At 40.8% G+C, this 250,754-nt stretch overlaps 25 protein-coding genes and 1 non-coding gene across 38 annotated transcripts; 18 read left to right on the plus strand and 8 right to left on the minus strand.

Annotated features, from left to right (window-relative positions):
* Positions 1 to 6,201: 6,201 nt before the first annotated feature.
* On the minus strand, positions 6,202 to 12,015 carry slc6a4b (solute carrier family 6 member 4b). The gene is made up of 13 exons (XM_085426960.1): positions 11,814 to 12,015; positions 11,221 to 11,355; positions 10,908 to 11,127; positions 10,626 to 10,764; positions 10,360 to 10,494; positions 9,320 to 9,423; positions 8,349 to 8,476; positions 8,129 to 8,241; positions 7,838 to 7,969; positions 7,534 to 7,633; positions 7,316 to 7,416; positions 6,634 to 6,801; positions 6,202 to 6,537 (listed from the first exon to the last, which is right to left on the minus strand). Exons 1-13 carry the CDS (start codon positions 12,013 to 12,015, stop codon positions 6,457 to 6,459), a joined length of 1,758 nt encoding a protein of 585 aa, XP_085283086.1. The 3' UTR covers positions 6,202 to 6,456.
* Positions 12,016 to 15,229: 3,214 nt separating this feature from the next.
* On the plus strand, positions 15,230 to 52,366 carry sgsm1a (small G protein signaling modulator 1a). 3 transcript variants are annotated; one of them, XM_085425471.1, is made up of 26 exons: positions 15,230 to 15,295; positions 15,426 to 15,469; positions 28,535 to 28,610; positions 35,417 to 35,579; positions 35,868 to 36,020; positions 36,111 to 36,178; positions 36,956 to 37,101; positions 38,765 to 38,902; positions 39,244 to 39,368; positions 40,230 to 40,297; positions 40,381 to 40,544; positions 40,938 to 41,073; positions 41,158 to 41,301; positions 41,801 to 41,930; positions 42,407 to 42,471; positions 43,034 to 43,179; positions 43,596 to 43,724; positions 43,810 to 43,992; positions 44,211 to 44,276; positions 44,501 to 45,562; positions 45,656 to 45,780; positions 47,469 to 47,551; positions 47,691 to 47,800; positions 47,911 to 48,007; positions 48,346 to 48,513; positions 50,710 to 52,366. In XM_085425471.1, exons 1-26 carry the CDS (start codon positions 15,277 to 15,279, stop codon positions 50,796 to 50,798), a joined length of 3,897 nt encoding a protein of 1,298 aa, XP_085281597.1. In that variant the 5' UTR covers positions 15,230 to 15,276; the 3' UTR covers positions 50,799 to 52,366. The 3 variants fall into 3 exon arrangements, with proteins under 3 accessions (XP_085281597.1, XP_085281595.1, XP_085281596.1); XM_085425469.1 differs by lacking the exon at positions 41,158 to 41,301 and having other exon boundaries at positions 44,438 to 45,562; positions 50,710 to 52,365; XM_085425470.1 differs by lacking the exon at positions 41,158 to 41,301 and having other exon boundaries at positions 50,710 to 52,363.
* Positions 52,367 to 53,138: 772 nt separating this feature from the next.
* Positions 53,139 to 53,211, minus strand: trnak-uuu (transfer RNA lysine (anticodon UUU)). Its single transcript has one exon. It is a non-coding gene; the product is annotated as a tRNA-Lys (tRNA).
* Positions 53,212 to 53,417: 206 nt separating this feature from the next.
* On the plus strand, positions 53,418 to 56,390 carry gatc (glutamyl-tRNA amidotransferase subunit C). Of its 2 annotated transcripts, XM_085425472.1 has the most exons (5): positions 53,418 to 53,784; positions 55,148 to 55,198; positions 55,667 to 55,836; positions 55,952 to 56,055; positions 56,219 to 56,390. In XM_085425472.1, exons 1-5 carry the CDS (start codon positions 53,593 to 53,595, stop codon positions 56,278 to 56,280), a joined length of 579 nt encoding a protein of 192 aa, XP_085281598.1. In that variant the 5' UTR covers positions 53,418 to 53,592; the 3' UTR covers positions 56,281 to 56,390. The 2 variants fall into 2 exon arrangements, with proteins under 2 accessions (XP_085281598.1, XP_085281599.1); XM_085425473.1 differs by lacking the exon at positions 55,148 to 55,198.
* Positions 56,391 to 57,611: 1,221 nt separating this feature from the next.
* On the plus strand, positions 57,612 to 58,623 carry LOC146657413 (polyubiquitin-like). Its single transcript, XM_085425474.1, has 2 exons — positions 57,612 to 57,768; positions 57,862 to 58,623. Exon 2 carries the CDS (start codon positions 57,872 to 57,874, stop codon positions 58,334 to 58,336), a length of 465 nt encoding a protein of 154 aa, XP_085281600.1. The 5' UTR covers positions 57,612 to 57,768; positions 57,862 to 57,871; the 3' UTR covers positions 58,337 to 58,623.
* Positions 58,624 to 62,080: 3,457 nt separating this feature from the next.
* Positions 62,081 to 63,076, plus strand: LOC146657414 (polyubiquitin-like). Its single transcript, XM_085426961.1, has 2 exons — positions 62,081 to 62,221; positions 62,315 to 63,076. The coding sequence occupies exon 2, from the start codon at positions 62,325 to 62,327 to the stop codon at positions 62,787 to 62,789; it is 465 nt and encodes a 154-aa protein (XP_085283087.1). The 5' UTR covers positions 62,081 to 62,221; positions 62,315 to 62,324; the 3' UTR covers positions 62,790 to 63,076.
* A 3,463-nt stretch (positions 63,077 to 66,539) lies between these two features.
* LOC146657415 (polyubiquitin-like) lies at positions 66,540 to 67,697 on the plus strand. The gene is made up of 2 exons (XM_085426962.1): positions 66,540 to 66,677; positions 66,771 to 67,697. Exon 2 carries the CDS (start codon positions 66,781 to 66,783, stop codon positions 67,246 to 67,248), a length of 468 nt encoding a protein of 155 aa, XP_085283088.1. The 5' UTR covers positions 66,540 to 66,677; positions 66,771 to 66,780; the 3' UTR covers positions 67,249 to 67,697.
* A 3,448-nt stretch (positions 67,698 to 71,145) lies between these two features.
* On the plus strand, positions 71,146 to 72,146 carry LOC146657416 (polyubiquitin-like). Its single transcript, XM_085426963.1, has 2 exons — positions 71,146 to 71,310; positions 71,404 to 72,146. Exon 2 carries the CDS (start codon positions 71,414 to 71,416, stop codon positions 71,876 to 71,878), a length of 465 nt encoding a protein of 154 aa, XP_085283089.1. The 5' UTR covers positions 71,146 to 71,310; positions 71,404 to 71,413; the 3' UTR covers positions 71,879 to 72,146.
* A 3,634-nt stretch (positions 72,147 to 75,780) lies between these two features.
* LOC146657417 (polyubiquitin-like) lies at positions 75,781 to 76,777 on the plus strand. The gene is made up of 2 exons (XM_085426964.1): positions 75,781 to 75,918; positions 76,012 to 76,777. The coding sequence occupies exon 2, from the start codon at positions 76,022 to 76,024 to the stop codon at positions 76,487 to 76,489; it is 468 nt and encodes a 155-aa protein (XP_085283090.1). The 5' UTR covers positions 75,781 to 75,918; positions 76,012 to 76,021; the 3' UTR covers positions 76,490 to 76,777.
* Positions 76,778 to 80,222: 3,445 nt separating this feature from the next.
* On the plus strand, positions 80,223 to 81,218 carry LOC146657418 (polyubiquitin-like). The gene is made up of 2 exons (XM_085425475.1): positions 80,223 to 80,368; positions 80,462 to 81,218. The coding sequence occupies exon 2, from the start codon at positions 80,472 to 80,474 to the stop codon at positions 80,934 to 80,936; it is 465 nt and encodes a 154-aa protein (XP_085281601.1). The 5' UTR covers positions 80,223 to 80,368; positions 80,462 to 80,471; the 3' UTR covers positions 80,937 to 81,218.
* Positions 81,219 to 87,100: 5,882 nt separating this feature from the next.
* Positions 87,101 to 87,944, plus strand: LOC146657419 (polyubiquitin-like). Its single transcript, XM_085426965.1, has one exon. It carries the CDS (start codon positions 87,296 to 87,298, stop codon positions 87,803 to 87,805), a length of 510 nt encoding a protein of 169 aa, XP_085283091.1. The 5' UTR covers positions 87,101 to 87,295; the 3' UTR covers positions 87,806 to 87,944.
* A 12,613-nt stretch (positions 87,945 to 100,557) lies between these two features.
* Positions 100,558 to 103,273, plus strand: LOC146657420 (polyubiquitin-like). Its single transcript, XM_085425477.1, has one exon. It carries the CDS (start codon positions 102,767 to 102,769, stop codon positions 103,265 to 103,267), a length of 501 nt encoding a protein of 166 aa, XP_085281603.1. The 5' UTR covers positions 100,558 to 102,766; the 3' UTR covers positions 103,268 to 103,273.
* A 60-nt stretch (positions 103,274 to 103,333) lies between these two features.
* pxmp2 (peroxisomal membrane protein 2) lies at positions 103,334 to 105,879 on the minus strand. The gene is made up of 5 exons (XM_085425476.1): positions 105,714 to 105,879; positions 105,268 to 105,390; positions 104,905 to 105,067; positions 104,061 to 104,180; positions 103,334 to 103,957 (listed from the first exon to the last, which is right to left on the minus strand). The coding sequence occupies exons 1-5, from the start codon at positions 105,821 to 105,823 to the stop codon at positions 103,889 to 103,891; spliced, it is 585 nt and encodes a 194-aa protein (XP_085281602.1). The 5' UTR covers positions 105,824 to 105,879; the 3' UTR covers positions 103,334 to 103,888.
* Positions 105,880 to 107,101: 1,222 nt separating this feature from the next.
* unga (uracil DNA glycosylase a) lies at positions 107,102 to 109,729 on the minus strand. Of its 2 annotated transcripts, XM_085425482.1 has the most exons (7): positions 109,498 to 109,729; positions 108,967 to 109,167; positions 108,788 to 108,883; positions 108,155 to 108,252; positions 107,888 to 107,976; positions 107,583 to 107,761; positions 107,102 to 107,500 (listed from the first exon to the last, which is right to left on the minus strand). In XM_085425482.1, the coding sequence occupies exons 1-7, from the start codon at positions 109,594 to 109,596 to the stop codon at positions 107,360 to 107,362; spliced, it is 903 nt and encodes a 300-aa protein (XP_085281608.1). In that variant the 5' UTR covers positions 109,597 to 109,729; the 3' UTR covers positions 107,102 to 107,359. The 2 variants fall into 2 exon arrangements, with proteins under 2 accessions (XP_085281608.1, XP_085281607.1); XM_085425481.1 differs by lacking the exon at positions 109,498 to 109,729 and having other exon boundaries at positions 108,967 to 109,269.
* alkbh2 (alkB homolog 2, alpha-ketoglutarate dependent dioxygenase) lies at positions 109,260 to 113,367 on the plus strand. The gene is made up of 4 exons (XM_085425483.1): positions 109,260 to 109,396; positions 111,052 to 111,348; positions 111,422 to 111,620; positions 111,704 to 113,367. The coding sequence occupies exons 2-4, from the start codon at positions 111,069 to 111,071 to the stop codon at positions 112,038 to 112,040; spliced, it is 816 nt and encodes a 271-aa protein (XP_085281609.1). The 5' UTR covers positions 109,260 to 109,396; positions 111,052 to 111,068; the 3' UTR covers positions 112,041 to 113,367.
* A 108-nt stretch (positions 113,368 to 113,475) lies between these two features.
* usp30 (ubiquitin specific peptidase 30) lies at positions 113,476 to 119,845 on the minus strand. Of its 2 annotated transcripts, none has more exons than XM_085425478.1 (13): positions 119,709 to 119,845; positions 118,519 to 118,628; positions 118,254 to 118,427; positions 118,057 to 118,160; positions 117,660 to 117,758; positions 117,390 to 117,435; positions 117,216 to 117,310; positions 117,054 to 117,113; positions 116,878 to 116,964; positions 116,609 to 116,689; positions 116,255 to 116,477; positions 116,065 to 116,173; positions 113,476 to 115,025 (listed from the first exon to the last, which is right to left on the minus strand). In XM_085425478.1, the coding sequence occupies exons 1-13, from the start codon at positions 119,777 to 119,779 to the stop codon at positions 114,773 to 114,775; spliced, it is 1,512 nt and encodes a 503-aa protein (XP_085281604.1). In that variant the 5' UTR covers positions 119,780 to 119,845; the 3' UTR covers positions 113,476 to 114,772. The 2 variants fall into 2 exon arrangements, with proteins under 2 accessions (XP_085281604.1, XP_085281605.1); XM_085425479.1 differs by lacking the exon at positions 119,709 to 119,845 and adding an exon at positions 119,434 to 119,647.
* Positions 119,846 to 121,806: 1,961 nt separating this feature from the next.
* On the plus strand, positions 121,807 to 126,614 carry svopa (SV2 related protein a). Its single transcript, XM_085425486.1, has 16 exons — positions 121,807 to 122,012; positions 123,006 to 123,163; positions 123,274 to 123,359; positions 123,451 to 123,549; positions 123,980 to 124,051; positions 124,216 to 124,340; positions 124,437 to 124,500; positions 124,580 to 124,705; positions 124,808 to 124,936; positions 125,058 to 125,131; positions 125,244 to 125,320; positions 125,440 to 125,544; positions 125,831 to 125,942; positions 126,033 to 126,114; positions 126,221 to 126,310; positions 126,402 to 126,614. The coding sequence occupies exons 1-16, from the start codon at positions 121,966 to 121,968 to the stop codon at positions 126,612 to 126,614; spliced, it is 1,659 nt and encodes a 552-aa protein (XP_085281612.1). The 5' UTR covers positions 121,807 to 121,965.
* On the minus strand, positions 124,160 to 137,242 carry LOC146657426 (D-amino-acid oxidase-like). 5 transcript variants are annotated; one of them, XR_014914057.1, is made up of 12 exons: positions 134,883 to 136,235; positions 134,179 to 134,379; positions 133,968 to 134,082; positions 131,163 to 131,239; positions 130,567 to 130,632; positions 130,149 to 130,203; positions 129,494 to 129,598; positions 129,328 to 129,410; positions 128,937 to 129,054; positions 128,597 to 128,695; positions 126,426 to 128,513; positions 124,160 to 124,356 (listed from the first exon to the last, which is right to left on the minus strand). XR_014914057.1 is itself a non-coding variant. In XM_085425488.1 (12 exons), the coding sequence occupies exons 3-12, from the start codon at positions 134,370 to 134,372 to the stop codon at positions 128,388 to 128,390; spliced, it is 1,038 nt and encodes a 345-aa protein (XP_085281614.1). In that variant the 5' UTR covers positions 134,373 to 134,379; positions 134,883 to 135,644; positions 137,149 to 137,242; the 3' UTR covers positions 126,147 to 128,387. The 5 variants fall into 5 exon arrangements, 4 of the variants coding, with proteins under 4 accessions (XP_085281616.1, XP_085281615.1, XP_085281614.1 ...); XM_085425488.1 differs by lacking the exon at positions 124,160 to 124,356 and adding an exon at positions 137,149 to 137,242 and having other exon boundaries at positions 126,147 to 128,513; positions 134,883 to 135,644; XM_085425490.1 differs by lacking the exon at positions 124,160 to 124,356 and having other exon boundaries at positions 126,145 to 128,513; positions 134,179 to 134,374.
* ssh1a (slingshot protein phosphatase 1a) lies at positions 136,345 to 156,313 on the plus strand. 2 transcript variants are annotated; one of them, XM_085425484.1, is made up of 15 exons: positions 136,345 to 136,475; positions 138,435 to 138,472; positions 145,510 to 145,610; positions 147,646 to 147,710; positions 148,219 to 148,340; positions 148,724 to 148,792; positions 148,970 to 149,035; positions 149,313 to 149,507; positions 149,616 to 149,709; positions 150,653 to 150,781; positions 151,008 to 151,054; positions 151,171 to 151,317; positions 152,614 to 152,814; positions 152,903 to 153,575; positions 153,685 to 156,313. In XM_085425484.1, exons 1-15 carry the CDS (start codon positions 136,395 to 136,397, stop codon positions 154,789 to 154,791), a joined length of 3,135 nt encoding a protein of 1,044 aa, XP_085281610.1. In that variant the 5' UTR covers positions 136,345 to 136,394; the 3' UTR covers positions 154,792 to 156,313. The 2 variants fall into 2 exon arrangements, with proteins under 2 accessions (XP_085281610.1, XP_085281611.1); XM_085425485.1 differs by lacking the exons at positions 136,345 to 136,475; positions 138,435 to 138,472 and adding an exon at positions 143,101 to 143,366.
* A 2,069-nt stretch (positions 156,314 to 158,382) lies between these two features.
* On the plus strand, positions 158,383 to 196,678 carry coro1ca (coronin, actin binding protein, 1Ca). 2 transcript variants are annotated; one of them, XM_085425491.1, is made up of 13 exons: positions 158,383 to 158,429; positions 159,636 to 159,723; positions 161,985 to 163,962; positions 178,153 to 178,349; positions 189,929 to 190,051; positions 191,789 to 191,918; positions 192,023 to 192,204; positions 193,520 to 193,639; positions 193,980 to 194,084; positions 194,202 to 194,347; positions 194,550 to 194,607; positions 194,736 to 194,978; positions 196,110 to 196,678. In XM_085425491.1, exons 3-13 carry the CDS (start codon positions 161,991 to 161,993, stop codon positions 196,227 to 196,229), a joined length of 3,396 nt encoding a protein of 1,131 aa, XP_085281617.1. In that variant the 5' UTR covers positions 158,383 to 158,429; positions 159,636 to 159,723; positions 161,985 to 161,990; the 3' UTR covers positions 196,230 to 196,678. The 2 variants fall into 2 exon arrangements, with proteins under 2 accessions (XP_085281617.1, XP_085281618.1); XM_085425492.1 differs by lacking the exons at positions 158,383 to 158,429; positions 159,636 to 159,723; positions 161,985 to 163,962 and adding an exon at positions 165,630 to 165,784.
* Positions 196,679 to 200,196: 3,518 nt separating this feature from the next.
* LOC146657429 (uncharacterized) lies at positions 200,197 to 205,416 on the plus strand. 2 transcript variants are annotated; one of them, XR_014914058.1, is made up of 3 exons: positions 200,197 to 200,348; positions 202,227 to 203,457; positions 203,752 to 205,416. XR_014914058.1 is itself a non-coding variant. In XM_085425494.1 (2 exons), exon 2 carries the CDS (start codon positions 202,241 to 202,243, stop codon positions 203,000 to 203,002), a length of 762 nt encoding a protein of 253 aa, XP_085281620.1. In that variant the 5' UTR covers positions 200,197 to 200,348; positions 202,227 to 202,240; the 3' UTR covers positions 203,003 to 205,416. The 2 variants fall into 2 exon arrangements, 1 of the variants encoding a protein (XP_085281620.1); XM_085425494.1 differs by having other exon boundaries at positions 202,227 to 205,416.
* Positions 205,417 to 207,165: 1,749 nt separating this feature from the next.
* Positions 207,166 to 208,645, plus strand: tmem119a (transmembrane protein 119a). Its single transcript, XM_085427115.1, has one exon. It carries the CDS (start codon positions 207,281 to 207,283, stop codon positions 208,643 to 208,645), a length of 1,365 nt encoding a protein of 454 aa, XP_085283241.1. The 5' UTR covers positions 207,166 to 207,280.
* Positions 208,646 to 208,670: 25 nt separating this feature from the next.
* On the minus strand, positions 208,671 to 211,307 carry iscua (iron-sulfur cluster assembly enzyme a). The gene is made up of 5 exons (XM_085425497.1): positions 211,151 to 211,307; positions 210,892 to 211,005; positions 210,701 to 210,811; positions 210,517 to 210,595; positions 208,671 to 209,229 (listed from the first exon to the last, which is right to left on the minus strand). The coding sequence occupies exons 1-5, from the start codon at positions 211,250 to 211,252 to the stop codon at positions 209,141 to 209,143; spliced, it is 495 nt and encodes a 164-aa protein (XP_085281623.1). The 5' UTR covers positions 211,253 to 211,307; the 3' UTR covers positions 208,671 to 209,140.
* Positions 211,308 to 211,427: 120 nt separating this feature from the next.
* Positions 211,428 to 221,267, plus strand: sart3 (spliceosome associated factor 3, U4/U6 recycling protein). Its single transcript, XM_085425495.1, has 19 exons — positions 211,428 to 211,673; positions 212,826 to 212,952; positions 213,045 to 213,149; positions 213,234 to 213,418; positions 213,679 to 213,784; positions 214,141 to 214,265; positions 214,363 to 214,518; positions 214,635 to 214,773; positions 215,733 to 215,840; positions 215,951 to 216,028; positions 216,115 to 216,173; positions 216,507 to 216,616; positions 218,011 to 218,123; positions 218,231 to 218,307; positions 218,387 to 218,558; positions 218,654 to 219,114; positions 219,335 to 219,487; positions 219,603 to 219,790; positions 219,909 to 221,267. Exons 1-19 carry the CDS (start codon positions 211,473 to 211,475, stop codon positions 220,093 to 220,095), a joined length of 2,850 nt encoding a protein of 949 aa, XP_085281621.1. The 5' UTR covers positions 211,428 to 211,472; the 3' UTR covers positions 220,096 to 221,267.
* A 591-nt stretch (positions 221,268 to 221,858) lies between these two features.
* On the minus strand, positions 221,859 to 224,501 carry ficd (FIC domain protein adenylyltransferase). The gene is made up of 2 exons (XM_085425496.1): positions 223,932 to 224,501; positions 221,859 to 223,398 (listed from the first exon to the last, which is right to left on the minus strand). The coding sequence occupies exons 1-2, from the start codon at positions 224,200 to 224,202 to the stop codon at positions 222,317 to 222,319; spliced, it is 1,353 nt and encodes a 450-aa protein (XP_085281622.1). The 5' UTR covers positions 224,203 to 224,501; the 3' UTR covers positions 221,859 to 222,316.
* Positions 224,502 to 242,591: 18,090 nt separating this feature from the next.
* Positions 242,592 to 244,579, plus strand: cmklr1 (chemokine-like receptor 1). Its single transcript, XM_085426967.1, has 2 exons — positions 242,592 to 242,695; positions 242,812 to 244,579. Exon 2 carries the CDS (start codon positions 242,844 to 242,846, stop codon positions 243,888 to 243,890), a length of 1,047 nt encoding a protein of 348 aa, XP_085283093.1. The 5' UTR covers positions 242,592 to 242,695; positions 242,812 to 242,843; the 3' UTR covers positions 243,891 to 244,579.
* Positions 244,580 to 250,754: the final 6,175 nt, after the last annotated feature.

Genomic DNA, 250,754 nt, shown 5'->3' on the forward strand with positions numbered 1-250,754 from the left:
ATGTTGTGAAATAAAAGCACTTTATTTCCATTACTGCATGCTTCTTTTTTCTTTTTTTTTTTAATGTGGTGTGTGTGACCATGAATAGTTGCCTGTCTCTATGTGTGAACTCTGTGATGGACTGATGACCAGAGTGTGAGTCTTAGATAGAAAGTACTTACATAGAAAAAGCATAGAAGTGCTTGTATGAATGAGTGAATGAGGCGAGCTGTATGAAAGTGCTTTGAGTGCGCAGAGTAACAAAGCACTAAATAAAAACCAGTCCATTTACTGTTTGATTTTATCCTGCACATCAGGTTCAGTCATGACCAGATCAAAACAAAGACAGCAATGATAACTTGCTCTCACTTTTTAATCTCAAAGTTTAATGCTTGCAGAACTTTTGCTTTTCATCAAACAAAAAATACAACCAATCACAAAATTTCCAGCTTTGAAACCCAAATAAATAACACATGGTGCTCTCTTTTTATAAAATACAGGCCCAGATTACTACTTGTGCCATTAGGTGAGCATTTTAAATCAGTTTTGTCTCATTCTATTTACAAAAGCAATTTTACATAAACTAATATGCAGTGGAGCCAAAAAGCCTTAAAAATGAATCTGAATTTCAGAATATCTACCCCCTATTTGAAAATGATAACAGCTAATAGCAAATGATTCAAGGAGTTTCTTGTGATGTGTATCATCTTAAAGTAGTTCCTGCGAGCCCGGTGTGTTGGCTCCTTAGCAGTAATAATATTCTCCAAAACCAGAAGGGTGAAGGATGTCTCTGATGAAACCAGTGGTTCTCCTTGGTCAGGGTGGAATCAACTCAGTACAAGTATCCATCTCCAGAGCACTTTGGGTTTAATGCACTGTTATCCTTCTCTCTCTCTCCGCATATACCCTTGTGCTACTGACACAAATCTCGCATTTACACACCTACCCAACCCAAGAGACCACCGCTCCTCCTCTGAGACCAGACTAGGCGTGGTTATTTCAACTGCACTTTTTATTCTTCTACTTTTTATTTAGAAATGTCCTTATCTGTGATGGAGTTGCTTTTAAGTGACAGTGAACAGCGAGGTTTAGATGGAGCAATTTCTGGAAAGTTTTAATCTGCGATCTTTGTCTAGTCATAAAATGTGATTCAGTTTCTTTTGCCACTATCACCTGAAGATGACACAGGTGATAGTGGTAAAGCAGTTTTCTGCTGGAAACATGAGGCCCAGTCTCAGATGTTTGATCTCCACTGTATCTGTGTTCACTTTAAATTATATTAATAATTGACCTGAGATCAAGATAAATTAAAGACATTAAAGATACACTGATCAGGCATAGCATTATGGCCACCTGTCTAATACTGCGTTAGTCCTTCTTTTCCTACCAAAACAGCCTTGAACCATCAAAGCATGGACTCCACTAGCCCCCCCCCCCCCGAAGGTGCAATTTGAGCTACTGTAGCTCAAATTGCACCTTCGGGGGGGCTAGTGAAAATGTTGCATTGGGCCAAGTTGGCCAGCCGTTACTCTTGACGTACATCAGTGAGCCTCCATGCTTGGACCACTTCTGATAGAAACTGACCACCGTACACCGGGAAGAGCCCAAGAGACCCGCAATTCTGGAGATGTTCAGTAGAGTTGGCTATCACAAAGTGGCCCTCAAACTCACTCAAACACCTATGCTTGCACATTTTCCTGCTTCTAACACACCAAATTTGAGGACATAATGATTACTTGCACCCTAATATAGCCCACACTCACCAACAGGTGCCATGATGAAGACATAATCACTGTTATTCACCATCAGTGCTCACAAAGTTACGCCTGATCTGTGTTTATAAACTAACTGCGCACACTGGGCTTTTTGGCAGCTGCTTTTCCCTCAGTCGGTTCCCATCTGCACATGGTTACGGCAACAGAGCGGGTGTAACTTTGCAGACAGAACAGGATTGTCTCTCGGTTCATATGTCCTCCAGATTTCAGCGACGAGACAGCGGTTTGTAGACGCAGACAGCCATAATGATCATCAGCACCAGCACCACCGCCAGGACACTCCCCAGTGTGACTGTAAGGACAAAAACACAAGCACAGCCAATAAAAACAGACTAACGGGCAGACAAGCGCGACGGGTTAACTGGTTACACTGGTTTAAAGGTTTCTGTTGCAGTATATAGTTGTGGTCGCTGGAGACTAAAGAGAAATAAACACCTTGAACCTTACACCTGGATGTCGGGATCATTGAACGGCCCCTCCACAGGCCTCACATTTGTTCTCACCTAAATTCTGCTTCTGCAGGACCACATAAGCTCTCTCGGCCACCCTGTAGTCGTCGGGCTGAGCGATAACCAGCGCATTAAAGCACATTACTGCAGCTTGTGTGAGAAGATGCAGCATCTTAGCAGTGGAGGATGGAGATGGAGGATGAGGATGACAGCGAGGGGTTTCTTCTTCCGCTATAGGATCTGGGTCCTAACGCCGTTGGATTATTGTATCGTGAAACTGTCCAGAACAAGGGTGTCAAACAAAAGGCCCGGGGTCCAGAATGGGCCCGGCAAAGAATTCAGCTGGACGTCTTGGAAAAGACGAAGGAGCGCATGCATTTTGTACTTTGAATTGTTTTTAATACGTTTGAGAGCTTTTCATATTGATGAAGATCCTCCCCACAGTCTTTCCTATTCTGTTCCTTCAGTCTTTTTATCTTTCACACGTAACGTAGGTGTCTACAGCTGTGTCCCCACCAACTCCCTCGCCCTTTGTTGCCTTGTGTGTGAACATATTGTCCCAGTCTCCCCTAGGCCCTATTCCCGAAAGTGGATTAAATTAACAACTCTGAGCTTGTTTTTAAAATTTTGAGTTTGATGAACACGCTTCGTGGAATAGCCCTTTGACTGGTTACAGCTCAACTATGAGACTGAGAGATTATTCATCTCAGCCTAGTAAGCTGAGCTAACTGTAGACTCTCTCAGCAGCTCTGACACTGAAAGCTTCAGGATGGTGGAAATACAAAGTGTACAAACTCTTTTCTCTTCTCCGCAACATAAAACAGTCGTGTGGTGTCTCTCACACTCTCAGTTTCTGAAATGTCAAAGAGCAAAGAAGGCTCGTTAGAAAGGTTGAGCTCCTTGAAGTTATATTTTAATATAATTACTCTGCGTGACTGGGGTATAATCTCATCGTTTATAGACAAGTGCACACCATTGCAAACTCGTACAGCTGTTGATTACATGCTAGAAAGGCATAATGAGTGTTAAGAAATGTCAGTCACGGTGACCTGAATGTAAAATCGAAGGCTTCCTGGATACATTTATCACAACAAGACAGCATTTCATAATAGCATGAAGCCAGAAATTGTATTGTAATGGAAGGCATTTAAAATCATAAAGTTATGACCTTAAGCTTAACACAAAAATATAAAAGGACTCATCATTATCAAATCATTATTGTGTGTTTTTTAAAGCTTTTTCAGTACGATGCAAAGTGTCTTCAGATAACGGCTGACATGACTTAGCAATATAGAAACCGAATTAAATTAAATTTTAGTTTAATCAGTGGAAAGTATTTTTTAATTCAGCAGTAAATTAGATGATCAGTCAGTTGAGTTGCTTAACAGTTAGACCTCCAAGTGTCATCAGACCATCTGCTGCAGTTAGGATCACCTCAGCCATCTGTGAATATCAGGGCTAGGCAAGTGAAAGGACCCTCTGGAAGGGGATGGAATCAGAAGTAAATGAGCTGGGGAGGTCGCCGCCTGAGGAATTTGGTTATTTTGGGAGTTTTAATTCCTTTTATTGTTAATACAAGTGTTTGAAGTTTTGCATTCCTTATTCTAGTAGATTACAAGCTTTATTTCTTGTGGCATCTATGAGTGTTTGAGTCCATTTTTTTCTTATAACTCCCCAGTGATAACTTTCAGTTTTTCATCCTGTGTTTTCTTTCATGTATTTGTTTCATGTATAATAGTAGTTTTGATCATCGTGGTTTCCCTATCTGTTTCTCTGTGTTTATGTCTTTGTCCTGCAGTGTTCCCTCGTCTCTGACTTTATGTTCAGTCCTCATGTGTCCATGTTAACTATGTTTCCTGCCTTCGTATTTGTGAATATTCATGTATTTTTCAGCCTCCTTTGTTTACTTCCTGTTTAATTTTAAGGTTTGTTATCTTTTGTCTCCTGTGTTGATTTTGCTTCTTGTCTTTAAACAAAAACCCAACAAATAGATGGCTCAGGAGATAACACGTGTTGCCTACTAGTCAGGAGGTTGGTGGTTTAGTCCTTAGCTTCTTTAGCCTACCTGTAGGCTAAAGAAGCTAGCTTAAAATGCTTATGCTAGCTTCTTTAGCCTACCTGTAGGCTAAAGAAGCTAGCTTAAAATGCTTATGCTAATCGGTGGTAGAAAAGCATAATACCCAGTATCAGTCCCTTTGTTGTTGAATCTCTTACAACTGTCAGATGTATTTTGTGTCACCACTGGTTAAATCAGCAACTAGAAACTACAGCCATGTACAATGGACACCAACAAGTCAGAGAAGAGTACAGTCAAGTCTAACTGCCTGCACATGTGATGAATGAATGTTATTCCTTTATTTCTATTATTCACCCCTTGTTAGAATTATTAGCATTAACTGGAGGGTTTAACAGTGTGTTCATGCAGTAATTCTTTCCATGTATACTGTTTCTAAAGCTGTCCATATCAAGCAGGAGAGAACCACCTATTTAGCGTTGCCTCTTTTATGTGTCTCCTGTGCTTGCCTGTTCTCTACTTCAATAGCAGTCACTGACACAAAAGGGCTTTGATCTGCACGTCCATCACCCAGCAGCTCATTGGGGAATCAAATGTTTCAAAACCACTTCCCACTCTCGTATATTTTCATACCTGTCAGCCTTGACGTGATGGAGCCGTGCTCAGATAAAACTCTGAAGGGTAGCGTTAGCGGAAATTGTACATGTGTGTGTGTCTGTGTCAGTGTGAGGGCCTGAGGAGATCAGAAGGTTTAAGCTGCTCTATTCGCCCGTATGTGGATGGATTGTGGATGTTGCAAATTAGCTTGTTAATTAGAATATCTAATAGAGGTGAACAATGACAGCCAACAGCCATTACAAAGACACGAAGATCATCATGTGGAAATTACAGTTCAGGAAAAGCACAGGGTGTTTGATATAAATAGTGGAATTTAAAAATCTTATGCAGTGTTTTTCTTCCTTTTGTCACATTTAATCTGTTCTATTGAAAAGGAGTACAAACGATAAAATACGCCATTTATGCTATAATTCATTTACACACACATGTCTACAGAAACCACACCGAAGAGAACAGAAAGCACAGAACAATCATCAACCTCGGGCATCACATCGTTCCCTAATTGTAAATAAAGGATAAAGCATTTCAGATAAGGTAACACTAAAACAGAGCTACTATTTATATGCAAAACACAAACAAACAAGCAAACAAACATTTGAACAGTCTCAAATTAGAAAGTGGAAATATTGTCTGGAGAGGCACAGAATCCATAGATATCAATACAACCTTTCCAAGTTTTGCAAATACAGTATAGCATGTATTCATATTAAGGCAAGACAGGCTATCTGGAGTTAAATGAAGCTATCAGACAAAGACCAGAAAATATTCAACAGTCTCATTTAAAATAATCATGAGATTCTTTTACATATTGTATTAGTGTCTACTTTAACTGTGAAACATACACTCACAGTTATGATAAGAAGATTACACTTTTAACACGGTCTTTGTCTGAGAGTCTCACTTACCTCCACTGCAAACACTAGTAGGGAAAAAAACAACTTTTTCAACTTTTACTTCTTCAAGCTGCTGCCTTTAAAATCCTATGCAAGCACTGTATTACAGACCTACTGTCTAAATACAAAATACATCAAATACACTGTAATACACTCTTTTGTTATTTACCTCAGGTTTTGGTTGTAAATAACACGAAATGACTCACTCAACCGAGATTAACTATGATAGCCTCACTGCTGCTACAACTGCAACACTGATGATCCCACTGTTAGTAAAGCTGAGCATGCAAAGCAACAACGTACATAAAATATAGAAATGTTCCCATGCAAATATTCCCATGTTCCTTGGCATCATCTATCTTTATAAGATGAAAAGAGACCACAGATTTTACCACTTAACTTGTACAACCACAAGAAAGCAAAACGAGAAAACTCTAAACTATCCTGGTGACGCAGGTCTGAATCGCTCTCTCTCTATCGTTTCTGTTTCTCTCTCTCACACAAACACACACACACACATAGGGCAGAGATATGAGTATCTCAAATCCTCTCAAAATTAAAAATTTAGCAGCATTTACCTTTATACAGAGTGTACATACGCAGTGAGAGTTCAACACCATTAACTGGTAATCAGTCATAATGTTAGATCATGTTTAGGTTCAGCCATAAACAAACCTACAACTGTGGTTTTAATGGCAATCTAAAAGCACACAGAGATGTTTATCTCTCTATGGTACAGTGGCCATGTTGAGGTTCTCAGCGTGGATGTCTGGTATTGTCCTCTCGGGCCTCAGACACACGGCCAATCTCTGTGGAAAACAAGGGACGCGTGCAAACGAAGCAGAGGTTAGATTAGAAGAAAATGCATCAGAAACAGTTTCAGGACTTTGCACGCATCCACCAACCTGTTTGAGGGAACCAGGGGTCCACACCAGCTTGTAGACCATGTAGATTGGGACCCAAATGAAGGATGATAAGCCAACGATGTACCCGACTATGATGCTCCAGTCCGGGTACTTGTAATCAAACAGTGCGAGGGGTGGTGCTTTCAGCAGGGAGCTCACAATGATATACTGAGAAGATATGGGATACGCAGCATTTCCATATATGTTAATATATGACCTGTACTGAGTCCATTATTTAAAAATATGTAAAAGAAGTCTTATTGGTGTAGATTTCTAATTCTAAAATGTCATCAGGACAACAACCTTATAGGTGGATGCAAATAAGAGATTAGGGTATCAAACAGCATATGTCTGTGTGCATGCTAGAAAATATTTAAGGAAGCTACTTCACAAAGAGAAGAATTTAATCTACAGAGGGGGCACTGAACTGTCTGCTCTCTTCAACTTTAAAGGCCACTGCTGAAGCTGTCTTTTGATCCTGCAATGAGCTTTCTCTCATATCCTTGTCTGCTACAGCTCACTGATCTCTGAGTGGCTTAACTGGATGATGCTCATTTGACCCAAAGAACTATGTGTTAAAGTATTTACAATGAGTGAAGATAACTAAAAGATCTTGTCGTTTTTATACAGCATAACCGCTGACATTACGACTGAACCTTTGGGTGTTCAGAGTATCTCTCACCGCCAGAAACGCAGGACTGATAGCAACCCAGCACACTTTCCAGAACAGTCCCGGGGCTTTCCCAAGCATAGCCTGAACGTCATTGCTAAATCGATGGATTCCTGAAATCAGCAAAAATAATACAATCCCTTATAGGTCACCAATTTATACTGGTGATAAAAGAAACAGAAAACTAGTCAATAGATTTCTTCTTTTTTTTCCTTTTTTTTTTTTTTTACCATAGAACCAGGAAACTGCAATAGCCTCAAGGAAACCCACTGCAATAATTGAGCTTCCAACTCCAAACTCCTCCAGCAGCTTCACCACGTAGGCACCACCCTGCCAGTAAGATTTTACAATCATTGATCATCAGTCAGCACTCATTTCCCCTCATTTGAGCAGCAGACAGTAGATAGCACTACTCCAATTTGCTACAATGTATCCAGAGCATTAATTATAATTGAAGGTAATTGTTTTAAAATATTGAGGCGATGCTTTTTGCTCTCTCGGGTTTGATGAGGATATAAAACACGAGTAACTTACATTGGTAAGGGTGCTCAGAGAGCCTAAAAAACAGACAACCACCAAGCACAGAACAAAAAGTTCCCGTCTGTGATAGAACTGATCTGGATATTCATCCAACACAGCAGTGATGATCGCCTCCAGCCCTCCAAACTGAAGCACACAGAGACAGCTGTTATCATTAGAAACATGTAGAGAAGTGTAAGGATGTTTGAAGTTCATGAAATAAGAAATATTGGACTGAATTTATGAATTTGAATCTGTGGTAGTAATCATCATGCACTGAATACTTCTAGGTTTCTCATCTCGTACCGTGCTGTCCAGTCCCAGTGTGATCATCATCACAAAAAAGATGATCGCGAAAAAGGTCGAGCCCATCATGTTTGCAATGGCCTCTGGGTAGGTGATGAAGAGTAGGCTCGGTCCTTAAAAGCACAGAAATGAACATGAACAGATGGGAGTGAGTATCTGTAATTATAATAGTTACAATACATTTTATTTAAAACAATGTTTTACTGTTTTGCCTGCTGACCTTTGTCTCTGGCTACATCCTCAACCTCCACTTGCCTCATCTCTGCCATGTAGCCCAGCACCGTAAAGATGACGAAGCCCGACACAAAGCTGGTCAGACAGTTTACCAAGCTGGTCACGATGGCGTCGCTGCCGAGGAGGAAGCAGCGCAGTCATTGAACTTACTTATAGAAAAACACTTTCTTAAACAACAGGTCTGTTTGCAGACGGAGGCAGAAATGACATTTTCAGCATTTCGCCTGGTTTTCTTTACAAATTTCTTAAAACTTTTTCTGAGACACTTAGCTCACACACACCCAACAAGCCGACAAGATACTGTTTGCTTATAAAGTATAGAATAAATAACTTACAATTAACAGATAATAAAGAATACATTAATTACACATGGAGAAATTAAAACTAGAATTTGCATATTTGAGTTTTTTTTATTTTATTTTTTTATTTGTTTATCAAGAGATTATGGAAACGTATATACATTGTATTGTATGCATCTTACATGACATATTTTCTCAAACATTTCTTTCCCAATCATTTTAACTTTTTCTTGTTAAACAAAAGAGAAATTAAAATACAAAAAACATATTTGAGTTTTAATTTGTATCACACTATGTTCAGCTTTTTAAAAAATTGGTTTATTTTTTTATTTTGGAAATTTATTGCTTAAAATTGTATCGTGCAATTTATCACATTTTTTTCTGAGGTAAAAGAAAATCACACCGTCGGCGCAGAAGTCTCAAAAACTCAAATAGTATCAAATAGTGTATCAAATGTGACACACTAGGCGTTACGGGGATAATGTTTCCAAAGCTTGTCGTTAAAATCAAACACAACGCTCAAAAGGAGATGTGTTTTCACTCGTGCAATGGTTTCAGCATTTCACCCAGAGCATCAGTCTTTACTATTTAAGCCACAACCACAGTTTCAGACAATAACTCAGTGTCTCATATGTCAGCAGGCACTGAGGGATCTTACCGATAGCAGTTGTTTGTGAAAGAGTTGTAGCTTGAAAGAGCCAAGAGGACCCCGAACCCTGGGCCCAGAGAAAAGAATATCTGAGCAGCAGCGTCCACCCACACCTACAAAACACAGAGGCAAAAATGCTCTGGGATGCTGTAGATTATTATGGTATTTAAGAGTATTAAAATAAATTGTCACTGATTAAACACCATCTAATTTTTCTTGTTTTTTTTATTTTATTTTATTTTGCCAAGCAGAGATTGGTTGTGTCAGTGGTACAGTGGGTACACAGCTGTATGCAGGGAGATCTGAAGAGCAGCTCGCATTCGGCATTAAAAAGAAGAGGACAGCGTTGGATATCGGGGAGGCAGACAGAAAGGGAGGCTTTTGTTAATGGCAGAAAATCTAAACCAATTATGCATCTTATTATCCTGCTCTGTGGCTTATTTATGCATCTCATTTCATCTCATCCATATTCTCTTCTAACCAAAGCACTCACACATGTTTTGCAAACAACAGCAGCGAGCTAAGAAGGAAGATGAGAAGGCGCGATAGATAGAAAAGAAATACAGGCTGATTCTCAGGGGACTAGTGGGTAGAATTAAATGAATATTTGGAAGATCCAGCTGTGCTGCATGTCTGAGTGTCATCATTTTAACAAGTTAAATATGCATCGGGATTTCTCCTCAGTGTTGGTTAAAATTATCAAGAATATCAACTTATTTGAGTCATTTCACCAGGACCTGCTAAGTGTGAAAGTTCTAAGAGGTTATAAGCACTTTTTTCATATTAGCAAAAAAATGACCCTGCTATAGATAAAATGCTGCTCTAAAAAGTGGCTGCATTGATTCTTCTCACATCGGTGAAAATAAATTATTCTTTTATTTACTTAATTTTTACACATGTCAAATGAGACTACAGGTAACTGAAAACGTATTCTCATAGAACAAGGGTTTTATGGATCGTTTAAATTAACAGCATTTGTTTGTTTGTTTTTAACTTTAAATAATTATATAATTTATAACAAACCAGCTGGTCCCCCAGCTTCAACTCACACTGGTCTCCAGCAGCTTTCCCCACTGTGGTTTGAGATAAAACACCACACCTCTCCAGGCTCCTGGCAGAGTGGCGCCTCGAATGAGCAGGATAAAAAGCACAATATAGGGCAATGTGGCGGTCACCCACACTACCTGGTGCAGAGGAAGGCGATATATCAGAGTTGGAAACAAAGGTGTAAGAGAACCAGAAATCTAAGATAAAATCTGTGATTCAAGCAAAGAACATCCATTGTTGTGGCAGTAAAGCGACAGCAAAAAACTACCTTCCCTGAAGTCTTCACGCCCTTCCACAGGCTGAAGTACACTATGGTGAAAATGAGAAAAAGGCAAAGCATCAGCTGCCAGCGAACCCCACCAACATCTCTCAGCCCAGATGACTTGTGGATCTCAAGAACATTCCTCCTGTTGAAACAAAACATGGAACATCACGTTTTCAGCAACAAGATCATATTTCCCAAACAAAACCACCAGCTTGACTGTGTCAAGGATTCCCGCACAGCCGTGTACCTATGTGGTTTTTGCTACTCACACTTACATGCACTTACGTGTAAAATTCCTCTGCCGGAGACCTGGAGGCATTTGTCCAGGTGATGTTGTCCATGCCAAAATAGTTGGTGCAGTCGGGGGTGTTCCACACATTGTCGCAGTTAGTCCAAGGCAGGATGCTGGAGAACGAGGAATAGAAGTAGAAGAGGGCCCAGGCGATGATGGTGTTGTAGTAGAAGGACACATACAGAGCGATGATGCAGATGGCGTATCCTATACCTGAAACACACCAGGAAATGAAAAGAGCTTTGTAGCTGCAAATAAAAAATGTGTTTTGTCCGCACATGATCTGTCGAGCAGCTCAGGCCTCACCTTTGAAAATGGGACAGATGTGTTTCCATATTGATATGGCTCCAGTTCTGTGAAACTGTCCCAGTGCCAGCTCCATGTAGAAGAGCGGAACACCACCAAAGATGGCCATCAAAATGTAGGGAATAAGGAAAGCACCTGCATGGAGAGATGACATCTGAGGACATTTGTAAATGACAAAAACACTAACTTAAACCTGATTTTGGTTCCCATCCCAGCTTAAAGAGTGAATCTGCATGATTTAAGTGAAACTGACCCACTTGTTAGAGCAGGCAAAGAAAGAATTGTCCACATAGTCCTGTGATTCTTTTCCTAGTTTTTGTCCCCTGACCTAAAAATCTTATCTTAATATGAACTTGTTAAGCTCTTTTATTTTTTGAAATTATAAACAAAGACCAAATGCATTTCAAAGACTTTTTAATTGAGTTTCTAACGGATGGATGTTCTCTTCAGCACCATGGACAGTTTCTGCTGTCATCTTTTTCGAGCAGAAACTGTGAGATCAAAATCATTTGAGGACAGAACAAGTTTTACAAACAAAGTCCGCACATCCTAACTTATAGATCAACCTGCTTTTAAACCTTTAGCCTACTTACCGCCACCGTTTTGATAACATATGTACGGAAACCTCCAAACATTCCCAAGGTCCACAGCAAAGCCAATCACAGACAGGAGAAAATCCATCTTTTTGCTCCATTTGTCTCGGGACTCCGTCTGCGTGATGACCGGGACCGGGACCGCGTTGTTGGTGCTATAGCCGGGGTTCGGGGAGCTGTGGTGGGTCAGACTGCCGGCCATGACCGCTGAGTCCTGTCGGGGCACCGGACTGTGAAAAGTCAGGCAGAGGAACAGCTCCTCAGAGAGGAGGATGCTTCTCCTGTGATGATGACAGGGTCGAGTGGGAGGAGTTGTTGGTGCTACACTTGGGGATACCTGTCAGTAGAAATCATACCCTCACTTTTTAACCGTCTTTCAACTAAAACGTCCAGGATGATTTACAGACTCTAAAGCGACGATGCTAGAGTTGATCAATGCGATAACTCACTTTAAAGGCGAGAGGCCTGTTTTTGAACACGGTTGAATTTCACCAGCAGCAAAGACTGATGGGATTGCAGCTTTACTCACATTTTTTTTAAACTCCTTTCCCCTGAACGCATCATGATGTGCAGTAAAGTGAATGTTGAAGTTTCGCTGTGTAAGTCATCTCTTGCACGTCACACCATCGAAATTCAAAACTCTGCAACCTCATATTTTCTCTTTTTATCAATATGAATTAGAATTTGTTGCCGCCTGAAACTCAAACTTTAGAATATAAAGACTGAATTTGGATGAATTGGTACATTATGATCCTCATTTTCTGGGGATATCAGTGTCTTTATTTTTGCAAAAAAAGGCCAAGGAAAATTGATTTCAACATCTTATACCTGAAACATGAGTGAAAGATTAAATCAAACAACAGGCTTCTGACACAGTGTAACAGTAATTTTAACTAGTGTGCAATCGGTCAGTTTGAACTTCCACAGATTTAATACAGAAAGCCATAAACGGCACCTTGGACCATCTTGGTTTGCTGGTCCTGTGGCATCATATAGTTTGGTGAAGACAGCAAAATAGAATCACAGTAGCTTAACTGCACTGATTAGGGAAACCTAATAAAATGAATTTGTAATCAAATCTACCGCTTTTAGCACTGAGTAGTTTGAAAAGGCTACTAACTGGATAGTCAGAGAGCCATGGTCATGTAGGTCTGTGAGCGGAGAGAGTGCATCAAATGAAGTTACTTTGGGAAATGGATATGACACAGGATAGGACAGGAGACATCCAGTAATATCATAAAATTGTCACTTAAGAACCAAGTTGCAGCCGCACTGTCTGGCCTGGTGTCACATGGTTTACTGCCCAGCTTCCCCACCTGAAGCTGGGGCAACGTGCTGTGCAGAAGGATTGTTTAATAACTGTTGTTTTGGCCCTTTCCTGCTAAATGGACATCAAAGGAGAAGCAAAGAAGAATATAGATTATTTCCCCTTCAAGTTAGCACCTCTCCGGGTAATAGACAGAGAGGGAGAGGCAGAGAAAGTTATAATACAAGTGATAATATTATTGTCAGAGCTAGGATGGAGAAAAGCTGGGAGGGAAAGGCTGTGGTTATCCAGCCGAGGTGTAGGGGCCCCTGAGGGCCAATAACATAGCAACAAACCATACATTACTGGCCTTCTCAGACATACAAACCTGTCAATCTGCATTGGCATACATGTGCAGAAGAGCATCAGACTGACAGGAGCCTCCCTCACATGCCCTGGTGTCTGTTAGAGCACGTCGACTCTAATCACGCATCGACATGTGCATGTTGGCTTCTGCCAGAGGCTCTGCTGACAGGCAAAGAGGCCTGTATGACACAGCATTGTTATTTCTAAAGCTGGTGTTGGTGTGGTTTAAAAATCCTTTGAGTTGTTGTCATTTAGAAAATAACGAAGTCCCTAAATTTAACCTTTTTCATCTGTTTTGTATATTTATATCAAAATGTATTTAAATCAAGTTTTACTGCAACCCCTGTTATTTGTTATTTGATCTGTCCACTTGCACCTTGTTGTGATTCATAGGAACCTGTCCATTTTTTTAAATACATTTTTCTTCCTATACAGAACAGCATTACGCTAAAAGGCTGCAAATAAATGTGGAGTGTTGATGTTTGTGTGCGTTGAGCTGTGGTCTAAAGACAAACATTGCTAATTAGGCAGAGGATAGCTGGTGAGGAGTTTGGTGTGCTGTGCTGTTTACTCAGGCAGAAGTCCTGTTATGACACTTAACACGACATCCTATTACCTCACATTAACTAAAGGTGTGAGTCACCCCAGCCGGGGAATCCTGGGTTAAAGAGGATGCTTGTGAGGAAAAACAACGTGGGGGGAGAAAGGGGCCCAACCCTGCACCCCTCAGTCCCCTCAGTCTGTCATCTTGTGTTATCACTCCATCCTTTCACCACCTGATTCACCTGACAGCTCAGTCCTCCAGGCGTGGCTGGACTCATGGCCTTAAGATCTCCCACTCTATAGTTCACTCAAGTCTACTGTGGTTCTCCAACTCACATTGCAGGTTTCTCTAATGTGTTCTGAGTTGGATGCTATGAGGAAAAAAATAAAGTAAGTAAATGGTGATCCACGTGGACCTGCTGGTTATTTTTCTTCTAATCACTGGGTATAAATATATATTACACAGTCGCCATCTTCTGGACAGTGTGAGTTATAACTCTTTGTGGGGATTTTCTGTTGCAGAATGACGCGGTTTTTCAAGCTTTTTTTATTTTAAATTTTACAGAAAAATAATGAAGAGTCATATCTGGTTTGACATGCAGTAGAGTGTTACAGTAGAACAGATGAGGGGAAGAATGGATCTTCATATATATTTTATTTTATTTCTTTTTATTCTCTTTTGCGCCTTTTGTTTTTATTTTATTCATTAATTTAGTTAGTTATTTACTTATTATTTTAGTAGTTACGGTTAATCAATGAATTTTATTTTTTTATTTGTTTATTATGTTAATAACTGATTTTTATATAATAATTTTACCCAGAATTTAATTTAATTTTAGTTTTGTTTTGTTTGGCATCTTAATTTAACCGTTCTTCTACATTTTGACCACAAGATGGCGTAAGGACAAAAGATTTCCCCATCTGATAAATTTACGCAAAAACGAAGCTCTGATGTGTTTTAGTCATGTTTTAATTTCAGTAATAGATTACATCCAAAATCTCGGTTAAACCAAATTATTTTTACTATCCTTGAGTCAGATTGTCGCTAAGATTTCTTGTAACTAAAGAGCGTTTGTAATACGTTGTATCCATACGGGTTGTATCCGTAAATAATATAGTCCACTCCGATTTTAAGGCTAGAAAGCTGTCTTTCGGTGAACATTTATTTCTCTCCCCTGGTTCTGACCCGTTCCCGGAGGGAGCGCAGCGTGTCTTTAAGAGGCGTGTGCTCGGAGGAGGTGGAGTCGTGATCCACATTGTACAAGCAGCTGATGGGAGGGTGCTGCGTTCAGACAGGAGACAGGATCCATGGCAACAATCATGGCAGGTGGGAGCAAAAGAACATTTTAATTTAAATTTATTTAAGTAACATTTGGCTCTGTTTGGGAACGCGGAGAAAGTTGAGTCGTGTCAGAAAGTAAAGATGCGCTGTTTGGTTTATTTTATTTGTGTTTCAGAGGCAGAGACCCGTCAGCGGCTGCTGCGCACCGTCAAAAAGGAGGTGGGTGTTTTCAGCTCAGCAGTTATCGAGTCGGAAAAACAAACATGTTGGTTCGTATGAAGCTCTGCAGTTCAGCCTGTGCTCGAAGAGGCTTGCCAGGTGATCCCTAACAAACACTGGCTGGCACCGTGTCAGCTGTTTCCTGGTGATGATTACAGATGTGTGCCTGTGGTGCTCATCTGTACCTCAGCCAGAAAAACACCAGGAAACAAGCTGATAGTAAGGGAGAAAAAGTAGAATACTAATAATAGTTATTAAAGTCCAGTAACAGTTTATGGTTGGTTAATTTGTTGTTCTCAGCATGAATGATGTAGTGCTGCACCTCACTAATTATTTGGGTGGAGAAGCAGCACGAAGGAAGCAGATTGTCTTTAGCCAGTGTTTGTTGTGTTTATGGCACAGCAAACCATCAGCCTTCTGCCAAACCATTTGGTGATTCTAGACTCAAACTGTGTGTGTGTGTGTGTGTGTGTGTGTGTGTGTGTGTGTGTGTGTGTGTGTGTGTGTGTGTGTGTGTGTGTGTGTGTAATGAGTTTTGTGTATATGAAAGCTTCCATACATGTCACTGACATGATAATGACTGTTTAGACTGTTACATAAAGCCTGTGTTAATGAGGCTGGTGCGGGGATGCAAAGCTCGACCTGCAGGAGCATCTGTTTGGAGGAAGGTGTTATTAGATTAGCTAATGTTTTTATGGTTCATAGTGTTAAGCCCTTTGTTCCACAAAATGAATGCCTTAGTAAGGTTATAGAGTTTCATTAGATTATGATGAACGGTCGAGGTGATTGTGCCGCCAACACTCCCCTATACAGTCTTGAAGATAAGCAGGCACACTACATTCAGCTCAGTAAGTATTAAAGTAAACTGCAGGTGAAATTCTAAAGTCCGAGAGCCAAATGTCCTACATGTCACCAGTCATGGAGGGGAATGGTTGAAAATAGATAGTATCTATTGGCATGTTGGCTAAACCTTTGCCTTGATGGTGGAAGCATGATGGAAGTGAACATGTTGTGAGATGTCCAAACTGATGGGCCGTGCCTTTGTGAAGAGCCTCCTTTCATATAGATGCTGAAGGTAAACAAGAGTGGCACCATTTTTTCCCCCACTTTGCTCCTTTTTTTAAAACATGTATTAAATCTCAGCAGCTTCCTTAAAGTAATAACACCCTTTCTTTCACACATAGCAACCTTATTTAAATCAGCAGCAAGCTTCTGGGGTCGTAATTGCGTCCACCCAAACATGGGACTGGCAGGAAGCTAAAACTCCCCAACAGGAAGTTGATTTATCATAACAGAGACACGTTGAAATATTCACAGTAGAGCGATAACATTCTGACAGCTGAAATCTAAAACGAAAGCACATCCAGTGTATTGGAGATAGATGACAGGTGCATGTCTGTTAGCAGACTGCTGTGTGTTACCTTATTGTGTTTCCATTGTCCTGTAGTGGTGTATACTTTACAGTTAAGCGTTTTTGTTGCCCTTTGTTTGTACAGGGTAGGTTTTCTCAGTGTCATCCACGCCTTTCTAATATAACCCAAACCCTCCGAGTCTTGTTGGTTTTGGTCTCTAAAAGAATATTCAGATGAAGAGGGACAGTAACAGCTGTTTGATTGTTGCATGGAGACATTTTCAACCTTCATTTGATAAAAGTGTTTATGTTTTTTTTAACTTTCCTCTCTAATTACCTCATGCTCTACTGGGCTTTATTCCTTTAAATCATCACATCCTGAATGTTGTGAAAGGAAGAGTGTAGAGGCGGTGGCCTGATTTGTTTTCCTCTGCTTCTCCAGTGTTTATCTGTGGAGAGCAGACCCTTCCCATGATTAAATATGCTCTCTGTGTGCATAAGGCCTCTCAAAGATTCTTTCACTGGGGCTCTTTGTTAGCGTAGCAGCGACTTTATTCTCAGACAGCTTTTTAATGAAGATCAGCATTTTTAATGATGTAAGAATCTGAAAAGAAAAAAGAAGAGTGGAAAGTGTTACTTTCTTTTTTTTACCATATTCAATCAGGATACACACTGAGCTGATGGGCAAACAAATGACACATACAATTTACATTCTTTAAAACATTTTCATAATTAAAAAAGCATCACTGATCCTGGCAGTGATCGGAAGCTTGTAAAGGAGGTCCTTTTAAAATCTTTGACATCTGAGGTTCTCTGTGCCGATGAATGTCTAAGAGTGTGGCAAGTGATTTAAAAAGATATCTGAATTATTTGCAAGGAAAACTATTAGATGTTAAACATTTCACTTTGCCCTCCAGCAAATTTAGCCCACAGGCAGGACATTAGATGCAAAAAGAAGCCTCAGAAACCCAAAATGTCTTTGCATGACGTGCTGACAGTCTTACAGAGCCTGGTGTCAAACTCCATATATCTACAATCAGAGCAATCAGAAATGTAGCCTGTGTGGAATTTTGTCAGGAAAAGCCTTTGCTGTCCAAAAATAGCATCAAAGCTAAGCTACTGTTTTACAAAGCAACCAAAGACCAGATCATTAGGAACGGAAATATATACACATACGTTTGTTTGGCCACAATATCAATAATGTAATGTGTTGTACTTATGTAGCGCTTTTCTAGTTTCACCCACCATTCAAACCACTTAAAGCACTTTATCTAGATCACAGCCAAAAGCCATTTAGAATCACCAGTTAACCCAACATGCTTGTTTCTGGATGGAGGGAGGAAGCCCAAGTACCCAGCAGATATGTTTGGTTCACAACAAAAACATCTTTTAGGAGAAGGTCCTCATTCCAACTTTGATTGGAAATGGAAATGTTATAGTTTGGGTTTGTTTCATGCAGCCTACAGTCATTTAGTCAACTATGAATTCAGCGTCATATCACAGAGTTCTGGGTCAGTCTATCCAAAAACTGAACCTGAGCCAGAAATGGAGCTTTCAGCAGGATAAAGATTCTGGTCCCAATAGAAATCCACTAAGGAATGTCTCAATCAGGAGAAACTGATGGCTTTAGAGGAGTCTAATAAAAGCTAAATTGAGACATCCTTCAACATTTTTCAGCTGAAGAGTGGCCAAAATCAGAGATAGTGGAAACTTATTCAGAGGTTTTTAGGGTTTTTCTTTTTTTGCTACATCTATTAAATCTGTTGATAACATTTTTGAAAAAGCTGTATCTACTTCTTCAGTCCCTGAAAGGAAAGATAGACGTTGTTGTTGTTGTCTGTGCCATTTTCACATCAGTTTATGGTTTTTATTACTCAGTGTGGGCCGTGCCATATGGTGACTCTATGCTGTGTGTTCTCACACTCTCCTTGCCCAGCTGGTTTTGTGCCATCAGTCTGCTCAAATATACCTGGATGTGGGCCATTATCCAGAGAGCGCAGGATGTCTGTGACAGCTGAATTGCCTTCTGGTGCAAAATTGTTTTAAATAAGAAATCTTATTTGCCTCAGCTTTGATACAGAGCCCCACTCTGTCTGGCTGCATTTCGCTCTGATCGTGCTGCTCCCTCCGCCTTCTTGAAAATCACGTGTGCACGTGCACATGCACACAAACAGAAATACACACCTGTGTTTGCTAAAGGAGAGAAGGGGCAATAGAGAGAGGGAGAGAAACTGAAGAGCTGTGTCATTTAGTTTCCTGTTTAATTTTTTACTGTTGGGTCTTGAGTTCCTCCTGTCTATAAACGAGATTGCACAAAAACTACCAAGCGGAATTTCATAAAACTAGGTGGAGAGGTAGAGCGCGGTCAAGGGAAGAATCTAGTAAATATTTATGCACATCCGGAGTACTTTCTTTGAAATTGCTAAATAGAGCTTTGGCCTTGGCTTAATTACATTTTGAGGACAAAAAAAGCAAATGAATCAAAGTGAGAACTTTTGCAGGTAGTCAAACTGAATAGACTGAGAGATTGACTGTTTATAGAGATTTTTCACTTTAACTGTTTGTGCAGCAAACACAGTGGAGGTCTGTGAATTTCATCATGTTGTGTTGATTGCTTGTGCGTATACTCCTGGTCTCAGGGATTTGTACAAGAACCAGTTCTTCACAGACGTTGCAAGACGGAGACTCTGACTCAGTAGTGAGCAGCTACTAGATACAAAGCAGATTATGGAGTGGCTACAGCACTAATCCAGGGCTGATGCATTCATTTTGCAGGGACAAATGCAGGGAAAACATCAGATATTATTATTGTATTAGAAACTAATATTTCTGAGATTGTTTCATTAAAAACTAGCATCTCAATTCCAAAAAAAGTTAGGATGCTGTGTAAAATGTAATGACCTGCAAATCTGATTATTTTCAGTAGAACATAGAAAAGATATCTATGTTATATTTACAAAAAAAAAAAAAACTTTCTCATGAAAAAATATAAAATAAAAATTTTACAGGGGCAACTAAAAGCTGGAAACGTAAGTGGTAATTGCAACTAATTAGTTTGACTGACAGTAGGTCAGGAAGATGATTGGATATAAAAAGAGCATTTTAGAGCGGTAAAGCTCATGAATCTTCAAAAAGAAATTGTGGAAAACTTTCAGAATAATTTTCCTCAATGTAACATTGTGAAGACTCTTTATATCCCATCGTATACAATACATAAAATCATCAACAGATCGGAAAATCTGGAGAACTCTCTGTGTGCAAGGGACAATGATGAAAAGCAATATTGGATGCACGTGATTTTCTGGCTGTCTGGCAGCACCACATTAACCACCACATTAACCACAAGCAACATTTCTGTTGTGGAAGTCACTGCAGGGGCTCAGGAACACTTACAGAAATCACTGTCTGTGAGCACAGTTCACCGTGCCATCCACAAATGCAGGTTACAGCTCTGTGACGCAAAGAAGAAGTCGTATATAAGCATAATCCATAATAATGCTGCCATCTTCTCTGGGACAAAGCTCATAAAAAAACAGACTAAGGCAAACTGGAAAACTCTTCTGTGGTCAGAGAAGTCAAAATGTAAAAATCTTTATGGACCATCCGATTTATTTTCAGCTCTCAGTTCAAAAGCCTGCGTCTCTGATGGTATGTGGGTGCATTAGCGCTTCTGAAATTGGCAGTTTGCATATCTGGAAAATGCACCATCAATGCTGAAAGGTGTATAAAAGTGACTTATTAAAGGAATATATGCCTCCATCCAGATGACTTTTTTTTTTCCAGGCAAGGCCATCCACATTTCACCGAGACAATGCTAAACCACACATAGCAGCTGTTACAGCAGCATTGCTTCCTGCACTCCATACAATCCTGACCTTTAACCACTTGAAGACATTTGATGCATCATGAAAGGAAAAATATAACAAAGAAGGCCCAGGACAGCTGAGCAGTTAGAATGCTATGTCATTCAAGAATGGGACAACATCCATCCATCCATTTTCTTCTGTTTAGCCAATTCAGAGTCACGGGGAGGCTGGCGGCTGTCCCAGCGGCCATAGGGCGAGAGGTGGTTTACATCCTGGACAGGTTGTCAGTCTGTCGCAGGGCTAACACAGAGAAACAAAAAACCAGTCAACTCACATTCACACCTATGGGCAATTTTGAATCACCAGTTCACCTAACCCCATTAACTGCCTGTGTTTGGATTGTGGGAGGAGGCCGGAGTACCCGGAGAGAGACAACAATTCAAAATGAGCAAATATTACATATGAAATAGTAAAATGTCTCAGTTTAAAGATTTGATGTTTTCCATGTTCTTCTGTGAAAAAAATGTCAGTTCATGACATTTGGAAATGTGCATTCTGTTTTTATTTACATTTTGCACAACATCCCAAATCTTCCTTTCTTTTTTTGAAAGTAGCCCTAGTGACACTTTTAAATCGATAGGATAGGATTACCTGGCTTTGCTGAGGTGCACTGCTGCTACACTGCTTATAATCAAACTGAACTACAGTACTTCATGCTGTTTAGTATGGCAGTTGAGGCAAATCTGCACAAACTGGACCATGTTATGTGAATGGAGGGCCCTGCTTCCTCTAAAGCTGTCCTGTCTCGACCTCGAATGATACGTCGTGTAAAATTATTTCATGTCAAGGCTGAATATTGACACTGTACAATCAGCGCTTCAAAATCCCACAGCGTCCTCGTAAAGGTGCCGTCATCAGAAAGACGTTTTAGAAAAGCCACCCTGTGGTTAGAGTACCTTGGAACTGTTTTGGGCTGTCTTTTGGTTATATTGACCTTTATGGTGGCATCACATTCTCTGCCATTTTTACAGCTGATCACTCTTTTCATTCGGTATTAAGCTGTAATTCACATAATGGAATCGTGATTCAGCTGGACCTCTTTATAAGAGAACTGCAGCTCCATGTGCCGTAGATTAACATGAATAACAGTAATTATTTTTTTCATTGTGCGCTCCCTTCATTCAGCATTAGACTTAGTGATTATGAATAATGTAGGATGGAGATTTTAATGCAAGGAGCTTTCTCTCTCCCTCTTATTTCCTTTCTCTGCTCTTGGAGGAGTTAATTGGAATACTCAAAAGATCCTTTATCACTCATGCTGTTGCCTTCAAGCAGACTCATCGTGCTTTGCTGATGAAATGAATCATTTTTTTCTCTAAATTTTCCGTTTTTTCTTAAATCTCAGTGAGAATATATTGTTTCTTGGGTGATATTGTAGCACATATGGTTGCTTTAAAAAGTAAAGTCTGGGTGGTATTTCTGCTTTATTGATGCCAGAGTAACAAGATGACGACAACACGGCGCATCTAGATATTAATAGTGGCTGTCGGAGAGCCGCATTCAGCCTCTTATTTCAGAGATGAATGAATGTTTGCGCGTCCTTTTGGCAGAAGTGATCCACTGTGAGACTCGTGACGTCTCCATAGAAACCTGTAGGTTGTCTGTGCTTAGACGTTTTACCATATAAATTCCTCAGAGGCCTGATCTGTAGCCCAGACGAGAGAGATGAGGAGGGTGCTTCCTCAAGTTAGCAGTCAGTTTTCTGTGTGTCAGATGCACCGAGAAAAAAAATTGGTGCATATAAAAGCCCTCTGTGTTTTAAGCGTTTGTGTGTGTGTTTGCGTGAACGCAGGCTTTTATATAATCATTAACGGAGCTGGTGTGCATCACAGTGACTGCCACTTTCTCTGGCGTGTCGGCAGTGTGAATCATTTCTGTTGATGCTAAAGAAAACAATGCTACTGATGCGAACAGTCCAAGTTTGAGTAATGACTGCTGTCTAATTAGTGAGTTGTTTTGCTTTTTTTTTATTCCAGGCTTCTGGGTTCATTTGTCGTCCAAGTATTTAGAAAAAAAAAAGATTTGTGGATTTAATTTGTCATCTTGCATAAACAGTGAGAGCTCAGTTGGCAGATTTTCTTAGCAGTGTTTGTGCATCTGTTACATTTTCGTGCCTGTAGTCTCCGTCTTAAAAATAGGGGTAGGAAATGCAGTGTTGTACTCTATATTGCCAAAAGTATTCACTCACCCATCCAAATCATTGAATTCAGCTGTTCAAATCACTTCCATGGCCACAGGTGTATAGAATCAAACACCTAGGCATGCAGACTGCTTCTACAAACATTTGTGAAAGAATGGGACGCTCTCAGGAGGTCAGTGAATTCCAACATGGTATTGTGATAGGATGCCACCTCTGCAACAAGTCCAGTCCTCACTACTAAATATTCCACAGTCAACTGTTAGTGGTATTATAACAAAGTGACAGTGACTGGGAATGACAGCAACTCAGCCATGAAGTAGAAGGCCACGTAACATCACAGAGCGGGGTCAGTGGATGCTGAGGTGCATAGTGCCCAGGGGTTGCCAGCTTTCTGCAGAGTCAATCGCTACAGACCTCCAAACTTCATGTGGCCTTCCGATTAGCTCAAGAGAAGTGTGTAGAGAGCTTCATGGAATGGGTTTGCATGACCAAGCAGCTGCATCTGAGCCTTGCATCACCAAGCACAATGCAGAGTGGGATTATGGGTTGTTTTTCAGGAGTTTGGCTCAGTCCTTTAGTTCTAGTTAAAGGAACTCGTAATGTTTCAGCATACCAAGACATTTTTGGACAATTTCATGTTTGTGGAACTTTGTGGGAACGGTTTTGGGGATGTTCCAACACGACTGCACATGTGCACAAAGCAAGGTCCACAAAGACATGTATAAGGGAGCTTGGTGTGGAAGAACTTGACTGGCCTGCACAGAGTCCAACCCAAAAGAACACCTCTGGGATGAATTAAAGCAGAGATTACGAGTTAGGCCTTCTTGTCCAACATCAGTGTTTGAGTTCACCACATGATCTGAATAATTGCATTGTGCTTGGTCATTGTGCTTGATTGATTGATTGATTGATTGATTGATTGATTGGTAATTTATTTCAACATGTGAACAATATACAAGTACATTTAGAAAAGAAATAAGAGAGAAAAAAAATACTATACAAATTACATACAAAAAACCATTCTGATTAATTTACATGTTGAAAGGGAGTGGGAAGAAGTATACACTTATTTAATCCCACCCCTTTGCCATAAATTATCAGTGAATATTTAGTCAGCTTCCTTACTGATATAATTTGTAATAAAAATAGTGAACAGATTTCTGATATACTATATACTATAATATCACATCATGAATTTTTTGTTTGTTTGTTTTTAAATAGAGACATTCACTTAATTTAAATATTTTCCTTTTCTTTATAGATCGAGAAGATCATATTTTTATAACTCTTTTTGAACAGTTTTATGTTTGGACATTGCTTTAATTCCATATTCAGTTTGTTCCATAGTTTCACTCCTTGAACAGAAACACAAAAGCCTTTTCTTGTAGTATGTACCTTCATTGTTTTCAAGTTACAAAAACCCCTTAAATTATAACTTCCTTCTTTCAAAAAAAACATACTCTGAATATTACCTGGCAGTTCTTTATTTTTTGCTTTGAATAGAATTTGTGCTGTTTGGAATTTCACTATATCGTCAATTTTCAATATTTCAGACTGCAAAAATAGTGAGTTTGTATGTTCCCTATAACCTGCATTGTGGATGATTCGAATTGCTTTTTTTTGAAGAGTAAAAACTGAATGTAATGTGGTTTTATAGTTATTGCCCCAGACCTCTGCACAATAGCTTAAGTATGGTGAAACCAGTGAACAGTAGAGAATATGAAGTGATGTTCTGTCGAATACCTGTTTTGCCTTGTTTAGTACTGCAATGCTTCGTGATACTTTGGAATGAATATATCTTACGTGAGCTCTCCAGTTAAGTTTTTCATCTATTATTACCCCCAGAAATTTATTTTCACTGACTCTTTCAATATCAACACCATTTATTTGAATCTTTGCATTTGTATTTAAACTACTATTTCCAAATAACATCAGTTTAGATTTATTCAAATTTAATGATAATTTGTTTTTATCAAGCCAGAACTTCACTTTACTTATTTCATTAGTCATATCCTCCAATAAATTCTGCAGATCATCACCAGAGCAAAAAATGTTTGTATCGTCAGCAAAGAGAACCATTTTTAATACTTTGGACACTTTACAGATGTCGTTAATGTACAAGTTGAAGAATTTTGGACCCAAAACTGACCCTTGGGGTACACCACAAGCAATGTCCATACATAAGGAGCAACCACCATTTATTTTCACAAACTGCTTTCTGTCACTTAAATAACTCCGGACCCAATCTAAAACTACCCCTCTGACACCATAACGTTCCAGTTTTCTTATTAATATATCATGATCTATAGTGTCAAATGCCTTTGTCAAGTCTATGAATAACCCAGCCACATATTGCTTTTTGTCTATGGAATTTGTGATGTATTCTATTGAATCTAATAGTGCCGATGATGTTGATCTGCTTGATCTGAATCCGTACTGACTCTCAGTGAGTAGTTTATGTTTATCTATAAATTTTTCCAGTCTGTTTTTAAACAGTTTTTCAAGAACTTTTGAGAATTGAGGTAGTAAAGAGACAGGCCTGTAGTTTGTGAAATGGTGTTTGTTTCCAGATTTGTATAGAGGTATAACTTTTGCTCTTTTCATTCTGTCTGGAAATCGACCAGTTTGAAATGATAAATTACAGATGTATGTAAATGGTTTTATAATAGCCTCAATGACTCTTTTAACCACTATCATATCAATATCATTACAATCCAAAGATTTGTGATTTTTACATTTTTTGACAATTTCAAGAACTTCATTTTCATCAACGGCTGTGAGAAACATAGAATATGGATTTCTGTCAATCAGTGTATCGGGTTTTTCCTGTGCTTTCCCAGGATGAGTGATTGTTCTTGCTAAATTTGGTCCAGCAGTTACAAAGAATTCATTGAGACTATTTGCCACAACATCCATATTGTATTCTTCATGGTCATTACAAATGAAATACTTGGGATAGTTCTTGCCTGCAGCTTCTAGAAGAATAGTCAAAAATTCCCATAAACATACTCCTGAATCTTGTGGAAAGCCTTTTCCAAGCAAAATATAAAGATGTGGTGGGTGACTCAAGATTTTTGCACAGTATTAAACATCACTATATAAACTTACCAGTACTGCCAAATGTCTGAGTAACTTTATTCAAGTATAAAAAGTACTTTTCAGTTATTATAGTTAACCTCTCACTTAAAATCAAATTTAAGTGAGAGGTTAACACTTTTCACCTCATTTGTTTGAGAACTAGATTAGCATTTTATAAATGAACAATAAACATAAACGTCAGATGCTATGCTTAGAATAAATATCAACAGTAAGGTAGCTAAAATTACTGTCATCTTGATTAACAGCAGTACTTAAATTCCTCATAGCCAGTAGTAATAGTTAGATAATAGCCAGCCTTTAAGTACTGTGTGCCTTCATATTTTAACAGCTCATGTTTGCTTAAATAAAGATCTGAATGCCAAATGGATGACCTGAAGTGATTTAATTATCTCTGTTTTCTTACAGTAAATGTGAGATCAAAATACAGGTGGCATAATCCATTTATGTATAGTGAGTAAACTAGTAATGAAATTATTAATCAATTTAATTGTGCCATAGTGGAAAATCCAATCTGAAGATAGAACTTTATCTGGTGGAAAATATTATGATCCCGCTGTAAATTTCATTGCCTTACAGTTGCAGAAGTGCCACACAGAGAAAATATTTGCCCATGCCACCGAAATATAGAGTTAATGTGCTGGAGAAGGTGTGTGTGTGTGTGTGTGTGTGTGTGTGTGTGTGTGTGTGTGTGTGTGTGTGTGTGTGTGTGTGTGTGTGTGTGTGTCCGTAAGTCAATGTCTTTGTGTGTAGTGGGTGAACCTGGCAGTGCAATATGGTCATTGTGGACAGACTCATTTCAACAGGAAATTACAGCTATCTGTGTGGCCGTGTCCAGGGCTTGATACTTTCCATGCATATTGCAGACCAGTGCCCACACAGTAGGATGTCTCCATAGCCACCAGAGCAGCTGATACACCCAATCATCTTAACTATTGGCTATACAGTTAGTGCCTTATATTATCCGACTACTTACCTTTTTTTGTAGTTTTGCCTCTGTGCACCTCCACAGTGGATACAATCTTTATGTGATCGATATGCAGATTTTTAGCTTTAACAAAAATCTTAGCAGTAAATGGTTTGGAATTACAACTATTTTTACCCACAGTTCCCCACTTTCAGAAGATCAAAAGTAATTAAACAAGCTAACATCATTTTAAATACGAGGATTATTTTAATAATCGGATGAAAATCCTTTGCAGTCAAAGACTACCTGAAGTCTAGAAAGACAGGGACATCACCAAATTCTGTTTCCTCCCTTTAACTGTTATGTTATACCTTTTCTGCAACCACCTACTGCAGTTGTTGCTTGTTTGTGGGTTTTTCTGGCCTTTGGCAATCATGTTCTGTTTGACTGAAACAGGTGACTGATTTGGCCATTAAAGAATATTTTATTTCCCTTGAGAAAACCTTGGGTTGCTTTTGCAGTCTGCTTTTGGCTGCTCTTTATTTGCACTGCGCAGTGTTGTCTGTTCATTTCTGCAGCATTTGTCTGATCTGAGCAGAGGGTATAGCCCTGTACACTTCTGAATTCATCTTTATAGACTGCTTCTATCAGCAGTCACATGTTCAATAAACAGTAGTGACCTGCTTCGACTGGAAAACATACAGTGCGTGCCGAAGCCTCCACCATGTTTGACAGATAATGTGGTGTCAGATCATGAGTTGATTCATCCTGATTTCATCTGACCAAATATTTGTTCTGAACTGTGCAGGCTGGTTTAGATGTTTTCTGACAAAGTCTAATCTGGCCTACTTCTTCCTGAGTGTAACCAGTAGTTACAGCCTGATGATGGCCTCCCTCATTTGGACCTCATATTGAGAGTTCCAGTGAACAGCTACCAATTGCAAGTTTAGTCAACCCGGGGTCATCTGTCTACTAAATGCATTGTGGAATAACGAGGCAACAGGCCTCACTTGGTCATGAAACCAGGTGTCAGACAAATGTCCAATCACTTTTCATCCATATTTCCCTTGATAACATGTATGTGTAGAACATGTTGCTATTCTTAAGCAGTTAATGCAATGCTTTTGTTAAACTCCTCGATTAAAAGCTGAAAGTCTGCACATCAGTCTGTTGATTGATTTGTTTGGTTTTTTAGTTCCACTGTGGTGGTTCACAACTATAAAAATGTGTCATTGTCCAAAATCTTATGGCTCTAACTGTAGCTGTTGGCATGTGATCAGAGAGAGGGACAGATCCCAGAGATGACAAAACCTGAATAATAGCCATTTCTGATGTCTGACCCTCTCTATCCTTATTTAAAAAACAAGTTGGGCTTTGATTTATTTGGATGTGAAAAGTAAGAAACAAGGGTCTGTGATGAACTCCCATCCCTTCCCTTTTCTCCTGCCACACCCAAATATATCTCCTTCATTTCCCAGTAGTTTGAGATGAGAGCTGGTGACTCATCCACCAACTTAACATGCATTCTTCCTTCTTCAGTGTCCCTCCCACCTTAATTTCAAACCCCAGTTCATCACTGAGCTCATTTTTATGCACAAAATTACATTAGATTTGAAATATCTATTTATCTTCCTGTGCCACCAAATTTTGCCTGTTGTGGTATATTATTGAATGAGTCACCCAACATCTGCCATGTCATTGACAGGTGAAGCAGATTATGGAAGAAGCTGTCACCAGGAAATTTGTCCACGAAGACAGCAGCCATATTGTGTCCTTTTGTGGTGAGTAATCAAACAAATTGTGAAGCTTTTGCTCTCCAAGTAATTCTGTAATGCTGGAACGGCTTAATGTCAGCTTATTTCAGTCAAGTTACTCAGAACTCTTTCTCTTGTTTATCTTTCGCTCTGAATGTCGAACTATACAACCTGATCTTACGTTTCTCTTAAAAGTGGCCTAAAACTCATGATTAATTTCAACCATTAAAATATTATCAATTATACATGATGCCTTTCTCAAAATTACTTCACACAAATCATACTTGCTTATATCTCACAAGTCATTTATTGATTACAGGACAAAATTAAAAACAAAGCAATCGCAGTGATACTTCTCTTAACCATTAAGCCACTTCATTGCACTTTTTTCTGCTTTTTTGCTTTTTGCTTTTTTTTTGCTTTTTTCTGCTTTTTTCAACCAAACAACTGCTACTGTTATAACTTGCACATTACGTTTCTCAATTTATATATACTAATTTATTGGAAGTTACATGTCTACTTTTAATGCACAGGTACAATACACAACCTGTACTTTTCAAGTTATTCTAAATATTCTTACTATTCAAACATCTTTCAGTATCCTGCTCTGTTTGCACACAACAACCTGGGTTTGCCACTTATCTGTACTTTAATTTTAATAACTGTACAGTATTGTTTTGGTAACTATTGTCCATGATGTAAATATGTAAAGATTTTGAGTGCTTCTGTTCTATGCCCTGTGTTCTGTTCTGTTTGTATATGTGTCTTTTTGCTGCTGTTACAACCCAATTTCCCCTTGTGGGACAATTAAAGGATTATTCTATTCTATTTACACTCATTCCAACGCCACTAACTGAATTTAATTTCTTTAATTAATATTAGATTAATCAATATTCTCATGTAGAGTTATTGATAACAGTGAGATGTTCAGTACATTCAAAGAAAATTTGGTTGTTACAAAGAAATTATCCATTGGTCTGTGTTATAGAATTAGTTTTTCCACAAGGAGAGATGGTGGATGGTGGATGAGTGTGTCAATGCCTACTGCATTAACAGCAGGCAGTGACACACTTTTAGCACAAGAGTATATTTATTGTTCAGTACAAATAAGAGATATTTAAAGTTCAGTCCTTTACCAAGTGTTTTTGTTCTTGCCTCCAAATCACACTTCTGGATTGCAGTATGATTAGTGCGAGAAACACACTGCCCACATGCAGGTGGTCACGCTCATCGGATGTCTGGCTCAGACCGGAGCTGTAATCAATAACAAGATATATTTGTGGATTTAAGTGTGAATAAAATGACTCTCAGCTTGCAGAAAAGGTGATATTTTTACTAGCTGTGTGCAAAGACAAAGACTGTTGGGGGGGGAAAGGCATGGCGTAACACAGACCATCATTATTAATGGGAAATAAATAATTTCTAATGGTGTTCAGATTAGAACCTAAACTCTGACTCTTGGGATGATTGGTTAGGCCAGGACAAAGCAAGTTATGCGTATTTATGGGTTTTTTTTAATGTCACAAAACACACAGGTTAAGTAAAAAAAATAAAAAATTAAAAAGTTACTCTGAAGCTCCGGGAATCAAACCATGAATAAAGCTGAACACTGGCAGAAAATAAGGCATGTGACAGAATAACAACTAACAAAGGGATAGACAGAGCTGTTAATACCATAGACTGTATTTAAAAGATGGACATCACCAGCGTGACATCACCCATTGGACTCAAGCATTGGCATTTTGGCCATGGTTATGGTTTGTTTTTGTTTTATAAACCAGCAGTGGCCATATTTGGAAAAGAAGGTGGTGTCATCAGCAAATCTGGGTAGCAAGCTGCATCCATGAACTGTACGACTGCGACATAGAGAAATTAATTAGTGATGAGACTAACAAAAGACTAAAATTTGAATCACCAAAACTGGAGCAAAAAGTCTGTGCCATATTACTTGTCAGATAATTTAACTGAAAATGCTTCAAAAGCACCAACAGCACAAATGTAGCAGAGAAGTCCAGTTCAGTGACTCTAGTTAACAGAGGTGAAGGAGAAAACTATCTATAGAGACAAAAACATCCTTTTGTTGATTTAAAGATAAGCTTTTTCACATTGGATTCTTGACTTTGACTTCTTTGACTTGACTTTTTTCCACTTTAGCGCGTGCCTCGTGTGGCCACTAGAGGAACTGCACACGGCACACCCACACTGGCTTCATTTTACATGCCCAGAGGCTGTAAATACTCAGACTAGGGAAGAGAATTAAGTAGGGAAAAATATTAAATAAGCAAAATATCCCATTAAAAAAAGGCCTGTGGCGTAAATGATATCATTCTACTACTGTATAAAAAATGTGCAAGGAGGTGTACCAGTGATAATAAAGAGAAACTGGTGTTGTCTATAGGCTTGTAATTGCGCACTTGCATTACTCAGACTAATTGGATCAGACTAATATCAAAGAAGGAAAAGTAAATTAGACGCTGCAGAAACAGTGACTTACCTCTTAGTGTCATTGTTTGAAGAAATTCATTTAGAGGTATGTGAAATCAAAAATAAGCTGATTTAGAAATCAATGTTGTTTCCTTTTTGGGTTCTTATGTAAGCTCACTCCCTCATAATGTCCGTGTAGAGCCTGTTTGGGTTATTATCATAGTAGGAAAAGAATTTGCAGCACAGCTTGAACCTATTTAACAACCATAAGTGAATAATGTTGGACATCCTTCCCATCCAGTAATCAGCTTACCCCAAATCTCTTTTTTGTAGTTTTATTTTTCTGCAGGAGGGTTATGAAAATAATTTGTCACAGAGCTCAGATTTTTGTTACAGTGCAGCTAAAAGACTTCTTTAATACCTCTCAGTGTTGTGTTGTGTTGTGTTGTGTTGTGGGGGGCAGGGTTGTGCCTTTTATGTGTATCCGGTGGTGCTTTCATGTTTCATTTCAACGGTCTCAGCCTGCACTGTGGACATTATCTGTTGGATCATCTAATAGCCTGATTTAATAGCTGCTGTTCTGTCTGAGGTACATCTTTCATCTACTGCTGTCATACCAGTACCAGTGGCAATTCAGCAGCAGGATGACCCTCTCATCTCTGGGTTGTTGTTTTTTTGGGGGGTAGGGGCTCCTGCTACTACATGTCTTTCAGATGTGGTCTATACAGAGAGTGAGAGTGCGTGGAAGATGGGAGAAAAAACTCTGGGGAGCAATTAAGTTCCAAAGCCCAAGCTAGTGTGATGAGCTGCCCAGGCAGAGGCTAAAATGCTGTTAGTGCAGAGGGAATGCAAAAGCTGTTCACTTGAATTTTTAAAAAAAAAATGTCATAATAAAGATAAAATGCTTTTGAACACTGTACCATTAAAATAAATGATCATCAGCAAATGTGAGCACCTCTATAAAATCAAAGGGCTTGGCAGTTTTATGAGGAACAACTGTTGGTTCTCATCTATTTCCAAACAATTTGAAGTCTATCATACTACAGTAAGAAATATTATTCACAAGTGGAAAATATTCAAAACAGACATCTTCCCAGGAGTGGCCTCTCAGCAGGTATTCCCCCAAAGTCAGGCTGTGTAATCAGAGAAACCCAAGAGCTACATCTCAGACTCTACAGGCACCAGTTAGCATGTTAAATACTTCCTGAAGCTAAAGTAAGATTGTCAACAAGTGTCCTCCACTTTTGCTGTTGGTAGTGGAAGTATTTTGAGCGCACATACACTGTTTTGTTGCCATATAGTTTTAAAGAAGCACAGTGTAATAAGCAGTCAGGCCAGCAGTATCACATAAAAGATTATCCTTGGACCCTAAGACTAGCTTTGCATGATTGACAGTTCAAAATAATGCTCATATGTCTTATGTTTACCGTTAATGCACCCTTCTCGGTTCATTCACTGTCCAAAAAGTTGTTCACTGACTGACTCCTATTCTGAAAAAGAAGGTTAGATCAGCAGGTGGGTATTCTTTTTCAGCTTACAGCCAGAGTTAGGTGTCTACGATTTCCACATCAGGGATACACGCACAGTAGAAAGAAAATGCCTAAAAGTGAGCAGAGAGGAGGAGGCTGAAGTTAACAGGGGTTACGTCATTATTGGAGATGTTTAATACGAGCATTCGTGATGTGATATTATTTATGTGACAGAAATAAAGGGGAAAACAAACACATTCTAAATATTTCACTAGCAACTCTGTTTTAAAACTCAAATCTTACTGAAATTGGGTTGCTAATAACTTTTTAGAACCTCGTGCTGACTCATTCCCACAGACTCTCTCTCCCGTTCATTTGCTGAGATCCACAACACAAATGCCTTGGACGAAGTGTTGTTCAGCTGTGTCACTGCCAAGAGTCTCCTAATGCACTCAGTTGCCACAGATACAGGATGATTAGAGGCAATTTTCTGTATTAGCTGTTTTCACCATTAGGGACTGAATCCATGCATGTGATGCTCATTTTCTTCACACTACATGATTTTTGTGATTGTAATTGCATTAAATAGTTCAGATAAAACTATTCACTTCACTAAAGAAGTTGAAATTCCAGTATTGAAAAAAGTGAGTAACAGGTTTCCCTTTTTCTAAAACTATGAGTACTTCTGCAACAGATGTTGGTTGTAATTGCAGAGGATTTAATTTAAGTGATGCTGCAGAGATTGTGACATAAGCTTCCACAAAAGTGTAGAGGTTTAAAGCTTTATTGCTTTCAGCTTTGGCATCGGAGACGACTTAGCTGAAATGGTGAAAGGGTAAAGGGCATGAAGTATATTTGGAGGCCTTTTAATATAGTCATGACATTCAGCATGTTGCCCTTAGAAAGATGTGAGGGATAATTAGCAAAAAATGTTCAGGGTGGGGAAAACTGAGCCTTTTAATGGCTGTGCTGGAGTAAAATCTTGTAAACCAGATTTTAACAGTGACAGAGAAAGTCCATAAAAAAGGGGTGGGGTGAAGGAAAGAGTGACAGTGTTTAGTGGGGTGAAGATGGTAGAAAGACAACGATCATGATGCCGATGATTCGGCGCTGGCCCTCCCTCCCTCTGCTCATCTCGCTCTCTCGTGAGTTGCCATGGCAACCCCAGCCTTCCCCCTGAACCCATGTGAACAGAGCTACGGGATTAGTCCTGAAAGAGGACTCAAATGTCAACACAGCTCCAGGCGCTGCCACGTAGACCTGAAAGGGAACGGGGGGTGTCTTATTCTTTGCCACGGTCAAGTGACTGTGCAAGTGTGTCCACATGCCTTTAACTTGTGGGCCGCTTACTGGGTAAACTGGAAGATTATCTGATGGTTTGGCATATTTAATAGTGTATTGTAACCAGGAAAACAGTTTAGCAAATGGTCATTCATCAAATAAGAAAACAAACAGGTCACATGACAGATGCTAGATCTCTACAGTGTAAATGCACTGAACGTACATACATGTAGACTATATAAATACACAGTATTAACTTATTAAAGTAACTTCTATGTTGTGGAGTACAGCTTAGAAACTTGAGCTTTAGAACGGTCATCTTGGTTTTCTCTTTCGATATGTAAAACTAAAACAGAACAGAGAACCAATCACATGGCAGTAGCTCAGTGCATTTAGCCATGTAGTCATCATAGTCGAGATGACCTGCTGAAATTCAGATTGACCATCACAAGAAAGGTGATTGAAAGAAGATTAATAAGGTTGATGGTCTCATGAGTCGCTATTCCTGCTGTGGCATCCGGATGGTAGGGGCAGAAAGTGGTATGAACAACGTGGAGACATGGATCCATCCTGCCTTGTATCAATGGTTCAGGCTAGTGGTGCTGTGAAGGTGTGGGAGATATATTTTCTCGGCACACTTTTGGCTTCCTTAGTATCAGCCAAGCGTTGTTTAATCACCACAGAGGATTGTTTCTGACCATGTCCATCCCTTTATGACCAAAGTGTGCCCATCATTTAATGGCTGCTCCCAGCAAGAAGACAAAGCTCGAATCACCTGAAAATGGTTGCTTAAATAAGACAATGAGTTGGACTCAAATGGCCTCCACAGTCCCCACATCTCAGTAGCATAGTGCACATTTGAGATGTGGCGAATCGGGAGATTCACATCATAAATGTCCAATCAACTAGCCAGGTATAAAAATAAATGGCCAGTGACGATATTTCAGCTAACACAAACTTAATTAACAAGGGGGATCCTCAGATGCCTGCTAATTGTTTGCCAAGTAACATGCAAAAGAACAATTTCACACCAAATTTGGATCCCAAATTTAAGGTGTTGAAGGTACTGTTAGTGCAATTAACTGCGCAACAAGCCACATTATTTGTCAGCTAACTGCTAGGCTGAATGAGAATGAATGATAAAAGCTACCCATAAGATAATATTTTGTGTTACCAAACACATTTCTGGGTGATGTCAAAATTGCATTAGTCATTGCCGATCAAAGTTGTGGTAATATTTAATGCAGCTGTAGGTAAAGTTACTCTTATGTGAAAGCTTTAGGTGCAGAGTATGCTGCCCATCCATCATAATCTGCCTGTGCGTCCATGTGACGTGTAAATAGCAAAGTATGTAAAACAACTTAACATGTGAGCTTTCTTTTTATATTTTTACTGTCCCGGCTGATTTAAAAATGCTAAAATAATATTTTCTGCTATTTAAAGTCAAATGAGTTTTGCTAACATAATAAAAAAAATAACATTAAACTTAAAATTTTGTGCCACAGAAGCATTTTCTGCTTTACATTTTGCCCGTCTCTCTGTGGGGTTTGATGATTTTGTTGTTATGATGGATTCACGTGTCCTGTGTTGTTATGCTTTTCTGACATACCTTATTAATCAGTGTGCCCTAATAATGGCATCGTGCTTTTGTACACACAGCTGCAGTGGAGGCGTGTGTCCTTCATGGGCTGAAGCGGCGAGCGGCAGGCTTTCTACGTAGCAACAAGATCGCGGCACTCTTCACCAAGGTGGGGAAAAGCTTTCCCCCAGCTGAGGAGCTGTGCAGGAAGGCCCAGGAGCTCGAGCAGATCATTGAGACAAAGTGCGAGACGCACACATCACAGCTCATATCACACATCACAGCAGACTTCAAAGCTTGCACCAAAGCCTGTTTGTTGTTCCAGCGAAAGCACTGAAAACAAATGACTGTCTCTCTGAAGGGCTGGGGTTTATTTTTATGATGAAAAGCTTCTAAATAATTCATGTTTATAGGCATTTTTATTCATGAGTTACTTATGCCACTGTATTTGTTTTATGCAGATGGGGTTTTGCTTCAGGAGTTTTAAAAACACGTCTACTTCCTAAAATTATAACTCTTTCCCTTCTGCAGACGAAGTCAAAGCTTGCAAAGTCAAGACAGCATTCGCAAGATGCCCCGACTGCCCAGCCTCAGCCCGCCTGTAGTCAAGAACCTGTGGATACGGACGGCTCTTTTTGAGAAGGTGCTAGACAAGATTGTCCTCTACCTGGTGGAGAACAGCAGGTAATTTGAGATGGGAAACAGCATCTTGTCCAAATGAGTTACAAGATTTCTGTCTTCCCGCATAATTCCCCTTTCATATTTGTCTTTCAGTAAATACTACGAAAAAGAGGCTGTTCTCATGGACCCTGTAGATGGACCCATCCTCGCATCTCTGTTGGGTAATTATACCAACAGTGGTGGTTTAATATCATTTACATGAAGATTTAAAATTATGACCTAGGGAAAAGTAGGCAGAACAAGGACGTTATGTTATCCTGCCCTTTTTTACAAGACCATTTCTTATATTTACTCATTGTCCAAGCAAGGAAACTGTTCTTTGCTCTTTATATTCTTTCAACTTGACCTCGTGACCAAATGCTAAACTGCTGAGACGTTAACCTGTTGACATCTGCTGTGCAGCAACACAGGCATAGTCCCGCAGTTGTTTCCCACCAGTGAACAGTGAAAATTGTTTTCACTGGAGGCAGAAGTGCTCCCTGTCTCTATCAATATGCTTGCATGCTTGTCCCCTTATCCCCAACCAAGAGAGTCCAAGTATCAATCCAAGGGGCCTTGAACTGAATAACAAGACAGGACAGCAGCAAAAAAAAAACCGTTTCTGCCATTTTATTTTTGTTTTATTACTTTTTTTCAGTTGATTTTTGCTTGACAGGTCCGAGACAATATACACACTCTAGACAAGAAGGCTTGTATTGAGGGATTGCAAGGACCTTCATACTTTCCAGTGATAGATTAATAAATAGATTAATAAATTCAGTTCAGTCTTTCCCAGCAACTTGAGTCTGTTAATCGTATCAACAGGATCAGCTTTCTGGGATTTCCTTACCTGGATGATTGGACATGCATGAAGTCACTCTTCTGTCTTTTATTTATTACACAATGTGTTTAATGATTGATTTTCATAGAGATTGTTGCTTAACAAAACTGTTCAACAGTTGGACCTTGTGCATTGGAATACACAAAGATGAAGACAGCTGACCACTTCTGGACAGACCCGTCTGCTGACGAGTTAGTACAACGACATCGTATCCACGGTGGCCTCTGCAGGCAGGATTCTCCTACTAAGAGGCCCGCGCTGTGTGTAAGTGTTATTTGTTGTTTGTCATTTGTTGAGTCTCTGTGGACTATGATGTTTACAGATGACATTGTGATCCATGGTGAGAGTAGGGTTCAGGTGGAAGAGAGCTTGGAAAGGTGGAGGTATGCTCTGGAGAGAAGAACAATGAATGTCAGTAGAGGCGTGTGTGAGTGAGACAGTGAAGGTGGATGAGTTTAAATATCCAGGGACAACCATCCAAAGCAACTGACAATGGACCAGACAGGTGAAGAAGACAGTGGACAGAGGTGGAGTGGATGGAGACGAGTATCAGGAGTGATTTGTGACAAAAGTATGGTTTTCAGACGATAGCACTGACAAAGTCAGGGGGCTGAGCTGTAGGTGGTAGAGCTGAAGATGTTGAGATCCATCCTGGTCATGAGGACATCAGAGGGGTGAGCAGATTGAGCAGCTTAAAGACAAAGTTGAGAGCAAGGCTGAGATGGTGTTTACATGTGCAGAGGAGGAATGGTGGACAAACAGAAGTTGAATATCAAGCTTCCAGGCAGGAGGAAAACAGAAGATTTATGGATGGAGTGAAGGAGGACATATAGAGGGATCATCTGACAGAGGAGGATGTTAGGGATAGGGGGAGATGGAGGCAGGTGAGCTGCTGTGGTGCCCCCTAAAGAAACCAGACAAAATATTGTCAGGGAGTTAGGCTGTTTATTGCGATGACTCAGATCAGTGAAATTCATAAATTTATTTGATTTTGGGAATAGTGGGTTTAAATGATCTCTATAATCAGTATTATGGATTATCTGTATGGCCTTTTTTTTGCAGTATTGATAAGTATAGCTCCAGACCTCTGCACAGTAATTCAAACATGCTAAAACCAGTGGAGAGTAGAGAACATGGAGTGGTTTGTGGTCCAGTTCACTCAGTACTGAAATGCTTCTTGAGCCTTTGTTATGTATATGTCATGTATGAGATTTCCAGGTGTTTTTATCCTCTATTGTCAATCCAAGGAACGTATTTTCATGAACTCTTTCCATTTCCACTCCATCTATAAGCGTCTGCACTTGTGTATTTCTTTTACAGCTCCCAAAGAACATAAATGTAAGTTTTACTTAGATTTCATGATCATTTGTTCCTGTCAAACTACATTTTCTGCTGCAAATTTCTAAAGTAAACATATCCAAAACAATAAAAGCTGTATTTTTCAGCAGATGTGAAAGCAGAGTTAGTTTCAGGCTTCTTTTGTTTTTTCTCTGCACATGTATAGTGTCCATTTATGCTGAGATATGAGCTGATATTAGCTTCGGCAGACTATCAGTTCCGTCCCCTTCTGAGATGCTGTTTATCTGTCTGGAGGCCTCGCTAAGATTGCTGCAATGAGTGGAGCTCAGTGTGTCCCAGGAGAAAGAACAGAGTATATTGCAGACAATCACATTTATTTAGTTGCCAAGTTAAGAGCGAACCAGGTCAACTTGGCCTGTCCTGTACGCCGCAGTGCTTATGGATGCGTTTGTGTGCTCCAAGCAAAATCAGACTGGTTTTTGACATCGGGAACGACTGAAACTGCATTGGTGTAAGTCATGAGTTTTTGATCTGATTTTATATATTTTGTGTGTGTGTGTGTGTGTGTGTGTGTGTGTGTGTGTGTGTGTGTGTGTGTGTGTGTGTGTGTGTGTGTGTGTGTGTCTAGATCCAGAAGCGGCACTCCAGCAGCAGCATGGATGAGCGCCCCTCCCCCTCACCATCAGCTCGTGAATATGTGGAGTCGCTGCATCAGAACAACAGGGCGACACTACTGTTTGGCAAGAACAACGTGCTCGTACAACCGGTAACCGTCTCTGTTCACTTCAGCATTTATATAGCTGTGAGATAAAGTCTTTAAAACCTGACGTATATCCTGTTACATTGACGTCCTGGATAAAAGCTGCTCTACATATTATGTTGTCATCAAAGCGCTCTAGCAGATTTTTTTCTCACATCACTGTGATATAATGTGAATGCACACATCTTCCCTTCCTTCTTTTTTTTGTCTTTTTCACACAAAACTAATAAATGCTTTGCTTTTATGTGTTATCAGGGTAAACTGTGGATAAAATTTGCATTATTTATTACATTTATTTATTATTACCTACAAACATAACCTCAGTTGAATCCCTGTGGCTCTTTCAGAGGGACGATATGGAGGCTATTCCAGGTTACCTGTCTCTGCACCAGACTGCTGAACTCATGACACTAAAGTGGACGCCCAATCAGCTCATGAACGGCTCTGTGGGAGACTTGGAGTATGAACGCAGGTGCAAATTTACCTATCTGTAAAAATCATTATGTAAAATGTTGGAAATACTTTTATAATACCAACTTCTATAGTAACACATGCTTTAATATGTCATTATAATTATTTTAACTATAGTAACTATTATAAAAAAGCAATAATTTTGTATAGGTGTAGTTAAATAATTATAGATCTGTTTATAAAAACATATATATTAAAATAACATGAATCTGTGTATTAGACAGGCATATTTATTTATAGCATATATCTGTATTAGATTGTGAACAGATATATAAGATGAGCTGGGTAGGAATTAATACTCCTTTTCAAACAGGAAATGTTCAACATTTGGTTTGGTTTCTTTTCTCGTGTGAAGAGGATAACTTTCAATGACTTCATGTTTATTTGTTCTTCATGTGTATTAAAACTTGTTACTTATATATTTAAAAAAAAGATTTGATTGATTGATCTTAGCATGTAAATTGCCTCCACACAGACGTGTAAGCAGCACATTATTTCTTCTCCGCTGCGTTGTTTGTCTAACACTTGGCTGTTACTGAATAATGCAGTGTGTTTGTGCGCTGCTCAAGGGCTCACTGAATAAATGGTGCTGATCTGATGAGGCTGATATTCACACACCGGCATCCAGCAGATGGTTTATTGACTGAGACACTGTAAAAGACACCTGTCGAACTCGTAAATCATGTCATACCTGTGAGGTGTTTTCTCTCTCCAAATGAATTGATTGTTCCAACTACTTTTTTCTGGCAGCTGTAAAATAATGGATTTACATAAATATTTACAATGGGTTTGTGTGTCGCTGTTATCTAGTATTGTGGTTAGACTAGTCTGGGTCACAGCATTTTGTCTCCATATTTTTCAGCGTTTACTGGGACTATGCCATGACAATCCCTCTAGAGGAGATAGTTTATTTGCATTGTCATCAGCAAGGTGGGTGAAATTGTATCACTACTGTAACTCTGGGTTTGCAGGTTATTACTGTTGATCTGTTACATCTGCTGTTTACCTTGTAGTGGACAGTGGGGGGACGGCAGTGCTGGTCAGTCAAGACGGGATCCAAAGACCTCCACTTCGCTTCCCTAAAGGAGGTCATTTGCTCCAGTTCCTCTCCTGCCTTGAGAATGGCCTCCTTCCCCACGGCCAGCTTGATCCTCCACTCTGGTTGCAGAGGGGAAAGGTCAGCACGGAGGGCTCTCCCACAGCACGCATCATTTATTCTAGTGTTCTTCCACACAAAAGAGCTAGGGTGTGCTTCAGTCTCCTCTGATCAATAAATCAATAAAGAAAAGACATCTGGATGTGAAAGAAATGGATGCACAGCCTCTTTAAAGCATTGTGTGGAGAGATACTGGTGAAGGAGTGTGGATTAGTGTCTGCTTAGACCTTGAATGGCTTTGTTAATGTTTCTTTAACTGAACTGAAGAAAGAGAACCACCCACGCATGTTCAGCCACTATTAATAGGCTTAATCATACAGACACTAAACAGGTTCATCTTCACAGGGGTGGCTTTTCTGGGCTTTAGCGGTTCAGCATATTTGTCATTGCCATTAGTTATTTTTCTTGTTGCAGGGAAAGGTGTTTCCTAAGCTACGAAAGAGGGTTCCTCAGGGATCTGGATCCTCAGACTCGGTCTCCGATAAGGAGGAGGACGAGGCCACGGACTATGTCTTCCGAATCCTCTTTCCAAACAGTCAGTCAGAGTTTGGTGAGTCATCAGACATAAGCAGGGCCCAGGGGCTTCTCCCTGCCTTTGCATTTTGATAAAAATGTTGCCGATTGTTTGTTACAGTGACTGTAACTCATCCTCCCCGTCTGACTTCATCCCTGTCCTTCCAACCGATTGGAAAGTGCCCTACCAAAGCAGGGCCCCTGGTCGTACCCAGGCAGTCCTGCAGCTGTCCTGAAGAATCCCCCTCACTCACAGGAAGCAGCTGTAACACTGTCACACTTTGGCTCGTCTGTCCATCTGTCAGCTTTGCCTTGCTTTAATTCCTTGCGTCTAATATCCTCCTGCCCTGTCCTGTGCCTCAGGAAATGTTTATTGGTGTGCCATGTCAATAAAGCCACAATGCTTCACACCTCTTTTACTGCACCACGACACAATAGCCTTTAATCAGGCGAACAGTGGACAACTAATCAAACATGGCAACCGAATTGAGAAAGGCGCTTGCTTAATTGAACTTCCTCCCTATATTAATGTAATCAAACACGATGGCTTCATTCCTCACGATTATCATAGTATCGTAAATGCTTCTGTTTGTGCGCCTTTTCTTTGCTCTTACAGGAATCGAGCATAAGCAGGTCACTAGTGATCAGCATAATTGTGTTTCAGCAAAAATATTGCAAAGTGCAAATATAACTGTTCTCGAAAGCCTCAGCAGTATGCTGCTCTAAAGGGATTATGATGGCACGTGTTTGTGTGCATGCTGCAGTGACTCCTCCAGATCTGATGGATCCGGGAGCTAAGATGTGGCATCCCACTCTCAGGAAGTCCTCGTGTTCCTCCTGCTCTCAGGGGAGCTTCTCTGAAGCGGCGACACCCAAGGGGTGCAACCATGAGAGGTGAGAGATAAAACACGCCCCAAGATAGACAGAGCTGTGTTACGACCGGGGAACTGTGAAGCTCCTGAAGGCTGCTGCGATTCACCTGACGCACCTGACAACCTCTGCAATACAGAGGAAACCGGGGATGGAAGCAAGATACAAGAACCCAGCAATTACCCAGAAGACAATTGTGTGACATTTACCTCAGTGAAATGAGAACGTGTTGGGAGAATTGGTGATAAGCTGTGCAGATAAAATGGTAGAGAGCTGTGGAAAGAAGACAGGCTGCTGGCTAATTTGTTCTATATGGCAGCATAACAGTTTATCATTTTATAAAAGGTCAGCCCCGACACAGTAATGAACTCTACATTAGATAGAGGATTATCATATATTCGAGAGAATATGAATTACCTGCACTTAATAATTGGTCTAATGATAGTGTATAGCTGTCTGTGTTTTCTCTGCATACTAATGTGGGTTGTGTCTTTCTGCAGGACTCCTCTGAAGCTGCTATGTGACAACATGAAGTATCAGATCATCTCCAGGGCATTTTATGGCTGTATGTAAATGCTTAATGCTGCAGTCACACTAGGGAAAAAGATGGTTGCATGACGATGTTGACTTCAATTTTTTCACATCTTTTGTGGGCGAATTTTGTGTTCGGTATGTCTATACATTACACAACAGGTTTGGATCTTACAATTCTGAATTTCATGTCGCTTTTTTGCATCGCACTCGGTGCGTAATGACCTTCACTCATAAATCAGCAGAAATCACAAATTCATATGAGAAAACTACTCACTGAATCAGTCTACGATTGTTAGGACACAGCTTGCCTCCTACGCGGTGACCTGTGCAATCACTTTGCAATTAAAAGCTGCAAGCTCAACCTCTGGGCATCGCCGCAAGTCTTTGCAGCCGGTCACTAACAGCAAAGAAACGAAATGCGTTCACCGGTCAACCACTGATTGTTCCTCATCACAGCGAGGTTGCCATCCTATTTTTACTCTACTGTGACTGAGCCGTAGTGTATACCCTGAAAAATCCCTTCACATTCAATTTGAAAACATATTTTATGGCCTGCTTTAGCTTCTTCAATAACAAACTGCATTGTCAACCAGGGCTGGCATACTGCCGTCACCTTTCTACAGTGCGTACGCACCTCTCAGCTCTCGTAAATCACACCATTGTGGCGCCCGACGTGCCCTGTGCCGCCTCCGGAGGCCTCACCGCAGACGTGTGGCAGACTTTCCTCAAAGACTGCACAGTAAGCACCTCTGACATCCCCTTACTGCAACACAAACTTAATATTACCTTTTTTCTGTTCACACACACAAGCAGCATCCCCCATCACTCAGTCAGTCTTCATATTAATATCAATCCTCTCCTAAAAAGTGGTTCACACTATTAGTCTCTCGACAGTGTGCATGACAGGCGACTAATGGCTCTATAAATCTCAAACTTATTTTTAACATTGTTATATTTGCTGGAGTCAAAGAGAGTCTGAATTAAAAATAAAAGAATAGTTTATTAGCCAAGCACTGCAAACTGGATTGTTCTTAATAAACCAGTTGACACTGAAGTAACTATTTCAGCACCAGCAGCCTGTGACCTGTGTTGTTTTGAAGCAGTGATGAACTATTTACATATGCAGTTAATCAACTGCCTGTCTTGTTTCTTTAGGCCTACAAGGAGCAGGAGCTGCTGCGCCTGGTGTACTTTGGTGGTGTGGAGCCATCACTGAGGAAAGAGGTGTGGCCTTTCCTGCTGGGTCATTACCAGTTTGGTATGTCAGAGGCTGAGAGAAAGGAGGTTTGTAGTTTCTATGCTTATGGTTTTGAACCAGAAGCCTTTTCCACCTAAACACTGATCCTTCATCCTTTACTTTTTCATGCAGGTGGATGATCAGGTCAGAGTGTGCTACCAGCAGACCATGGGGGAGTGGCTCAGCTGTGAGGAGATTGTCCGCCAGCGAGAGAAGGAGCAGCACGCTGCGGCTTTGGCGAAGTGCTCCTCAGGTGCAAGCATGGACAGTTACAGTCAGAAGATTAAGCATCACGATTCAACTGTGAGCAATGAGGTAAAACAGCAACGCGTACACATGCAGACTCAAAGGAAAAACACAGTAACCTTCGGTGTAGACCAGTGTATGTTGTGACCAAAACTAGTAATTCATCCAGGTACAATGACAGAGAAGATGGAGAATTAAACATTAATGCCAATTTTACACTTTGGAGCTTGAATTGTGCTTTTTTTATACTCTTTTTCCCACACATGCCTTTTATTCTCCGATCACAGTCCTCCCAGAGCTCAGACAGGCAGAGTTTGGCTCGCCTGCAGAGTGATTCCAGCAGCAGCACACAGGTATCACAAACTCAGCAATATTTGGATGTCAAATTAGTCTTTTGGTCTTTTAAAGATGGTGAAGATAATGTTGCATTTCTATCATCCATTTCTGTCGCTCTGTCCGTTTGATCTCAGCATTTTGAACCAAAACTCCTCACTGCTACCTTCTCTCCTGCTAGTTCTTTACATCCTCCCAACCCTTCCCCTGGAGTAGCCTGCTTCCCTTTGGCTTGTTCTTTCAGGTGTTTGAGTCTGTAGAGGAGGTGGACCAGATTGAGATGGAGCCCAAGAATGGAGAAACCAAACAGGTGCCTAAGCTGCCCAACGGAGCTCTGCAGAACGGGACGAGCTCTCCTGACTCTGGACATCCTTCCTCTCGCAACTTCTCCATCACCTCTGGCCTGTCGGACGGCTCCTTCAGCACAGAGGACAGCGCTGCACAAGATACAACCCCGAGACCTGCAGCTGTCCCTCAGGCATCACAGAGCTCTGTCAAGCCTGCAGGAGGAGAGAGCGAAGGTCAGTCATTGGAAAAGGACGGCCAGGTGCAAGGTGAAGTGAAGGACAAAAGGGTGGAGAAAGAGAAAGCCTCCGATGTGACCAAAACTTCAAAACATGCTGCAGAAACAGGTGATAAAATAGACACGAAAAAGACGAGTTTAAAGCCTGAAATGAAAGATAATATCGAGGAGTCACAAGCTGTTAAAGCAGCGGGGACAAAGCTTGAAGATAAAAGCCTCGATAGGAACATTAAAGGTAACCAATCTTTAGAGACACTAGAAGCGGCAAAAGCATTGAAACCCGAAGAAGCGAATGTGGAAAAGATGGAGGAAGTGGACGAATCAAAGACGAGTAAAGAGGTTTTAGTGACAGGAGGGAAAGAGAAAATATTCAAAGGTCCCGGGGCTCCTGAAGTGGAAAATCTCACTCTCTCAGCAGACACCAGAGTGGTGAAAGCAAGAGAAGCCTACAGTGCCACTCAGAAAGATGAGCCTCACATCATGACTGAGTCAGATGAGTCTCCCTCAGCCATAGAAATGGAGGAGATCCCCAAAGCCAAAGTTTCCATGGTGCCTTGGAGCAGGAAAGGACATTGTGAAACCTCGTCTTCCTCTGAGAACTCGCCCCCTCACGTAGAGCTCAGGCAGAAGGAGGAACAAAGAAAGCTCAGTCCAGAGGGCACAGAGTCCAACCTGTCGGAGCCGGAGATGGAGAGCCTTTACCCTCCCTTTGACTCTCTGGCTGCATCTGAAAACACAAAGAACCAAGTGACCTCTCAAGTGTCAACTGGGAGTCCTTTCTCTGTATGACAATATGATATGAAATTAATTTACATTAAATAAACTCAAATGACCGTAACTATGTTTTAAACATAAGTATCATTTCATCTATTTCAGCAAGAACTTTTGGACCTGTATACACTGAATCTGCACCGCATTGAAAAGGACGTCCAGCGCTGTGATAGAAACTACTGGTACTTTACTCCTGCCAACCTGGAGAAACTACGCAACATCATGTGCAGGTAAAACACCGAGAGCAACACTCAAGGGTAATAAAAGGAAAATGGAAAGGAAACGTGAGTTTCTCGTCATTATTGGCTGTTAAGATTTGACAAAATCTTGAAAAAAGTGATGTCATTCGTTAAGCATTTTACTCCTGAAGAGAGCTCTTGCGGTGAAAAAGATATAGAAGAAGAATGGAGGATTTGTCTCTGTTTAGGCTTAAATAAACTACATAAATGCTCTATAAACGTCATATATATAACTGTGATCATATTTAAACACCGTGAAAAGATGAACACCAATAAGACAAAGCAGTGGGCAGTTCTTTTTTTCAAGAGCTGAATGACTCACTCAGATTCAATTGAGAGCTTCCTTTGTCAATTTTCCGACACAATAACGCTACGAAGCCAGGAATACAAGTGATCACAACACTAAGATGTAACCCAAGGAAAGAAAATCCAACAGTGCAGCAGAAATGACTTTGATCTGAAATGTTTTTATAGCCAGTTGAGCTAACAGGCTACACATTCTTTCTCTCTCCAGTTGCATTTTCTAGTTTTTATGTCTGCTTCTATTGTACATGCCTAACTTTTTTTTTTCTTTCTTGTAACTAGTTGAAAATAAGAAAACACACAAAAAAGACGTTTTCTTAAACAGCAGATTACGTCTTTATTTTCTTTATGCCTTCACTCACGATGAGCCACTCATCTACACCTTTCTAAGCCCTTCTTATACAAAATATATATATATATATATATATATATATATATATATATATATATATATATATATATATATATATATATATATATACAGTTTTAGCAGCCCTAATTACAAAGAATAACACGTTTTGGAGAAAGAACATACAGTACTGTGCGAAAGTCTTGAGTCACACATCATTTCTTTATATTTTGCTCCAAAGAAGCCAGAACTTTTTTTTGAGCAACAGTTAAATATTTTTGTGTTTTGGGGGGTTTTTTCTATGTTTTTTTTTTTTTTTTTTTCTTTACTCGTTAAGATCCTTAACACTAACCTAATATCAATCAATACATGCAGAGGAGGTCAGGAGAGAGGTAGAACAATGAGTGTCTACAGCCTTCTGTAAAACAAGGTAGAAGGGCTTTTCATAGTTGGGCCAGTGGTGCTGGAATTATGAAATTATGAAAAACTGATGGAATCATGATCACAGAAAAGTACCATCAGTTTGTAATTCACCAAAAAAATACCAACTGGAAAGTATTTGATTTGCAGTGGCTTCATTTTTCATCATGACAGTGATCCGAAGCATACTGAATATGAGCATACTGAAAACAGAATAAAAGGCAGCAAACATCCAAAGAAAAGCTTGAATGTCTTCTAAGAAGCCTGGAGAACTATTCCTGAAAACTACTTTAAAAATTACAACACAGGTTGCCTAAGAGAGTTCAGGCTATGCTGAAGAATAATGCTGTCCAGCGAGCTTGTAAGAACTGTGCAAACCCTGTTTTTATTCCATATGCTGTATTTCCACATTTCCATAAATCTCTGCCTTTTCCCCAATTTCCGAGAAAAATATATGATCAAGTCTTTTGCAGAGTAGTTGTCCTAAAAACGGTGATTATTATATGTTACAACTTGAGTGTGGAAACAGCTGTTGACATTAGTGCAGCTCAGAGAGAAAAGCAGCCAAGTGGAGTCAAGTTCACTTCTCTTGGTTGTATATTCACAGCTATATCTGGAGGCACCTTGACATCGGTTACGTGCAGGGAATGTGCGACCTGCTGGCTCCACTTCTAGTCATTCTGGATGATGGTGAGTCAACACACTGAGTCATTATTTATTTTCCCTCCTCTTTGACACTTGGTGTATTTTTACAGTATTTGATGTAACAGCAGAGAAGAGTTTGCCCACTCGATTTTTTCACTCCCGCTTCCTCTCTCTGTCCTGTCAGAGGCCATGGCTTTCAGCTGTTTCACTGAACTCATGAAGAGAATGAATCAAAACTTTCCACACGGAGGAGCTATGGACACTCACTTTGCAAACATGCGCTCACTAATCCAGGTCACACAGCATCTACAAACCCCCATTTCTTCTTCACGTTTTTCTCACACAATTGCTGTCTTAATTTTATTTATAATTATTTAATTTACTTTGACCGTCTCTCGGTATAGATCCTGGATTGTGAGCTGTTTGAGCTAATGCACCAGAATGGAGACTACACCCACTTCTATTTCTGCTACCGCTGGTTTCTCCTAGACTTCAAGCGAGGTAAAGTGACAGCATAGCCTGACACAGTTTGCACCAATTAGAGAAGATTCCTCTCTTTAAGCCTTGCTTGTGGATAAAATACCAAACAATCTGCCAGCTTGTTAGCAGCAGATTCAGCTGGAGGAGATTTTGCATGAATGATCGTTAAATGTTCTGGATTTACGATTCACAGTACTTTAGAATGAGGGTTTGCCCTAGTTTAGCCGTACTTTCTATTATCGTATTTGCTGTATCTGTATCGTCTCCTCTATCCACTGAAAGCTCCACGAACTCACCTCCCACCCAAACCTCCGAACGCCGCTGCAGTTCAGCTTTTGTTTGGGCGCTTTGTCTTGCAGAGCTGGTCTATGATGACGTGTTTGCAGTCTGGGAAACCATCTGGGCAGCAAAGCATGTCTCTTCCAGTCACTTTGTCCTCTTCATTGCACTGGCGCTGGTGGAGGTGTACAGGGACATCATCCTGGAGAATAACATGGACTTCACTGACATCATTAAGTTCTTCAACGGTAAAGCCTTGAAGCTGAAGTTCACATATACATTACTGTGCAAGACTATTTGGCACAATAAAACAAGAACAAGTTTCAAAACCAACATTAATCTAGTAACTATCTGGTTTAATGAGGTTTTATATTAACATTATGCTACTCTGATTACATTACTCTGTTTTGCCTTGTTCTAATACTGCAGATAGATTTTTTTTTTTTTATCCTCCAGACAGTGAAACTTCCATTTCTGTCAGTGTAAAGACATTAAATTAAACATTTAATCCCTGAGATGTCTTAATATATGAAAAAGAACTCCAATTTCAACATTTAGTGTTTCTACATGATAAATGTGTAAAATTACAGAAAAGCCTCCAGTAGCTTATTTCCCAGCCTGTCCTATAATTATGAAATATAAAGTTTTTATTGTCATCAGCCCGTCGGGCACGCAGTCATTGCAGTCTGGACATCCAACTCTCTGAACTCAATAACTCGAAGCATCGTAGGATTTTCAAATTGGTACCATAGCCATACCTTGCATTTCATGAAAATCAAGGAGTAGAAAATTTATGCCTTCCTTCACATTTTCCAGAACCGTCCAGTCGACCAAATTTAAGTCTTTGCTGGGCCAATTCTGGCCCTCTAGCCTTAAAAGTGTGCGTGTTAGTCCCCATAGGGAAATAGTTCCTCTGCATTTAACCCATTCACCCAGTGAAGCAGTGGGCAGCTGCCAGTGCAGCGCCCGGGGAGCAGTGTGTAGGGACGGTACCTTGCTCAGGGGTACCTCAGGGTAGCCGTTCAGTGGAGTCAAACCCCCGACCTTCCGATCATGGGGCTACCACTCTACCTACTGAGCTATCCCTGCCCCTTATGTTTGATATTTTACTTATTAAAGTTAATCTATTTGTTATTGTATTACTATTCAGCCTGTATACTACAGCAGATTAATTTTAGCTCTGTATCTTAAAGACACTGAAGAAGCAGCTACAATATAGAGATCACCATTTTAACAGTCTGACTCATACAATAGATTAGATGTTGTAATATTGCAGCCTCTCCCATCCAGTTTTCAAAAACCTGTTTGTCTCATGCTCATGTTTTAACAGGAGAGTTTCTTGTGAGACTCAACCTTTTCACCCCTCCAGGTCCCTGTATCAGGACCAGGCAGTATTTGAAACCACGCATCATTTTTCGAGGGTTGCCAAGCGTGATATTCAGTGAATGAGCCTCAGATTGCTGCTTTGACTAAAATAGCTGTAGCATGTTTTTGCTCCATTTCTGTGGAGCAGGACATTCAGGCAGGCGATGAACTTACACTCAGCCCAAAATCCCAGTGACAGCAGCTGATTCCAGTGCCAGCACACATCAACTGATGCCACAGCTGATATCTCCTTTTACACATTCAAATGGCAAATCAAATATATGCACTGTTATTGAGATTGTTGCACACTGCCTACAGTTACTGTTGCAGCCCTCCTCTACCTGAGATTGTCTTTTACATATTATGTTTGACTTAATCAGTGCTTTGTCCTTGATGCCTGCTCTGTTCTGTGCCTGCTGGGCTTTCACTGCCCTCAGACTGTCCATGTACATTCATGCAAGGGCAGTAAGTCCCACAACAGAGCAACACTGCTCAATATAAACTTCTGCAGCTAAAACAGTGAATCTTGAGACTGGATTGCTCCCTCTTGAGGTTTAAAACATTATTTACTGACAGTAAATAATTTACAACTCCTACTCTGGCTCACTAAAGATTCATATTGTATTTCAAAACGCTCCCACAGATTTGTCTTATCCACAGAGAGCAAGGCTGGCATCGTGCCCTCGTAGTTTTGTAGGTGTTGCTGACATATTTTCAGGTGAAAATTTAATTTAAAAAAATATATATATAGCCAGGGTTAAGGAGGAGTGAGGCTCATTTTCAGGTACAAATAGCTTTAGACTGAATTATGAGCAGCTGAATACAATTATGTAAATGAGTCAGAGATATTATTTGCTTGCCAGCATGAACTTACAATGTCATGTCCACAAAAACTTTTAATTAGAGCATGAAATGCAGAGTGTGTTATGGATGACTGCGAGTGTAAAGTCTGTGTAAACAGTTTTCTGAGCATGTTTTCAAAAAGTTACAACATCACGGATACGGACAGTTACAGAGACGATCTGTGCAATCTTGCACGGGTAAAAATGTTCAAGCTGTTGTTTGTTTGTGCCTTTCAGAAATGGCGGAGCGTCACAACATCAAGCAGATTTTGACCCTGGCCAGAGATCTTGTGTGCAAGGTGCAGATGCTGATAGAGAACAAGTGATTGTGCTGTTTGTCTTCTTTTCCTTCCGAGCAAAGTGTGACCGGCTGTAGCAGCACAAGAGAAGAACGCACGCTCTCACACATACATGAAGCCTTTACAATCATTTTGCTGCTATGAGCCTTACTGACTATATCCTTATATGTTATTCGATGTTGTTTGTGTTGTCAGCAGGTGTGTGAGAATATTACGCTTAACATTTGTCAGTACGTTGAAGTGAAAACAAATGTAAAGCTGTTTAATTTCCAAATATTTCTTTTTTTTCTCAGAAATCCCTCAAGTGTCAACTTTAGTCCGAGTGCACTTAATATTTTCAGATAAAGATGGTTTTAGCTGCACACTTCAAACCAAAAAGCAGAACTGAATTCAACCAGAGACTATATTTATGGGAAAAATACATTGTGATAATAGTTTATATTGATTATTTTTCGTCTACAAGATAGAGCTATTAAAGAGATACAGTTATCCTCTTATTCTAACGAAGGAAAGAATGTCTGCAGACTTTTAATATGCTTTACACCCTAAAGCAAAAGTAATTTTTACAGACTGATTCAGGACACTGGCTTGGAGCCCAAAATGTAACCCAGTCCAGTTACGTTTCACACACAGTGTTCAGGATAATTCAGCTTTTAACACCACGTTATTGGTTTAGCCAACGGTGTTTCCAGTGTTCTTGAACTGCCTCGTCTGCCAAATAGTATGTCTTTATTTGTTATGTGTGTTAACTGTGGTGTACCGGGAGAAGAAAACGTGTTTGAATTATTGGAAATAAATTATCTCGTAAAATCATAATCTGACATTTATGTTACCAATTGATGTCTTAGCGGAGATTCGTGTAAAGAAACAAGCTTGGATTGATTAACTTCTTTTTTTTTTCATTATCCAGTGAACCAAGTGTGAACTTTTAAATTGTGATTACTCATCTTGATTTTTTTTTCCTTGTGTTGTCCTGTATTGTCCGGTGCCTGTTTTAAATGTTAATTTTAGCTGAAAAGCGGAGATCATATGATTATTCAGTGTGAGGATGGTTTAAGCAGAGAGCTGAGAATGAAAGTTACCGTATGGCAGATTTTTAAAAGTGCATTTTTTTGTTTTTTGGCAGATTCGACAGACGTATACTCATCATTTAAAGCCTAAAACTTTCAAGTGTTGTTTCAAGGGTGTGGTGGGATGAGCTGCATTTAATCTTGGTGTTTCTTTGTGAATGCTAAATGCTGTCAGAAAGCCTGTTTTAATTTATTGTAACATTTATGCCAAAGTATTTATTTATTCATTCATCCATTTCTTTCTTTCGGATGCTGCTTTGTTTGTAAATCGGATATTTTTATTTTGTGGCCAGTTCTAAATGTGTATTGTAAAACAATCAAATTCTATACTTAGGTCATATATACAATATATTAAATGGTATATGTTCTAATAATAAAAAATAAAATGGAATCATTATTTTTCCATAATTGTAATGTGCATTTTACTAAATATAATCAAAGTGAAGGGGGCTGATTAGGCAGAAATACCAACAGGGCTCTGTTCATTAGTAAGAAAACAAAAATCAAGATTCAGGAAGTCATGTGAAAAAGAAATTACCCCTTAAATTGTTTTATGTATCAGGACTTAATAAAATAAAAACTAAATGCACCCAGAAGACTTCTGGAGGTTTCTTCAACTCCTCCAAACAAGTGATAGATGTTCAGTCCTTTTGTTACATTGCACAGTTGCATTGAATTTGCTGGGACGATGACTCTTGGTGAAGACAACAACTTTCTCACTATAGAATGACTGACTTCAAACTGCTTTATAACCCTTCCCAGACTGATTTAACTGATTTCCCAGATCAACATTTGCTGCTTGGTATTATGTTAACACACTTAAATGCTCCAAACTGCCAAAGCTTCTTCTTTTACAGAGGTGCTCACACTTTCCGATTTGCATTTGATTGGCTAATAATGAATCAGTGTGTAATATGTCATCTTGTGACTTAGATAACTTTAGAACTTATTAAGGATTCAATTAAGTTTTCATTACTCCCTGATACTAAAACCCTTAAAAATGAAAGAAAGTGTACTTTCACTTCACATGAAAGTTTTTACAAATGAAAGAGCTCTTTTTTTCCCTGAGGGTGTGACATTTGTGGTGGTGACTAAATTGTGACTTATTTTGTCAAGAGACTCTATACAGATTTTAAAGTCAAGAATTACACCTTAGTGGAAATCAGCTTCATTGCATTCATTTTTTAAAGCGAGCTTCTCAGCGCGTTTGCCCCCTTACAGGATAAAGAACGCCGCTATTATGCCAGCAGGGTCGTTATGTATTTTGAGTACTTTGAAAACTGGAAACAAAAACTGACGCCCGAACAGGGACTTGAACCCTGGACCCTCAGATTAAAAGTCTGATGCTCTACCGACTGAGCTATCCGGGCGCTCGATGCGAAGACACACGGCTGTCGCAAGCTAACTCAAAATTATACTGAGGTCTAATACGTTTTCGTATTTTAAAATTGTTATAATTTAAGCCTTGCATCTATTAAGCTGTGTTATACGTGTAACAGGCTTAAAACCCTCATTCCTTATAAACTAAAGAAAATAAGTGTGGCGGTGCCAACAAGGAAGTACGTTCAGATTTCAAACTCTCGCTTCCTCTCGTTTTTCCTGCTAGCTACAGCAGGTCCTTGGCTAGCTATAGCATGTGAAGCTAGGTTATCCTGGAGCTTACCTTCCTAGTGAAAGTAGACTAGAAGTGAAATGCTTAATTTTTCTACTACATCTTAGACATAGCTGACTGGCAGCTAGCTGTGTTGAAAATGTCCGTGTTTAGCCTCGCTGCTTCGCGTACATTCCGTGGCGTGTCGGTAAAAATCCCTCGGATGTTATTTAGCCTGCTACCCAATGATGGATACTCAATAACAATCCTAAACAGCAAGAGAATCAGCTGGCCGCAGAGCCACAGCGCAAATACAACGCGTCTGCTCAGCTCTGAACCACTTAACCAGAAGGTACAGTACATGTGTCACAAGTAAAAGTCCTGATTAAGTGCAACGCATTAGCATTAAAACGTGGCTGAAGTGAAGTGTTAGAGAAGGGCTCTGGGTTAGCCCCTCTAATTGAGACATGCCGATTAAAACTTAAGCGTGGTTTTTGACGATATATCTGATAATTTCAACATTTATGTGCGAAGTCTGCAGGAAAGCTACCGCTGTTTGGTGGCGCAGTCAATATGAGAGGTCAGAGGTCACAAAGTTTGAAAGTTGCACAGTATTTTAAGCTCTTTAGATCCAGAGATCTTTTCTTTGCGATGTGATTTTAATTTCTCCTAGCTATTTGGGATTAGTTGGACCTGATAACTATAAACTAAAATTCCTGTTGGACCAGAAAGTTGTTAGTTACAGTTTGTTTGTATTTTATCCCCTCACATGGGGATAATGAGCATATTTTGTAGTATAACACAATAAAGTCCACATTGCTTGACAAAGTATAAAACACCACTAATCAAAATGAACTGTCTTCTTCTTTCTGCTGCTCCCTTTAGGCAGTTCATCTCCCTCCATCTCACCTTATCCTTCGCATCCTCCTCTATCACACCAAACCTCTGTATGTTCTCTTTCGGTGTATATGTGAACCTTCTCTGTAGTCTTACCCTTTGTGTCCTGTGTCCAGTTTATCCACTATCTCTTCTCTGTACATGTCCAAACCATCTCAGAATTGCATCTCTGACTTGGTCTCCAAACTGCTCAACCTCAGCTGTTCTCATTTCTAATCCTGCCCATCCTGGTCCAAACATAATCTTAACATCATCTACTCTGCTACCTCCAGCTTGAGCTCCTGACTTTTTGTCAGTGCCAACGTCTACAAACCATACATCACAGCAGCTTCCCTTTCACTCTTGCTGCTGTCCTGTCACAAATTACCCCTGACACTCGTCTCCACCCACTTCACCCGGCCTGCACTCTCTTCTTCACCTGCCACTTGTGCACTGTCCGTTGTTTTGGTTGACCCCAGGTGTTTAAACACATCTACCTTCACTACCTCTGCTTCTTGCAGCTTCACTGGTACACCTGTCTCCCTCTCATTTACACACAGAAAATTCTAAATGTAGTGTCTTCATATGAGGAGGGTCACAGGGTCTGCCTTGCCTTTTCATACTAAAAGTAACTAATAACTAGAGATGTCAACATAAATATTAAAAATGTAACATTTACCCCTGAAAGTGGGGGTATAAAGTACAGTTATCTCAGAAACTACTTTACTACAGAATTTGAGTAAATATACTTAGTTTTTGCTACCCTCACTATATCCAATATAGCAGCATCTTCTATTGAACAGTGGCTCAATCTTGTTACCAGGTTGTCTCTTCTACAGATACCAAAGGTGGCAACATGGGAACCAGTACCAGAGGAACAGCTTCCTCCGGTAATCCCCTTAACACAGCACAGCATAGTACAGTCATGACTGAATGTCTGGAAATCCACAGTAGATGTTAGATATTTAGCTGACAGATTTCAGTCATTCATCTTTAGGCCATTACTGGCCATTGAACACCTTCCTAATGTCAGTTTAGTTGATAGTGGGCAGATCCCACAATTTTTTTTTTCAGTGAGTTATTTGTTGCCATGAGGCTTTAGGGTTTTGTATGACATCAAAACAATGTCATACAAAATTAGCTTGGATATGATAAAGCTGTGTAGCAGTGACAGACAGCTAAACTCTTCAAAGAGGAAAATAACTTGATGAAAAAAATTTGGTCATTATAAAGTTGGCTGAGAATAAATGATTGAGGACTTTATTCAATGATTATGTAGAGTACTGGGCATAGTTTAGTGATGGTTGAAGTAAGCTGTCACCCATACATTTCTAAGCAATACACCATTTATCTAACAGCCTGCCCATATTCCTGCTGACCTGGTGGACAAACTGGAGCGACTGGCTTTGGTGGATTTTCGCACCAAACAGGGACTGGCCTGTTTGGAAAAAGCCATACGGTTTGCAGACCAGCTTCATGTCGTTGACACAACAGGGGTTGAACCGATGGATTCAGTTTTGGAGGACAGGTATGGCTGGGGTTGATGTCAGGTATGCACCTGTCAATAAATTAATGGCTGTGTTCACTTGCACGTATTAGCTTCAATGCTGATTAAAGATTGGGTTTTATCCCTGCACAATCAGGGTTTTGTACCTGAGGGAGGATGCTGTGATGGAGGGTGACTGTGCTGAAAAACTGCTTCAGCTCTCAAAAAGCACAGTTGAAGAATATTTTGTGGCACCACCAGGTAATAAAAACCCAAATTTCTTGTGGTTCTGTCAATTAGTGTTGATTTAAAAATGGTATGACTGGATTAATGAGTAGAGAAATTAATAAAATTACCCAATATGTTATGTTATTCATTGTGTACCTGCAGGGGTCTTTAACTATTGCTTGTTTTCTTACCACAGGAAATATTCCTCTACCTAAGGGGGAGGAGAGGACTGCCATGCTGAAAAACTCAGAGTTTTGATGTGTATGAAGTTGAGGCCAGCTTGCCTTCATAGCTACAGTCATAAACACGGTGTGATGTGTGTGTTTTCACATTTTTTCTGCAACAGGAAAATAAAAAAACTTGTACAAGTTGTGTTTCTCACTTTCATTTGCCGCCCATGTTTTGTTTAGTTTCAGTATCGTTTTATGGAAATAGTGAGTGGACGGTTTATTTACAGCCTCTATGAGGACACTGAGGTCAAAGATAGTACATTATTTTGATCTGCAGTGAATAAAATGAACTGTGCTTAAGTACAGTTTGAGATTCTTGTAGTTGAATATTTTTGTTTTGTGTGTAATTAATTCTTAATTCCAGTACATTTACTGGGAAGTTCTAAATACTTTACATATTAAGATTTGCATGTATTCAAACTTTTTTGTAACTGTTTAGAAACTGTTGTGTGTTTCTTCTCCCTGTGATTAAAGCTGTCATGATTTTTATTCTAGGTCATTAGTGTTAAATATAATTTGGCTCATGGGCCACATAAAGCCCAGTTTCCTCTCATCTGGGCCACACCAGTGAACCTAATGTATAATAACCTGTATGCAAAGCCATTCAGTGGACCAAACTGAACCACCTGCTGGGTGGTCCTGACCCTTTGGCCACATGTTTGATACCCCTGCTTTTGAAAGAGCAATATACATACTCTCACTGGCCATTTAATTAGGTATGCCTTTTCAACTACTCATTGAGGCAATCATCCAGCAAAACTGCATTAACTATAAATTTCTGCGGCGTGTTTCCAAAACCTTGAGTCTGTGCTACAAAGAACTACAAATGCAGCTCTGAAGCCAAAAGGGGTACAACCAGGAACTAACAAGGGGTACCCAATAAATCGGAGAGTGAGTGTATATAACAGTCACATGAGACATTTTAATGCGTCAAGTACTTTGATTCTCATCTAGAACAGGAGTTTGCCTCCAGGTGTTTTACTTTATTTAAAGTATTTCTTCTATCACACCTGATTTATGATTTACACGATGATCTCTATCTATTGTAACAATATTAATCAGTGCATAATGGCTTATTTTCCTTTCTGTTTTGATTCCATACAATCCACACTCCCAAAAAAGTACAGGTAGCTAAAAAGAGAGCAGCTTTTCCCTGTGATTTGTATCAGTGGATGTTTTCCAGCGGTGTTTCCCCTACCTGGCTGATAAACCTGTTAGGTTATATGTTCATAAACGCGTCACGGGGTGTGTTGATCAATACACCTGTAATGCTGTAAGCCATTAGTCAGCACTGGAGAATAGAAACCGAAACTTATAACAGTTTATAAAGCCTGTTAGATGGAAAACGAATCTTAAGTGAGTGGGCGGACGCTGATCAGCTGAGCGGGAGAGTATATAAAGAGCTGAGCTGAAGCTTTCCGCTCAGCTGTTGTGTGAGCATCATTGTTTACCTGAGCACGACTGAAGACTTCAAGTTTCCGGAGAAGTTTGTTTTGCCTCAATAAGCCATCGCAAGGTAGGAAACTGAGCAAGCCTGTGAGAAATAACTGAAAAGTCTTTTATTTCCTGAGCGTTTGTATTATAAGGAACTATTTTTGTATTCTTTCAGACTAGCCAACATGGATATAACTATCACTATGGTGGGTGGGTCCCACACCGTGAGGGTGAACCCACAGGACACGGTTGGCTCTCTGAAAATAAAAATCCAGAGCATGCTGGGAGTCGACCCCCAGAGGCAGAGGCTGGTTTTCATAAACGGCCAGAAGACCCCTCTCAACGACGACTCCAAACCCATCAGCTACTACGGCTTACAGCACGGCTCCCAGGTGTCCCTGCTGGTCACCGAGCCTCCTCCGACCCAGGTGTTCCTCAGAAATGAAAAGGGACAAACGAGCACCTACGACATCAGGCTCGACGAGACTGTGAGCAACTTCAAGAACAGAGTCGAGAAAAGAGAGGGGGTGCCAGCGAGCCAGCAGAGGCTCATTCACCAAGGCCGGGAGATGCAGGGTGGCAAACTGGAGGACTACAACGTCAGAAACCACAGCACCATCGAGTTGACTTTACGTCTGAGAGGAGGCTGAGGACAATTTAACATGATTCATACACCAGGAAGCCCATGCATGTTATTTAATTTTAATGATATCGACCAATCTTGTATATATATTTTTAATTTATTAGTGCTTTTATTTTGAAGAAAAAAAAACATTCCTCCAGATTGCACCGTCTGTGTTCATTAACCATTCTGTGTTAAAGTTTGTGTTTAAGTCACACAAACCACTGTGTTATGGATTCTGTCATGACAAATTCATGTTAACTGCACTAAATACAAACAATAAAGTTTCTAACGGAAGTTTATGTGTCTTAACATTTCCTGTGTCTGTGTCAGCTGGGGAAGGGGGGAGGGGGGGCCGTATGTCGTATAGATCACAAGACAAACGGGTCCCATTAAAAGTAGTTCTAAAATCACAGTTTCAGTGTTTATAAGAGACTCTCAGTCATATAAATTTCCAAGTCGAGTATTCCAAGTGTTACAACAGCAGGATGTAATGTTTCCAGTCCACTGTTTAAGTGTTAATCACAATAGTTTCTGTATGTGAAAATCATTGATCAGATTAAGCAGATTTACAATAAACATAACAGTCTCTTGTATTATCTCAGTTATCTGGCTTTTATTACAGTTAGATACATTTATATACGAGATGTTTCCTGAAGATTTACCTTCATATTTAATTTTACAAACTTGGAGGATTTCAAAAAATGTGAGCAAAACTATTCTCTTCTTACTTTCTGAAAAATCACCATAAACTGAATATGTTAGAGTATTTGGTGTTTAATCACTGGTAGGCTACAGAGTGTGAGAAAGAGAAATATATTCAGTGGCCACATTATTAGGTACACAGCTCAACGGTGTATTATTGCTAGTAACTAATGAACCAAACACACGGCAGCAATTAGATTGAATTAAACTGCATATCTACATTTAAAACTTGTAGATCTGGTCAAAGTGACCTGCTGAAGTTCAAAGTGAGCATCAGAATGTGGAAGAAAAGTGATTTTAAACATGGTATGTTTGTTGGTGCCATATAGGCTTTTCTGAATCAGAATCAGAAAGGGTTTTATTGCCAAATGTTGAGCAGGTTTACAACATTAGGAAATTGCTGCGGTACTTAGTGCAAACATACTAGTGCATTAAATAGACATAAAAATAAGAATTAAAAGTGCTAAGTAGATAGATATATACATGAGTGCAGGTGGTGATCAGTGCCAAACATGGAATGATGCAGTGAACACAGCGTAGGGTCATGTGTTAGTGCTGGGAACAGTCATATGGTTATTGTTCATGAGTCCAACAGCAGAGGGGAAGAAACTGTTCTTATGGCGAGAGGTTCTGGTGCGAATGGACCGGAGCCTCCTGCCTGAGGGGAGCAGGTCAAACAGACTGTGTCCAGGGTGAGAAGGGTCAGCTGCGATCCGACCTGCACACCCCAGTGTCCTGGAGGTGTACAGGTCCTGCAGAGATGGGAGTCTGCAGCCAATCACCTTCTCAGCAGAGCGCACAACACGCTGCAGTCTCTGTAGTCTCTGGCTATGCAAGTTTATTGGACATTAAACTAGTGTTCATCCTGTTAAATACAAAATATTATAATAACAATACTAATTTCACAAACTTAGAGCTTAGATTTTGGAAGACTAAGTCAGGGTCTAATGCAGGGGTGTCAAACTCAAATACACAGTGGGCCAAAATTCAAAACTGAAAAAAAGTCGTGGGCTAACGTTAATATTTATTGAAATATATTTATTCCTCCAGATATAAGAATGAATCTTTTCTTATGGACTCAAACACGTTTTGCTGAAAAACGGAATATGGAACAAGCAAAGCTTAATACCAAACAATATATATATTAGCTGTATAATACCAGTAGGCCAGCTCTAATAGTAATTTGGTATGGCTTCGCGGGCCAAATGTAATTAGGCTGCGGGCTAAATTTGGCCCACGGGCCAGAGTTTGACACCTATGGTCTAATGGAAGAGAGTCAGCAAACAGAACTTAAACCATTTAAGGAAAAACACGGAAAAATATTCTCTGATATAAACATTTAAAATTGACACATTTCCTTGCTGTCCTTTCTGAAAAATCATTTAGTCAGTGATAGACTACACATTGAAAGATCAAGAGAGATACAAACACTCAATGGGCTCCTATTCAGCTGTTCATTAACTCAAATATCTAAACAGCCAGTCACATAGCAGCAGGTCACTACATTTAAACATGATCAACATGCTTTGAGCTGATAAGAAGGAAACAGTGACTCAAACAACCCATCTTTATAACCAAGGTATGCAGAAGAACTATGAACACACAGCTCATCGAACCAGAAGGACTACAGCAGCAGAAGACCACACCGGGTCCAAGCCTGTCAGTAAAAAACAGGACACTGAGGCTATAGTTCACACGTTCACTAAAATTAGACAATATAAGACTGAGTCGCTATTTCTGCTGCAAAATTCAATACACTATAGGAATTTTACACATTTTAGTCCCTCACAGACTCTACTATATCATATATGTGATCTGACGTGTGTTCCTGCATTTATCACTGAAAGCAAAAATTTTTGAAACAATAAATTAATAACTCAAAATTAAATATTGTGGCTGATGCCCGTCTCCTTAATTCAAAGGATATATTTACTAATATCCAAGGCTCTTTATATTACACTGCTGCAGAAGTGTGGTTTAACACTGGAGTATTGTTAGCAGTATTAACATTTGCATTTATAAAAGAATTTAATCCATTAAATTGGCAAGACTATCCAAATCCTGAGTAGGAAGACTTCAGCATGTTCAGAATGCAGCAGCCAGTCCTTACATACACATTACCCAGTACTGACATCACTATAACTTCCATTTCAGCACAGAATGACTGGAAGTGAATTCACCATGAAGAGTGCTGAGGGTGCTGACATTACTGTCGTCATTGGAACAAGCTTCCCGCTGACCTGAGGTCAGTTACAACTGTGTGCGTATTCAAAAGCAGACTCAGATCAGTGTTATTTTCACAGTGTGTGTGTGTGTGTGTGTGTGTGTGTGTGTGTGTGTGTGTGTGTGTGTGTGTGTGTGTCTGTCTGTCTGTCTGTCCACGGCATCATAGGATGCCTATGATGTCTATGATATCTTTTATGTTAAGCACATTGACTTTATTGCTGTGACATTTGCATTTGCCATATAAATAAAATTACCATTAACATTTAATTATGGAAAAATTCGATGCACCGCATTAACTAAGAACAGTTCTCTGTGCTAAGTTTCATTGAACATAGCGATAGCTCTCATAAACTCCAGTAACAATGAAGAAATCTTACAAATGTGCTGATTCTCGGTCAAGTTCTGTTGCTTGAACATTGCTGCCTCGGTGCACCTATACAGACAGAAGTTTTTTTCATTTTTAGTAATCTGCCAGTGATATAGTAATCTGCTGATAGTTAGCAATCCAGTGGTATACAGCAAAAAGGAAATGTTAATTTAAAAAATGCATATCTTTGTGTTCAAAATGAAATAAATTCATAATTTATTTCAATCTGAGAGATCTCAAAAATCGACATTTCCATATTTCTTAACCGAACACGCCCTTTGACGCACGACCGCTGCACGTGGCTTAATTTGTAAGTTGGTCGAATTGTGTTTTGTTTTGTTTTTAAGGAAGGATAGTCTCTGATCAAACCACCCCAAGCACCATAGCACTGCAGCGTGATGTTTGGAGACTAGAAACCGAAAGTTGTAACAGCAGAGATGGAAAACGAATCTTAAGTGAGTGGGCGGACGCTGATCAGCTGAGCGGGAGAGTATATAAAGAGCTGAGCTGAAACTTTCCGCTCAGCTGTTGTGTGAGCATCATTGTTTACCTGAGCACGACTGAAGACTTCAAGTTTCCGGAGAAGTTTGTTTTGCCTCAATAAGCCATCGCAAGGTAGGAAACTGAGCAAGCCTGTGAGAAATAACTGAAAAGTCTTTTATTTCTTGAGCGTTTGTATTATAAGGAACTATTTTTGTATTCTTTCAGACTAGCCAACATGGATATAACTATCACTATGGTGGGTGGGTCCCACACCGTGAGGGTGAACCCACAGGACACGGTTGGCTCTCTGAAAATAAAAATCCAGAGCATGCTGGGAGTCGACCCCCAGAGGCAGAGGCTGGTTTTCATAAACGGCCAGAAGACCCCTCTCAACGACGACTCCAAACCCATCAGCTACTACGGCTTACAGCACGGCTCCCAGGTGTCCCTGCTGGTCACCGAGCCTCCTCCGACCCAGGTGTTCCTCAGAAATGAAAAGGGACAAACGAGCACCTACGACATCAGGCTCGACGAGACTGTGAGCAACTTCAAGAACAGAGTCGAGAAAAGAGAGGGGGTGCCAGCGAGCCAGCAGAGGCTCATTCACCAAGGCCGGGAGATGCAGGGTGGCAAACTGGAGGACTACAACGTCAGAAACCACAGCACCATCGAGTTGACTTTACGTCTGAGAGGAGGCTGAGGACAATTTAACATGATTCATACACCAGGAAGCCCATGCATGTTATTTAATTTTAATGATATCGACCAATCTTGTATATATATTTTTAATTTATTAGTGCTTTTATTTTGAAGAAAAAAAAAAACATTCCTCCAGATTGCACCGTCTGTGTTCATTAACCATTCTGTGTTAAAGTTTGTGTTTAAGTCACACAAACCACTGTGTTATGGATTCTGTCATGACAAATTCATGTTAACTGCACTAAATACAAACAATAAAGTTTCTAACGGAAGTTTATGTGTCTTAACATTTCCTGTGTCTGTGTCAGCTCCGGGGGGGGGGGGGTGGGCTGTAGCTATACCGTGAAGATCACAAGACAAACGGGTCCCATTAAAAGTAGTTCTAAAATCACAGTTTCAGTGTTTATAAGAGACTCTCAGTCATATAAATTTCCAAGTCGAGTATTCCAAGTGTTACAACAGCAGGATGTAATGGTTCCAGTCCACTGTTTAAGTGTTAATCACAATAGTTTCTGTATGTGAAAATCATTGATCAGATTAAGCAGATTTACAATAAACATAAGTCTGTTGTATTATCTCAGTTATCTGGCTTTTATTACAGTTAGATACATTTATATACGAGATGTTTCCTGAAGATTTACCTTCATATTTAATTTTACAAACTTGGAGGATTTCAAAAAATGTGAGCAAAACTATTCTCTTCTTACTTTCTGAAAAATCACCATAAGCTGAATATTTTAGAGTATTTGGTGTTTAATCACTGGTAGGCTACAGAGTGTGAGAAAGAGAAATATATTCAGTGGCCACATTATTAGGTACACAGCTCAACGGTGTATTATTGCTAGTAACTAATGAACCAAACACACGGCAGCAATTAGATTGAATTAAACTGCATATCTACATTTAAAACTTGTAGATCTGGTCAAAGTGACCTGCTGAAGTTCAAAGTGAGCATCAGAATGTGGAAGAAAAGTGATTTTAAACATGGTATGTTTGTTGGTGCCATATAGGCTTTTCTGAATCAGAATCAGAAAGGGTTTTATTGCCAAATGTTGAGCAGGTTTACAACATTAGGAAATTGCTGCGGTACTTAGTGCAAACATACTAGTGCATTAAATAGACATAAAAATAAGAATTAAAAGTGCTAAGTAGATAGATATATACATGAGTGCAGGTGGTGATCAGTGCCAAACATGGAATGATGCAGTGAACACAGTGTAGGGTCATGTGTTAGTGCTGGGAACAGTCATATGGTTATTGTTCATGAGTCCAACAGCAGAGGGGAAGAAACTGTTCTTATGGCGAGAGGTTCTGGTGCGAATGGACCGGAGCCTCCTGCCTGAGGGGAGCAGGTCAAACAGACTGTGTCCAGGGTGAGAAGGGTCAGCTGTGATCCGACCTGCACGCCCCAGTGTCCTGGAGGTGTACAGGTCCTGCAGAGATGGGAGTCTGCAGCCAATCACCTTCTCAGCAGAGCGCACAACACGCTGCAGTCTCTGTAGTCTCTGGCTATGCAAGTTTATTGGACATTAAACTAGTGTTCATCCTGTTAAATACAAAATATTATAATAACAATACTAATTTCACAAACTTAGAGCTTAGATTTTGGAAGACTAAGTCAGGGTCTAATGCAGGGGTGTCAAACTCAAATACACAGTGGGCCAAAATTCAAAACTGAAAAAAAGTCGTGGGCTAACGTTAATATTTACTGAAATATATTTATTCCTCCAGATATAAGAATGAATCTTTTCTTATGGACTCAAACACGTTTTGCTGAAAAACGGAATATGGAACAAGCAAAGCTTAATACCAAACAATATATATATTAGCTGTATAATACCAGTAGGCCAGCTCTAATAGTAATTTGGTATGGCTTCGCGGGCCAAATGTAATTAGGCTGCGGGCTAAATTTGGCCCACGGGCCAGAGTTTGACACCTATGGTCTAATGGAAGAGAGTCAGCAAACAGAACTTAAACCATTTAAGGAAAAACACGGAAAAATATTCTCTGATATAAACATTTAAAATTGACACATTTCCTTGCTGTCCTTTCTGAAAAATCATTTAGTCAGTGATAGACTACACATTGAAAGATCAAGAGAGATACAAACACTCAATGGGCTCCTATTCAGCTGTTCATTAACTCAAATATCTAAACAGCCAGTCACATAGCAGCAGGTCACTACATTTAAACATGATCAACATGCTTTGAGCTGATAAGAAGGAAACAGTGACTCAAACAACCCATCTTTATAACCAAGGTATGCAGAAGAACTATGAACACACAGCTCATCGAACCAGAAGGACTACAGCAGCAGAAGACCACACCGGGTCCAAGCCTGTCAGTAAAAAACAGGACACTGAGGCTATAGTTCACACGTTCACTAAAATTAGACAATATAAGACTGAGTCGCTATTTCTGCTGCAAAATTCAATACACTATAGGAATTTTACACATTTTAGTCCCTCACAGACTCTACTATATCATATATGTGATCTGACGTGTGTTCCTGCATTTATCACTGAAAGCAAAAATTTTTGAAACAATAAATTAATAACTCAAAATTAAATATTGTGGCTGATGCCCGTCTCCTTAATTCAAAGGATATATTTACTAATATCCAAGGCTCTTTATATTACACTGCTGCAGAAGTGTGGTTTAACACTGGAGTATTGTTAGCAGTATTAACATTTGCATTTATAAAAGAATTTAATCCATTAAATTGGCAAGACTATCCAAATCCTGAGTAGGAAGACTTCAGCATGTTCAGAATGCAGCAGCCAGTCCTTACATACACATTACCCAGTACTGACATCACTATAACTTCCATTTCAGCACAGAATGACTGGAAGTGAATTCACCATGAAGAGTGCTGAGGGTGCTGACATTACTGTCGTCATTGGAACAAGCTTCCCGCTGACCTGAGGTCAGTTACAACTGTGTGCGTATTCAAAAGCAGACTCAGATCAGTGTTATTTTCACAGTGTGTGTGTGTGTGTGTGTGTGTGTGTGTGTGTGTGTGTGTGTGTGTGTGTGTGTGTGTGTGTGTGTGTGTGTGTGTCTGTGTCCACGGCATCATAGGATGCCTATGATGTCTATGATATCTTTTATGTTAAGCACATTGACTTTATTGCTGTGACATTTGCCATATAAATAAAATTACCATTAACATTTAATTATGGAAAAATTCGATGCACCGCATTAACTAAGAACAGTTCTCTGTGCTAAGTTTCATTGAACATAGCGATAGCTCTCATAAACTCCAGTAACAATGAAGAAATCTTACAAATGTGCTGATTCTCGGTCAAGTTCTGTTGCTTGAACATTGCTGCCTCGGTGCACCTATACAGACAGAAGTTTTTTTCATTTTTAGTAATCTGCCAGTGATATAGTAATCTGCTGATAGTTAGCAATCCAGTGGTATACAGCAAAAAGGAAATGTTAATTTAAAAAATGCATATCTTTGTGTTCAAAATGAAATAAATTCATAATTTATTTCAATCTGAGAGATCTCAAAAATCGACATTTCCATATTTCTTAACCGAACACGCCCTTTGACGCACGACCGCTGCACGTGGCTTAATTTGTAAGTTGGTCGAATTGTGTTTTGTTTTGTTTTTAAGGAAGGATAGTCTGATCAAACCACCCCAAGCACCATAGCACCGCAGCGTGATGTTTGGAGACTAGAAACCGAAAGTTGTAACAGCAGAGATGGAAAACGAATCTTAAGTGAGTGGGCGGACGCTGATCAGCTGAGCGGGAGAGTATATAAAGAGCTGAGCTGAAACTTTCCGCTCAGCTGTTGTGTGAGCATCATTGTTTACCTGAGCACGACTGAAGACTTCAAGTTTCCGGAGAAGTTTGTTTTGCCTCAATAAGCCATCGCAAGGTAGGAAACTGAGCAAGCCTGTGAGAAATAACTGAAAAGTCTTTTATTTCCTGAGCGTTTGTATTATAAGGAACTATTTTTGTATTCTTTCAGACTAGCCAACATGGATATAACTATCACTATGGTGGGTGGGTCCCACACCGTGAGGGTGAACCCACAGGACACGGTTGGCTCTCTGAAAATAAAAATCCAGAGCATGCTGGGAGTCGACCCCCAGAGGCAGAGGCTGGTTTTCATAAACGGCCAGAAGACCCCTCTCAACGACGACTCCAAACCCATCAGCTACTACGGCTTACAGCACGGCTCCCAGGTGTCCCTGCTGGTCACCGAGCCTCCTCCGACCCAGGTGTTCCTCAGAAATGATGAAAAGGGACAAACGAGCACCTACGACATCAGGCTCGACGAGACTGTGAGCAACTTCAAGAACAGAGTCGAGAAAAGAGAGGGGGTGCCAGCGAGCCAGCAGATGCTCATTCACCAAGGCCGGGAGATGCAGGGTGGCAAACTGGAGGACTACAACGTCAGAAACCACAGCACCATCGAGTTGACTTTACGTCTGAGAGGAGGCTGAGGACAATTTAACATGATTCATACACCAGGAAGCCCATGCATGTTATTTAATTTTAATGATATCGACCAATCTTGTATATATATTTTTAATTTATTAGTGCTTTTATTTTGAAGAAAAAAAAACATTCCTCCAGATTGCACCGTCTGTGTTCATTAACCATTCTGTGTTAAAGTTTGTGTTTAAGTCACACAAACCACTGTGTTATGGATTCTGTCATGACAAATTCATGTTAACTGCACTAAATACAAACAATAAAGTTTCTAACGGAAGTTTATGTGTCTTAACATTTCCTGTGTCTGTGTCAGCTCCGGGGGGGGGCTGTATGTCGTATAGATCACAAGACAAACGGGTCCCATTAAAAGTAGTTCTAAAATCACAGTTTCAGTGTTTATAAGAGACTCTCAGTCATATAAATTTCCAAGTCGAGTATTCCAAGTGTTACAACAGCAGGATGTAATGGTTCCAGTCCACTGTTTAAGTGTTAATCACAATAGTTTCTGTATGTGAAAATCATTGATCAGATTAAGCAGATTTACAATAAACATAAGTCTGTTGTATTATCTCAGTTATCTGGCTTTTATTACAGTTAGATACATTTATATACGAGATGTTTCCTGAAGATTTATCTTCATATTTAATTTTACAAACTTGGAGGATTTCAAAAAATGTGAGCAAAACTATTCTCTTCTTACTTTCTGAAAAATCACCATAAACTGAATATGTTAGAGTATTTGGTGTTTAATCACTGGTAGGCTACAGAGTGTGAGAAAGAGAAATATATTCAGTGGCCACATTATTAGGTACACAGCTCAACGGTGTATTATTGCTAGTAACTAATGAACCAAACACACGGCAGCAATTAGATTGAATTAAACTGCATATCTACATTTAAAACTTGTAGATCTGGTCAAAGTGACCTGCTGAAGTTCAAAGTGAGCATCAGAATGTGGAAGAAAAGTGATTTTAAACATGGTATGTTTGTTGGTGCCATATAGGCTTTTCTGAATCAGAATCAGAAAGGGTTTTATTGCCAAATGTTGAGCAGGTTTACAACATTAGGAAATTGCTGCGGTACTTAGTGCAAACATACTAGTGCATTAAATAGACATAAAAATAAGAATTAAAAGTGCTAAGTAGATACATGAGTGCAGGTGGTGATCAGTGCCAAACATGGAATGATGCAGTGAACACAGTGTAGGGTCATGTGTTAGTGCTGGGAACAGTCATATGGTTATTGTTCATGAGTCCAACAGCAGAGGGGAAGAAATTGTTCTTATGGCGAGAGGTTCTGGTGCGAATGGACCAGAGCCTCCTGCCTGAGGGGAGCAGGTCAAACAGACTGTGTCCAGGGTGAGAAGGGTCAGCTGTGATCCGACCTGCACGCCCCAGTGTCCTGGAGGTGTACAGGTCCTGCAGAGATGGGAGTCTGCAGCCAATCACCTTCTCAGCAGAGCGCACAACACGCTGCAGTCTCTGTAGTCTCTGGCTATGCAAGTTTATTGGACATTAAACTAGTGTTCATCCTGTTAAATACAAAATATTATAATAACAATACTAATTTCACAAACTTAGAGCTTAGATTTTGGAAGACTAAGTCAGGGTCTAATGCAGGGGTGTCAAACTCAAATACACAGTGGGCCAAAATTCAAAACTGAAAAAAAGTCGTGGGCTAACGTTAATATTTATTGAAATATATTTATTCCTCCAGATATAAGAATGAATCTTTTCTTATCAGAATCAGAATCAGAATCAGAATGGGTTTATTGCCAGATGTTGAGGTTTACAACATTAGGAAATTGCTGCAGTGCTTCAGTGCAGACAATAAGAGTTAAAGTGCTATGTAGAAAGAAAGATATGTGCATGAGATATACATGAGATATATACATGAGAATAAGAATTATGAGTGCTACGTAGCTACGTGGACTCAAACACGTTTTGCTGAAAAACGGAATATGGAACAAGCAAAGCTTAATACCAAACAATATATATATTAGCTGTATAATACCAGTAGGCCAGCTCTAATAGTAATTTGGTATGGCTTCGCGGGCCAAATGTAATTAGGCTGCGGGCTAAATTTGGCCCACGGGCCAGAGTTTGACACCTATGGTCTAATGGAAGAGAGTCAGCAAACAGAACTTAAACCATTTAAGGAAAAACACGGAAAAATATTCTCTGATATAAACATTTAAAATTGACACATTTCCTTGCTGTCCTTTCTGAAAAATCATTTAGTCAGTGATAGACTACACATTGAAAGATCAAGAGAGATACAAACACTCAATGGGCTCCTATTCAGCTGTTCATTAACTCAAATATCTAAACAGCCAGTCACATAGCAGCAGGTCACTACATTTAAACATGATCAACATGCTTTGAGCTGATAAGAAGGAAACAGTGACTCAAACAACCCATCTTTATAACCAAGGTATGCAGAAGAACTATGAACACACAGCTCATCGAACCAGAAGGACTACAGCAGCAGAAGACCACACCGGGTCCAAGCCTGTCAGTAAAAAACAGGACACTGAGGCTATAGTTCACACGTTCACTAAAATTAGACAATATAAGACTGAGTCGCTATTTCTGCTGCAAAATTCAATACACTATAGGAATTTTACACATTTTAGTCCCTCACAGACTCTACTATATCATATATGTGATCTGACGTGTGTTCCTGCATTTATCACTGAAAGCAAACATTTTTGAAACAATAAATTAATAACTCAAAATTAAATATTGTGGCTGATGCCCGTCTCCTTAATTCAAAGGATATATTTACTAATATCCAAGGCTCTTTATATTACACTGCTGCAGAAGTGTGGTTTAACACTGGAGTATTGTTAGCAGTATTAACATTTGCATTTATAAAAGAATTTAATCCATTAAATTGGCAAGACTATCCAAATCCTGAGTAGGAAGACTTCAGCATGTTCAGAATGCAGCAGCCAGTCCTTACATACACATTACCCAGTACTGACATCACTATAACTTCCATTTCAGCACAGAATGACTGGAAGTGAATTCACCATGAAGAGTGCTGAGGGTGCTGACATTACTGTCGTCATTGGAACAAGCTTCCCGCTGACCTGAGGTCAGTTACAACTGTGTGCGTATTCAAAAGCAGACTCAGATCAGTGTTATTTTCACAGTGTGTGTGTGTGTGTGTGTGTGTGTGTGTGTGTGTGTGTGTGTGTGTGTGTGTGTGTGTGTGTGTGTGTGTGTGTGTGTGTGTCCACGGCATCATAGGATGCCTATGATGTCTATGATATCTTTTATGTTAAGCACATTGACTTTATTGCTGTGACATTTGCATTTGCCATATAAATAAAATTACCATTAACATTTAATTATGGAAAAATTCGATGCACCGCATTAACTAAGAACAGTTCTCTGTGCTAAGTTTCATTGAACATAGCGATAGCTCTCATAAACTCCAGTAACAATGAAGAAATCTTACAAATGTGCTGATTCTCGGTCAAGTTCTGTTGCTTGAACATTGCTGCCTCGGTGCACCTATACAGACAGAAGTTTTTTTCATTTTTAGTAATCTGCCAGTGATATAGTAATCTGCTGATAGTTAGCAATCCAGTGGTATACAGCAAAAAGGAAATGTTAATTTAAAAAATGCATATCTTTGTGTTCAAAATGAAATAAATTCATAATTTATTTCAATCTGAGAGATCTCAAAAATCGACATTTCCATATTTCTTAACCGAACACGCCCTTTGACGCACGACCGCTGCACGTGGCTTAATTTGTAAGTTGGTCGAATTGTGTTTTGTTTTGTTTTTAAGGAAGGATAGTCTCTGATCAAACCACCCCAAGCACCATAGCACTGCAGCGTGATGTTTGGAGACTAGAAACCGAAAGTTGTAACAGCAGAGATGGAAAACGAATCTTAAGTGAGTGGGCGGACGCTGATCAGCTGAGCGGGAGAGTATATAAAGAGCTGAGCTGAAGCTTTCCGCTCAGCTGTTGTGTGAGCATCATTGTTTACCTGAGCACGACTGAAGACTTCAAGTTTCCGGAGAAGTTTGTTTTGCCTCAATAAGCCATCGCAAGGTAGGAAACTGAGCAAGCCTGTGAGAAATAACTGAAAAGTCTTTTATTTCCTGAGCGTTTGTATTATAAGGAACTATTTTTGTATTCTTTCAGACTAGCCAACATGGATATAACTATCACTATGGTGGGTGGGTCCCACACCGTGAGGGTGAACCCACAGGACACGGTTGGCTCTCTGAAAATAAAAATCCAGAGCATGCTGGGAGTCGACCCCCAGAGGCAGAGGCTGGTTTTCATAAACGGCCAGAAGACCCCTCTCAATGACGACTCCAAACCCATCAGCTACTACGGCTTACAGCACGGCTCCCAGGTGTCCCTGCTGGTCACCGAGCCTCCTCCGACCCAGGTGTTCCTCAGAAATGAAAAGGGACAAACGAGCACCTACGACATCAGGCTCGACGAGACTGTGAGCAACTTCAAGAACAGAGTCGAGAAAAGAGAGGGGAAGCCAGCGAGCCAGCAGAGGCTCATTCATGAAGGCCGGGAGATGCAGGGTGGCAAACTGGAGGACTACAACGTCAGAAACCACAGCACCATCGAGTTGACTTTACGTCTGAGAGGAGGCTGAGGACAATTTAACATGATTCATACACCAGGAAGCCCATGCATGTTATTTAATTTTAATGATATCGACCAATCTTGTATATATTTTTTTAATTTATTAGTGCTTTTATTTTGAAGAAAAAAAACATTCCTCCAGATTGCACCGTCTGTGTTCATTAACCATTCTGTGTTAAAGTTTGTGTTTAAGTCACACAAACCACTGTGTTATGGATTCTGTCATGACAAATTCATGTTAACTGCACTAAATACAAACAATAAAGTTTCTAACGGAAGTTTATGTGTCTTAACATTTCCTGTGTCTGTGTCAGCTCCGGGGGGCTGTATGTCGTATAGATCACAAGACAAACGGGTCCCATTAAAAGTAGTTCTAAAATCATAGTTTCAGTGTTTATAAGAGACTCTCACTCATATAAATTTCCAAGTCGAGTATTCCAAGTGTTACAACAGCAGGATGTAATGGTTCCAGTCCACTGTTTAAGTGTTAATCACAATAGTTTCTGTATGTGAAAATCATTGATCAGATTAAGCAGATTTACAATAAACATAAGTCTGTTGTATTATCTCAGTTATCTGGCTTTTATTACAGTTAGATACATTTATATACGAGATGTTTCCTGAAGATTTATCTTCATATTTAATTTTACAAACTTGGAGGATTTCAAAAAATGTGAGCAAAACTATTCTCTTCTTACTTTCTGAAAAATCACCATAAGCTGAATATTTTAGAGTATTTGGTGTTTAGTCACTGGTAGGCTACAGAGTGTGAGAAAGAGAAATATATTCAGTGGCCACATTATTAGGTACACAGCTCAACGGTGTATTATTGCTAGTAACTAATGAACCAAACACACGGCAGCAATTAGATTGAATTAAACTGCATATCTACATTTAAAACTTGTAGATCTGGTCAAAGTGACCTGCTGAAGTTCAAAGTGAGCATCAGAATGTGGAAGAAAAGTGATTTTAAACATGGTATGTTTGTTGGTGCCATATAGGCTTTTCTGAATCAGAATCAGAAAGGGTTTTATTGCCAAATGTTGAGCAGGTTTACAACATTAGGAAATTGCTGCGGTACTTAGTGCAAACATACTGTCATATAACGCTTTTAAATAAGAATTAAAAGTGCTAAGTAGATAGATATATATACATGAGTGCAGGTGGTGATCAGTGCCAAACATGGAATGATGCAGTGAACACAGTGTAGGGTCATGTGTTAGTGCTGGGAACAGTCATATGGTTATTGTTCATGAGTCCAACAGCAGAGGGGAAGAAACTGTTCTTATGGCGAGAGGTTCTGGTGCGAATGGACCAGAGCCTCCTGCCTGAGGGGAGCAGGTCAAACAGACTGTGTCCAGGGTGAGAAGGGTCAGCTGCGATCCGACCTGCACGCCCCAGTGTCCTGGAGGTGTACAGGTCCTGCAGAGATGGGAGTCTGCAGCCAATCACCTTCTCAGCAGAGCGCACAACACGCTGCAGTCTCTGTAGTCTCTGGCTATGCAAGTTTATTGGACATTAAACTAGTGTTCATCCTGTTAAATACAAAATATTATAATAACAATACTAATTTCACAAACTTAGAGCTTAGATTTTGGAAGACTAAGTCAGGGTCTAATGCAGGGGTGTCAAACTCAAATACACAGTGGGCCAAAATTCAAAACTGAAAAAAAGTCGTGGGCTAACGTTAATATTTACTGAAATATATTTATTCCTCCAGATATAAGAATGAATCTTTTCTTATCAGAATCAGAATCAGAATCAGAATGGGTTTATTGCCAGATGTTGAGGTTTACAACATTAGGAAATTGCTGCAGTGCTTCAGTGCAGACAATAAGAGTTAAAGTGCTATGTAGAAAGAAAGATATGTGCATGAGATATACATGAGATATATACATGAGAATAAGAATTATGAGTGCTACGTAGCTACGTGGACTCAAACACGTTTTGCTGAAAAACGGAATATGGAACAAGCAAAGCTTAATACCAAACAATATATATATTAGCTGTATAATACCAGTAGGCCAGCTCTAATAGTAATTTGGTATGGCTTCGCGGGCCAAATGTAATTAGGCTGCGGGCTAAATTTGGCCCACGGGCCAGAGTTTGACACCTATGGTCTAATGGAAGAGAGTCAGCAAACAGAACTTAAACCATTTAAGGAAAAACACGGAAAAATATTCTCTGATATAAACATTTAAAATTGACACATTTCCTTGCTGTCCTTTCTGAAAAATCATTTAGTCAGTGATAGACTACACATTGAAAGATCAAGAGAGATACAAACACTCAATGGGCTCCTATTCAGCTGTTCATTAACTCAAATATCTAAACAGCCAGTCACATAGCAGCAGGTCACTACATTTAAACATGATCAACATGCTTTGAGCTGATAAGAAGGAAACAGTGACTCAAACAACCCATCTTTATAACCAAGGTATGCAGAAGAACTATGAACACACAGCTCATCGAACCAGAAGGACTACAGCAGCAGAAGACCACACCGGGTCCAAGCCTGTCAGTAAAAAACAGGACACTGAGGCTATAGTTCACACGTTCACTAAAATTAGACAATATAAGACTGAGTCGCTATTTCTGCTGCAAAATTCAATACACTATAGGAATTTTACACATTTTAGTCCCTCACAGACTCTACTATATCATATATGTGATCTGACGTGTGTTCCTGCATTTATCACTGAAAGCAAAAATTTTTGAAACAATAAATTAATAACTCAAAATTAAATATTGTGGCTGATGCCCGTCTCCTTAATTCAAAGGATATATTTACTAATATCCAAGGCTCTTTATATTACACTGCTGCAGAAGTGTGGTTTAACACTGGAGTATTGTTAGCAGTATTAACATTTGCATTTATAAAAGAATTTAATCCATTAAATTGGCAAGACTATCCAAATCCTGAGTAGGAAGACTTCAGCATGTTCAGAATGCAGCAGCCAGTCCTTACATACACATTACCCAGTACTGACATCACTATAACTTCCATTTCAGCACAGAATGACTGGAAGTGAATTCACCATGAAGAGTGCTGAGGGTGCTGACATTACTGTCGTCATTGGAACAAGCTTCCCGCTGACCTGAGGTCAGTTACAACTGTGTGCGTATTCAAAAGCAGACTCAGATCAGTGTTATTTTCACAGTGTGTGTGTGTGTGTGTGTGTGTGTGTGTGTGTGTGTGTGTGTGTGTGTGTGTGTGTGTGTCTGTGTCCACGGCATCATAGGATGCCTATGATGTCTATGATATCTTTTATGTTAAGCACATTGACTTTATTGCTGTGACATTTGCCATATAAATAAAATTACCATTAACATTTAATTATGGAAAAATTCGATGCACCGCATTAACTAAGAACAGTTCTCTGTGCTAAGTTTCATTGAACATAGCGATAGCTCTCATAAACTCCAGTAACAATGAAGAAATCTTACAAATGTGCTGATTCTCGGTCAAGTTCTGTTGCTTGAACATTGCTGCCTCGGTGCACCTATACAGACAGAAGTTTTTTTCATTTTTAGTAATCTGCCAGTGATATAGTAATCTGCTGATAGTTAGCAATCCAGTGGTATACAGCAAAAAGGAAATGTTAATTTAAAAAATGCATATCTTTGTGTTCAAAATGAAATAAATTCATAATTTATTTCAATCTGAGAGATCTCAAAAATCGACATTTCCATATTTCTTAACCGAACACGCCCTTTGACGCACGACCGCTGCACGTGGCTTAATTTGTAAGTTGGTCGAATTGTGTTTTGTTTTGTTTTTAAGGAAGGATAGTCTGATCAAACCACCCCAAGCACCATAGCACCGCAGCGTGATGTTTGGAGACTAGAAACCGAAAGTTGTAACAGCAGAGATGGAAAACGAATCTTAAGTGAGTGGGCGGACGCTGATCAGCTGAGCGGGAGAGTATATAAAGAGCTGAGCTGAAACTTTCCGCTCAGCTGTTGTGTGAGCATCATTGTTTACCTGAGCACGACTGAAGACTTCAAGTTTCCGGAGAAGTTTGTTTTGCCTCAATAAGCCATCGCAAGGTAGGAAACTGAGCAAGCCTGTGAGAAATAACTGAAAAGTCTTTTATTTCCTGAGCGTTTGTATTATAAGGAACTATTTTTGTATTCTTTCAGACTAGCCAACATGGATATAACTATCACTATGGTGGGTGGGTCCCACACCGTGAGGGTGAACCCACAGGACACGGTTGGCTCTCTGAAAATAAAAATCCAGAGCATGCTGGGAGTCGACCCCCAGAGGCAGAGGCTGGTTTTCATAAACGGCCAGAAGACCCCTCTCAACGACGACTCCAAACCCATCAGCTACTACGGCTTACAGCACGGCTCCCAGGTGTCCCTGCTGGTCACCGAGCCTCCTCCGACCCAGGTGTTCCTCAGAAATGATGAAAAGGGACAAACGAGCACCTACGACATCAGGCTCGACGAGACTGTGAGCAACTTCAAGAACAGAGTCGAGAAAAGAGAGGGGGTGCCAGCGAGCCAGCAGATGCTCATTCACCAAGGCCGGGAGATGCAGGGTGGCAAACTGGAGGACTACAACGTCAGAAACCACAGCACCATCGAGTTGACTTTACGTCTGAGAGGAGGCTGAGGACAATTTAACATGATTCATACACCAGGAAGCCCATGCATGTTATTTAATTTTAATGATATCGACCAATCTTGTATATATATTTTTAATTTATTAGTGCTTTTATTTTGAAGAAAAAAAAACATTCCTCCAGATTGCACCGTCTGTGTTCATTAACCATTCTGTGTTAAAGTTTGTGTTTAAGTCACACAAACCACTGTGTTATGGATTCTGTCATGACAAATTCATGTTAACTGCACTAAATACAAACAATAAAGTTTCTAACGGAAGTTTATGTGTCTTAACATTTCCTGTGTCTGTGTCAGCTCCGGGGGGGGGGCTGTATGTCGTATAGATCACAAGACAAACGGGTCCCATTAAAAGTAGTTCTAAAATCACAGTTTCAGTGTTTATAAGAGACTCTCAGTCATATAAATTTCCAAGTCGAGTATTCCAAGTGTTACAACAGCAGGATGTAATGGTTCCAGTCCACTGTTTAAGTGTTAATCACAATAGTTTCTGTATGTGAAAATCATTGATCAGATTAAGCAGATTTACAATAAACATAAGTCTGTTGTATTATCTCAGTTATCTGGCTTTTATTACAGTTAGATACATTTATATACGAGATGTTTCCTGAAGATTTATCTTCATATTTAATTTTACAAACTTGGAGGATTTCAAAAAATGTGAGCAAAACTATTCTCTTCTTACTTTCTGAAAAATCACCATAAACTGAATATGTTAGAGTATTTGGTGTTTAATCACTGGTAGGCTACAGAGTGTGAGAAAGAGAAATATATTCAGTGGCCACATTATTAGGTACACAGCTCAACGGTGTATTATTGCTAGTAACTAATGAACCAAACACACGGCAGCAATTAGATTGAATTAAACTGCATATCTACATTTAAAACTTGTAGATCTGGTCAAAGTGACCTGCTGAAGTTCAAAGTGAGCATCAGAATGTGGAAGAAAAGTGATTTTAAACATGGTATGTTTGTTGGTGCCATATAGGCTTTTCTGAATCAGAATCAGAAAGGGTTTTATTGCCAAATGTTGAGCAGGTTTACAACATTAGGAAATTGCTGCGGTACTTAGTGCAAACATACTAGTGCATTAAATAGACATAAAAATAAGAATTAAAAGTGCTAAGTAGATACATGAGTGCAGGTGGTGATCAGTGCCAAACATGGAATGATGCAGTGAACACAGTGTAGGGTCATGTGTTAGTGCTGGGAACAGTCATATGGTTATTGTTCATGAGTCCAACAGCAGAGGGGAAGAAATTGTTCTTATGGCGAGAGGTTCTGGTGCGAATGGACCAGAGCCTCCTGCCTGAGGGGAGCAGGTCAAACAGACTGTGTCCAGGGTGAGAAGGGTCAGCTGTGATCCGACCTGCACGCCCCAGTGTCCTGGAGGTGTACAGGTCCTGCAGAGATGGGAGTCTGCAGCCAATCACCTTCTCAGCAGAGCGCACAACACGCTGCAGTCTCTGTAGTCTCTGGCTATGCAAGTTTATTGGACATTAAACTAGTGTTCATCCTGTTAAATACAAAATATTATAATAACAATACTAATTTCACAAACTTAGAGCTTAGATTTTGGAAGACTAAGTCAGGGTCTAATGCAGGGGTGTCAAACTCAAATACACAGTGGGCCAAAATTCAAAACTGAAAAAAAGTCGTGGGCTAACGTTAATATTTACTGAAATATATTTATTCCTCCAGATATAAGAATGAATCTTTTCTTATGGACTCAAACACGTTTTGCTGAAAAACGGAATATGGAACAAGCAAAGCTTAATACCAAACAATATATATATTAGCTGTATAATACCAGTAGGCCAGCTCTAATAGTAATTTGGTATGGCTTCGCGGGCCAAATGTAATTAGGCTGCGGGCTAAATTTGGCCCACGGGCCAGAGTTTGACACCTATGGTCTAATGGAAGAGAGTCAGCAAACAGAACTTAAACCATTTAAGGAAAAACACGGAAAAATATTCTCTGATATAAACATTTAAAATTGACACATTTCCTTGCTGTCCTTTCTGAAAAATCATTTAGTCAGTGATAGACTACACATTGAAAGATCAAGAGAGATACAAACACTCAATGGGCTCCTATTCAGCTGTTCATTAACTCAAATATCTAAACAGCCAGTCACATAGCAGCAGGTCACTACATTTAAACATGATCAACATGCTTTGAGCTGATAAGAAGGAAACAGTGACTCAAACAACCCATCTTTATAACCAAGGTATGCAGAAGAACTATGAACACACAGCTCATCGAACCAGAAGGACTACAGCAGCAGAAGACCACACCGGGTCCAAGCCTGTCAGTAAAAAACAGGACACTGAGGCTATAGTTCACACGTTCACTAAAATTAGACAATATAAGACTGAGTCGCTATTTCTGCTGCAAAATTCAATACACTATAGGAATTTTACACATTTTAGTCCCTCACAGACTCTACTATATCATATATGTGATCTGACGTGTGTTCCTGCATTTATCACTGAAAGCAAAAATTTTTGAAACAATAAATTAATAACTCAAAATTAAATATTGTGGCTGATGCCCGTCTCCTTAATTCAAAGGATATATTTACTAATATCCAAGGCTCTTTATATTACACTGCTGCAGAAGTGTGGTTTAACACTGGAGTATTGTTAGCAGTATTAACATTTGCATTTATAAAAGAATTTAATCCATTAAATTGGCAAGACTATCCAAATCCTGAGTAGGAAGACTTCAGCATGTTCAGAATGCAGCAGCCAGTCCTTACATACACATTACCCAGTACTGACATCACTATAACTTCCATTTCAGCACAGAATGACTGGAAGTGAATTCACCATGAAGAGTGCTGAGGGTGCTGACATTACTGTCGTCATTGGAACAAGCTTCCCGCTGACCTGAGGTCAGTTACAACTGTGTGCGTATTCAAAAGCAGACTCAGATCAGTGTTATTTTCACAGTGTGTGTGTGTGTGTGTGTGTGTGTGTGTGTGTGTGTGTGTGTGTGTGTGTGTGTGTGTGTGTGTGTGTGTGTGTGTGTGTGTGTGTGTGCGTCCACGGCATCATAGGATGCCTATGATGTCTATGATATCTTTTATGTTAAGCACATTGACTTTATTGCTGTGACATTTGCCATATAAATAAAATTACCATTAACATTTAATTATGGAAAAATTCGATGCACCGCATTAACTAAGAACAGTTCTCTGTGCTAAGTTTCATTGAACATAGCGATAGCTCTCATAAACTCCAGTAACAATGAAGAAATCTTACAAATGTGCTGATTCTCGGTCAAGTTCTGTTGCTTGAACATTGCTGCCTCGGTGCACCTATACAGACAGAAGTTTTTTTCATTTTTAGTAATCTGCCAGTGATATAGTAATCTGCTGATAGTTAGCAATCCAGTGGTATACAGCAAAAAGGAAATGTTAATTTAAAAAATGCATATCTTTGTGTTCAAAATGAAATAAATTCATAATTTATTTCAATCTGAGAGATCTCAAAAATCGACATTTCCATATTTCTTAACCGAACACGCCCTTTGACGCACGACCGCTGCACGTGGCTTAATTTGTAAGTTGGTCGAATTGTGTTTTGTTTTGTTTTTAAGGAAGGATAGTCTCTGATCAAACCACCCCAAGCACCATAGCACTGCAGCGTGATGTTTGGAGACTAGAAACCGAAAGTTGTAACAGCAGAGATGGAAAACGAATCTTAAGTGAGTGGGCGGACGCTGATCAGCTGAGCGGGAGAGTATATAAAGAGCTGAGCTGAAACTTTCCGCTCAGCTGTTGTGTGAGCATCATTGTTTACCTGAGCACGACTGAAGACTTCAAGTTTCCGGAGAAGTTTGTTTTGCCTCAATAAGCCATCGCAAGGTAGGAAACTGAGCAAGCCTGTGAGAAATAACTGAAAAGTCTTTTATTTCCTGAGCGTTTGTATTATAAGGAACTATTTTTGTATTCTTTCAGACTAGCCAACATGGATATAACTATCACTATGGTGGGTGGGTCCCACACCGTGAGGGTGAACCCACAGGACACGGTTGGCTCTCTGAAAATAAAAATCCAGAGCATGCTGGGAGTCGACCCCCAGAGGCAGAGGCTGGTTTTCATAAACGGCCAGAAGACCCCTCTCAACGACGACTCCAAACCCATCAGCTACTACGGCTTACAGCACGGCTCCCAGGTGTCCCTGCTGGTCACCGAGCCTCCTCCGACCCAGGTGTTCCTCAGAAATGAAAAGGGACAAACGAGCACCTACGACATCAGGCTCGACGAGACTGTGAGCAACTTCAAGAACAGAGTCGAGAAAAGAGAGGGGGTGCCAGCGAGCCAGCAGAGGCTCATTCACCAAGGCCGGGAGATGCAGGGTGGCAAACTGGAGGACTACAACGTCAGAAACCACAGCACCATCGAGTTGACTTTACGTCTGAGAGGAGGCTGAGGACAATTTAACATGATTCATACACCAGGAAGCCCATGCATGTTATTTAATTTTAATGATATCGACCAATCTTGTATATTTTTTTTTAATTTATTAGTGCTTTTATTTTGAAGAAAAAAAAACATTCCTCCAGATTGCACCGTCTGTGTTCATTAACCATTCTGTGTTAAAGTTTGTGTTTAAGTCACACAAACCACTGTGTTATGGATTCTGTCATGACAAATTCATGTTAACTGCACTAAATACAAACAATAAAGTTTCTAACGGAAGTTTATGTGTCTTAACATTTCCTGTGTCTGTGTCAGCTCCGGGGGGGGGGGGGCTGTAGCTATACCGTGAAGATCACAAGACAAACGGGTCCCATTAAAAGTAGTTCTAAAATCACAGTTTCAGTGTTTATAAGAGACTCTCACTCATATATATTTCCAAGTCGAGTATTCCAAGTGTTACAACAGCAGGATGTAATGTTTCCAGTCCACTGTTGAAGTGTTAATCACAATAGTAGTCAGATTAAGCTGTTTCCTGAAGATTTGTCTTAAAATTTAATTTAACAAGAAGTTACATACTAAAATGTTTCCGTAAACTGAATATTTTACTTACTCCCATCCTGATGAAGTGCTTCGAACGACTAGTCATGCAACACATCAAGACTGTCCTGCCCCCCTCCCTGGATCCCTTCCAGTTTGCGTATCGGCCCAACCGCTCAACCGATGATGCCATCTCCACTGCACTCCACTCGACACTCACACACCTGGACAAAAATGACTCATATGTTCGAATGCTGTTCATAGATTTCAGTTCAGCATTCAACACCATAATCCCCCAACAGCTCACTCAAAAACTGGTCCAGCTGGGGCTCAACACCTCACTGTGCAACTGGCTGTTGGATTTCCTCACCGGAAGACCTCAAGCAGTACGGGTCGGCAGTAATACATCCAGCACCATCATTTTAAACACGGGGGCCCCGCAGGGATGTGTGCTGAGCCCCCTCCTCTTCACTCTGCTGACCCATGACTGCACTCCATCATACAGCTCCAACATCTTCATCAAGTTTGCGGACGACACAACGGTGGTGGGTCTCATTAGCAACAGGGATGAAACCGACTACAGAAGTGAGGTGAGACGCCTGGCCACGTGGTGTGCTGACAACAATCTCTCTCTGAATGTGGAGAAGACGAAGGAGATTGTTGTGGACTTCAGGAGAATGCACACCCAACATGCTCCTCTGACCATTGACGGAGCGTCTGTGGAGAGAGTGAGCAGCACCAAGTTCTTGGGTGTGCACATCACAGAGGATCTCTCCTGGACGTACAACACCACAGCACTGGCCAAGAAATCACAGCAGCGTCTCTTCTTTCTCCGCAAACTAAGAAGAGCAGGAGCACCAGCCCCCATCATGTACACTTTCTACAGAGGCACCATCGAGAGCATCCTGTCGAGCTGCATCACTGTGTGGTTTGGAGCCTGCAATGCATCCTGTCATAGAACCCTCCAACGCATAGTGAGAGCTGCAGAGAGGATCATTGGTGTCTCTCTCCCCTCCCTCCAGGACATTTACAGCACCCGTCTCACTAAAAAAGCCCTTTGCATAGCGGCTGATCCCACGCACCCAATGCAAAGCTTCTTCAAGCTGCTGCCGTCGGGGAGGAGACTGCGGAGTCTCCGGGCCAGGACCAGCAGGCTGAAGGACAGCTTCATCCATCAGGCTGTCAGGAAGCTTAACTCCCTCCCGATTCTGCCCCCTCTCCCCTCTCTCCTCCACGGTCCTACTGAACTCTGTCACACACACACACACACACACACTCTCTAACTCACTCACTGGCCTGCACCAGTTACCAGTCACTTTGTGGAGCATTGGACTGCCACTACCTCATAAGACTTTGTTGTTACACTATCTCTTACCGTACATTACCAAATCTCCATTTGCACTATTTGCCCATTTGCACTACTCTGCCTGGTTTGCACTCAATGTCATTTACTCATTATATTGTATATTGTATAGCTTTCTTGTTATATGTAAAAATTGTATTGTATTTATTTATTTAAATTTTACTTTTTAATTATTTTACTTGCATTTTTAATCACTCTTATATTTAAATGTTCATTTGCTATTTTATCTAGGGATTGAGAGTAACGTAGTTTCTATTCTCTGTATGTCCTGTACATGTGGCAGAATTGACAATAAAGCTGACTTTGACTTTGACTTTGATTTTAGAGTATTTGGACATTTGATATTTAGTAATCGGTAGGCCATAGAGAGAGAGAGAGAGAGAGAGAAAATATCTAATATTTAATTTCCAAGTCGAGTATTCCAAGTGTTACAACAGCAGGATGTAATGGTTCCAGTCCACTGTTTAAGTGTTAATCACAATAGTTTCTGTATGTGAAAATCATTGATCAGATTAAGCAGATTTACAATAAACATAAGTCTGTTGTATTATCTCAGTTATCTGGCTTTTATTACAGTTAGATACATTTATATACGAGATGTTTCCTGAAGATTTATCTTGGAGGATTTCAAAAAATGTGAGCAAAACTATTCTCTTCTTACTTTCTGAAAAATCACCATAAGCTGAATATTTTAGAGTATTTGGTGTTTAGTCACTGGTAGGCTACAGAGTGTGAGAAAGAGAAATATATTCAGTGGCCACATTATTAGGTACACCACTCGACTGCGCATTATTGCTCATAACGAACCAGCTAAGCACACGGCAGCAATTAGATGGAATTGAACTGAATATCTACATTTAAACCTTGTAGATCTGGTCAAGGTGGCTTCCCGAAGTTCAAAGTGAGCATTAGAATGTGGAAGAAAAGTGATTTAAGTGAGTGAGAGAGAGATACAAACACTCACTGGGCTACTGTTCAGCTGTTCATTAACTCAAATATCTAATGCAGAAGAACTATGAACACACAGCTCATCGAGCCAGAAGGACTACAGCAGCAGAAGACCACACCGGGTATCAATCATGTCTGTGAAAAACAGGACACTGAGGCTATAATTCACACATGTTCACTAAAATTAGACAATGGAAGGCTGAGTCTCTATTTCTGCTGCAACATTCAGATAGCAGAGTCAGAATTTGGTGTTAATGATATAACAACATGGATCAGTGTTTCCTTGTATGAACAGTTCAAGCTGTTACTGCTAGTTTAGTGGGAGATATTTTCTTAGCACACTTTGAGACCCTTATTACTGCATCATTTAGTCACCACAGATTAACTAATTACTGTTGCTGTCCATGTCCATCCCTTTATGACCACAGTACCAATCTTCTGTTCTGACCATTCTGTTGTGTTTCCATGTAATTCAGATCTTAAAAAGAACATTTCTGGTGTGACATCAATACAATGTAGGAATTTTACATAATTTAGTCCCCCACAGACTCTACTATATATATGTGATGTCTGTTCCTGCATATATCACTGGCAGCAAACATTGTGAAACAATAAATTAATAAGTGAAAATGAAACATTGTGGCTGATGCCAATCTCCTTAATTCAAAGGAGCTACATCAGCAATAAATTGCTAATATCTAAGGCTCTTTATATTACACTGCTGCAGAAGTGTGGTTTGACACTGGAGTATTGTTAGCAGTAGCTAGTTAACATTTGCATTTATAAAAGAATTTAATCCAATGAATTGGCAAGACTATCCAAATCCTGAGTAGGAAGACTTCAGCATGTTCAGAATGCAGCAGCCAGTCCTTACATACACATTACTGAAAGGGAATTCACCATTAAGAGTCCTGAGGGTGCTGACATTACTGTGGTCATTGGAACAAGCTTCCCGCTGACCCGAGGTCAGTTACAACTGTCTGTACATTCAAAAGTAGACTCAAATCAGTTTTATTTTCACAGTGTGTGTGTGTGTGTGTGTGTGTGTGTGTGTGTGTGTGTGTGTGTGTGTGTGTGTGTGTGTGTGTCTCAGTGCACATATACAGTCAGAAGTTTTCTCCAGTATTGAAATAATCCGCAACACATCCAGTAGAATAAAGCGAAAAGGAAATGTTCATAAATAGTTTGCATATCTTTGTGTTCAAAATTAAACAGAATCATACTTTATTTGATTCCGAGTTACCAAAAGAGAGATCTGAAAAAAAAATCGGGATTTCCATATTTCTTAACCTAACACGCCCTTTGTAGGTTGCTCGTAAACACGTGTTTTGTTTTGTTTTGTTTTGTTTATAAAGAAGGATAGTCTCTGATCAAAATACCAAAAGCACCATAGCACTGCGTGATGTTTGGACACTAGAAACCGAAAGTTATTACATCAGAGTTCAAAAACGAATCTTAAGTGAGTGGGCGGGCGCTGATCAGCTGTTGTGTGAGCATCATTGTTTACCTAAAGATTTCCGACGTTTGTTTTGCCTCGATAAGCCATCGCAAGGTAGGAAGCTGGGCGAGCCTGCGAGAAATAACAGAAAACTCTTTTTTTCGGGTGTAATTTAAAGAACTATTTTTTAATTCTTTCAGACTACAGTCAAAATGAATATAACTATCACTATGGTGGGTGAGTTCCTTAACCTGAGGGTGAACCCACAGGACACAGTTGAATCTCTGAAAATAAAAATCTACGAGAAACTGGCAGTCGACCCTCAGACTTAGTGGATAAACCTGTTTGGTCAGGTGTCAAGGGGTTGTTTTGATCAACCTCCAAACGATCATTTGACGAGCATATGACGCATATGGGGGTTTCCAAAACAGCGCCCCTACAGGTGGCAGGACGCAACTCCACGCGATTTCGTCAGATTTGAAATATATATAATTCCATATTTAAAATGTTATAGCAGCATTTTTTTGTAGTTGCTTTAGTCTTTTATTTTTTATTGTTGACAGGCAACAGAGAGAGAAACAGGAAGATAAAGACTGACTATCCAATTTACTAGGTACATCTGTTCAGCTGCTTATAAACAAAAATATCTGAACTTCCGATCACAAGCTGCATATAGGTGCATTTAAATATGTAGGTAGGGCCAGTAACGCCTGCTGAAGTTGAAACCGAACATCAGAATGGGGACGAAAGGTGATCTACGTTTGTTGCTGTTAGGTGGTATGCAGCCGAGGTGCAGGAGGTGTCAGTCCTGTCAGCTGAGAACAGGAACCTGATCATAGTTCACACAGGCTCAGCAACACTGGAGTTTTTATTGGACAACTGGTCTGAATCTCGATGTCTGCTGTGATATTCAGCCGGTAAAGTCAGGATTGGCATAAATATGAAAGCATGGCTCCAACCCGTCTAGTGTGAAGGGTTGAGAGTGGTGGTGATGTAATGGTAAGGGTTTTTTTCACTTTGAGACCCTCATTTCTACCGAGGATCATTTCGTCACCGCATTGTTGGTCACCATGACAATCCCTTATCACAGTGCACCCATCTCTGTTCTGCCCTTTCTGTTTTGTTTCCCTGTAAATCATGTCTAAAAAAGTACAGTCAACTAAAATTAGACCGATTTTTTCCTGGTAATCCTGTCAGCAGCTGTTTCCCAGCTGTTCATCCCCCACTTAGTGGATAAACCTGTTTGGTCAGGTATCAAGGGGTTGTTTTGATCAACCTCCAAACGATCATTTGACGAGCATATGACGCATATGGGGGTTTCCAAAACAGCGCCCCTACAGGTGGCAGGACGCAACTCCACATGATATCGTCAGATGGCAAATAAACAGCATTTCACTTTAAAGGGCTCTTTGCTCGGCATGCCAACGAATTTTAAACGTATTTCGTGATATCTAACGCAATTTGTTCTCCACAGAGTCCACAGTGTGATGTGTGTGCCCGCACACATAACCAACAGTATTACCTTTAAAACACAAATGAATAACTATTGTTGCCATTACTGAAGTCACTTCTTTGATTACTGAAGTCACTTCTTTGTTTCCCAGTTCAGCACAGAATTATTTTTAAAATCCTTCAGTGGTTTTGACCCCCAATACATCTATTATAGGCCTACCCAGGTGACCAGATGCCCCTCTTTATGTGGGTTTGTACAGCATTTCTATTCCTTGTCCCACTTTTTGAGACAATGTCCCGCACTTAGACTGACTCCACAGGCCAGGCATTTTTCTTAAGTCTAGATTTTGTGAAGGAAAGGCTTTTTAATTACAGCATTAGAGCCAAGTCATGCTTAGACAATAGAAACTGAAAGTTGTTATGGCAGAGAGGGAAAACGAACCTTAGGTGAGTGTGAGGGTGTGGATCAGCTGAGGCAGAGTGTATATAAAGGCTGAGCCCTTCAACTTAGCTGCTGCTCGAGCATCATTTACGTTTCCACGTTTGAAGACTTGAAGTGAAAACGTCATCACAAGGTAGGAAGCTGATAAAGAACTGAAAAGTCATTTTTCCCCAGTGTGTGTGTTTTCTAATGGACTATTTTGAATTCTTTCAGACTACAACCAACATGGATATAACTATTAACATGCTGGGTGAGTCCCACACTCTGACCGTGAACCCAGAGGACACAGTTGGCTCTCTGAAAATAAAAATCTACAAGAAACTGGAAGTCAACCCTCAGACGCAGAAACTGGTTTTCATAAACGGCCAGAAGACCCCTCTCAACGATGACTCCAAACCCATCAGCTACTACGGCTTACAGCACGGCTCCCAGGTGTCCCTGCTGGTCACCGAGCCTCCTCCACCTGCTCCCATCCAGGTGTTCCTCAGAAATGAAAAGGGACACTCCAGCACCTATGACATCAGGCTCGACGAGACTGTGAGCAACTTCAAGAACAGAGTCGAGGGGAGAGAGAGGGTGCCAGCGAGCCAGCAGAGGCTCATTCATGAAGGCCGGGAGATGCAGGGTGGCAAACTGGAGGACTACAACGTCAGAAACCACAGCACCATCTACATGTTTTTCCGTCTGAGAGGAGGCTGAGGACACTTTAACATGATTCATACACCAGAAAAAAAATGTATACTATAGAATCTTAATAAGTTTGACTAATCTTGTATTTATTTTTTTATTCACTGTTCTCATTATGTGTTGTGTAACAAGTTAGCAAATCTGTGTTTTCATTTGGCACAACGAACAACTGTAATTCATACAAATCAGCATTTTATGGACTCTGTTATGACAAATACATGTTACCTGCACTGATTACAGAGAATAAAGTTTCCAATAGAAGTTTTTCTCTCTTTGCATTTCCTGTGTCCGTGACAGCTCAAGAAGGGAGGAAGGGGGACTGTCATTCTTAAAGTTTATGAGACTCTCAGTCATATAAACTAATGTATTTTATTAGATAAATTTTAAAATATATATAATTCCAGTCAAGTATTTAAAATGTTATAGCAGCATTTTTATTTATTTATTTTTTTTTTTTTTTTGTAGTTGCTTTAGTCTTTTATTTTTTATTGTTGACAGGCAACAGAGAGAGAAACAGGAAGATAAAGACTGACTATCCAATTTACTAGGTGCATCTGTTCAGCTGCTTGTAAACAAAAATATCTGAACTTCCGATCACAAGCTGCATATAGGTGCATTTAAATATGTAGGTAGGGCCAGTAACGCCTGCTGAAGTTGAAACCGAACATCAGAATGGGGAAGAAAGGTGATCTACGTTTGTTGCTGTTAGGTGGTATGCAGCCAAGGTGCAGGAGGTGTCAGTCCTGTCAGCTGAGAACAGGAACCTGATCATAGTTCACACAGGCTCAGCAACACTGGAGTTTTTATTGGACAACTGGTCTGAATCTCGATGTCTGCTGTGATATTCAGCTGGTAAAGTCAGGATTGGCATAAATATGAAAGCATGGCTCCAACCCATCTAGTTTGAAGGGTTGAGAGTGGTGGTGATGCAATGGTAAGGTGTTTTGTTTTTTTGGGGGGGGGTTTTTTGTGCCTGTCCCGTTTGGCTCTTTTGCCATCAGAATTGTCGTCTAAAGGCAAAGAAAGATGCCCAACGGATTTACTTTACCAAATTGACCATCCCAGCCTTGCCGTAATGGTCCATTTGATTCACCTTTTATTGTTTATTTTATTTTCGCTTACTGAATACGGGACAGACTTGACTGGAGGAAAGAAGGGGAGAAAGAAAGAGGGAAAGAGAAACAGCTGAGAAGAGGGACGGGGGAGAAGGGCAAAAAACAAAAACCAACAGAATGAGCAGGAAAAAAAAAAGAAAAAAAAGAAAAAAAATGCATATATCAATCACCTGGATCACCTGCTGAGAAAGAAAAAAGAAAACAAGCAGAACAGAACAAGAGTAATAGAATAAACAACATCACAATGATATATGGGAATATGACAGTAAATACTAAATATTAAACATTATTGTGCAGCACATAAGATCAACAGAACACAGTGTGCTTTGAGGTAGGAGCCAAAAAGGGTGTAGTTTGTGGGTGTGATCACCCGTGTGTACACCTGTGAGCATGGACGCGCTTGTTTTTTTTTTTTTTTTAAAGGTTCCTTCATGTAATGATCTGCTAGAGGGTGTGGGGGGGCCACAGCCCCGTCCTCCAGGGCATGAAGCAGGTATGGAGGAGATCAAAACTCCAGACATCCAGAGGCCCCCAGAACACAAGAGACCAAGGAAGACCAACAGAGGGGCAGCCGCGCCACTGTCCCAGAAAGAGCTGAGGAGAGTCCCAGATGAGGGCTCACTCAGCAGCCACGGAGCAGAAGCCAGGGGGGGTTGCAGTGACGCGCCCGTGAGCTCCGCCGGCAGCCAGCCGTGCCTGAGTGACCGAGCCCCAGGCCAAGAGGCCGGGGGCACCCCACCTCCGAAGTGGCCCGAGCGAGCCCCAGGCTCCAGGCCCCGATAAGCGGCCGCCAAGGAGTGAGCCGGTGTGTACCTGGACGCCCACCCCCGGACACAAAGAACCACCAACGCACCGATGTCTGAGGGAGTCCGCCACTGGCAGGGGAAGTGGTGGTAGGGGGAGATAGGCCTCCAAACCTTGGAGGGCCTGAGATGTCCCCAGAGAAGTGGCGTCTGACACCCAACCTGACATATAGACACAGACATACAGGCACACACATATACAAACATCCATTCCCACCCTTTTTTTTTTCTTAGCACACTTTGAGACCCTTATTTCTACCGAGGATCATTTCGTTACCGCATTGTTGGTCATCATGACAATTCCTTATCACAGTGCACCCATCTCTGTTCTGCCCTTTCTGTTTTGTTTCCCTGTAAATCATGTCTAAAACTAAAAAAGTACAGTCAACTAAAATTAGACCGATTTTTTCCTGGTAATCCTGTCAGCAGCTGTTTCCCAGCTGTTCATCCCCCACTTAGTGGATAAACCTGTTTGGTCAGGTATCAAGGGGTTGTTTTGATCAACCTCCAAACGATCATTTGACGAGCATATGATGCATATGGGGGTTTCCAAAACAGCGCCCCTACAGGTGGCAGGACGCAACTCCACATGATATCGTCAGATGGCAAATAAACAGCATTTCACTTTAAAGGGCTCTTTGCTCGGCATGCCAACGAATTTTAAACGTATTTCGTGATATCTAACGCAATTTGTTCTCCACAGAGTCCACAGTGTGATGTGTGTGCCCACACACATAACCAACAGTATTACCTTTAAAACACAAATGAATAACTATTGTTGCCATTACTGAAGTCACTTCTTTGATTACTGAAGTCACTTCTTTGTTTCCCAGTTCAGCACAGAATTATTTTTAAAATCCTTCAGTGGTTTTGACTCCAATACATCTATTATAGGCCTACCCAGGTGACCAGATGCCCCTCTTTATGTGGGTTTGTACAGCATTTCTATTCCTTGTCCCACTTTTTAAGACAATGTCCCGCACTTAGACTGACTCGAGTCAGTCTAAGTGCGGGACGCCTGGACTGCCGTCTGTGGTCTTCAGCATGATCACAATGTGTTATTTATGTATTTTGACTGGCTTACAATGACAGGACAGTAAGCATTATCAGTGCACATGCAATAACCAAAACCGGTTGGAAAATCCCCTGGAATTAACAGCAATCGAGAATGAATTGCTTTCTTCTCTTCTGTGTTATTATGATGTGCAAAGACTAGCCATAAAAGGAGTCTTTTAGGTTGCCCCGATGAGACGATGTAATTGTTTTACTTTTATACTGGTAAAATGTGAAGGATTATTCATACCATTGTACTAGTCATTTACAGACATGCAAGAAATTAAATGCATACCCTGAACTCTTGACCCGTACACGAAGAGATATTGTTGCACTTTGCTGCCATGCTAGGGTCCACTTCTCAAAGGTCAAAGAGTTGTAAAATCATGACAAAGATGCTATGACAGATTATGTTTGTCCTGTGACTAAATATTTGAAGATGGGTCACTGAATAGTTCATTATGAAAATGTTGTGATCATATACCTTTCACAGTCACTCGACCTCAACCAAGACTATTTGGGGGAAATTTGACTGTCATAACATATAGATAATAGCTTTGTTATTGTTTCCGAATCAATTCTAGGAAACACTGAAGCTGTTGCAGAGGCATGTGTTGTACAAATACTTCAAAAACTTGTGTTTGCCACCTGCATGTACACATTGCTTCTGTGGTTCCGGTCTGTGTTGTGTTTTGTTATGGAAATTTTAACAATAACCTGCAACACACCCAGTGAGCTTGATATGAAGTGGGTTTAATAAACACATTGCAATGTGGAGAGAGCATCCCAGTGAAACACTAGGATCATCCCACTATCTGTTTAACGTCTCCCATTACAATGGCCTCACTGTGTTAACATTCCACATGCATGTAAACTGGTGATGGGAGTGCTCGTAAAGTGAGAAAGTGATATTACTATAACTAATGTGATATGATTAAACATGTGATTAATACAAGAGAAAAGAAATTTGCCTCCACAGTTTCTATACAGTTTTGTCTTCTGAGCCTGTTGGCAGAGAATGCTATTTGTGTGCAACTTAATAAAAACATATCAAACATATTTCTCTTTCAATAGATTTTATTTATTTATACTTGCATGTTTTGTCAGTGCCCTTACGATTATTGTGGTGCTGATTCAAAGAAGACCAGTAAGTCTAAGGCAGATTAAAGCCCAACTTAGGCATTCATTAAGTGAATCCACAACTCACTGTTACTATAACACAGGACACTTTATTAAAGTGGATGAAACAGGAATACAGGAAAACAGCACTGCAGGGCAGTCAATCAGTGAACTTGATTATGAATCCAATGCGAGGGGCTTTACATAATCAACTGTGTACAAAAAGTCAATAGTGCCTGTCAGGTATGCTGGAATCATACACGTTACCAACAACAGTATCATTGTGAATGTTACACACTTAAAGAAAGTTTACGATGAGCAGCATTTACTGACAATAGCCATACACAGGTAAATGTGTAGTAAATGGTAGTGCAGTAAATCTGCCTAGTACGATATTAAATACACGATACACTTACGACTTCATATATGTCACATCGTTTGTAACGAGCCACGGAAAGCACCACCGGGCACTGCAGACGTGAAGGCGCGTGGATACCGTCTGTGCCTGAGTGAAGGCAGCGACTCGGTTGAGCAGCTCCTGTGGAGGTTTGGTGAAGACCATACTTCTCACCCGGCCTGCTGACGATGTGCAGGGGCATCTGGATTTATAACACGAATTGCTAGTGTCGCCGTCATCAGGTGTAGCCATTTGAAAACACTAGAAATGGGCGTAATGCATTAGATGCTGGCTACCGCGCAGCTAACATTTACCCTAAAGTAGGGCTGCTCGATTATGGCAAAAATGATAATCACGATTATTTTCACTGAAATTGAGATCTCGATTATTTGACGATATTTATTTAACCCTTTAAGACCTACCATAGAACCAAGTCCGCCAGAGCTTATATTATTTTTTTTACATGCTGTAGTGCCATTTTTGGGAGCATTTCAAGTTGCTATACATCAATACAACTGTTATAGGCCATGTTTTAATAATATGTCTGCATTAAGTCCATAGTAATTACATTAATTGCAAAAAAGTGCAATAGACTACAAAAAAATTGAAAATCGTTTTTGTTTTTTTTACATATATTTCTGCTTGGGGAAATTTAAGAGGCTTATCCTTCAAAACTTTAAATACAAAAAAGTTGCAAAAAATAGTTTACAACAACAGGAAATTTATTTTGAGTGTCTTCATAGTTTTATTTTAGAGATACAGCAATTTTTATATACTGCAGGAAAAACAAAAAACAATCCTATGATGCAAATTTGCAAAGAAAACAGCAGGTGCATCAAAATAAACTATTTCCAGCAGTGCAATTCGAGTTCTAAGCATCCCAGAAACTATTCAGAAAAGTCAAACGTGACTTATAAAAACACCAGTATAGGCTTTTAAGGCCTACAAGTAAAAACCTACATTTTCCGAGAAAATGATGTCATTTCCGGTTTCGGACAGGAAATGGCGGACATGCGACAGTTTTCGCTGATGTCTGTTTCAATGTGGGAAGTGTTACGCAAAGCGTGTTTCTGAAATATTATGTTTTTGTTCCTGCAAGCGCTTTTTATGCAATTTTTGCAAAGCTTTATGTGGAAGGAAACCGTGACCGAGGACAAGCTGATGGCATAAGATGTAAGTACAACTCCTCCAGTTTCATATGCAAAACAAATTATTGCGCTAGCTTACACGGCTCGGTTCTACAGGGATTTAAAGGGTTAACAATAACAATGTATTGAATAATGACTTTAAAAAATAATATAAAATAGTGTGCAAATACTGATAACAGTGCAAATGTTTGCAATATAAAAAATAAATGAAAAATGTAAACATCTATGTTTCGTGAACTTTGCAGTGTTGCTCTGTGGTGCAGCTATGACACCATAGCAAAGTTTACACACTATGTCTACTTGATCCACGTCTGACTTCGCAAACCCATAATGTTTCCACACCACTGACGTTTTTTTTTTACCTCTCTTTTCAACCAACGGCAGTCACTCTCCTCTCCAAACAACTTCTGCTTAGCTTTCCGAGCTTCCCTCGGGTCCTCCTAATTGTTGTGATGCGTGTTCGAAATGCAGAGAGGTGCGCTCGATTTGCCACACGGAGCAGCGCGAGAGTAAAGGGAGGGGCTAATAATCGGCTCAGTCATTTTTAATGATCGTTGAAAGCCCAGATCGTAATCGTGATTAAAATTCCATTAATTGAGCAGCCCTACCCTAAAGTAAGAGTTGAATGAACTATTCAGCCTCGTGTAATTTCAGCTAAGTCCAGGAGCATCTTAGAGTCTATAATTTACCCTAAACATAAAAGAAATGCAAGTTTCCATAAAAAAATAGCGGACTTACCGGCTGCTTTGCTGTCCCGGTACATGTTGTTGTTGTGGTGACGAAACTTCCGTCGACTGACGATTGGTAGTCTAAAGTGGGATTCAGCGCTCCTATTGGGCCAGACTCTGAGAATGCAATAGAATACAAATACATTAAAAAAAATACCATCACAGGTCACAAGAGTAGGAACACAAAAATTGTCAAAGGAAATCTATGACGTTCATCTCTTCATCATTTATTAAATGAATTAATTTTAATTCAGCCAGAAAGGAAAACAAAATCATGAGCCTGAGGAAAACTTTAAACTTTATGCACAATACTCATGGAGTGGTGTGAACGTAAACCAAACAGCCAACAGGCGGTATCTACTACGTGAAAAATGGCGCCATCTTGTGGCCCCTTTCTGTCACTATAATTCATTCAAGGCTTTGTGGGAAATGCTTCACCTGTGTAGATAACAGCAATGTTATGTTTGTCCATACTGCCTCCTGTTTCTGCTGTTACGGAGAGTTCCAGCAGGTGTCGCTGTGGTTCTCTCTAGGGGTTATGTGTACTTCCTGTTACGAGTGTACGGACGTTCATGTTGGCTGCTAATAAACCCCTGGCATACAGTTACAGCGGACTGATTATTAGTTTCAGTCACCGGCGACATTTTTTCATCAGCAGAACGTTGACCGTCACCACAATGAACCGAATTTGATGACGTCACAAAAGTCAGATCGAAGCATAACCAATCAAAATCTTGACTTTGATCTCTGAAAATCCTCAAATAGCCGTTAGTTCGCAGTGTTCCTCACAGCAATCAGTTGCGATTAGTTCACATTTGCTCCGTGTTTTTAAACGGTTTGCTAAAGCGATTTAAACTCTTTTTCAAGGACATTTTAAAAGTTCTATACCAATCAGCTAAAGTTTGACAGCTGTACCGACCAGTTTCCTCCAGTCTATTAAAGCAGACTGTTTTCAAAAAATGGATAGAGGCGGCTCACAAAACCTTGACGATGGTGAACAAAACCATGTTGGTGTAGGGCTAGCAGTCGATGAGCTGGTTTTGGAATGGCTGCAACAGAGAAATCTTATAGCAGTTCACATGATGTTCCCCTGGCTTGAAATCGATCAGTTGCTTGGTGTAGTTGATAATCAACTGCCACAACAAGAGGAGGCAGTTGATGTTCCAGTAGGAGGCATCGAAATAAATCCTCCCCAGGAAATAGCAGGACCCTGGGAAAATAATAGAGCAGAGATGGGAGTAGCCGATAACATTGAAAGAAATCTACCCCAACAAATAGAACGACCCTTGGTCATTAATGGAGCAGAGATGGGAGTAGGAGATAACAGAGAAAGAAATCCACCCCAACAAATAGAACAACCATTGGTCATTCATTTAGCAGAGATGGGAGCAGGAGATTACAGAGAAAGAAATCCACCTCTAGAAATAGAACGACCCTTGTACAATAATGGAGCAGAAGAAGATCCAATGGACGAAATGAGGTGGTGGTGGGAAGATGAGGGATCTGAGAGCGACACTGAAAGTGTTCCTGATAGTGACACAGATGACAGTGATGACGATGGAGACAATGGCCAGGATGCTCCTGTGCTATTGCCCCCCAACCCAGTACCAGGCGGTTCGAGGAGGAGACCAAGAGAGGAGGAGGAGGAGGATGAAGAAGAAGAAGATGGGAGAGCTAGAAAAATGTCTAAACACTGAATTTTGAGCTGAGCTGGACAGTCAGTGTTGCACCCATCTTTCAAAGCTACATGTGTCCTACATTGTGTTTCTTTCTGCAGAGGAGCTTGCATCTAATAAAAGCAGCAGGAACAAACACAGGAAACAAATAAAAAGGAAAAAGTGAAAAACTGTAAAGCAGAAAAGGAGGAAACAGAGACTCAACGAAGGAAGATAAATAACAGAAAGAAAAGAAGAAAATGTCATGCCTGTGTGAAGGCAGGCAGGCACCCAAGAGCAGGACTCACAGAGACAAACGTGGAGTCAAAACACCCGTCTTTATAGGGAGTTTGCCAATTGAACAGAAAACTAACTAAACTGGGGAAGCAACAGACAGGAAACCGGGCAAACAGAACAAACAGAGTAGAATGAAGAACGACGCAACGACGAGCAGGGGAAGACTCAGACACTAAATACAAGAGGTGAACAGGACTGAAAGGAAACAGCTGGGAGACACGGCTGACACTGATTACACAGACGAGACAGGGAGAGCACAAAACTGAACACACTGACATAAGACACAGACCTTCAAAATAAAACAGGAAATGCACAGACTGGACTCAGAGACACAGTAACAGACAGAGAACAGAAGGAACACATGGGCAGAAACCAAACAGAGGGAACACAGAACCCAATGTCCTACATGTAACATGCTCAGAGACTGAATCTCGGCTGGCCCCCTCTGACCCACGGACTTAGTTTCCTGCCACCAGGGACCTGTTTACTAGACTTCCCCTTTACCACCTGTGACCCAGTATGATACAAGTGGAAAGCAACATATGTGTCTCATATCACTGGTACCTTGTTAGATGGGGATGATTGTGGTCTCACTGGTCGCAGACATGGAGGGAGTGGTCCTATTGGTTGGCTCCCACATTAGGAAGGCGGGGTTGGGGCCTTCCTATCACCATTGTGCTAACGTAATTATACAATAGCATTTACAACACCACCATCTTCAAATAGAAAAACACATTATGGAATGCTATCAGTTGTGTATTGGCCTCCCCAAACCCTGGACCTCAACATTAGTGAATAGTAGGATCATCTTGACAGAGAAGGGAAGGAAAGGCAGCCAACATCCAAAGAAGAGCTTTGAATGCATGTCTTTATCCTGTCTTCCTTCTCACCCCAACCGGTCGCAGCAGATGACCGCCCCTCCCTGAGCCTGGTTCTGCCAGAGGTTTTCTTCCTGTTAAAAGGGAGTTTTTCCTTCCCGCTGTCGCCAAAGTGCTTGCTCATAGGGGATCATATGATTGTTGGGTTTTTCTCTGTATCTATTATTCTACGATCTACTGTACAATATAAAGTGCTGTGAGGCGACTGTTGTTGTGATTTGGTGCAATATAAATAAAATTGAATTGAATTGAATTGAATTGAATTGAATTGAATTGAATGTCCTTCAAGAAGCCTGGAGAACTTTTCCTGAAGACTACTTTCGCTATAATAAAAACAAAATTTCAGAATTAAAGCAAAAGTAATGACTAGTTTGGGTGTTGTAGTCCTTTAATAATCAAGGAAAAGTAGTAAATCCACAATTTTAAAAAATGCTTTTATTATAAATAATCCTGGTGTGGATTACACACAAACCAATGTTTTACAGGCAGAACATTGCTCATCTGAGTTTTTACAGACCCAGAGTGAAATTCACACAAGTTCAGCTTTCATCACCTGATGAATGCACCACTGAAGCAGACCCACTCTGCTCTGTCTTTGAAGATTCACCATGAGAAATTGGCATTCCTTGCTCTAACTGTCCACAATATGAAAGTCACAGGAAAAACCGACATGTCTTTTTTTTTTTTTATGTTTGTTTGTTTGTTTTAACCCACTGTGGTGCCACTTAAAATCCCTGTGTTTGAACAGTACACTTCAATTCTGCTTTAACAGCAATCGTTGATGTGCAGGGAAACATCAGGGTTAGCAAACTCACAACGCGAGTCTTCTTTCTCTGGGCCACATGTGTAATATTTATGTTTTTGTCCATCGAGCCACTCCATAGAGCTTCACCGCAAGTCATGTTTAATTGCAGCAGAGAATAAACACCAGCCTCCCGACCAGCTGCAAAACAGAAACATAAACACGTGGACAAAATGCATAAATTTGCTGTAATGTAAGTTAATAAAGTAAGTTACATACCGCAAAAGCCTATAGCTCCTCCAGTCACACAACCACTGTACACAGCGTTCTTCCAGTCAGATATGCCTCTGTGCTGTAAGTGAAAGACAGTTATTACAAAACACTTTCAGTTATCACACAGAAAGTGTTTTGTTTTTCATCTGCATGGCAGGAGGTAGTAATGGCAGATAATCAATTAATCATTAATCAGCATATATCTGTAACAGTATTCTCATATAAATTACCATCACTTTGTTCAGTACTTCTAACGATTTGTTAACCTATCCTTTAACCACTTCTGCAAACAGCCTGTGCCTGACTTTATCATAATACATTACATGGTGACAATTGAACAAAGCATATAATTACAAAACCAGGTAGCAGTGGGAATGTGAGCATGATTTTGGAAGAAATCATAGAATTCTAGGAAAAAAGGGTTGAAAAATGTTTCTGTCTTCCTTCCAGCTGTGTCCATTTGTTGGTGACAAATGTTGCTGGATAGTGATGTGGACATAAGCATACCTAACTGAGTGTGTGAGGCAACATTTCCAGCAATGCTTGCAGTTGTAAAAATACTATATGCAATGCTAGATGAATATTATAACTGTTACTGTTTTAGGAGCAATAGATTATTATTTTTACTCCTGTTTTTTGCTTCCTGATTAAAACTAAATAAAGAAAATGTTGGACTTTGATTTGTGGGGAATATATTGTAGTGTTATGGCTAAATATCTATGTTAACGTCCATCCCCCTTAAAAAAAACAAGCAAAATGCTTTCATTTTGTCTGTCTATGCTTTAAGAACTGCAATAGTCCAAGGACGGGGGTGCCTACTGGGGTCAGCGGGGGAGCTGGCCCTAGGGAGGGGCATCCTCCCCTCCCTCCTTTTCCTCCCCATCCCCGGCTACCTCCCTCTTCCCGCTCCACCACACTCACCCACACAGGTAGGGCCTTGGGGTGCGGGTGTGTCACCAGGGTGCAGGGGAGACATTCCTCCCCCCCTCTGTCCCCTTCTGGCCACCTGTGCCTCAATTTTATCTCACAACTTAGACATCCACATTACTTACACTCTCATAACACACACATATATATAGGGCCTTGAGGGTGGGCACGTTAACGGCGTCCAGTGGACGGTCTGTGTACTCAAACCTACCTCTGGCGCCGGTGCCCACCTCTCAATTTTTAATCCATGTAGACCTTGAGGGTTCTCGGGAGGGGCCGTGCTAACACCTGCTGCTCTCTGGCAGCAGCACCATGCTCTCCCTTGTTTTAAATGCACTTTAGAACAACACGCAGCAACACTACACATGAGCGGGAGGAGGGAGGTATGGGGTCTTCACACACCCCCGTTCTCTGCTAGCTATCGGGGCGGGGGGGCTGGGAGGAGATGTTGGCTGTCCGATTGGCCTCCCTGCTGCTGCGGAGCCTGGGACGGTCTGCTTGCCTCCACCTCGGGGGGAAGGGTAACATCTCTTGGGTCTGGGTTCTGTTTTCCCCTCTGGGGGCGAGGGTACCTGGACCCGGGGTATAGAGTATGTTTGGGGAGTGTGATTATGTGTACATGTCCATTTATGTCAATCCTTACGTTGGGTGAGTGCTGAGTGTTTGTATATGTGTGCATGAGGGTGGGAATGCATGTTTGTGTCTGTGTGTGCCTGTTTGTCTGTGTCTATATGTCAGGTCGGGTCTTAGACTCCACCTCTCTGGGAACTCCCAGGCCCTCCAAGGCCTATCTCCCCTCACCACACTCCCTGCCGGTGACTGATGCCCTCAGGGGTCGGTGCATTGGTGGTTCTTGGTGTCCGGGGCTGGGCGCTCAGGTATGTACCAGCTCATCCCCCCCCCCCCTTCTCACTGTCCCTCTCCCCTTCTGTTTTTCTTTTCCTTCCTTTCTTTCTCCCTTTCCTATCCCTCACTTATGTCTGTCCCGTCTGTAACAACTGAAAATAAAATAAAATAAATAATAAAAACAAAGGTCGATCAAATAGACCAATACGGCAATGCCACGATGATCCATTTGGCAAAATAAATCCATTGGGTATCCTTGTTGGTCTTCAGACAACAATTCTGACGGCTAAACAACCAAATGGGACAGGCAAAAAAAAGAAAAAAAAAAAAAAGAACTGCAATAGTCGTGTATTCCTAGAATATGAGTATAATATTTTAACTAGGGGCAGCACGCCCATACGGTAAAAGAATACATTTTTCCTGGCCAAAATATATTTCAAATATATGGTAAATATATGTTGTATTTGTGATGCTCAAAAAAAGATATTTTTGAAATTGAAAATATCTTTTTTCAAAACAAAATGCATTTCAAAAGATATTTCAGAGTGAAGAAAACACATTGCCAACCTTACAGTAGAATGTATATCAAAGTATCCTTTATTTAAAATGTATTTAGTGCAACAATGATGATGATGATAATAATAATACTAAAAGTAACAACATGTTTTATGTTCATCTGCAAAACAGTTGGATTAAAAAAAACAGAGTCAAAGGTTTAGCAAGAATTAGACAGTTTATTTATTTGCTTACAGTATTTCACATTACACAATATCTCACTATAATGCAGCATTCACTTGACTTTGAAATTATCTGTCAGTGTTACAGTAAACAAGATACAACAACTGCTATGTACACTGTAGTTTTTGACAATATATACAATATAGTACTTAAAGGAACACACTCCACTTTTTTTGGAAATAGGCTCATTCTCCATCTCCCTCAGAGTTAAAAATGCAGCGTCTTCTTTCTAGATCCGTACGTTAATAGGGCTCTGGAGCGTGATCTTACCGGATGGGGCGTGGCCAGGATTTTTGGTTGAGGCGCCATATTAGCAGGCCAAACAAATGCTTGCTGTGTGGTCGGTTGTAATGTTAGATTGCACTACCGGCAAAGGAATAAGCTTGAAAACGGGCTCTCTTTTCATTGTTTCCTCACCTGGAAGCATCATGAGGGAGCTTATGTGTTGGATGTTACCAAAAGAAGGCGTCTAGCCTGGATAGCGGCTGTGAGACGAGCTGATATTCAGTTCTCTACCATCCACAGATATCTGTTGGTGTGCTTCAGTATTTTCATTCTGGTAAGTTACTTTTTTATTTTCAATGCGCTCTGAGGTCATAGCAAATTAGAACAAACATGAAGAACTACCTTTATTTATAAAGTTGCTAATTATTTGGCGTTATTGCAGCAAACCAGCCTATGAAATGAATGACTGGGTTCCAACACTACACATGGGGCACTACGAAATCTTTGTACATGCTACATACATACTATATGCTAACACCATGCCAATCAGATTACTTCTTCCATGTGAGGGTGAAAAGGTGACCCTCCTGGATAAGATGGCAAAGGTTTGCTGCGTTTTGGTGAACATGTGCCCCAGTGTGTTAGTAAAACCAGGGGAAATGCTCTTGTTAAATACTCCTAAAAGTCTTGTGCTGTATGCAGTGATACATTTTCAAAAGAGACAGTAAATTACAGAATGCTAGCAGTGGGTGATATTATATAAATGCTGTCATCATTTTATGTGAACATTTTGTCATTTGTAAACTATACATGACACTGATTCTACATTGTAACTGATGTGATGTTCTATAAACTGGTTTTAATTAAAAATAGGTAAACACCTGATTTTTTCTTTATTCAACTTTTGAACAGTGGTAATTAGTAAGTACATAATCAGTAAATGCAAATTATTTACAGGCCCCCCTAAATTAAAACATTATGGGCTATTCAGAACAGAACTATGCTTGGAAAAATATTTTCCCATCAGTTGATCCAACTCCTCCACAGTAGCAGGTGGAATTTTTCTGTTTTGAGGACGGCTTCTTTTACCTGTCACTACAGATGGTCTGTTTATGTTTTGATTGAGAGCCTTTTTTTGGGCAGCTGAAGAGGAGAAGTCTATCTTATGGCCAACCTCTGGCTGTATCTTGGTCATATTACCCAGCAAAACCCAGTATGCAGGTTCATCTGTAACAGTCCTTGTGCCACAGATCCTCACTGTTGCTTCTACTTTAAACAGAAGAGCAGGGACATGGGTGCAGCTCTCCGCGACTCCAGCCATACAGCTGCAGTGGGCGGCTTCAACCTTCCCTGTGATGCTCACAATGACCCATGGCTGAAATGCCGGTTGATTCAGTCTTTGAGAGTGCAGTACCTGAAACACACACAGGCAAAGTTCAAGACACGAACTTTAATAAGCCAAGGCCGACACAAATGTGTTGTGTCTACGTTCAAATACATTAATCATAAATGTAACAAATAAAGTGTTTTTATGTATCCATCTACAGAAAGCTGCATGTTATATTTTAAATCTGCATGTTTCTTTTTAGAAACCTATCAGCAAAAGACTCAAGTATGTAATGCAAGGATGTAATCACTTTCAAAAGTGAGAAAGCATAAAGTTCGACTTTAAGTGACAATTGTGGACACCTAATATGATAAGGAGATTCTGCAGGTCATGCAGGCATTTTTCTTAAGTCTAGATTTTGTGAAGGAAAGGCTTTTTAATTACAGCATTAGAGTCAAGTCATGCTTAGACAATAGAAACTGAAAGTTGTTATGGCAGAGAGGGAAAACGAACCTTAGGTGAGTGTGAGGGTGTGGATCAGCTGAGGCAGAGTGTATATAAAGGCTGAGCCCTTCAACTTAGCTGCTGCTCGAGCATCATTTACGTTTCCACGTTTGAAGACTTGAAGTGAAAACGTCATCACAAGGTAGGAAGCTGATAAAGAACTGAAAAGTCATTTTTCCCCAGTGTGTGTGTTTTCTAATGGACTATTTTGAATTCTTTCAGACTACAACCAACATGGATATAACTATTAACATGCTGGGTGAGTCCCACACTCTGACCGTGAACCCAGAGGACACAGTTGGCTCTCTGAAAATAAAAATCCAGGAGAAATTGGAAGTCGACCCTCAGACGCAGAAACTGGATTTTCTGAACGGTCATCCCAACGACGACTCCAAACCCATCAGCTACTACGGCTTACAGCACTGCTCCCGGGTGTCCCTGCTGGTCACCGAGCCTCCTCCACCTGCTCCCATCCAGGTGTTCCTCAGAAATGAAAAGGGACAGATGAGCACCTACGACATCCAACCCGGCGAGACTGTGAGCAACTTCAAGAACAGAGTCGAGAAAAGAGAGGGGGTGCCAGCGAGCCAGCAGAGGCTCATTCACCAAGGCCGGGAGATGCAGGGTGGCAAACTGGAGGACTACAACGTCAGAAACCACAGCACCATCTACATGACTTTGCACCTGAGAGGAGGCTGAGGACACTTTAAAATGGTTCAGAAAACCCATGTATGTTATTTAATATTATAAACTTGACTTAACTCATTTATCATATTTATTAGTGCTTTTATTTTGGAAAAACAAGAACATTCCCATAGACCGTACAATATGGGTTCATTAACCAGTTTGCAAATCTGTGTTTTCTTTTGGCACAACAGATAAGTAACTCATACAAATCAACACGTTGGTGATTCTGTCATGACAAATACATGTTAACTGTACTTATTACAAAGCATAAAGCTAACAACAGGAGCCTACGTCTCTTCACATTTCCTCTGCCTGTGTCAGCTCAGGAAGGTGGGGCTGTCATTCTCAATGTTTATGAGTCATATAAAGTAATAGTTTATTAGATCTTACACTGTTAAGATATAAATTTCAAGTCAAGTATTTAAAATGTTACAGCAACATGTGGTAATGGTTTCAGTCCACTTTAAATTTAATCACAAGCGCTTGTGTATGTGAAAATTAGTGACCAGATTAGGCACAGATTTATGGCAGTAAACGTAACAGTCTGTTGTATGATCTCAGTTTTAAGGCATTTACAAATATGCCAAAACTGTTTCCTGAAGATGTGTTTTCTCTAGAGACGTCTTGGTAGCATCATTTTCTCACAGATGCAAGGTAGGCATACCAAAATAAGGCGATCATGTTGGCAAACAGCACTCGGAACTGAAACCAGAAATGTACACAGAAACAGAAGGCGCGAAGAAATTAATTACATGTGGCGACAGAAAATAACTCATTCTCTGATGAAATGAAGTGAAATGTGTACCTGAACAGGGACAAAGTTGATGTTTATGAACTGGAAAGGGGTCCAAACTTTCCAGTTCATCTTCAAAGCAGTCCAATAACTTCTTCTCATCTTCTTTTCAAAATCAGTCCATCCTTTAGCCTAAGGGACAGTGGTTACAGTCATATTACATGCTTATATATAAAATCTTTATATCGTGGACATGATAATTAATACTATGGTAAATGTCCAGGTTGAATCGGGTACTTTGCCAGGTTCTTGGTGTCAGATGAGCATGAAAATGAGTTCACTGTACTCAAATGGCCTCCACAATCAGCAGATCTCAATCGAATTGAGCACCTATGGGATGCAGTGGAATTGGAGACATGCAACCAACAAATCTGCAGAATCTGTGCGATGCCATCATGTCACTACAGACAAAAATCTCTGAGGAATGTCTCCGGCACCTTCTGTGCCATTAAAAAAAAATCAAGACAGTTCTGAAGACAAAAGTAGATCCAGCTCAATAGTAGCAAGGTGTCCCTAATAAATTGGCCAATGAGTGTACATCATAGTGCCAGTCCAATGTTAGGACATATGTATGGCATTAAAGCTTGTTAAGATACTGGCAATGGTGTGTATAATGAACAACAAAAAATTGTTGTTCATTGAACCACAACAACTACGCTTAAACACCATTCCAGTGCAATGAAAAAGCAAAACTGGACTCCTAAGTTGTGTGAGCTGTTTTGATAAATTAAGAAATAATTAAATGAGGTGAGGGCCTCTGCTGCCTCAGTTTTGACATGACTTTTTTTTGCATTAGAGAGCAGGTGTCCCTCTATACTGAGCTAATTTGAAAGCAATGGTGTCTGAGATGACCCACCTCCAGGATGTTCATTACAAAGTAGAAAAGGAGCAGAAAGCCCGGGGCAAAAATAAGCCGGTCCAGCAGCAGACGTTTGACTACACAAAACCGATCTGTGGTGGGAATCCATACTTCCATCAGCTGGTAAAACAAGTGGCTCACGGGTCCTGTAATAAGCAACCTGAAACACACAACAAGGGCAAATATGAATAGCAGAAGAACATCTAAATGTTATCACATAACTGTGTTATCACAGACACCAATAACATTGGACAGTGTTCGATTAGTTTTATCAGAGTCTAACTGGAACAACATCACAATCACAGACCTGCAGCCTTAAAACAAGTCAGTGCTCAGTCTGCTTTCTTTACTGGATCTCACCCATAAATGGCGTAGCGTGCAGCTCCAGCTGCATCGATATTACTGACAGGAGCTCCCTTCTGGGCTTTTTTTCTTGCTTCCACAAACTGAGACAGAAGGTTTCCTAAAGCAGAGAGGATGCCACTGAAAATACAAAGGACACACACACAACTGTCAATAAGTATCAATAGTCCACTTGCAAAAGACTTAGTGGGGGAGGTTTTCAGGACAGATGCTGATTGGCTAAAAGCAGTGCTGTGACAAAATGAGTGTGCGTTCAATGCAAACAAAGTCTTAAAGAACCTGACGACGAGCAGGAAACAAAACACTGATAAAAACACTTTTCTTAGTTACAGTGTAATAAACGTCCCAAGAAACCTGACTACAGTACAGTGGTTTGGCTGTCAGTAAATGGGAGCTTCTAACTTGCAACACTGTCAAAGTGCAGAAACGCGACGTGTACTGACCTGGTTACAGATTTAGTCAGGATGGGGTATTTCTTCAGGAGGACCAGGTACTGCTGGAGTAACCTGAAATGTACGGAGGAGTCCCGCACGGAGCGGCTCTGCACGGGCATTCTCAGTTTTCTACCTGTGTGAATATTACTACCACTACCGCCTCTCTTCCTGTCGACGTCATTGCGTCACTGGTGGCGCCATGCATTGACGTCTACATCCGAAACAGTTCGGAAACGAGCATGAAAAAGAAAGAAAAGAAAAAAAAATTCACCTTAATTTCACCATCCACCATTAAGCAATAATTTTGAGTAAAATGCAGTTGAAATACGTAAAATAAAATGTTTATTTAGTAAATAATTAATCACCCTTGGTATAAACTAAATATATATCAATCAAGTACATTTCATTCGACCAGATTTAATATTTTAAATTGCGTGTATGCTAGATGGGAAATGTACATGTAATTAAATTAGTTAAGGTCTGTATTTTTTTTGGTGTATGCTGCATAAATGTTCCATAAACTTGAAGAACATAAAATAAAAGAAAGAAAGAAAAACTACCTTTTAACAGAAAGAAACCTTCAGCATAACCAGGCTCATAGAGGGACGGACATTAGCCGTGACTGGTTGGGCCCCGAGATTATTAATAACTGATTATTAAATGCAGAGTGGTGAATAAATACACAGCAAGGGAAACTATATACTTTCTTCTTCCTATGATTATTATTATTAGAAAGAAAATTATTAAATTAATCTGCAATGTGACCTCTTTTGGTCAGCACTAGTTAGCATGGGCCCCTCACAGCAAGGTGATTGAGCATGAATCAAGAAATTTAAAAAATGTTTCTTCTTAAAAAAGTATTCAGTTTCCACAGCATATCTCAGTTTTCCAGTCTACAACCTTCACATGTGCCTTACAGATTTATAGATCGGAGTAGACCTATAAATGTACAACAGATATTATAAACATTTATCTCATATAATTTTTGGTTATATTAGACACAGCTAACCTGTAACAAGAACATTACAATGACTCTGACTACTTTATGTTAAAGTTTAAAAGCAGTTTGTTTTTTTAGCCTAGGTTAAACCCAAAAATGTATCCATCTAAGTATGAAAGCACAATGTTGATTTATAGTTGATGTATGCTACTTTATACTCCTACTTACACCCCATTTAGGAGAAAATAGTTTTAGTTGGTCCCTCAGATTATTTTTCAAGTTAATAGTTTACAAAACTATGAACTACTTTAAATTACTGTGAGAAAAAAAAAAAAAACTACCCTTATTCAACAGCAGACCCTAACAGAACTCAGTGTTACAGACGTCAGAGGTAGTCAACATGCCTGGCATTAAAACACTATATCTGCCTTTTGGAATCACTTTAATTAACCCAACATTTATGTAAAAAAGTAAGAACAAAAAAGGAACTTTATTGTTTAACCTAAAAAGAGCAATAGTGTACAAAACATATTTACAACATGGAAACTGTTATGTGCATACAAAAATATGCAGTTCAACATTAAGCTTTAGCCAAAAGGCTTTCAAAAAAACTATACAGAAAAAGCTGCCAATACTAAGAAGATGCAAAAACAGGTTACAGGAAAGCTTATGGGTGTTTTGGTCTGTAGTTGAACACATGCTAGAAAACTAGAATTCAAAGTGCTTTCCAGTCAATGGGAGACTTTCCAGATTTTTGTAGCAGCTCGTTGGCCTTTGAGAAGTGTCTGCACCCAAAAAACCCCCGATGAGCAGACAGGGGAGACGGATGAACAGCCTGCAAGACGTGGTGACGTTTCTATAAACACACAGAGAGAAAACTTAGTATGAAAACACATTATAAAGCTTAAGCTGAATGAGCCTGAATCAAAACAACTGACCCTGTCTATAGCAGCTCCTTTCTTCTGAGCATATGATCCCCACAGCATGAAGATGAGGCCCTCCAGGTTTTTGCTGAGCCACTGCACCACAACGTCAGTGAATGCCTCCCAGCCTCGGTCTTTGTGGGAGTTGGCCTGGTGCGCTCGGACAGTCAGCACAGCGTTGAGCAACAGCACTCCTGGTGAGCAAGGTCAAAAAAAAAAAAAAGAAGGAGGAGAGCAGGTTTGTTGCAGCTCTCTTATTGTGGAACTATGATTAAACATTTAACAAAATGGGTTTTTTTGTTTTGTTTTTTTTCAAGTACCTTGTTGGGCCCATCCAGTCAGATCTCCATGTCCCGGGTGCTGGAAGCCTTTGATGTCAGAGCTCAGCTCTTTGAACATGTTCTCCAAGCTGGAAATGAAAAGGATCTGACTCAACAGCACTGATTTCAATTAACTCACAAATTTCCAACACAGGGAACAAGCAGGTATGAAAGTTATTCATTCACAGAAGAAGAAAGAAGAAATTGCATGAAGAAAGCCATTTATATGTGTTTTTCCCCCATCAGAGGTAGTGAAGGGCTTCAAACCTGGGGGGAGGAGGCACTGGTCTCTTCACACTGAAGCACAATCCATGAGCTTGGTTAGGACCGTGATATGGATCCTGGCCAAGGATCACCACTTTTACCTGGAATTGTAGACACACGTTTGGGTTAGGCGACTGTGACAGAGTAAAGGACACCTCAGATAATACATCACACAGGAAATTTTTTTTTATGCAGTTGTCTGCTGGGGAGATGGCAGCGCAGAGAGGGTTGGCTCGGTCCTGCATAGTCCCCTAAACCCCATAGAGGAAGTGGGTGAGACGAGGACGTTAGCCAAACTAATGTCGATTATGGACAACACCTCACACCCCGTGCATAAGACTGTGGAGGCCCTGAGCAGCTTCTCGAGCAGCAGACTGTTCCTTCATCCCGACAACAGTCGCACTGTACAGTATACACACAGAATAAATACCGTCTAAAAATACATGTGTATCATTATCACTCCCACTGCGCTTTATGTACATCTACAAATATAATAACAGCACCAAAAAAAAAAAAAAACTGTAACAAGTGAATTTCCCCACTGTTGGATGAAACAAAGTCTATGTCTACGTCTAACAACCAGTGTCACTGAAGCTCAATCTGTACATGGCATCGATTGTCAGTTTACACACTTACATCTCGGATGTCACACATCTGTGTCCAGGTAAATACATGTTCAGCAGGTGGGTAAACTGTGTGGCGTTTCCTCTCTTCACAAACAAAACTCGTCAGCTGTGGGAGAGATGTGAAGTCACTATAACTGTTCAAAACAACAGAGACACAGTGTGCAGTATCCCGTCTCCTCCTCTTCTCACTTGTTTGAAGTACGGCTTTCCAAACTCAGCCGACAGCGCCTTCCTCCAGCTCTCCCCGAACCCTGGTGGTGTTTGAACGGAAGACAGTCTCTCCAGCGCCGCTTTCTTGTTGCGGGCGATCTTGTCCAGCTGCTCCGGGGACAGAGGGGCAGGGCGTGGGCTGCTCTGCTCCGTCTCCACCCCACAGCCCTTCTGCTTTTTCTGGATAATTTTAATGTATTGAGAAACACATAGAACTGGTGAGAAGCGGACAGCCGGGGGTCTAAACGGCTTCAGAAAGTGTCGACAGAGCGGTGGAATCATAGTCGCGCTGCGAGTGTCACGCTGAACACCAACAACACAGCGGTGGCTTTGAACGCAGCTTGGAGTACGCGAACGCGTCGCGGGAAACTACAAATCTCCCAGTGTCTGAAACGCTCATGACTCCACTGTAAGTTTTTTAAATACATGCCAACAAGCTAATATAAAACTTATAAGGTACATATTTAACTCTTAAAATTTAAACTGTTTTAAAAAAGAAATGACACTCACCGGCTCGTTTGCATCCTCCTCGGATTCAATTAACTCCGTAGAAGTCCTCTTCTTCGAAACTGGCGAAAAAAATGAGTTAATAGTCTTCTGTCCAATCATTTTGTCTAAAACACTGCGGTGGTAACCTGCTGTAAACCAAGAGAGTTAAAAAAAAAATACCCGGAATGAGAATAAAACAGCAGTCTGCTGCTCCGAAACCCAAATCTCCCCAAGTGGGAATAACACATTTGGCGCCTAAACAGTGACGGCACAGAGATATGTTAATGAGCTGAGGGGTGTTCAAGACACACTACTGTTTGGCGTTTTATGTTGTTAAAAGTAAGCGTGCAGCACCTAGCATAAGGATAAGCGTCTATTTACATGAATAAAAAAAGTGTCTGTCTGACGCTTTTAGGGATTTTTTTGTTGTTATTTAAGGTGTTTGTTGAACGAAACAAAACGTCCACGTAATGATGACCAGAAAGCCTCATATTTAAATCAGTTTTGAGTCATTTTTCATGCAAAATAACTGAGCATATTTTCTGCTGTTCTTCTTTCCGGTAAACTAAACATGCACTCACCGGCCACTTTGTTAGGTATACCGGGTCAACTGCCCATAATGCAGGTCGGCCAGTTGCGTCACATAATAGAATTTTAGTGCATTTAGAAATGCAGACATAGCGAGGAAGACCTGTTGAAGTCCAAACTGAGCACCATAGTGGGGGAAAGGTGAACGTGGCATGGTTTTTGGTGACAGACAGGCTGTTCTGAGTATTTCAGAAACTGCTGGTTTGCTGGGATTTGACCACACACCCATCTTTAGTGTTTACAGAGGATGGTCTGAAGAAAAGAAAAATATCCAGTGAGCAGAAGCTCAGTGGACGAGAATGCCTTGTTGATGTCAGAAGACAATGACCAGACTACTTCCAGCTCATAGGAAGGCTACAGGAAGTCAAATAAACACTTGCTCACAACAGCTGAAGCTTGACGCAAAAGGGCTACAGCAAGCGAGGATGCAGTGGCCACCAAAATTGGATAAAGATCATTAGAACATTAGAAAAACGCTGCCTGGTCTGATAAGTCTGGATTTCTGCTGCAACATTCAGATGGTAGGGTCAGAATATGGAGTAAAGAGCATGAAAGCAATGATCAGTCCTGCTTTGTATCAAAGGTCCAGGCTGCAGGTGGTGTAATGCTGTGGAGGATATTTTCTTAGTACACTCACAGGCACACTTACTACTAACTGAGCATTGTTTAAACCCCACAGCTTTGCTGACCATGTCTGTCCCAACAGTGAATCTATCTTCTGATGCCTGGTTCAAGCAGGATAACACACCATGCCACAAAACTAAGATAATCTCAAACTGGTTTCTTGAACATGCCAATGAGTTCACTGTACTCAAATGGTCTCTACAGTCATCAGATTTGAATCTAGTAGAGCACGTTTGGAATGTGTTGGAACAGGAGATTCATATCATGGATGTGCACCAGACTGCAGCAACTGTGTGATGCTGTCGTGTTAATATGGACCAACATCTTTGAGGAATGCTAATGTTTCCTCTTTCCATCACTCAGGTATTAAAAATCCACCAATGGAAAAGTTTGTGATTCAGGATCGGAACAAACGTCGCTGCACCAGTGACACTCCAGCAGGAAGTCCGAGAAAAAAGATTAAACAGGAAAGAGACGAGAAAATAAAGGAGGAAGACTCTGAAGATGATGAGGATGCAGCCTTTGCAGAGTTCTCCAATGCTGTTCCCTGGCAAAAAATAGAAGCAGAGGGACTAGACTGTGATTATGCACTGCTTTTCTCTAAAGAGGAGGCAGACTGCCTTTTTACACAGCTGGAGGAGGAGGTGGTGTATGCAACAGGTACATCAACCCTGTTTTCTTTAAAGTTATGAGCAGAAGTTGCAGTGCATTTTAACTGTTGCGCTTGTTCCAGGTGAAGAGTCAAAGGTCCAGGTGTATGGAAAGGTGTACAACATACCGAGAAAGCAGGCCACGTATGGAGACGCAGGCCTAACGTACACTTATTCTGGGGTGAGGCGTATAGCCTGCCCATGGACTCCAACTTTGGAATACATTCGAGACACTGTCACTAAAACGACAGGACAGACATTCAACTTTGTCTTGGTCAACAGGTGAGAAATGACTGATGCAAGCTGTAAATGTCACAGTTTTGAGATTTGGAGGTTTTACTGATCAACACACTTTTCTCCATCAGGTACAAAGATGGGCAAGATCACATGGGCGAGCACCGTGACGACGAGAAGGAGCTGGACCCCGGCTGTCCCATCGCGTCGGTCTCTCTGGGAGCAGCGCGGGACTTCTTCTTCAAACACAGAGACTCGCGAGGAAAGCAGAGCCGCCGACAAATTGAACCTGTGAAGCTGGAGCTCGCTCACGGAAGCCTGCTCCTCATGAACCCGCCGACCAACACCTTCTGGTACCACAGCCTCCCTGTCCGCAAGAAGATCCTCCTGCCTCGCATTAACCTCACATTCAGGCGCATTCTGCTGGACAGCAAGCGTGAGACCAAGGCAAAGCCGGGTGTAAGTTAGGGACATGGCCATGTGCACAGCCACTAACAGCACAGCTCCAATTTAAGCAACTTGACACTCTGGAGGAAGACTGTCTTAATTTTTTTCAGTGAATCAGCATTTAACTTTGCTCAACTCATATTCATGTTTCTGTTCGAAAAGAAGGCAAAGACTTCAGATCAATAAATGTAAACAGTTGACTTGTGAGCTTGTTAGTTCTCATTGATTGGACTGCTGCTGCTGTACTCTAGCAGCTCTGGAAAGTAAAAGGTCGCTGGGTTGCATTTAAAGGAAAGGCATGTAAACAATGAAAATGTACTTCTTAGTGGATTGTCAGGTTGGTCCAAATGTAGACTGCTTTAATCAGACTTCTCTTTAATGGGCTTAAATGGGTATGAGAGGAGGGTGCATGACTTCAGCATCAGTTTGTTCCCTGGATATGGAAATATTTGTTGATACAGGAGCTTTTTTTATGTTCCAGAGTTGTCAGATTCCAAGGTTATATACACTCGCCAATTTATTAGGTTGGACCCCTTTTACCTTCAGAGTAGTCCCCAGGTATTTTGGTCCATGTTAGCATCCTATAGTTGTTTTAGATTCATGATGCAAATTTTCTGTTTGCCCCCACATCCCAAAGGTGCTCTATTAGATTGCTGCCACAATCATTAGATGGCAAATTTTGGTAAGACTATACCAATTGTAGCCTCAATTTTCTATTGTTAGCTGAAAGGACTAGCACCCAGTGTGGTCTCCTGCTGCTGTAGCCCATCTGCTTTGCAGTTCCAGCATTCAGAGATGCTCTTCTGCATGCCTTGGTTGTAACAAGTGGTTGAGTTACGGTTGCTTTCAGATCAGCTGGAGGCAGTCTGGACCGTCTTCTCTGACTCTGGCACTTAGAACTGCAGCTCACTGGTTATTTTCCTTTTCAGACCACACTCTGTAAACCTCAGAGATGATTGTGTGGGAAAGGCCCAAGTAGATCAGCAGTTTGATTAGGGTGAACATTTGATCAGATAAAAGATTTGCTGCCTTTGGTATACCAGTAACAAGTATACTTTTAAACCTCTTGCAAATTGAGCAGTTTTCAAATTAACTGTATTTCATTCAAAGACACTTAAATAATGGGGTAGTTAACATAACAATCTCTTAAACGTACCAAAAAATGTTCTTGCTTTAATAAAACACTCTAAAGACCATTGTTAATGCTTTTAATACCTGAAAACGATCACCTTACAGACTGCACACAAATACAATCTCACATGAATATACAGTAGTGCAAACTGCAAAAATTAAGCAGTTTTGCAACAGATCACTGCTCATTTTGACCTTGTTGGTCAAAAGTTACACATTAATTATAAACAAACAGGATGACTACAGAAATCTGCAGTCATGTTAACTAAGGGCACGTCTCTTATTAACCCGTTTAAAAACACCCACAGCATGTCAACTGGCTGTGATGTGTCACATTTCAAGGAAGGGCCCCGTTCACATTAATTGTAGCACTCATGGTTCCAAGTGTTTAAAATCTCAGGCATTTAAGACAATATGGCACTTAAACCACAAACGTGCAGTTTTATAAATCGTGATAGAGTTAGGTTCACTAGAAACAGCAAAAATAATCAAACAGAAACCGTGTCAATAGAAACATTATTACTGCTCTGGGTTTACATACACTGCTGAGAAGGATTAGGCAAACTACATCTGACAAAGAGAACCGGAGTCAAGGATAATTCCACCTTTGTGACTTTACAGAATATGCAACAGCTCCTAAATATAATCACTGACAAGTCCTAATGAGCCACTTGAAGGCAATGGACAAAATAATAGGAACACCTTGAAGCAGCCTAGGGTGTATTCACATTTAAACACCAGAAACCACACCTCTAGCCAACTTTTGAGCCAGCCTAAACACTGTACGCTTTCAATGTGAACCGCAGTTTGTAGGGTTATTATCTTGGCATAGACTGCACCAATAAGCCACAACAGTAAAACCACCAGTCTAATATTGTGGTGTCACCAAAATCATTTTGGCATTTGTTTAATCTGCTTGCTTGCAGGATGAAGCCTCTCCATCAGATCAGGATTTGGGGAATTTGGAAGCTGGGAATATGGTAAATGGACTGCATTTATTTAGAGCTTTTCTAGTCCTACTGACTACTCAAACCACTTTACATTCAAGTCAGTCTCTCTCTCTCACTCACACTCACACGAGGAGGTGGGGTTTGGGGTAAATATGCTGCTGGAGGAGGATACTGCCACAGAGTGCCATTGCTTGGGATGCAACAGTCTTTAGGTGGGTGGAGTGTACCAAAGTAGCATCCATATACCATGACCCATAGGTTTTGCAGCAGATCACTGCACCAGTGATGACAACCATTACTCATTTTGCTTGTCAGTGGTTTTTGATGTTGTGGCCGATGCAGCGTTTAATGTTCCTCTTTCTTTATCTGGTAGAAGTCGGGGTGTTACATAAATTATTACATGTCAAAGAAAAAGTAGCTTACCGATAAACGCTAACACAAAAATCCTGCAGTTTTATTATCTTTGGGATTAAAAGGCTCCTCCTCTGGAGCAGAGCAGCAGGCAAGGTGTCCACAACACATCACACTACACCCTAGGACAACTCTAGGATGGCTTTCTTCTCTGGTGTCATGTTCACAAAGCCACCTGTTGGTAACCGTGCTGTCCCCTGCCACATCGAGTGTGACAGTGTGACTGGAAAGGCAGAAGTCATTCAGGCTGCGAGCCTTTGGTTACTGCTCTGACTGCAGAGAGAGGCCAAGCCTTCGAACTCTCTCGTAAAAGAGCATGTAAGCGTTGGAAGACAGCACCTCGTGCAGGCTGGCTTTGCGTACCGAATCGTCTGACATCCACAGCCACTGGCAGCTGAAGGGCGAAGAGCTGCGAGATGAGGAGGGACTGCGGCGGTAGGTGACGAAATGTCCTGAGTGCATGTCACCGTGGTGAACCAGCACCGCCGTGAGCTGGAAAAGGTACTCTGTAGAACTGGAAGGAACGGGACAATTACATGTGGTTTATGATCAGTCCTCGCTTAGACCCTGTGTGGAACAATCTGCATGCACGCTTTTTGGATGCAGTCTTTGTTTCGGTTCATTTTCACCGGTGCGTTCGTTAATAAGGTTGTGACAGACAATGGATGTCAGAAACAATGAAAGTTATTGCTTTGAATGTTATTAAATAGAAATGCTGGTAATGGTATCGATGTTGTTTAAACATAATAAAGGGATACTGGGTTCTTCTTGTATAGTACTTAGTGTAGGTGTATGAGAGCAAAAATAGGTCTAAGACGAAGCTGTAGATTTCCTTTGGGTAGCCTACTTGGCGTTTAAACAATGAAACTTCAGCTTCGTGATAGTTTAGCTTTCAGTAGAAAGGCTTGTTAAGTTTAATACACGCTATAGGGACAAAAGTGTTGGGCCACTACGCTTAATCTTTGAACTGTTTGCCATCCCATTGCCATAGATTTACAAACATCCATCACCTAGCAATGCAGTTTGCCTTTACAAACATTTGGGAAAGAACGGGTTGTTCTAAAGAGCTCATTGAACTCGAGGGTAGAGCTGTAATAGGATGCTGCTGTTGCAACAGGTCAGTTTGTGAAACTTCTTCTAGATATTCTACCAAAAGTGGTATTATTGCAAAGTGGACGTGTTCAAGAACAGCTACACAGCCACAAAGTGACAGACCACATAAAATTACAGAGCAGAGTCAGTCAGCAAAGTGCATACTGTGTAAATGTAATCCATAGTGGCAGCTCCAAACCTCCACTGGCATTAACATCAGCACAAAAACTGTTTGCCGGGAGCTTCATGGTAGGAGTTTCCACAGCTGAGCAGCTCCTGTGGGTGTAATGTGTAGGTGGCCCAGTACTTTTGTCCATATGTGTTGGTTTTAGCTCTACTAGAAAAAAATAAAAATCTGTAGACACATTGATATCTGCTAATTCTGCCAATGCGGAAAAAGGGATTTCAATTACCAGATCACCACTGAATACCCTGATATATTTGAGTTCCTTATTGATTACCTGTAGTCATATGCGAGGCTGAGCTGTGGGTTCACACCAGAAGTGTGAAGGAGGACCGATGAACAAGTTCCATTAGAAAAAGGTTTGTTGTTGTTATGATGCTCTGAATCTGAAACACGAAATACAATAAATGCATGAATCTAATAAACTGAATAATAATAATACTACAGATGCAAGAACTCCAACATACCAGAGCCATTGGCAGAGGGTTTTTCTACTGAATCGTCTCTGCTTTCAGCCTTTATGGATTTTGCAGTGCATCTGAGCCGCTGACTCCTCTGTGTGGAAGTGTTGTGTTTGTAATGGTCCATTGATAGATACTCTGCAAACTGCACATGCTCCTGTCGTTTGATGGGGGTTCCTTCACTCGACCACGTCAATCTTTGCAAATGGATGCAAAGGCACTGGGGGAGCTAACAAAGACTGCCAATCATTTACCCTTCAACCTCAAGCTGGATAAGTACTAGCATTTGCCATGTACAGAGTTCCTAAAAGGAAAATAAATAATTGGGTTATTAATGCTTAACCAAAAGAGACTACTTACCTTCCCCAGTTTTAGCTGTTTAACAAATGTTGTCCTTTGGCTTTCTACAACTGGTCCATTTATTGTGGTTGCTTGTTGAAGCTGAGGAAAAATGATCAAAAACTTAAAATTTATACATAAAATCAGCAAAAAATACACCTGTGAAAGAAACAACTGGACCTTTTGTTCCTCTTCAGGCGACCTCCCTACTTCAAATCTTTCACTGAGTAAATCATTTAATGAGAGGATTGCCACAGTATAGCTTGGCACTGATATGGAAGTGAGTGTACCTTGGTGCAGTTTTCACACTCCACTTCTTTGATGGTTTCCGAAGAGATAAAGTGCTGAAGACACTGATCTAGAGAGATCGGCCGCCCCTGAGAACAAGCACAAGTCATATTATAACAAACAGAACAACCATGAAATATACTGTTGTGTACACAGCACAAGATACATTTTCACTTACCCACTGAGGTAAAGGAATGGACAGGGAAAGACTATCAAACGAGTCGTACCGCACTGGACTCTAAGAATGCAAAGCAGAGGTATAAAATCACATCCTGAAAGAAGACAAACAGTAATTTTCCTTTTTTTTTTTCCCCTCAAAAAGACAAAACAAAAAACTCACCTGTAGCTCGCAGCGCTTGCAGAACATGTTGCTTGTTAACCGGCCATGAAACGGATGCTGAAACTTCCACGGACTTGGTATTGGATGAAGGGGAGCTGCCAAATGAGAATTTCACTCAAATGAAATACAACTTTGTTTTATCATCTAGGTTCTATGATTTCTACTCCTTCTCACCTCGACTTCTGCATGTCATAGTTTTCTCATCTTGATCTGGGAGACTCTGGTATAAAATAAGCACACACACAAAGAATAACTAGACACATATTTCTGATACTTCAACAGCACAGAGACCGACTGAGATTTTTAGAGTGTAGGAGGCAATCTTTGGATTATTATGGCCTACAAACTCCAGATTACAATTGTGCTTCATTGTTCTAGAAGACTCTACAGAGTGTATTGGAATGGATGCAACATGCAAGAGAAATGGCGAGAAAAATGAATTACCTCAAGGGAGTGCATATCAAACAGATTTGTGACTTTGGGCTGACGATCTCGCTCCTCTTCCAGAGAAGATGTAAGGACATGAAACAGCTCATGTGCATCCTAAGAAGGGATGAACCAACACAAACAACGGTTATGAGGTGGACGAGCAAATTGTATACAAATCTAAAGCTGGTGGATCGATCCACTGCTCCTCCAGACATATCCTAGAAGAAGATAATGAACGCTGAGTTGCCCCCAAGAGTGACAGTGTATGTGAATGTGTGTTAAAAAAAAAAAAAAAGCCTGGAGGCAGATTAAGTTGCTGAATGTGTGTGAGATTGGGTCAATGAGGAAAAGTACTAGTGCACTGCACTATTCATTTGAAATAAAAACAATATCAGCAATAATACCGACTGACCTGCTCTTCAAATGAGCTGATGTGCCATCTGTACAGTCTGAGGACATCCAGGAGACATCCAGCATCAAGAACATCATCCTCACCTGGCTCTTCACTGGATAGCGCTGTCAGTGCAGAAACAACCTCCATGTGAACATTTCAGAGGAACTCAGCATGTCCAGTACACTGTGCTTATATGACACACTGGTTTTATGTACCTTTGAGAAGCTGGAGCAGTGTCGTGGATAGCTGGTTGTCTTTGCAGGACTGGATTGAAGGCAGAGCTGCAAACTTCTCCAGCCACCTGATGAATGACGGACATGCTGCTAAGCCCTGAAGTAACGAGTTCAGAAAGCAGGTGTTCCCCAAGTTTAAAAGACCTGGTGCCATACCTGCAGGGAACCACGAGTCACTGTAGTTTGCTGCAATGTAAACAGTGCCATAAATATAATGTGTGCGCCACACGGTCACAACAGCTCTTACCTCTCTTTCTTTTCTTTCGCTCTGTGATTGGACCCCACAAAACATATACTCCAGCTGCAATCGCAGCAGCTATCCCACCAATGACGCCCCAGTTCTTTATCATCTTGTTTCTAAAAACAACAACGACAACAACATATTCCTATCAACAAAACACAGCAAGGGATCAGACATGGGGGGAGGATTCATAAAAATAGGACAGAAAGGATAGGCATGAGAGTAACATTTAAACATATATAGACTGATAGTTGTATTGATGATGGAGGTGTGTGTGTTTTGTTGTTTTTTGGCCACCATATCTTGCATCACTAAATTTTTGGCACCCAATAAAAGCGATCAGCTCGGATTTGAAACAAAATATGATAAAGGTTCAAGCCAAAAATAAATATTAATTCTCTAATATACCACCAAACACTTTACAGACTAAAGCTGTGAAATATAATTAAACATCAGCTCTGTCATAAAGTTTATTCTTACAAACTGTTTTTTATTAAACTTTTATTCATCAATCCCACTTTTTCTTACATGCCACACTGGTATAAGTCGTCCTAGCATTTGAGTATATAAATATATTTAGAATTTGTAAAATGTTATCCTCTCAGACAGCACAGACAAAACGGGCACAACAATTCCACTCTGATCTACTAACCCGACATCTAATTAGCTAATCTGGAGTAAACGAGGACACGACGAGACTCGATCACATCAAAGAAAACCTCCACCGACATCTGCTCTGATAAAGCTTCAGTTGAACTGCCTGAACTTATGTTTGCGGTTTCAATACAAACATTATGTGGGTTAAAAAAAATTTAAAAGTCCCTGGCGTTACTAATTACCACATCTTTATCAGTAAGTAAACACGACCCAGTTCACATAAGAGGACATACAGGCTAGGTTTAGCTGTAGTAGCTAACTTACCGAGAGCTCCGAGGTAAGGCTACCCTCTGGCCCCTACGTATCCTCCATCAATAAGCACCCACGCTTCTATGTTCAAAAACAGTCTATACCTCATTAATATCAGTGCATATCTCCTGTAGCAGGCTTACTAACTGTGGCATTAAACCAGACAGCGAGTCTGCGCATGTTTCATTTTGGGTCCAACCAAAGCCTACGGCGGCGGCATCGCGACCGCGCTTCTTCCTTCCGCGTGCACCTGCAATTAAGCTGTTTTGTGCCAGGTGGTGAGGATTTACCTGATTACGGGTCCAGTACCAAGAAACTCCCGAACAAGCTTATCAGAGCTTTTTGCTCTGCACCACAACATCCTGCTCCTTCTGCGGAACTCTCAATGGTTGGTGGTGTGTTTCAGGACGGACCCAAGGAAGAGTGGCACGCCTGTAACGTCATTACCTGCTTTCGTAAGAAAAAAAAAAGTAGGGCTTGAAGCACTGATGCGTTGGTTTTGATTTGATTAGTCTGAATTAGTTTTTATGCTTTCATCAGACTCTTTAAGAAAACAGAATAAAACCACAAAATTCTTTACATTTCACAAATCTTTTAAAATCACACTTCAAGCTGAAACTCAAAACAGTTTTTTTTTTCAAGTTCCCCAAAACATTTTGTAGAACAAAACGAGAGGTTTCACACTTGGAAAAGAAATTAACCCATCAAAACACCGTGCAAGCCTTCCAAATTTCCATAGGTCTTATTTCAATTATTTTCTCCTTTCTCTTTTTACATGTTTTTACAACGTTGTAATGGCCGTAAGCACCTACGAGATCAGATGGTTTTGTTTTTTCAGAAGAAAGACAATTAAATCTGGCCTGTAAACTCTCTAAGTGGCTTTTACGGGAAGTTCAGGAACTTGTGCCCTGCCTCACACTGCCCCTCACTTGTTTTACACATGACACGAGGAAAGTAAAGGATTGGCTTACCCTCTGGTATAGGGCCAGAGCCAGAAGGCAAGTAATCTTTTCCATTGTCCTATTTTCATTTCAAGTGGACTGATAAACACGTATCTGCGCTTTGTTATTTTTTTTATTTCTTTGTTTAATTTTTTTTTTTAATCTAAATTTCAGCTTCTATTTTTTCATATATATAGTTGCACCTGCAAAAGAGGGGACATGTATTAAACGAAGTCCTTCAGTTTTCAAACTCTCTGGTTTTGATTGTATTGCAACTCTTGGAGCTAGTCTCTTCAGAAGTGTAGCCTTTTCTACTGATGATTGGAGCACAGGTGCAACATTCCACCTTTCCTGCTATAAACACACAACCTCTGCATCAAACGTCCCTTTTTGCTGCTACTAAGCTTCATATTGTATGATATATATAAATTGAAAATCTCATACCTTGTACAGTGTATAGGTTTTCTGTATAGCACTATTGTTATAAGTCAGGGGTGGGCAATTCCAGGCCCCGAGGTTTTAGATCTCACCTTGGGTCAACACACCTGAATCACATGATTAGTTCGTTACCAGGCCTCTGGAGAACTTCAAGACATGTTGAGGACCTAATTTAGCCATTTAAATCAGCTGTGTTGGTTCAAGGACACATCTAAAACCTGCAGGGACACCGGCCCTCGAGGCCTGGAGTTGCCCACCCCTGTTATAAGTTATACCGCATCTATTTGTTCTGCACTGTCCACTTTGCTGCCGTAACGTGACTTTTCCGTGAGTGTATGTGAAATTCATTGGCTTAGAAAACAAAATGCCAAAGAAACTTCCATTTATCTCAAAGAAAGCACACGAGTGCAGTTACCAAGCAAGAGTGTAGATTTAAAAAAGGATGTTTGTTGGACTCTTTTAAACAGAAAACTGGTATAGCGCTCAGAATGAAGACAAAAAAGTACTTGGAAACACTAGTGCCCTTTTTAAAGACTGCCAGTTTTGACACGAAAGCTATGTGACTCTAAAAGCGTAAAAGGGAAAGCTTCTACCAGGTTTCCGTCTCACATTTAATCTATCTACACCTGGAATATGATACCTTAAGAGAAAAAAAATCTTCACCTTACTAATTTTTAAACCCTGGTTACGTCACTTGTTGTAACTTATTTCCTAACCCCTATTATTATTATTATTATTATTATTATTATTATTATTATTATTATTATTATTATTATTATTATCATCATTATTTAAATATATAGCAAACTTGCATCGAGTTGTACTAATAGTTTCAACCCCACTCGTACACTCGCTTCTGGGTGTTCTTTCAATAACTTTCACGTTACAGCTTTAAAAATTCCGATTCATCTGTGTTGTGCGTTTCCCGGTCTGGTTTCCAGCGTCAGTGTTGATAACTCGTCATGTGTTGGCTCGTGTAATCAGTAGTCATGCGGTCTCATACCCTCCTGAGCTCATGCCTTTCCGAGAGTCTCGCGCTGTGACTCGCGCAGGGCAGCCTCTCATTGGCTGTCGACGGACACCCGGAGCAGATCGCTCTCCTCGGTGCTGAAATCGCAGCCCGTCGTGACCATGTAAACGGCGATGATGCCAAACGGACCGTCGGCCAATGAACACCAAAATGGACGATGATCTGTTCCAGCTGAGACAGCTGCCGTGAGTACGGTGCAGTCTGCACACCAACGCCTTTTTCTGTGTGTTTTCTCCTCCCGGCTTTGCGTGATTGTCCGACGCATCGCCCTCTGACGGCTTCGCGTCGCCTTTGATTAGCTCCCTGGACCACAGATAGCCTGAAGCTGCTCAAAAGCACCGATCGTGCAGTTTTATTATCCACACATGTGTTCCCAGACAGAAGAGAAACAAAGAACAATAACACCGCGTCTTCTGTCTCCGCTACTGGAGGCATTTTGTTTACAGGCGTAGCATCTTCCTAAGAAACTATTTATTTACTGGAAGCAGATTGGCTGTGATTTCTCAGCTTAATAAGTTTTTTGGGGGGGTTAAACATGATTTTCTTTTTCTTTTTTTTTTTTTTACTATGTTTACTGCCATAAGACAATTTATCACAGCCCTGCTGCACATGCGTTAAGGCTGGCCCATGACAGTCTAGCTTAGCCTTAGTGAGAGATATTGAGATTGAAAGGGGAAATTATAGTCTTTACAGGGGAACACAGACCTCCCCGGAAATCTCACAAACTCATCTGTAATACTGATAGGCTACTTTCCACTGCAAGCAGGCTATGTTATGTAATTACAGTGATTAAGACGTCCCACTCTCCGTGTTCTTTTTTAGTCTTTCAGGCTGAGCAAACTATCAATTATCTGCATGTAGAAGAAGAGTATCCCTTCCATCCTTCACATGTGTATCTCTTAGCCTTTAAAAGCTTGTCTGGCAGTGAAGTGGAGTGTGCCAACCTGTCTGCTGGCCTGATATGGTTTCCCCATTGGAGAATAATATCACCCATACACAAAATCAAAGCCAGGAAAAGCTCATATCACCAAGGCAACAGCCTCTGACTCTCATTTGCACTCAGCATTGCTCTGACACCAGTCTTATGAAACTCCTGTGACCTGCCTTATTGCAGATAAGTTCATTCTCCTGAGCTTAGGATAAGATATACTCTATCCTCTTCTTTATGTTTTTTGTAGTGTTGTCCGCTTCCGTCGCACAGGTGAGAGCACACGCTCAGAGGAAGATGTTGAGAGCAGAGAGCAGGATGCAAGGACTGCAGAGCAGACTGATCTGGAGGCTGTGGCGCTCACTGAGGGAGCTCCAGTACCTCGAGAGTTTGCTAATCCGACTGATGGTACAGTATGGCATGGCTTCATTTCTCTCAGACAGCTGTTTTAAGGTCTTACATTTTCCTCCTGGGCTCAGACTCAAGTACAATCTTGCTGCACGCCCTCATTCTCTCAGACACATTCATGGTGGAAGATGCCGTAGAAGCCATAGGCTTTGGGACATTTCAGTGGAAACTCTCCATCCTCACTGGCCTATCCTGGGTGAGAACTGCTCTTTCATTTAAATAAGCACAATACAAAGTAATTATGACAACTGCATATGAATTCACTGAGTATCTTTGTGTGTTTTCAGATGGCTGATGCTATGGAGATGATGATCCTCAGCATCTTAGCTCCACAGCTCCACTGTGAATGGAGACTGCCCAGCCTGGAAGTGGCACTGCTTACATCGGTAATGTCTCTCTTATGTCTGTGAAAGTCCTCCTCTTGCAGTGCAATATGACCGTCCTGTCAGTTATTGATCGAGTTCCCAGGGATGATTTTGTGCTTGGATTAAAACGGAGCCAGCAAATGGCGAAGAAAAGAAGACCTGAGCACACTTCAGATATGTGCTGAATCTTTGCAACCTTAATGAATCTGAAAGTCTTATTTAGAGTCAGAGTGAAATACAGAATATCATTCAAACAAGGAAATTAAGGTTCACTTACTAAAGACACTAAACATTCACATTTTTGTGGCTCAACCAAAACCAAATACTACCGACAGTTTAAGAACAGTGTATAAGAGGATGTGCATGCTATGTCGGACAACTTTTGGCTGCAATCTGACTGGGACTTGATTTTTTTCTGTTTTTTTTTTTTCTTTCTTTCTTCTTGATACAGGCAGTGTTCATCGGGATGATGATCAGCTCTTCTCTTTGGGGGAACATATCTGACAAATACGGCAGAAAGACAGTAAGTTCTAATAGCATTCAGTCAGAGGTCCAAATGATTTACAGAGTTAGGGTTTCTTAGTACATACTAGACAACAGGAGTGAGCCGCTTCATTATGCCAGAGTGAGATTTTGCTTATTTATTTATTTAGCAGTGTATTATGTCTTGATTGTATACACATGCAGGGTCTGAAGCTGAGTGTTCTGTGGACGATGTTCTACGGCCTGATGAGTGCTTTTGCACCTATTTACGGCTGGATCCTTGTCCTCCGTGCACTGGTGGGCTTCGGCATTGGAGGGGCACCTCAGTCGTGAGTAACCCTTCATCTTGAAAAAACAAAGCAAAAAAACAATCAAATTGTAATGTATGGCGATTGGGTTCATAATAAAGTGCCTCTTTTTGTAAGGGTGACGCTGTATGCTGAGTTTCTGCCTATGAAGTCCAGAGCCACATGCATCTTGCTTATTGAGGTATGGAGTGCACAAATCTTATATCATTTCAGCACTTAAACCTTCTCAGCCCTAAAACCTGCATTTGCTGCTGTCGTAGATATTTTGGGCACTGGGCACTGTATTTGAGGTCCTCTTAGCGATCTTGGTGATGCCCACTCTGGGCTGGCGCTGGCTGCTCGGACTTTCTACCATTCCTCTCTTCATTTTTGCCATTCTGTGCTTTGTAAGTATGTTGGCAGTCTTGAGCTGCTCTACAATTTGAAGCATGATAGATTACAGCTTTATCAACCTAATTTTTCTTTTGTTTTTTGGTGGGTGGGAGCAGTGGCTGCCAGAGAGTGCTCGATACGACGTGCTGACAGGGAATCAGGAAAAGGCTCTGAACACACTGAAGCGGATTGCCACTGAGAACGGAGCACCCATGCCACTGGGAAAACTGATTGCTGCCAGACAGGTGCGGTGTGCATCTGCAAAAACTCTAAATGCTTTGTGTACATTAAGTACCCTCTATCATACTGCCATTTGTGTTCTGAGGGTTTTTTTTTATGGCTGTTTTTTTTATTTTTTTTTATTAGGAAGATCGTGGGAAGATTCGAGACTTATTTTCATCTCACTTCCGCTGGACCACAGTCCTGCTGTGGTTTATTTGGTAAATTAGCAATTGATAATGTCTTCCTCTTTCTCGAAAACCTTGCGTTTTCATTGTCCAGTGATTTACCTAAAGCAAATCAGCATGAATTGATCTGTGTCTGTTCATGCAGGTTTGCGAATGCTTTCTCTTACTATGGGCTGGTGCTGCTCACCACAGAGCTGTTTCAGGAGGGAGGCGCATGTGGAAGTGAGTCAGATGCTGAGGGCTTCACACACTTTATGGTGGTTATGTTTTTGCAAAAAGCATCACAGACAGTAGGCTGAGTGCTGGATTTGAAGCATCCTGTTTGGTGTAACTCCCTCTAGTGTCCAAAGGTAATAAGGAGGAGCTCCGATGCAGCTTAGAGTGTAAATACCTGAATTCTGACGACTACAAAGACCTGCTGTGGACTACGTTATCTGAATTCCCAGGTACACATCACCAAGCTCTCATAAATTTGTTGTTCAATATATTAAAAACTGTGCAAATTCTGCTCTAAATTATGCACAAATATGACCACCTGCTGGTTATTATGCATTAATATAAATGCCTCCTCTCTTCTTGCTTCAATTCTTGTTCTATTGTTGTTTTTTCATACACTCATGCAGGCACTCATTTTGGTGTCTCAATATGATTGGCTGCACCTGCATTTTTTTTTCTACTATGTGAGAGCATGCAGTTTGATTTTAGGGGTCTGAGTATGCTGATGTTGTACAGGACTGCTGGTGACGCTGTGGGCTATCGATCGATTGGGAAGGAGGAAGACCATGGCACTGTGTTTCTTCGTTTTCTCTATGTGTATTATTCCACTTTATGGCTGTGTTGGGAGGTAAAGGCACAACTGGCCATAATCAGGCTTTTAAATACTTTAAGAATTAGTAATGCTGTCCATTTACTGATACTGATTTATCCCCTGCAGAGCCTCCATGACAGTGTTGATATTCATCGCCAGAGCATTTATTGCAGGAGGGTTTCAGGCAGCCTATGTGTACACTCCAGAGGTAAGATATCTACACAGTGAGCAGTTTTGCTCCTACTGTGTAAAACACATTTGCAGGGCAGAATTAGAAAATTGGCAGCCTCCTATGTATTTCTGAAACTCTGCAGGTATACCCAACAGCGACCAGAGCTTTAGGATTGGGAACAAGCAGTGGAATGGCCAGGGTTGGTGCCCTAATAACTCCGTTTGTTGCCCAGGTAACACTTTGTTTTCCCATGACAACACTGCACAAAAATGTCAGAGTGTTAGTGTCACACATTGTGATTGTCCATGGGCTTCATCCTGCAGGTGATGCTGGAGTCCTCTGTGTACCTGGCTCTGTCAGTGTACTGCTGCTGTTGCCTCTTCGCGGCCATCGCCTCCTGCGCGCTGCCAATTGAGACGACAGGCCGCGGCTTGCAGGAGTCCAGCCACCGTGAGTGGGGACAGGAGATGATGGGTAGGGCCTCTTCCCACAGCGCTGGAGGAGTCCCTGACTCCAGCTCCGGCTCCCAGGGCTGAGGATGCATCAGCTGCAGTGCAGCTGAGAGGAGACCACAGTGAAGAAGAGAAGCAAGGAGAGGGAAGACAACAAAACCAGCTCTCTGTGTTCATCTTTGCCCCCCTTCAATGATCTTCAGTTTAGTCACCGCAGTGGCTGGGAGCCAGGCAACACAGTAGTTACATGTACATGTCATTGTACTTTTTTAGTCTTTTAAACACCATTGCTCTCACAAGTTTGCCACTGTATAACTGCACACAGGGTAATCAAGAAAGACCAAATGACCTACATGAGTGTGAGAGTGAATGGGGGAGGAAAATCGTAAAGAGAGAATTCTAATACTTCAACCAAAGTATTTTAATCAAGCTTTTCTAATCCAAGAGAAGCAAAAGGGATAGAGTAAGGTCAAACAACTATCTTCTTTTCAAAAAGCCTTAAAACTACCTATTTAGCTTGTGGTCGAGAGACCTACTCTTAAACCTATGAGAAAGCTGCTTCTGCTAACGTAGTGGGCGTAGATACATATGTAAGGAACAGCATTATCCTGTGCGCACAATTTGCCTGCTGAAATACACTAATCACACTTGTCTTTATTTTTTAAAACAGAGCATTGATAGATTGAAGGAAAATCCCACACAATCAAAACAACAGGGCATCTGAATGAAAAGGGTGTGGGGTTATTTAATAGTTTCAGCCGTGAGAGGTGAAAGGAAGTCACTAGCTTTCATACACCGAGCATCCTTTTGAACTCTTGTGTTGTATGTGTTGTTCTTGTGTCAGTATTAGTTCACATTTTAACACGGTAAAGACCCATGGAAAATGCAGGTAACATTGAAAATACCACCTCATCTCTTGATCATTATCAGGACAGATTCTTTATAGCAAGCTGAGGGATCTGTTGAAACCTTCACCAGAAGATATTAACATCAGTAAGATAATAACTTCTCATATTTACAGCACAAACATGCTCCATGGATCCTGTATTTACGTTAACATTAAAGTGTTTGATCATTTAAATCTGAGCAGTTTCTCAACATCCAAAGCTGACTGAGCCTAGTTAGCAAGGTTTACATAATTTAAAAATACAAAAACATTCACACATGTATGTGGTGTCATAATCTATAGACGTTGATGCATCTCGTGCCCTACTTCAGCAGACTTTGATGCTGCGTTTCCGAATGTCCACAACGGGATGTTGCGTTCTGTAAATAATGTATCAATACCTGGTTTAGTTGTTGTCTTTGCTTTTGTTTGTAACAGAGGTGACGAGGAGATGGACTGAGGGAAGTTTTGTTTAAAAAAATAATCTCTGTATTTATTTAACGAGTATAGGTCTGATGAGCTGTTACCTGCCAATGTTTGAGATGAAGAGCTGCATTACGTGTCTGTGTGCACAGATCCTTGTCAACGCACTGGATGTAAATGTGTATGATACTGTAGTAAATGATCTTTCAAAGACAAGTAACTGTCGTGTTTTTATTAATTAGTTAAATATTTTAAATTCATTGCAAATCTTGCATTTAGTGCACTAAAAAATTCACAAAAATATGTACAATTTATACATAAAAAGTGCTTCTCAAATGATCCAAATCTCAAATAGATTTCAGCACGATTGTCTTACATATGTGCCATTGTTTAATTAACAATGGTGGCCTTGTCCTTAACTTTGCAGGTGCATGAGACTGTTTGAAAATGATGTTTAATATTAAATTAGTGGAGGCTAGGAGCAATATATGCACTGATGCTGACATTTGAAAAAAAAAGAGCATCAATCGTTACTTCTGCACACCAATTCACAAGCGAGCTTTTGGACCTTTGCCTTTTTGTTCCACGATCTGACCAAAGAGCCTCGCCGCTTCCTCGGCACAGCCTCGGTGAATGGTGAGTCCGAAACCTCCGTGGCCATAGTTGTGTATCACCTGAATAATGCCACAGTATTTTAGACAATTAATAGCAGAAATATGTATTTACAGTTCCGCTACTTAGATCTTAGAAAGGATACCTCTATGGGGGTTTCACCAGACCATATGGCTTCCCTCTCCAGTCGGACTTTGCTGCGAACTGGCCTGAGGCCAGACCAGTCGTCGACTATCCTGGCATGCTGAGATTAGAGAACAAAGAGATGAAAGCTTTTCAGAACTGACAATAAATAAACAAATACATAATAATAAAGGTAACTCAGAAACTGAAAATTTGACACTCAGTTACATCTTTTTAGAATGAGGTCTAAATATATAAAATGAAAAATGTTAAAAACTTCAGCACCACAGAACACTTACTGTAAATAATTAATCACACTTGAATCATCATATCTTTTTATGGCCTTGCTGAAATCATCGTACCTTGAGACTAGGCTCAAGCTGACAAGCTTTTTCCCAGATTTCTTTATGGTCGACAGAGCTATTCTGTTCACTCCAGTTTCCCATCTGTAAAACGCCACCAAGCGTCACAAGACGACTTCTGCGGACACAAATGTTTTGCACACTGATAAAAACAGCTCTTGCTTTCTGTCTTCATTGTACTCCAACCCCAAATCAATACGAAAAAGTGCTGCAGCTGTTAACATAGCGACTGAACTACAGAGAGTAACTACTAGAGCTACTACATTTGAAAACTTTTTTTTAAGGTGAAATATATAAAATCCTCTAACTGCAAATGTAGTAATACTATAAGTCAACAGCTGTGTGGTTCTGCAGTTCAGTGCTTATCAGTGTGGCATGTTACTTGTACTACCCTGGAATGATATATGGTGAATTGTATGTTCCTTTGGTGAAATCGTGGGTAATAATCCAGTGCTTCAGCCAGGGAGCATCGACCTGAAACACAAACAAACACCAGTTCATTCCGTCATTCCTTTATTTCTTGTGCAGTACATACATACAGCCCTGTATATTCTCACCTTCAATATCTGGCCACGGCCTGGTTTCAGGTCTGGATCTGGCTGCAGTTGGCCTGACCACATCCCACTGCAGTTTATGATCACATCTGCTCCGGTTTCAGCCAGCTAAAAAAAGTCAAGGACGATAGGAGATAACAAACATGGTGACAGATAACTTTTGCTCAACTTGTCTGGAGGCTGTAAAACATTACAACATTCAGTAATAAATGTTAATATAGTACAGACTGGGCATAAGTCAGCAAAACACCATTAAAGACGACCAGCTGAAGTTCAAACCAGGCGTCATGATGAGTAAATAAAGTAACTTAAGTGACTTTGAACGTGTGGTGTGGTTGTTAATGGGAGACCAGCTGGTCTGAGTATTTCAGAAACTGCTGACCTACTGGGATTTTCCCACACTGCAGAAAATGTTCAGAAAAGGAGAAACTATGCAGTGAGCAGCTGTTTGGGTGAAAATGCCTGTGGTCAGAGGAGAGAGACCAGACAGCTACAAGAAATGATGTCAACATGAACCTAAATCTCTGAGCAATGTTTCCAGCACCTCGCTGAATCTATCCCATGACGAATTAAGTCAGATTAGAAGGTGTGCCTAATAAAGTGTCCGGTGAATGTATAAAGAACTTGCAAGCACAATACACTGAAAACTTTCACTAACCTCCTTGAAGGACTTTATTTTCCTGTGATAAAATTTCACTCCCCTTTTTCGCAACCTGCAAATAAAAACACTGTGCACTAGAAAACCTTTTATATTAAGGAGCATCGATGCTAAACACACAAGAACCTAATGAAGACTACATGTTTATTACTCTTATTACTAATACATAATAGGATGAAGTCTCAAGTATACGTTACTCAGTATTGTGGGATCATTTCAGTCCACCAGGTACAGCATATATATCGGACAACATTATAAAACTGTAAACACGATATGGTCTTATGTTAAAGGTAAAATATAAAAACAACGGATCTCAAACAATGTCAAATACTTTGGGAATTTAAAAGCTAACTCAGGAGGTTGGACTAAATAAATCAATACTGATACAACATGAGAAGTCAGTTAGGTGATCACTCACCACTCCATAAGCCAAGGTAAGTATGTTTTACCCTCTATCATGAGAGCAGTGTTGAACCACCCAAACCTGAACAAATGATAAGAAGCAAATGTTTCACTAAAACTGCTGGTTGTGCAACATTGTCCATTCAATCACAAAAAATACTGGTAACTTTTAGTGGGACGCTTGTAATACAGTGAAATTCACACATTTAGCATTTTTAAATTCATGTTTATCAAACTAAACATGATTTTATGTTATTTGAAACATGAGTCAACATCCTCAGTGTGACTTACAACCCTAACCCTGTTAGGGTTACAAATGCCAGATGTCGCAAAGAAAATACAACTTAAAACTCATATATTCAAACTTAAATGTAATTTTTCCTTTTTTTTTCTAAATTGGTCATACATTTAAATACACATTGCATTTTTTAATTTAAATTTTCTGGCAATTTTTTCATGGTTCAGAGTTTATGGGGTCAAGTAGTTTCTTTAATTAATTACCACACATTCAAAGTCAACTTGTTCACACTGTATGTAAACAGCTGACTATGTGGCTAACTATTTGTTTATTTGTGTCTTGTCTTTCATTGGCGTTTTTCAGAAAGAGCTTACTTGTATCCAGGAAAAATCTGCAGCTCTCGGTCTGTGAGCTGCCTGAAGCCAAGAACGCTGTCCTTAAACGAGGGATCCTGCAACCAAAAACAAGCCACAGGCAGTGAGAGGGCAATCTTATGGGTGTCACAGTCACCAAATCACATTATTACAGAGGATGTATCCACTGTGAAACTCTGAGTCTCTTGTGGCCAAACACTGATATTTTGTTTGGGTTTTTATCTTCAATAAAGAGATCTTCAACAGAGAAAGTAACTTAAGTGCATCTTGAAAACTCGCTTGTCTTTACCATGTTATATCTGGGCTGCTAATGCATGGGCTGTCTTGGTGATATCGAGTCAGCTGACTCTTCACTCTGGTTATGACTCAAACGCATGTCTGTGTCACACATTCCTCTCAGTGCTATTACATTATGAAAGTCATCCTGTGAACTACTTAGTAATAGCTCAATGCATACAAACTCCCTAAAGATTAGGAATCGAGTTGAAAGAAACATTTTTTTGTTGTCAGATTTCTCAGTACACACTCTCATAGAAGTTAATATGTTAATAAGTGTTTCTGGGTTAGATGGGGTTTCATCAGCTCCTGGTTATTTACTAACTTCCTCAGCCACATTTGCTACAACTGAGGATAACCACTTTTTTTTATGAAATGCCAAATTAACGCTGGGAATAAGCCCTGCCAACTAAACAGAGTTGCTCTATCGTGTATATTATTAATATTTGACATCTTGCATAGATTGCAGTGAAACTTTATGGTACAATATTGGTTTCCGTTTTCCTAATATGGAACAATATAGGACACTGTGGTAACAGTGAAGGATCACCATCAGTACCAGTACAGGCAGTTTTGTGGTTGACGTAATTACCCGGTTTCCTAAATAACACAGAATTAGCCTGATTGTACTTTGGGATTATTTGGCTGCTCTAATGAGATACGAGCCATTTCCATTCATGACAAATAGGCTTTTGATGTAGGCATGACTACAACTAAAAGAAATGTATGTTACTTCATGTTGCAAGAGAAAGCTCAATGAAATGCTTTCTGCTGCTAAGAGCAGATTTATTGTAACACATGAAATTCACAAAAGAATTTCCAGAGTGCACTGAACCCGAAACTGGACATATACTTGAGTTTTGCATCACTATTGTAACTCTGCATTGTGCCAACTTGGATTGGTTCTGCAACTTTCTATTTCTGTTTTGCTAAGCTTTTAGCATAGCAAGTTAAGGGTTAAGATAAAATAAGAATATGAAAAAATAAGTGTTTGAAAGTCTTCCAGTTTCATCGCTTGACCTGTGAACTTTTAACCGGCACTAAACTAATGTGACACAACAGAAAAAAAAAAAAGAGCCCACTGCATGATCTTATTTGCAAACATGCAGAAATCACTCAACAATGTCAGTGCCGGCTAATATACAGTTGTGTTCTCAAGGTTACATCCACTCATCATGGCCATGGATGTACATCAATGTTAATGATGTCTTTGAACTGTTGTTTTCTGGAGTGGAATGATTGTACAGCATGTTTAATGACTTAAACATGCACAAGTTTGAATTCATTTAGGATTTTCTTTAATTCACACAGCATCAAAACTATACATATAGTCTCATATATATACACATTAGCCCCCACTGATTTTTGGTTAAATGTAAGTGGCACCTCACCAGATGTTTTTGGTAGCCATCAACAAGCTTGTTTAAATTGGCTGGTTTTTGTAATGTTAGTCTGCTTTATTCATTCCAAAAAACATTTTTCATGTGTGTTTGTGTTTGGGATCATCGTCCTGTTGTAACACCCACATGTGTCCAAGATTCAACCACCTAGCTGTTGATTCAAGGTGAAGTTAAAGTTAATGTATGTAAATATTTGAGTCTGTATGTTTAGTTTTGACTGTGTGCAGAGAACATCTAAAATAAATCCAAACTTGAGCACCCAATTTTGGTTTTTTAAAGTCATTAAAGATGCTTTACAATCATTCCGCACTAAAAAGGGAACAGTTGAAAGAAATCATTAAACACCCAAATGCAAGCTTTCTTGTAATTTCTGTATTTTGTGTTTCTTTTTATCATCTGCTAATGTGGATCTCTGCAACTAACTGTTTTTTACCCAATTTAAACTTTTGGTAAAGCTGTGGTATGACAAGAATCTGATGAGTGTAAGTAAACTTCTGACCACATAAGTCCATCTCCGTCCGTGACTGTCAGACCACTCGAGCAGACAGCTGAATATTTCCATATTCCATATTTTCAGAACTGCAGTGTGACAGGGTCCTTACTACATACCGGAGGAGTTTACGCGTGCATTCCTGAATGTTTTGTACGTACTATGGGATGTCATCCACTTTGTTACAAGAGTTCAGAATTTGCATATTTGTGCTTTCTTGTATTTCTAGAATAATTATACAGCTTCCACAGTCTTAATCATGTGCAAAGCAATTTTCCTGCAAGTTTTTCCTCATTATTTGCTAGAAATGTCTGTGGCGTTAGTACACAGAATCCCAATTAACCCTGATTCTGAGTGTAAAAACAACCCTTAGTGGGGCCTCTCTCTTTAGTTTCCAACCAGTGCATTCAACAATCATTTATGTGGCTGAACAAAGCTCTACTTCAGAGCAACTGGACTTTGTTTAGTGTAGATATTGCCCCGAAATGCAATAAATTTGTGAATGAGTTGCTTGATGTTGCACTTTAACCAAATATACACACACCTATGTTCTTGGCTGTAAAAGGTTTCCTAATAATAATAAATCTTATCTTTGAGATAAAAAAAAGTGTAGTTCCAAAAAAAAGAAGCAGTACTCACTGGTGCGGGTTCACTGCAAAGGTTGTAGCCAGACTCAAGGAATATTCCCATTTTTATGGACTCAGGTGACTTGAGAAAGCTGAGCAAGTAGTCAAATGTCTCTTTATTCCATTTTCTAAATGTCAAGGACACATATGGGAATAATGTAGCAATAGTAATGTTTGTAGATAAAAACTAAAATCTAAAGGAAAGTTAAATAAAACACACTCACGTCTCCTGAACGTTGCCCTTATCATACAGATAAGGCTGCCAGAAGCCGGCTGCTCCATCACTAGTGGTCAGTGGAGTGAACTTGTCTGCATACACCTCGATGGTCAGCGGACTGACAATAGCGTGATAGTGCTCATAGATGCTCTGAGCTGTTGACAGGCCAATCACTCCTGCCCCAATCACTGCCACCCGCATGTCTGCACTAACATGAGACACAGTGAGACTCACTAACCCATGAAGGAATCAAACATAAACATTAACCAGCAGATTGACTAAGACTGGATTCAATATTAACATTAAAACGATTTTCTTCTTCTTCTTGTCTATTTGCTCATCGTTGAGAATAAGTTATATGTTAATGAAATATTTAAATAAAATGTAAAATATTTCAACATTTTAAGTCATGTGCGTATGCAGTATCTATAACAGAAATTACAATAAAGACCTTAAACAACCTATCTCCACTGATTAAACCTGCTGCATAACTGAGGGGTGAGGCACAGCTGTGCAGAACTTGTGCTTCCACATGGTTATTATTAAGAGTACAGTATTACGTAACACTGAGATCTGGTGAAACAAAGAATCCATCTGAGAAGCAACAACTTAGTTACTGAAACTTGAGTAAAAGCAGCATGGTTAGAGGGATCAGACGCACGTGCTGTCAGCATAGTCCACTTTATAGATTACAAATAAGTTTCGCCTTACCTTCACTCTGGTTTTCCACCGCTTTTGGCAGAGTTAAAAAGCAAAAGTGTTTCAGCTCCTACTTCTAACTGGTCCGCCTCTCTCTTGCAAGCAAGGCGGAGATTGCAGGCACGTAGAGCGCAAGACGCGTTCACGGTGTATAGTTTAAACCGCAATCAACCTACTGAGAAAATGTTCTGTCGATCTCGCCTGATAATTAAAAGGACTGCAACGATGGAAGTCACAGTGTTGTCCAAAACTCTTGACCCTTACACAGAAATACAGCATATAAGACAAAAACGTAGTTTGTACAGTTCCTACGAATCTGAAAGTCAGTATTTGCTATCACCACTTTTATTCTTCAACACAGTCGGAACTGTCTTGGTCAGTTTTCTTGTCATTTCTTTAACTAATCTTCAGGAATAGTACTCCAGGCTTTTTGAAGGACATTCAAAGCTCTTCTTTGGATGTTGGCTGCCTTTTGTTGTGTTCTCTGTTTACATGATCTCACACTGCTTCAATAATGTTGAGGTCCGAGCTCCTGGGAGGCCAATCCATGACTGGTAGTGTTTTCTATCCCGGTCTCTTTTTACTGCATTGGCAGTGTGTTTGGGATCATTGTCATTTCATTTCAAAAACTTTAATGTGCTGAATTAAAATCAGAGATTTCGTTAATAATGAAGAAATGTTTAAAAAAAATGGGCAGATTCTGTGGCAAGTTCTGTCCTGTTCTGCATATCCATCAGTATCAGAATAATCCACCGACAGTCAGAAATACATTACCTGGTGTAAAGCAAAAAGGATACGTTAATAATCAGCAATAAAAATAAAATTGCCATTCCTGTCTCATGAAGCCACACCTCAACACAGATTGACGGGGACACACACACACGCAGAAGCAACACTTTAAGTATATTCAGATATGCCATTATATTGATTCATTATTATAAAAGCAGTCAGAACAGCAATAACAACAATAATAATAATAATGAAATTGTTATTGTACTTTGGGTCGCATTTTGCACATTATTATGAGTCAAGTCACGCCTACTTCTGAACAAAATAGTAAAAACATATTTCAGACATTGCTTATTTTTCGTATATCTGTAAAGCTTTTTGAATATTTCTTTCTTTCGCGATTTTTACATTTTGTTCCTACCCACGAGTGTGGTTTTACATAGCCTTGTTTGTGTTTTCGATCCTGTTGTAAATAGCCTGTTATGTAAACCTGAATTGCCTCGTTTAAAGGTCGCATACAAACAGGCTGCTGTACATGTCAGTTGCCGTGATGTCACTGTTATTCATAGGTTTAGCAGTTATATTATGACTACATAATTACAAAAGAAGTGTCGCCGGGATGTATTGAAGGCATAACTTCCTTCACCGGGGGCCCTGCCTGAAAGGATAACTCGGCTCGGTTCCCTCCAATCATCAGTCTCTCTGTCAGCTGTATGTATCGTTAGCCCAGCAGCTAGCTGCAGCTCACCAGGCCAGAGCGGCCGGCCGGTGCATCATCATCCTCAGCTCCCAGCCATGGCGTTGGTTACTCTGCAGCGGTCCCCGACCCCGAGCGCCGCTTCCACCGCCAGCACAGCAACTACGACCGCGGGGGAGGTGAGTTTGGTGCCGAGTGAAGCAAAGCTTCAATGCTCCGTTGTGGTGGTGTCAGAGTGAGGATGAGGGAGATGCTGCCAGAGGAAGGCCTGCTGATTGAGACTGAATTAGCTAGTTAGTTATGCTAGGCTGTTAGCCCATGGTAGCTAGCAAACGTTTTCGTTACAGAGAGTTGTAGCTGACTATCGCTTATTCCAATTAGTCTGTGAAATCTTTTTTTGTTATTTAATAATATTAAAGAAACGCCACACCTGTTTAATTGGCCAGGTGTCCATTTTAAAGAGCTAACGTTCGCTTAGTTTGACAAGTGCCTCATAAATGATAAGAGCTGTGGCTAACATTAACGTTAGCTGTTTATGATGTGAGTGGCTGACATTAAAAATTAACGTTTTTCTTAAATATATCAAGCACACAGCACTGTCAGGGAGCTTAATGCACTGCTGCTATATTTGCACTAATTTACTGACTCTAAAGCTGTGTGGATGTTTTGACTCGGCGGACTTGACCATAAAATACCTATTACAGAAATCAAATTGGAAACAGTTACACACAGATTATCGCTATTCTAATTTCCATCGTGCTGTGTCGTTGGTCGTGCGATTAAGCATGGGAAAATACCATATTCCTGGCAAACAGACACATACGACGACAACTGAAATTGTTAATACTTAACTGTAACAGTAGATAGTCACGGTTTGAGTTTTCTGCATACTTTCACTGAGAAGAAGTAATGGTTTAAGCCATTCAAAATAAGTTCCCTTTGCTATTTAAGTAGTTATTCGTTACCAGATGGGGGCGCTAACTACCAGCTATAGGCAGAGAAGCTTACCTTGTGCTGCTCTCTGCCTGTAACAGAAACTAGAATTACTATCTATAGCTGGCTTTATTTACAACCAGAAGTGTGTGAGCTGTGTTAGGTAAGGATAGGCTGAAATACTTCTTATTTCTACCTTATTTTGTACTCATAAATATGATGACACGTTATTTAGTGCAAGTAGATTGTCTCCTTTTTCTAAAGGGGATTTTTTTTTGGTCCTGCCCTGTATGTCATTGTTGCCTGACGGCTGTTTAGGTGTGACAGATAAAGCTGGCAGAAATCTGCTGCAGCTATGATGTCATCTGCTCATGAGGGGTGGGTGGGGTGGAGGAGGACTACTGTAGGAAGGGGAGGAAGGAGAACTGAGGTAAACAGGGAGGCAGGAGATACTGGTATGAAGGCACGAGGCAGCTAATGTGTGAGGTTATTTTCATGCTTATGCACAATAATAAAGACACTCAGCTCGCTGTGCATTACTTTGTGGAAGCCCGTGCAAAATGATTTCCTTCCGTCCTCCCTACGAATGGTACTCCTCATTTTTATTTTTCCTTTTAGCTGAATGTTTGTTACATTCAGCATCAACTGAGTCCCATTGCCTTTAATGCACCTTCACTGTGACAAGAAAAATCGTCTTTGGAACAACATCTTTCAAAATATTGATGAACTTTAGAGTCTTATCTACTCTTACCTTGTAAGCTTCTCTTGGTGGTGTGGCTGCCTTTAAAATGAAGGTAAAACATGTACCTTGACTACCCTGGCATTTACTTCAGAGTCATGTTTTCAATCAAACTCTACCCTAGCATCCCTACAATCCTGCTGTGGTGAGCTATTGTTGATACGGTTAAGAATAGGTGTTTGAAGTTGTACAGCTTTCTTACAGATCATTTGATCACATGAGTAGCTGTAGTGGTGGTAACCCTAGAAAGTATGCTTTATATCAAAATTTAGTATCTCTGTATGTTCATCTTCCAAAGTGTAGATGCTGAATGTATAGCACCTCTATTGCTGCTTGATTTTTTGCATACATTTATCAGAGTTTGTGCTTAGTAAAATACAGACAAGACTATAGTTCTGCTATAGCAGTAACAGTGCAGTTGAAATGATTTCAGTATGGTATAAATCTTTTCTGTTATCTGTTGCAGGATTTTGGGAGTGAAGATGAACGGCGAGTAAATCTGAGGTAAGTTTACTTCAAATTTAGCTTAAGCTTTCTGTGATATGGTACCACACAGGTGTTATCAACTGACTGTCTGCATCTGCCTTTGAGTCATTTAGTAAAACCTGGAATATTGGCAAACAAGGCGCTATCGGTGAATGAGCACACCTGATTGTCAGGGTCATAAAAAGCGTGTGGGTGTGTGTCTGATTAAAGTCTACAGTTCTTAAAAGCCAACTGTAAAAAAACAAAAACCCAAACAAAAAAAACATGCTGTTCCTAGTAGTCTATCATGTAATATGTTGACAATTATGTCTGTTTATTTATCAGCACTTAGACCGATCAACGTGTTCTTGGACTGCGCGCCAATATCTGAGTCACTTGGCGTTCCCACAGCTTTTCTTTTTTGCTGTTTAACAGACTGTGTGTGTGTGTGTGTGTGTGTGGCATAGATTGGGGGAAAAAAAAAAAAACTTAACATTTAGGATTTGATCTTTTTACTTATTAAAAACACACAATATCAGCATTTTTTTTAAAAGTATTTGACTGCAAGCAAATTATTAAGCAGTGTTTAATGAGTGTAGATAAAAGAAAAAAAATGCTTACTGACTCTCTAGTCTGTTCGGATGGATGTGTCAGGTACACTCAGTAGCCACTTTGTTAGTTGCCAGTACCAGGTTGGAGAACTGTCTTAATTCTACGTGGCACAGATTCAGCAAGGTGCTGAAAACATTCCTCAGAGACTTTGGTCCACGCTGGTATCATCACACAGTTGATGATGATTTGTTGGCACAGTCATGACGTGAATTTCCTGTTCCACCACATCTCAAAGGTGCTCAGTTGGATTAAGATCTAGTGACACTGTAAGCCATTTGAGCACGGTGAACTCATTGTCATTTTAAAGAAACCAGTTTGAGACTTTTTGAGCTTCATGACATGGTGTGTTATTCTGATGTAAGCAGCCATCAGAAGATGGGAACAGTGTGGTCACAAAGGGATGGACATGGTCAGCATCCATACTCAGGTAGGCTGTGGCATTTAAACAATGCTCAGTGGACTAAGGAGACCAAAGTGCTTAAAGATTGCACTACCAAAATTGAGGTCTAATTTTGGTGAGCCTGTAGATTCAGTTTCCTGTTCTTAGCTGCCAGAAATGGCATCTGGTGTAGTCGTCTGCTGCTGTTGCTTATCTGCTTCAACGTTCAACGTGTTGTGCATTTGGAGATGTTCTTCTACATACTTTGGTTGCAGCAAGCGCTTTTTTTTAGTTGCTCTTCTTTTCTGTTGTATCAAAGCAGACTCTCCATTCTACTCTGGCATAAACAAGGAATTTTTGCTCAGACAGCTGTCGCTCACTGGTAAACCCTAAAGATGGCTGCGTGGGAAAATCCCAGTAGATCAGCAGTTTCTGAAATACTCTGACCAGCCTGCTTTCTTTCCATTTTGATGCTCAGTTTAAACTTTTACAGGTCATAGTAACTATGTCAGGTGTATCTAATAATGCATCATATATATTATGTGTTTATATTATGTAGGAATATGAGAAATCTGACATGACTATAATGTACAGCAGCCATAATTGTTGTAATCTGTTCTTTTCAGTCTGAAGTGGGTTTCCCTTTGTGTTCCTGATCTTATAACAAGAACAAGAGTGCATTTTTAGAACAGTCAATGATTTCAAGAAACCACTTGGCTCTAGTAACTTGTTTTGAGCATTCAAATTTGTGAATACTCCCAAGCTGAATATGTTTGGTTTGTTATCTTTGGATAAGGGATTAATGCATTACAAGTTCTATGACTCAGCTGTGTTCAGTAATGAACTCAGTTTTCTTCCAAAAGTTTCTTCTGAGTCCCTGGGGCAGCTTGAGAGAGAGAAAGAGGTGTATTTTTTCAAAATAGAGTAATTGTCCCTTTATCGTGTGTTATTTTATTCTTTTTGTAACATTAATGCAAATGCACTGTTTTAGGCTCTTTGAGTTTATGTTGATGTAGATGTGTAAATATTTTTGACAGAGAAAACATGAAGCAATTTTTAAAAAAAGTTTTCTTCCAATAACTGTGCAAGATGTGAAGGTTTAAAACATTAAATGCAATGACTGTAACCGCTGTATTTTGAAAAATGAACTCTGCCAAACTGAATACAAAGCACAGGCAGACTTTTTATTTCACAACAAATCAATACAATAACTTTTGTAACAGCTTAGTCCCATGTACAAAATAAACTTGTCAAGACGGTGAAACAGAGAAAGCCGGTCTTTGTGTGTCACTAATATTGACAGATTTCTCTTTTCTCCTGTTGAAAGTTCTTTGTTCTCATAAACTTGATTCCCTGATTTCTTATTATTCACTTTGGATGATGTGTGCACATTCATCATTTTAAGAGCTTCGTTTCTTTTGGAGTTATGCAATCTTCTGTGCTGTGTCCCCAAGCAATGCATGTGTGAGGGAATGATCTATGTGTGATGCGAGTGCTGGCATGCCTCAAGATTTCTTTCATTTTTTGAGGAGTCTGTAAGATAACATTCTGTGGTTAAAATGCCAGTAAATTCATGTTTATAGTAAGGTGTAATAAGTTGTCTTTTACTTGACAGGCACTGCTTATCTTCTGTGGTAGATATGTAGTTGCATCTGTTAATTGACAGCTGTGCATCTGCCAACTGGGAGTATTTGTGCTCGCTGTTCCTGGCCCACCTCGATAATGATGACGAATTGGAGGGGTTGATTTGGGCCAACATAAACATCATGCAGGTGTCTATGGCGCTAAACCAAGGAATGATTTCATTTTACCACCTTGTACACAGCAGAGGTGGGCAAGACACAGAATCGGACAAAAATGTGTGTTAATGTGTGCGTTAGAGAAAGACAGCACAGCACAGATAGTGAGATGAAGGACTGGTAGATGAGGTTGTCCACAGGCACTATTATACTTGTACTTTTATTGTCCAGAAAGTAAATACTTTTACTCTTTTTTTTTTTTTTTTTTTTTTTTTTGGCAGAACAAACTACAGTAGAATCACCAGATCCGGGTCTATTTTTCTCTGTAACACGATGACGTTATTTGTTTCCTGTTCAGGTCCTTCAAAACTCCACAGATACTTGAGGTCTGTTCCTCCATGTCTGGCCCCTCCCTCTCTTTACTGCTTTCAGTGGTGTCAGTGAGAAAAATGCCAGCATTATGCAACTGACAGCCCCGAGAGGAGGCTTTTTTCCCCTTATTGTGCTGCTGTGTGCAAAACACTCTAAGACCGTGGATAAACCCGCCTGGTTACAGCCTCTGTGTAGCCTCTTTGTGAGTGCTCAGTCTAGTCCAGAGTACCTTTCTAACATAGCAGCTCACCTGGTGACTCAGAGCAGTGCTTTAGCAGACATCTGGTCCTGCTTGGCCCCATTCAGGTCCACCTGGACACTTTTACAGGAACAGCCTACACCTTAATTAAATGACATGCCTTTATTCCTACCTGTTGCTTCTAAAGCTTGACCTTAAATGCAGAATAAGTTCCTATGTTCAGGTCTACGCTTCTGTTTCCTGCACCTGGCACATCAAGCTGTTTAGGGTTTCACCTGGACTGCCACAGAGCAGTTTGTAGAGTACAGCACCTGCTAGTAACCACGGGTGTTACAGACGATGTCCCATTGTTGAGGAGAAAAGGAGGGCTATCTTGTTATCCGTGTCGCAGAGCTATTGTTAGTGTCTGTTAGCCAATCTTCTCAGATTAACACAGTAGTGCCGCTTCATTGTAAATGTGTGGGGGGTTAAATGCTTGGTGAGAAAGAGAAAGTGCAAAGGAAAGTTATAGCCTAGGCTACCATGTGGCTGCACGTTTCACCAATTGTTGTGAACTATAATGGCCTCATTGTATTTAATTTCAGTTCCATATTTTCCTTCTTTACCTGCATTTAAAAGCAATAGTCCTTGCTGACATATTAGACATAGAAGATATGCTTGTTTTCACCTCTTGTAATCTCCAACAATATAACACAATGTTGTTTGTTTGTGGTTCATGTGAATGAGTGAGAACCAGCACTGGCCACTTTAAGGAAAGAGCCAAGATAATCCCTCCCTTATAAGCCTGCGTATAATGAGATTTAGGAGTTTTGGGACGTTGCCAGTTCTTACTGTCCTATCCAGCCATGCTTGGCCCGTGTGTCAAGCAGCCTGGAGGAACTACCTTGGATTCTGTTGACCTATAATGTGGCATGGAGACATCCCATTAGGGAGTTTCAAGCCAAAATTCCTCAGTCTGCTTTTTTGTCTTTCAAGTGGTTTTGCTTTTCCCCTGCTTTTCCGTCGTTTTGCAGACATGTTTTTAGCAACACAACATCCTGGAGATAAATGTTCTGCATTAGCTAAGGAAGAAACCACCTCTCTTTAACTTTGTCATTCTCAGCTGACACAGATTTCATACTGGAGATCTGCACTTTGAGTGATACTGGAATATCTTAATCGTAACAGAGCTCAGTGTAACACTGCAAAAGTGTGTGATAGAGACAGGACAGACTGGGAGACGAGGGAGACTGGCTGTGTGAGCCTGAGGCAACGGGTGGAGGCTGCACTATGTCCCTGCAGGAAGAAGGCTGACTTGCACAAAGAGACGCTCACATGAGGGAGGAGGAGGAGGTGAAACGGAGGGAGTGGCATCTGAACAGGCGGCACTTCTCTACTGAGCAGCGCAGATGAGTACAGGCTGTCAGTCAGTCTGTCACTCAAGAGTGCTGTAGCCACCATTCTTCTCTTGCTTTGCTCCTTCGCTGTTTCTGGAGGCTGACCAAGAGGGGTTACCTCGTGCAGGAGACGCGTGTGTCTGGTTCGGGTTAACAGGATGTATCTGGTTGTAGAAGCCATTGAGGAGGCCATGATGAAGATGCTACCTTATTTTGTGAAGAATGCAGTGTTGACCCAGAGTGAGATAAACCGCATGTAAGTTAAGTTTAACTTCTAAATGGGATTTAAACAGCTAAGAATGAAATCCTTCACTGATATGATAGTGGTTAGATTTTTAAACAACTTGGTATATTCTAACTTTTAATAAAATCTGTCAGTATAAGTTGTTGAAGATTGGCTGGATTCTATTCTAACAGATGCCATGGTGTCTTTTCAGGTCAACAGACTAAGTTGGTTTTAGGACTTTTCCTGCTGATATGAGATAATGAACATCAGTTAAAAGGAGTTATGCGATTCCAAAATCTTGGATTCACCATCATTCTGTTAGTAGCTGTGCTCTTGTGACTTTTTCACTGTGATCTTTTCACTATGATGTAAATAAGGTATGGGTACAGCACTCCACATTCTAGCTGAATCATTTTGGCTATCTGGCGAGCTTTTCTTTCATAGTCATTTGTTGTTTTTGTTTTGCTTTGATACCAGATGTATTTTTAGCCATAGTGTTTGTGGAGAAGCTGATAGCAGGGTGCTGCAGGGTAAGAGACAGTAGGTTCAATTAGGATGTCTGAGTGTGATCGTGAAGCTGCGGGACAGCTCTTGATTTTACACGAGGACAAGTTTCACAGATTCTCAAATTTCACCAGAGTGCACTTTTGGTTTTTGGTTTTTTTGCTAGAAGTTATCTAGTATCACAGGTTAAGATCAGTGAACTTACAGTTGGATTACAACTTAGAAAATTAAGGCAGCATGGATTTTGTGCAAATTGCTGAGCAATAATGGGGCTGTTGCTCTGCTCTTGCTCTTGGTATTGCCACTTTTGGCACATATAGTCGTTCCCTGACAGTAGACCTTCCTGACAGCGTAATAAATCCCAAGCAGAGAACACAGTGAAACAAAAATCCTCCAAAGTGAGACAAAAAGCTCTTGTTGAGAGGTGTCCGCCCCCATACTTTGTCACTGAAACTTTTTTGCTGTGCTGCTGGGGGCGGCCGGAGTTTATTGTGAGGTGTACAAAACGAAATCCTTTGTTCCCACAAAATCATCTGTTTTGAGCCAGGCTTGCTCTTGTGTATGTGGGTTGTGAAAGTATGATCAGAGAGGGCTGTTTGGGAGAGGAATTCCAGAGCTGGATATAAAAATGTGCAGTAGTTGATTTAATTCAGATGAGGACATTTATGATAATAATTCATATTTGAGTTTTTCCTCTGAGGCAACCTTAGGAGCCACTGCAGTAATCGGCAGTTTCCCCTGGAAGTGTGATTTCATCTCAATTCTTTTCATTAAACTTCTGCAAACTTGAGAAGCAAAATATTTTTTCTTTTCTTTCATAATCATAAACTGATGCCAGTGTTGCTTTCTAAGCTCACACAACTTGAAAACCGTGATTTCCTGACGACCGTATTTGCAGGCAGGCACTTCTTTAGTACATGTTAGGATTTTGTTTTTTCAAAGATGTCCTGGTTTGCCAGAGTGCACACACAGAATACGTGATGCGTGTGTTCCACGCAGCTGCCAGGTACTGTAGATTTATGAATGCGTTGACATTGTTTTTCAGTGAAATGGAATGATTGAATTCAGCCCGGAGGAAACACCTCACTTATTTATTTATTTTTGCGCCTTCATACTTGTGTCGTCTGTTGACACGTCTTAAGCCTAACCTGAAAAACTCATGGATTTTTACAAGCAGGTGTGACGTAGTAATTGCTGCTTTTCGGTCTTTGTGGAGGTTAAGCGCCGCAAACAGCTGCAGTTTGGTCAGTTATTTGGGCCTGTGCTGCATTATACCAAGACAGTGGAGTCCTGACAGGTCAAATCTGAGTGCAGCAGAAAAAAGACAGATAAGCATTCAGGATCAAAGCTTGATTCATGGCGGCTGCAGACCTGACGTCTGGGCCTGTAACATGGCAGCTGGGCTTTTCCACTCAGCTGTTGAGGTAATTCGCCCTCAGCAGACAACCAGGATTTATTGTCATCTCATTGGATGTTTCCAACTGAACAGAAGCATCCTGTTTTAAAAAAAAAAAAAAAAAAAAAAAAAATTCATTTGTCTCGTGTCCCACTGTTTGGTTGAGTTTTCCAAAGAGCAACCTGAGCTGTTGCTCTGCTGAGTTGTAGTTTACACACAGTGTGTCTTTTCTAAAGATGTGTAACCCCTGACTTTCCTCTCATTTGTTTGCAGCCTGAGTGAGAGCTTCTTCATGGTGAAGGGTGCTGCTCTCTTTCTGCAGCAGGGAAGCAGTCACCAGGGCCAGAAAGCACATCCTCATCACAAACATGCAGGTGAGACACTACAATACCCACGTCATTCACCCAAACTGAACTCATGAGCTTGTGAATCTCTTCATTAGACTTCTCATCCAGGTTAGCTGGTAAACTTCCTAACACTGCAGCAGATGTTTGCGGCTGAGGTGTGGAGAATGGAGGCTGCCTCGTTGATAAGCATGTTCCAGACGTGTAGCTTAGGCAGATTAGTGCTTAAATCCAGCGTATGTTAGCACTGTGGACAAAACTTCTGCTGACGATTAAAGGAGGGCCTTATCATTTGAACTACTTTGCTTGTGTTAACTTTACCTAGTAACTATAAACAGTTGTACTCAGATTTCCCTTTTGTGACTTTGTTTGGTAGTTTTTCATCATTTTAGCTCAAGCAAGATAAACAAAATTATTCAAGTTTAATTTTTTATGTGAAACCGAGTTTGTGGTTCTTTGTGTAAATTAATGCCACAATACCATTATATTGCAATAGAATACTGGAATTTGGATATTGTAGAAATAGAACCATTATGCAAATTGTTTTAAGTCTCTCATTTATGGTTACACTCCTGTGAGGCCTGTTTGAACTTAAACTAGTGATTTATCTGTAATTGATTTTCTATTGATTAAAGTCAGAGGTTTCGTTACAAGTTGAACTGAACTTGCATGTATCTTTAATCACTTTTGAAAGACACAATTATAGCTTTAAAGACATAAGGCTTACGAGTCAGTCCAATGACATTATGGGTCTTTAACACTAGCCAACAGTTGAAGCACTGCCAAGTCACTTGGCAAGTGCTGGCTGCGGCTGGCAGCTTGGTCTATGCTGCCAGCCACTTTGTCAGGTAACCCACATATTTGAAGGTCCTACTTTGTCCTCAAACACATTTTACTATGGAAATACTTGTGTAATTTCCCAGTAACTCTGGCCTTTAAGAAACGAAAAGTGCAGAACAGTGAGAGGGATTCATGCAAAACGTGCATGAGAAGAACAACTGCTCTGTGGGAATAAAATATTTTGGTCTCATCAACCAGTTTTGTGGAAATAACCATGACATTAAAAATACAATGCTCTGCAATCTGGGAGTCAATATTTATGTGGCTGTGACGTGTTTGACTTTACATATGAGTGAGCTGTTTGGTTGTTGTTAACTTCTCTCCAGGCTCAGTGGTTTAAGTGAAGACTTTAAGTTGAACTAGTTTAAACGAGACTAACAAAACAATGCATTTATGTGTTGAGTATGACTGGTAACTTGCAGCTGTTAGTGTTAGGAACTCACTTGACTTTGATCCACAGCATGTGAATAGTTTTCTGAGGATTTATTTCTAACAGCTATGAAGAAGGAACCCAAAGCATAAACAGGGTCTGTCAAATAAATTCAGAGTAATGTTTTAGTACTGAAAGCAATAACTTGGTGGAGGAGCTTTAGAATACCTTCAATATAGTGTTGATCCTCCTCTTTTTTTTATTTGTAGGTTTTAAATATAATGTATATAGTTTAAGCCTGGCCCAAAAATCAGAGCAGAGAAATGACATGACACTGCCAGAAAGAGTCTTTTACCTTGTCTCATGCCAGTATCTGTAAGTTAAACCAGTCAGGATGTCAGTTTGTTTCTCCTGACCTGTTGTGACATATTTCAAAATAGCTGGCTCTCTATCAACTGCTGGTCCATCTTCACGCCCTGTTTTATTATCCAGCTCCACTGACATGTCTTGGCAGATAGATCACTCAGTGATATAAAAGGAGCCAAGACAAGTTCTTGAGTTGTTGTGGTTAGATAAATTTGTGCATGCAATTTCATTGTCAGTTCACGTTTTGTCAGCTGATAAGAATCACTGAGCAGGTGATCTGTTCGTTTTTCCAGGAGCAGGTATTAGTTTTGGCCTTGATGTTCAACACTAGGGAGCAGCCTAATTTCACTTACCTTCAGTATCCTGCAGCAGTGCATTTAATAAGCCACTGTGCTTGCTTTTTATTCTCCTTAATTCTCCTTATTGTTTTCAAACTACAAATGTGTGTATGCTGATGAAAATTTATAATAACTGTCACCACCTCAACAGGTGACTTACCTCAACACCTGCAGGTGATGATAAACATTCTTCGATCAGAGGACAGAATCAAACTGGTAAGAGACAGCTTAAATCTGTTCATACATCTAGATGGAAATATGCACACACACACACACACACACACACACACACACACACACACACAGTGAGACCAGTGACTAACAAACCCTCCAGAATGCATTTTATTGTGTAATCAGATGCTTATTTGCTCACTGTAATTATTAGCTCACAAGGGCAGGTTTGAACATACTCAGGAGAGCATTACAACATGTTTCCATAGCATAGGGGTGTATGTGTTACCCACTTTATGTTTACCACTTATGTGCCCGCACACATCCTGAGCACTCAGCTACCCTGTTGCATCAAGCGTGCGACACTTTGTTGGACAGAAAAGCAGTTTACCAGAATTTTCTTGCTTCTCCTGTGCATTAGCTTTTCTGCCTGTGTGAAGGCAGTTAACACAATGTTTACATTTTAATTATTATATAAATACTTAAATTAGTGTTTTGAAATTTTATAACCTGGATGAAACACTTTGAATTCCACTGTTTGTGTCTTGTGCAGGCGGTACGGCTGGAGAGTGCATGGTCAGATCGTGTGCGGTACATGGTGGTGGTGTACACCAGTGGGCGACAAGACACAGAGGAGAACATCCTTCTGGGAATCGACTTCACCAACAAAGACTGGTAAAATATGTAGAGTTTAATATTCTTAAAGGCTAAGCTCCATTAAAGATTTGATATTTTTATTGACTTTGTGTTTATTCTGAACAAGACAGATGAAATACTTTATACAATATGTACTTGTGAATGTAGATAGCACTCACCTGCACCACTCTGACTGAAGCTTAAAATATGTCCTTGTTTCTAGCCACACACAAGCTCAAACCTTTGTACCTTAAAACAGTTGACATTTAAATGTTACCATTTCTCTGTTGGAGGTATGGAGTTACCTGTGAAGCTAGTAGTTTTAAACAAAATACAAATTTCTTGTAACAACTGAATTAAAAGTCCATGTAAACATTGTTCTTTCATTCCCCCTTTTTGCCTTTTTTATTCTACTTTTCCAGTAAAAGCTGCTCGATAGGCATGGTGCTACCTCTGTGGAGCGATACAAAGATCCACTTGGATGGAGATGGGTGAGTTTGTTTTTTTTCGTTTGTTTTTTTAAATTCTTTCTTTATGACCCTTGTTTTAAGGACAGAGGCCACAGCTGGAGCATTATCGTGCTGCCTTTTTTTTTTTTTTTTTTTTTGCATCCATCCCTGACACTTTAGATGAACACATAGTAACCATCTGTTTTATTTGCTCCTCAGGGGTTTTACTGTGAACACGGCAGGTCGGACTCATGTCTTCAAACCCGTGTCAGTGCAGGCTATGTGGTGAGTAATGATCAACCCCCGGAGTCACAGTGGCTGGCTGCTACAGTTGACTTTCACACAACAATAAATCCCCTAATAGACAGACTCTGCTGCAATGGTGCAGGCTGAGGCAGTGCTCAATATGCCACCTACTGGCATAAAGACATATGTGCACAAAAGTGCACAAGGCCAAACTGTAAACAACACAATCATGTGATTTTATTTTATTATTATTTTTTTCATCATTAAAGAGAATCAAACTATCAATTCTTTATTTTCCTATTCAACAACCATCTAGGTCAGCCCTGCAGGTTCTGCACAAAGCATGCGAGGTTTCACGCAGGTATAACTATTTCCCTGGAGGAATGGCTCTCACCTGGATGGGCTACTATGAGAGCTGCATTGCTTCAGACCAGAGCTGCATCAACGAGTGGAACGCCATGAAGGACTTGGAGACCACACGACCAGACTCACCCACCATGTTTGTCGACAAGTCAGTAAACACGGTCCAACTTAAATTTTGTTGAAATGGGTTCAGATTCTTTTGGAGCAGCTGTCTTTAACAAGTGCTGAGAGTTTCATGAGACATCATCTTTTGCAGGCCTTCAGAGAGAGAGAGGACAGAGTGCCTTATTAAAGCAAAACTCAGAAGCATCATGACGTGCCAGGACCTTGAGAACGTCACCTCCAAACAGGTTTAAAAAAAAAAAAAAAAAAAGTCATTTACTTTCCATTTCATGTGGTTTAGTTTTGAAAGGCTTCCTTTAAATTTTATTCTTTAAAGATTTATCATTATTTATGGAAATACTTGGGCACGCCTGTGCAAATTTCTTGCTTTGGAAGTGAAAAGAACTACTAAGCAAACACCTAAACATGCATCCTACTTTTTTCTCATTAACTTAAATTATAGCATTTGGCTATCCTACCAAGTTAGTTGTTACTAACCCCTCTTTACACCATTTATCTTTTCTATTCTTGATTTAGGATTTTATTCACTTTTTACCATATAGCATAAAGTCTCCCTGCAGAGTTTCTGTTTAGGAAACTCTGAATGCCACTCCATACACTTTGTGCTTGTTGAGCTCTAGATTGGATTTGTTTTTTACTTAAATTTGGTCACTGTAGTCTCTTCATCAAGAAACGGATACAGTGAATTGGGCTTACCCAAGCGCAATGCTTTAGTCTTCTGTGATGAGGTTGCAGGTAGGATTTCCTTTTTAGATGTAGATCCTGTTTCTGCATCAGTGCTGCAGAGTGGAGAGGTGCAGTGCCACTTGTGTCAGCTAAACCTTCCTGCAGCTCCTTTGCAGTTATATGAAGGTCAATATTCTGCTTAGGTTTCACCCAGCAGATGGGCAGTTGTATCTGAAAGTATTAATAGTCTTTAAGATGTTGTCAATACCTCCATGTTATTGCTTTAACTGCCATTTCTTAATGTCAATTTTTGACTGTCTAGCTTGCAAGATAAAAGATTTTTGAATAGCCCCTGTCCTTTGTTTTGGTAGGTCACTTGATGAAATAAAAATCAATGGACTAACTTGTTAAAAGAGATCACTTAAATGTGTGTTTATTGCCCTTCACACATAAGTCATGCTGTGTTGTTTTTTTTTGGGTTTTTTTGTTGTTGTTTTTGTTCAGATCCGTACAGAGTTGGAGCAACACATGAACTGCAACCTTAAGGAATACAAAGAGTTCATTGATAATGAGATGCTGTTGATCCTGGGTCAGATGGACAAAGCCACCCTCATCTTTGACCATGTCTACCTGGTGGGAAAACTAATGCTGTCTCTTACATTGACAGAAACATTTGCTACATCTGTTGTTTCCTGCGAGTAGCTGAGATAAAATGATTCCTTTTCTGTTCTACCCCAAAGGAACATTAGTGTTAAAGTAATCTTGCCTTTAAAATCATTGTTTTGGAGAAAGAACAGTCTCCCGAAGATTTGAAAATATACCCAGTCTAAACATTATTTTCTCTCATTTTGTTTTTTAGGGCTCTGAATGGAATGCATCTAATTTGGAGGAGCTGCAAGAGTCAGGGTGATTTATTTTAGATAATAGAGAAGCTCAGATATCCACATAAAAAAACATATTTTCATTATGATTTGAGCAAGAAAGAATGCTGTTGATGAGTTCATGTTATCTTTCCTCCCCAGGGTGGCCTATATACTCAATGTAACCCGAGAAATAGACAACTTCTTTCCAGGCACATTCAGTTATCACAACATACGCGTCTACGATGAAGAGGCCACCGACCTGCTTGCTCACTGGAACGACACATATAACTTCATTGTTAAAGCAAAGTGAGTCCTGAGTGGAACAGAAAACATGTCGATGATATAACTATCTGTATGTCATCATCACTAGAGACTTACTGTCAACAAAGCTAGTATTTTAGTGAAGTAACACATTAGTACATATAAATATACAGCTGAGGTCATAAATGACCCCACTTGGTAACTTCAAGGTTGTAGTACATACACTTACTCATTCATTAGGCACACCTTGCTAATACTAGGTCAGACCCCCTTTTGCAGTCAGAACTGCCTAAAATTCTTTATGCCGTAAATTCAACAAGGAAACATTCCTCAGAGATTTTGGTCCATATTGACATGATAGCATCACGCAGCAGATGATGCGAATCCCCTGTTCCACCACAGCCCAAAGGTGCTCTCTTGGATTATCCTGCTGGAAGCAGCTGTCATAAGATGGCCCCACTGTTTTATGTAATACTCAGGTAGGCTGTGGAGTTTAGTGTTCGGCTGGTAGCAAATATCCTTCATACTATTGCACCACCACCACAAGCCTGTCTGGCACAAACAACCATGCCACGTTCACTTAAACTGCCTTTCTCCCCAATTCTGATGCTCAGTTTAAACTTCAGCAGGTTGTCATGACCGTGTCTAAATGACTGAAAGCCATTGAGGTGTTCCCATGTGATTGAATGTTTAGATATTTGTGTTAAAAAGAAGTTGAACAGGTTTAGTTAACAATCTGTTATGTAGCAGAAAAACAGAATTCCAGCTTAACTTCCTGCTTTAGGGATCATATTTTCTGACAACACTTGAACCAGCCAGGCAGGTTCTTGAAGTGCTGATTAACACAAAATTTGCTTTGGTAAAGTTCACACAGTGGGGAAATAAAGGGATCCACCAGTTTAAGTGTTGGGGAGGTGCTCAAGTCCATAAGCTGAGGCCACAAGTGGAAAAAGAGAGATTTTGGGAGTGAGAGAAGGAGCAGCAAGGAGAGAACAAAGTAAACAATTGAGAAAACAAACCTCACATGATTATTTTATCACGTGTGTGTTCCAAAATATTGCTTAATAAGTGTAAAACCGTTTCAGCATTTTCTGGTTTACTTTGATCATCCCTTTCACAAAACAGCTGAATCGAGTAATAGAATGAGTCTGGTTTACTTATTAAGAAAATTAGTCCTCAGATGCCTCTTTTGTTTTTAATCTACTATCCAACCTCAACAGTTTTTCAGATGAGACGAAGGCAAATGTGGAACAGGAAAGTTTGTAGTTTATTTGGTTATTTTCATTGCTAATTGATGTTTATGTGTGTTTTATAAAAATGTGCATGTATTCCTTCCCACAGAAAGAACCGCTCCAAGTGTCTCGTTCACTGCAAGATGGGTGTCAGTCGGTCTGCCTCCACCGTCATCGCTTATGCCATGAAGGAGTACGGCTGGTCGCTAGAGAAAGCTTATAACTTTGTCAAGCAAAAGAGGAGCATCACGCGACCCAACCCAGCTTTCATGAGACAGCTGGCAGAATACGAAGGCATCTTGGATGCCAGGTATAATCCCTCGATTGATCTATGCATAAATTGTAGGTGAACTCTTTAAGCTTTTTTAAACTTGTGTTTGGTCTCTCTCTGTTTTCAGTAAACAACGGCACAACAAGCTCTGGCATCCAGACGGAGACTGTGAGATGGCCGAGGGACAGCAGGGAATGGCTCAGTGCTGCAGAGGAGAGGAGGGAGGCATCCTGACTCCAGATCCAGGAATGTCTCCCTGCTGTGAGGAAGCACTATCTGATAAAGGTGCAGCGTGCCCCTCCCCATGCAGGACTGTTCCCCTGGAGAACGACCCAGCCTACAACAACTATTACTTCCGCCGTCTCTCTGACTCTGCGCTGGACAGTGAACCATCAACACCTGTGCGCGGCCCTCCCCTTCTCGGCATGGAGAAGGTCTTTATAGAAATTGAGGATGTGGAAAGGGATGCTCTGCTGGATGACGAGGCCTTTGATGGCCGTGAGGGCTTGCCGCTCCCCCACTTTGGGCCGACGGCAGAGGGGACTGCGGCCCAGACCTGCAGTCGCGGTCCGGAGCCCCTTGAGGAGCTGCGTCTGAGGCTGGAATTCAGCACAGTGGAGGAGGAGGAGGAGGAGGACGTGCAAAAGGAGGAGGCAGAGATGGAGGTATTAATGCAGCCAGATGATGAAGGCGGTGGTGAAACGCAAGATGTCGAAGTAGAGGGTAATGGGATGGACCTGGCAAGTCTCAATGAAAATTCCAACAATAACAACCATTTCAGCACTCCATGCAACTACAATGTAAGTTTGAAAATTGAAGTTTAGCCCATATTTCAGACTGAAAATGCTAAATATTTGCATAAATAACTGTTGATTGTTGCATTTGTTTTTCTGCGCCGTCTTTATTTAGAAAAAAGCTTCCTCCATCCTTCTTCCAGCCGATGCTTCTACGCCACTGCCTTGGTGTGATCAGACCAAGTCTTATCTGAAACGAGATTCTCCAAACTTGGCTTCTAAGCGTTGCCTTAACCTGACTCCTCCCGAAGTCCCAAGTGCTTCATTCCTACAGTCCCATACCTCATCTGAAGGCCTCAGATCCTCAGTGGGACTGCGGTGCCCCTGTGGGCCTCTGTGTGACTGTGCCAACTGTGCTGCCTCCCCAACCAAGGCTCCACTTGAAAGAGAGGAACGGCTTGGAGAATCACTGCAGTTAGTAGAGCCTGAGCATAATGGGGAGTTCTCTGAAGTAAAGACTGAGCTTGATGAGAGTCAGTCTGCTAGTGCCTCAGAGGCTCTCCCTGAGCTGATGAAAATCGATTCTGAGGACGACAAGCCTGCAGTGGCTTGCTACCTTGGCCAACAACAGGAGACCCTTTTACAGCTGCGACAATCTGGGTTGGTCCGCCGCCGTGCAGAGAGACTAGAGAGACTTGCGGGTTTATCTCAGGAAAGCCTGAACTCTCTGAAGCCTTTGCACGGATGCCAAATGTCCCAAAAGAGTCCCTTTCACACTGAGGAGGACGAGGAGTTCTCCAGCGACTTCGCTAAATCTTCAACGCCATGCCAAGTGCGGTTAGAGCCACTGGTCGTGCCACTGACCAATGAAGCCTTGTTGGGGGTGGTGGGGTCTGGGCTGCTTACACCCACCTCCTCGCCTCACGGCTCCACCTTGACACGCAGCTCCAGCAGTGACAGCCTGAGGAGCGTGAGGGGGAAGCCTGGCCTCGTACGCCAGAGGGCACAGGAGATCGAGACCCGCATGCGGCTAGCTGGCCTTACTGTGCCCTCGAGGCTGAAGCGGTCCAACTCGCTGGCCAAGTTGGGCAGCCTCAACCTGTCCTCCGAGGACCTGTGTTCAGTCTGCTCCTCAGATGCAGGAACACTCCTGCTCCTCTCACTGTCGCCAGAGCCAGACCCCAGCTTGGACTGGGACTCCCCGACCACCTCTGCGCTATCCCGGCCCCGCAAGGACTTGCACACTCCAGAGAGGGCACGACCAGGTGAACCTAGAAGCTGACAAATCAAGTGGAGGCTGTATACGGTCCACTCATCCCCTCTTCTGTCACCCTGCGGGGCTGAAGAAGGTTGTACAGATTCTGGAAACGGGAAAGGGTCGAGTCTGAGAAAATAAAAAGAAAGCCAACTGTTGTTATAAGGAGTGTATGCTCTCCTTTGCCACATTGTTTCTCAAACTGCTGTTCACAGTGATGAAAGTCATATTGCTGTATCTGAGAAGTGTGTAAAGCCATCAGTTCACCTCTAAGTTGTTTGATTTATGGACAAACAAGTGCCTTACCTACGAGACCAGAGGCACAGAGCTGTGTGTTCGTCCGCAGAACGAGACGGTACGGTGATCTGTAACCTTTAATTTGGTGTCCACTGGCACTTATCTTATTTTTATCTGTCGGGTACAAAGTGGTAGCCTACATTGATGAACTTGATTCCCTCAAAGAGCTTCACATAAAGCAAACTGTTGAATAAACATAGTTGTTTACCACACGGTTTATGTTTAAGATGCTAGCGGGTTGTAAAATTAATGGTTACCTCATGTTGTGTTCATGGAGCTTTTGCTCACATGAACGCCAACCAAGAGTTCAAGTCAGTTCAGTTGCTGATGTCTAGTTAAAGTGAGGAAATCAGTTTGGTTTTTAAATCCATTTTAATGCATTTACTATGTGTTAGTCCCTGAGTGAGTGAATGGGATGAGAGTAGAGAGGAGAGGTAACTTTTTGCCAGAGGCACGCTCACTGTTCTCAACAAACAGAAACATTTCTGAGTTTGTTGTTCCTTTGCACTGCTTTTTTATTGAGTGAATACTGGTACACAACAAGCTATCTTCCAAAATAACATTGGAGTAATGTTATTGACCTCATCATTCCCTACAATGTTCACTGTTCTTGGAGAGCGGAGTGTGGAGTCACACTACATGGCTGAAAATCATAAAGCGTGACAGAAACTGGGGATTTATGACAGCTAAAGTTAGCTGAACATTCTTGACAAAACAACAGAAAACATTACAACATTCTTTACCTTAAAATTATTTAAGGGTTGCCAACATTTTTAGCTCACAACATTTTTTTACTTTTTTTTTTTTTTTCCAATGTGAAAGACCAAAGTGTTTTTGTTTTTTTTGTTTTTTTTAAGTTTTTTAATTTTGGCTGTCTTAAATAGGAAATGCCGTTGAAGCTGTATAAAACATGTGAATCATAACGTCAATCACGTACATATTTAAATGCTGTCACATCTGTTTTGCACCTTTTGGGAGAAACAAAAGAGACTCGTTGGAGTCACCGGGCTCATAGCTGTTAAGCTTTTACACTCATATCATTAATGAGTTCTGAAGCTTTTGTCACACTGACGTGACAGCGATCACAGTAGGTTACTTCATGGTTTGGTAACCATTTTCTTTTTATATTTAAGTATGCAGTAATTTTTGTACTGTACATTGCTGTAGTTTGAATGCATATTGCACTTTTTATGTTGGTAAAGATACTGTACTGTATGTGTTAATTATGGAAATAAACATTTCTTTTACATAATTGCTTTTGCTCTTCCCTCTCGGAGCATAATTCTTTCAAAACTGAAGAGTTACTCAGGATTTCGTAAAAGATCCAAACGTTGCAATTCGGGGTCAAATGCCAGAGGGGACCGACAGGAATCACAGTCGTCTCAAAACTGAGCCCCCAACAGTTAAGAACTGGTTCATGAAGATAAAGTAAATGGAAAAATAACATACAACAACAATACAAAATAACACACATGGAAATACAGTCTATAAAGCAAAAATGGAGTTTGAATAATTCTAACCAGCTTTAAAGTTAATACTTGGTATGAACACCTTTCTTATCATACCAAGTCGTCTTTGTGTGAAAAGACTTGTCTATGTGTCTGACATTTTTCATAGATTCAACTAAAGTGGGAACAAATTTGCTGTTTTTGTGACAAGCTGCTAGTAATAAACTGCCAAAAATACAATTGAAAATCATTTTTTCACCAAGTTGTTCTCAAGACCACTTTCAAAACAATACAGCAAAGTGGTTCCTTGGAGGAAAAATATAACATTTTGAGCCATAATATACATGATTATCAGCTATGGTAACCCTGACTGGGTAACTTAATCCAACTTAATTTACAGATTCAAAACAACACGTACCTGTGGAATAAGTTTTTATTCCACGATCTTTTGCATTTAAAAACCAAAATGTTTTTTTTTCTTTTGTATTTTATTGTTTTGCGATTATTTCCGTTTCCTTGCATTTTTACAACTCATTTTTTCTCTGTCGTGCCCAGTCAGTATCTCTATTTTTTTTCCATGTTCAAATTACAAACAATGTGGATGGATGGCAAATGGAAAAATAAGTTTTTGAACTTGTAATAAATAAAAGGTTTTAGTCTTTGAAATGTTTTGGTGAACACAAACAGCTAGAATAATCTTCATGAATGTTCGAACTGTCCGGCACAGATATTCAGACATAATAACGAAATACACGAATCCACTGTGATGGAGTGTGCGCCCTGACATTACATCATGATTGTGCCCTCATCTGTACGCTTTGGCAGAGGAAATATTTTCTAACAGCCAGGTTATATAACATCTGGCTTCCCGTCAGTGTTTGCATGACATCAGTGCATGAGTTAACTTACAGACTCCTGTTTCTGCAGGCCTGCGTGACCGTGTGTATGAATGCTGCTCTTGTGCACAGAATAGCGTGTGATGAGGAAGTGAGGTGGCTAAGCTGCAGTTTTATATCGTGTGTGTGTGTATGTATGTGTGTGAATAAAACCCATTTCTACTTGGACTAGTTTGTCAACGGATGTGAAATGAATGACTAGTCCCCTGATGTAACCTGTTAAACAGTTGTAAACAGGCGCATTAATCTGCTAAAAAAAAAAAAAAGCCTGCTTCGAGTTAAACATCGCGCTAAACTAGTAACAGATTGTTTTTTTTTGTTTTTTTAGAGATTAGATTCAAAGTGACCTTTATAAACTCAAACACACCGGCTTATAAGAACACTGGCTGCCTGTCTGTCGGCACAGTAGCTTTCAGTAAGCGGCCGGTGGGTGTGGACGGGCCCCTCTTCCCCTTCGTCTGCCGGTGAATTCTTGGCTGCAGCACCTCCACTTTTGTTTTATTATCTGAGGACACATCCTGTTTGGGACGTTACTCCAGTAACCAAGCGCAAACAAAAGAAATGGCCAGAGCTGTTTTCAGATAATATCCCACTCCCCTGGGCATACAAATGCTCACGGTTTATCCCAGACACAACATAAAAAAACAACAACCCTGCTTTTCTTAACTGCTGGACAGAGGTGTAAAAAAATGCTAAGCTCGTAACACTTGGGTAAGAGTCCGAGGAAGTTCAGATCTCCCCCCACACACACACACACACACACACACACACATACATATTTTTTTAATTTATTTAAATTATAAAAAATGTTAACACAAATAAAAACACGAATCAACTTTTTTTTTTATCTAGCAGAAGGAGGGGAATAAAACTAAACTAAACCAAACTCAAGAAATGTATTCGAAAGCAGGAGGAAATAAGCGCACAAGGAAAAGCAATCACCAAATTAAAAGGGGAAGCGGCCATAATTAAGACACGACAAACAGAGGAAGACGCGAGAAAACACAGAAGACACGGACAAAAGGTAAACAATTAAAGAAAAATACATGCAAGGATTTGGAATTAAATCTAAAAGGAAATTGTTTAAAAACCCAACAGCATTACACGTTTAATCTACAGCCTCAATTGGTTGGACTTTAACACAGTTAGCAAACGTAATCACCCTCCAAGTGGGTTGAAGTGAGTAAAATAGCAACAGTCCTGCCTGTGTCCTACAGTAGGCCTGTGTTTCACCCTGATCACACAGATTCATATTGAAGCAAAAACAAACTAAGTCATTTTCTATATTTGCTAGTGGGGCTTGTCTGCCTTGTGTCTTATGTCTTTGTTCTCATCTACTTGTATTTGTCATTTCCACTGAAGCTGTTGTTTTCAAATATACACAAACTGGCCACTTTATTAGTGACACCATGCTAGCACCAGGGTGGCCCCTCCCCCCACAGGTTGTCTTAATTCTACAAAATGCTCGAAACATTTCTCCGAGATTTTGGTGCATATTGACTCTCCTGTTGCATCACATCCCAAAGTGCTCTATTGGATTAAGATCTGGTGACTGTGAAGGCCATGTGAGTACAGTGAACTCACTGTCATGTTTAAGAAGTCAGTTTGAGCTTTGTGACATGACACGTTATCCACTGTGCTCATAAAATAATCGAGGGCTCAGTCTCCTCTTCTTAGTTGGCAGGAGTTACACCTGGTGTGGACTTCCACTGGTTGAAGTTATACTTTGGTTGCAACCAGTGGTTAATTGATTTACCGTGTCCTCTGACATCAACAAGGCATTTTGAACCAGACAACTGAGTTTTTGAAACTCTGGCACCAACAACAATATCACCTCTAAAGTCGCTTAAATCACCTTTCTTCCTGATTCTGATGCTCAGTTCAAACTTCAGCATGTCATGTCTGCAAGTCATGTGATTTGCTGGTTAGATGTTTTCGCTGAACAGGCATACCTAATGAAGTGGCCATTGAATATACATATCCATTGTTGCAATTACACTGTGCTGCTGACTGCCCTCCCCCAGTGATGATTGATGATTTCTGTTTCTGATCGACTATTTCTGTTCTTCATAAACCGTATGTCCAAACAGTGTTAGAGATATTTAATTTTACATCTCCAAGACAGCAAAAAATAAATCTACAAGTCCAAGCGCCCCCTGATCTTATTAGTCAAATGTGCTGTGACATCACATGGATGTAATATAAGGCTCCTGTTGCTGGTTTATTTGAGGGAGGACCGATCATCACCAAACAACCAACAAAGAGCACTCTGTCAGTCCTGAGCGAGGAGCGATCGACTTGGCTACAGCGTCTAACTGGTAAGTGTCAGCTGCAACATATTCCTGGGCGTAATATTTAATATTACGCCCAGTGTATTTTGGGAGCAGCAAGCTAGGCTTGTTGCTCTCTTGTGCTTATCAAAGCTTAGGGAAACAGTAAGTTGTGTATTTTCCACATGCTGAAACTTTGGTTTGTGCCTCACTGGTTTTGAATTCCTGGATGTCTGAGTATGCTGGAGCAACAGAGCACATGGGGATCAAGTGATGGGCTTTGGGCATTCAGGAGGGATGAGACCGGATAATTCACGAATTGTTGTTAGCATGGATGAAATGCCTTAAGGGAAGGGGTTCCCTACAATGAGTGAGAGAGTAGGTGGAGGATAATCTGTGAATGTGAATTCTACTGAGCTACGACACTGGCTTCAACCTGACTAGGCCGCATGACGTGAAGGAAAGCAGACGTGTCACTTGTTTTCACTTGATGTCCTCACATCTCCTTCTGCCTTTTATGTGTGCTATCATGCACATCTGCACTCTCTTTCATTATCACAGCTTCTCCACAGAGTTATGCCACCATTGCTTTGTGATAACATTAGCCCCTTTCAACATGTCTCTGGCCAGCATGCAGGCCTGTCAGATGATAAGACAAGAGCAGTCATATGTTGTCACACAGATGGGTGATGAGGCCGTAGACAGGAAACAGACTCCGTGTCCAGATCATTGTTCATTGTATTTAACCATCTTCTCTGCTTACTGCTGCAGTTTGGTGGGTAGTAACCCATTAAACAATTAGACACACTCATGGAAAGGTTTCTCTTCAGCGTAATTGTAATCCCCCCCCCCCCCCCCCCCCTTATGCTTGGCTTAATAATAGTTCATTTTACCTCCTCTTGCTAAGGCTGTAATATTTTCTGACCATTTATCTTCATAAGCACCAATGACACCTCCATCATATTTGTAAGAGCAATAGCTGCAGTCAGCTGTGGAGGATAATGTTTCTCCGGAGAAGCCTGCTGATATACAACACAGACCCTCAGTTAAATGAATATACACATCTCCCTACATTTAACATGCAGCACTGTGCTGAAGTCTCTAGCCACCCACCATATCTTTGTATTCTTCTGGGAAAACTGGAAATAGGTGGAGCAGTTTATTGAAACATCTGCAGAGCTGCACAGTATAAAAAGCAAAAAACGGTGTTTGTACAGTTGTATTGAGCTTGAAAGTCAATATCTGCTATGACCACCTTTATTCTTCAGTACGGCCTGAACTCTGAAGCTCCTCTTTCGATGTCTGTTGCTTTTTCTTCCGTTCTCTGTCAACATAATCTCACATGCTTTAATAATGGTGATGTCAGGGCTCTGGGGAGACCAATCCATGACTGATAGTTTTCCACAATGTGTGTTTTTTGTTTTGTTTTTTTCTTTCTTCTATCGAGTAAAACTGTCAAGATGGAAAAATTAAGCTGTTGGCAATAAAATCAAAATCTGAAGATACTTTTGCGTTCTTAATTTCATCAATTTTGACAAGATGTCCAGCACCACTGACTGAAATGCAGCTGCAATCCATGGCAGAGCTCCGCCCGTGTCTTACAGATAGCTGTAGACACTCACTGTTGTACCATGACTTGTAGATGCATCAACTAAAGGGCTGGACTCTTTTTCTATTTTTTGAGGACATGACTCTTAGATACTGCACATCTGCTGTTTCCTCAGATGTTTTTAAGCACACATTGCACACCATGCTGAGATATGCCAAGTTTTCAGCTAGTAGGTCTTTGAGAAATATTTAGTGCCTGAAAAACTATGTAATCTTTAACACTTTTGCTAAATTCAGCTAAAGAAATGTGAACTAATTAAATTCTTTTGAGACAGACTGCAAGTAACAGTTCATCATCTGTGATGCTCAAAAAAACAACAACAAACAAACAAAAAAAAACCCCTGATTCATACATTTACTGGATTACTGATCGATTGAAAAACAAAGTATGGAAATTCACAGGAGAGCTCACTGCTTAATGTTGCAAATGTAATTTGACTTAAAGTCAAGCTGGCCCAGACATTGGAAGTGCATTAAATAGTCAACAGGGACTATACTATTGCAGTTAAAGTAATAAGGTGGGCAATTAACCACCTCCATGAAAATGGCCCGTGTGACTATGAGTGTTTGCAATGTGCTGCACAGTGTCTGCTCACTTCCTCCTCTGTTTTCACTGTTTTTGTTTATTTCAGTTTTCAGTGTGTGATTGAAGGAGGATTTGGTCGACTGTTGTGAGATTAACATCGTGTCTTTCTCCACAGACCATCATGGGACAGAATCTAGACAAAGTGGAAGGAGGAGAGCAAGGTTTCAGTGAAGGATCGGAGGAGGCGAAGCCCAGCCATGACTCTGAATGTGTGGGCAGTCATGCAGGTGATGTCATAAAGGGAGAAACATTATGTGAAGACGAGGGCAGTAACTCCGGGGTAAAGCCAGAGTTTCAGGATCAGGAGCCAACAACACCTTCTAGTAAGGAGCACATGAATGTGTGGGAGAGTTCTGCTGCTGCAAGAGAGGTGAGACAGGGAGGGGTTGCAGGAAAGGAGGAGGAAGGAGGAGGAGGAGGGAGGACTGCTCCACTGGTCCCACATGAGACGGACGAGGACTGCAAGAGCAGTTTGAAAACTGTGGAAAGTGCAAGAGCTTGTAAGCGGTTCAGTCAGATCAAGAGTGAGAAAAAGATCAAGATGGAGTATCCGGCAGAGGAAACATTACCACATGAGGAGAACCAAGGTGAAAACCCAGAGGACGCAAGCTCTTTTCACATCTCTGAACGGGGATCTATGATGCAGACGAGCAGCAGATGTGGAGCTCATGCAGGAAGTGAGTCTCTGCCCTTTCAGGATCTGAATGAAACTATGATGCATAAAGTTGAGAATGAGGATATTAAGATTTGCGCGGGAACAGTGGGCCGCTTGAGTGAGGGGAAAGAACCCCCACCTCAACCCCAGCATCCTTTGAAAAACAGCCTTCAGAGAGCGCCTTTATCAGACGTGAGTGATACCATTCACTGTAGACCTTCAAAGGAGAGCGCAGAAAGTAAAACTAAACATGAAGCTGCCACCGATGACCAAAGAGAGTTGGCAAGGGCTTATTCACACGTGGATACAGCTGACATGAATCCAGTTTCCACTGAACCCAGCTCTATTTTGGAGAAGCTGCTTAAGAGGAATAAAAAGGAGGCAACACCATCCCTTTCTAAAATAAAAGAAGTTCATACTGACTGCAAGGACACCTCAGATGTTCCTGTAGATGTAAGTGCAAAGGAGGTCCTTGACAGTTCAGCATTAGCATCGCCTGGTGATTGGATTGATCTTTCAGAAAGTGATATAAAGGGGATTTTGTCCTCCTCTGCAGATGGGATACACAATAAGCATAAAGCAGAGTATGCAACAAAAGATTACACCAGTAAAGACCTGGATGTGAAACAAGCAATCTCTACTCACAGTGCAGCTTCAGATTTGCTTTGTTTTGAGAGCTCATGCCCAAAATCATGTGATTTCAGAGCTGAAGACATAGACTCAACTGATGCTTCAAACAAGCAGGATGTGAAGATAAAGGCAGATATAGGCCTCTCTGAGGGTGTAGGCTCGGATGATTTACAATCAGCTGTTTCACATGAAAAAAGTGAAGTGAGTGGCGAGGAATCTGCACCTTCCTCTCTGTCTCCACCTACAAAGAATGATGGGCAAAAGACAGACACCAGTACTCTCAGACCTCCTTTGAAGATAAGAAGTGATGCTGAGAGCAAAAGCAACCCACAGTTATCTGACTCTGAAAAGGCAGATAGTCGGTCGGTCAGGAGAAAAGAGTCCCTGAAGAAAACTGTTGCACTAGCTGCAGATGCTGGCTCAGTCTCGAGTTCAGGTGTTAAGGTTACCTCAGAGGAAATCCACCAAGTCTCAGTCAGCATGAGGAAGGATGCTCATATGATGCTTAACACAGAAAACAAGATTCCAGAAGATACTGCTAAAAAACCTGGCAAAGACTATGATGATGACTCTATCTCAGAGAGAAACAAGTCCCTGGGCACTCCCCGATCAAGGCCCGTCTCTGAACTCATAAAGGAGACAGTTCAGCTGCATGAAAAGCTGCAGCACCAGGAGCGGCCAAAGCTAGCTGAACTCAAGTCGGATGAGCAGAACCAGTCCGTGAAGGTGGCACAGATGAAGGCGGCTTTTGATTCTGCTCAGAAAACCCCCGAGAAGCCCATCGAGAGGAAGCCATCAATGAGAAAAGGTAAGTAATTTGAAATCTACACTGTAACATACATAGTACTTTGCAGAGTGTAAGGAGGCTAAATCTAAGCCTAAAATCAAAGATCTTTAAATATTAATGCAAATTGCTTTTCATGCATATGGGATAAATCCGGGATAAATCAGAAATGAAATATTTGGTACTTACATTTGAAGCAGCACCACTTCTTTTTAGTGTACGGGTGCACTTTTTTTTTTTTTAAAGCCATCATTTGTTGCAGGACTGCTTATTACCCTGGTAATTTTTTAGAGGTCATCATTCTTGTTGCAGAATGAACTGGGAACTGATTCAGCTGAGTATTGTGCAAAAAAACAGAACTAAAATAAGACCAAGACTTTTGTGCAGTACTCCATTTACTGCAGCGTCAAATTAACTGGGAGTACCAGGATAGCAGGAAAATGAATCAATGTCCGTGTTTATTGAAGTTTTTCTGGCATATGAGCCCTAAAATGTTGGGAAAGGATGCCTGATAGACCACGGCTGTTTTCTAGTGTCTCTGGATTTGTAAAATACCGCCATCTCGTGGTGCTGTTTTACACTTGGGGTACATAGAATAGAATAGAATAGCCTTTATTGTCATTGTACAGAGTACAACGAAATTGGAGTGCCACTCCCTTGGTGCAAGTTTCAATAATAAATATAAATGTAAAATATAAAAAGTACAAAAAAAAAACCAATCGTAAGTACTCAAACAATAGTATGTACAATATATACAGGATAGCAGCATTAATATAATGACAGTATGAATAGCAGCATAATATAATGACAGTGACGGTATGGAATAGGTTCAATTGTTTTTGTGCTTATTTACTACGGTGGTAGCTCTGGGAAAGAAGCTATCCCTGAATCTGTTTGTCCTGGTTTTATGTGACCTGTACCGTCGGCCTGACGGTAATAGTTCAAACAGTTGGTTGCTGGGGTGAGAGTGGTCCTTGATGATATTGCCAGCTCTGCTGAGGTACCGAGAGTTTGCAGTGACCTCCAGGCTGGGCAGAGAGCAGCCAGTGATCTTCTGGGCTGTGTTGATGACCCTCTGCAGTACTTATGTGTTCTTATGGAGATGTGAAATGTAATTTCAGTATCTACTAAGCAGGTATTGGTGTTGCTTCATCCTGAATCACACTTTTTGCTTATTGATGTTGGAAAAAGTCTAAGAAATGTAATCCAACTTTGTTAGCCACATGCCGTGTGTGTGTGTGTGTGTGTGTGTGTGTGTATCCTTCTAATAGTATCAGCCAGCTTGCCCCCACTCACTTACAACTGGATGTGCATGCATAAAGCCAGACTATCCAGCTATTTTTGCCTCAGCCTCATGCCATATTATGAAATCCTCCTGGATCATGAAGGAGTTGCATTTGGCAGTTCATCTAAATGGGTTGTGAAATTGTGCTTTTTCTTAACATATGGTTGTAGAAAAATATGTATATAATAACCAGTATGTAGTAAATGGATAACAGGAGGACATAACGGCGTGCAATAGAGATTAAAATGGTATGAAGCTGCCATAAACACACAGTTTAGGAGTCATTTTCAGTAAGTGGGAACCTGAAGAAAGGAGGTGTGAGGTCTATGCTTGTGATTGGCTGTGAGCTGTGTCCTTCAAAGAAAGTAATCCACGCAGCGCTCGCCAAAGCAGCGGAGGGGCGGGGCCTGTGTCGGAGAGGGGAAAGAGCACACAGAGAGAGCGGCTCGTGTCAGCGCAGCAGCGGCTCCGGCAGAGGGAGGAGAAATCAGTTGGGATACGAGTTGGGTTTTGTGCTTTTTCATTCAGCTTTCGGAGATACTTGCATTTTCCTCTCAGAAGGTAGGTTAAAGATGATGTAGATTATTTAAGAATATTTCGTTTTTCTGCTTCGCTCTCTTAAATTGGTTGCGGCGATCTTCGTTTTTTCCCCTACACCCAACTACAGCAGTCCAGACACGAAAGTGCATGCGCTAGCTAAAATGAATCGGGACAGTCTGTGTAATGGGAACATTTTTTTTTCTCGGTAAAGCTAGCACTAACCGTTAGCGGCAGTTAACTGACATTGCTGAAAAACTTTCTAGCCCCTAGACAAAGATGATTTTTGTTCCTTTGGCTCTTGGGTTTAGAGGGAGGGAATGTGCCGTTTGTACGTTATGGATCGGGGTGGGGTAGCTAGCCATAGTGCGGCAGGAAAACTTATCTCCCAAACGGTAGACCCACATACGCCGAGGTGCAACCGCGCCCTGCCCCCTGGCATTCACTGCTGGCGTCATTGTAGTCTCTTTCAAACTGAACAATGGGCTCGAAAAAATATCCAAATGTTAAGTCTTTAATTCGCACATACAGTAAATTACCCTCTTCGAGTCCATTGTATTCACACAAATGCTGCTAGGTTCAGAACTGACCCACTAACACAGTGTTATGGAAGGGAAATGGGAAGGAGTCAAAGCATGAAAGTGGATGCACCTCCCAGTTGCATAGATTACTGCGTCCCCCCTTCTTCCACCATCACCAAACCGCCTCTGCTTCATCATACGTGGAGAGCTGTATATTAAATGCAAGTGTTGTTTGGCTTGCAGTCAAAAACGGTTTATTGCCTCAATATCTTAATTAAACTGCCCACAACTGGACCACAGATGTAATTAAATGGGTGTTGCCATTAATGAATGAGGGTGTTTTTTGGGGGGTGGGGTGGGGGGTGGACAGGAACATAACTGCGTTTCACAAATGCAGCTTCTCAAGCCAAGATCTTTCTTTTTGACTTCATTATATGGCCAGTACATATTCAATAAACAGGTGCACTGAACAGAGAAAAGCAAACGCCTGAACTAGAGATGATTTGTTTTTGTGTTTTTTTTTGTTTTTTTTTTAAAGTGATTGAAAGCAATCAAAACAATACCACCATTGGAAATGATTTATTACAATTGTTGACTCCAAATCTGAAGGTTTTATGGAGATAATTAAATACTCAGTGCTGTCTCCTTTATTCCCATTTGGCAGTCATAAGTAGTCTCTGTAAAGAGTCACTAGTGGCTGCATGAATTCCCAAACACTCTTTTGTGTATCGCTGTGTCTGTGCGCCACCACTGGCTCATTTGCTTGTTTATGACAATAGGGTAGTTTGAATTGTAATGACTGTGGTTAGTGTGCCAAAAGGGCAGCATGACTTACATACTTGGCCCCTGTCTTTAACTAGGTTACTCAGCTTCTATGTGTAATTAGCTCTCAGTTGAAGGAGGGTCCCCCCTTCTTCCCATGTGCGAATCATGCTGTGGTCACAAAAGCAGGTGAAGGCTGACAGAGCGACCCTGAGGTCAGCATTACTACAGCTCTACAGCTGTGTTAAGACTTGTTTGCCATTCCAGACACATCAACCTCTGCCTGTTGTGCTGCAGCACACGGTCTTGAGAAGTGGATAGCCTGCCTTCCTATGGCTGGGCTGAGAGAGGAAGTGGGTCAGGAAGCAGAGGGAAACTGAGCATAAGATGTGAGGGAGTGTTTGTTCCTATCAGCTGCTGCAAGGCGCTCTCGTGTGGGCTGTGGTGAACTTTCAAGTGAATTTCAAATATTGCGAATTACATGAAAGTAATATGGTATCCAGCATGTCCGTTACATTTATTTAATTAGTGTTGACTTCTTTAAATCAAGCACTTCCCATCTGGTGGATTTTTTTCCATCTTTTTTCACAAGTAGTTGTGGCTTTTCAGGGAAATACAGAATAAGCACTTTCGGACTGAAGAAACCTTTACACGGTTCTTCTTTTTTTTGTTTGTCCAGAGGGCAGAAAGTAGGAAGTGTTAAAGTTATTAAAATCCCACTTGTGGAGTCTTTTTAGTGCCTGCATTAGGGTAGGTAAACCTACTTTCAGCACAGGAAGACCAAAATAAACAAGCTAAAATGCAACAAGTCATACAAAAAACAGAAAAAGCCATTGCTTCCATTTCATCTAATCTTCTGTGGCATCCATGCACTGCACAAAGGTGTAGAAAGAAAATCATGAAACTGAAATGGGAAGCATATATTTTCCGTGGTATGACTTACTGGTAGCTGTCCCTGGCCAAGGACCAGCAAAGGACCAGCACATGCCACAAAGTGTTATGTAGTAAATTTTCAGATTGGTTTTTAGATTAGATTATGGACTGCAGGCCTCTTTTGCAGTTTATCTTATCATGAAAACACTGCACCAAACACAGCGTCCTCCGTGTGGTCCTATTGGAGTACCCCCCCCCCCCCCCCCCCCCCCCCCCCCCTTTGCAAAACAAATCCTCTAGTTGGTGGACTAGTCCAAGTCTTTGGCCTTATGTGTATGTTAGATGCTTGGACATCATCAATGTCATGTGGAAAGAAGCTAAACATTGAGTCATCGATTTGGCCTCTGCATCAAAGATTCCATTCGCTTACATGCCTCTGTCCTGTCTATGCAAGATGTTATCTCAATTCCTACATAATCAATAAATTTCTTTTTTTTTTAAATCTGAGCACAGATACATGTAATTAACTACCTGCTTAGTGCAGTCGTGCTTGTTTAGACTGGACTAGTAGATAAGAAAAGGGACAGCTGGCTAAATCTATGCTGCTAATTGCGTTAGTCCCCATTGCTCAGACAAGTTGCGTCCATAACAAAGACCATGTTATGAAAACAAGCCAGTAGTCAGTTTGGCATCTAAATACCCTTTCTGTTGTGTCCTGATATGTTTGGCATAAAGTTTATTTTTTTTCTTGTGCTGAAGAATGAAGTTAAATCCGCAGTCCACTTTTTGTTAGTCATCTTCTTTACGTTTGTAATGAACTGTAGATGAGCAGTTCAAGCAGGTGCAGTCACACTAATAATACTGTTTTATCCATTGGTCTTTCCCACCACCACTTACATCTGTTGAAATGAAGTGGTGGTTTGTGCATTAGTCAGTGGGGGAGGGGAAGTATCTAATCAGGAAGAGGCAAGGAATATGCTTTGTACACTGAGGCGGTAATATTGAGCAGATTTTCTTTTCTGAGTTGAGGAATAAGCAGGTTTTGACTTTTTGTCTGCTTTTCATTTGGCTTATCATGCAGATTGTCTCATGGGAAAAGGAAAATGTCCACACAGATAAATGTAATCCTACACACGAACACCAACACAAACTAGGGTTTTTCCTGTTGTGAGTAATTTTCTAAGACTTTAAAGTGGTTCCTGTTAAACCTTGACTTCTAAGTAGGATAAGAAGTTTGGGATTTAGTCCTTAAAGTCTTATAGAGCAGAAAGTGATAAAGAGTTTGGATGAAGGGCTAAGCTTGAGCACTCTGAGGCATGGCCAGTCTCATATTGAACACGCAGACGTTTTCTGACACATTTGTTTCTTATGTCTGGCTTTAAGGAGTCTGTTTTTTTTTTTTTGTTTTTTTTCTCTTATGAAACGAGGAAGTTGGAAAACAGCCAGTGTCAGTTTTTTCTTAAACATATTAAACATAGGATCTGAGGTATGTGATCGCAGCTAGTAATTAGTTCTGTGCTGCTCTTGGGTCGTAAATCTAAATATATTTCTATGGCTGAACAATATGGGAAAAAATCTTGTCGCGGTAATTCAAAAACGTTTTGCAAAATAACACAAGCAAAATAACACAAAATAATATCTTAAAAAGCAAAAAGGTTCTGTATCATTTCATTTTTTTCAATTGTTTTTAATAGATTCAAGAACAGTACTGCTCCAGTGAAGTGGGCGGTGAGGCTCATATATGGCTCAGAGCACAAGTCTGGTTTGGTAGTGAAGTATGGCACAGCTGTTCAGATAGCTGGGAATGTGCTGTCTGAGAGAATTGTTTATGACCAGTAGATAGTAGGCATCGAGGGTTGGTTACTTAAATCCAACATTTTTGACTCCCTGTACTGGCGTCTACATGTATTTACATGCCTTTGTGGGGAAAAAAGGTAGAGTATGCAGTGCAAGCTGCTCTGCTTCTTTGGCTACGTTCACACTGCAGGTGTTAATGCTCAATTCCGATTTTTTTGATCAAATCCGAATTTTTTTTAAATTTTTTTTTTTTTGGTCTGCTTGTTCACACTACAAATAAAATGCGACAGCAAATGCGCTCTAGCGTGAACGCTCAAAGAGGCCCGCATGCGCAAAAGAAGACGTCACACACAACACTCTGGTTTAGACCCAGAGCAAACAGTATTGTTTGACTGATGGCCCTTAATATAAAGACTTCTGACTTTACGTTTCCCAATTTTTGCTTTAAGTTATTTACATAATAATGTAGTTAACCTAATAATTATCCTTATTGCTGTTTTAGAGGAGCGGTGCTTCAAAGGATAGTTGCAGATTTCTGTCAGAATCTGCAGATTATACAGTACAAATAAAATGTTCACGTTTCTCCAACGTTGTCTTCCCAATAGTATCACTGACATCTACACTGGATGGCCAGGAAGCTTTCGCGATGTCTTCTCCGGCGCTGATAATTGGCATCTGTCTTGCGTCAGTGATGTAAAAGATGGATTTAATGCGACATGACCGTTCAAACAGCAGTCCCTTTCTAAAACATCGGATATGTATCGGATTCAGTACCACATACGAAAGTGACCCAGATCGGGTTTGAAAATATCGTATTTGTGCCGTTCACACTGTCATACCATGATCGGATATGGGTCGCATAGGGTCAAAAAAATCGGATTTGATGCACTTTCGCCTGCAGTGTGAAAGTAGCCTTTGTCACACTTAAACGGTCTCCTCCTCCTGGTTTTAGCTCCTTTCTTCAGGGAGTCACCACCAAGAATCATATTGATCTCATACCATGCCTATCATCTTCCTCTGTTACACCAATCCTCTGCATGTCCTCCTTCATTAAAACCATGACTTCTTTGTGGTCTTCCTTTCTCCTGCCTGGCAACTCTTCAATATATTTTTTCCAATTTATCCACCATCCGTCCTCTGCACATGTCAAAACCATCTCAGCTTTGATTTTTGAACTTGCTATTATCTGGTGAACCTTTCCTTTCACTCCTGTTGCTATTCTTTTGTCACAAATCACCCCTGACACTTGTCTACACCCTACCTGCACTCTCTTCTTCATCCCTCTTGTGTATTCCCCATTGCTTTTGATGATTAAACTCATCTGTCTTCACTACTTCTACTCCTTCTCATTCACACACGTTCTGTCTTGCTTTTGCGGTCTTTAATTCCTCTTCTCTCCAAAGCATACTTCCACCTCTCCAGGCTTTCTTCCAGCTGGGAGGGGCATTAAGCCATTGTATTCCTAGTGCCAATCCCAAACCTAGATAAATGGGAATGGTTGTGTCAGGAAGAGCATCCAGTGTAAAGTTTTGCCAGATCAAATATTGGTTAACAATGGTTAAAACATCTGAACACTACATAATTCCTCTGACCCTTCTTTTCATCAATGTCATCATCTGTAGTCATTTGGTCTTTTATCTCACTCACACTCTTAATGTGCTGGCGTCCACAGCTGCACTCGAATATTAGCAAATGTGTGGCTGCTTTAGTGCGGATTGTAGTCTGTCAAAATGTGGGTGGAATGAGTTCTATAGATTTTCCATTGAAGTCAATGTACAACAGTTACAGTCAATATGCAGAATCAAGGAAAGCCATTTTATAATTATTTATTTATTTTTAGAGTTTTATCACTCAGTCCTTCTCATTTTGTCTACAAACTGTAAAAGAATACAGCTGCTTTCCTTAAAACACTATCTGTGTAGTGTTTTCTATGCTTACGAATGAAAGCACAGATTGGGGTCGGAGAGAGGTGGGGGGAGAAAAAGAACTAGGCACGTTATCTCATTGTTTCAAAAATTGCTGGAATGTAGCTGGACTCTGATTACAATAGTGGTCCGTGGCCTTGGTTACAGGAAGGGGATTTAGGTGGCGTCTCATGCGGTCTTGGTGACAAAAGGCAAAAGGCAGCCAGTGTGTGAAGAGCAATGAGGCGACATTGGCGGGTGTGTGTGTGTGTGGTGTGAGGGAATTTGAGTGTGAGAAAGAAATGTCTGTCCTATACTGACTGTTACTAAAGGTACAATATGATACTCTTTAACCACAAATACAATCCCATGCACCTTCCTCTCTATATTACCACCATATTAGTGTGTCATTAGTGTGAACCTGCATGGATGGCTAGCAGTGACCTGGGCTGAGTTTAACAAGGTGGCACTATTTGGTAATTTAAGAACTTTACATGAAATTAGTATATTTTCATTTTTGATGTATATTGCTGTCCTTGGTTTGGTGTTAAACTTCATTTAAAATGATCTTAGAACTAATAAAAGTAGTTAAAGTTTAACTTCTTTATATCTGTTGACTAGAGCAGGGCGATATGACCAAAAATATTTATCATGATATACATTTGAAAATTTGCGATAACGATATAACTGACGATATAATTGACACTAGACAAAATACTTTACAACTCACCAACTTTATTAGTGCAAAAAACCCCATCAAGGTATTACCGTGAATGGTATGATATGGCCCAGCCCTACTGTTGACATGCTGATGGAAAAGAAAGTAGGTTGATGTAATTCATATGCAGCTAATAAGAGTATATAGTATACAGCAGTTTTCCATAATGACGGTTGGTGACCGTTTAGGCTCTGTCTGTAATTCCGCTCTAATTCCGCTGCCCCTCCCTCTCCAACATCAGCTCATCCTGATTTGTGGCTGGGATTTTCATGTTATGTCACATCTTACTCACCAAGCAGCGAGCACACTCTAAAACACAAAGCAGCAAGTGCAGTTTTGCACCCTGAAAACGGTGATTAAAAACATATAGAGCCTGGAAGTGGATTTTTAACTGATATATATTGTTTACTCTTGATTTGAGTTGCTTTGATTTGATTCACAAGAGGTTATATTTGGGTTTCAGCACCATAACAGAGACTCTTTACTGCAGCTCTGTCTTTACAACGGTGCAGTTATGTTTGGTAATATCATTGTACGTTAGTTGTGTCAATGGGAAACCGGTTGGAATACAAATGGGTGTTGACAGATTGAGGTGGCCTATGTTTTAACTGAAATGTGTGAACATAACTGACTGTGGCAGCATGAGATGTCTCCTGTCACTGAGGTGCTGCCACAGTGGATGACTGTTTTATAACACAAATTAAAGGGGGCCATTTATATTTCCTTGGCCAGTGGTCACCCACTCTCGTCATTGATGAGTGACAGAATATATGTAGAAGATAAATCGGTTTCCGCACAGCAAAATAGCCCAGCACGGCAGTGTGGAGTGACCCTCAGTCTGAGGGCCCAATCTAGCACCGGCCCAAAGGAAAACCTTGGTTTTAGAAACTCTGCTGTTCCTAAAGGTAGTATTGTCTGTTGTTTGATACTGGTTACACATGACTGGAATACTGTTCAATTGCTTAACAGTGTCAGATGTGAGTGCAGTTGAGGAATACAAACAAGGATGTTAAAATCTGTGTCACACTGGTGCTACTCCTGTTGGTAATTTCCTCGGGGTGTGGGCCCTCCTCCTGTCTCTGCACATCAGGCTCAGTGCTGCTGGCTCAGGAGGCAATAAGGTACATGGGTCTGCTTTCATCTTATTTGCCCAAAATATTTTTATTTATTTATTTTTTCTTGACTTGGGGCTGAATCAGTGAACTGTAACTCTCAGGAGGCTATCATTGAATACACACAGCATTTCTCCTGGGAGTGTCTCCGTATCACTAACGTATGACTGAAGCTGTCAGTCCAGTGCCAAGCCTTTACTGCCTGAACACACAGGCCCCGCTGATTTTACATGCCAGAGCCACTTAACACTAAATATCTGCAGTTTGAAGCTGTAATCAATTTAACTATTTAGAAGCTGTTATTTGAGAGTTCTTCTCTGTTTTTGTGTTAACTTTTGCAGTTTGAGCAAATAAGATGATCAATCTTTGAGTTTGAACACATTCAGCACCATGTGCGCTACCAAATGAGGAAAACTGGTGTGGTCATGGTTGCTTTATATGTGTATTTAGAACCAAGCAGATGACGGCGTTCTAAACGGACCTGACATAACAGATTTTCTGCTTTAATAAATGGCATGGCTGGATAACTTTTTCTTTTCAGTTCAGCTGTGACACTACTGCTGCTTTTCTGTCCTTCCTCTTGTCAACACCTGAGCTTGGCCCTGGTGACATTTCCCTTCAGTGAGATCCGAGACACTGGAATACGTACCTCTTTACACATTACACAAAACAACTGAGTAGAAATGCCAACCCCCTCCCCCCAAAACAACTGAAGAGGAATAATAGCAGTGAAAACATAACAAATAACTGGTGATTAACAGACTTGATGTATAAATCGTGTACATGAAGTATGCGACTTATTTGTCACACACATTGTCTTGTAACAAACTAGCACAAATGGCTGCCACACTTCTAATTATGGACTTACACTTTTGCTCCTATTTTCCTGTTGTTTAATGGCTCCCAGCTGAAGAGTTGTTTCCACTGACTGTTAATTAATTGATCACTAGAGAAAGTCTGGAGTTTGGAGCATTTCAATTTGAGTCAGAATGTAGTAAAAAACTACTGAGAGTCTTGCTTTTTATATACAAGTGCAATACTTCTGGAATAAATGTAATTCTAGTCTGCAGTGAGTATAGGAGGCTCAAAGTTCTTTCGAAACTGTGCCGTCTTCCTGATTAAATGTTGTTGGGACACGTCACTACCACACAACGTGGCCTATTCACCATGACCCAGTGTTGTATTATCAACTGCCACCCCACCCAGTCTGCTCGGACCTGCAGCGTGTACACTGTCCATCCCTCGTGATTAAGGTTGCATATCCAATCTAGAAAACAGTGGATCAGTCTGGTTTCATTAAGCATTTGTAGTGTAAACACTTCTTTCTCAAAATAGTTACATCACTTTTGAGTAGCTGGGCATTACATCAGTAATGTAATACTGGGCTTTTCTGCTGCTTGATTTGCTGATGACAGTGTGGCAAGGACTCTGGCTTCTGGTATTTCAAAACTTAGCTGCACCTGATTATCCTGATTGGTAGGCTTGCGTTTTCAAACAAAAGAAACTCCACTTAAATCGTCCACCAGTTTACATTTAAGGTGAAGAATCAGCCCTAAGCTAATGCTTCACTTTGTATCAGCAATGCTTAAGTAATTCCTGAACTTTAGTGGTTTACCTTGACAGTGTTAGCATAGGTAAAACTCCAAAGACACCGCTGCATCTCATGTTTTGGAGTTTCCGATTGGTGTGGTTGTGTTGCAACATCTCCCTCTGCACAGTCTGGGACTCTTTGGGCCCCTGTACTGATCTGTCATTGAAATGGCTGTTAAAACCATCACAATCTTGCACGTCTTGACAGCTGCGAATACCAAAATGGCCTTTAGACTACATTGCAGGGACTGTTGGCGTGTGTCGTGAGGATTGTACTTACAAGAACAGACTAGCTGCGGGCCATGGCATGTGTAATTCTGTAGTGATCACAGGGAAATAACTGTTGGCCAAATAGCAAGTGAAACTAATCTCACATCTGAGGTGGTGCAAATAAAGCAGATTTGATGGATAAATTGCTGTTTATGTGGATGAGGCTTTAGTTTTGGCTGTGTCACTAAATGGAGCTCAGTCATGCTGTGTACCCATCAGTGGAGGTTTTCTTCGTTGCGTTGATTTGTGCAGAAGCAGGCTGCCCACCAGTATGTTGTATGGAGGGCAATTTATTTAAAATGAAATGACATTACAAGATTTTTTTTTTTTTCAGGCTCACAGTGGATATTAAGCTTTTGTTATGCATGTAAGCATAATTGTACAGTACAAGCAACATGTCACTCACCACACCAAAACGATGCTTTTGACACCCCCCCCCCCCCCCCCCCAAAAAAAAAAAAAAACTCTATGCAGGAAACCCAAGTATGAATTCATTTTTGTGATCATGTACATGCTCAATCATCACCGCCACCACAAAAAAGCAAAAAAAAAAAAAGTGAGTTTAAGCCCTCTCTAAACACCTGCTGTGCACTCTTTGTTCATTCCAATATTCATACCATATCCTGACCTCAAGCAGTCACGCCATCACGTCTGATTTGTCTAATTCATATGGTGCACACAGTTTATTTCCACTCATGTGTTTTTGATCTCTCTGCACAGAATAAAGTACAGTCAGTTTGACTTTAGAATATTTCCTTTAACTCCACAAAGAGAACATTTGATGACCTCCCCTGTACCCTTGACGATAAGTTTTGACATCTCAGTATATATCAATACAGATGGGGTTTGACGACCATATGAATGATTTCCGGGTTTTTCCAGGGTAGTCGGATAGGCACAAACCACCCTCACTAACTTCTGATGAACACCCAGTCATTTTGATCTTTAAGCAGGCTGAAATATGACAGAAACCGCTTGGTTGAGAGTTCAAGGGCACATGTAGGCTTTCATGTGATATGTGTTTTCATGTGTCAAGGGTTTCCTTGTATTTGTTAGAAGAGATGCATAAAAAAGGACAACGTTAAAATAATAATCAAATTATTCACCTGTAATTAAAAGAGCTACGGGCAAATAAAAGCGTGCAAATCTGCCTCATATTTTGGTGTCGTCAGCACATTTTCCTCCAGGGAGGCATCTGATTTCAGTTTCTACTGACATGCAGCTATGTGACAAACAAAGCTGTACAGGTATGCAAACAAGGCTTGCCTATCACAAGTTTTTCCTGTAAAGTGTTGACCCAGATTGCGATCGCCTTCCTGGAAAAACACCCCCCACCCCCCCCACCCCACCCCATTTTTTTATTTTTATTTTTTCCTTCTCCATTTTTGACACACATGAAAAGTAATTATAGCTCATTATATAAGGTTTTGTGAAGTTGCAGAATAATTACCTTTGGTTATCTTTGAAGGACTTCAATGTAGTTGATCAGCTTTTTCCAGAACTAATCAAGTTTGAGTTTCCTACACCAATGCACTCCTGAACCAGATAAATGTAGGGAGGACTCCTCCCTGTTTTGAGCAAGATTACAATTTGAGATTAAAAATGTAATTCCATTTTTGAACAAATTAGCCTCTTTAGGTTTATAATAACTTATTCATTCTACTAGTTAATGACATTCTATACTTGTTTTACGATAGATAAGGGCTGTTCGGACACTCCCACTGCTCAACAGGACGAACTTCCTGCTTGTGTTGTGATCCTTGTCCTGTCGGAAACATGCCACACAAGTGTTTCTCGCTCATAGTCACTCTTTCCTCCTTGCTCGTTCACTCTCCTGCTCTCTCCCCGTCTCTCTTTCTCTCTCTGCACACAGTGGAAAACCTCCTTCAAAACATGTCTCACATCCTGTGCCATGCTTTAGTCGTGGTGATTCAGGCTTTGAAACTGTTCCCACGTCGAATATTAAAAAAATAGAATAAAGGAGTCCGAAACCCACCCAAGAGTGTTTGCCTATCTATAGGTTTTGGTAAGATTGGACCTCATTCAGTTGTTTGTCTGAAGTTGGATGGCTTTCCATTATCTTTGGAAGTGGTTTGTTATTGTAGGCAGAGCTGTGGAACTTGAAGCTTTTGAATGAGCATGTTTTCCAGAGTGCCTTTGTCTGCCAACAGATTGTTGTCTTGGTAAAGATTTTAGCTGAACCAGCCACAGAGTCTGTTTTTGTTTGGATTGGGTATGTCCTATTTTTCCCTCTTAGAAGTGGCTCTTTCTAAAAGTGTGCCACAGATACATGCTGTTAGTATGTCAGATGTTTAATGTTTGGCACAATGGAAGATTTAGGAGGCGCGACAGGGGTTACAGCTACCCACTGGAAATAGTTTGAAGTCTTTAAAATCTCATGAAACACATTCTGTTTCACAGTACCTTTTTGGAAGTGCTTACCTGACATTAGCGAAACCATGAAATCACACCATTGTATTTCACTGTAGCGTCCTCACATTATTTAAAAAAAGGTGATAAATCTGTCAATCTGAAACATGCATGTGACAAACTCCTCTTTCTGAGGACCAAATAGATACAAGGAGACTGTGCATAGCGACAACTTCAGACTTTTATCAAATCTCTAATGTTCTCAGTCTGTAATCACAAATGTGCTGAACGTTTTCGTTGGGTGTCTCACCCTCTCGAGGCTTTCACTAGTTCACATACTCTACATTTGTGTTGGTGCATATTGCAGTTGCGGCTTGTGCAAACCTCTGCTGAAATGAATAGGTTCAACATCACAACGGCAACAGTGTGTCTTTAAATAAATGTGCTCTCTGCCTTTTTTTTTTGTTTTCTGCAGATATGAGACGAGTTGTACGGCAGAGCAAATTCCGTCACGTCTTCGGCCAGGCGGTGAAGAATGACCAGTGCTACGATGATATCCGGGTCTCGAGGGTCACGTGGGACAGCGCCTTTTGTGCAGTGAACCCCAAGTTTGTCGCCCTAATTATTGAGGCCAGCGGTGGCGGAGCATTCCTCGTCCTCCCTCTGCACAAGGTGAGTTTATTATGTGTTGTGCGCCCTTTGGACTGGGCTGAGGTGTGCAAATGGAGTGAACTGAATGTGTAAGCATGGTTGCATCCACTTTTAAAAAATCGTATTCTTTATCATACTACATGATTTCAGTGCTCCCTGATTATATTTTGAGTAATATGAATATAAAGTTGAACTATAAACCTTTGGATTAATGTTTAACAGTGGGTTGTTTCACACAAGCCACGCAAGCACAATGCAAGCTACACGGTCTCCTGATCCTTGCCTCCATGTTGATGAGTTTTTGGATGTAAACAAATTAGCAGGGTACATGCCTCCCGTTTGTTTTTACCTTGTGTCATAATTAGGTCAGTTAAGGCGCAATAGAGGTCCAATGTCCTGGCATGTCCCACAAACCTCTTGGCTGCTGTTATGTTTGATAGTGGTGAATTGCTGCTTGCTTGTGTTTGTTTGTCAGCGTCAGGCAGTGGCCAAGTAGCAGGCCCTGACATAGAGTGACATAAGCACTGCAATGCTGTTGACAGATCTACCCTGGACCTGTAATTAGTGTACACCACTACACTGCCATGTCATATGAGCTAGCCCTGGCACTGGAGACTGGATCCTTAGGCCTGTCATCACACAGCTTAACACCTCTCAGCACCTCATTCAATACAAAGCTTGTACTGGAGGTGGGCTGCGAGCTCGAACCGGTTCACACTCCTCCTGGGTCCTCCTCTTTCTGTGTCTGTGTACTACTGAGCTTCCCTTTGCATGCCATGCTGCAGTACAGTAATGGTGTGTCTCCTGAACAAAGTCTACTTTCACTGCTGAATTTAAAAAAAAGTTTTCAGTGAGGTCTTTCTGTACAGCGAAAACCTCTAGGCAGTTTCCTCAATTGAGACTTTCAGATCTTCCCACGTATTTTCTTGTAACCCTGACAAACTAGTCCTTCAAATGTGAGTCTTTTCTTCATAGAGCAGCCCATGCTTTGAGGGCCTGGCGCTGAAAGGGGAATTCTGTTAGTTAAGATTTGTATGTATGCATGTTAAAGATACTTTGACATGTATTTGTGCCACCAAACCTGTTTTACAGATAACCATAATGGGAAAAGACAGTTATTAGAACCTACAACTAACATAAAGATTTAAGCTTCAATTAATTTATTTTTTTTCCTTTTAACTTCTATTTCAAGTCTTTATGACCTTACTATTCTCAAATGATTTTTTTTCTTTTTTCTGACAAAGCAGGTCCATCTGGAAATCTCAGTATAGCCTCAGCTGGCAATGCAGGTCTCAAAAGTGGGACAAGTCTGTTCTTGCAAATTGTATGACTAGACTGCAGAGCAGTGGATTGGTATTAAAGATTTGATCTCTGCACTTAACGCCATTGCTAAAAGACTACATGGGAAAAGCTATTTCTCAGTTATGAATGGATTACAAGTTTAAGTTTTGTGTAAATGAGCCTGTTTTTCTGTGTTCTCATTTATGCAGCTCTGCTTTGTGGATAAAACTCTTGAGTTACAGTTTTTTGGGTCTCATTCCACTTTTTTGCAAGGGTGCACATCCCCTCAGTGTCTTCAACCTCCCTCCCCTTTGGATTTCTAATTTGAGGGTGCATCTGTGCGGCTAACCCATCTGCCTGTGCTGTGTGGCTCCTAGTCTCTACGGGAAGCCAGCTGCTCTGGGCCTTTGTCCCAATGCTTACTCCCAGTACAGCCCTTTGTCATTACTCCACTTATGGGGGGGGGGGGTTCCGCAGCAGGGGTGCATCGGGAGGGGGGGTGCAGCAGAAGTGTGATGATGCAATCCCCCCCCCCCCCCCCCCCCCCCCCCCGTAATTAAGCTATAAGTAACTATGCACTGTCTTTGTTACTGTCATGCAAGCCCAGACGGGGGGAGCAATATTTCTTTTGTCCTCAAATTGCTTTTTTGGGTAAATAAAAAGCATCACCTAAAATTCAGATCTGTGACCTGACCTCGTGGGGGTGGCTCTTTTTTGTGACTCACTAGGTTGTGGGTTAGTGCGGCAGGCCGCCCTGACTCAGCACAGCCACGAGTATTGTTGCCTCTTCCTGAGAGAAAAATGAGATTTATAGAGAGGGGATCAGATGTCTAGCTTTGCACATGTCATTCCCTTCCCTCATGCTTTCAATCTGTCCCTTTCTCATTCTTAGCTGGATGCCTGCTAATTTATTCCCTGATTTCCATATGAAGGAAGTTGTAGAAGTGAATACAGCAGCTAGCTCGTAATTGGGAGAAAAAATCCTGGTGGCTCCTCTCTGGTCAACACGAACGAAGAGCGAAGGATGAGTGAATTGTTACTGTGGATTTTAATTTATAGTCCTTTAAATCGAAATCTGATTTGTTCATCCTATGATGGGAGTGTTATAAAAAAAATCCTGCTCAATAAACACTTTTACCCAGCAACACCTTTATGTTCTAAGCACTTTACAGAAATCAAATTTGGAGTGTGGGTTTTAAATCAATGGTACCATTCATTCACTCTGCTGAGCCTGTGCCTGTTAGTAATCCTTGGGCATTTCTACAGTGACACGTTATTTCTCCTCTGTCTAATATTCACTAGGTTTTACTGCCTTTGTAGCTGCTTCCTGTGTCTTTATGCAAAAATGCACTGGGTGTGCATGATATCCAGGGTCTTTCCCCACACTTTGGTCATTTTGCTTCTGCCTTTGCCGCTTCTGCCTCTCAGTCCTGCTGACTGCAGATTTTACCATATATGGTCATTCACTGCTCCCTGCCTGACAGGCTTCCAAGACCATTTCCTCCCTGCCCTGCCATTGGCTGCTTCGTGCAGTGTAAGTACACATGTGAATTCTGGGATAGGCCGAAATATGAAGAGCGGCCAAGATGAGAGAATTGGGTTGGAGTCAGATGTTGTTTCTGTCAATGAGTCACTCACTGTATCCAAGTGCCGTATTTAAATATTTTAATGTGATAATCAGTATTACTCCTGGCTTTTTTCTTGAAGTAGCAAATCTTTAAAGAAAATTTTTAGAAATAAATCTTTTTTTAGCTATTTATTTAGTTTGCAGCCATTTCTCATCTATCTACATCTGAATGCATTACCAACTTAACATATATATGCTCCAAGTATGTTTTAGCAGCTTTCAGCCAAAAGTGCAGAACTCTGTCACAGCATGTCCTCTGCTCATAATAGACGTGAGGAGAGTCCATCCCTCAGGGGGTGTAAAATATCTGTTTAGACGTACTAGAAGATAATGGAAGCTTTGATTTTTCATTTGAGTAATCTCTGTCACCAAAGATGCTGCAAAGATGTTGGCTGCAAAATATCTAATAATAAACTCTACACTATCTACAGGTATGCTTGCTTAATCTGTTCAGTGAAATACGGCTCTGGTTTACAGCCAGCTTTGCATTGTTCCTGGCCTATCATTCGGAGGTTGTAAATCTTGGGATAATGTTCCGTGTGTAACAGAGCCGCCGTTGCTACTTACTCCTCAGCTGTTTATCTCTACCTTAGCTCCTCGCCTCAGCTTTATAGGCTGAGACTTGCAAAAGTGGAAATTTCCATGAAGCTCTTAGCACTGGACGGCATGCATGCAAGACCCTGTTAGTGGTGTGCATGTGTGAATCACATGTTGAGTTGCAAGGAGAGGAAGTGTGGTGTGCAGGCCTTGTGTGAATGAGAAGAATGTCCTCTTTTGCCTTCAGGGAATCTCGTTCATGCATTTTTCTTCTTTTTTTTTTTTTTGTGTATGTTTCAGTGTTGTGCTTTGTATCCATCGGGTGTGATTCACCCTTATTTTCTGCAGCCTTACTTGTTGCTATGCAACCAGTTGTTTTCTAGGCCTCAGACATTCCTCTCAAAGGATTCAAATGTCTGTAGTGTAGTTATGGACATGTTAGGTATTCAGCAGTGAGCACAGTCGCTTGCTGCTCGTGTAGGCGTGGTTTATACTGGTGCAGTTTCTTGTTCCTCAAATGCTGACTTTTTTTTTTTTTTTTGCTGAGGTGTGGACAAGTTGCCTTATCACTGTACACTCCTCTGCTGAGGTGTTAAGGTCTTATACCTGCCTGAATACACAGGGCCTAAAGGTTGGGTTATTTACTGATCAAAGGTGCTGGGGTTTACTGGCAATGTACAATTTGAATAATCTGTTGACCTACACCCAAACCCAAACTGAACCAGAGGCTTTATGTTGTTGCTGAGATATGGTATTGGGTAGTATTTAAAACTGCCACGTGAAATGAGTTGGGTTCCTGCAGTATGACAGCAGGAAAGGGCCAGAGCACTGCTAGTTAGCAGATATAATTTTTTTTTTTTTTTTTTTTTTAAAGCATGCCTTGTCTACTGTAAAAACGGCAATAAAGTGCAGAGTTCTCTAACACCTCAAATGCACAATTTCTAATTCACTGCTGTCTCTCATGAGGCAAATGGTGTAAAATAAATGATCTGCTTAACCAGTATAAAAGTTGTCATTCATATATGCAGTACTGAGCCAGAAGGCTAGCCACAAACTATAGAAAGCAGGCAGTTTCAGGGACTCTAAGCAGAGTGGAATGAGGAAATCGGCTGTAAAAAATAATTTTTAGAAGTAGAGGGTGTAGGTGGAGAAAATGTCCAGTCTATTGATTTTTTTTTTTCCTTTCTTCTTCTTCAAGCTTTCAAAGTTCACACTTGATTTAGCATTTGAATCAGTTGCAATAACCAATAAGCAGGCCATGGGATGATAAAGTGGTTAATGCTCTTGCTTCATGGCAGAAGTGCTCCCGGTAAAAACCTGCTGACCATCTGGGGGGTTTCTTTGTTGAGTCGGTATGTTCTCCGTGTGACTGAGATTACTTCTGCTTCCTCCCACCATCCAAAGAGTTGAATAGTATGTTTTTGATTCTATGTTGGCTGTAGGTGTTAATGTGAGCATGAATGTGTGTTAGCCCTGTGATTAGACTGGTGTCCTGTCCACAGTGTGCCTTGCCTCTTGCAAAGTGACCCCCAGAGTATTCTGACCCTGAATTGTATACACAGTAGAAAGGATTGGTGGATGGATAGTTGTATTGAGTCTTAAGGAATCTCTATTCACTCTTGCAACCAATAACAGAAGATTTGCAAGTAGCTGCAGTTTAATGTGGAAAGTTGAAAATGGCTTTTAAAGGTGGATGTATGTAGATAGATGTAGTGGAGGAATGAAAGTAGTAACGTATTTAAAAATGTTCACAGCTTTTGTTTTATGCCTCCAGGTGGGGGAAAAACCACAAAACAATACATTTTCACAATATGAGACTTTTAAGATGCACACAATAGGTGTACTGCTATACACAGGCAATCCCACTGGTGCTTGTTAATTTCCCATGCTCACAATTACTGATGCCCTGCTTCATGCCAGCTGCGTTCCTGAACTTGTGTATCATGTCATCATAACTTTCTGCAGACTTGAGGCAAGCCGCTTGTGCTCGCTCTGCAGACCCTGAAATTCCTAATTGTGTATATCAGACACAAACACCATTAACACCTCAAAGGGTGTTACATTTGACACCCTAGCAGCCCACTTGCTCTCATTAGTCATACTCATAACAGAGCTGCTTGAGGCTGAGGTATGGAATGTGAAGAACGCCTGGCTCTCTGGTCGAACTGTCGGCCTCTTCTGCCATGCCTGGATTTTCGGGAGTTTAGTTGAAGTGTTATTGGGACTACAAATATCACAGTAGATTTGAGCATAAAGTATGGATTTAACTTATCCTGTTAGTAGAAAAATGATGAGATATAAACATCAGTTTCTCTTTTGGAGTTTGGTATTCGTGCTTCTGGTTCCATCTGAGAACTATTTCTTACTGTAACATGTCATCTGTAGTTAAAACCTCCACACCACAACAATGGATGACATTGACGCGATGTGTATCTGCACCTATGGCTTTTTGTGTTTACGTTTGATTCTTGTGAAGGAGTCGCTCTCGTGATTCATCCAGTGACATCACTCCTTGGCCAATCAGTGGCCTGCAGTCTGACATTATATTTTCAGCTCGACTCAGCTTGCTTGAAAGCCCAGTTCTGTAGATACTAACACGCACCTGTTACCAGGTACTACCATATAATGGAAAACACTAAAAACTGAGTAGAGTGGAGTTGAGCAGAGTAGGTGCTATTTATTAAAATAAATAAATAAAAATAGGCAAAATTCTCTCATAGAGCATAGGGGGTCATATTATGCTCAAGTGTGTGTTGTACAAATTAAGCCCTACTTAACAAATCAGTATGGCCCAAACACAGAGGGGTGCTCGGTCTGTGTGTATCTGTTTCTTCATAAAACACACTAAGACGAGGATCAGACGAGACTCGTAGGCTGTAAAACGGTTAGCACAGGCGGGAGGCGGAAGGGCAACGGAGACTAAAGGGGCTGACATGTTTATGGATTGATCCTTTTTGCTTAGCAGAACACAGGAGTCATAATATGCAACGAACATTGTAGTAAAGTTATTATCAGGATGTTGTAAGAAAAATCCTTTAAAATTGCTCAATTGATTCAAAATGCTGCAGCAAGAATACTGACAGGGACTAGAAGGAGAGAACATAGGTCTCCTATACTGGCTTCTCTTCATTGGCTTCCTGTTAAATCCAGAATGAAATTTAAAATCGTTCTCATCACATACAAGGTCTTGAATAATCAGACCAACATTTATTATTAACTTCAGAAGCGTAGGACAAGGAAACCAGAAGGTCTGACACAGTTTGTTAATTTTTTAGCTCTACATATTTGTTTTTGGACTCTACTCTAGTAGCCTTGCATGATTCCCTGTGCAGATAATCTTTGTTTATCTCTTATTGGGCCTTGATGCAGCCGCTCAGCTCATTCTTTCACTGAAACAAGCCCTTATGGCTGTTCTTCCTGTAAGGGCACCTGCCTTTAAGTCTGCTTTCTTCCCATTGTCTACCCCTCACTAACAGAACATAAAGTAGCTTGATGTTGCTGTTCAAACTGCTACCAGAGCTATGCTAAAAAAGAGTTTAGAGCGTTGGCTCTAGAGTTGGCTCACAGGGATTACTTGCAAGTATCCTGTTGTTTAATTTTGGCTATGTTTAATATGAGATTACCATTTTAAAGAGAAGCATGATGGGAAATGTGTGCTACAATTACTAATTTACTGTGTATTGTTTTCCAACTTGACACTACAGACATATGGACAATGTCTTCATGCCCTCTTTGGAATGCTATAGTACTAGAATAAGTGGAAATGCAAATGGCTCTGAACTGTTGGGTTATCTTATCTGTGTGATCGGTTTGTTCTTTTCCAAACGTGTTTATGCAGTTTCTGTTGAAACACCTGGTCATCAGTCCATGTCCTTCCTGCTTTACATCCTGTTCCTATTGCCTTTGGGAAGTCTTGTCCATGAATACATTTAACTGCGAGCTAATATACATTCGCATGTGATGAAATTATGTGCCCAGAAACATCCTGGCTCAATTGAATGTAAGTTACTAAACAAAGAAAGGTGTATATTTTCATAATGTAATGGTAGTGTTACGTGATATAAGCTGGTAGCTCACAGAAACCTATTGACAGTAGTGTCAAAGTCAGCTTATTGTACACTAGGCTTCAGGGTGGATTTGAGGGTGTGTTCAGTAGGGCAAGGTTCTGGCACGATCTTGTGATTTTTTTTTTTTCTTATTACATGTACACACACACAGAGATCATTGTCACATAAACCAGACTTTGATCACTAAACTTGGAGTGTGTGTCACAGCCCAGCTTTGTGTCAGGTGACAGCATTGGTACAAGCGTGGTATATTTCACGTAGCACAGGGACACTGCAGGTCTGGACTGGCCCAGAAGACACTTGCATCAATGTGGACCTCTTAAATGAGTCATGTTATTAAAAGTATGCAATAACAGCAAGGTTGAAGTGCCATCTCATTGCCTGTGTGAGTTTAAGGGTTCATAGTGGTTATAATTAGTTTATAAAAACAAAATCTGTTTGCTATGAATCAGAAGTAAAATGTTTATATTTAAAAGCTTTAAATACATTAATTGTTTGGCTATAAAGTCTGTCATGTACAATTTGCAGTCTACTTTAATGCCTCAGTGGTCCTGACTCTTGCAGCCAGCACTCACTGACTCATTACAGAATATACGGTTCTTGGATTTAGTAGCTCGTGTCAAGCCATTCAGAATAGCTGTGGGCAGTGAGGGACTCCTTGTATTATACGAGCCATGATGCTTTAAATAGGCCTGCAGCAGAGGGACTATTTCCACAGTGGGTGACATCATTTCTATGGCTCTGCAGTGGCACAAGGGAGTCAGCACAGACTAGGGTGTGTCACCCAAGCTTTAGAGCATAGGTCACCTCACCATGCAGAGAGATCACCTGGCTCTCTGGACTCATAGGGTTTAGAGGTGAAATCCATCTGCAGTATGACTTTAAGGATGTGCAAGTGCATACATTAGAAATTCATTTGTAACCTTATAGTCAGAATTGCGTGAGCAGATTATATAAAGAGCTTAGTAATGTTTGATCTGGGGCTACTATTTAAAAGTAAATCGCTGCACTGAATCTCTGGCATGTTTCTACTGTCTACTGACGTCACTACTAGAAACTTTCCTTAATTACTATGGGTGGTCCAGCAGGAGCTAAATCTAATCAGTTTGTTTTAGACACAAACTCAGATTGCGGTAAAACCCAAGTGTTTTTGTTTTTGTTTTGTTTGTTTTTTTGGCTATGGAGATGTTATAAATCAAGGCTGGCTTTAAGCAATTTAATTTTATTTTTCATGCTTAAATTGTTTTATTGAGCCATGTAATGTGACTTGATATCTTAAATTTGATTTCAGTGATGCTGAACTAGTTTGTTTTTTGATTCTTCCATTAAAAGAAATCTCTGACTCCGCACAGTTAATCTTGTTCTTTGTATTTTCTCACCAAACTGTAATTAACCGTACACAAGGATGGTTAAGTGTTACCTTTAAATGCATTTGTTTTGGGGGGTTTCCCCACTCTGCAAATTTAAAAAATTGAAATTGTTTTATTGGGTCTGAAGTTTTTGTTTGTTTGTTTAAATTCATAATTGCTCTGGTAGGCTGCCTTCACTGCAAATGTACATATAACTCATTTCAGCCAGCATTAGTCATTAACTAATTAATTTATATACATACATACATACATACATACATACATACATACTAGGGGTGCAACGATATTCGTATCGATATTGAACCGTTCGATACAGTGCTTTCGGTTCGGTACGCATATGTATCGAACAATACAACATTTGTAATTTATTTTATCAACTTTCCTTCTGACGATGCTGTCTGTGTGGAGCGCTCAGTGAATCTGCGTTCGACTACTCCGCCTAGGGTCGACAGTGCAGCCTAGGCGGAGTAGTCGAACGCAGATTCACTGAGCGCTTCACACAGACAGCATAGTCAGAAGGAAGAGCGCAGGGCACCTCCCCCACTCTCATTCAGATCTGGCGTTTGGAATTATTTTGGTTTTCATGTGACGTATGACCCTGAAGGTAAGCGAGTCATGGACTAAAGTAAAACAGTATGTTGGATGTGCCATGCAATGCTCAATTACATGGGTGGGAACTAGTGTGTTAGCGCAGTTAGCTCGTTAACGTGTTGGCCGTCTAGCCCCATGCACGGGGCGATCGGCGGTAGCTCGTTAACGGAGATTTGCCGTGTTGTGGCGTTAAGGTCATTTCAACGAGGTTAACCTGAAAGCACTAGTGGGGACGATGTTATGACAAATGAGACCCCTAATACATACATACTAGGGGTGCAACGATACACAAAATTCACGGTTCGGTTCGATACTTTGGTGTCACGGTTCGATATTTTTTCGATACAAAAAAAATGTTCATGCCTTTTTAATTTGTCATTTATTAAAATTATAAATATATATTTTAACTCAAAAGTACAGTTTTTAAATTTAACCCTAACCCTTGTGCGCGTTTTTTATTTTGACAGCGAATGCGCACCTGCGGACCACTTATGTGCAGCCCTGGTTATTTAGCTCGTCATATTGCAGCCACAGAAATTCTTTTGTCCATGAAACCATAAAGCTGCACTTTCTTTTTGCCTTATAGTCTCATTTGTCATAACTTCTCCGTTTTGTGGTAAGCTTTTCTTTGGCTGTCACTTCTTCACCCTGACCTGTCTTATTTGGCTCAGCAGAACTAAAATATATATCCTGCTGCTTTTACACACGCACTCACATAAGCTCAGCGATTCTCTGCGCGATCAGCCTCTCACATGTTTAAGCTGCGGGAGATTTCACTTGTCATGTTTGCATAGTAAGCTAACGATTAATAAGAGATGTCAGAGGAATTGGTGCACAAATTATCATCACTCACAGATCAGTGCTGTCGCTCTCTATACACAGTTCGCATGATTGCAAAGTGAAAGCAAAAAAACAAGCGCAAATTCAAACGCGACTTCAATATGTCGCATATTGACAGTGGCTCACCGATGCCAATGACATAATTACCCAGCTACATTTCTGAAAGAATGCAAAAGCATTGACATATATTTTTCCTTCCTACAATAGCCCGACGGGCAGGGTAGCCCGTCTGAAAAAAATCGCTAGCCCGATTTTGCGAGCCCTGTATCTGATTGAGGAATCACTCATCTTTGGAAAAGAGAGTTTATTACAGAGAAATGTCTCTTTCCAAAATAAAAGCTATACTATCCGCTTCTTCTGGGCTATATTCTCAGCAGCATAAGGAGAATCATGTGCTAACAGCTGTCTAAATGACTCGGCTAAAGTTAGTAGCATGCTTGTTGTTTTTGTCTTTGCACTAGGATGATGTCGGCGTAAATGTGCAGTCATATTCGTTGTGTTCCCACTAGTGCTTTCAGGTTAATCTCGTTGAAATGACCTTAACGCCACAACACGGCAAATCTCCGTTAACGAGCTACCGCCGATCGCCCCGTGCATGGGGCTAGACGGCCAACACGTTAACGAGCTAACTGCGCTAACACACTAGTTCCCACCCATGTAATTGAGCATTGCATGGCACATCCAACATACTGTTTTACTTTAGTCCATGACTCGCTTACCTTCAGGGTCATACGTCACATGAAAACCAAAATAATTCCAAACGCCAGATCTGAATGAGAGTGGGGGAGGTGCCCTGCGCTCTTCCTTCTGACTATGCTGTCTGTGTGGAGCGCTCAGTGAATCTGCGTTCGACTACTCCGCCTAGGCTGCACTGTCGACCCTAGGCGGAGTAGTCGAACGCAGGTTCACTGAGCGCTCCACACAGACAGCATCGTCAGAAGGAAAGTTGATAAAATAAATTACAAATGTTGTATTGTTCGATACATATGCGTACCGAACCGAAAGCACTGTATCGAACGGTTCAATATCGATACGAATATCGTTGCACCCCTAATACATACATACATACATACATACATACATACATACATACATACACGCACAAGATAAATCCAAAGTACTTTTTAGATTGGAGTTTGTGTGATCTATGAGCTGCTTTTTGCAGGTAGGATTTAGGATCATCCTGTAATTGTCCTGTTTCAAAACACACTCGCTCCTCCAGCATGGATAATGTTCTCTAGACTGAGACTAATCTTATTACTCTGTTGTTTATCTGTGTTTTTACAGACGGGCCGCATTGATAAATCCTACCCCACAGTGTGTGGTCACACAGGCCCTGTGTTGGACATTGACTGGTGCCCCCACAATGACCAGGTCATTGCCAGCGGCTCAGAGGACTGCACCGTGATGGTAAGGCTCGCCTCACCCATCACACCCAAACTCAAACCTCCTCGGGTCAACAGGAGCATACATTCTTTAGATCATAAGAGGCAAGAGTCTACATGCTCTTATTGCGAAAGGCAAGGCTGCGGTTACTCATGAATGGTTGCAGGCCTCACCCTCTGGATTAGATTAAGCTCAAATATGTGTTGTAGGAATCAGAGCTGGGGAATGATTTAGCTATTTATTGAGCTGAGGTCACTGACTTTTTTCAGGCTGCTGTTTTACTTTTCTCCATATGTCCTTATTTGGTATATAATAGGCTGGGATAGGCTTTCAGCCTGTTTAGATGGCAGCCACTTCCTCACCTGAAAGGCCTGACTTCCTGTTAATCCCATGCTAAATCAAGGCAGTATTTATTTGGTTTGTTTTGCAGAAGTGTGAGCCATGAAGAGAGGAACTATTGCTGGTTCCTCTCTTCATATCATAGAACATGTGACGGTAAATTTCACAACCTAAATAGACTCTCAGTGATGTTTAGTTTAGATTTGGTAAGAGTGGGTTGGCTGGTGTACACAGCAGGCCTGTAAAGTAGGACTATAACGTAGGCAGGGCATAAAACGTTTATTGTAGATTAAGGAATAGATTTTGTTATCACAGAGTACACACTGGACATCAACGAAGCTAATTTAATGTTAAAATGTGCTGGAGTGGCCTTTATTTTCTTTTTAAAATGCTGCATTAGGCGTACCCATTCTATTCCTCTGAAAGGACAACCTTTACAGGATGCCTGTGCCAGGCACCGAGCACTAAAGAATGTAAGGAAAAAATTTAACCTCAAATTCTTTTCATGCAGCAGTGTTATGACAAAGTAGATCAGATGAATCAACGTAATCATGTTATAAATAGTGTTAGTGAATAGTAACCAATCAGTACTTGACATCCTGAAGTCTTAAATAGCTGGTTTTGAGGTGGGGTAGTAATGTTGCATTTTTCTGCACATCTCTTAAAATTTGAGTTGGGTTTGGCACTGCTGAAGGTCCCGGCTTTCAACCCATCTGGTTTTGAACATGTGAAGTTTCCATGTTCTTCCTGGGTTTGTGTGGGTTTCCTTTGGTCGGTGTTATTTCTCCTGACACCAAAAACATGTTGGCTTAATTCTCTCGTCATTGTTCCCTAAACCATGGCAATGGGTTACATCTGGAGTTAGTTCCCTATGTTCTACAGTGGCTAGCCACTGCTCCTGATAACTCCAGGTGTTGTGCCAAAAAGTGATCGTCTGCCAGAAAGTGATTGCCACCTGCAGGAGTGTGCGCAGCTACTTAAAGCTGTAGCGCCCAGATTACTTACATAGACAGCTACTTCCATGCAACTGATATAAGGTGCGGTAAGCTGAAGACAGCTTCAACCGTCTGTTTGTTGAACAATAGTAATGCGACTGCACCGCATTTTCTTGTTAGTAACGGTAACGGCGTTGTAACAATAGAAATAGTAATTAGTTGGATTACTTGATACTGAAGAAAAGTATATTTTGCTAAGTCTAACTGTGTGTATCAGTCAGTAAGGAACATGCTGTGAATTCTTAGTGATTGCTGCCCCCCTCTGGTTCCTTTTTGTAATTACAGTTTAGATCCAGTAATCATTTTAATTGCTAGACTGTGTTCAGCATAATCATCATGAAATCCTTTAGAATATATATATTTTTTCAATACTTCAGAGAATTTTTACTGTCTGCTCTCAGTTTCTGACTTCCTGGTCTCTTTACAGGTGTGGCAGATTCCGGAGAATGGCCTAGTCACTTCCATGTCTGAGCCAGTGGTGATATTGGAGGGCCACTCCAAGCGTGTGGGCATCATCACATGGCATCCAACAGCACGAAACATCCTCCTTAGTGCAGGTATGAGCTCTGGCAGTGTTTCCAAATCTATAAAACAATGCTGCCTTCAAAACTTGATGATCAGATTGAACACAAACCTCACCATTACCTTTATCTGTCACCAGGTTGTGATAACCAGATAATCATCTGGAATGTGGGCACCGGCGAGGCCATGATCAACCTGGAGGACATGCATCCTGATGTCATTTACAATGTGTGCTGGAACCGCAATGGAAGCCTTATCTGCACTTCCTGCAAGGACAAGTCCATCCGGGTTATTGACCCCCGCAAGCAGGAGATTGTTGGAGTAAGTAGTTTGCAAATAAATTGTCATATTTTCTGTTTTTATATTGAACTGTATCTGAAGTATTTAAAAGGTAAATATGAATTCAGGTGCAGGGATTTTTGATTTGGAAGTAGAGAGACTAGTAAGCCCCGGTATGGTAACATTGTTCCCTTAAAATTGTTGTTAGCTGTGAGTCTGAATTATGAATTACCAGTTTTAGTTTGGATTCAGACCAAGGACTGTCATGGGAAACAGTAATTTGCTACCAAGGTGTTGTAAAAATTTACACAATGTGCCTTGGCTGCTGTAAGCACCTGAGAAAATAGGGCAGTAACAGCACCTAAAGTTTAATAACAAGTACAGATGCATTCAAATTTTGCTGTGAATGTCGGAGCGGAAAAAAGACAGAGTGCAGCCAGAATTGCATTTGAGTTCGTTTATCAGGTTAATGATATAACATAGACCTCCAAAAACCAGAATGCAAGAAGTGTCGGAAAGTGGTTTGTTTTTTGTTTTGGTTTGTTTTTGTTAAATAAGAGGTTATGTTTAAATGCGTTAACTTGATTGATAGTGTTGTAGAATCGTCAGCCTCTTAGATTTCTGGTATTGTGACATCCCTGTTGATGCTGGGTCAGGCTTCCCTTTGATCTCACAGCAGTTTCAGTTCTTTGTGGTGTGGATTGGGCAAGATGCTGAAATCCTCCCTTTGAGATTGTGCTCCAGTGTTGACATGATTGCATTACGTTATTCTGACAGCTTCTGATTTAATGCTTTGATTCTTCTGTTCCGTACATTCCAAACATGCTCTGTTGGAATCATACGAAATCTTTCCTTGTCCCTAAAAGCCAAGGATTCATCCTGGGATTTGTAGATTCATGGAGTTTATAACCAAAGCCTGAGCCTTCCTTGGCAGAACTAAAGCTGAGAAACATCACACCAAACCATGTTTTTCCCAATCTTCAGCTGCTCACATCGAATCAGTGCAGAACTGTGCTTAGTGGAGTTTTGTTTAAGCTGTTCTGATGAAACTTTGGAGGCTGTTGTGGTGAAAATCCCATCAGTATCAGAAATGCTGAATATTTCTGATGCATTCATGCCACATTTAAAATCACCCATACCAGAATTTTCCTTTCATAAAACATCAAAAATCTTCATTCAGACTTGTGTTCTGCGTATTATTTCACTTCTGCCTGATGGTTGTCTGATTAAATGATCACACCAGTAAGCAGGTTTATGAGTGTTCCTACCTCTGACCTCAGCAGAAACAAACATGATGAACTGCAGATAAGGCAGTAACACGGACTCGCAGGGCTAACCATTAACCTCTATTTCACAGGAGAAAGAGAAAGCCCACGAGGGCGCTCGCCCCATGAGGGCCATTTTCCTTAGTGATGGAAACATCCTCACTACTGGCTTCAGTCGCATGAGTGAGAGGCAGCTAGCTCTCTGGAATACGGTAAGCTGCTTCACAATAACTAATGATGAAATGCAGAGTGGTGTATGAACACAATGTGAGTGGGTGAAGAAGAAATGCTCAGTGCATCATGGGAATCCCCCATTCGCATGATTAAAGGAGGGTTCAGGGTCGCCCGATCGCTATAAGGTTTGTTACTGATCATTGCTGTTGTAATGATAAACTTGTGTGAGTTATAAGGGCTTCAGAGTTGATTAAAGATCTATTTCCACACCTGTAGCACTTCAGTTTGCCTCATTATGGACTTGGTATGTAAAGCTGTGTTTTAATGTTTTTGAACAGTATTGCCTCAAATTAATCTTTCTTCTGTTTTTGTTTTAAGCAAAACTTGGAGGAGCCAATGACTGTCAATGAGATGGACACCAGTAATGGAGTGCTTCTGCCCTTCTATGACCCAGACACCAATGTCGTTTACCTCTGTGGAAAGGTGCGTTTCCTTCTAAGCACCCAATAATCAAATCAAGCATTGTTCTAACACAAAGCTTAATGTCTCAATTTAAATGTGCACACATTAGAAATAAAACACTTGTTTATATCCTGATAGGGAGACAGCAGCATCCGTTACTTTGAAATCACAGACGAGGCTCCCTATGTTCACTTTCTGAACACCTTTGCCAGCAAGGAGCCCCAGAGGGGTATGGGCTACATGCCAAAGAGGGGCCTCGATGTCAATAAGTGTGAAATTGCAAGGTAACCCAAGACTGGTCCTAAATCATCATCTCTGAAACCAGAAATCGTTTTGATTTTATTCCATCATCTCTAATGTGGAGTTCATTGATTGACCACTAGGAGGCAAACTGTAACCGTTATGCAACAATCCACAGGAAACTGCTGTTTTTATTGTGTAATGATGTATTGAACTGTGAGTAACACCAGGCTTTTTATGTTGCAGGTTCTATAAACTGCATGAAAGAAAGTGTGAGCCTATTGTGATGACTGTGCCTAGAAAGGTGAGTACTCGCCCTAACATGCTACTTTGCAGCAGCTTTTAGACCTCTAATCTACTCTTTAAATCACAAGCACCACATTCACAAGTTCTCTTTTCCTCACAACTTATTGCTCTATTCTCTCCCGTCAGTCGGACCTATTCCAGGACGACTTGTACCCAGACACAGCTGGTCCAGATCCTGCTTTGGAGGCTGAGGAGTGGTTTGATGGTAAGAATGGAGACCCCATTCTCATCTCTCTGAAGAATGGCTACGTCCCGGGCAAGAACCGTGAATTCAAAGTGGTCAAAAAGAACATGTTGGACAACAAGGTCACCAAGAACTCAGAGAAGTCGAGCTCTTCCAACAAGTCCTCCCACCCAGCTCCATCAATTGTGAGTGTTTGCTTTCATCAGTGTGTCCAGTTAAAACCGGTTTAACAGTACGTTGTCACTCAGTCTCAGACGTGTAGTGTTGAGGAGTAAGGTCGTTTTTTTTAACAGTTATTTATTTTGCATGATTAGATTAAACAGTAGATTGAGATGCCTTATTTCACAGTCTTACACTGTATATGTTGAGGTCCCTGCATGTAGGTCATGCTATGCCACTGTCTCATCTCCTTGCAGGTGGCTGTCTGGGGCTCCTAGCGTTACATTTTTTTTTTTTTTTTTTATTAGTCATGGCAGATTGCTGCCAAACTTAGATGAGGTGGTTTGTAAATGTTACTCGTCCCACTCTGGCGCATAGAGGGAGAGGTCTTCTGCTGCTCTGGGCCCCTGCTCCTGGGCGTCCAGCAGCACCTCACCCACAACACAGCCTTGGTCCCAGCCCATGTGTCTCTGTGAAGGTCTGCTCTGTAATCATAGCCCACTGGGCTCCAGTGGTGTTGAAAGATGTTAACCCTCAGACTGCCAGATCCTACCACACTTGATTTAAAACAAAACTTGGGATGTTGTCCCAAAGGGCCTTACATGTAGCACAGATTAGAGAGTAGTCTGCTTTAAGGTCATTCTTGCTAGGGGAAATGAAGCTTTTGTCTTAAGGACACTTGACTTAAAGCTGTCAGATTATGACAAAAAAAAGAGAAAGAAAATTAATAACCAGCAATTTTGGTCAGTGTAGATCAAGATGAACATTTTAACTTGAGCAGTAAATAATGGATTCATCAAACTTTAATAATGAAGAAACTTGTCTCTTTAAGTAAATTGATTGATCTTAAGGTAAAAGTTGAATTTAAATAAACTAAACCTGCCACAATCTGTTAGGGAGTGGATTTAACTAGACTCTCACTCCTTGTGAATCCATCTTTCTATGATCTGCCCTATTCATCGGTGCAGTCATTAAGTTCAGTGTGTGCAAATCCAGCTTAAAATTCCTAGAAGTTTCTTTGACCCACGGATTTCAAGGCCTACTACTAAGGGACCCACCTTAGGTTTACCTCATTTTAAAAGTGACTGTAGCTGTATTTTCATAAAGATGGTTAAAAGCCCATTAAGTCTCACTTTTGTTTCTCGTATCTCTCACAGAAATCTGAAGCCAAGCTGGAGGAGATCTTGAAAGAAATCAAGTCCCTCAAGGACATGATCAGCAGTCAAGAAAAGCGACTCGTCCAACTTGAAGAGCAGATGTCCAAACTTGCCATTTAAGGACCCTTTTGCCCAACCCGCTACAATTCAGGACGCTCCACTGGCTGGGGGTGGGGGTGGGCGGGAACACTCACTGCCTATCTCAATGACAGTGTTTCGTCTGCCTAGCAAAGATCCCTAGCAACATTCCAGATGAACTTTTTCTTAGCCAGCTCCCAACCCTCAGTTTAAAACAGGTGGAATAAGAAGAACATGTGGCAGATTTAGTAGAAAATACTTTCTTTTTGGTGGCAAAGGACTTTTCCTTTTATTCTGTGGCAGTCTTTTTTTTTTTTTTTTAAATTGTGTCTACTTGTATAAAAAGATCTTACATAATTCTTTGCATTTTAGAATAATGATCAAGAAAACCATGTCAACAGCCCCCCACCCCCAATTTATCATTGTATAGCATCATGTTTTATAAGTAGGCCTCAGTGTTTGGTGTTTGCCCTTCTCCAAAATTAAGACATTGCCAAATCTGGACTTTTGTTTACACTTCCTTAGCAGTATTTTTTTTAAAGTACAGAAACAAAATCAGTGATGCACTATGAAATTAAAATAATTTAATTGGATGGTTCTGAAAGAGAGACTGACAGATTAAATTTGTAGTTAAAATACATTGCAGGTTGCCACAGCGGACACCAAACACTCAGACACAACCTTAAGTGACTAATTCTTGCTGTCTCTGTTGAAGCTGCAGAAATCCACACTTCGCCTCTGCTGTTTCCTTTCATTCCTGTCGCTTTTCCATCATTCCGACTGTGGACGTAATAGTCCAAGTAAACATGCATTCCTTTCTACCTTGCTTTACCAACATGCACTCTGCACTTATTCAAGAAAGTGACACATTCCACAATTCCTATTGGCTGTTCTTGGTATGAGGGGGGGGGAAACACACTCACTGCGGTGACTCGGTCGCACTGCTTAGTTGTTGGGATTCTTTATGTGGTGCTCATGGAAAGACGAGCTTTTGCATTTTCATTCTTTCTGCGAGGAAAAACTCCAACCCGATTGTTTGGTTATCCATGTGCTTGCTCAGCACATCACTGTAGTCAAGTGCAGTGGGCTCATTTTTTTTGTCACTGCTCTTTTGTTTGCTTTGCCATCTGATGTCTGCGTTTTCTGTACAAGCACAAAAGAAAGTTTTCTAAAATGACATCAAATAATCCCGCAGCTACTTGACTGCTTTTAAACATGTGATGTTAAAGCTGGCTAGACCTCAAAGGCCTAATCTGGGTCCTCATGTCTCTGGCCTTTTAGGTACCAGCCACTGTAGACTTTCCACTACAGAGTTTTCCTTTTAATTTAGAAGAAGTAAGTAGTTGGGTTATTGCTTCAATGTTCAATTAAATCCTGTTTCTTGTTCCAGCTGTTTCTACATCCCTCTTAGCACTTCCACATCTTGGCTATTTCTCAGATGCTCCAATTTAGTGCAGTCAAATTTGAAAATGGATCATATTTTTCAACCTGAGTTGTTGTTGTTTTTTTTGTTGTTGTTTTTTTTAAAGATTGTTTCCCTGTGGGAAGCTGAGACGGGTAATGGTTCAATCTGTTGTTTGCCTTTAATAAATGTTACCACTGTAAAGACCTGAAAGTGCCATAGAGGTGACCCTGGAAGTGTTTTATTATTTTTGGTTTCTTTGTAGGTCGACTGTTCTGTGAGTAGTTTTGTGGAATAAATGGAGGCGAGGTGCCTGGAGTTTAAACCCACTTTGAGGTGCTATACTCAGTACAAAATTCAAAGGACTCAGTTTCTTACGTATTGTGTGACATCATGAAGTCCTGCCAGTCCATAATAAAGTTCACCAGGCAGCATTACTTTGTCAGGGTTTGTCAAACACATTGTGCCCCTGACGCTGTGACACTTTCCTCTGGGGTACAAGCTTAAAATGTAAAATGATGTAAAACCAGGAATCTGTTAGCTGAGTCGTCAATAATCTGAGAATATTAGTGACAGGAAATGTAGAGTGTGATGCATGTTTGGCTGACACTGGTCATACTGCCATATCTTTTATATGAGACTGCCACTCTCTGGGTTAGCACTGTTGGCACAAGAGCGGAGTTTTGAGGAGTAGTAGCTTATAGAGATCCAAAGGGACACTGTAGGTGGAAAAATAAAAAATGTGTTGAAAGATAGATGTATGTTTGTAATTGAGGTCTAGAAAATGAGTGAGAACTGTGTAAATAACGTGACCATATCTATTTTTTTCCTCCCCATTTCTTTTGTTTTGTGGATGTGCTGAAGAGGGTATTTGTGTGGGAGGTGGATTTTTAAACATTCCCCCTGTTTGTTCCTTGCACCTTGCCATCATGAGAAAAGCAGAACCTCCGTTACGTCGGAGGTTATCAAGAAAGAAAATCTGATGAAAAATGAACCAGGATGAAAGCCTCGTGTGGAGGTCTGCTCAGCATTTTTGTTCATTATTCTTGCTTCAAATATCAAACCATTGATTATAAGAAAAATTAATAAAGAATTTTTAAAATGAGTTCACTGTTCAGTTGTTAATTAACAAATACACCAATTAATGATCAATATGACACTCACTGGACACTTTATTAGGTACTACTGTATGACACACACACAGAGTCAACATGCATTCCCAAAAGTCTTGAGTTATTTCTCATTTCTTTGTGTGGCTTGAAAATAGTAGCAGTGGGGTTTTTTTGGGGGGTTTTTTTTATCATTTGAATAAAGTAAAAGTCAATTCTGAGTTCATACAGTTCTAACAAGCTTGAAACTCAATACTTGGTATGAGCCATCCTTAAGATGGACCAACTGAAGGGAAAAATCTTCTCTCACGTCTTGTCAGGTCTTTGCTAGATTTTTTTTTTCTTCTGTTTCTTAATCACATAGATGTGTGCAGGTTTTGGCCAACAGTTCTCTGGGAATCCCCTTGTTGGTGCAAACATGCTAGTTTGTGCCTGTCACACTTTAATCTTTACCATTTTCTACAGATTCAACTTAAATAGTTACTACCAGCCTCTTATAACACCTACTTTATTCCAAAGTGGCTAAATATAGAACTTGGTTCTTTGTTTGTTATGTGCAGACACAACACTGGTGCCTTTTTTTAATGCATGGATGATTCATGGGTCAGGGTTAAGTGGCTTAAAAAAAGAAAAACATTCCTGTGAAAATGGACGGGTACAAGAACTGGACTGAAAATGAATGAAAAAGCAGCCAATGTCCAAAGAAAACTGAAAGATTTCCAGAAAATGGCCTTCAGAAAGTATTTTTTCAGACCACTATAAGAAAGGTTTGGCTCCCTGGAAAGAAAAAAAAACTATAATTGACACTTTTACGCAGTACTGTGTAACAAGACGAGAAACACGAGCACCCTTAAATAAATGCCCTGCAAGTTAAACAGTTATCCAGTGCTCCTAAAAGTCCATTTAGTTCATATATTTGCTCTGTACATGTGTTTCAGGATGAAAAGAGTGCTTTCTCCCTGTACTGGTCTTGTATGCCCTGCAGAGACAGGCTGTAATCAGCAGGAACGTAATTAGAGAGTATTCAGTGCAGGCCAAAAAAAAGTTGTGGAACTCGCCCCACCAAGAATAGAAAACCCTTTTCCGAAGAACTTGGGACTAACATGCACCAACTGCAACATATTTGTTTTAAAGATAAACACTGAGGCTAAGGTTGTATCTGTCAGTCAGACTGTGAATGGACGAGCACATACTGTGGCAAATTAGCCTTTCGTTGCAAATAAAGACTGTTTCTATTTGTAGAGCATCCCGCGTATCTTTTGTCCTGTTAGTGTGAAGTATCACCATGCTCAGATCAAATGTTTCTCAAAAAAACATATGTATGATAAAAAAATCTGGTCCCACATGGCCGGCTACATGAACTTACCAAGAGTTAGGCTGTTGGAGGATAGAAAGTTCAGAAAGAAAAAGAGGGAGGAGAACCTGAAGATGGAGGGCTGGACATGAGTTTGAGGTGAGGATACTTTTAAGAGCTCAGTAAAACAACAAGTCGGCACAAGTCAGCAGGGAGGGCGAATCCTCGGAAACGGTCTTCCACTCTTACTTTCTCGTCTGTCCGTCTTGCCTTGTCTCCCCCTTTTCCTCCCTCTTTCTGCAGTCTTACTCACTGCTTTGTGCTGCACAGAAGAGAAGCCGAGGCTAGCACATCCTGTAAGTATACATTTTACATTTGTAGTGAAATTAAGTTCAAGGTTAAAGAGAAGCCAAATATTTTCAGGATGTTTGACCTTTCATACGTTGTACTTTTATACATTCGTTTCACGAGTGGCAAATAGTGATGAAGAAATAAATGAAGTCTGAATGTTTGTGCAAAAGTACATTCGGTTCAACTATTTTATGTCAGAGATTCAAATGTTGCAAACTTTTCCCATAATCCAACTGTAAATCATGTGATGCATCACTACAGATTCAACTATGCTGATAATCTTGTGCTATAATTTACTCACTGCAAGGGAAAACCGCTCAACATGCAACTGTAATAGTCGTAATATTGCAGCAAAAGTTAAAGGGATCGTTGGTACAGTTCTTAAATACTTCTGTAGTTTTGAATGCACGACTTATTTAAGGATTATTTACTTCTGAATACTTCCTTAAAAAAAAGATCTAAATGTCTAACCTTGAATCTGCACCGTGTACCAGGTAGCCACAATTGTATGTCAAGAAATATTTGAGATGGTCTAACATTTGTTTAGTAAGTTGCTGCACACTGGGTCATCAGGCTGAATGTGAGATAGGTATATGTGTAAAATATGGCTCTGCACGTTCAAAGTTTTTCATGTAATTAAGTTTATAAAAGCTTTAAAGTGTCACAAATTAGAAGGCTTTGAGCTGAAGGTAAGGGCGACCCTCTAGTGAAATACAGGAAATGTAATTTTAGCTGTAATTATGGGGACTTAAGGGGCAGGGCCATCCTAGAGCTGTACATTCAAGGATGGAGACCCAGCCCGCCATCTGGTGCAGCACAGTACATGCTGTATGTTTGACCACACTGGGAAGGGGAGCTTGTCTTTACAGCTTAGCACTGTGTAATTACAGACTGGGTTAAAGAGTTAAACAGGTTTGCAGAGCTAACAGACTCACTGGTTTCGGTTAAATCTTCTCAGTGAGAGGAAGCCAAAAAGAAAAGGATGGAGAAATGTAACACTGAGCAAGCTAGGAGGTTTCACTCAGTCATGGTGTAAATGCAGCTTTTCCTGGAAGCAGAAATATCCTCAGTGAGACTGTGCTGCTGTGGGCTGGTGAACAGCAGCTGCTGCCCAGCGTAAATATAGAGGCGAGAGCCGCAGGTCTCCCACGCCTCTGTGCTCGCTTTAGAATACAGTTTCCTCCTGGCTTTGGTGTGGTGGATGGGTGGCCTCCCTCTGCTTTACAAATTATAAGGCCTCCAGCTCCAAACTCACTGTCTCCACCCCGAGTAAGTAATGGCTACTCTGCTGTCTGCTAAAATAGATCTGGTGCAGGAGAGAGAGAGGCAGCAAATGAAAAACCCGGGTCAAGATGGATACCAGTCACACTTGAGATGTGATACGGTAAATATTTAGGGTGAGTGAGGAGCTTAAGATAAAGAGTAGCAACAGTTAGTGAGGCTTTTGTCCTACCAGCACCTGAAAACCAGGAGTCACTGCAACAGGCTGCTGGTCTTAAGGGAAACAGTCAGACCACATTAAAACTAAAGCTATTACATTTTATGTCTTCCTAATGTGTGAGGATGAAACCAACAAGATTTAGAGCTGTTTTAGAGGAGCTGTTGGGCACATTGTCATCCATCAGAATGAAGCCAAGCTTTAAAAATAAAATAGCCAACAGAGCACTACACGTGTGCACAACACTTGCCAACAGAGACAGTACAACCAGAAACGTGCACGTCATAAATCTTACCCAAGACAGGACCACATGCCTTCTGATCAGATATTAAAGTTGAGAAAGGCAGTCCCAAATCTTTTCACCTAACAATCAACGTTATTCTTTCAGTGACTTCGAGTCTATGTGCTGCCTGAAATTAAAAGCATCCTCTTGTTGTTTCTGCAGGACTCAAAGAGAAGATGAAGTCTCACTTGGTGTTTCAGGTCTCCTGTGTGACCCTGCTCTCGCTGTGCTGCTCTGTGTGTCACGCCACACCTCTGTTCTACAACATATCCATGGACGGCAGCGGAGATGAAGCCGAGCTGGAGCTCCTTTTCCCGGTGTCTTTCTCCACCCGCGCGCCTGTTCACGTTACCGCCGCTACCGGGGGTCCCACTCTCACCAACACCATAACCACCACCATGATCCGTCTGAAGGACTACGTCCTAACCCGAGTAGTGGACTTCCTGCAGGAGAACATGCTCATCATCATCGTGGTGACCTCTCTTCTCATCGTCATGGTCTTCATCATCTGCTGTGCCTCTGCAATGAGTCACAAGCGCAAGCTGGAGGCATATAAGCCCCTACCTCATCCACCCAGGAAGTATACGGCCGATAAAGCCGGAGGACGCAAGGATTCAAGTGACCTGCAGGAGAAACCGTACGCCGTCGATCACGTCAAGAGGGTCCAGACTCAGAGCATGTCCTCCCCGAAGAACCTGCGGATGCCCTCCAAGGCGCTGGTGGGAGAGAGAGGGAGAGATGTCCGGTCATCACCTCGACAGGAGGTCAGAAAGGTCAGAGATACAGAGGCAGTGGAAAAGCGGAGAGAGGAACCAAAACACAAAGAGAAGGTGAAGCACAGGGAGGAGGTTCAGCAGAGCTCCAGTCCCAGCACCAGCTCCAGCTCTAGCTCCAGTCAGCCAGTCTGCACCTGCCATCTGAAAAAAGGCCACCACTAGGTCACAGTGGTGGGCTTTTTCTCGCTTTTTAAACAAGATCAGAAACGGGCAAAGGCAAAATGGGTCCTCAAAATGTGTTTTCATTAGAATAGCCTTACAGAGGGAAATAGGTCTATATTTAAGTGAAGTCATGCCTCATGAAGAAAAATTACCCATCATTAAAGTCTAAGATCTAGATTTAAATATACAGTGAAGAGGATTATTACCCAAATCACTGGTTACTGAAAAGATTACAAATGGTACAGCTCAAATTGTTTGATTGATAAGCAGGCACGAGGAAAGATAGCAGCATACCGAGACCCTTTTAACAGCCACTTTGTTTTCATGTGCCGAAAACAACTTTAACTTGGCACGGCAAGCACAGGATTTTTCTTTTTCCTGTAATTACTGAAAAAAACATAACACCACTGTGCTACTGAGGCAGTAAAACTTTATATAATAAGTATTATTTTCCTGTGAATAACACTTTCAAAGGGAACTAAAATAAAGTATTATTCCACATACCTGTCCAAAGGAATCTCCTCATTATGTCCTGCTGGAGTGAAAACATCTGGATCTGTCATTTAGAGCAACACGTTCGGTGCTGTAAATAAGTCAAAGTGAAATGTCAGTAAACTTGACGTGATAAGTAGCAAAACTTTCTCTTTATATTTACAGTTATATTTACTTCATTTTGTTTGCATCGGGTTGTTAAGTTTCACATGATATCATATTTTATTTTAAAAACCTTTTAACTGTGTTATTTTTAGGTATCTGAACAAAGGCTGTATAAATTACCACAAATCTACTATGTGTACTGCATGTCATGGTAAAAAGAGATCACAGTGTGTTTCAGTTCTAAGGTTTCACGTATCAGGACATATTAAAGAATGATCAGGTCTTAAATTGAAAAACTGCAGACCAAAATGCAGAAGCAGAGTGTGAAACATTAAGTACGCTCCTTTTGCGGCGATAATCTGAAGTCATTGTTTTCTGAATGACTTTACGAGTCTCACGCGTCGTTGTGGAGGAAGTTTGGTCCATTCTTCTTTGCTGCAGTGGTTCAGTTCATTGAGGTTTGCAGGTATTTGGCCTGCAGCATTACAATCGAGCTGAGATCTGAAATTTGGCTGAACCATTGCAACAATCATTCTGTTGTAGATTCGATGTTGTGTTTGGGATCATTGTCCTGATGTATAACCAAATTTAGGCCAAGCGTAAGCTGTCAGACAGATGGTCTCACATTAGACTCAACAATACTTTGGTATGCAGAGGAGTTCATGGTGGACACAGTGGCTGCAACCAACGTGCTTGACAGCTGTTATGAAGTGTTTGTGCTGATATGCTGTGTTCAGTTTTCCCTAAACATGGCGCCGTGCACAGTGACCACACATGTCTGCTTTGGTCTTGTGGTTTAATCAGATGTAACTTAAACCTAAGCATCTCTACTGGCAACCCTTCCAAATAAGCCACATTTGTTAAGTCTTTTCTTTGATAATTGTTTTGTCATGAACTTTAACATTTAACATGCTAACTGAGGCCTGCACAGTCTGAGCTGTAGATCTTAGGGGCGTGGACCTTGTGGTGAATTTGCTGGGACATTTTCCACTTGTGAATTATATTTCTCACTGTAGAGTGATGGAGTTCAGTTTGTTTGGAAATGACCTTATGACCTTTCCCACACTGATGACTGTTGCTGATGTCTTTCATCCTCAGCATTGTGTCAACACACCTGAATACCACAGACCTACAAACCTCTGATTTTATAAAGGTGCTCACACCTGCCAGTGATTAGTTAATCAATGATTAGTTAATCAAATGATTAGTTAATCAAATGCATTTGATCAGCAGTACCTGGCTGTTAGTTACCCCCTTACTTCATAATGGAAGGGTGGACTTAGTTTCCACACACTGCTTCTGCGTTTCAGCTTAGTCTTTGTTAAATCAGTGACATGTTGTAATATGTCACAGGATGCTGTTCTGAACTGTCTTGAACTGAAAGAGGGTCACTTTCTTTGTACGATGACTGTACATATTTATTCGGCTAATACCTTTGACCTGCTCTCAATGGGCAAATGTATAAAAAAGTAGGCAGTAGAAAACAAATGTTTAAGTTTTCCTTTTAAATAGTTAGTGCATTTATGTATACGATAAATTATGCTTTTTTATTTTAAGTGTAAACGTTTGAAATGTGAGTAGAAGGACAGACAGTTGGCATGTTTAGCTTACGTGTATAGGCTTGACAGATGCATATTTGTCTCTCTTGTCTGATTTTCTTTGATTAAATTACTCTGTTCTGTTGTTAAGTTAATGACCTTGAGCATCTAATCTAAGCCTGAATTATGTGCCGATGCTTTTGTCATGCTGACATACTGTTTTCCGCCTAACCTCAGCCACAGTTGCTTTCTTTTTTGACACTTGAATTGTTTACAAAAAGACCGTTTTGTTTTGCTTATATTTAATAAAGCTATCAAAAAAGATGTCTCTGAGTGCCGTAAATGTAGCAGCGTACATGGCTGAAGCTACGCCAAATGAAGCACAGATACAACCCTGTGGAAACCTACAATTAGAAAAGGCGAGGAAGGTCTCGGAAAAACAAGAGGACAATCTCAACGTGCACATTATGTTCCACTTGGGAATCTGTAATTTTGACCTGCGTCCACACAGAAATCACTGGTAACTATTTTAAGGTAATTACCGAAATGCCAGATCTGTGATATCTGCTCTGTGCTGATATAGGCTGTCTGAACTGCAAAAGAAAAAAAAAACACTGCCAGAGCTTTCTGATTGGCCGGGATGAAGCTGCTGGCACCATCACCTCGCAGGACTGCAGAAGAAGGTACTCGAGCCTGGAGATGACGAGAGCCCCCTTTGTCCTTTGCTGGCAACTGTACAGAATTGTTTAATATTTCAATAGCAGTAATCCAGATACATACGGACCCTTTGGCACAAAACAGGAGCTCATGTATTGTTTATACAAATCCTGGGGACCCTGATTTGTTCCCATTAGAATTATGATAAAAAGTCGAATCCCTTTTGTTCCATATTTTGAGCAAGTAATGAAATATTGATGCTGTATGAACAGTGCAACTCTTTCAGTTGTGTATTTTAATATATCTTATTTCCAGTGTGACATGGATAAATCATGATGCCATCTGAAATCTGTTTTAAAAATGTAGAAAATTCATAAGAATGTTTTTTTAATCCTCAAACATAAAACTTCTTTCAGGTCTTAAGTAGGTCAAACTGCCAAAGATCAAACAGGACATGATAGCGCACCAGCTGAAAAGCAAGTGTAACCATGTGGTGGCTGAAACGTGAGCCCAGACAGAGCCTTACACCGGGCTCAGATTCCCTGCTCTTTTATCAATGAGGTGCTAAATAATTCGAGAAAATGCTAGCCCCTTACTTTCACTCTTCCTTCCAGAAAGATGCAAACCTTGTAGCACATCTTCACTAAAGTCACTAATAACCTCCACCTTAGCTGGGCTCCAACAGGAGAATATTTAGGACATCCTTTTTTTCATACCATTTTTTTTTCTGAATGTCTTTTGTATTTTCAGCTTGTTCATCATAAAACAGCTGACAAACAAAAGGACTTCTTGGTCAGTTCGGATGGAGAAGATGATCAAGAACAGGTAATAGAGCTCCTTAAGGCTGTCATTAAACTTTGATGAGCATCTGCCTGGAATTATCAGCAACGTCGGTTATCTTTAGAGGGACAGTCGATCACGTAGGGAGCATGGGAAAGCACCCCTGCCTGTCTCTTTGGAGGAGCAGATAATACACAGAAAGAAGAATGGTAAGTGAGGCAGCTTTCACTCTTTGGCATCACTTTATAACAAGTCACACCTTATCATGGGGTTTTAAGACGTAAGAAGTGGCTTTATAAATAGTTTTGGCAATTCCATGAATGGGTTTTACACTCTGCAGCTCTTTTCCATAAGGTCATTATATGTACCAGAGTGTGCTGGTGGAGTACTGGTATTAATAAATGGTTCATTAACCTTTAATAAAGCTGCTTTTGGCTGTTTCCTTATCCACACGGGATTACCACAGCAGGTGGCTCCACGTGTTTGTTTTGGCAGAGTTTCTATGTCAGATGCACTTCCTGATGCAGCCCCAGTGGAATTTGTCTGTCCTTCCTGGATCAAACCAGGGATCTTTCAGCTGCTTATTAACCGTTAATTAAGCCATATTATAACATTATACCCCTTCCTTTATAGAACTTTTAGAAGAACCATATCCTCTAAATTCATCTAACTTCTCATCTTTCCTGCATTATTCTTGCAGTGAGTCATGCTTTGGTGCAGATGTGGTGTCCTGCTGGCTCTCTGCATCTGTCCTCTAGCCTGCCTTGCAGTGTCTCCCTGTCCTACTGGGTGCTGCTGTCCAGGATTTCTGGTTCTGTGTGAGTCACTAGGCCTGAGGTCACTCCCTCGCTTGGTTCCTCTCAGTACCTCGGCTCTATCTGTGGCCAGAAACCAGCTCTGTAATGTGGACCACCAGCTCTGGCCCTTCTCTGGCCTCCAGGAGCTCAGCCTCAGTCACAATCTGCTAGCCCGCTTCCCTCGTGGCCTGCCTCCCAGCCTGGAGTCCCTGCAGCTGCAAGAAAACCGCATTACTTACATCACCTCAGGTGTCCTGAGGCAGCTGGGAAACCTCACTCACCTGGACTTAGAGGACAACCGTATTCGTGCCATCCAGCCCGGGGCACTTCAGGGTCTCCATAAGCTGCAGGTCCTGATGCTGAAGGGGAACAGGCTTACCAGTCTCCCCATGAGTCTTCCACCATCACTGACCCACTTAGATCTTTCAGAAAACTGCATCTCTGCCTTGGACCTGCCCTCACTGTCTGCCCTGGTCAACCTGCAGGTCCTGAAGATCAACAGCAACTGCCTGCGGTCAGTCCCAGAGAGCGCCTTTGACAGCCTGCCACGTCTCAGATCTGTGGACCTCACCAACAACCTGTGGGTGTGCGAGTGTGACATTCTGTATCTGTACCGCTGGCTGCTGAGCGGTAGGCTTAAGATGGCCACAGACATTGTGTGCACAGAGCCTGATCATCTCGCCCACCGTCTGCTTCTGAATCTCTCTGTCGTGGCCATCTGTCCTCGTGTCCTGAAGCCAAATGACAGGACACACGAACGTGACCTCAGCTCTGCACAGGCGAGGATGCTAACAGCGCAGCCAGCAGAGAAAATATCAAAACTAACCACTAATGGACTGCTTTCTGAAGCTCTAAACAGTAATCAAGACTCTTCCAAGACGCGTGTCTTGCACTACTCTTTAGAGACTCTTACCTATGAGGAGTGTTTATCCCTAAATAACAGTCAGTCAGTCAGCCCCTTCCATTTAAAGACTACTACTTCTCTCCCTGAGGAGGAACAGAGGTGCAGAGACAACATTACAGCTCGATACCCTCAGAGTAACGTAACCCTTGCTGAGGGGACACAGTTCTTGCTTTCCACACATAGAGATGCACTCGTGCCCACTCTCGTCCCACAGCTGTTCACTCAGCAGGCCTCTGCAGCGATAGTCTCTCTGCTCGTTGTGCTGTGTGTGTTAGTGGCTCTCGTAATGCTGGCAGTGCTGCTCGTGCTGAAAAAGGTGCTTGTGCGTCAGCAGAGGGTGGCTCCTGCTGATTCAGGATCAGCAGGATGACATTTACACACACACAGACACTGAAGTCTTTTAATCTGTTTATTCACAGTAAGCAAAGCACCTCATACAAATTTTCTGAACTTTTTTTTGTATGTAAACTTTAACTGTTGACATTCTCATACCAAGTCTTTCATCTGGGACCTACATTGTCTCACAAGTGAGCCAGAAAGAGCCTCAAAGCCAAAAAAATAAAACTACAAACCCACATCCCTGCTTCATTAAAGATGTCTTTAATGCTATGTGTATTAAAGTGTTAAGCTTCACCATGAACCCATTGTTAATTAAACAATTCTGATTGTGTGATAAAAGCAAAGAATCCATAAACGCTATTAACACTTGAACAATATGGGACCCACACCTGTGGAGAATTCCCCAATGGATGCAAGATCTGATGCGATGTGATTACAGCGACCCGTCTGCACTGCTCTGGCACTAGGAGAGGCACAATATCCAACAATAGGATACATCTATTATTATAGTCAGTGAATAAAAACATTAATTGCTGGCTTTAACATGTTCCTCCTTGTCCTGTTGCTTTAGCCGGTAGTCTGACAGTGCTGCTTTTATGGCATCTTCTGCAAGCACTGACAAAAAAAGCAGATTTTAGAGCCACTATGAGCATAATTTGGAAAAAAAGCATTCAGTTCATGATAACTGGGTGATTTGATTTCATATCATCATTATGTAGGTGTGATTAATACAGTCATTCATTCTTCCATAGAGACGGGTTACACCATGAAGAGCTCGCCAATCTGTTGCATGGCTAAGACATAGAAACAGAGCTATTCACACCATCATCAGTTAACCTATAGATGTGGTCAGAAGTTTACACTTATCGTGGGGAGGACTGACATAGTATTAGGGGACTTTTAATGATTTCTTTGAACTGTTCTTCTGAATTTATTATGGACTTTCTCTGATTCTCACACAGGGTTAAAAGTATACACACGGGGTCTGGTAACTGTGTTTTTGTCAAAGTCTGGAAGAAGACCCAAACTGTCACCGTTAGATGAGAGTAAATTGGTTTAGATGTTCAGAAACAACTCAGGAACTGCTGAGGCTCAAGCCTGCTATGAACTCATCAAGCCATTAAAGATGTATGTACAGATGGAAATACAACAGTTCAAAGAAACCATTAAAAGACCCAAATTACCATGAGATTCATGCCAATGATGAGTGAATGTAAACATCTGACCACAACTGTAACGTGTGTTTGGACTGTGGAAGGAAACCAGAGTACCCAGAGAGAGCCCACACTGTTGAGAGATATATTTATTGCACAGGAAACACCTGATCTGAAAGCATAAATGTATGTGCTTTCAAACAGAGCAAGAGAAAGAATTTGTTTCGGGGGGGGAAAATGGTGTGCATGGTCCTGAAGCTATTTTGGAAACTTAACAGCACATTTTGATCTTAAGTGGGCTGGACCAGGGAAACTCCCCTTTGTTGTTGTAAAGCTGTTTAACTACATATTTAATCCCTGAGATAGCTTAATGTAAGAAAAAAAAACAAAAAACAGTTTGAATCATATTTCTCAGGTTTTCTACACAATTAGGAAATGCTGCCATATTGAATTAAAGAAATCAGTCAGCATGACCCTTTATGCTTAAATGGTAAGAAATTACTGTCTTTTTTTATTAACTGACCTAAAATACTTTGGTTTAGTATGAATGGCCACAGTGGAGATCCTTCTATTAGGAAAAGCTACAAAACTTGAAATGAAAATACAATTCACATTTTCCAAAGTCTTCCAGTGGGCCGGACTGAAGTTTTTGCTGGGTCGATTCTGCCCCCCAGACTTAATATTTGATATATGATATATATTCTGACACCCATGTCTTAAGAGGTGTTAATAACGACTGTGAACTTACTTGAGCAGTGAAGCTTGACTGGAGGAAGGCAGAGTTCTTTGGCAATGTCTGTGTTCTTGATCTTCAGAGCATCGTCAACCTGCAGGGTAAAAGCAGATTCATGAGATCCTTTACAATAAAGCGGAGAAAACAGCACTTTTAGGGTCCATTTGTTGGTTGCCTGTACTTTGGTAATTTAACATACCGACTTCCCCTTCACCCACTCTGTTGCTAGAGAACTGGAAGCAATGGCCGATCCGCAGCCAAATGTTTTGAACTTTGCATCGACGATCTTTCCATTTTCATCCACTTGGATCTGCAAACAGCACAGAGTCAAACATCGGAATTTCAAAGACATGACAATACATTGGTTTCTGCTGCTGGCTTCCAGCTTACCTGAAGTTTCATAACATCACCGCATGCCGGTGCACCCACCAATCCAGTCCCCACATTTTTGGAGTTTTTGTCCAGGGAGCCCACGTTTCTCGGGTTTTCATAGTGGTCCACAACCTTAGGGAGAGGTCACACTTATCAGAAAATATATATATCTCTGATCTGTTGGTGGGGCAGCTGACAGACAGGGCAGTGTTACCAGTGACAACAACAAAAAATGTCAGCTAACTCTAAGTAAGGTGACGCATTTTCACTCGTTTACCTTTTTGTGGTACAAGCAGACAGCGCTCAGCTCCGGTTTGAAAATCCTCCTGCTGAAAAACAGCAGCAAGGACGAGGAGCTTCGTAGGCAGACGTTCGCCATGTTTCCAGCACCAACTGCGAACGGAAATCAACGAGTGAACACGAGGAAGCACGAACGGCTTGTGTTGACAAACAAATGAGAGAAGAAGGTTTTACACAACCAGAGAGCGCCCACTAGCGGCCACGGGCGGGGTTAGACGGTGACCCGTGTTGACGGGCTCCGCCTCTCGTCGTCCCGCTGGCTGCTAGCAGGCTGTTACCAGGCAGATAGGCTTTCCAACATGGCAGCGTCAAGCAACGCAGAGCAAACGCAGTTGCAAGATATGGAGGAGGAAGATGCAGGGATGGAGGAGAGGGAGATGGAATCGGACGAAGAAGAGGAGGAAGGCATGGGAGTGGAAAATTCAGACGAAGACGAGGAGGACGATTCGTCGGAGGACGAGAAAGAAAATGAAGCCGAGATCCAGCGACTTGAGGAGCAGGTAATTAGCCAGCGTTAGCCGAGGGGCTAATGAGAATGAATGGGTGGTAAACACGGCCAGCCACAATCGGGTTGGCAGCATTAAAGCTGTGAACTCCTCCGTCATGACATGGTAGAGTAAAGGCAGAAAATATACGTGGCGTTGGTAGCTCTCGTTAACCAAAACATCTAAATATACAACCACGTCATTTATATAGCTGTCGTGATTAGCTGCCTTGCTAATGTGCGAGGCTAATAGTTCGCGTGCCTCGTATTCACACGCGCCTTTTTTGTTGCAGTCTCAGTCTACGGCGGGATCCCAGCGTTTAGTGTGGGTTAGAAAGAAAGTACAGTACAAACAAAAACAGTACACGCTGTGCTAACTTTAATGGGCGTCACGTGATCAGTGACCCCTTCACATAGCATTGAATCTGCTGTAGTCTTAAGTACGGAGAGTGCTTCTGCAGCGTCGCTGGTGTTGCGCTGAGTTGACTGTGTGGTAGGTGTAGCTCTCCTGCAACCTACAAATACACTCAAATATAGATCCAACTGCATGACTGTACACGAGTCCCTCTGCGAGCATCAGTGTGTGGTACTGCTGACTGTAGTGTGCTATATACAGAGATATTTTTAAATATTCAGTCTCACTGCTGTAGCCCAAAAGTCTAACAGATCAAACTACAACCCACGAAACTACCTGAATTTTCAACCAACAACTCAACAAAATATAAACATTTGCTCTCATGAAGGATTGGGTTTAGTTTATTTAGGATACACAGGGTGCAGGGATTTTTTTTGCATATAACAGATTTGTATTTTCACCAAAGAGATCTTGGCCTGCCAAAAAGCTTCATAAAAATATTTTTACATTCATAGAGAGATATTAAATAAGGTAACACACTTTTCCTACATGCAAACCAATTGTAGCTGTTTTATGTGTTCACCTAAGAATCAAAAGATCCCTGGTGCGATCCTGGGAGAGGTTGCGTCATGAAGGGTAAAAATTCGGCCAAATCAAATATGCGGAGCTACCTGCTGTGGCGACCTCTTGTGAATGCAAGAACAGCTTAAAGTAGATTTTACATGCCAACCGATTATGATTTTGTGCCTACAAAACCCCTGAAGTGCATTGTCACGTATCTCATTTCTTCTTCATCTTTGTGTAACTCCTCAGCTGTCCATCAACGCTTTCGACTACAACTGCCATGTGGATCTTATCAAGCTGCTAAAGCAAGAAGGGGAACTTTTCCGCCTGCGAAAGGCGAGGCAGAAGATGAGTGAGCTTTTCCCTCTCACTGAAGGTCGGTGCACGGCTAACATGCTTCTGGGGTTGGAGGAATAAGCGGCTCTGCATTATTTACAACTGAAACCTTGTTTTTTTTTAATCCCCCAGAGATCTGGCTGGATTGGCTCAAGGATGAAATCCGTCTGACTGAGGAGGAGCCAAACCGAGAGAAAGTATATGAGCTGTTTGAGAGAGCTGTTAAAGACTATATCTGTGAGTGCGCAACACCATCGCCACCACCTTCCGGCCTGATGATTAGTAATTACACGATCCTAACATTTAACTTTACACACACAGGCCCCGATATCTGGCTTGAGTACGCACAGTACTCGATCGGCGGTATGGGCTCACCAGGCGGAATCGACAGGGTGAGATCCATCTTTGAGAGGGCGGTGACAGCAGTGGGGCTTCACATGACCAAGGGACAGATGGTGTGGGAGGCGTACAGAGAGTTTGAGAACGCCATCCTGTCCACAGTACAGGTTTGTGCGCCCGTCACTAGGACAGAGTTCATCATTCACACATAAGCTATATTTGTGTTTTTGTATTGATTGTGTACATATGCCATATTGTTTCAACCATTGTCTTAGAAATTAAAAGCTAGTGGAAATAATTTTGTTTCCATGTTAATGATGTCAAATATAACACTTCTTCAGTTCAGATTGCTGACTTGAATTCTTTCCATGTTTAACCGAATGGCTTGTGCTTTAACACCCATGTTCTCTGCTGGCTTTCCTCTCAGCCTCCCCCTGGCAGGATTCCCAGCCGTGAGGAACAAGAGATGCTGAAGACCCAGCTCGAGCGAATCCATACACTGTTTCGCCGACAGTTGGCCATCCCCTTAATGGGTAAGCATGACGTGTCTTCTGGCCAGACTGGTTGCTGTAAAATGAGACAGATTCCTGTTGCGAGAGCCATATGTCAGAAATTACCCAGTTTAAAGAAAATGATGACGCTGGCTTTTAGGATAAAATTAACGTGTCAGAGTGACGAGTGCACTCCTCATTAGTTTACTGGAGAGGTAACCGGTTGTTTTGGTATCGTGTTGTTTTTCTCTGAGTGGAGAGCCGTGCCGTTTCTGAAACATTTGAATCTCTAAATTTAAATGAAGCAACAGATAAAGTAGAACATAAACTGAAAAATGACTATCGACGGTGTGATGTAAATGTAAAATCTGTGATAACTGTGCTCTGCTGCTTTGTAGACATGGAAGGCACCTACGCAGAATATGAGGAGTGGTCCGAACATGGCGTCCCTGAGACGGTTGTGCATCAGTACAAGAAAGCTGTGCAGCAGATGGAGAAGTGCAAACCGTTTGAGGAGGCACTGGTAATGCACTTTGCTAAATATGATGTCCATTCGTTCTCTGTAATGTTTTTAAATGATGTTGATCGTTTTTGTGAACGCTGCTGTTGTTTTGCTGCAGATGGTAGCAGAAACTCCCAAGTTAGCAGAATATCAGGCCTACATCGACTTTGAACTAAAGGAGGGCGACCCAGCACGGATCCAGATAACCTTTGAGCGTGCTCTGTCAGAGAACTGCCTGGTGCCAGACATGTGGGCCAAATACACCACATACCTCGTGAGTTGTTGGTCACACACACACCCCGTCTAATGTATAAAACCTTGCTGTTCATCTCGTTCTTTTTTCAGACTGTTTTAACCATTTTTAACTATTTTTCTTTCTGTGATCGTCAGGATCGTCAGCTGAAGTTCAAAGACTTGGTTCTCTCCACTCATGAACGTGCAGTCAGGAACTGCCCCTGGACCATGGGACTGTGGAAGAGCTACCTGCTTGCTCTGGAGAGGCACGGAGCCGACCATCAGACCGTGTCAGGTAAGAACACGAGCACAGCTCGAAGCTGTTCACACAAGAGCGCCCGCTGCTTTCAATATTGAAACTATTTGAACTCCTTTTTTTTTTTTTCCTTCATAACAAATACGACTGAAAAAGATTGATATGATTTTTCAGTGGAATTTAATTTGCGTTCATTCTGAATGGATGTGCATTGGTTTTAGAGACAAACTGATAATTGTTCTCATTATAAGTGATGATTTTGTTTATTTCATTTATTATAAACAGAATTTACAAGTATTTGTGGAAGCAATTACTAACACAGGATGAATATTAACTTAGTAATAATGAAACCACAAAGCAGAATAAACAAACTATGTTTGAGTTTAAAAAGATTGAGCTGTGTGACTAATGAAATGTGGAAAAATGTAACCTTTCTTAACCTTGCCTGACTTCCAAGTATGTAAGAGTTTAAAAAAAATGATTGGATGGACTTGGCTCCATCATTATAAGATCACGTAGGCCTGCACATTTTTGTGTTTATTTTTTCTTGGAAGTTGCTAAGGGAGACCAGTCCTTATCACATTTATATTAAATGTGATGACAAAAAGGCAAAATTAGTCCATAATATGGCCTGCTCCCTGAAAAATACAGCATATTTACGATGTGAGATGTGGAAATATTTTATTTTAACTTGCAGTATAGTTATTTCTTTGTTTTCTGAAAAAAACCTGACTATCCTAATCTGGTTTATTATGACTTTTATGGTTAATGTCTACCGCTGTAGCCCATAAAGAGTCATAAAACAGGCAATAGATGAAACCAAACACAACCCGAATTTTACCTTGATATTAAATCATTAGCATTATAAAGGATAATGAAAGACGTGTGCTTGTCTTTCATTCATTTTAAAACCACCTTGAATTTATTGAAAATACTAACGACCTTATGGAGAAATGTTGTCGTCTGATGTGTATTATTCTCTTTTGTCTTCCACGCAGACGTCTTTGAGAAGGCACTAAATGCAGGCTTCATTCAGGCTACCGATTACGTGGAAATTTGGCAGGCGTACCTCGACTACTTGAGGAGACGCGTGGATTTCAGTAAAGGTGAGAGCGGTTTCGTGTCATGAACATTTTGTATGTCAAAAAAAAACCAAAACACAACTCAAATAATTTATTTGATGATGTGTTACCTTGTGTTTTTTTTTTTTTTGCAGAGTCCAGCAAAGAGTTAGAGGAGTTACGAGCAGCCTTCTCTCGATCTCTGGACTACATGAAACACGATGTCGAAGAGCGTAAGCAGACGGCACCGACATCTATTTTTGCTGTCTTCTTGTCCTGGTTTAGTTTTCACATTATTCACCTTCCTTTGTCACTATAGGGTTTGGTGAAAGTGGCGATCCTTCTTGTATCATCATGCAGATCTGGGCACGGATAGAGGTAAGCGGTGTTACTATGACAACCGTTTTCAGGAGCATGCAGTGTGTAGTAGTGTTGTTGGATTGTGGCGAGTAAATCAGTTAGCACAGTAGAATGAGCCAGGTCAAATCACGTAACAAAAGAAGTAAGCTTCTTTATTTAAATTAGGCCTTAAATAAAGAGTTAATATAGCTCCACAGCTTCCTACAGACATGTTTGAGTCACAGTAGAATCACTTGTAAAAATCACCTTTAGCCTCTTTGTAATGAGATGGAGGGTAAAGGCGTTCTCACTGACAACTTGGATACAGGAGTTATTGTGTTTGTCATATAGATGTTTCCTTTTCCTTGTCAGGCACTTCACTGCAAGAACATGCAGAAGGCCAGAGAACTGTGGGACAGCATCATGACAAAAGGAAACGCCAAGTATGCCAACATGTGGCTCGAGTACTACAACCTGGAAAGGTCTGTGACTTTGTCTTTGTCTCTTCTTCATTTACTTCTAAGTAGTGCATTATACAATATATACACCCTACATTGTTGTGCAAAGGTCTCAAGCCCACCACTCATTTCTTTATATATTGCTACCAAGGAGACAGACTTTCTTGTAGTCATTTGTAAAGCAGTCTCCGGGTTCCTGAAGGTCTTTCAAAGACTCTCTTTGGACATTAGTGATGTGTCGGTCGCGAACGAAACGGCTCTTAGAGCCGAGTCTTTGAAGTGAACGACGCAAGCCGTTATTGGGAGTCGTGGTTTTTTTTCCTTCTCTCACTTTATTACATTTTATGTGGAGTGAATAAATAAAAGTATATTTACGGTGGCCCCTAGAGACAAAGCACGTACAAACTCCAAAACACGTACAAAACACAACAGAAGTGCTCCAGGATGCTGGGCGCAGTGTTGAGCTTTTGTTATCTTGTGGCTACACAAGCCAGCAAGTACCAACGACCGTATTTGGTGTGTGGTAGTAACAGGTAAATGAACATTTTTTTAATTATTTGAATATATATGAGTGCCTGTGTATAAATACACAAACAATACACATATGCTTTCAATTGTGTAATTTAAGTGATCTAGTAGCTCTGCTTTGGAAGTTCAGGTAATGCTAGAAATGTGCTTTGGAGCTTGGACGTGCTTTGTCTCTAGGGGCCACCGTATATAATTATATATAAATATATCTAAATAAAACCACAGTTTTTTTTTTTTACACTAGTAATTCCTTTTGTGCGTAATTTTATATTGTTGTTAATAATAAATTAATTAAAGCAACAAAACGACCTGAAGAGCCGGTTGGGAGCTGAAAGAGCCGGTTCTCTAAAAAGAGCCAGAAATCCCATCACTGTTGGACATTGGCTGCTTTCTCGCTCATTTTCAGTCCAGACTATTTAGCTGACCACATTCAGAAGAATGTCTTTTTGTTGTTGAGGCGTTATTTCAATCTATGAAAAGAACCAAATATAACACAATTAGAAAGTTACAAGGTAAGAATTTTGCACAGACAAACAAGGTGATTTCCAACCAGCTAGAACTTGGCATATCTCAACATGTGTGCCCTTAAAAAAACAATGAAACTTGTCAAGTGGATGACAACAGAAAAAGTGTCGGGCTTAAAAAAACTATGCAGAGCAGATGAACAGTATCTGTTATTTACCGGCAGTTTGTCCAAATGTATTTGACTGCACATCGTTTCACAGTCAACATGTTGACTGCACACTCACAGTACACACATGCAGTACATGTCAGTGTAATTGGAATTTTCAGTGTGCGAGTTAGACGGGACATGCCTGACTGGGAAAAACTTTCTAACTAAAAAAATGGGTGTGCTTGATGGTTTTTGCTTTTTTTTTTTTAATCTTCAGGTCATACGGGGACTCGATTCACTGTCGAAAAGCTCTCCACAGAGCAGTTCAGTGCACCTCAGACTACCCGGAGCATGTATGTGAAGTCCTGCTCAGCTTTGAGAGAGTGGAAGGTGAGCCTCAAACTAAAAATGATTATAAATTCATTATAAATCATTATTTTTAAGAAAAGGGAGAATTTGACACAGCATGGCTTTATACTACACGTTCCCACCTACAGGTTCTCTGGAGGACTGGGACTTCGCCGTGCAGAAGACAGAGACCCGGCTGAACAGGATTAATGAACAGCGAGCGAAGGTAGGAGCAGTACTGCACCGGCCAGGTGTATCGTTTGGCTGCCTTTGGCTAATGTTACCATGTTCTGACCATCTGTTAGGCAGCTGAGAAAGAAGCCAACCTGGCTCGGCAAGAGGACGAGAGAGCTGAGCAGCGGCGGAAAGCCAAGGTAGAAAAGAAGGCTCAGAAGAAGGTCCAGAAGGGAACGCGAGCTGGGGAGAAGAGGAAAGCAGAACAGGACGATTATCAAGATGAATGGAATGAGGACGCAGGTGAAATAGACTCCTTAGCTGATGGACTAATTCTTTTTTTTTTTAACCAAAACTAAGTGTGATTCTAACTTTTTGTTTCTCTGTGACATAACAAGGTCCTAAAAGGCACCGAGGAAACGCTGACCAACCCACAGATGAGTACATGGAGACAGAGACTGGACTCTTTGGAAAGGCCACGCCCCCTGGATATAAGCCTGCTCCGCCTGCTACTAAAAAAGCCCCACAAGGAGCAGCAGCAGCAGCTCCGTCTGCCCACAGGCAGAACGAAGACAACCCGGAGCTTCGAAATGACAACAGCAGCGTGTTCGTCAGCAATCTGGCGTACACCCTGGAGGAGCCAGAGGCGAAACTCAGGACGCTGTTTGAGACCTGTGGTCCAATCAAGCAGATTCGCCCCATCTTTACTGGTAAAGGAAGCTTCAGAGGCTACGGTTATATACAGTTTGAATCCCCAGTGTCAGTCCCTGAAGCCCTGAAGCTGGACCGACGGGACGTGGAGGGCAGGCCTGTGTTTGTGTCACCCTGTGTCGACAAAAACAAAAATCCTGACTTTAAGGTAAGCGTGGCTCAGTTCCTGCATTTGTGTTGAACTTAGACGCCTCATCATTTTTATTCATTTAATACAGCTATCAATGCCACTTCACCCAGTCCAAGATTATTATTGTAGGGGCTAAAATATTGTGAAGCACATAATTCAATTAGTTTTTCATCCAGCTTGGCTAACATGATTGGAGCATGCAGTGCAAAGTGATATCTTCACGCTTATGTCCTTGTAGGTGTTTAAATACAACACGATGATGGAGAAACACAAAATTTTCATCTCTGGACTGCCGTTCTCGTGCACTAAGGAGCAGCTGGCGGAAATCAGCAAAAATCACGGCACCGTCAAAGAAGTTCGTTTGGTCACGTATCGCTCAGGAAAACCCAAGGTGAGGAATAAAGAGCACAGCGGTGAGATGATGGAGCTAGTGATCGCTGCCTTCGACCCACACGCAGGGCGAAGTTGTTGGTGTGTTAACCCTCTTATGCTGTGTGGCTCTGCAGGGTCTGGCATATGTTGAGTTCGCAGATGAAACCCAGGCCTCTCAGGCAGTGCTGAAAATGGACGGCATAGAAGTGGAGGGCAACAAAATCTCTGTTGCTATAAGCAACCCTCCTCGCAGAAACACGATAGATAAGCCTGGGTCGAGCAGGCCCACGGGAGACGCCATGCCTCGCCAGGTGTACGGAGCGTAAGTTTCCCAAAATGTTTCTCCCACAAAATGTTTGCAATTGCTCTTCCCTGATTCCCAGATCTATATTGGTAATAAAGACAGGAAACAAATTTGACTGTTTTCCTTTTTTTCCCAGGAGAGGGAAAGGACGCACCCAGCTCTCCATGCTCCCTCGTTCCCTCCACCGACAATCCGTGCCCGCCGGGAAAGTGGAGAACGGGAGCGCTGCGGATGGAGAGCCAGCCAGCGCAGCAGGAAATGCAGCCGGAGAGCCGAAGCAGTTGTCAAATTCAGACTTTGCCAAGATGCTCCTCAACATGTGAGAAGACAGGCAAGAGCGTGACGACCGCCTTCACACTGAAAGCCATCTTGTGTCCTTACAAATGGATGTCCTTGATTAATTTTTTTTTCTTTTTTGTAACCGGTTACCTGATGTCCCTTTAATCCCGGTCATGCTCTCACCATCCGTTCTGCGAGGTTGCCTTAAATCCCCATCACGAACCCTTTTCAAAGAGCGTTTCGGATTGTTTTTGATGGGTGTGTTTTGAAGATGGCAGCCAGGATGTTTTATTAAAAGTGTATCATATTTGTGTGTAAATATACTGTATCTAAAATTGTTGCAAGGTTTCCTTTTTTTGTTTTTCTCTTTTGTTGTTGTTGTTGTTGTGCACTCTGTAAGGGATTTTAACAGAAGCATATGGGAGAGTATTTTTTTAAATATTCAAAACAGCCAAACTTGTGAATGTTGTTTTAAATAGGTATATGCAAAAGTTTGGACGTGGTGTAATATAGTCGGTGTGTGTACATAATGTTGGATGTGCTAGTGGTGAAAAGACACTCTCCAGATGTTTTTAAGGAGCCGAAATAGTTTTATTTCCTGACCTTCTAGTACAGCTGATTCATTATTTTTTATGTAACATCATCACTGAGTCTCCGTCAACTACCGTACTAATGTCCAGTATTATTATGCTATAGAGACCTCTAAAGCTACCGTCAACAAAAAAACAAGACCTTTTAAGACGGTGTGAAAGCTGCTGTCCTGCAGCACACAGCTGATGCTTGAGTTAGTGTTCACAAATCTGTTTTAAGTAACCCTGCTTATATTTTTTATGTTTCCATGCGTGGCCCGTCTGTTCAGGTGGAGAACGTCAGTCACCTTTAAAGAGGAACGAAGGGTACCTGCCTGAAATTTAAGAGGGTGCACATAAGCAGGAAGCTGGTGATTCTGAAGTGCTTTGATGGCAGGAAACACCTGGCTTCACGTGGGCTTCGTGAGCCTGTAGTCACTCAGAAAGAAGAAAGGCTTTGTCCTTCAAGGCAGTTTTCAGTCATTAGTTTTGTCTACATTGGCAAATTTTTAATTGGCTTTCAGATTATTTGATCTTAACTCTTAGCGAAAATTACCACAGCAGATTATTTAGTAAAAAAAGAGTCACTTGCAGCACTCTAACATTTAATATTGAAAGAAGTAAAAAAAAAAAAAAAAAAAAGTGAATATAAACTCAAGCTGTTTTTATAAGTGCGGTTTGGTTTTCTTTAGTCAACGGCACTCTCTGGAAAAACAAGAGAATGGTCAGAATCTATGCAGTTCCCATTTCAGTAATCCCATGTTTCAGGGGGTCGATCAGCTGTCCACTTGTCTTGTTTTACACATTAATAAAATTCTGTTTGTGTACATGATACTCGGTAAACACGTTTAAAAAAAAAAAAAAAAAAGGTCAGCATAGTTTGTGATGAATCTTAAGTTTTCAAAACATGTAATACAAGCTGTATGTATTGCTCTCACCGCAGTGGCCTAATTTAAAAAAAGGAGAAAAAAAAGTTGAAGTTGTAGAAGTCACCTTCTGTTTTGTCTATACTAAAAAGGTTGTATTATGTGCATTGCCGTTTGTATAATTTCTATAGTCAGTGTTTTACATTTGGAGTAGAGGTAAATAATAAAAGGCTATTTTTTGTTCGTTTAATCTCAGTATTTATTTTTGTGCTTTTTCACTTTCATTCTTTGAAATCATGTCATGTTTCTTTTCCCTCCCTTCTTTTCTGGTCTGAAACTTGTTTTAATAAAGTCATACAAATGATGCCCTACTTTGCTCATTGTAGACCACTTTTATTTTAAAATAAATAAGAAAATACAGGAAAGTGCATTACAGTGTCTGGAGACATCATCTTTACGTCAAAGAACTAAATGTTCACCGTGCACATCCGCAGTTGAAACTGAAGATTCAAGTCCGACAGAAATCTTGTTTTGTTTCCTGTTTCCTATGATAGAGAATTAAAACGCCTAAACTCTCCCACAACACAACTTTTCCTTGCGTGGGAAAATTAGGGTGTGGTAAAGCAAACCTGACACGACAAAAAGCAAATTTCAGTTCACCTTCCTGAAGCAGGCTGATGAATTCAGCAGGCACAGAATCCAAACTGTGACGAGGGAATGATGGGTATGATGTGGACAAAGGAATTCGCATTTTATGATGAGCTCTAAAATGAAATGACATCTATGTTTGCATGCCAGTGTTGCCATGCTCCTGTATCCCTACCCTATGGTCAGTTGTGGAATGGGATGGTCTGCTTGCAGTCGAAACAGGTCTGGTCCTGGCCTGCTCCCGGCAGCCCCACGGCGTGCTCCGTAGTAGAAATCAACAACGTGTCCAAAGTTATTTCTGTACATTTGGCTATGAAGCGGATGAAGGGCCGCACATCACCCTCGTTGGCTGTGTCCAGAGCGGCGTAGTATTCAGCCCGTTGTTCCTTGCGGATAGTAATTGGTGGATATCTCGCTTGCATGAGCACGAGGTTCATGAGCAGCCGCGACGTACGTCCGTTGCCGTCAACAAATGGGTGTATGTACACCAGTTTATAGTGGGCGAGTGCAGCATATTCCACGGGGTGAAGCTGCAGCGCCTCGTCGGAGTTGAGCCACTGAACGAGCTCCTGCATGTGTCTCTGCAGGTCCCGAGGGTGAGGAGGGATGTGGTGGCCCACAAACACCTGATTGGTGCGCAGCCTCCCTCCTTCCACGGGGTCTACGTAGCCGAGCACCCGCCGGTGGATCTCCAGGATGTCGTTGACGGTGATGGCTCCTGATCTGGACAACAGCGTCGTGTTGATGTACTTCATGGCCGCATCCACCCCGATCGCCTCGTTCTGCTCCTGCAGGCTCTTTCCGGGGACGGCGTAACGCGTCTCAATGATATGACGGATCTCTGACAGCGTGAGCGTGCTGCCTTCGATCGCCACGGTGTGGTAGATGTGGTGGTAGTAGGTCTCCTCCATCACTCGGCGGAATGCAGAGTTCCCTTTAGGAATGGACATAAGCTGGCGCACTTTACTGTCGATGATGCTGAAGTAACGCTGATCGATCTCTTCCACCAGGGGAAGGGTCCGGTCTCGGCTAACCAGAGCTCTCTCGTTGCACGGTGAGATAGCCAGGGCCTTGGTGTACAGGTGATCTGCCTGGACGACATCCTTCTCCTCCTCTAAAATGGTCCCCAGCTCCGTCAGGGCATCCACGAAGTCTGGGTTCATGCTAAGTGCATGCACCAGCAGCTTGTGAGCCTTCTCCCTCTTCCCAAGTTTCTTCATCTCCTGAGCCAACTGCAGTGCAGCTTTGGCCTCCAGCTCCATCTCTGCAATCACGACATGATTGACAGGGTGAGCAGTGAAGATGCAGTAAAACAGCAGGTCATGTCATGACAAAATATGAATAAATTCATTAATTAATTTAAAAAAAACGTTATTACACTTGGATGAACTAGAATTTTCAACAACTTCAGAAATCATTCAGGGAACTAATATTCAATTTAAAACACTGAAGCCGCAAATTTGTTATTTTTACATTTAGTTGTTGTGCTTCCTCTTTTTCCTTAACAGTTCGCTGGTCTTCACAGTTAGAAAACAGTGTGAAAATACCTACAATTTGCAGAGGATTTGGAGAATTACAAGCTGACGTCTTCACAATGTCATCATTCAGAAATCCCAACATACAGGAAAAACCAATACGATCAGAGCTTGAAAGCGATAAAGGGAACGCAGTTTTCTCTATAAATTTGTTAAATTAAGCCCTACATGAGTTCACACCGGCCTTCTTTCTCGACATATGGTTAATATTGTTCTGCATATGGCACTAAGCTGACCTCCACAGTAAATAACGTGAGTGTACCTTTGGTCGGCTTGGGCCTCTGAGGCAGCAGATCAAGAGCAGTGAAGGGGACGGTGAGGCTGGTGGACTGCACAGCTGGATGCTGCTGTGGACTTCCCCACAGCTGGCAGCGGAGCAGAGCGATGCCTCTCAGGGAGGCACAGCACTGATCCTCCACCCCAACCATGGGCATCAGGAGCGCCACGAGTGAGCCGAGGGCGATGCAAAGCAGCGGGCCCCATCCTCCTAGGACACGGGCGCTGTAGTAACTCCACACCTTCACAGCAGCCATGAGGACCCCTGGTTAAATCCTCCATCTTCTGGTGTAATGCCCCCCATCTAATTTCACTCCAGCATGGAGACCCGAAAGGTGGCGAACAGGAGGAAAACGAGCAGCATGGCAGCTGCCGCGAGAGATCAACTAAACGAGACAACTTTTAACGCCCGTAAGTTAGGAAGCAAGCTACCTTTAGCTACAAACGGAGGCTCTAAACCTTAAGCTAACTTAACGACCAAACGGCGGCTGGCTTTTTGTCAGAGTCGGAACAGCTGTACACATAATACACACATCTCCAACTTCCTTAGGCTCAACGTTTGAACATCCTCGAATATCATTGGTCCGAAGTGTATTGAAGGGCAGAGCCGATTGGGTGAAAATACAGCAATACAACTCTCGTTTCGTAGCCGTCCCTGATTGGCTGAGTCATGGAAACCTTTTCCCCGAGTTTTACCTTTCAGGGACAAGAGCGACATTATGTAATCAGTAGGTATCTAATGTAATCTAATTTATTTTTTAGTTATGGGGTATTTTAAACATGTAAAAGAAGAAACAAATCCTATTTAAAGCCCCTCTATTGCCAAAGATCAAGGCTGTAGAGAAATCTTGAAACACAACTGGGTACTTATTTTGTAGTTATTTGAAAGCATTATATAAATTAGCTTTCATTTCTGTGTTCAGTGAGATCTCAAGCTACATGTTTAGAATCTCCACACAAATTAGATTTTTAAAAATTCACAAAAGTTTATTTCTTTGCTGCAAAATAGGGGTTTAAAACGCCCCCCTGCGGTATATACTTCGACCATCATTGTGGATCTCTCCCTTAATATTTTAGTGCCCTCTTGCTCATCTTATACAATCTCCTTTGCTTTGACCTGTTATCGAAGAAAGAAAAAGCAACAACTCACTTCCATCCTTATCGGTGCCTCGTCCTCTCTTCAGGAGATCCAGAATCTATTAATATGTAAATATTTTTTACATTTTAAAAGCCAATGAGAGTGAAAGACTCACCTAATGCAGACCAAATCTACCTACAGGTGCAAACAGAGTAATTTCACAGATCATGTTTGCAGGATCTGGGCGGGCACAGCATTTTTCCACATTTAGAAAAATATTTTTTTTTTTTAAGTAAGTAAGTTTAAGTATTTCACTGTCAAACTCTGAATATAGCTCATTCTGTTCAAATATGAAACCTTTTTTAAATTTCAGGTTATATTCATTCATGCAATTTTGCAGTGTTTGAGACATAAACACAACAAAAGATCATTTTGATTTGACAAGTCAGGGTAAACAACATACAGTCCTGTGAAAAAGGAAGTTGTCAAAGCACTCTGTAACCATCATCATCATCATCATCATCGTGGTGCATTCCTGTGAAACACTAAATACTCCCTATGGGGTTGTAGAACCACTGTTAGCAGCAACAACCAATGTAATCACTTTCTGTATGACTTCATCAGTCTCTCACTTTGTTGTGGGTGAAATTTGTCTCATTCTTCTCCACAGTGCTGCTTCAGTTCATTGAGGTTTGTGGTATTCGTTTATACACAGCTCTCTTAACCACCTAGTCTGGGCCATTGCAACATCTTGATTATTATTTTTTTCAGCCATTCTCTTGTATATTTGCTGCTGTGCCTGGGATCATTGTCCTGTTGCGTGATTTAGTATCAGCCAAGCTTTAGCTGTTTGACTGATGGCCTCACATTTTACTTTGGCTTCAAGGTATCCAGGTGCTGTGGCTGCAAAACAAACCCAAATCATCACCTCTCTACATAGCGAAACATCTCCTCTTTGGTCTCGTCTGTCTAAAGGACATTTGGGATGAATTTGCTTGGATGTTCCTGGGAAGATCGTAGCATCATGTTAACACACATCTAAATGCTCCAGAGCAATAAAACTGCCAGAAATTCTGCATTTATGCTTACACTTGCTGAAGATAAATGAATCAAATGCATTTGATGAGCAGAACCTGGTTGTTACCTATCCCTTTTGCTTTGGAACCAGTAAGGGTGTACTTGTCCCCACAGCAGTAGTCGTCTTAGATACAGCTGTTTGTACAGCTGCAGCTCTTCTAAACCCAAAATAAAACAATTCTCCTCTCCAAATTTGTAATGCACCCACTTCATCAGGTCTTAAGGTAATAAGCAGGCATATCAAGCAAAATGCAATCACCATGAGGAGATGTAAATCTAGTGTTCTCTGGTAATTACACTGTTTCTTTTTAGTCTAGCACCTGGATTTGCCCGTTTCAATCCCAAACCCGACTGCCAGCTCTTGCACTGCTTCTGGTCATAACAGGAAGCTACTTTCAATTCCTCCACCTGTGACCATAAACTGGGAGTAACTGGTTCTAGGAAATAAATAGACCAATATTTAAAAGACACACTTCACCTCCATTTGCCCTTCTTCTGCCAGCAGAATGTAAACTCCCTAACAAACAGATGAGGGCAGCATTGCTTTTTACGCAAACAACTCGGTCTCTGTCCAGCATATCCTCTAAAGACTGCAGCAGCGCTCTTGGCCTCAAAATCACTATGATCAGGATTCAAAGCCATTGCTATCAAGTCTTTGAATATAACAAAAAAGGAACCCATGCTCGTATAAACCAAGAGTAACATCCTCATCCTCAGCTTCTTTCTCTAGTGACATTTTAGTAATCCTTCTCATCTGTTTATCTCTTTGTCCTTCACATCACTGCCATTCTATTAGGCTTTATATATGTCTTTTAAAGCTTAATGTGCATCCTCTGTTTATAGTAAAATGGCTTTTATAGAGATTACCACCTGCTGTGGACAGCTTGAGGTGCTGAGGATATATTTCTGGCTGCGCGCCAACGCCAACACTATTAGGCATATCTTCAGCAGATGGCCATGGCGGGCTATCAGCTCTAAATAGCTGGTATTCACGCACAGCCTGTAACTCTGCAGCAACACACTCTCACCACAGGTATCTCAGGGGAGGTTATGAATTAGCAGCCATTCTAAGGTCCGTCTGAAATCTGAGGTTTTGAATTCACTGCACCCTTTTCTGCAGCTGCACACTAACATCATTTCCCACCACAGAGCCTTTGTTGTTCTGACCCACAGCAATTTTGCCTTGGAGGATAATGGCGCTTGCTTGACTTGCATTATTTCTTTACCTGTGTTATTCATGCAGACTTCTCAATGCAAATAGGAGGGTATAGTGGTAAAGGGTGTATTTATGTCGCCATGTCTTCTCTGAGAGTCTGACTGGAGAAAAGAGAGGAAGGAAGATAGAAAACTTGGGAAAATATTTAATCAGTATTCTCCCAGTGATGAGCTGTGATTGGTGCAAATACACCTGCTGGGGCACCTTTTTGTTTTTAAACTTAACTTTAATTGCACCAAATGTATTTTTGGTATTTGGCTCAAAAGAACCTGCCATCGATAATATGTGAAGTATGGCTGTGGAGAAGCACATAAGGTCCCTCCGAACACTTTTCACTCATGGTCAAATAGTGCATCATGGCCAAAATCTAAGGTACTAAAGCACAATCATCACCAGAGCCAAAATCACAGCCTGCCTCAATCAGCCTTGGCAGCAATCAGCGAGGGTTAAGTGAAGCAGCTTCTGTAGTTATCTGACTTCAAAGTGAGCTTCTCAGAAGCACCACGCTGCTGAGGGCTCAGCTACTTTGTCTGTGGCTGCAGTTACCAGCTGCTTATTTCATATTCACTTACTTCAGAACTGCATATTGGTTTAACAGACATCGGCACAGCGACGTAACTGGTGACACCTTGTGGTTTGTCAACTCCCTTTTTTGAGACCCAGATGGTGTTTTGGCCATCGCCTTTTTGGTTTTGAAGAACGAGACCTTACAAGCGAAGGGCGGGCCTCACTGAGAAAAAGGCACCGCACCCTCATATCTTCCTGAAACACAGAAGAAAAAATGTTTTTATATTTCATTGTTAGATTATTTAAATATTGCCTTTTAAAGAAACATGCTACAGCGTCAATTGAAAAACAAATAGAATAGTTATCTATTTTTTTTATCTTCTGTCCCTGGTAATGGACATCAGGTCCTGTTTTATTACAGAATAAAGTGATGTTATCGATATTTTTCTTTTTTCTGTGAATTTCTGGACATTTTTTAATTTTATTTTTATGAACATTAAAACATTTAGATGAAGAGAACACTCTCCATTCTCCACATCTAACACTCAACTAAACCTGGGTTGCTAGGTAATGGATGTATGACAGAGGGTGGAAGACAGGATTTTTCTCAGCACGGTGCAAGTGGAGTAATACTTAGAGGGCCAGACAGTGGAGCAGGAAGGTGAAAGCTTGGAGGAGGACATTTCCAGCTTTTAAGAAGCCTAAGCTGGGAGAAAATGATGTCACCTAAGTACATTATGGGTAAGCAGCATAGTGTAAACCAGGGTAATGAAGTGTTGGGATTTCGATTACTCAGCAGCCTGTGAAGGAAATCATCCGTCCATGGTGTCAGCAGAATGATGTGGCATGTTGCACTGTGCTTATGAGAGGACTCACCATCCGGAAGGGCTTGTTCCAACCTTATCAAAGACATCAAGTGCATTTGTTACTTTGATGGACTGCCTAATCTTAAAGAATCTGTCCTGACTTATAACCTGGAACTACTAAATTTGGATCATAGGTTATCTGAGTCATGCCACGAACACTGATGTGCTCAAGGATGTTTTCTTAAACCTGGTTGCTTATTTCCTGTTTGATGTAATCAGAGGAGCAGCTGTCTCTGTGGTTTGTTGCCAGTGTTGTCCTGATTCCATGTTTCATGCAAAAAAGAAAACCCCAACCTCATTTAAATGTAATTGATAAAGACAGCAGATAATGCACTTTTAACATATATATTATTAATTATAGAAATCAACAGAATAAAAGAAGAAATTACATTTTAAAGAAGTGTGTTTTTGTGTGTGTGTGTGTGTGAATTCAAGTGAAAAGGCTCCTTCTTCCCTTTCTAGAAATTGTATTGCCTAAAATCTTCAGAGCCCTGCATTAAAAAAAGAAAAATCTTATAACATGCCACCTAAAAAGCTGGTATATCCTCCTTTGTGCTTTTATCTTCCTGCTCTAATGTCTGTTCTTCCTCCACCACATCTGACAGCCACCGACCCTCCTTCCACAATTTTGAGTAAAATCCCTGCTATCTCATTGTGCCCTGTGCTTGCTCAAGTATGTACACGGATTGAAACTGTAAGGTAGTAAATCCTGCTGTCCACTACAAAGGAAACCGAATAAAAGTTTTGTTTAGCTACAGAACCATAATATCTGCAAAAAATAATCCTCATCATTTCGAAAAGAAAGTCCCTGTGCTCTGTTAGCCCAACTCACATAAATGTGGCAGCAATAGAAAAAGAAGGCGCAAGATGTCCTCTTGAGAGCACAACAGGACTTTTTCATGTTTGTGGCTGTAATGTGACAAAATGTGGGAAAGTTCAAGGGGGCCGAATACTTTTGCAAGCCACTGTATATTGGTTAATCCAACGAGCACTGTCAAGCAAATCCTTTTTATGCAAACAGAAACTACGAATTTCAGTCAATCACAATCACTAAAGAGTAAGATATATTGTCAAACCTTCAGCACCACTTATTAAGATGAGTGACTGTTTGCATATATTTGAGCCTTTCTGTTTTGACCCTGTGTGCTTTAGAAAAAGTCCAAAATAAATTCAAACTTGTTCTCCCAGTTCTTATTAAAGATGTCTGCTGTACAGTCTTATATAAACAGGAAAAAACACAGATCCAAAATGATCATGACATTCATGCCCACGACGAGCGTATGTAAACATCGTAATAGCAGCTTGTCACTGTCATCGTAGCTACGTCCTTATCTGGCCTTGCTTTGTCTTCAGTTATCATTCTAAATCTGACAATAATTTACAAATTGAACAAATTACTGGTTTATTAAATAAACCAATAAACGAGCATGTGAGGTCACAAGATCATAACTAATGCATTCATTTAGGATATAAATAAAAACAAATGGGTCATTTTCCCAGAGATTTCTTCTATTATCAAATAAGTCGCCTCCTATTGGCCATTCAAAGAAATTACCTTCCCTTTCCAGACCTGAAGACTTCCTGCAGCTTTCATGTGTGTGAATGTGTGTGTGAATGGGTGGGTGACTGGATGTGTAAAGCGCTTTGGGGTCCTTAGGGACTAATAAAGCGCTATACAAATACAGGCCATTTACCATATTTATTTATTTCAGTTTTAGTGCATGGGTGATTGACTTCTTTACCTTACTGATGAATGCAGCGACTAATCTTCTCTGAGTTCCCTTCAGTTATTGACTCAACCAGTGGAAGTGAATCTCTGGTATGACAGCAGCACAAGTAAGACACAAGGTGTGACAATAAATTGTCACCTCGTGTGACAGTACACTGATGTACAAAATTGGCTCGAATAATCAAAGTTAACATGAAGCAGGCCAGCGATTTAACTTGTTACAGTTTACCTATACACAGATTCCTGCAAAAGCTCAGAAAACAATGTGTAATCTTTGACTCTGGATGATAACTAAACATCTGTAGTGATGCAAAGCTGATGTCATCAATAACTTTGTCATGGAGACCAAAAATGAATAACATAAAATCTCAGTTAGAAACTGACAGCATTTGACAGACATGAGCAGTCAGGATGGTCACGAAAAGGTGCTCGCTGTTGCATTAAAGGAGTGTAGCACTCATTATTTTTACACTTTAAGTGATAGGAAATGCTGATGCTTCCTGGAAATCGAAGTATGTAAGATGCTATTTACAGTCTTCAAAGTCAAAGATCCCCCACAAAGCTGGGGCAACTAGTAGAATCAACTATATCTTTTTTTTTCTTAAATCAAGACTTAAGAGAATGTGTAGAGGCTAAAGCGACTTCAGCGTACCTCCCTCCATTCTTGAATTCAGTTCAGCTGGCGACAACACAGACAGGCATCAAAATGGGGACATATTGGCCCTTTCTCCATCTGAAATGTTCACAAAAATGGTTTTCTTGACTCCCCTTTAGCTCAAAAGTCAGGCCAAATATGGCAGAATGAGTAACTGATGAAGGATAAATGATGGCATGAGATGAATGCACTCCAGGTCAATTGTGGACTTGCTTTATGCCCATCTGGCACATGCTGACATGAGCTAACCCTCTCAGCTGTGAGAGCAGATAAAAACCACACGAGTCTGCAGTTAAAATCATTGATGAGTGCTAATTCTGTTATTAACTGCCTTAAAAGCCTTGTGCTACTTTGGGATTAGTTAGGCATCTCTAATCTTTAATGCATTCCTGTCATATGCTTTTATCTCTTATAGCAATGTTTTAATTAATGTTTAATGTCTATGCGGCATTTTTTTTTTTTACAAGCTTTCATATTATTCTCTGTGCAGAATAAAACAAATGTTGTTTATTCACAGGTTGCTACGTGCGTTATCATGATCTTCACACCAGCTGACATGTTAACTTAAAGTACACTCCAGAGATGACCTGTCATACACTATTAAAATAACACGGTGTCTTTCTGCTGCTGGCTAGAACTGTGCTTCTAGAGGTAGAAAATCCATCTGCCCACCTGGAAAAAAAGCAACCTGTCAGGGCAGGAAATAAATCCCTCTGGCACAAGCATTGTGCCTCTTCCCCTAACGGTTCGCTCTTCTCCATCCAGCCTCTGTGGAGCAGTCAGTCTGCTTGCTTTTCTGTCTGAGGCGAGGCTTTGTTCTGGGTGACAGAGCTGGGTGTCAGAGATAGAGGATCTCGTTAGGGAGTCAGAGGGGGAGAGCGATGGTGGCACTCTTTGCAATCTCTGGAGTATGGATGGTTCAGCAGGCAGGGATGAGGGGGTCTCAATATGTATGAGAGTGTGCAGGAGAGCCACACTGAGAGCAACAACTGCCCTTAGATGTCAGCATCCGAAATACCCATGTCACTGCAGGATCGACTCTCGGTGGCAGAATGACAAGTGCTTCTGCAAGACGATTTGGGAGGTCAGGATGTGTGTTTTTCCCCTCAGGTGACAAGATAGAGGACAGAGAGCTGTGTTTGGCTGCCCTTAACATGTCCACGAACACCTCCACGAAATGAAGAAAATCAGACTAAATCAGACTAAATCAGACTTGTATTTTTATTTTTTATTCCTATTTATTCTATTTATCCCCTTTGTATATTTTATTTATATTTGTTTCTGTATTTATATGTGTGTGTGTGTGTGTGTGTGTGTGTGTGTGTGTGTGTGTGTGTGTGTGTGTGTGTGTGTGTGTATATATATATATATAACAATTCTGTAACTGTAACTTCGGTCGTTGCTGTGCTTTTTTTGGAAATCGAATTTCCCAGAGGAACCCACCCGAGGGATTAATAAAGTTCTATCTTATCTTAAAACATATGCAGAAAATGAGCTTTACAGACCCCTCGACTTCATACGAATATTTTGCCTTTGTCTCTGTTGAGGTTTTAGTGGAGAGGTTTCACACAGGAGACAAGAAACAAATAATGACAGTTTTAAAACTATAACAACAACGACTCCCTGTTTATATTGTTCACCTATTTACATGCAAACTGCATAATGTACAGAAATCAGCTGCACTGTCATCATTATATTCAGCGTTCAACAATTCCAAATACAATATATGAGAAAATTTTACATGCATTGGTAGCTTTTTCTGGCTTTGCATTTCTTTTTCTGTCCCTGATGCTTTTTTCTTAATACAGCGAAGCGGGTTTCGTAGTTCAGCCACACTCATACATGACAATACCCATGCATTAAAACCATTTTGCACAATTTACAGTAAGGTTGCCTCTTTAAGGTGTTATTGCTCCACCCAGCCCTTTTCTTCTGTGTGGTTGTTGACTGTGCTGCAAATACTATAAACACTTCCTGCTATCATACTGCTGCTGATATGATCTTTCTGAATAAGCTGCCCCACAAACTGTGAGTTAACTGAGTGAACTTGCATGGTACCCGTACAGGGAATTGTAGATGATTAATTTTACTGAATAACTGAGGTGTAAATACAATAGTGAAGAGTGTGTGTGCATCTTCCTCGTGACATTTTGCCTAAAGCGGCGCTCATGATTTATTCAGTTTGCATTCTTGTCTGCCTGTCCTGTTTCTTCCAATCACAAAGAATTTCAAAAAGATGCTCCCTCCATGAATGTCTGGACAAAATAGATAATGTGCTATGTTGCCGTGTAAATGCTGTACCATTTGTCTTCTGTCTTTGCATCTGACTGATGGTCTTGCTGGTATCTTTGATTGTGTTAAACACTGTCATATTTGTTTGCTCGTCAGTAACATATCCCCTTGGATAACAGTCATGCATTATGTACCAGCTTCATGTACCAGCATGTCAGGTCCTGCACCAGCTTGAAGAAATGAGCAGAGTCAATAGGTGAGTGAATGATCTGGCGAGAAAGACAGGGGACCAAAATAATTGGGTCTCCGTTGAGGGACAGCTATTACGATGGCCCTCCCTGAGGCAGTTCTTGCTATTTCACTTATTATTGCACTTCCACATTGGCCCGTGTTGTTCAGAGGCGTGGGTGAGCGAGCCACTAGTTCTGTCAAATGCACACAGTGATGACTCAGGAACCGTGAGCTGCTCATTATTTCCTTCACCCACCAAGAAATGACTGGCAGGTGACTTGTTTTGGTTACTTTGGTAATACACAGATGGGTACAAAATAAAATTAGAGCACCTTATAACCTGATTAAATATAAGACAATCCTACTGGATGACAACCTTTGATTTTGTGCGCTCGCCTGAAGGCGCCTGCCTTTAGCTGCTTTTCTAGATATTATAAGGATTTTCCAATGCAGGGTGATGATTTTGTGACAAGGGAAACTAAATCACACACTTGGTGGAGGTCTTTACACAGCTCAAGTAGGGATGGCTTTGTTTTTAAGGGTGGGTGTATCATTTGAAATCCATTAATAGTAACACCCAAGGAAAGCCCCCTGGTATCACCAACAAGTCAGTAATCAGATCTGTCACCGTGTTTCATGTATAGTCAGAGTTTGATCCAACTGTAAATAATGCCCTGAGGTGATTTGTGTAATATACAGTGTAGGGAGAAAAGAGGAGCTGCTCAGCCATAGAAAACTATCCCATGAAGCTCCCAGTATACAGTTATACAGAACCAGCAAACAAACTTTTACACACTATGCACCTCAGCAGTCCTTGACTCCCACTCTGACACTTATTTCTGGTTTCAAAATACTTCCACGTTGCATTAATACCAGTTACAGATGATTGTGGAACATCTAGAAGGCAAGACGTTTCGCAAACTGACCTGTTGCATCAGCAGCATCCTATTACAGCATCTCTCTCAAGTTTAGTAAGTTCTTTAAAATCACCCATTCTTTCATAAATGTTGGTAAAAGCAAACCGTATGACTGGCTGCACCACAAAGGTTAAGAGGTGCGGCCCAATATTTTGTCTGTGTATTGTTTGCTCTGCAGAAAACGAAATAAAGTAAATAAATCAACATATGGATAGTTGGCTCACTGCAGAGAAGGCTGTAATTTGTTTTCTTTTCTGAACCCCAGAAAATAAAACCAGATGACTTTTATTGTTAAGCGTTATTAAGTTTATCCATCGTTTCTTTTGTCAAAAATTCATTAACTTGTGTCTGCTTGCATGGTTATTAGACTCATCAGAATCTGTGAAAATGTGTCATTTGCCATGTAGATAAAATAGGTTTATTTCACTTTAACACACTCTTTGACATCTCAAAGAAATGTACACATCACTGCCTCCTTCATATGACAGAGTGATCAGTCTGTGTTGACGGCAGGTGGAATCTGAGCAACCGAGGCATTCAGCGCCAACGAGTCTCATAAATCACTGTGGGCCCATATGGTAATCATTCTAGGATCCCATCTGGAGGCTGATTTCATCATATTAAACAAAAACAAACAGCCAGCGGCATCTTCCTTTCCATCCATTTCCCGCCAGCTTCGCATTTTAAAGTCCTGCAGTTTGGAATCAGAGCGCCAGAGCTTCATTTTCTGCACACTTCGTAGCACAAACAGACTTGAACCCAGCTGCAAACTGAAGAAAGTTTAGCATTAGAACTTGCAAGTGATTACTTAGCCGACCTTTAGTGAAAACAATTTATATTGTGTCACATATCGATTAGAATAGTGTGACTTATATACTCTTGCAATTTGAGTAGAACAATGTTGTGACACAGAGATTACAAGCATCATTACTGGGAAGAAAACAGTTTCTAACTGAGCAGCATACAGATTTCTTTGTAATCTGCTAAACAAAAGATTTCTGACAGAGTGGGGTGGTGAGGGGCAAATCTAGTAATTTTAGTTTGTTCCGCGTATCAGTTTTGGTTAATTTAGTTGTAGCTGTGATGCCCAAAAAGATGCACCTTTGCCCCTGTAAGCTAACAAGCTGGTTAAGGCTTCAGTCACATAGACCTAGAACTTACTGGTGACCACAGTTACCTGCTACTATTTTACCTGTTTGTGATTAATTTGACTGCCAGCAGACACCCAGCAAATATGCATTTGTTCAGACCAGAGGTTATCAGACCAATGCCAACTGGTGACAAAAATCCCCCCAAAATAACAGGAAAGTTGATGAAGGAGGCACCACTTTTTTGTGTGAAGGGAGGCTTTTAGCCTTGTTTTTGGATAGAGACAGTGTAGCTGGACAGCAAAGTGGGGAGAGAGAAGGGAAGACATGCATGACAGGGCCACGGATCAGACTTAAACTCAGGCCGTACGTCATATAGCCACCTGCTCTTCCACTGAACTAAACTGGCACCCAGCATTGCAGTGTTGAGGATTTTTTTTGGACTAAATTGTGCATTAGACATAATTATGGATGTAAGTAAACTGTATACTGATGTTATGATCGTTTTCCAGTGTGACCCATAGTGAAAATAACCCAAAGTCCTTCATTTAGAGATTAAAACAAACAAAAAACAGCATCTATATCGCCATAAGCATGTTCTGTTGTCACCGAATATATGGGGATGAAATACAAAATGACACTTTCCTGAAGCTGTTTATGGGTCTGATGGTCCACTTCTGGTCACACAGAGACTGACCTGCCAAGTGGCATCAGCTTGGCTTGAAAGGTGTATTTTTCTCTTAAAACAAAGAGGTCAAAGCAACAGGTCAGTAAAGTGGAAGCAGGCTTTTCTTTTCATGCATTTTGAGCTTTTTTCTCTGTTTGTGCTGAAGGTTCTATGGTCGCTTGTCTTAAGGACAGACAGCTGTGTGAGTTCTTCTTTTGGTCTGAATGAACAAGAGGCTTTTAATGGAAAGATTTACCTCTGGGTCTTGTTGGTCTGTCTGTGCACACTACAGTTGGTAAGCTGCCAGCTGTAATCCTCCTGAGGGCGATCTCCATGTATGAAGATGTTTATCTTCATTGAAATGTCCTTCAAGAGGCCTGAAGAAGTAACTACTTAAAGAATTACAAAAAAGAATACATTTCACACCAAATACTCTTTTTTTCCTTATATGCTGTATTTCCATTTATGTTTGCATGAGTATTAATACATTGCTGTACCTATTTCCTGTATTCTGAGTAAAATATATAAAATAAAAAAGAAATACATGAGGTGGTTGAAGACTGTATTTTTGGAATTTCCTTTTTGGGTGTATATTTGTCAAAGATTCCTTTTCAGAGCACAAATTATTTAAATGACTCATACAGCTGTGATTTACTAAAGTTTCCAGCAGGCATTTTACTGCAAATTGCATCATTATTTCAAACCGAAAAAAGCGTGTCTTATTTTGATAAGTTGAGAAAAGTTGCTGCCAGGAGCATAATTCATTTGAATTGCAGTGCAGCGGGTGAAGTTGGCATAAGCAACACATTGTTGTTCCGAGTAGCTGCCAAAGCTTTGGCTCTGTCCCGAAGTCACGACTGATATCTTAGCCTAAAACATTTAGAGCGAGCCCTGCATATTTCTGCACTGTTTTAATGTAACAGAGTGCAATTTAACATGGAGTGTTGGAGGGAGGGATACAATAGTTAGTGAAGACAAGACTCATGCAGGCCACAGAGTCAGAGGGCGAGAGCAATATCGCACGCCCACATAACAAAACACATGAGGCCTACTGGGACCTTAGCAACCTGAATTTCACAACAGTCCAGGCAGATATTTTAATGATAACCACAGACGGGTTTGTCCGCTGAGCTCCTATAAAACAAAAAGCAAAAAAAACCCCAGTCAGTGCATTGTAACTGGATATAGATTCTGGTTGCTTTTGTTTATATAGTTCCATTTCCCAACAACTGAAACTTGTGGTAGTTTACACTGAAAGAAAAGATGCTGTGCAATATCGCAGACCAAAACCCAACAGTGGGAAGACAAAAGCTCCCTCTTTACAGGAAGAGTCAATCAGTGCTTCTGCAGTCAGGAGTGAGCTCTAATCAGGTGATTGACTGGACTACTTAACTTGCAGCTGCGTTGATGATGGCCTCTAATGAGCCACAGGGGCAGCCAGTCAGACCTGAGAGCGCCAACATACGTATGCAAATAAATCTTTGACATATGCTCATCTCTGCTCGGTGTACCGGGAATGTGGGTAAGGGGTTTATCATGTCAGAAAGCTTCCTGTGATTCTGATTATCTCTGTTGACTCATTTGGCATGTTTAAGGACTCCAAAACAACCAAGTGTCTTTTTCCAAGTCTCTGTCACAGTGATATCAAGATACCTTTTTTCACTTTGAGAGGCAATTGTCTGAGTCTATCTGAGATAAACAAGGACAAATAACCTCAGTAAACCTGAACACAAATCGGCGGTTTGCATGAACGAAATGGCCCGTCTAAGTCCAATCGCATGTTTATTCAGCATACAGGTTGTAGGTTGTATCAGTGCCTTGCTGTTCTCAGCAGCTATACTATTTGGCGAAGCTGAGTCTCTAAATGTGTCCATTATGATGGTGAGTTCCTGCCTGATAGACTGTTCTAATAAAAGACTTAACAGGTATCTGAGGATATGCTGTGTGATAAACTGATAAAATCACATCCTGAGGTTAATGGCACGCTTTGTTCTACAGATCAGTTTACCACAGCATCTATTTGCAGTACTGTGACTCAACAATGCATCCCACTTTAATCTAAGGTAAGCAGATTTATGCCAGTGACGGGTGAATCTCTGCTAGACTCTAATGTGTAAAATGGATTTCAAGCAGTAGAGAGGAAAGCAGTAATAACACTCAAGTTACTTCAAAATACAATTCAGATGGCCCACAAGCACGAGTGAAAGCTGACACTGTACAGCAGAGGACCCTCCGGCTATGAGGGGAGAAGGGTTTGGAAGAAGAAAAAGTGTGTTTGAAGCTTAAAATCAGCCCGAGTACACACTGTGGAAATCTACACAGTTAATCATTTTCATTGGTATCAGTATTACCATGGCAATCAGGATATAAGGAAGGAAGTTTTTTTTAAGTATTGATGTCAGAAGATATGAAATAGTAACTTTCATTTCCTCAAATTTGTGATCAAGTTCATCACTTGACTCACTCGAATTAGGAAATTGCAGTGATGTTATTTATTTTTATTTTTAGAGGAGCACATACCCACATGTTGAACCTCGCTGGTTCTCATTTTATTGTTGAATTAACTCTCCAGCAAGCTTTCAGGGGGAGCTGAAGTAGAACGATCAGGCTGCACAACAAAACGAGGGAGTCTGCCAAACACAAAAGAAGTCTGGGCAAAGAGCTGCTCCATTTTCGGTGCTGCTGTAGTCACATTTTGTGGATAAAAAATTCCACTTGTGGCTCAATGCCAGAGTTACACATGACCAGTTTGCTCATGTACATTTCCTCTCAGAATGACACAGGGTTAACTCAACGATTGCTCAATAGAAACCTATTCTTAAAATATCAGCTCTAAGGTACAATCTCTGTGCCTTTCGCAGAAAATGTAACAAAAAAAACAACACATGTATGATTGCATGAGGGCACTTTTTTTTTTTTACCATTTTAACTCATCAGTGTAAAACAACAGCATCTCAGTGGGGAGATAGTAAAATGTTACAGTATGTTGTACAGTATATGAATTAATATTAAAGATGTTATTTTGTAGATGTTTTTTAGAATATTTGATTCACAAAGAATGCTCGAAAAGTAAAAACAAGAGAGAAACAGTGTTAAAACACAGTTCAGTAATATTTAATATTAAAAAAAAAATTAAAAACACTGAAATTGAACAAAAAAATCCATATTTATAGTTTTACAGCTGTAAAATTGATTCCAAATACCAAGGCATAACCTGCACCAGACTACGTTTAGGCAGCTGAGACGTTAATAATGAAAGTAATATACAAACCGCATTCCAAAAAAGTTGGGACACTAAACAAATTGTGAATAAAAACTAAATGCAATGATGTGGAGATGGCAAATGTCAATATTTTATTCAGAATAGAACATAAATCACAGAACAAAAGTTTAAACTGAGAAAAGTTATCATTTTAAGGGAAAAATATGGGGATTCAAAATGTCATGGTGTCAACAAATCCCCAAAAAGTTGGGACAAGGCCATTTTCACCACTGTGTGGCATCCCCCCTTCTTCTTACAACACTCAACAGACGTCTGGGGACCGAGGAGACCAGTTTCTCAAGTTTAGAAATAGGAATGCTCTCCCATTCTTGTCTAATACAGGCCTCTAACTGTTCAATCGTCTTGGGCCTTCTTTGTCACACCTTCCTCTTTATGATGCGCCAAATGTTCTCTATAGGTGAAAGATCTGGACTGCAGACTGGCTCCTACGCAGCCATGATGTTGTGATTGATGCAGAATGTGGTCTGGCATAATCTTGTTGAAAAATGCAGGGTCTTCCCTGGAAGAGATGACGTCTGGATGGGAGCATATGTTGTTCTAGAACCTGAATATATTTTTCTGCATTGATGGTGCCTTTCCAGACATGCAAGCTGCCCATGCCACACGCACTCATGCAACCCCATACCATCAGAGATGCAGGCTTCTGAACTGAGCGTTGATAACAACTTGGGTTGCCCTTGTCCTCTTTGGTCCAGATGACATGGCGTCCCACACAAGAACTTCGAATCATGACTCGTCTGACCACAGAACAGTCTTCCATTCTCCCGAATCTTCGGATGATGTTATGCACAGTTGATGATGATAACTGCGAAGTCTTTGCAATTTTTCGCTGGGTAACACCTTTCTGATATTGCTCCACTATCTTTCTGAGCAACATTGTGGGAATTGGTGATCCTCTACCCATCTTGGCTTCTGAGAGACACTGCCACTCTGAGAAGCTCTTTTTATTCCCAATCATGTTGCCAATTAACCTAATTAGTGTTAATTGGTCTTCCAGCTCTTCGTTATGCTCAAATTTAGTTTTTACTCAAATTTGTTGACACTGAAATTTTGAATCAAGATATTTTTCCTTTCAAATGATACATTTTCTCAGATTGAACTTTTGATCTGTCATCTATGGTCTATTCTGAATAAAATATTGACATTTGCCATCTCCACATCATTGCATTCAGTTTTTATTCACAATTTGTTTGGTGTCCCAACTTTTTTGGAATCCGGTTTGTAGATTATTGCTGTGAATGGCTTATTTCTAATCTGTGAACTCTTCCACTGGAGACCTTGCAAACCAAGGCCATGTATATCGCAGTGCCTTGCTACAGCTAAGGATGCTTTATGAGCATAGGTTGGTGAAGGACAACCTCCTCATTTTTACTGTGCCATAGTTCTGAACCCAGTGCACTGCATAATTTTTAGCTTTGACACCCTCGAGAAAAACAACAACAACCTCTCTCTCTCCCCTTTCTGTGTAAAGCAGAACTAATGGTACCAAACTCTACAGAACCTGCAGTATTATCTTTATTGACAATTTTTAACATATGTTTTTATGATATTCCTTTAATGCTTTAAGTGCTATCACCCTTATCAAAGTGACCCTTTAAAATCCAAACAGTTAAATATCTGCATGCTTAGTGAAAGTATGAACAATGATCTCCTGTCCTTTATGAAAGCGTAACACATCTTCTTCATGAGGCAGGAAGTTGTGTTTTCTCACATGCACGGTGCAGCAAAGAAAAATGTGGTTACTGTGTGTTTTACTGTTTATACGTGCGTGGTTATTTTTAACCTTACCTTCACTAACACATCCATCCAGCAGAGTCGTTCTGAGTTAAAGTAGTTTTGCTGAAATGCATCATGAGGTCAGCTAAGCAATCTGCACATAATATTTCCGAAACTAAGTTTGTTACTTGTTGCTATCTACCATATTATCTCATGACGGCAAAGTAAGAGGGGCGGCCTGTGTTTGTGTGTTGTTTTTAGATAAAAGTACTGTAAATAAACCATGAGTGTGTTTCATAATGTGAGTGCTAAATTCATAAATTCACAACAAGTAATCAATAAATATAACAGCTTACATAACACTATGAGCCAAATATGTAACCTCTAAAAGCTTGTTTCAGTGTCTGGCTTTGGTCATGCAAAATAAGAACTCATGTTAAAAAAAATGTGAGCTACAAACAAATTGGTTTCCTCAATTTGTTAGAAAGTTTAAAACACCTTCACATTTCTCGTTGGATCACCTCTCTGCCTGATGGACCCAATCAGTGAATTATCTTGTAGAAAAGTGGAAGTTTGAGATGCAAAAAGGAGTCACGCCTGAGCGCACTGCCGTCCTCCTCACTCATCACAGCATTTCTACACTGAGCAACTTTGCCATCTGTGTTTCTTCTTCTTGCAGCTGTTTCCTCGCGGTCAGGAGAAACCCAGAACGTTAAGGAACGGCTGTGTCTGCCTCCGTGATTATGGCTCCATGCAGCAGGACAACCATTGAGAGCTAATTCAGTCATTAAAATGATAACAGACGTGTGTTTACAACAGCTGCTGCACTTTGTGCGCATTAGTTGAATCATCTGCATCAGAGGTTGGCGTTGCAATATCAAATTAAAATCATGTTGACCAAAGCTTAAATAAACAATGTGCTCTGGCTTGCTTCCCTTCCACATCTGGCCAAAAGCGTGCAGCTGTCAGAGACAGAACCATCAAAGCCAAGTCACAAAACTCACACTGGGCAGCACATGTGTGGCAAATTCAATACTTTTGTTATTTACGTGCCAGAAGAAGAGAATAATAACCTTTGCTGAAGTAGGATATTAATATTTAACCTTGCCCACTGATCATATGGGTAATAATAATAAGTAATAGCTAATAACAGCCTAATGCTGCGGTTTCTAGGACTACGATCAGTCATCAGTAATTTGATATATAAAAAAGTAAAAAATTGTTTAGGTTGAAAAAAGAAAAGAAAAGAAAAGAAAAGGAAAGAAGAAGAAAAACATCCACAAAAAACAATCAAATGCCTCAGAGCTATTAAAGTGCAAGACCACAAAATGCAGTAGTGAAATTAGGAGATGGAAGTGTTAAGAAACCACCCTGTCAGCTGACTTTGGTTGCATGCTGTTTCTTATACCTCTGCAAGCATTATCTCAGCTCAGTTGGTACTGTGCACTGGACACGATCATCACCAGCAGAGAACAGTTGTTGCTGCAGGTATGTTGTTGTTGTTGTTTAATTATATGCAGTTATACACAAAGATGTTTATTCAGATTAAAATTAAAATGGGAAACATTTGTTTAAATTAAATGTTTGTTTGTTTGTTTTCACAGAAATTCCAAACATATTTTCACCCTTAGAAGAAATGGATTATATAGAAAATTGGGACTATGACTATTCTGAAAATACGTCCTACACTTATAATGATTCCTCCAATATCACTACACATGAAGAGCCAGTTTTTCAGCACAAGCCAAAATGTGAAGGCTCCTGTGTGACTTTAGTCATAATTAATGTGATCATTTTCCTGCTGGGCACCTGTGGGAATGCTTTGGTCATCTGGATTTCTGGCTTCAAGATGAAGAAAACAGTCAACACCATATGGTACCTGAGCCTTGCGTTCTCTGACTTTATGTTCTGCTCCCTCATCCCATTCACCATTGCCTACACGGTGACTGAGGATTGGATTTTTGGCAGTTTTTTGTGCAAGTTTATCCCGTCAGTTATGTTCCTCAACATGTTCAGCAGCATCTTCGTCCTTGTCCTCATCAGTGTCGACCGCTGTGTTTCAGTCATGTTTCCAGTTTGGGCTCAGAACCAGCGCACTGTTAGAAAGGCATTAGTTGCTGTTGTCATGGCGTGGTTGCTCGCCATCGCAGTTAGCATTCCCTCTATGATTTTTCGGGATGTTAAGGAACACCTAGGTCGGATGATTTGCTTGAACAGTTACACACACCAACACGGTCACAAGTTTGTCGCAGTGAGCCGTTTCATCGCTGGCTTTGTTATCCCTTTCATCATCATTACCATCTGCTACTCTATCATCATCCTCAAGCTTCGAACCAACAGGATGGCCAAAAACACCAAACCATTCAAGGTGATGACTGCTCTGATTGTTGGGTTCTTCATCTGCTGGCTTCCGTACCACGTGTTCATCCTGCTTGAGCTGAACCCCCACCACCACAACCTCACCATTTTGAAGATCGGACTCAAAGCAGGCACTGCTTTGGCAGCAGCAAACAGCTTCCTCAATCCTGTGTTGTACGTTTTCATGGGCAACGACTTCAGGCGTAAGTTTAAGAGCTCTCTGCTTTCAAAGATGGAGAATGCAATGGGAGATGAAGGTCGTACCACCAGCCGTTACCTGTCCAGGTCCAGCTCCATGGATGGACGAGCCTCTACACACATCTAGATGTGCAAAAATCACCCCAAACTGTTTCAGTCAGTTGGTTCACTGGACAACAAAAATAATGTTTAAAAATGTGCAATCAATGTAAAATATGTCTTTACTGTGAATGAAATATGTATATTCCAGCTGTAAAAATGACCATGTATTATACATTAGACTCAAAGCATTACCTGTATATTAAGTGTTTACTAAAATAAAATAAATTAAAAACAATCGTATGATATACTTTCATGCATCAAGGAACACAAAGTGGTGCATGCATTTGCAGATCACTTTCTGATTCTTGCGGCACTCCTGCATGGTTGGATGGTTATAGAAAGCCTGATTTGACTGGTAAAACACTAAAACAAGAAGGAAACAACTTGTGTCTGTTGTTGGAACAGACACAAGTTTTGACTTGCTTTCTTGATATCTTAATTAAAAGTTAAATAAAGGATGGTCAAGAGCACTCACTCTAATTATAATATAACAACGCATTATAGTTTCATGCTGCAACACTTCAATAAGTATAACTGACCACAATACAGAGTAAGACAGGGTGAAGCTCAGCCAATCACACACTCTGTATTCACAGATACTGTGCAATAATTTATGTTATGTCATGTATGAGTGCTATGAATGTAGTTGTAGTTGTAAAAGTTTGACTTTTGTTGCTGCTTTTCTTTGTTTCTGAGATTAAACAAGATCCATTAAAGTTAGTTCTCTGATTCAATCTCGAATTTCTCAAAAGTTGAGGCTTAATTTGTATTTGGAGGCTGTGCTTTTCAAACAAACAATCACTTACTGAAAATGTACTCATTTCTTATCTGCAATGAGATATGCATTTGGGAAACTGTAAAAAAAAAAATGCAGACAACACTAACATCAGTTAAAACTGTGCTAAGCAATGCGTTTCTGGTGATGAAAAATCTGTAGCAGCCTTCCAGTTTATTGTACATCAAGCTGTTTGCCAAGGAAAAGATAGACTTCTCTCTCAAGGCCAGTTTTCATTTTTTGGGAAAATGTGAAGCAAGAAATATCAAGAATAAAAAAGGGCAAGAAAGGAACGAAGCCATCGTTAGTAAAATGTGTTAATTTTGTCAGAAAATGTTGTCGTGGGGGAGCGAGGTTTGAGTAACATGTGAGGCCAAAATCCTTTCTTTTCACAGCTTTAATAAACTAAAAGAATTTTAATGTCTGTTGTGCATCCGCATTTCACTGACAATTCCAGTTATGTCACTAACATTTTATTTGCACCTGTATCTGATCCAACGGTATCACCTCCGCCTCTGCACACCAGTAGAACCACATGACATATTTGCACACTGTGTTTGAGCCTAATTTTGAGTCTAAATTAGGCTCAGAGATAAACACTCTTAACATTTTTAACCTAAGAGATATCACAACAGGAATTTAAGAGTCTGGGGATTTTTATTCACCATCTGGCTGAAGGACCGATGAGCTCATGCATGCCAAGGAATCCATCGTCCACTTGTTCAAACTTCACAAGAATCACTCCTCCTACACCATTAGCGAGAATTTAGTCAAACTCACACAATGATCACCTAACAGGTCTCACCCAAACTGGGCTGAAGGTCAAGGTGACTTTTGTCGTGTCAGATTATCATAGGCTTCTCCGAGAAATGTCTGTGCACTTTTGTATACTCATTGTTTTCCACACCTTAATTATTATTGGCCATGAAATAATATTAATAATAATAAAAATACTCTGGAACTAAAACATTTTTATTTGGTGGTGAAGTAGATTAAATCGTCCTTGATATGGCTGTTTGTGAGTCTCACTGACTTCTCAGTGGAGTTTAATTGTCTTAGTTTGTACAGCCAAGCAGTGAGAAAACCTTATCACCTTCCTTTTGTACTTCACACATTACAATAACCAGTGAATTTTTGGTAAATCGTGGGCCGGATGAATTCCTATACCTCATTGACATTCTGCTGAAGCAGTGTAGGGCTGTGACAAGACACAAGTAGATTTCTCAAAACACTGGCATTGAGTCACAATGAAATGTTGGTTAGAGAGTTAGAGACTCTCAACTATTTCTGATCTGAAGTTCAATTGTTTTTCTGGAGTTCTGCCCACTGAGGCTTCAGGAAAACTTTTATACTGTGAGTTAAATGTGAAATATATGTGGTTTACTGGGAAATGCCAGTTATTTCATCAATATTTTACTTGCATATATTGTATATGGTGCAATGGTATCATACCGGTCACTGCACAAGAACAGAGAAGCCTCTATTTCACAGCATGTTTGAGGCTATGTTTGAGTACGGTGGGGTGAAAGTTATACTTAAAAAGATATACGCTCAAAACACTTGCATACACACTTTAACAGAAAGGAACAGTCTCTAATTTCTATGGTAGTTGTATTTTAATCAAGAGAGACAGAATTTCAACACAATACGAAACATGAAATTATAAACTGATTTGCATGTCCCTGAGTGAAATCGGTATTTTATCCCCTACAATACAATCAGAATTCTGGCTCCTATAGATGGGCTGTGTGCCACATTACAGTCGATCAATTTCAGATACTCCTGACTCAACTTGTTATGTGTGTAAAGCACACCTGTATACAGATTCAGTCTTTCTTTCGAATCTGTCCACCACCGTGGACAAGACCAAAGAGCTGTCAAAGCAGATCGGGGACCAGATTGTTGACCTGCACACAGACTGGAATGCTCTACGAGACCACCAGGAAGAAGCTCGGCAAGAAGTTACCATTATTCTGAAATGGAAGAAACATAAAATGACAATCAGTGGCCCTCAGGATGGAGCCCAAAACTACACAGGAGGAGCTTAAAATGACCTGAAAGCAGCTGGGACCACAGTCACCAAGAACACTTTTGGTAACACACTACACCCCAATCTTCCAGCATCCGCAATCCCCCTGTAGGCATGTTCCCACAGTCAAGCTACAGGACACACTGAAGAGGGGTCATGGATGGGTCCTTCAGCAGGACAATAACCCAAAGCATACCAACAAGTCCACAAAGGAATGGCTAAAGAAGAAGCACATTAAGGTGATGGAGTGGTCTAGCCAGTCTTCAGACCTTAATGTTTTTGAAAATCTGTGGTGGGAGCTGAAGCTTCGAGTGTGTGAGACTCTAGTGAACAACTACAAGAAGCGTTTTACTGCTGTGGTTGTTGACAAGGGTTTCTCCACCAAGTAATGAGTCAGTGTGGGGTCCAAACACATCATTCACTCAGTGACACACAAATCAGTTTATGACTTTTATGTATGACTCACTGCAAAAATGAAACTACTTCAGATGAAATATCTGAGACTGAAGATTCAGAAGGGGATCAAATAATTATTTCCCACGCTGCAAGAAGATTCACAACTTAACAGGAAGCATGAGAGGAATTGAGTTTTAGTAATTTTTTTAAAATGTTGAAACAGTGTAGGGCTGTGGGGAAACCCTTAAAGCACAGATTACCTGAAACCCTGTCAATGAGTAACAATGAAATGTTGGTCAGAGATTTAACCTTTAAAGCTGAACTGTGTTTGTAACCTGCCCACGTATAAATGTGAAAGAGTTTTCTTAAAGTCAGGAGTTCTACAAACTGTGTCAGAAGCCACTGGATGGTTTCTGTTTACAGTCACCACAATCAGTCCTGTTTTAAAACCAACACACATAGTTGCTAGTAAGTATTCTACTATGACTTTAAATGTGATCTAGATCATGCTGGAGGAAATGCTGGCAAACCTGACAAAAACCATAAGTAAGTATTAGGGTCATTACTCAAAAACTAAGCAATTTGTCATGTGCAATTACTGCTGATTACGTGACTTTTTGGTTACTCTGTGGCCTGAAATGCATGGTAACATAATTACAAGTTAATACAAACCTCAGGCTACAAACCAATCATAATAGGGACACACTTTTTTGATACCGGTATATCATTGATAGCCACCACACACTCAGCCTGTCATTAACCTGTTATTAACTATTAAATGACTATATGATGCCTTTGCCTTGCCTGTAAATCTCATGAAGCTTTGATCATCAAGATATTTTGCAAATGTGGTTTTCATAAAAGTGACTAAGGCGCTGTCAGACAGTGTATGTGTAAATGTACCTTGACACCAAGCTGTGGCTTGGTGTAGGAACATCATTGGTTTCTCCAGGAAATGTTTGTGGGTGATGTGAAAAAAAAATGAGGCACAGATGCAGTGTTGTCTTTAGTGTCAACTTTTACAGAAAATATATGCCACTATACAGTTTTACCATTGATGTTTAATGCGTCTTTCTTCTCTGGCGTCTAGCTTGTACGCTTTTTTGATTATGATTATGCTTTTGGAGTTCTGCATCATTTATTTATTTATTTGATTTTTGTTGTTCAAGCATACACTTTTTGCTGCATGCTAGACATATCTTCAGTGATCTACACTGGCCTATCGGCTGTTACAGACAGCCTTTCCTAGATGACCCAGCCGGGGTATGCCAGGCCCCGGCTTGTATCCAGGGATCCTCTGATATGTATCACCCTTCTTCAGCCAAAGCCAGCTTCTATGCTGCTTCCAAGATTATTTGACAGTTTTACTCATTTGGAGTCTCCATATCCCCAACAGCAGTATGACTCAGTGTAGAGACTGGCCTGCAAAGACTTTCACCCCTCTCACCTCACACCTTCCACCTCTGCCTCTGACAGCTGGCAACTAGGTCCACGTCTTTCTTTCCTGAGCTTACTGTACTCTAACTGGTCTTCCCACGGGACTGTCAGCTCCAGCATAACACACTAACTTCTTTCAACTTTCTGGATAACTGGACAGTGTCTGGTCTGAGTGTGGTGGCTACAGTAATGTCCAGGAACCTCAGCTATCTCCCTGGGACAACCAATGTACACTTTATACAGCTCTTATTTAGCTTCAGTGCTGAGGACGCAGCTTCACTGCACCAGTTCCCACAGCAGCCACTACCTAAAACACACAGTGAAACATGCAAGAATAGCAACAGAGGCTACAACATCACAAGCCTGCATGTCATCCCTGCTTTGGTTACATGATGAAGATCAGGCTCAAGCTGCCGGGCTGCGGTTGGCTTACACTCAGCTTTAACACCACTCTGGGTTCTTGCCTTCGAGCTTTGTGTTAGCATGCTGTCTGTGCAGATGCTTCAAAGGGTCATTTCAGCAGCACTGGATAGATGTTTCTGTCCTGGATACGGTTTGATCTTTGGTGCAGTACAAATAAAAGTATAGTTCACATCTCCACTCATGGAAAGATGCAGAGTGGTCTATTTCTTCCCAGCACAACTGACATTAGCTCATTGGAACTTGCTTGCAGGAAAAAGGCACAATGGATGATTTTCTTTCTCTCTAATCACAGATCATCCAGATAACTAGCTGTAGTTGACTATCTGATAGTTGTAACTGTACAGTAATCTATTATATTACAGCATTTCAGAAATATATAATGCGTTTCGTGATGCCTTTCACCCAAAACTAGACAGCTGTAGTATAAATGCTGTTTGGTTTTTGGTTGGGAAGAGAAAGACAAGACAAGAAATATCTCGCTTACATCCGTCTGGCAGAGGTCACAGAGGATGAATCCTGATATCTTTGGTAATCCCTTCAATTTTCCTCCAGCCAGTAGGAGGTCAACATTTTGGCTTTTTCTAATAAACTGCCAATAATTTCAGCACAGATATCCACAAGCCTCAGGTAAATTCTCATGACTTTTTCATTACGCTCACTTTTCCTCTTGGACAACCCAACCACCGAGGGCAACAGGCCAGGGTACTCCTAGTGCTGGTCCCAAGCCTGGGTAAATGAGGGGGGATAGTGGATATATACGTAGGACAAAGGATGTTGAATATGGAGCTGTGAGGCCGGAGTAAAAGGGCAAGACCATGGAGAAAATTCATGGATGTAGTGATGTAGAGCAGTGTAGGGATCGGATGAGATGGAGAAAGGGCACAGCCAAAAGATAAAGAATTTTCATCTTGGACCTCTAGAAGCTGCCATTAATTTTTTTTTTGTACAAATATTTAAAGATAATTGAGTTAGTTCTCAAACTCAATTAAAAATACTCAAACTCTTCATTTTATTTGATTTTTATTTTGTCCAAAACTTTGCTAGTCAGACTCAATAATTACTGCTAATTAAGTTTCACTAAAAGGTCCAAGGGATCTGGAAAAGTAACAAAAAGCATTCGAGAAAAAAAAGAAATGAAAAATAGTTAAATCAAAGGTTTTTATTACTAATTAAACTGAAAGAGATGGTTAGGTTGCTATCATCTTTAAAAGAAAGGAAACACAACAAGACCCAGGAGCTGATCATTAAACAGAAGAAGGACTAAATCACCAAATTACAGGGTCAGAATCACAGGAGGCCGAAATAGACGTGCTGTCATGTTATTATAAGGTGGTGAACACGGTAAACACAGACGGCAACCTCTAAAGGGATGAAAAATGAAGCCCTGGAAGTGCTACAAACTACATTCATGGTGGAGAATGAATCCTCACAGAGTGAAAAGACACAACTCTGCAGGAGAAACATACATAACAACACACTTTTACTACAGCAAAGTTTAAAATAAGACAGTGTTTAGCCTCCTAAGAATAACCTACATTTTTACATAACCCTCTTTCCTGCTAGAAAAAAAGAAAGAGAGAAGGTTGGTTTGCAAGGTGCATTCCTGGATCAAGCAAGAATTGGGAAACTGTTTGCTTTCTATGTTGCAGCAGGTTGTTTTCTCAGTTCTCTAACATGTACAGCGTGTTGCTAAAAAGAGAGAAAAAGATGTCTCTGTTCAAACTTTCTTCAGCTGTGTTTCTGGTTTCACATTCTAAATGGGCTAAATGAGTTTTAACTTGTTTTATATTCATTTTGTACTATTTTAATTTATAAACAGTTTGAATGTT

This window comes from Rhamphochromis longiceps, linkage group LG12 (genome assembly GCF_057381845.1).
Source record: "Rhamphochromis longiceps isolate RC_006_pf linkage group LG12, R_longiceps_female_GT1.1, whole genome shotgun sequence".
NCBI classification, from domain to species: Eukaryota; Metazoa; Chordata; class Actinopteri; order Cichliformes; family Cichlidae; genus Rhamphochromis; species Rhamphochromis longiceps.

Coding starts and splice junctions, on each gene's coding strand:
- coro1ca (XM_085425491.1), top strand. CDS start 161,991: ATGGGACAGAATCTAGACAAAGTGGAAGGAGGAGAGCAAGGTTTCAGT. Junction 191,919..192,022: donor AAACATCCTCCTTAGTGCAG/GTATGAGCTCTG, acceptor ATCTGTCACCAG/GTTGTGATAACCAGATAATC. Junction 194,348..194,549: donor AATAAGTGTGAAATTGCAAG/GTAACCCAAGAC, acceptor TTTATGTTGCAG/GTTCTATAAACTGCATGAAA.
- LOC146657418 (XM_085425475.1), top strand. CDS start 80,472: ATGGATATAACTATCACTATGGTGGGTGGGTCCCACACCGTGAGGGTG.
- slc6a4b (XM_085426960.1), bottom strand. CDS start 12,015: ATGGCCGGCAGTCTGACCCACCACAGCTCCCCGAACCCCGGCTATAGC. Junction 10,765..10,907: donor CCGGCAGAGGAATTTTACAC/GTAAGTGCATGT, acceptor TTGTTTCAACAG/GAGGAATGTTCTTGAGATCC. Junction 6,538..6,633: donor CCCCTGGTTCCCTCAAACAG/GTTGGTGGATGC, acceptor TGTTTTCCACAG/AGATTGGCCGTGTGTCTGAG.
- LOC146657416 (XM_085426963.1), top strand. CDS start 71,414: ATGGATATAACTATCACTATGGTGGGTGGGTCCCACACCGTGAGGGTG.
- unga (XM_085425481.1), bottom strand. CDS start 109,269: ATGATTCCACCGCTCTGTCGACACTTTCTGAAGCCGTTTAGACCCCCG. Junction 108,884..108,966: donor GAAAGCCGTACTTCAAACAA/GTGAGAAGAGGA, acceptor TCTCTCCCACAG/CTGACGAGTTTTGTTTGTGA. Junction 107,501..107,582: donor AAGGAGCTGCTATAGACAGG/GTCAGTTGTTTT, acceptor GTGTGTTTATAG/AAACGTCACCACGTCTTGCA.
- gatc (XM_085425472.1), top strand. CDS start 53,593: ATGTCCGTGTTTAGCCTCGCTGCTTCGCGTACATTCCGTGGCGTGTCG. Junction 55,199..55,666: donor CAGAGGAACAGCTTCCTCCG/GTAATCCCCTTA, acceptor TTTATCTAACAG/CCTGCCCATATTCCTGCTGA. Junction 56,056..56,218: donor ATATTTTGTGGCACCACCAG/GTAATAAAAACC, acceptor TTCTTACCACAG/GAAATATTCCTCTACCTAAG.
- ssh1a (XM_085425484.1), top strand. CDS start 136,395: ATGGCGTTGGTTACTCTGCAGCGGTCCCCGACCCCGAGCGCCGCTTCC. Junction 151,055..151,170: donor GAGGAGCTGCAAGAGTCAGG/GTGATTTATTTT, acceptor TTTCCTCCCCAG/GGTGGCCTATATACTCAATG. Junction 153,576..153,684: donor GCACTCCATGCAACTACAAT/GTAAGTTTGAAA, acceptor GTCTTTATTTAG/AAAAAAGCTTCCTCCATCCT.
- LOC146657413 (XM_085425474.1), top strand. CDS start 57,872: ATGGATATAACTATCACTATGGTGGGTGGGTCCCACACCGTGAGGGTG.
- sart3 (XM_085425495.1), top strand. CDS start 211,473: ATGGCAGCGTCAAGCAACGCAGAGCAAACGCAGTTGCAAGATATGGAG. Junction 212,953..213,044: donor GCTTTTCCCTCTCACTGAAG/GTCGGTGCACGG, acceptor TTAATCCCCCAG/AGATCTGGCTGGATTGGCTC. Junction 219,791..219,908: donor CCTCGCCAGGTGTACGGAGC/GTAAGTTTCCCA, acceptor TTTTTTTCCCAG/GAGAGGGAAAGGACGCACCC.
- LOC146657420 (XM_085425477.1), top strand. CDS start 102,767: ATGGACTATTTTGAATTCTTTCAGACTACAACCAACATGGATATAACT.
- sgsm1a (XM_085425471.1), top strand. Junction 28,611..35,416: donor CCATATTGTGTCCTTTTGTG/GTGAGTAATCAA, acceptor TTGTACACACAG/CTGCAGTGGAGGCGTGTGTC. Junction 41,074..41,157: donor AAACAGTCAGTCAGAGTTTG/GTGAGTCATCAG, acceptor TGTTTGTTACAG/TGACTGTAACTCATCCTCCC.
- pxmp2 (XM_085425476.1), bottom strand. CDS start 105,823: ATGCCCGTGCAGAGCCGCTCCGTGCGGGACTCCTCCGTACATTTCAGG. Junction 105,391..105,713: donor CTGACTAAATCTGTAACCAG/GTCAGTACACGT, acceptor TTGTATTTTCAG/TGGCATCCTCTCTGCTTTAG. Junction 105,068..105,267: donor GCACGCTACGCCATTTATGG/GTGAGATCCAGT, acceptor TGTGTGTTTCAG/GTTGCTTATTACAGGACCCG.
- iscua (XM_085425497.1), bottom strand. CDS start 211,252: ATGGCGAACGTCTGCCTACGAAGCTCCTCGTCCTTGCTGCTGTTTTTC. Junction 211,006..211,150: donor TCTGCTTGTACCACAAAAAG/GTAAACGAGTGA, acceptor CCTCTCCCTAAG/GTTGTGGACCACTATGAAAA. Junction 210,812..210,891: donor GTGATGTTATGAAACTTCAG/GTAAGCTGGAAG, acceptor TGCTGTTTGCAG/ATCCAAGTGGATGAAAATGG.
- svopa (XM_085425486.1), top strand. CDS start 121,966: ATGAACACCAAAATGGACGATGATCTGTTCCAGCTGAGACAGCTGCC. Junction 122,013..123,005: donor TTCCAGCTGAGACAGCTGCC/GTGAGTACGGTG, acceptor TGTTTTTTGTAG/TGTTGTCCGCTTCCGTCGCA. Junction 125,132..125,243: donor GTCCTGCTGTGGTTTATTTG/GTAAATTAGCAA, acceptor CTGTTCATGCAG/GTTTGCGAATGCTTTCTCTT.
- LOC146657417 (XM_085426964.1), top strand. CDS start 76,022: ATGGATATAACTATCACTATGGTGGGTGGGTCCCACACCGTGAGGGTG.
- LOC146657415 (XM_085426962.1), top strand. CDS start 66,781: ATGGATATAACTATCACTATGGTGGGTGGGTCCCACACCGTGAGGGTG.
- tmem119a (XM_085427115.1), top strand. CDS start 207,281: ATGCTTTGGTGCAGATGTGGTGTCCTGCTGGCTCTCTGCATCTGTCCT.
- LOC146657426 (XM_085425490.1), bottom strand. CDS start 134,372: ATGCGGGTGGCAGTGATTGGGGCAGGAGTGATTGGCCTGTCAACAGCT. Junction 131,240..133,967: donor TTTGCAGTGAACCCGCACCA/GTGAGTACTGCT, acceptor TTTTGGTTGCAG/GATCCCTCGTTTAAGGACAG. Junction 130,204..130,566: donor TTACCTTGGCTTATGGAGTG/GTGAGTGATCAC, acceptor TTTTATTTGCAG/GTTGCGAAAAAGGGGAGTGA.
- LOC146657414 (XM_085426961.1), top strand. CDS start 62,325: ATGGATATAACTATCACTATGGTGGGTGGGTCCCACACCGTGAGGGTG.
- LOC146657419 (XM_085426965.1), top strand. CDS start 87,296: ATGGACTATTTTGAATTCTTTCAGACTACAACCAACATGGATATAACT.
- ficd (XM_085425496.1), bottom strand. CDS start 224,202: ATGGCTGCTGTGAAGGTGTGGAGTTACTACAGCGCCCGTGTCCTAGGA. Junction 223,399..223,931: donor GAGGCCCAAGCCGACCAAAG/GTACACTCACGT, acceptor TCGTGATTGCAG/AGATGGAGCTGGAGGCCAAA.
- alkbh2 (XM_085425483.1), top strand. CDS start 111,069: ATGGAAAAGTTTGTGATTCAGGATCGGAACAAACGTCGCTGCACCAGT. Junction 111,349..111,421: donor GGAGGTGGTGTATGCAACAG/GTACATCAACCC, acceptor CGCTTGTTCCAG/GTGAAGAGTCAAAGGTCCAG. Junction 111,621..111,703: donor AACTTTGTCTTGGTCAACAG/GTGAGAAATGAC, acceptor TTTCTCCATCAG/GTACAAAGATGGGCAAGATC.
- LOC146657429 (XM_085425494.1), top strand. CDS start 202,241: ATGAAGTCTCACTTGGTGTTTCAGGTCTCCTGTGTGACCCTGCTCTCG.
- cmklr1 (XM_085426967.1), top strand. CDS start 242,844: ATGGATTATATAGAAAATTGGGACTATGACTATTCTGAAAATACGTCC.
- usp30 (XM_085425478.1), bottom strand. CDS start 119,779: ATGTTGTGGTGCAGAGCAAAAAGCTCTGATAAGCTTGTTCGGGAGTTT. Junction 117,114..117,215: donor GCAAGCGCTGCGAGCTACAG/GTGAGTTTTTTG, acceptor TTGCATTCTTAG/AGTCCAGTGCGGTACGACTC. Junction 116,690..116,877: donor AGTGTGAAAACTGCACCAAG/GTACACTCACTT, acceptor ATTTTTCCTCAG/CTTCAACAAGCAACCACAAT.